At 36.7% G+C, this 280,389-nt stretch overlaps 14 protein-coding genes across 24 annotated transcripts in view; 4 read left to right on the top strand and 10 right to left on the bottom strand.

Annotated features, from left to right (window-relative positions):
- Positions 1-17,881: 17,881 nt before the first annotated feature.
- Positions 17,882-56,275, bottom strand: LOC127522083 (heterogeneous nuclear ribonucleoprotein L-like). The gene is made up of 13 exons (XM_051911668.1): positions 55,938-56,275; positions 36,794-36,912; positions 33,904-34,141; positions 33,740-33,825; positions 31,664-31,760; positions 31,499-31,571; positions 25,262-25,333; positions 24,591-24,805; positions 24,253-24,374; positions 22,137-22,338; positions 20,486-20,543; positions 19,875-19,973; positions 17,882-19,730 (listed from the first exon to the last, which is right to left on the bottom strand). Exons 1-13 carry the CDS (start codon positions 56,109-56,111, stop codon positions 19,675-19,677), a joined length of 1,611 nt encoding a protein of 536 aa, XP_051767628.1. The 5' UTR covers positions 56,112-56,275; the 3' UTR covers positions 17,882-19,674.
- Positions 56,276-71,625: 15,350 nt separating this feature from the next.
- Positions 71,626-79,460, bottom strand: LOC127522094 (serine/arginine-rich splicing factor 7-like). 2 transcript variants are annotated; one of them, XM_051911685.1, is made up of 8 exons: positions 79,320-79,460; positions 78,215-78,395; positions 76,440-76,616; positions 74,633-74,713; positions 74,472-74,549; positions 74,207-74,254; positions 74,043-74,087; positions 71,626-71,953 (listed from the first exon to the last, which is right to left on the bottom strand). In XM_051911685.1, exons 1-8 carry the CDS (start codon positions 79,345-79,347, stop codon positions 71,899-71,901), a joined length of 693 nt encoding a protein of 230 aa, XP_051767645.1. In that variant the 5' UTR covers positions 79,348-79,460; the 3' UTR covers positions 71,626-71,898. The 2 variants fall into 2 exon arrangements, with proteins under 2 accessions (XP_051767645.1, XP_051767646.1); XM_051911686.1 differs by lacking the exon at positions 71,626-71,953 and adding an exon at positions 72,037-72,091.
- Positions 79,461-79,505: 45 nt separating this feature from the next.
- Positions 79,506-81,702, top strand: gemin6 (gem (nuclear organelle) associated protein 6). Its single transcript, XM_051911690.1, has 2 exons — positions 79,506-79,754; positions 81,115-81,702. Exons 1-2 carry the CDS (start codon positions 79,627-79,629, stop codon positions 81,491-81,493), a joined length of 507 nt encoding a protein of 168 aa, XP_051767650.1. The 5' UTR covers positions 79,506-79,626; the 3' UTR covers positions 81,494-81,702.
- A 1,000-nt stretch (positions 81,703-82,702) lies between these two features.
- sos1 (son of sevenless homolog 1 (Drosophila)) lies at positions 82,703-125,400 on the bottom strand. Of its 2 annotated transcripts, XM_051911658.1 has the most exons (24): positions 124,694-125,400; positions 115,122-115,247; positions 113,948-114,079; positions 111,923-112,087; positions 109,692-109,901; positions 109,471-109,614; positions 107,915-108,025; positions 107,736-107,834; positions 106,256-106,383; positions 100,669-100,960; positions 99,410-99,776; positions 95,900-95,981; positions 94,771-94,893; positions 94,588-94,691; positions 93,293-93,515; positions 90,990-91,109; positions 90,749-90,911; positions 90,253-90,370; positions 89,995-90,167; positions 89,547-89,663; positions 87,630-87,903; positions 86,401-86,445; positions 85,958-86,076; positions 82,703-83,748 (listed from the first exon to the last, which is right to left on the bottom strand). In XM_051911658.1, exons 1-24 carry the CDS (start codon positions 124,778-124,780, stop codon positions 83,281-83,283), a joined length of 3,990 nt encoding a protein of 1,329 aa, XP_051767618.1. In that variant the 5' UTR covers positions 124,781-125,400; the 3' UTR covers positions 82,703-83,280. The 2 variants fall into 2 exon arrangements, with proteins under 2 accessions (XP_051767618.1, XP_051767619.1); XM_051911659.1 differs by lacking the exon at positions 86,401-86,445.
- Positions 125,401-126,199: 799 nt separating this feature from the next.
- On the top strand, positions 126,200-131,960 carry rfc4 (replication factor C (activator 1) 4). The gene is made up of 11 exons (XM_051911676.1): positions 126,200-126,384; positions 126,536-126,662; positions 126,838-126,916; positions 128,973-129,052; positions 129,140-129,259; positions 129,341-129,484; positions 129,559-129,679; positions 131,119-131,244; positions 131,315-131,395; positions 131,583-131,696; positions 131,771-131,960. Exons 2-11 carry the CDS (start codon positions 126,544-126,546, stop codon positions 131,864-131,866), a joined length of 1,080 nt encoding a protein of 359 aa, XP_051767636.1. The 5' UTR covers positions 126,200-126,384; positions 126,536-126,543; the 3' UTR covers positions 131,867-131,960.
- Positions 131,961-132,250: 290 nt separating this feature from the next.
- Positions 132,251-138,339, bottom strand: plaat1 (phospholipase A and acyltransferase 1). 3 transcript variants are annotated; one of them, XM_051911688.1, is made up of 6 exons: positions 138,181-138,339; positions 136,395-136,637; positions 135,866-135,921; positions 134,568-134,706; positions 132,909-133,177; positions 132,251-132,600 (listed from the first exon to the last, which is right to left on the bottom strand). In XM_051911688.1, the coding sequence occupies exons 3-6, from the start codon at positions 135,896-135,898 to the stop codon at positions 132,499-132,501; spliced, it is 543 nt and encodes a 180-aa protein (XP_051767648.1). In that variant the 5' UTR covers positions 135,899-135,921; positions 136,395-136,637; positions 138,181-138,339; the 3' UTR covers positions 132,251-132,498. The 3 variants fall into 3 exon arrangements, with proteins under 3 accessions (XP_051767648.1, XP_051767647.1, XP_051767649.1); XM_051911687.1 differs by having other exon boundaries at positions 135,866-136,016; XM_051911689.1 differs by lacking the exon at positions 135,866-135,921.
- A 145-nt stretch (positions 138,340-138,484) lies between these two features.
- On the top strand, positions 138,485-162,508 carry ankrd13c (ankyrin repeat domain 13C). The gene is made up of 13 exons (XM_051911670.1): positions 138,485-138,974; positions 141,901-141,942; positions 145,521-145,625; positions 151,540-151,625; positions 152,158-152,203; positions 153,903-153,969; positions 154,241-154,385; positions 154,459-154,590; positions 155,767-155,928; positions 158,159-158,238; positions 158,323-158,421; positions 158,499-158,599; positions 161,067-162,508. The coding sequence occupies exons 1-13, from the start codon at positions 138,689-138,691 to the stop codon at positions 161,195-161,197; spliced, it is 1,482 nt and encodes a 493-aa protein (XP_051767630.1). The 5' UTR covers positions 138,485-138,688; the 3' UTR covers positions 161,198-162,508.
- Positions 162,509-164,113: 1,605 nt separating this feature from the next.
- srsf11 (serine and arginine rich splicing factor 11) lies at positions 164,114-175,699 on the bottom strand. Of its 2 annotated transcripts, XM_051911672.1 has the most exons (13): positions 175,396-175,699; positions 172,829-172,962; positions 170,992-171,101; positions 170,825-170,914; positions 170,669-170,718; positions 168,384-168,517; positions 168,208-168,289; positions 168,015-168,128; positions 167,810-167,899; positions 166,711-166,803; positions 166,439-166,610; positions 165,839-165,928; positions 164,114-164,983 (listed from the first exon to the last, which is right to left on the bottom strand). In XM_051911672.1, the coding sequence occupies exons 1-13, from the start codon at positions 175,515-175,517 to the stop codon at positions 164,789-164,791; spliced, it is 1,476 nt and encodes a 491-aa protein (XP_051767632.1). In that variant the 5' UTR covers positions 175,518-175,699; the 3' UTR covers positions 164,114-164,788. The 2 variants fall into 2 exon arrangements, with proteins under 2 accessions (XP_051767632.1, XP_051767633.1); XM_051911673.1 differs by lacking the exon at positions 165,839-165,928 and having other exon boundaries at positions 175,396-175,697.
- A 787-nt stretch (positions 175,700-176,486) lies between these two features.
- On the top strand, positions 176,487-199,833 carry trappc10 (trafficking protein particle complex subunit 10). Its single transcript, XM_051911661.1, has 23 exons — positions 176,487-176,705; positions 178,843-178,924; positions 180,297-180,432; positions 182,225-182,421; positions 183,971-184,166; positions 184,247-184,358; positions 185,850-186,097; positions 186,174-186,320; positions 186,473-186,587; positions 188,096-188,172; positions 188,272-188,363; positions 188,491-188,631; positions 188,911-189,035; positions 190,338-190,840; positions 192,021-192,162; positions 192,246-192,404; positions 192,588-192,817; positions 194,086-194,186; positions 194,268-194,394; positions 194,944-195,108; positions 195,193-195,373; positions 196,488-196,682; positions 197,923-199,833. The coding sequence occupies exons 1-23, from the start codon at positions 176,645-176,647 to the stop codon at positions 198,162-198,164; spliced, it is 3,774 nt and encodes a 1,257-aa protein (XP_051767621.1). The 5' UTR covers positions 176,487-176,644; the 3' UTR covers positions 198,165-199,833.
- Positions 199,834-200,647: 814 nt separating this feature from the next.
- On the bottom strand, positions 200,648-209,189 carry si:ch73-100l22.3 (centriolar coiled-coil protein of 110 kDa). Its single transcript, XM_051911662.1, has 11 exons — positions 208,907-209,189; positions 208,570-208,719; positions 208,395-208,496; positions 206,472-207,918; positions 204,335-204,432; positions 203,028-203,162; positions 202,811-202,930; positions 201,779-201,868; positions 201,585-201,701; positions 201,117-201,184; positions 200,648-200,988 (listed from the first exon to the last, which is right to left on the bottom strand). Exons 2-11 carry the CDS (start codon positions 208,702-208,704, stop codon positions 200,880-200,882), a joined length of 2,421 nt encoding a protein of 806 aa, XP_051767622.1. The 5' UTR covers positions 208,705-208,719; positions 208,907-209,189; the 3' UTR covers positions 200,648-200,879.
- Positions 209,190-211,474: 2,285 nt separating this feature from the next.
- On the bottom strand, positions 211,475-243,465 carry mafgb (v-maf avian musculoaponeurotic fibrosarcoma oncogene homolog Gb). 4 transcript variants are annotated; one of them, XM_051911684.1, is made up of 5 exons: positions 241,994-242,627; positions 222,901-222,946; positions 219,709-219,776; positions 217,701-218,123; positions 211,475-216,281 (listed from the first exon to the last, which is right to left on the bottom strand). In XM_051911684.1, exons 3-5 carry the CDS (start codon positions 219,742-219,744, stop codon positions 216,198-216,200), a joined length of 543 nt encoding a protein of 180 aa, XP_051767644.1. In that variant the 5' UTR covers positions 219,745-219,776; positions 222,901-222,946; positions 241,994-242,627; the 3' UTR covers positions 211,475-216,197. The 4 variants fall into 4 exon arrangements, with proteins under 4 accessions (XP_051767644.1, XP_051767641.1, XP_051767643.1 ...); XM_051911681.1 differs by lacking the exons at positions 222,901-222,946; positions 241,994-242,627 and adding an exon at positions 243,282-243,465; XM_051911683.1 differs by lacking the exon at positions 222,901-222,946 and having other exon boundaries at positions 241,994-242,617.
- A 5,960-nt stretch (positions 243,466-249,425) lies between these two features.
- pycr1b (pyrroline-5-carboxylate reductase 1b) lies at positions 249,426-257,874 on the bottom strand. 2 transcript variants are annotated; one of them, XM_051911677.1, is made up of 8 exons: positions 257,628-257,874; positions 257,132-257,214; positions 254,839-254,909; positions 254,258-254,437; positions 252,208-252,429; positions 251,822-251,914; positions 250,608-250,771; positions 249,426-250,144 (listed from the first exon to the last, which is right to left on the bottom strand). In XM_051911677.1, the coding sequence occupies exons 2-8, from the start codon at positions 257,196-257,198 to the stop codon at positions 249,982-249,984; spliced, it is 960 nt and encodes a 319-aa protein (XP_051767637.1). In that variant the 5' UTR covers positions 257,199-257,214; positions 257,628-257,874; the 3' UTR covers positions 249,426-249,981. The 2 variants fall into 2 exon arrangements, 1 of the variants encoding a protein (XP_051767637.1); XR_007932520.1 differs by lacking the exon at positions 249,426-250,144 and adding an exon at positions 251,626-251,683 and having other exon boundaries at positions 250,623-250,771.
- An 11,354-nt stretch (positions 257,875-269,228) lies between these two features.
- On the bottom strand, positions 269,229-274,780 carry LOC127522091 (myeloid-associated differentiation marker-like protein 2). 2 transcript variants are annotated; one of them, XM_051911680.1, is made up of 3 exons: positions 274,522-274,780; positions 272,076-272,310; positions 269,229-271,999 (listed from the first exon to the last, which is right to left on the bottom strand). In XM_051911680.1, the coding sequence occupies exon 3, from the start codon at positions 270,644-270,646 to the stop codon at positions 269,729-269,731; it is 918 nt and encodes a 305-aa protein (XP_051767640.1). In that variant the 5' UTR covers positions 270,647-271,999; positions 272,076-272,310; positions 274,522-274,780; the 3' UTR covers positions 269,229-269,728. The 2 variants fall into 2 exon arrangements, with proteins under 2 accessions (XP_051767640.1, XP_051767638.1); XM_051911678.1 differs by lacking the exon at positions 274,522-274,780 and having other exon boundaries at positions 272,076-273,387.
- A 4,017-nt stretch (positions 274,781-278,797) lies between these two features.
- Positions 278,798-280,389, bottom strand: part of aspscr1 (ASPSCR1 tether for SLC2A4, UBX domain containing) — a 20,578-nt gene continuing 18,986 nt past the window's right edge. The window contains 2 exon segments of the mRNA XM_051911665.1: positions 278,798-278,922; positions 279,197-279,387. Coding sequence (XP_051767625.1) covers positions 278,912-278,922; positions 279,197-279,387 — 202 coding nt within the window. The 3' untranslated portion in view covers positions 278,798-278,911.

Below are 280,389 nucleotides of genomic sequence, written 5' to 3' on the forward strand. Positions count from 1 at the left end.
GGGACTGCTCTCTCTGGAGCGGACTCTGGAATTCTACTTCCAGGAATTTCATACTTTGTGGACACAACAGGAATCTTTACTGTGGACATGACAGGACGGACAAGAATGTTTACTGTGGACGGGACTGACCGGAATCATTACTGTGGACAGAAGACTTGTAAAGACATTCAGAAAAGGACTCTGCAGCAATGACAACAAACGGCTTGGGAATGGCCTCCTTGGCCATAAGAGCAGGCATTGACTGGCACAGGCCTCTGTGACCATAACAGGGCTGGCAGAAACGGTCTCTGAGGGCATGACATGACTAGCAGGTGGCTTTGAAAATTTCACTAGACTTGATACCTCAGGAACCACTGGACTTGGGGCTTGAGATTGGAGGAAAGTCGACTGCTCTGCATGGTTTCTCTCTTCTTCGGTTTGTGATGGGTCGATGGTGTGTGCCTGACCACCTCTGTAGTATCTGCAGCTAACTTGGCCACCTGAGGCGGAACAGCAGTGATCTCCATCGACTCAGCAGTGGATGAAGCTGACTCAGCAAACTCTGAAGTAACAAGAACAGACTTAATTGACTGAGGGACAACACTTGACAGGCTAAGGTATAACAGGAAAACTCCCGGCAGATACTGGGGAAACAGTGGTTAATTCAACAGACTCAGGAGTGGCTGACTTGGTAACCTAAGAAAAGACAGCGGTTGACTTGACTGGCTCTGGAGTCATACAAGAGGTCTCCATGGGCAGGACATGGCTGGCTAGAACACCCACTTCTGGCAAGCGGCCTTGAAAAGGATTCCACTGGACTAGATGCTTCAGGAACCGCAGTGCTTGGGGCTTTAGAAGGAAGGGTATTAGACTGCACAGCACGGGCCTTTCTTTTTCTCCGCTTTCGATGGGTCGATGTTAAGTACTTGACCACCTCTGTAGTATCTGTAGCTGACTCGGCCAACACAGATGGAAAAGCAGTTAACCCCATCGACTCAGAGGTGACAAACACACATCCAGTAGGCTCAGAAATGACAGAAAACAGACTTGGAAGTAACTGGAACTGACCTGATTGCTTGGGGGATGACAGGGACAGTATCTGCAGACTCTCATATTACTGAAACAGACGTGACTGATTCTGGAAGGGTAGGAGCGGTCTTAGCAGACTCTGAAGGAGATGTGGTGGACTCGATCACCCTCTACATTCTGGACCTTAGTTTCTTGGTAGAAGTCAGAGGAGGATCGTAAACTTGACGTGACAGGTGAGGAGAGGTGGGAGGATTGCTACAGGCAGATACCAATCGACTTGGCATACCCCACCTACTGCGATGATCACGGTACCTGGAGAAACCCCAGAAATCCAGAACCCTGAAAGAATCCAACTCCTATGCAGGTAGGGGGTTGTCTAAGCAGGCGTTAAAGATGTCTTTGAGAGCAGCGTCATTATAATCTAGCCCCCTTGACATTGTCCAGAAAAACTAGGTAAATGTTCCTATCTCCCAGCCCCGTTGGCGAAGGCCAGTCAGACCTCGATGACGGGCCACTCTCTCCCGGGTGTTAGCAGGTGGCAGGATTCTGATACTCATCCTGCTGAGTCCTGTGTTGGCCAGTTCGTTCTGTCACGGATCTATGAGGGAGGACTAAAATGCAGGATGAGTGTTGCAGGTTTATTGACAAGACAATATGTTAGACAAGATATTGAGGTGAGGAGGTAAATACAGTCCAAACAGCAGGAAGGGATGAGGTACGATGACAGGCAGGCTGAGAGAGAGTGGCCGCTGAGTCCAACCCAGGATGACAGGAGGCTGGGGAGCAGAGATGGTATGGCAGTGCAAGACCAGATAGAAACAGTGTAGCCCAGGCAAGAACGCACAGTTTGAGAAGATAGTCACTCGTGGTCTCACAGGCACTGCACAGGTCTTGCTGCTTGGTAGACCAAGAGCGTGGCCAGGGAAGCTCAGCCTGCTGGACAGGACTAGGGGAGACCAGAGACACATCAAACAGGACTAGACTCAAGACAAGGCAGATGGTTAGGAACATAGCAGATCAAGACACGACTGGAATAACAAAAGGCTATAAGTAACTTCTACAAACACACTACAGACCTTAGTAACAAGAAGACTAGTACACAGAGGCACAAGGTATAACGAACTGGCAAAAAAATGAGGGAAAGAGGGCACAATATAAAGGGAGCAAAGAACATGAGGAACAGGTGACAACACTCAGACTAACGAGGACTCAACAAGAAAGGGAGCAGAGAACATAAGGAACAGGTGAGCACACTCATACAAACGAGGACTGAATAATGACTAAACAAGAGGGTGTGGTAACTGGAAACAAGGTGGTGGGAACAGAGGAGCACATGGCAAACACAAACAAAGACATAGCCATGTGCTGACACACAACACAAACATAGAGACATGAAACAAAGACAACAGAGACAAGGCTACCAGGGCAGAACCCTGACAATTTCCAAACAATCTGAAGGCCATCATTCCACAGGGAGAAAGATTATTCACAAGTGGAAAACATCAAGTTGCCAGTCTTCCCAGGAGTGGACATCCCAGCAAATTCACTCCAAGATCAGACCGTGCAATGATAAGAGAATTTGCACAAAAAACAGGAGCTACACCTCAGACTCTAGAGGACTCAGTTAACAGCTAAAGCTTGGCCAAAATTGGGTCATGCAACAGGACAATGATCCGAGGATCACCAGCAAATCTACATCAGAATGGCTGAAAAAGAAAAGAATCAAAGTGTTGCAATGGCCCAGTCAGAGTCCAGACCTCATCCCGACTGAAATACTGTGGCGGGACCTTAGAGCGGTGCAGAAACAAATGGGTGTACGTTTTCAAATGAATTCTGGTCCTGAATGAAAACTAATAGCAGAAGAGTGTATATTGGATTAGATATATGTGGTGTGTTATTTAGTGCTGTGAGCTGTCATATTGTGAGCTTCTTATTAACAGGAAAGAAAATGAAGAAACGCTTCAGCCACAAACTACTGACATACACAGCGATACAGAAGAGGTTTATCCACCAACAGATCAAACCAAACGCACTGATGTTTGTACAGATAAAATAAAAGAGAAAAAACATATAGCAGGCTCCATTTTGACTCAAAAAAGGGAAAAAAAGTGATACACACATATAATGTTTGACTGTATTGTTACAACTAAATTCATTGGTTAATGTTAAAGGGTTAGTTCACCCAAAAATGAAAATTCTGTCATTTATCACTCACCCTCATGTTGTTCCACACCCGTAAGACCTTCTTTCATCTTCAGAACACAAATTAAGATATTTTTGATGAAATCCGAGAGGTTTATGACTCGTCCATAGACAGCAATATAATCAACACTTTCAAGGTCCAGAAAGGTACTAAAGACAGTTCGTTAAAACAGTCAACGTGACTACAGTGGTTCAAACTTAATTTTATGAAGCGACGAGAATACTATTTGTGCGCAAAAACAAAACAAAAGTAACGACTTTATTCAACAATATCTTTTTTTAATGATGTCTTTAACAATGTCTTTAGTACCTTTTGGACCTTGAAAGTGTTGATTATATTGCTGTCTATGGATGAGTCATATACCTCTCAGATTTCATCAAAAATATCTTAATTTGTGTTGATTTGTGATTTGTGAGATGTCTTAAGGATGTGGAACGACATTAGGGTGAGTAATTAATGACAGAAATTTCATTTTTGGGTGAACTGAGAAAACACAGTAACCTGTAAATGTAATTGTTAATTTAGAGGAATTTACATTTGGCTTCCAGAGTGATTTGGTATTGGGAAAATTTGATAACAATTTTTTGAGTTCATAATGAGATCTCTTGCTTTTGTCAATTTTGGTATTTTGGTGAATCTGAGGAACAATAACTTTAGTTTTGAAACTCTGAGTGAGTTCATCTTTTCATCTGGAGAAATTGAAAAGTGTAGATTTGATACCAAAGTGTAGAAGTGATCTTCGATAGCAAACTTTCTTTTGAAAGCCACATCTCTGGCATTTGTAAAACCACTTCAGAAAAAAATTCATTTATGCATTCCTGACCTGAAGGCTAGATTATTGTAATGCTTTACTGGGCGGTTGTCCCGCACACTTAATAAACAAACTCCAGCTGATAGAGTTCTTACCTTTACTGAAGACAGTGAGAGAAAATCTCTTTCTCATACTGTTGGTCTGGATTTTATAATCTCCAGCATGTTCAGTTGTGGTGTTTGTGATGGTCAGAGATCCAGTTTGATTATCCAGCTTCATTCTGTCTCTGAATCTCCCATCAAGAACATCATCATATACAGTGATTTTGTTGAACCGTTTGATTTCAGCTATTACAGTGTTGTTAGTTCCAAACATCCACTGAATCTGATCATCATCCATTATTTCAGTAAGACTAGAGTCTAGAGTGACTGAATTTCCCTTCTTCATTCTCTTCCTTACTGCATCATCAAACCCACCTGAAGAACAGAATTTTTCACAGATTAAAGCTTTGAAATTACTTGATGTTCCTTTGATGAAGTTTCACAAAAATACTTTTAAACATTTAAATGTGAAGTTAATAATATTCTGCAGCAGTACAAAGACAAAAATTGATATATGAAAAGAGAAATTGGTCATTCCATGTCAAATCAACCAAATTTTGGAATCTTCGCTGTCAAATTTTCGATTTTGTTAATTTTTTTTTGTAGAAAAACAAACATACATAGTAATGAAAGCTAAAATATTAAATGCCTCATGTTTATAAGAGTAATCCACTATTTTGTAGAAGGGGGTCAAAAAGACAATTTTCACCTGAGATTTGGAGTCAATTTACAGAGGTGTAAAAATGACTTTAAAAAGGCGGCACTCAGAGCAGCATCATCATTTTATTTTTACACAGAGATTGGTTGGTCCTCTTTAAATGAATAAGGGTTTTCTAGTGGCGAAAATTACATATTGTGTCTTTAAGTCTTGCAGCCATACCTTCTTTGTAAATTGTGTATTTTTCTGCGACACTGTGTATTTTATCTTTCATTGTGGTGCAGTTTTCCATTTTAAGTGCATTACTGTCAATACAATTTTTGAGTTCAAATCATTTTCTGTGGACACAGACGCCATCAACACAGAGCTTTATTTGTATTGAACCAGAACAATCCTTTAAATGATAACAATGTGTGCCTGTCAAAAATGTCATGAATTTGTTTGATGAACTAATTATTCAATTTCCTGTTATAATTATAAATTATTATTAATATAATTATAAATATAATTCTGCTTTATGGGAACCTAATCTATATGTTAACATACTTTATTGTTTCACTTGTTATATTTATACTTTTCTTCCCCAATTTTCTTTATCCTTTGGTGAAAATCTGTCTTTAATAATATATCATTGCATACTAAATCCATTCTCATCCATGAATTTCTACTTAATAAATCAATAAAAACTTAGAATGGGCAAACAAACAGACAAACAGACAGGAAGAAGAAATGGACCTACTGTAGAAATTGTCCATAATGGGGACTTGACAGCGATCACCGGTATAGTCATTTGGACACCTGATGAAGGGAAACAAACCAACACAGGGAGAAGGAAGGAATGAGAGGGAGGGGGTAGAGGAGAACGAGACATGAGGAGGAGGAGGAGAGAGAGAAAGAGACAAGAGCAGAGAAACATGCAGTTAGAACAACAGAGAACAACCCCTTTGAGATGTTCCACTTGATGATGTCATCGCTGTGATGTCACTGGAGGGGTTTGAACCTGAGGAAAGAGGGCTCATGTCATTTCATGCCATTTTTTGGATGGCTCCAAAAATGATATCTGGGTTCATTTCATTTCATATCATTTTAGTGAACTGATTCATTCAGCTGGTTCAGTCAGATGGCAATTCCTCCAGGGGTGCTTACCACCCTCAAAAACTCAATCCTTATATATAAATATTAGGGTGTTTTTGTCTTACTAGAGAAATATGTACAAACAAAAATATATGAATCTTTAGAAAATCATTAAATAAGTTCCTAGTTCTTAGTAAGCAGCTTTGAGCCTAGAAGAATGAACAAGTTCAAACAAGACGGACATTTAAAGGGATGTACAGTCGTATCAGTTAATACACAGGTTTTTATCATATAATGATGGGGACATAAAAATATTGATTTAAAAAGAAACCATTTTAAAATTGTACCCATTAATTATCATATAATCCATTATAGTGTAACGGAAAACAATCATTCTAGCAACAACACAAATATTTCAACAATATTACAATAGGCTTACTATTAAAAGGGGAACTATTATGCCTTTTTCTCAAAGTAAGGATTTTGTTTTTGGGGTATACTAGAAAAGGTTTTTACGGAGGCCCTAAAGGTGCATGATGAAGGAAAAAAATATGAGGAACAATCTTTTGCATTCTCTCCCAAATATGTTACGTTTCCCCTTGCAAAATGTTTGTACTTTACAAGCAAATGAGAAGTTTCTAGGGAGGATGCAAAACTTTTGTGAGAACTTTTCCTTTTGTGAAAAACCTTTCCTTCACCAAACGTTTTCATGCTTGAATTTTCAAAAAACACTATCACTGCATCCGAAATCGAATACTTCCCTACTATATAGTATGTGAAAACAGTACGCCAACAGAGCAGTGTGTCTGAATATATAGTATTTGAAAAACAGTGGGCGAAAAGTCCTTCTACTTCCGGCGAGATTCTGAAGTGCGCATTTGATGGACACTTCACTATCCCATGAGGCCACAGGAGAGGATTTATGAATGGAGGTGAAACAATGCAACTGATGCTGGTAGGTAACTTGATAATGACAACATGGATTACATTTATACTACACACACTCATACTAACATACTTTTTTAACGCTTGCAACGTATGTTCAAATTAAAATGTAGTACCTACTCAGACAATTCGGACGCACCGTATGATTTTATATATTCTCCATTGTTGCAGCTCCTCTCTTCCCAGTCTGTCAGTAACGCTCTGTTTAGTTCCTGTCTCTATGAAGCCCCTCCTTCTGAAAAGCAGAGTGTGCTCTGATTGGTCGGCTGAACCAGTGTGTTGTGACTGGTCAATAGCTTGAAGTGTGCTTGAGAAATGACACGTCATAATCATGAGTTTAAACCGGTTTCAACACACTACTACAGTACCAGGCCCCGCCCCATTTATTTAGCGTATGCCTTGGGCGGGAATTATTTAAATGAGGAATACTGTGACGTGTTAAGCATAATAGGACCCCTTTAATACTGAACTAACTTCAGTCATTGTTGGTGTAACCTGTTCTTATGTGTATAACCAGCAAACACTATTCTATCGTATCCTGTGTGCATCATCTTCCTTCATGGACCATGCGTTACACTGGGGAATTCATCTGCCTCAGGAGCTACAGTAACACACACACACACACACACACGTATGCATTAAGGTATTTTTTTTTTTAAATATGGCTGGGAGGTATGACATATATATTGTACAATGGTAGAAATGTGCCAACTGGTAGAGATTTTGCTAAACCTTTTAAACTGCAGTCAATATATTTGTGCTAAATTAGTTAATGAAAACATTTATTGTTTAAGACCTTTTTTCCCTGTGGGAAAATGTACTTTTTTGCTCCACTGATTATCCAAAGAGAGGTAAAAACAGTTTTAATTAACCTAATTATGATTATGCCCAAATTCAGTAGTCATAAATGCTACTTCACTAATAAAAACCCCAAATTTATAGTTTTAGTAAAGTAAAATCCAGGCTGTATAAGTAAATACTCTTTAAATAAAAAAAGACTTTAAATATTTGAAACCTGTATAAAGCATTTTAAATTTCTTTTTTTCCTTTTCGTTTTTATGTATAACTTATTTTATGCTGTTTAATGTTTATATTTGATATATATATATATATATACAGTGTATATAATTAAAATATTGTACTATATATATACATATACAAATATATATATTGCACCAATCACAGTCAAAATAAAAAGAGAAGAAGGATGATTCATTTGCAAATGATTTAATTCACTGAATTTCCACCAAAAATAAGCACCGTGATAATGTTACCATGATATAAAATGTCTTTCCGTGGTCATACCGCCCACATGTACTGTGAAGTAAAGCTTTAGCGCTGTTGAAGACAAACTTTCAGGCATAAGTGAATCGCTGTGTCAAGAAAGCCAAGAGTAACACACACTATTTACAAATCAGTCTGTGCTTCCCTGAGGTCCATTAACCCTTAAATCCGCTTCAGACGCTCTGTTCTGTAAATTAAAGAGATCGACTTGATGAGTCACAGTTAAAGGATGACATCTTTCCCAAAGGGGTTGAACTTTAAACAGCTTTAATGGCTTTATTTCTCTTCCTTTAAAAAATTAACGCACACACCGTAAATCTGAGCTGTTCTGTCCGAAATGGTCGATAAGAACGCAGCATTGTGTACATGGTATCACAGAGGAGCAGTAACTCAGCATACTATTGGCAGTATACATCGACAGACCTGACAGACAACACGGCAAACCTTTTCCTCTTCCTCCAGACCCTCAGACACACTGTCATTTCTTTGACTCTCTCTAGATCAGCAGTATTCAAAGTTACAAGAGTCTCTACATTTCTTTCCCAGTAAAGGTCCAAACAATCATACCTTACATTGTTTCAGGATTCTATATGTTGCAGCATTGTGTGCCATGTAGAAACTAATAAAATGCCTTTTAAATGACTGAATTTGAATTAAGGCAGCAAACAGAATGCATTTTTGTTGTGAGTTTTTAATTTGAATTTAAAGGAAGTAAAATGGAATGAAATTAAAATACATTCATATAACTGCCCTTACTGTACTTCTTAAAGGAATAGTTCACCAAAAAATTAAAATTATCCCATGATTTACTCACCCTCAAGCCATCCTAGGTGTATATGACTTTCTTCTTTCAGACGAACACAATCAGAGTTAGCCTATATTAAAATATATCCTGGCTCTTCCAAGCGTTATAATGGTAGTGAATAGTGCCCAAGTTTTTGAAGCTCCAAAATGCATGTCCATCCATCATAAAATTAATCCGTACGGCTCCAGGAGGTTAATAAATGGCTTCTGAAGTGAAACAATGTTTGTTTAATAAAATATATCCATATTTAAAACGTTATAAACTATAACCACTGGCTTCTGGCAACTGTGAGAGAGTCGAGTTCTGGCGGAAGAGTGACGTCTGACCCGACGTATGATGTATGACGTGTAGCATAAGCTTAGGTGAGACACCTCTCACGCAACTCTCTTGTGAACAGTGATTATAATTTATGAAGTTTTAAATATGGAGCTTCAAAAACTCAGGCACTATTCAATTCCATAACAAAGCTGGGAAGAGCCATGGTATTTTTTATTAAAACTCTGATTGTGTTTGGCTAAAAGAAGAAAGTCATATACACCTGGCATTGTTTGAGGGTGAGTAAAATATGGGATAATTTTCATTTTTGGGTGAACAATTCCTTTAACACATTTGATTTATCAGTACAAATGACCAATAATCATATTATCATACACACGACATAAAGGGTATTTCCAGAAGGTGGTTGTTGAATTTCTCTGATGCAGTATTGCTAGTGTTATGGAAAACTATTAAAAATCTTAGTTTTCTGTCAAATATAAATATTAGAATAAAATTTTATAAACTTAAATAAACATTAGAAATGCCTTGGCAACTAACTGATATAAGTTTAAATTGAAGTACTAAAAGTACTAAAACTGAAATAAAAAATAAGTTAGCTATATAGAAATATAAAAATTCCCTAAAAGCTAAACCTAAATTTAAACTAAAATAATAAAAGATCATTCAAAATAATATAATAGTATATAAATAATACTAAAATAACTGGTCTGATGGCAGAAAAAATCTTTATTGCAGAATTTATGGTAACACTTTATTTTGATGGTCCCTTTAACACATTCTGTTGACTATAAACAACTTTGCAAGTACATGTCAACTAACTCTCATTAGAGTATTAGTAGACTGTCTGCTTAATATCTTGTAACTCTTTATTGTGACGTTCCCCCAACAGACATAAGTAACTTTGCAAGTACATGTCAACTTACTCTAACCCTAACCCTACCAGTCTACTAATACTCTACTAACACTCTAATGAGGGTTACGTATAGTCAACAGAATGTGTTAAAGGGACCATCAAAATAAAGCAAAACCAAATTTATGTATGGGTCAGGGGGCATGATGAACTGCTATCAATGTATCATTTTTAATAGTTTTAATTAAAATGTTAATTTGACAGCCCTGTTTGGAGTCTGGTGATGTCAAACCAATGTTTCAATAAACACTCTGTGTGAAGTCAAATATAAGACCATAAACAAACAGATTGTCAAAGTGAGATCAGCTCAAATGAATGTGTGTAACTTACTTGCAGAACATCCCATTTATATCATGCATGAAATAACATTCTCCACCATTAATGCAGTAGGTCTTCTCAGTTTCACTGCACTTCCTGCTGTGACGTGAGCCTGGAGACAACGTGGTGGTACGGACACACACACACACGGAAAGTCAGATATGAGTATCATACATTAGTTGACATTGTGAAAAACATTCAGAATGAAATATAAGCAAACTGCTGTTTTACTGTACGCTGCCTACTACTTTTCAATAACTTTTCAATTAATATGCATTGAAACTTTAACTGTCCTATGCTAAAATTGTTGTCACATGACCGTACTACTATGTGTAGCATCCAGTTTACATCTCAGAAATAAATATATATAAAAAATTCTTGGGGCAGTTTGTTCAAACAGTGTGTCAAAAAGGAGATGTTAAAAATCTCAGTTGATATCGCTTTTGGTTCACAGTGCAAATACATTGCATTGTGGGTTACATCAGGCTGGCATTATGCAAATGTGTTACATTATTACATAGGTATTGTAAAAAGAAGTCAGACTGGAATTGCTGATGACTCGTTTACATTCACGAACAGCTGTTTTACACAATGTAACTACACTTTAATAACAACTATAACAATAATACTAAAATAACAGTTAATTTGTATATATTTTGGCAAATAGTGTTGCTTGCCCAGATATTCCATATCAAAAAATGTGCATAATGTACACAGTGTAGTAATTTATTTTATCCCTTAAAACTCATCCTTGATCACCAAAATTACATGTTTAAACATTTTTTCCTTAGCTTGAATGTAACTGCCTCATTTAATATACACAGATCTATGAATATGCTAATTAGCCCCGCCTCCACTCACTCACACCAGCTCAGAGATCCACTCGGTCAACTTACTGAGGTAAACGCTGCACAATTATATCGCTTTTTACAACGTCAGACACATAACTGTAATTAATATGATTAGCCTTTTGCTTGACTACGTTATCAAACAGCTAATAATGTGTTGCTAAAGTTACACAAACCATGTTCACATTCACCATGCTGCAGCTGCTTTCTAACAATCAGTATCCTTAGAAATGCTTTGAACAACTCAGAACGTCAGTGGAGAAAAGCATTTAGTTCATCATAACATTGTAATATACATCATACACCCGCTATATTGATAAATCTACCCGATTTTTCATATCAACAGAAAAATATACCGGGATAACCTTCTTTTGCGACTCCTTGCGCGGTCAGTTAATATGCTAAAGCTCGCAGGCACGTTGATGTGATTGGTTACAAAGTAGTTTGTGACATCAGAAACACCAGCGATTTCAAAGCGTGGGTTTGAGACTGTCTTTGGTTCACTGCAGTTTTAAAGAGAAAATACTCAGCAATGGTGTTGACTTATGAATTTGCACATGGTTTGACCAGATAGATATATGAACATTAAAAACTTGATTTTCACCACAGGAGGACTTTAACAAAAAAAAATTAGGCCATAATGTAGAACCCAAACTATAGTATACCACCCTTACTGTTTCCACAGGAATTAAGAGAGTAAGTAACAGTCAGGCACTGCTAATCAAATGCCTTTCATTAATCAATCATCAGCAATTGTGAGCAGCTCTATAAAAGCAGCAGTTCTGGCAGCTTACTGGTCTGGAGCCTTCAGGTGTGTTTTGACACAATGACAACATCCATAGACAATCAACCAAAGAGCAATCATCTTAGAGAAGCAATTGTTACTGCCAATAATCTGGAAAGGGTTTTATGGCCATTTCCAGACAATCTGAAGGCCATCATTCCACAGGGAGGAAGATTATTCACAAGTGGAAAACATTCAAGACATTCAACAATCAAGTTGCCAATTTTCCCAGGAGTGGACGTCCCAGCAAGTTCACTCCAAGATCAATGATCAGAGAATTTGCACAAAAAACAAGAGCTACACCTCAGACTCTAGAGGACTCAGTTAACAGCTAAAGCTTGGCCAAAATTGGGTCATGCAACAGGACAATGATCCGAGGATCACCAGCAAATCTACATCAGAATGGCTGAAAAAGAAAAGAATCAAAGTGTTGCAATGGCCCAGTCAGAGTCCAGACCTCATCCCGACTGAAATACTGTGGCGGGACCTTAGAGCGGTGCAGAAACAAATGGGTGTACGTTTTCAAATGAATTCTGGTCCTGAATGAAAACTAATAGCAGAAGAGTGTATATTGGATTAGATATATGTGGTGTGTTATTTAGTGCTGTGAGCTGTCATATTGTGAGCTTCTTATTAACAGGAAAGAAAATGAAGAAACGCTTCAGCCACAAACTACTGACATACACAGCGATACAGAAGAGGTTTATCCACCAACAGATCAAACCAAACGCACTGATGTTTGTACAGATAAAATAAAAGAGAAAAAACATATAGCAGGCTCCATTTTGACTCAAAAAAAGGAAAAAAAGTGATACACACATATAATGTTTGACTGTATTGTTACAACTAAATTCATTGGTTAATGTTAAAGGGTTAGTTCACCCAAAAATGAAATTTCTGTCATTAATTACTTCATGTCGTTCCACACCCGTAAGACCTTCGTTCATCTTCAGAAAACAAATTAAGATATTTTTGATGAAATGCGAGAGGTTTATGACTCGTCCATAGACAGCAATATAATCAACACTTTCAAGGTCCAGAAAGGTACTAAAGACAGTTCGTTAAAACAGTCATGTGACTGCAGTGGTAAAGCTTTAGCAACCTTATAAATGTCTTTACTGTCACTTTTGATCAATTTAATGCATCCTTCCTGAATAAAAGTATGAATCTCCTTTTCTTTCAAAAAACAAACAAAACAAAAACCTCTTACTTACCCCAAATTGATAATGATTGATAGTGATAATGTTACAAAAGCTTTCTATATCAGATAAATGCTGTTCTTTTGAACTTTCTATTCATCAAATAATTCTGAAAAAAATGTACACAAAATTTTGAACATTGATAACAATAATAATAATAATAATAAATGTTTCTTGAGCATCAAATCATCATATTAGAATGATTTCTGAATTATCATGTGACACTGAAGACTGGAGTAATGATGCTGAAAATTCAAGTAACTGAGATTAGACCTGAATTCAAACTTGATCTCACAGTAAAATCACAGTTCGATTATTTCTGTATGAGAATAACAGTGAATGTTAATAATCTCTGACTAATTTAACCAGTAATTTATTACATGCTACCAGAACAGAAACAACTGAAGCCATAAAAACAGATTTAAAACTCACCAACCATACACCACAAACACGAACAGAACAAAACTAATTTGAGAAACATTTTCTTCATCGGTTCACTGAAAAGCCCACGATAGTAACCCTTAAAATGTCTATAAAACATGACTGAACTGTGATATTTATCTGGTTGTGTGTGAATCCTCCTCCAACCTCAGTTTCTGCTTACACAATCACAAAATTCAACAAGATTTTGCTGATCTTAAAGTCACGTGAAAAAACAGGACACCTAAATGAATTTTAGGGTTTTACGTATCAGGGCATAATAAAAAAGTACTTGAAGGTCTTAAAATTAGGTAAATACAACCTCAGATGAACAACAAAAACACAACATATTACACCATTTCATTATTTATTTGACAAAAAATTTGGCCAAAATAGAGACACCGTGTGTGACAAACTAAGTACATCCTTACTGTTTCAACTAATCCACACGTACATGGATATTTTTATAAAGTGATTTTTTTTCTTCCTTCGTTTAAAAAAACAATCTCTGTCCACATGAAAATGCTAAAACACACTATGAAGTGCTGTCAAGAGCATGCCAAACCAGCAGGTGGCATTATAATACTAACCATAAAGCCATGTTGGCCAATCAGAAGCCTGAAAAAAAGGTTATTACCAGTTCCAGTGTCAAACAAAGGAGATAACAGCAAAAAGTAATATGTCGTTTTTAAGACCTGCTAATGAGCAGGTGAATTTTTATTATGCCCTGATATGGTAAACCATAGAATTCACAAGGGTGCACATTTTCAAATAAATTCTGGCCCTGAATGAAAACTAATAGCAGAAGAGTGTATATTGGATTAGCTTCTGACTGTGAGATTGTGAGCTTCTTATTAACAGGAGAGAAAATCACGACAAACTACTGACACACACAGCGGTTTATCCACCAACAGATCAAACCAAACACACTGATGTTTGTACAGATATAATAAATGAGAAAAAACATATAGCAGGCTCCATTTTGACTCAAAAAAAGTGAATCACACATAATGTTTGCCTTTGTTGCTACAAGTAAATTAATTAGTGAATGTTAATGAGAAAACACAGTAACCTGTAAATGTAATTGTTAATTTAGAGGAATTTGCATTTGGTATTGGGAAAATTTGACAAGAATTTTTTTAAATTCTTAATAAGATCTCTTGCTTTTGATTTTGAGGCACAATAACTTTAGTTTTAAAACTCTAGTTGAAGCACATGTGAGTTCATCTTTTCATCTGGAGAAACTGAGAAGTGTAGATTTGATACCAAAGTGTAGAAGTGATCTTTGATAGCAATCTTTCTTTTGAAACCCACATCCCTGGCATTTGTAAAACCAATTTTTGTAACCTTAAAAATATCTCTTAATGACGAAATATGCTCTCAGGGGTGAATGCAGAAAAGTTAATGCGTTTAGGACCTCAAGGCTAGATTATTGTAATGCTTTACTGGGCGGTTGCCCTGCAAGCTTAATAAACAAACTCCAGTAGTTTCTTTCTAGAACCAGGAAGAATGACCATATTAGCCCGGTTCTGTCAACACTGCATGGGCTGCCTATTAAACATCCTTTACATTTTAAAATCCTGCTGATTCCATATAAAGCCCTGAATGGTTCAGCTCCTCAATACTTGAGTGAGCTCTTATTACATTACGAACAGTCCTTCACATCCACTGCAAGCTCAAAAAAAATTCTGGCCAATTGATAACACCTAGATTATCAAAATTGACTGTGAAGATCCTTTTCCTATTCAACACCCAATCTCTTCATCTACCAAGCAGGAAGCAGACACACTCTGTCAGTTTAAATCTAGACTAAAAACACATCTCTTTAACCTGACATACACATATTAAATATATGAAAATTATATGAAATCAATTACAACCTTCTCTGTCTGATACAGTATGTTAATGAGGTGTAAAACAAGCCCCTCCCCAGCTGGAAAAAAATGTTTTAAGCACGTTTTCCTAACGTTCCCATTAAGTTATGAAAACGTTATTTCTGAACATTTTAAAATCTTTTGCATGATTGATGTATAAATAACATTTTTGTACATTATTAAAGGTGCAGTAAGTAATTTCTGAGAAACACTGTTGATATTTGAATTCACCAAAACAAACACGCCCCTACCCAAAATGATCACACCCCTATCTTGATAGCACCGCCCCCAAATTCACAAACACGCTATGCAGCACAGGCACCTCCCCCCTAATGAGTGGACACGCCCCTTACTGCTAATTGGCTACAAGTGGTGCTCGGTCCGATCCAGTTCCAACAGCGTTTCTCAGAAATTGCTTACTGCACCTTTAAAGACCAGATAACTTTGAACAAAGGTTCTGTTTCTTTGCCAGAACGTTCCCTGTTAGCCGGGTCTGCATCACGTGTGTGCACGAGCTTCATGACCCGATTACATGAGAGGAAGAATCTGTTCCAGGATGAAGTGATCTGCGTCCTGAGAGACTGAAGAGCCAATGAGGTCAGAAGTGACAGCTAAGATAAAGAGAGCAGAACCTCATTGGCTGAAGCAGATGCAAACGAACCAATCAGGACGCAGCGCTGTCTTCATATTCTCTGTGATACACTGCATTGTGCAGCTTGAGAAACACGGTAAGAGCTGCATCTGTTTCATGTGTAAAACATCCGCTTCTTCTTCTTCATGCAGTGAGAGGTGCAACATCAAACCATCTTCCTCTACAGTCAGCTCAATTCCTGTCATGATGGAGAGTCTAAAGCCCTCGGTATATTTCGTTTTTTTACGCGTACGCTAGTGCAGGGGTTTTCAAACCTGTCCTGGAGGACCCCCAGCACATTTTGTATGTCTCCTCATCTAACACACCTGATTCAACTCATCAGCTCATTAGTAGAGACAGCAAGACCTGAAGTGGGTGTGTCAAATAATAATGAGGATACTTTCTATCTTTCTTCGCAAAATCTCTTGTCTATATAGGCCTCCATTGACGCTGTAGCTTGCATGAGTTACCGTCTGTTTATGCAGGTTTTTTTCCCGACTACTTTGTGAATTGACGCCCCCAGGGCACAGCTGCCACCTTGTGGATAAACTAATTACTGCAAAAAAATTAGTATTAGTACAAGTACGCGTGGTTACAAAAATCTGGCAGTGCGCGCACTCTTCTGATGACGTAATTCGCATCATGCGCGCTGTACACTGACCCTCACGTACGCGTAAAAAGTGAAGTATACTTTGGGCTTTACTGAGCAACTGTTGACCTGACTCTGAAGAATAAAACATCTGCCGAATAATGTCACAAATATAACTGAGGGTTTCTGCTGCTACAGTAACTCAATAATCATGTTCAGCTGTTACTCCATTAAGGGTTAGTTCACCCAAAAATGAAAATTATCCCAAGATTTACTCACCCTCAAGCCATCCCAGGTGTATATGACTTCTTTCATATACAAGAAGTCATATACACCTTCTTTCAGACGAATGAAAGACGTATCTTCTTTCAGACGAACACAATCAGAGATATATTTAAAAATATCCTTAGTCCTCCAAGGTTTATAATGGCAGTGAATGGCAGCCCAAATTTTGAAGACAAAAAAATGCATCCATCCATTAAAAAAATGAATCCATACGACTCCAGGGGGTTAATAAAGGCCTTCTGAAGCGAATCAATGCGTTTGTTTAAGACAAATATCCTCATTTAAAACTTTATAAAGCAAAATAACGAGCTTCCGGCGGGACAGCCATACGCATTCGACGTACGTCCAAAAAGCGTTAACTTCCGTGACGTAATACACAATAACATGACGTACTAGCGTAGAACGTCATTGCATTGTGTAGAACGTCGCAGAAGTTCACTTTTTGGACTTACGTCGAATGCGTATGGCTGTCCCGCCGAAAGCTTGTTATTTTGCTTTACAAAGTTTATAAGTTTACATAAGTTTATAAACTTATAAGTTATATTTCGTTTATAAAGGATATTTGTCTTACACAAACGCATCTATTCACTTCAGAAGGCCTTTATTAACCCCCTGGAGTCTTATGGATTCATTTTTTTTTTCTTCAAAATTTGGGCTGCCATTCACTGCCATTATAAACCTTGGAGGACTAAGGATATTTTTAAATATATCTCTGATTGGGTTTGTCTGAAAGAAGATGGTCATATACACCTAGGACGGCTTGAGGGTGAGTAAATAATGGGATAATTTTCATTTTTGGGTGAACTATCCCTTTACACACACTCATCTAATTCATGGTTTTCTCATTCTCATGTTCTAAACCCGTTTGACTCTGTTCTGAGAGTCTTCATGTATGATGAATGACAGACAGCCGTGTGACCTGCAGATGTTTTAATGACTGCACATGCTCACAGTGAACTGCTGATGTGTTGATGTGTCAGTTACACATGAACTTATAATAATAATAATAATAATAACATGTTCCTCTCGGTGCAGCCACTGAAGAGCCAAGACACAGATCTGACCATCAGGCCGGTTACACCAGCTGTGTGCAAGTTACTGTAAAAATTAGGGTATTTAAGGTGTAAATGGCCACTAAGTTGCAACTCAGCTAACAGGAAACGTTCTCAGAACGTTCTGGTAAGGTTCTCTAACGTTACTAACAAACATTCTTTCAGTAACGTTAATAGAACGTTTGTTCAAAATTATCTGGTCTTTAATAATGTTCTCAAAACGTTAGCACAAAACGTTTTTTAAATGTTACTACTTGTTTTATAGAACATTCAAAAGTAACGTTCCCATAATGTTTGCAGAATGATAAAATGGAACGTTCAAGAAAAAATGTTTTTTAAACGTTCAGACAATATTTAGAAATAATGTTTCTTAAAGGTGCAGAAAGCAATTTCTGAGAAACGCTGTTGAAAGTGGATCTAACTGACCAACAAAACACACTTATAGCCAATCAGCAGTAAGGGGCGTGTCCACTCATTAGGGGGGAGGTGCCTGTGCTGCATAGCATTTTCATGAATTTGGGGGCGGAGCTATCAAGATGCCTGTTTGTTTTGGTGATTTCAGAACGTTTCTCAGAAATTGCTTACTGCACCTTTAACTTCTTAGGACATAATTTTGTTCGATATCAATCAGGAATAAAACATCAGACTGATGAAATGACGTCATGAGCTCATGTTTTATCTGACAGACTGATGATGATGATGATGATGATGGCAACATTCACACTTGTTTAAATTTTAAAAAAGAGAGTATTATGTGCATAACAGACTCGATTGTGGCGCTCCAGCATGAAACCCTATCAACGCATACATTTAAGAATAAAAACATAAAAATTTAATTTATATAACTGGATGTATTAGTATTTATTTATTGCCCTTTGTTAATTTTAGATACAGTTCCTTTATATTATTTACATATTTGAAAACATGAATTATTTTATGACTATTTTTGCGTCGCTCTAAATGGAAATGTAATTAATCATCGCTGACAGTTAAGCAAATCGACTGCAGTGAGATAAAACTGCAGGCTTCTTACTGGATCAGTAACGGTGGTAAACTTTATGAGCTCTGCCTTGAGAACAAACGCTGCAACTAGAGCAAGAACAGAGGAAGTTACAAACTACTTTCCTGTACAGCTGGTGTTGAAGCCGTGATGATCGTGTGTCTGGATCAGGGCTGCAGTCAATCTAACATACTGACATTGATCAAAGAGTCTCACAATCATCTACCCAAACCCAGAACTACAACAAATGCACAGACAGACTACAGGTCATGTGACTAGTTAAGCGGTTAACCCAGCAGGTGATCCTTTAGTCTCTAGTAAACCCCTGCCGCTGTACACATAAATAATAAAGACACGTGTTCCATGTTCTGTGTCATGCACACGTCAGTTCAGTGTTTCAGTTCATGTCGTGTTTATCGTATGTCGTCCGGTCAAAAAACGCCCTGAAAACAATTTAACTAGCAAATACATGGAACGAAACAGCCCGTGTCGTTCATCGGCTCTTCCTGTGTTTGCCGTGGTCCTGCCGTCAGTGACATCATCCAGAGAGTGTGTGTGTGTGTGTGTGTGTGTCAGTTTCCTGGTTTGATTTACAGACAAAAAAACAAAGACGACAAAAACCGAAGAAGAGGAGCAGGAGATTGAGTCGCTCCGGCTCAGAGATGTGAGGAGGTGGAGAAGCACAGCTTCAGCGTGTACGGGTTCGAACCATCTGAAACACACAACAACACGTCACAGATTACTGACAACAGCTACAGCATCAAGAGAAACGTTCATGCTTCATCTCAGATCCTGAATCTATGACATGATTAAACAGACAGGGGCTGATGGGTAAACAGAAAGAGCGTATGCTTACTGGGTATCCGGATCTGATAGTGATTGAGAACCGTCAGAACCTCCACAGCGTGAGTCTTACTGTCGAACTCCAGTAAACCAGAGATGGTCTTTGAACTGGCTGCAGATACAAACACAAGAGACACGTGAGCGACGGATCAGAATCACGTCAAACACAAACTCAAACACGGCGGAAAGTCACGGTACTATTGCTCCTACAGCGCTTTATACAGTACAGATTGTTTCAAAGCAGCTTCACAGTGATATAAATGTAACAGTGTTGATGTTGCAAAATTCATCAATGGAATCTTCGTATAACCAAGAAAACACATTTAAAAAACTGGACATTTTGAACGTTGTCTTCAGAACTTAATGAGAACGTTAGCAAAACATTCTTGGAACATATTCTTGTTAGATGGGTAAATCAAGTAATCAAATTTTTTTTTCTTCCTCTTTTGCTATTGGAGTTAATGGGAACACAAAAATGATATTTGCTGTCGTCTCCCGTTCGCCGCTATAGACGTTTACCCAACTGTGACGTCCATTATGAAACAACGTGCAGCTTAAACAGGAGACGACACTGTCATTGTTCAGCTCAACAGTGTTGATGTAGCAAAGTTAATGAAAACTCACGTTTGGCATCAAACACTTTGTATTTGATGAATCCTGGGACGTCGTGTTCTGTGCATAACTGCAAAACAACAGAACAAAATCAGAGTGGCTTACAGTCCAGCAGAGGGCGCTGGCGACATGTATACTCAGCTCTAGAGATGGGCTCATACTGTTTTTATGTACAGCTAGTTATGAATACTGTAATCTAATCCTAACAGAAAACTTTCTGCATTTTAACAATAAAAATAAAACATTGTTTACTTTATTTTATACCACTGTTACAAATGAGGAAGTTTTGTCAGATTGAACTCACTTCTGGGAAAAAATATCTGAAAAAAGTCAAAATTATGACATTCTAGGTTATATTTATGAGATTAAATTTTGAAATTATGAAATAGTAAGTACTAATTATGAGATGAAAAGTCAAAATTATCACTTAAGTCATAATTATGACAAAAAGTTGAAAGTTGACATACTAAATTGAAATTATGAAATCAGTTGAAATTATGACATTAAAATGTCAAAATTATTACTTAAAAAGTCAATAAAACGTTGAAAGTTGGCATACTAAATCAAAATTGACAAATCAAAATTATGACATTAAAAAGTCGAAATTATGACATAAAAAGTTGAAAGCTGACATACTAAATCATAATTGATAAATCAAAATTATGACATTAAAAAGTAATATTTAGATTAAAAGTCAGAATTATGACAAAAAGTTTAAAGTTGACATACTAAATCGAAATTATGACATAAATCGAAAGTATGATGTCATGTTTATGAGAATAAATGTTTGAAATTATGACAGCAAGTGATAATTGAGATGAAAAGTTGAAATTATGACTTAAAAAGTTGAAAGTTGGCATACTAAATCATAATTGACAAATCAAAATTATGACATTAAAAAGTAATATTTAGATTAAATGTCAAAATTATGACAGTAAGTAATAACAGATGAAAAGTCGAAATTATGACTTAAAAAGTTAAAAAGTTGATATACCACATCGAAATTATGAAATAAATTGAAATTATGACATTAAAATGTCAAAATTATTACTTAAAAAGTCATAATTATGACAGAAAACGTTGAAAGTTGGTATACTAAATCAAAATTGACAAATCAAAATTATGACATTAAAAAGTCGAAATTATGACATAAAAAGTTGAAAGTTGACATACTAAATCGAAATTATGAAATAAACTGAAATTATGACATTAAAATGTCAAAATTATTACTTAAAAAGTCATTTATGACAAAAAGTTGAAAGTTGGCATAATAAATCAAAATTGACAAATCAAAATTATGACATTAAAATGTCAAAATTATTACTTAAAAAGTAATATTTAGATTAAATGTCAAAATTATGACATAGTAAGTAATAATTGAGATGAAATGTCAATTATGACAAAGTTGAAAGTTGACACTAAATCGAAATTATGACAAGTCGGAATTATGACATTAAAATGTCGAAATTATTACTTAATGTCATAAAAAGTTGAAAGTTAGCATACTAAATCAAAATTGACATAAATTGGAATTATGACATTAAAAAGTTGAAATTATGACTTAGCATGTCATAATTTTGAATGTCATATTTTTGATGTCTTAGACGGGCGCGTGACATCTGTGTGCTGTTTTCTGTGTATGCGGTGAGTGAGCGTGACGCACCCGCTGCAGGTCGTCTTCACTGATGCAGGGCGGCACGTTGTAGAAGTGCAGCACACACGACGGAGGCTGGATGATGTTCTTGGAGGCCTGACCGGCGCTGGTGAAGCGGTTGTTGCGGGTCATGGCGAAGTCCTTGTAGCTGCTGGAGCCGTCCTCCAACTCGAACACCTGACTGGGGATGACGGCGTGCTGCTTCGACACGCTGACCACAGAGAACACAACGACACACATCCATCAGTCTCAATCTTACACACACCACTGACTTCAGAGCATCTGTGTGTGATGAATTATTCTGATGGATGATGGTCCATCTCAATCCCATGAGCCTCTGCTGCTGCTGATCATCTGATTCTTTACAGTTCACATGAAGTCCTGAACATTTCACTTAGATCGAAATATTAAATTATTGAATTCTTCCCCTATCTGATGTGTGTGTGTGTGTGTGTGTGTGTGTGTGTGTGTGTGTGTGTGTGTGCATGTATGCGTGTGTTTGTGAGTGAATGTGTGTGTGTGTGAGTGAGTGTGTATATGTATGAGTGTGTGCGTTTGTAAGTGTGTGTGTATATGTGCTTGAGTGCGTTTGTGTGTGTTTGTGAGTGTGTGAGTGCGTGCGAGTGTGCGTTTGTGTGTGTGCATGCGTTTGTGAGTGAGTGTGTGTATTAGTGAGTGAGTGTGTGTATATGTGTGTGAGTGTGTGCGTTTGTGTGCGTGTGCGTAAGTGTGTGAGTGAGTGTGTGAGCATGTGTGTATGTGTGCGTTTGTGTGTGCATGTGTATGAGAGTGTGTGTGTGTATGTGTGCGTTTGTGTGCTTGTGTGTGAGTGCGTGTATATGCGTGTATATGTGTGTGTGTGTGTATGCGCGTTTTTGAGTGCGTGAGTGTGTGTGTGTGCGTGATAGACTGGGTGTGTGTGTGTGTGTGTGTGTGTGTGAGTGAGTGTGTGAGCATGTGTATGAGTGTGTGTGTGTATGTGTGCGTTTGTGTGTGTGTGTGTGTGCGTGTATATGCTTGTATATGTGTGTGTGTGTGAGTGCGTTTGTGAGTGCGTGAGTGTGTGTGTGTTTGTGTGTATATGCATAAGTGTGCATGAGTCTGTGTGTTTGTGAGTGTGTGTGTGAGTGTGTGTGTGTGTGTGAGTGCGTGTATATGCGTGTATATGTGTGTGTGTGTGAGTGCGTGTATATGTGTGTGTGTGTGAGTGCGTTTGTGAGTGCGTGAGTGTGTGTGTATATGCATAAGTGTGCATGAGTCTGTGTGTTTGTGAGTGTGTGTGTGTGAGTGAACATGTGTGTGTGCGTGTTTGTGTGTGCATGTGTATGAGTGTGTGTGTGTGTGTATGTGTGTGTGCTTGTGTGTGAGTGTGTGTGTGTGAGTGCGTGTATATGCGTGTATATGTGTGTGTGTGTGAGTGCGTGTATATGTGTGTGTGTGTGAGTGCGTTTGTGAGTGCGTGAGTGTGTGTGTTTGTGTGTATATGCATAAGTGTGCATGAGTCTGTGTGTTTGTGACTGTGTGTGTGTGAGTGTGTGAACGTGTGTGTGCGCGTTTGTGTGTGCATGTGTATGAGTGTGTTTGTGTGTGATTGTGTGTCTGTGTTTGTGTGAGTGCGTGTATATGCATGTATGTGTGTGTGTGTGTGAGTGCGTTTGTGAGTGCTTTTGTATTTGTGTGCATGAGTCTGTGTTTGTGAGTGTGTGTGTGAGTGTCTGAGCATGTGTGCGTTTGTGTGTGCATGTGTATGAGTGTGTGTGTGTTTGTGTGCTTGAGTGCGTGTATATGTGTGTGTGTGTGTGTGTGTGCATAAATGTGCGTGAGTCTGTGTTTGTGAGTGTGTGTGTGTGAGTGTGATCATGTGTGTATGTGTGCGTTTGTGTGTGCATGTGTATAAGAGTGTGTGTGTGTGTATGTGTGCATTTGTGTACTCTTGTGTGAGTATGTGTGTGAGTGTGTGTGTATATGTGTGCTTGTGTGTGAGTGCGTGTATATACGTGTATATATATGTGTGTGTGTGTGTGTGTGTGTATATGTGTGCTTGTGTGTGAGTGTGTGTGTGTGAGTGTGTGTGTGAGTGCGTGTATATACGTGTATATATGTGTGTGTGTGTGTGTTTCCTCACCAGACGTTGAGTCGTTTGCTGAAGACCTTGATGCTGTTCAGGTGTGTAATCGCTCTGTCAACCGCATATTCATCACCCATCTCCACTAGAGCCGTGCCCGGGACGCTCTTCATGAACTTCACCTGCACACACACACACACACACACACACACACACACACACAGTTGGGGTGTATTCGGTAATATTATTGATTTAACTGCATCATAAGATGAGAACAAAATTTGATCCGAGTGCTCCTAAACTGTCTTCATTTAAATGTTTTCGACCATCAGCACATCCAGCATTATATTTCTGTTCCATCTGTTAGTCAAAGTGTTCATCATCGCCGCACGCTTTACCTTCTCAATGTTTCCGTACAGACAGAAGAGGTTGAAGATGCGGGTGCAGTTCATCTTGGCGGGATGCAGGCCGCTCACCATGGCAACAGAGCTGGAGGCGTGGCTCATGTAGGAGGAGGTCTGAGGCAGCGGATACGACACCACCTCCGGCACGTCATGAGAGCTGCGCTTGAAACGGTTATTACTGGGCAGAGGCAGCAGGGGGCAGTGTGACCCTACACACACACACACACACACACACACACACACACAGTTATGACACAGCCTTTAACCCTTGTGCTGTGCTAAAAATCCTTTACCTATTTTTTTTCTTTTTTTTTAAGTCATTTATCCGTAGGCCGGACATTTTTGACTGGAAACAGTAGAAGTGTTTAACAAGGTGGGAAAAAAATCCCCCAAAAAATCTATTTTCATGTGAAGATGTTAAACCATGTGTGATTACTGTCAACAAGTTCAATGTGATAACATTAACCAGCATTTACAGGAAGAAGAAAATGGGTTAAAATGACATTCATTACTGTTAAAAACATCATCATATTTAATCACTGGAGTGTGTTCTCATGTATTTCTTTTGCTGTTGCTTTATAGAAGAACCAGTGATTTGACCAGAGTTTAGAATTAAGAGCTAATGAAAGAGCGATATATAACAGATCACACTGATGAGGACTGACCGTATCCGTTGTCGCTGTACGAGGACGGATGTTCTCCCAGGATGGCCTGCCGCTGTCGGCCTTTACCGCGCTCTACGACAAACACATTCAACACACAGTCTGTAAAAACACTCACACTTACACTGCTGACACATTCACACACGAGCACAGAAACACACACAGAAACATCCCTCACTTCTAATGATTTACTTCTGTAACTCTCTTTACTGCCATTCTAAAAAAAACAGCATAAAGTAAATCAAACACTAACCAAAAACATACTAAAGTTAAAAAAAAACACAAAAAAACATTTTGATTTTCTGAATGGTGTGACACATTTGGAGACTTTTGCTGCACATGCTATATAAACACACACACACACACACACACACACACGCACACGCACACATACATACACAAAAACACACATACACTCAAACACACACACACACACACACACACACACACAAACACACACACAAATGCACACATACATACACAAACACACACTCAAACGCAGACACACACACATTTACACAAACACACACACACACACACGCATACATACTCAAACACACACACACAAACACAAACACACACCCACCCACACACTCAAACACATGCACAAATACACACACAGACACACAGCCACAAACACACCCTCACACAAATACCCACACACACTCACACACACAAGCACACACACACACACAAACAAACATTTACACACCCACAAACACACACACACAAGCACACACACACACACACTCACACACAAATGCACACAAACACACACACACTCATGCACAAACACACTCACACACACAAATGCACACTCACACACACGCACACACAAATGCGCACACACACACACACACAAAAACACACACACAAACGCACAAAATTGTGGACATGTTTGAAAAAGGTTAAATGGTGAAAAATAAACAAACAAACAAAAAAAAAAAATAGAGAATTTTTGGGGGCAGAATCTACAAATCAGCCATGATGCGGGAAAAAAGGCACACAGCAACAAAGCGGTTAATTCAAAAATAGTTTTTAAAAAATCGTATAGATTAATTGTATTGTAAAAAGTTTGGATCATAATTATTGCATAAATATTATTTAGTACCTTAAAACTCCCTCAAAACACAACATCAAAGTTCCCCTGTCACGCTATTTTAAAGAGCCCTAATTTTGTTCTCCTACAGCAGGTTTACATTCATCAAACGTCAAAAATCATAATAATATTGCAGCATCAGCTGATTTCTCAAAAAATAATGGTTTGTTTGAAGATTCGGTCTCTCTAAGCCCCTCCTTTCCAAGAGCTTCCTCTGCTCTGACTGGTCAGACGGCCCAGTCTGTTGTGATTGGTCAGAAACTAAACGCTCATTATCATATCTGAATCACCTAGAGGTTTTAACGTTCCATTCGCAGTATTACATTCACTTTCACGTGTGACTGAACAAAAGCAACGTTCTCTCAAAGTTATCTGGTCTTTAATAATGTTCTCAAGCGTTATTGGATGTTCATCTACTGTCTTTTTAAATGCTATACTTGTTACTTTTAAATGTTCTCTGAACATTCCGAAACATTTCAATAATGTTTGCAAAATGATACAATGGAATGTTCCGTTAACACTCGCAAGAAAAAACTGGACATTTTAAATGTTCAGAGAACATCCGGAAATAATGTTTTCATAACTTAGCAAAACATTCTTGAAACATATTCTTGTTAGCTGGCAGAGAGAAAGACAGAGAGAGAGAGACAGGCAGAAATAAAAGGCTTTTTTTGTAAATTAGGCTGCAGTCAAACATAATCCTCTTTAGATGGAGCAGAAAAAAATATGAAAAAATTACTCTGAGGTGCTTTTTATAGCTAAAGCAGCTTAAACGGATCGTTAAAGAATCGTTCTCAAAACACTCTAAACACACACACACGAGTGATGAGATCAACAGGATGAGAGAAACAAGAGCACGTTATGTGTGGACGCTGACGCAGAAACAGGCTGAAATGAGGAAGAGAAGTGCTCCTCTCGCCTCCTCCTGTGTGTATCAGCCTCTCTGCAGGCCTGCGCTGGAGTCACACACAGCCACGCTAATCGCTGCAAAACCAGCAGTTAGCGGCAGGAAGCTGTGCTCCATCTTCAGCGGGGCTGATGGGATTTCAGCTCAGTGTGACCTTCAGCCATCAGCTGAGCAGCAGATCAAGCTTCCTCAGGCCACAGAAATATAACGCATGGATGATGACATACAACGTTATGAACAAACATTAATAGAACGTTCATTCAGAGTTATCTGGTGTTTAATAATGTTCTCAAAACGTTATACTTTGTTCATGAGACGTTTTAGTTCATCTAACATTTTTTAAATGTTACTACTTGTTTCAGAGAACATTTAAAAGTAACATTCCAATAATGTTTAATGAATGATGAAATGGAATGTTCCCTTAACGTTTGTGTAAACAAGAAGAAAACATTAAAAATCTGGACATTTCAGAGAACATTCAGAAATAATGTTTTCGTAGCGTAATAAGAACGTTAGCAAAACATTCTTTTTGTGTGCTTTGCAATTTTTTTAAATAAAAATATGGAACATTTTAAAACTGATGTGATTTTTGTAAGCAATAAAAATGAACATCAAAATGTGTTTCAGTGTTGCATCATCATCAAAAAGATGATGTCACGATAAAACAATTTATGAAAATTAATGCAATAACAGGGTTGCATGCAAAACTGATAAATATTACATTTTTAGTTTGTTAAAAAAAAAATTTATTTTTTAAAAATACTTTGTTTTCACATTATATTTAATATTCGTTCCATAGATTATGTTGACACTGACGTTGTTATGGAAGCTTGTTTCCACAACTGAATAAAAAAGAAAAAAGGTAATTGCGACTTTTTATCTCACAATTCTGACTTTTTTTCTCAGAATTGCTTCATATAAAGTCAGAATTGCGTTATAAAGTCAGAATTGCGAGTTATAATGTCAGAATTGCGTTATAAAGTCAGAATTGCGAGATAGAAAGTCTGAATTATGAGCTATAAAGTCCGAATTTCGAGATATAAAGTCAGAATTGCGAGTTATAAAGTCCGAATTTCGAGATATAAAGTCAAAATTGCGTTATAAAGTCAGAATTGCGAGTTATAAAGTTAGAATTGCGAGATATAAAGTCAGAATTGCGTTATAAAGTCAGAATTGCGAGATATAAAGTCAGAATTGCGAGATATAAAGTCAGAATTTCGAGATATAAAGTCAGAATTGCGTTATAAAGTCAGAATTGCATTATAAAGTCCGAATTTCGAGATATAAAGTCAGAATTGCGAGTTATAAAGTCCAAATTTCGAGATATAAAGTCAAAATTGCGTTATAAAGTCAGAATTGCGAGTTATAAAGTTAGAATTGCGAGATATAAAGTCAGAATTGCGTTATAAAGTCAGAATTGCGAGATATAAAGTCAGAATTTCGAGATATAAAGTCAGAATTGCGTTATAAAGTCAGAATTGCATTATAAAGTCAGAATTTCGAGATATAAAGTCAGAATTGCGTTATAAAGTCAGAATTGTGAGTTATAAAGTCAGAATTGCGTTAAAAAGTCAGAATTGCGTTATAAAGTCAGAATTGTGAGTTATAAAGTCAGAATTGCGTTATAAAGTCAGAATTGCGAGTTATAAAGTCAGAATTTCGAGTTATAAAGTCAGAATTGCGTTATAAAGTCAGAATTGCGTTATAAAGTCAGAATTTCGAGATATAAAGTCAGAATTGCGAGTTATAAAGTCAGAATTGCATTATAAAGTCAGAATTGTGAGATATAAAGTCTGAATTATGAGCTATAAAGTCAGAATTTCGAGTTATAAAGTCAGAATTTCGAGATATAAAGTCAGAATTGCGAGTTATAAAGTCAGAATTGCATTATAAAGTCAGAATTGTGAGATATAAAGTCTGAATTATGAGCTATAAAGTCAGAATTTCGAGTTATAAAGTCAGAATTGCGTTATAAAGTCAGAATTGCGTTATAAAGTCAGAATTGTGAGATATAAAGTCTGAATTATGATATAAAGTCAGAATTTCGAGTTATAAAGTCAGAATTGCGAGTTATAAAGTCAGAATTTTGAGTTATAAAGTCAGAATTGCGTTATAAAGTCAGAATTGCGAGTTATAAAGTCAGAATTGCGAGTTATAAAGTCAGAATTGTGAGATATAAAGTCTGAATTATGAGCTATAAAGTCAGAATTTCGAGTTATAAAGTCAGAATTGCGTTATAAAGTCAGAATTGCGTTATAAAGTCAGAATTGTGAGATATAAAGTCTGAATTATGATATAAAGTCAGAATTTCGAGTTATAAAGTCAGAATTGCGAGTTATAAAGTCAGAATTTTGAGTTATAAAGTCAGAATTGCGTTATAAAGTCAGAATTGCGAGTTATAAAGTCAGAATTGCGTTATAAAGTCAGAATTGTGAGATATAAAGTCTGAATTATGAGCTATAAAGTCAGAATTTCGAGTTATAAAGTCAGAATTGCGTTATAAAGTCAGAATTATGAGCTATAAAGTCAGAATTTCGAGTTACAGTCAGAATTATACTTTTTTTTTTTAATAAAAAATCATTTACAATACTTCACATATTAGATGATAAAAATTGAAACATATCTGTTATGTTTTTCACAACATCCAGCACGGGTGAACTTTAATCACACTATTTGTTTTGTATTACACATTTTCTGAAATGTTATGTTTAAATATGCAAGTGAGGCATCGTCTTATTAAATATGCACTGATTTGCACACATTTCCAGCTCAGAAATCTGAACACTGGATTAAACCAGCTTCAAAATTCCGGTCTGATTTTGTCGACATATTAAAGGTTTTTCACAGAGGGGATTTTGGATTCCTGTTTCCATAAATCAGAAAATAAAACAACGACATTTCACCATGTTCTTAGGAATAAAATGTCCTATAAATCAGGAAAATGATATATGAACAAATCTTCAGAATATAGACATGAATGAAACGGTCAAGTTTGGTGTGTGTAAAGCTTTCTGACTCAAACTCGCCGCCTTTAAACATCTACAGACACAAAGAGATCAAGTGCAATAAACACTTTTGGATGTTTTCTTTCCACAGTCTGAAAGAAGAATGTTATGAAAGCAAAATATGCCACCGGTGCATGTAGTGTCTTGTACTAAAAAAGTAAAGACACGTGGAATGTGCTTTAATCATGTTAATATTTCATCAAAACCTTCAGCTGAAAGTGATCATCACATTTCTAATTCTACAAAGTGCTGACGGAGAGTTCAGAACGCTGAGAGCGTCAGAATACAGTGAGGCGGAGAATAAAGTAACAGGAGATGTTTAACACAGAGGTGTTCATTAATATTCTGTGATGAATGTCTTCACATTCCAGCAGGCGCTCTTATCTTCAGTCAATAATGAGAAACGCTGAGCTGCAAAGTCAAGCAGCCCTTCGGTCTCGTGCCGACAGATCCGATCGATGTCTGAACGCTGCTGTTCTGCACTGATAACACTGCGTTTTTAGGTTCCTGTAAGACCTAATGTGAGAAACCTCCCACAGCACCCTAGAAACCGTCCTCATGCCCCCTAGCAACTGGGTGAACAGCAAATGATGTGGGAGTATGAGATGGTAAAACACGTGACGCTCATCGTTCAGGGTGAATCTCTTTACTTTCAACGACACGAATCCTTCAAACACCCACATCTGACACAGAAAAACAACGAGACGAGATATTACAGAGAGAAATAAAGAGATTCTTCAGCATAAAACAGACAGAGGTCAGAGGTCACGCACACCAGATCTCCGTCACTTCTTATGAGACTAAATGAGAGCAAATGGAGCTTCTCAGATGTGAAGGACTTCAGTGATCTCAGTATGAACTCAAATAATTCTCATCACATGATCTGAGCTCGTCTAATTATAGAGATTTAGATCAACCAGGAGCTCGTCACGCTTACTAGATGAATTAAAGCCATTAAAACAAGACTAAACGAGCTTTAAAATAAACTAAAACATTACAAATTCAAAATGAAAATTATATACAGTATATACACACACACACACTCTTACACACACACACTAAAACACACACACTCTCTCTCACACACACACACACTCTCTCACACACACACTTATTCTCTCACACACACACACACACACTCTCTCTCACACACACACTTATTCTCTCACACACACACTCTCTCACACACACACTCTCTCTCTCACACACACACACACACACACACGTACCTCGTCGCAGCAGGAAGGGTTTGGTGTAGTCCCAGCTGTCGTTGTCGTTTCTGATGACGTTGAGGCGTGAGGGCTAGAATGAGAGAGCACAACGCCACTGCATGTGTGTTAGCTCCAGCGGTGTGTGTGTGTGTGAGTGTGTGTGTGTGAACGCTGCACATTTACCCGAGCGTATTCGATTTTCAGCGTGCAGCAGCCGGCGTAGATGTCAGCCCCGTTGAGGGCGGCTTTGGCCTTCTGGGCGTTCTGGATGGATTCAAACGTGACGGACGTCAAGGAAAAACTACAGCTGAGACTAAAACACACACACACACTTCAGACCAGACACAACATTCACAGGTGATGGCAGCACACGTGTGGCCAGTGGCCTGTTAAACTGTGAAAGCCTCTTTGACACCTCAAACGCAAGTGTGAGACGGCTGGAGGCTGATGGGAGTTCAGTTCTGTAGGGACAAACACATATTAAAGCTGTCGATTTAACGTGTCAATTTAACTAGTTATGGAACAAAAATAATTTAACGCATTTAACGCACCCACCCCAGACCTACGTAGTTCATCTTACATTTCAAACAGTTAATTGGTGACGAATATGAAGCATGGCAACAACTCACTGCATGATGAAGCCTATAGGATGCAGTTAGAATCCTGTATGACTTTCTTTCAAGATATTGTGAAGAATGTTGCTGCTTTGGTCTGTAAATATATCTAAATACCAATTCAGATGCAGCTTCTGAAAATGGTCATTGAAGCCTAAAAGTTTGTGTAAAAAAATTCTATGTTGAATCAAATAAAATATTTTTCTTTCTAAAGCTACTTTTTGTAATGTCTATTTGATGCTTTTCTCATTTAACACAATAATGACTTTATGATTAATAATGATTTATCTTTTCGGGGTAATTTCTCAGCCAAATGTAATTAGATTAACCAATCTGCACATCATGTAATTAACTGACAGCGATTAATATATTTTTTTAAGTGTTTAATATATATATATATATATATATATTAAAAACTAGATACTTATTTTTAAAAAGTCATGTAAATTAATAAAGTCTTAAAATATAATATAGTAAATATAATAAAAATAATAAAAATTTATCTAGTTATGGCTATATTTTATTGAGTAGAAACTGCCATTTGGGAGTTATTTTATTTTATATTATTTTTAAAACTTCATCTAATAATCAAAAAATAGTGAACCCTGAAGATCATTCAGTTCTTAGATCTCCTGAATTTACAAAAATAATTACTAATTAATTATTTTAATTTAAATATTTAGAATATATAAATCAAATTATATAAATCATATAAAAAAAAAAATATATATATATATATATAAGGTTTTAGTATATATATATATATATATATATATATATATATATATATATATATATAATTATTGCAAAATATGCAAATTATGCATGTAAATATTTAATATATCAATCATATATATATATATATATATTTATTAAAAACTAGATAAATATTTTAAAAAGTCATGTAAATTAATAAAATCTTAAAAATGCACACATAAAAATGCAAATGTATCTAAATGTATCTATTATTTTATTGAGTAGAAACTGCCATTTTAAAAATTAAGAGTTAAAAATGAATTTTAAAAGTTCATCTAATGATGAAAAAATGAATTTTAAAAGTTCATCTAAACTTAAGTAATTTAAACTTGTTCTTGAATTTGTTGAACATTCAGTTCTTGGATTTCCTGAATTTACAAAAATAATTACCAATTGCTTATATATTTATATATATATATAAACAATATATTTAATAATTATTGCAAAATATGCAAATTATGCATGCAAATATTTAAGCAGTTTGAGAGCGAATGGAGACTTGATTACGTCATTGGCAGTGCTTCATGGGAGTGGGCGGAGCTAAAGAGTTCTTTTGTAATGATTTGTATGTTTCAATTCTCTGATTGGTAGAGATTTCTCTGCAGAATCACAGGTAATGTAATGTTCCACTATTTTAAAAAATAACTTAAAATAATTACAGGCTAATAATTATTCCATTGAGTAACAGCCTCATAGCTCTTTATCATGAAAAATCAGTTCCTCTATGGAGAAAATGAATGGGATTTTTACTCCCGTATCCCGACTGTTGTGCTCTATTTTAAAGCAGTTATATTAGTGTATGTGAGCGAGTGCAACATCAGCACAAAATCCATAATCACACACACACACACACACACACACACACACACACACACACACTAAAGGATATTCCACCATGGCTTGGATTCCATTTCTCTTGAAGATCACAATCCGTAGCACATTTCCGATCGGATTACAGACTGTGTACAAAACATCCTAGAAGATGAAGACGAGAAGACGTTCAGAAGAAACCTTCAGAGAGGCTCATGTGATGTGTAACAGGGTCCAGTTTACCGTAGTGATGGGGTAGAGCGGGTTCTGGATGGACAGCAGCAGCACTTTGTTCCCACTGTTCGGGTCGTCGGCGTTGGTGGGCCGCGTGATGCGTTTGCTGGTGGAGTAGTTGAAGTAGGCCTGCTGACCGGCGATGTAGACGGGCTCCTGGGAGCCGCACGCCACGCAGCGGTCGGCGCTCTGGACCTCCTCGAACTCCACCAGAGCCTGACGCTTGAACGGCATCATCATCACGTAACTGCAGGAGAGGAAGACGACCGTCAGGACAGTGATATTACAGCTTTTATTTTTGATCACTTCGTTATGTGCTTTTTTAAGTTTTTATTACAGCCACAGTTCAAACGTTTATATTTTAACAATGAATTGGAGTAAAAACAGTTATATTTTGCTTTTCCGGTAAAAAAAATCCTTCACTGCATCACTAATGATCGGTACATTTGAAAAATATACAGCAGTTTATCTGCACAAAAATAGCATCAAACATTAATACGATTAACAAGAAGTCTACAAAAGGAATACTGAAGGACTGAAATGAAACGAACGAATCAAATGTGCCGTTTGTGATGTTGAGATGTTTAAAACAGATGTCACAGCGCATTCTGTGGTCATGAGATGCTCATAGTGACTATAAATACACTCATATGACCTTGTTTTGTGTCCGAGAGAGAGACTTCCTATCTTCCTGTTCTTCCACATTTGATCCGTGTCTTTCCTACACTCTAAAAAACGCTGGGTTAAAAACAACACAGATTGGCTTGAAAATGGACAAACCCAGTGGATAGGTTGTTTTAACCCAGAGGTTGGGTTGTTTTCACCCACAATTGATTTGTTTTAGCCCACGGTTGGGTTGTTTTCACCCACAGTTGGGTTGTTTTAACCCACGGTTGGGTTGTTTTAACCCAGAGGTTGGGTTGTTTTAGCCCACGGTTGGGTTGTTTTAACCCACGGTTGGGTTGTTTTAACCCACGGTTGGGTTGTTTTAACCCAGAGGTTGGGTTGTTTTAACCCACGGTTGGGTTGTTTTAGCCCACGGTTGGGTTGTTTTAACCCACGGTTGGGTTGTTTTAACCCAGAGGTTGGGTTGTTTTAGCCCACGGTTGGGTTGTTTTAGCCCACGGTTGGGTTGTTTTAACCCACGGTTGAGTTGTTTTAACCCAGAGGTTGGGTTGTTATAACCCAGAGGTTGGGTTGTTTTAACTCACGGTTTGGGTTGTTTTAGCCCATGGTTGGGTTGTTTTAACCCAGAGGTTGATTTGTTTTAGCCCACGGTTGGGTTGTTTTAACCCACGGTTGGGTTGTTTTAACCCACGGTTGGGTTGTTTTAACCCAGAGGTTGGGTTGTTTTAACCCACGGTTGGGTTGTTTTAACCCAGAGGTTGGGTTGTTTTAACCCACGGTTGGGTTGTTTTAGCCCACGGTTGGGTTGTTTTAACCCACGGTTGGGTTGTTTTAACCCAGAGGTTGGGTTGTTTTAGCCCACGGTTGGGTTGTTTTAACCCACGGTTGGGTTGTTTTAACCCACGGTTGGGTTGTTTTAACCCAGAGGTTGGGTTGTTTTAACCCACGGTTGGGTTGTTTTAGCCCACGGTTGGGTTGTTTTAACCCACGGTTGGGTTGTTTTAACCCAGAGGTTGGGTTGTTTTAGCCCACGGTTGGGTTGTTTTAGCCCACGGTTGGGTTGTTTTAACTCATGGTTGGGTTGTTTTAGCCCACGGTTGGGTTGTTTTAACCCACGGTTGAGTTGTTTTAACCCAGAGGTTGGGTTGTTATAACCCAGAGGTTGGGTTGTTTTAACTCACGGTTTGTGTTGTTTTAGTCCATGGTTGGGTTGTTTTAACAGACGGTTGAGTTGTTTTAACCCAGAGGTTGGGTTGTTATAACCCACGGTTTGGGTTGTTTTAGTCCATGGTTGGGTTGTTTTAGCCCATGGTTGGGTTGATTTAACCCAGAGGTTGGGTTGTTTTAACCCAGAGGTTGGGTTGTTTTAACCCATGGTTTGGGTTGTTTTAACCCACAGTTGGGTTGTTTTGAACCTACGGGTTAAATGGTTGGGTTAAATGCTGGGTAGTTTTATTTAACTCAACAATTGTTTAAAAATTACTGTATTGTTTGAATGAACCCAAAATATGTTAGAAATGAACATTTATTAATAAGTTTAATGAATAATATGTTCACCTTTTGATAATTATTGTTGCCTCTAGTAATTATGAGTCTGATTTTTAATTTCCAACCTATTGGGTTCATGTTAAGTCAGTCATATAGTCATTTTTAAACAATAGTTTGGTTAAATAAAACTGCCCAGTAGGTTGGGAAAACTTTTAACCCAACTGCTGGGTTAAAACAACACAATCGCTGGGTTTTCAACCCAATTTGGGTTGTTTTTAACTCAGCATTTTTTAGTGTAACTTAGATGAGCTCAAACACACGCATCTGCTTATATTCTAAGCTTTGGAGTCAGAATCTGATGTTCCCATGATCCTCTGTAAGCTTCTGTGGGTGTAAATGTCACTTTAGAAAAGAGGCTCATTGTGAATTCAGAGAGAAACGAGAAAAGCCTCAAATACAGGAACTGTTGCTACCATAAATGACTACGACTGTCAACTTCATTTATAGATTCATAATTCAGTCGTCTGAAGCACAGCTGAATCTACAGAGATGTTCATGTGATGAATAGAGGACTGTGATGAACATCGAGAGGAAACAGTCCCTCAGAATGAATGAATGATAACCAGCTGAACATCCTCACGAGAGGCTGGTTGGTTAACGTGGTTATCTGATCTGTCGTTATGAGGGAAGATCATTAATGGAATTGGCTAAAATGCTTTGAGTCATTTGTGTGATGAATCTGAACACGAATCTGTGAAATATGAAAATTAAACCATCATTTTACCAGATGTTTCCGAATTTTTCCAAGGCCTCGACCAGATCAGCCTCCACCACAGATTCACACAATCCTCGGACATGAACGACGGGAGACGGAGCGATGCGGTGAGTCTCGGAGCCGTTATCCTGCAGGACAGAGAAACACAGGATGAGGCTGGAGGAACATTATTAGAACACACACACACACACACACACACACACTTTAAAATAAAATATTAAACTGACTAAACCACAAAAACATTAAACTGTTTTCAACATTGATAATAATCATAAATGTTTCTTGAGCAACAAATCATCATATTAGAATGATTTCTGAAGGATCATGTGACACTGAAGACTGGAGTAATGATGCTGAAAATTCAGCTTTGATCACAGGAATAAATTACATTTTACTATATAATCACATAGAAAACAGCTGTTTTACATTGTAAAAATATTTCACTATTTTCACAGTATTTTTTATCAAATAATTGCCTTGGTGAGCAGAAGAGACTTAAAGATGAATCCTCTTAAATCAAATCTGAAAACTCTAAAATGATCAAAAGCTTTAAATAAAAACTCAGTGATCTCAGATAATGAGAGAATAATTCAGATGATTTTCCCTGTAAATGAACTCTGATGTTCTGAAGTGAATGAAAGCGTCTGCGTCTCCAGATGTTCAGCTGTGGAATCATGGGACAGTTACTCTGCTTTTACTATCACAAACACGTAAACAACATCATCTCACATGTGACAGGAAGAGAGCAACCACCCAGAACACCTTAGCACCTTAAAAACGGCATCAGTAAAGACGTTTGCCCATTTCAGTTCATCAGACTCTTCTGATCATCTGCGGATGTGTCAGTCAATCACATCGTACTGTGTCAGTGATCATACTCTGCCAAAAGTCAGTCATATTAATGAACAATTTTTCACGTAGATTATGTGATTTAACTTTTTAGATTAAATTTATGAGTACATATAAACAGAAGCATGTGACACTGAAACCACACATGCATCTGCATGTGCATCTTTATTTTTGCAGGCATCAAACTCTCTTTCCATTTTTGCAAAACTCCTGAATGTTTGCCGACCACAGAGATCAACAGACAAATGGCTTGAACTGTCATTCAGTCTCACGTACACCACAACAACAAGAACACGAAGAACATCCGACTGATTCACTCAGTCATCATCGAATTCAGTCGACTGAAACTAAACTAAATTCATAAAAAAAATGTTGTTGCTTGACATAAACGAAACATTAACTGAAATAAAATAAAATATATTAAAAAATTAAACTTATTTGATTTTGGGAAAACGCATTAAAAAAAAAAACAATTATCAGGGTTCAAGTGCTTTAAGTCCTTTAAGCACATGCGTAAAAAGGTATAATGTTTTAATTAGCAAGCCTGTAACCATCTCGATCATAGATGGAAAAGACCATTTACAGCCAATACATGCAGTTTATCAAAGGAAATATATGGTTTTTAAAGCTTTTTAACAGTTATTGAGGTTAAGCCAAAAACCTAGGACTAACTCACCAAAGATGTTTTTTTTAAATAATCTCCAATATTTAACAAACATTTCGATGGACAACAGAGGTCCTAGAGGCAAAGTTTCTCAGAATGAGGAGTTCTACCATGTGGTATCAATGATGTGGATGTGTGTGCGAAAAATCGCGTGATATACAGTCCTTTTTGCATGTGAAAAACGGCCGACTTCTTTTGAAAAGGTCTCTAGGGCCGTGAGTCAAACAGGCTCAGTGAGTTTCATTCTGATCAGCCTCCATTAACCTCATCTGATAGCTGCTCAAAATTCATTGGCCGCCGCTGGCCGCGTTTTTCAAAATAAGTGTATGTCCTCAAAGGCAGTCTTGGCACCTTGGACAAAGATGCCACATGCCATTTTTCAAGTCAGACTTTGAGTTGCATAGTTATAGTCATTTTCAAGTTATTTTCCTGTTATAGCGCCACCAAGTGGCCAGTCGCCACGTCCTTTTTCATGCAACCACAGAATGAGCTCTTACATATTTGTGCCAAGTTTGGTGAAATTATCTCATTCCGTTCACGAGTTACAACCATTTTAGCAAAAGTGGCTCCGCCCACTTTGAACGTTTTGGCGACCCTTACAGACCGTGAATTGAAATGTCAACTTTTTTAATTTATAATTGTTGACAATCAGACGCCAGAGAATCTTGCTGCACTGGTTTGGTTCCAATCAGTTGAAAAACCTAGGACTAGTTCGCAAAGTATGTTTCTCAAAAAATCCAAAATATCCGAAAATTTCACGCATATGTTTTAAGGGGTTCAAGCGTGAAGCTCTGAAACTCTATTGTAATTATTAAAGTTTCCAAGAATCAACATTCTCCCCTAAAAGTGATCGGGCAGACCAAACCATAAGTCATAGAGACTTGAAACTTTGAGGGCTGGCAGTACTCACACCGTCTACAGCGTCACCAAGGCTCGCCCCGATCGGCCTGATGGGGGCGCTACAGCGCTCAAAAGTACAAAATCTCTCATAACTCCTGAACCGTTATGCATAGGTTCAAGTGTCTTATATCGCTGGAATCCTCGGCTCAAGACGAACAAAATGCATGAAATCTTTTGCTCTAAATTTTTGGGTATTTGGGATTTTTTTTTTTGAAAAACCTACTTTTGCAAACTAGTCCTCGGTTTTCCACCCGATTGGAACCAAACCAGTGCAGCAAGATTCTCTGGAGTCTGATTGTCAAAATTACAACTAAAATGGCTATAACTCGTGAACGAAATGAGATATTTTCACCAAACTTGGAACACAGGTGTATGGGCTCAAAAATCACAGCGAATGGCCACTTGGTGGTGCTATAACAGGAAAAAACATGAAAATGGCTATAACTACTTAGCCGTTAGTCCGATTGACTTGAAAATTGGCATGTGGCGTCTTTGTCCAAGGTGCCAAGACATCCTTTGAGGACATTCATGTATCTCGAAAAATGTGGCCGGCGTTGGCCAATAAAATTTGAGCAGCTATCAGAAAAGGGTAACGGAGGCCGATCGGAAAGGCCTGTGAGAAATTCAAAAGAAATCGGCCACCTTCATGTGCATATATCACGCGATTTTTCGCACAAGCCCACGACATTGATACCAGATGATAGAACTCTTCACTCTGAGCAACTTTGCCTCTAGGAACGCCGCTGTCCATCGAATTTTTTGTTAAATATTGGAAATTATTTCAAAAACCAACTTTGGCGAACTAGTCCTAGGTTTTTGGCTCAACCTCGATAACTGTTAAAAAGCTTTATAAACCATTTATTTCCTTTGATAAACTGCATGTATTGGCTGTAAATGGTCTTTTCCATCTATGATCGAGATGGTTACAGGCTTGCTAATTAAAACATTATACCTTTTACGCATGTGCTTAAAGGACTTAAAGCACTTGAACCCTGATAACTGCTGCTCGCAGCTATATTTTTGCTTTGTTAGGTTAAGTCTTTAAAATAACTGTGTGAATGCTAAGTGAACCAGAACTAAATGGATCATTTTCTTTTTGGTCCACACCAAAAGAACCAAGAGAACCGAACGCACCCTAAAATAACACTGCATCTAATAAAAGACACCTTACAGTTTTTCTGAAGTATTTCTTCCTGTGTCGCTGTGAGAAAACTGTTGTCTTCCTCTCAACACAAGTTTAACACCTGTCTCACCCTCGAAGTGAGAACAGACAAAAGGTGTCATTTAAGAGATCAGTAACAGTGATATGCTGCACGACCAGATTATCTGCTCTGCATCATATTCCCTACATCTGTTACTTAACTCAATAATCACACCCAAATGTGAGCGAGTAAATAATGAGGTTTGAGGTGAACTACTTTCTTTAAACCCGTCAGTGCAATAGCAGCATCTGCGGTTGGAAAACGACCTGCGAAAAAACGCGATGCCCATGACCCTGTTCCTCTGAAGAATCACATCATTCAGACCCCAAGCACACTCAAAATAGAGTCACACAAACATCAAACCACTTCCACGGCTGACAGACGGAAGAAGAACTCACAAACCAGACACGAACAGACTTACACTGCATTCCCTGGGAATCGAACCCATGAACTCAGCGTTGCTGCCGCTGTGCTCTACGCTATGTGAACGTATATCAATACTGAGTGAAAATTTTATTCAATTAAAAGTCAGAGTATGTAATCAAAAACATAGGATGAATTCAATTTGACTGGGACACTTTTTGCCATTGAGATCACTAGGGAAAAGTGTCCTACTCAACCTGAATTCACCTCTACTTGAGTGAAAGTAAAAAAGAACAACTATTTAAAGAGGACCTATTCTGCTTTTTTACATGTATAACTTTCGTTACTGTTGCTGTTTGAGTATGAAAAAGTCCCTCCAGCAGGAGTTATTCTCTATATCAGTGTCACTGTTTCTGAACTCCCTGAAACGCCTCCATTGTAGTCTTGAGTTTTCTTCCGGGAACGAACACGTCATAATATTCCTCATTTAAATAATTCATACACAGAATAAAGGGGTGGGGCCTGGTTGAGTTAGTTAGTAGTGTGTTGAAACTGGCGGATACGGTAAGGGGCGGGACATTTCCCAAACACCAATCACAACAAACTACTCCAGCCGACCAATCAGAGCACATTGTGCCTTTCAGAAGGAGGGGCTTCATACAGACAGGAACTAAACAGAGCGTTACTGACAGACTGGGAAGAGAGGAGCTGAACAATGTCAAAAATGGGGAAAATAAGGTGTTTTGAGCACTGAAAATCTATTCTAGTAGAGCGCAAAAATAAAATCACGACTTTGTAAAAGGACAGAAAATAAATAAATAAATAAAAACACAAGAGAGAAGATTCTTGTTTAATCATTTGAATCATTTTCTCAATAGAAACTGAAAGAATTGTGTAAATGTCTTTTATCAGACAGACACAAAACGAAACAAAAAAGCGCAGAGGTCAAAAACATCCGTCTATAGTGCTTGTTCACATAAAAGAACAGTTAAAAAAACAACACAAAAGACACGACGCAGAAGCCAAAAACTGTTCCAAAACCGAAAACAAGAACATCAAACCTCAAAAACTGCTGCAAAAATACGAGCACTTCTCAAGGACTGAACAGAAGAAATGAAACAGAGATTTCCATGTCAGAGAAGGCGGAGCCTCAGAGCCACACCCACCTGTTACATCATCGCCACGGAGCAATGGTAGTTCGGAGGTGTTTACCAGCCTATAGCAAACTATTTCAATCTCCCAAAACACCAAACAAACTTCGTTTTGGCCTGATTTTGTTTGATTTGTTTGTTCTTCGATTTCGCTTGAAGTATATCGAGACCTTCAAATACAGAAATCAAGTAAAACAAACATTTATATCTAGCTGGTTTAGTCGTCTCTGTATCAGACAGTGATATTTTAGTATAATTAAGTTAGTATTATAGTTTTAATGAACATTTTCAATTAGTTTTTATTTTTAGTACACTTTCATTTTAAACGTTTTAGTAATTTTGTTGTGTGTTTTCGTCATTTATATGAGTTTTGTTTTTTTAAAATGTATATATTGTTATTTTAGTACATGAAGTTAAAATAAATGAAAATGAGAAATGTTGCAATAAAATAAGTTAATTTTTTTATATATATATTTTAGTTTATTTCAGTTAGCATTCATTTTATTTAAAACAACAAAAATGTTTATTGCATCAGTTTGACTATAATAACTCTGGTATCAGGGGGTCGGTATCGGCAGCGTCACATTCGTGTGACACAACCTCTTGTTAATTCCTCCAAGACCTTTTAAGTCTCTGCTGTCACTATGGTAACGGCCTCTTGCATTATTTATTTATTTCTCAGCTGTAAGTGACGCTTTACAGTGTTTGACATGCACTGATGGGCGTATGTGTGTGAGTGTGTGTGCGTTCATTTTCACATGCGTCTCTTCGGGACTGGCAGACCCCAGTTTCAGTTCCAATTTGTTCCTCAATTTTGACAGGATAATATCCATGGAATTTAAGATCTAATCCATTTTTATTTGTGAAGATGCACATATTCAACCAAAATAAAGCAGATTGTGTTTAAGAGCCTTTAGCTGTGATTCTCTGTTATCGTATTAATTCATTATCATACAAGTAAAAACTGAACAGCCTTTACTGCCTTCTTACCCACATGACCTCATCACATAACCACACCCACATCAGCAGCACAGCCACACCCACTACACCATATAACTCCACCCACCATCTAACTCACAGGACTGATGGACAGGATTCATAAATACTGAATAATTACGGTCTTCATTTGCATACAGACACAGAGTGTGGTTAAATCCTGCTTGACGTCTTTACCTGCTTCTCTCACAGACGTTCAGTTCTCCATTTCTCTGAATAATACAGAGATGAAAGGGGAAATTCATGTGAAAATCTGCCTGTGAATGAGAGATAAGGAAACAACAAACATCTCTTCTGCAGCCTGTGCAAATATGAGCCACAACAACTAAAATAACCACACACACTACTGAAAAAACATTATCTGTTGTTTATGTATTTATTCATAAAGATAGTGTAGTTTAAATAATAACAAATGATTTTCTTGCAGGCTGTTTGTTTGTTCTGCAAATTCATAATAAGGAGAAAAAGTGTCCAATCTGGCAACAGATGGTCAGATGTTTTATTATTCATGTTTAAGAGACTGTATATAAGCCATCTGACTTTAATTAAACAAATACATAAACAGGTTAATCAGGCAGACAAACAAGCGCCTCGTCATCAGACGCCGCTTTAAAAATAGATCTGAATCTACGGGAAATGAGCAGCGAGACGCGGCCGGGTTATTGCTGCAGCTGCATGTGAATGTCATCATACTCTGATTGGATTACACAAATTGGTCAAATGAATCGTTTCGGGTGACATTTCAAACGCAGCGCAGAAACGCAGGGACACAAATAGTGTGTTCTCCTGACCGGATGACTATACGTTTACTGATGAAAGTCTGATTCATACATGCATGGAAAGAAAGAAAGAAAGAAAGAAAGAAAGAAAGAAAGATGTAGGAAGGAAGGAAGGAAGGAAGAAACAAACAAACAAACGAAGTACAGGAAGTAAGAAAAATAAAGTAAGAAAGAAAGAACTAACAAATGAAGAAAAGGAAAGAAAGATAGAAAGAAAGATAGAAAAAAGGAAGAAAGGAAAGAACACACAAACAAACAAACTAACAAAAGTATGGAAAGAGAGAAAGAAAGAAAGTAAGAAAGAAAGAAGGAACAAATCAAGGAAGGAAAGAACACAAACGAACGAACCAACAAAAGAATTACGGAAAGAAAGAAAGAAAGAAAGAAAGAAAGAAAGAAAGAATTGAAAAAAAGAAAGAAAAAAGAAAGAAAGAACAAATGAACGAAGGAAGGAATAAATAAAGGAAAGAAAGAACAAACACACGAACAAAGAAAAGTAGGGAAAGAAAGAACAAATGAAAGAAGGAAGGAAGGAAATAAAGAAAGAAAGAACAAATGAACGAAGGAAGGAATAAAGGAAGGAAAGAAAGAACAAACAAATGAACGAAGAAAAGTAAGGAAAGAAAGAACAAATGAAAAGGAAGGAAGGAAGGAAGGAATGAACAAACAGTAAGAAAGAAAGAAAGAAAGAAAGAAAGATGTAGGAAGGAAGGAACAAACAAAGAAAGAAAGAAAGAAAGATGTAGGAAGGAAGGAAGGAGCAAACAAACAAATGAAGTAAGAAAAGAAAGAAAGAAAGAAAGAAAGAAAGAAAGATGTAGGAAGGAAGGAAGGAAGGAACAAACAAACAAATGAAGAAAGAAAGAAAGAAAGAAAGAAAGAAAGATGTAGGAAGGAAGGAAGGAACAAACAAACAAATGAAGAAAGAAAGAAAGAAAGAAAGATGTAGGAAGGAAGGAAGGAACAAACAAACGAAGTACGGAAAGTAAGAAAAAGAAAGAAAGAGAGAAAGAAGGAAAGAAAGAAAGGAATAAAGGAAGGAAAGAACAAAGAAAGAAAGAAAGAAAGAAAGATGTAGGAAGGAAGGAACAAAGAAAGAAAGAAAGAAAGAAAGAAAGAAAGAAAGATGTAGGAAGGAAGGAAGGAACAAACAAACAAATGAAGTAAGAAAAGAAAGAAAGAAAGAAAGAAAGAAAGAAAGAAAGAAGAAAGAAAGAAAGAAAGAAAGAAAGAAAGAAAGATGTAGGAAGGAAGGAACAAACAAACGAAGTACGGAAAGTAAGAAAAAGAAAGAAAGAGAGAAAGAAGGAAAGAAAGAAATAAAGGAAGGAAAAAAACAAACAAACAAACAAAGAAAGAAAGAAAGAAAGAAAGATGTAGGAAGGAAGGAAGGAGCAAACAAACAAACAAATGAAGTAAGAAAAGAAAGAAAGAAAGAAAGAAAGAACAAAGGAACAAATGAAAGAAAGAAAGGACAAATGAAGGAAGGAAAGAAAAAACAAATGAACAAACAAATTAAGAAAAAGAAGGAAAGAGAACAAAAGAAAGATTTTTTTAGACTTTTTTTTATTTTAAAATCAATAATAATAACACTTCCTGCATTACTTCCTTATTCACAGACAGCTGCTCTTCTTTCTGGTCAGTATCTGTGAAGTGCTGATTCAGACACTGAGTCTGATCTGAGCCTGATGCTGCCGTCAGAGCCGCCCGTGAGCCTCCAGAGAGAGGCACAACACACAAAACATCTCAACACATCATCACCGAAGCCCCGCCCACATCATCACCGAAGCTCCGCCCACAGAGCAGGACGGCTTTGTATAACAGATCTTTCCTGAAACAATACAGATCAATCACACCATGAAGATCTGAAGCCACTGAGAATCACTTCATGAGCAGCCGGAGATCTGACTGCAGTGACACGTCCACAGACACATTCACTGATTTACACACATCTGAGCTTTTCACAGCAGCGTTTGTCACGTCGCTCTTCAGCTTCATGGCCTTTGATATGACACGCATATCTACATTAACACAAAATGCTCAGTTGATGAGGATTTTACATGAGTAATATGATATCTTGAGAGCAGAGAGGTCAAAGGTCATTCATTATATGTGTGATAGAGGATATGATTTAATTAAATTAACTGAGATGCTGAAGTGAATAATAATAAACATTATTTTATAGATTTATTTTTATATATATTTTTTATATTTATATATATATATATATATATATATATATATTTATTAACTTTATTATTTATTCATTTATATAGTTATTTTGTATATATATATATATATATATATATATATATGTAACATTTATTATTATTTTATTATTTATATATATATATATATATATATGTATAATTTTTTATACATATATATTATTTTTTATAATTATATATATATATATATATATATATATTACAAACTTTTTGTTTCAAATAGAGATCACGATTGTCTCACGATTCTGAACAGACATTTAATTTACTAGAGGTTCTGACAAAATATTAATTGCTGCAGTCTATTTAATTTAATTAATTTGAAAGAATTATTTTTTAAAAATTGGTTTGAATGAATGATTCAATGACTCACTTATAAAGACTTCACTTGTTTCACTTGTGTTTTTGAACGAATCTCTTGAATGAATGATTCAATGACTCACTCATAAAGACTCCACTTGTTTCACTTGTGTTTTTGAACGAATCTCTTGAATGAATGATTCAATGACTCACTCATAAAGACTCCACTTGTTTCACTTGTGTTTTTGAACGAATCTCTTGAATGAACGATTCAATGACTCACTCATAAAGACTTCACTTGTTTCATTACTGGATGAATCAGCATTTTTGAACGAATCTCTTGAATGAATGATTCAATGACTCACTCATAAAGACTTCACTTGTTTCACTTGTGTTTTTGAACAAATCTCTTGAATGAATGATTCAATGACTCACTCTCATTTCAAAGGCTGTGTTCTCCGGAGGTCGCATTTGAAGGCTGCATACATCAACAAGGTCGTCTCATTTAAGAAAAGTAACCATTAGATTGCAAAATAAGAAAGAAACGACAGTATTTTACACCTCACAAGGAATAACAGTCAATTTTATTATGGTTAATTTTCTTAAATAATACATCCTTGATGACATACGCAGCCTTCAAATGCGACCTCCGAAATGAGACACAGCGATAAAGACTTCACTTGTGTCATTACTGGATGAATCAGTATTTTTGAACAAATCTTTTGAATGAATGATTCAATGACAAATACATTTGTTTAACAGTCACTTGTCGCCACCTACTGGTGTAACAATGTAATGATACAACCTTTATTTGAAGCATCAAGGTTATTTCAAAAAATTATTTACTCTATTTTGATCGCTACCGTAGACATCAGTGTTTATATCTGAACTATAAACATTTATCCCAGTACTTCTGTTATAATCTGAATATTTCTAAGACAGAAATAATGATACTGTGTGGTTGAAAAGACTGTTTATGAAGCGGTTTCATACCTAAACATGACAACTGCTCTAAAATCAGTAGGCAAGTAATACTATAAATCTTTCTTAATATACATTATTTAACTTAAGAAACGCTCACGCCCTAAAAACTCCCATGTGACTGCAGCACACTGATAGCATCATGTTTCCTCTGCAAACCAATGACAGAAACAACTACTGCTGCAGCATTAACAGGAAATGACATGCAATGTCATCCACAGAGAACTACACACCACACACGATTGTGTAAGACACTATTCTGAGACGCAGCAGCAGAAGTCAAAAATCAATGAGACGAGTTTGTTAGCATAACACAATCCATTCAACTGACCCGCTTTCAGCCTGGAACGCCTGTTTCGTTTACGGCTGCCGTCATTCTTACTAACATCTGAATCAACAGATCACTGAACGAAAAACATCAAGAAGAATGTAAATGTTCAATGCCTTCAGAAGTGTTTCAGCACCAATTCCTTTATTTACTCAATCCAAACCTGTATGACTTCCTTTATTCTGTAAAGCACAAAAGGAGACGTTGATCTCTGAGGAAACTGTGATTCCTCAGAAGAAAGAAGAGTGCGGAAGTAAAGATTCTGGTTTTATTTTCAGTGAACTAACCTTTTAAGGCCAGACACTACAGGTCGACGAATAGATCTCGTCATACTTTAATGACAATGCATTAAGACAATTGCTTTTTTATCACTTCATAAATCAGAAAATTATGGAAGCTTTTTTCTGCCATGAAATAAAAATAAAAAAGGTAATTGCGACAATTGTGAGTTATAAAGTCAGAATTGCAAGAAAAAAGTCATTGTGAGATAAAAAGTCGCAATTACCTTTTTATTTTTATTTCATGGCGGAAACATTGCAGTTGCAATTCTGACTTTATAAAACAATTCTGACTTTATATCTCACAATTCTGACTTTATATCTCGCAATTCCGACTTTATAACTTGCAATTCCGACTTTATATCTTGCAATTCCGACTTTATATCTTGCAATTCCGACTTTATATCTCACAATTCTGACTTTATAAAACAATTCTGACTTTATATCTCACAATTCTGAGTTTATAACACGCAATTCTCTCTTTATATCTCGCAATTCCGACTTTATATCTCGCAATTCTGACTTTATATCTTGCAATTCTGACTTTATATCTCACAATTCTGACTTTATATCTCACAATTCTGAGTTTATAACTCGCAATTCTGAGTTTATAACTTGCAATTCTGACTTTATAACTCGCAATTGCGGGTTTAAATCTTGCAAATCTGAGAAAAAAAAGTCAGAATTGTGAGATAAAGAGTCACAATTACCTTTTTAATTTTTTTATTTAGTGGCGGAAACAAGCTTCCATAGAAAATGCTGTCAACAAACATACAAAAAAAAAATTTAAATGTTGTATAAATCAGGCGAATGATATATGATCAAACCTTCAGAATATAGATATAAATAAAACTGGAAAGTTTGGTGCGTGTAACGCTGCTGAAGTGGAGATATCTGATCAAACTCGCCTCATTTAAAGATGTACAGACACAAAGAGATCGAGTGCAACAAAAATGGATGTTTTCTTTCCACTAGTCTAGTTTCCAGTAACCAAAACTGACCAGTGCATGAAAAAAAACAATGATTTTGCTTGTAGTGTCTTGCATTAAACTCAATGTTACAGCAAAGTATTTCACACATCAAAACCCAGACCCAGAATCCATCAGCAGGACAAAACAATCCAGAACAGATCTGCCTCATATCAACATGACACACATTCAAATCAATGGCTCATTTGCCAGTTGGGCAGGTCAGGTGACCCCATTTAGCCCTACAGACGTCCTTCATCTCCCATCAGCCCCGCTGAGATCCCAGACGGCTCGTACAGACTCCAGAGACGCTGCCGCCCACCCGAGACACAAAGACACGCCGACAGTTTGCATACACATTAAAAAGGGCAGATTATGGATGTGAACTGATTCCAGAACGATCTCCTGTGTCGTTCTCTCCCACAAGCTCACGCTGATAACACTGCTGCCGCCCACCCGAGAGCGTTTGATTTCATTGTCGTGTCCGCGTATCTCTAGCAGTAAAAGGTGACGGCGCCGTCGGCACAAACAGGCCAGAAATTCCCAGAGAGTTTAGAGATAATCAATCAGTCAATCAATCGATCAATAAACCCCACGGGAAACAATATCTGCTCCAGAACGCACACACGGGTGTTATCAGGACAGTGTGTGAGGTTCAGCTCAGGTCTGCTGAAAGTACATGTACAATTATCGCTCAGATAAGACAGTGATGAGTGACATTTAAAGCGGCCAATAAAAGCCACTTAGTATTCAAATCATCATAGGAACGTTTCCTTCGGAGCCAAGCCATTCGCTCTGGGCAAAATACTGAAGCCATTATATCTGTCTGTCTTCTCTTTCTGTGAGCGTCTGGACTGTGAAAACACACACACACAGTTGTGATCACAATAAAACCGCTGAATGAGCTGCTATATGAATAATAACTGCACACGTACAGATACTGTTGCTGAAGATCATATTAAAGTCTGCATGAAACAAGCTTCACAGCATATCTGAAATAATGCATTAATGCAACAAAATATAATTCGATTCTCTGATTAGACAATGTGACCGTGTTATTGTTCACAGAAGTTAAAGTAAAAAGTAGACCCAGCGAACAAAAATAAGTTTTACTAATGTTCCCATTAAAGTTATGAACGTTATTATAAAAAATGTAAATTCTGAAGGTTCAAAACATCCTGTTTTTTAAATATTTTTTTGTTATGTGAATATTCCATTTTATCATTCTTCAAACATTATTGGAATGTTACTTTTGAATGTTCTCTGAAACAAGCAACATTTAAAAAACATTAGACAAACATCCATTTTGAGAACATTATTAAAGACCAGATAACTCTGAATGAATGTTCTATTAATGTTACTGTAAGAACGTTTGTTCATAACTTTGGGGAAAAACATGCTTTTGATTATTTTTACTACTATGATTTTCACATACACAGTTAAATCAGGAACATGCACCACTAATAAGGTAAAAGGAGTGGATTATGTTAGATGTGGAGCAAACACTGTTATATTTTTTTTGTAAAATGACTCATTAAAGTTCTGATGAATCTCTGGTTCAACAATGTGACTGTGTTATTGTTCACAGATGTTTTATTTAAAAAAAAAAAAGTGAAAAGTAGACCGAGCTAACATAAATACGTTCTAAGAACGTTTTACTAACGTTCCCATTAGTTGAACCTTATAACATTATGAAAATGTCATTTCTGAATGTTCTCCAAACGTTCAAAACGTCCTGTTTTTAAAACATATGTAAATGTTCAGTGAACATTCCATTTTATCATTCTTCAAACATTAATGGAATGTTACTTTTGAATGTTCTCTGAACGTTCTGAAACAAGCAACATTTAAAAAGTATTAGACAAACATCCATTTTGAGAACATTATTAAAGACTTTTATTCTTTCAATGTTACTGTAAGAACGTCTGTTCATAACTTTGAGAGAACCTTGACAGAACGTTCCCTGTTAGCTGAAGAAATATTATTCTTCCTTTTATTTATTTAATAAAAAAAAATAAAAAAACATGCTTTTGATTATTTTTACTACTATGATTTTCACATACACAGTTAAATCAGGAACATGCACCACTAATAAGGTAAAAGGAGTCGATTATAAATTAGATTGTTATATTTTATGTAAAATGACTCATTAAAGTCCTGACAATACATTTTTCATATACATTTTAAAATATTTTAGTAAAAAATGCAGGTGCATATAAATGATTAAATATCATTCTTCCTTGCGTTTATTCAATAAAAAAACATGCTTTTATTATTTTCACTATATGATTTTCACACGTGTGAACATGTACTAATAAATTAAAAGTGCTCAGTTATGATTTCACACTTATTTTAGATATAGTATGTAAATTAATTCATTAAAATTCTGATGAAACTCTGATGTGAGATGTGATATTTAGCAAAAATTAGATTACTGTTTAATGGTGCATACACATGAAAATGATAATAATTAGACCAGGAACATGGTCCCATTATGATTTAATGTGCAAACACTTGTACCAGATGCTCAAAATATTAAAAACACCATCACTGCTCGCACAGAATAAACTCCAGCGCTCCGTCTGTCCTCCAGGTGAGGCTTATTTTTAATTTGGTGTTCGTTTAAATGAGACCATTTCATAAATGACTCACTCATGATTCTGCTCATTGGCTCCTTTTATGGAAACTAGTCTAGTTTTTAAAAATATCACACCAATGCTGAATAAATATCATCCATGTGAAATAACTTCACAGATCTGAATTTATAAACCATGAAACCCACAGCCATATCAAGGTGTCAAACATTTCCTCTGTGAACACACACAATTCAGACAATCTGACACTCTTTACTTTACACATTGACTATTTACAATGTGATTATTTCCAGTAATCAGAGTAAGGAAGGACTCACATGACACGCGCAAACCTCTTCACTTGCATGCAATTTTCATTATTCTGATTATTAGCTAAAAATTGTGGTTATTTTTTACATATGCACAGCAAACATACAGTAAGTGTTACTGGACACTTTTAATCTACTTGCATCAAATACAAAACACATTTATATGCTAAAAATGTCTTCATTTCGATGTGTTCGACCATCAATATACTGCAACGTTGTCAACATAAACTCCGTTTCTTAAATGATACCGCCTTCACCGCTGTGTTTATGAATCTGCGCATGATCCGTGAGTGGAAAAGATGCAATTAAAGTCTTTACACGCCTGATTAAAATCGGCATATTTTACTAGGATTATGAGCTTAATCTCGTCTATTTGATCAAAGTTTACATGAGGTAAGGTTTAATCGCAATATTGCCTAAAATGCATTACGAATGTTTGAGTCTGAATCAAATGAAGAGCTGCAGTGTGTCCGATGCACTAATGCATCATGTGATCAGCTCTAATTGAGTCAATCAGACGCTCTTCAGACGGATGATGTTTACTCACTCGTGTGTGTGTTGTATGAGCCTTTACTAACAGTACTGTGTACATTTAAATAGTAAATGTTGCTCTGAAACATCCAGGGTCTTTCCATCACGATATATGCTATACAGAAAATCACAACCGCTTGATTGTTTGTATCGTCCCAAAATGTAACTATATTATCGTCCAGTTCTAATCTGATAAATTCAACTATACGGCATGAAGATGTAATAAACATGATTTCTGTAAAGCTGCTTTGACATGTTTTGTGAAATAAAATAAAACTGACTTTGTTCAAGTGCTTCAAAAATGAGAGTTGGTTGTTTGACCACTTTTAGTTTTTCTTTGATTGCACTGGCATTGCAAAACCAAGAGGTTGTGTATTTTGCTTGGTTTAACCACAATGGCTGTGTTTGTGTCATGTTGCACAAGAAATCTTGGGTTATACGGATGTTTGCAGAAAGCTCAGCACCTCGGCTTAGGATGATCCTTAAACTCCTTGAAGAAGTTACATGAAGATACAGAAACATTTTGCACATTTTTGTTCCTTGGACATAGAATTCGAGTCTTATTGCATCGGTTTTGTCATAATGTCAGTCATAATGTTTTTAGGAGGTTTTTATGGAAGTTTAGTGCGCATACAGACTTCTATTCATATTTTTATGGGGGCGAGAAAGTGTGACAGAGTGCAATATTTTAATAAAAAATATAGGATTAATTAAAAATTGTCAAGCAACCACTATTGGACCACCTGAGATGGACCGATCCATTCAAGACACTTACACTCGAAAAAATGCGGGGATAAAAACAGCCCAAATTGGGTTGAAAATGGATAAACCCAGCAGTTGGGTTGTTTTAACCCAGCGGTTGGGTTAAATGTTTGCCCAACCTGCTGGGTAGTTTTATTTAATTCAACTATTGTTTAAAAATGACTGTATTTCTTGCTTAAAATGAACCCAAAGTATGTTGGAAATTAACATTTATTAATATGTGTAATAAGTGAACATTTATTTAAATGAATAATAATTAAACAATAAACATCTATTAAGTTGCTTATTAATAAATGTTCAGCTTTTGATTTTTATTGTTGCTTCTAGTAATTATGTGTCTGATTTTGGGTTCATTTTAAGCCAGACATATAGTCATTTTTAATTAATAGTTGAGTTAAATAAAACTACTTATCACGTTGGGCAAATCATATGCGTATTGAAACGCTGCCTAGGTAGGGAAACTCACTACTAGGCCGATTAAACAGTTAGTTTGGGTAAAATAAAAGAACAAACAAAGTACCACATTACTAACAGATGGTAAAATCATAGTACACTCTAAAAAATGCGGGGTTAAAAACAACCCAAGTTGGGTTGAAAATGGACAAACCCAGCGGTTGGGTTAAATGTTTGCCCAACCTGTTGGGTAGTTTTATTTAACTCAACTATTGTTTAAAAAATACTGTATTTCTTGCTTAAAATGAACCCAAAATATGTTGGAAATGAACATTTATTAATAAGTTTAATGAATAATAATGAAACAATAAACATTTATTAAATTGCTTATTAATAAATGTTCACCTTTTGATTATTATTGTTTCCTCTAGTAATTATGTGTCTGATTTTTAATTTCCAACCTATTTTGGGTTCATTTTAAGCCAGACATACAGTAATTTTTAATCAATAGTTAAATAAAACTGCCCAGTACGTTGATCAAACACTGGATTTGTCCAATTTAAACCCAACTTGGTTTGTTTTTAACCCAGCATTTTTTTAGAGTGTACAAAAGCGGACCGTGCACAAATCATATGCATATTCAAACGCTGCCTAGGTAGGGAACTCAGTACTAGGTCGACACATAGCCGATTAAACAGTTGGTTTGGGTAAAATAAACAAACGAAGTATCACATTACTACCAGATGGAAAATCATACTCTAAAAAATGCTGGGTTAAAAACAACCCAAGTTGGGTTGAAAATGGACAAACTCAGCGATTGGGTTAATTGTTTGACCCAACCTGCTGGGTAGTTTTATTTAACTCAACAATTGTTTAAAAAATACTGTATTGTTTGCTTAAAATGAACCCAAAATATGTTGGAAATGAACATTTATTAATAAGTTTAATGAATAATAATGAAACAATAAACATTTATTAATAAATGTTCTCCTTTTGATTATTATTGTTGCCTCTAGTAATTATGTGTCTGATTTTTAATTTCCAACCTATTTTGGGTTCATTTTAAGCCAGACATATGGCCATTTTTAATCAATAGTTGGCTTAAATAAAAATGCCCTGCACGTTGGGCAAACATTTAACCCTGGGTTTGTCCATTTTCAGCCCAACTTTGGTTGTTTTCAACCCAGCATTTTTAGAGTGTACATAAGCGGACCGTGGACAAATCATATGCATATTGAAACGCTGCCTAGGTAGGGAACTCACTACTAGGTCGACACGTAGCCGATTAAACAGTTAGTTTGGGTAAAATAAATGAACAAACAAAGTGCCACATTACTACCAGATGGTAAAATCATACACTCTAAAAAAGTGGGTTAAAAACAACCCAAGTTGGGTTGAAAATGGACAAACCCAGGGTTAAATGTTTGCCCAACGTGCTGGGCAGTTTTATTTAAGCCAACTATTGTTTAAAAATGACTGTATTTCTTGCTTAAAATGAACCCAAAGTATGTTGGAAATTAACATTTACTAATATGTTTAAGTTGAATGAATGATAATGAAACAATAAACATTTATTAAGTTGTTTATTAATAAATGTTCAGCTTTTGATCATTATTGTTGCTTCTAGTAATTATGTGTCTGATTTTGGGTTCATTTTAAGCCAGCCATATAGTAATTTTTAATCAATAGTTGGGTAAAATAAAACTACCCAGCACGTTAACTCTGGGTTTGTCCATTTTCAATCCAACTTGGGTTGTTTTTAAACTAGAGTGTACATAAGTGGGCCGTGGACAAATCATATGCATATTGAAACGCTGCTTAGGTAGGGAAACTCACTACTAGGTCGACACATAGCCGATTAAACAGTTGGTTTGGGTAAAATAAAAGAACGAACAAAGTACCACATTACTAACAGATGGTAAAATCATAGTACACTCTTAAAAGTAAAGGTTACAGAAGATGGTTACCATTCCTGGTTCCCCAAAGAACCTTTCAGTGATCAGTTCTTAAAATCAGTTCTTCTTAGAACACTGAAACAATCTAAAGAACCTTTGAAGATTAGAATGGAGCCATTGATGCCAATAACAACTTTATTTTTAAGAGTGTACTTTGATATTTACCATAGTACTGTGCATACACATAATGTACACGTGTTACTTTGGTAGCCTATTTATATTTGTTTTTAATTTAATCTGCTGTTTAATTCTCTACAACTGTATTCACATTGAATGCAATGAAAACCTTACTGAGCCTGACTTGATTTCCTGACAAATTCATATGTAATGCTCTTGACATGACACTTCAGATGAATTAGATAGGAAAACATGCATGTAACATGTGATTTGTGGTCAGTGAGGTTATGTTTTCTGATCTTCTCTTTCACACTGGACTGTTTTACTGCATATTTATATCCATGCCACTGTTCCTGTTTATGTTTTTCTCTTGTATTTTTCTCTTTTCAATGTTTTGGCACCATGCACTAAACGTCATGTCAATGCAGCACTATAAATCTGAATACATAACGAATAAAAATGAGCATGACATCGATTACGATGCAGTAATACAGTGTTTGTGGTCTGACCTTCCTGTCTGCGGAGCTCCATCGCGCTCTGCTCTGCCCTTCATCCTCCTCATCGTCACCCATGAGCCCCGCGGATGCTGAGTCTGACTCCTCGCCTTCCTCCAGCTCCTCCTCATCTTCAGCGGAGACCTTCAGGCGCTTGGGCGCGCGCTCGTACTCCTCCAGCACAGACATGATATATAAATCAATCAATCACTCACAATCGGTAATAAAAATGATGAGAATAATGTGAAAGGAGCGCACACGCACACACGCGCGCTCATGTGCTGCTTTGGTCAGGGACGGCGCGCGACACTCATCCGGCAACAGCTCTGCGCGCTCACGCCCTGAATCCTCGCTCACTGCGGCTCTGACGTCACGCTGGTTTTCATTGGATCCCGCATCTGAGTGACGGCTGCGCAGCGGCGCTTATTGGCTGCGATCGGCGCATGCGTAAAGTACACAGCACTGCTTTCATATGATCTGAATAATCTGACATTAAAATAATTATAATAATTGCTTTGAACTTCTTTGTTTGAAAATTACTTTACCATAATGTACATGTCAAGCACTATTCATACAAATTATGTCCTTTACTCAGAAATTAAGTTCAGTAAAATAAATGGTATTAAAATCATAAGTATTTCTGACCATCAACAAAAACACGTAAACACAGAGCTGTCTTAATTAAAAGCACAATTAAATCAGAACATTTTAGCAGAGCGAAGTTGAACCTGGGTAAACTGAAATATGAGATTGTGGCACATGGGTCAAATATGAGGAAGTGGAATCATGAGGAATTTTTTCTGAATGTGACTCAGAGCAGTTAAATCTGTTAGAACAGTTAAATCAGTCTGAGATCACAGAATATTAATACAACAGTAAAGTCAAGACATGACTGAATTAAAACAACATCATGTGATAGATAGACAGACACACAGACAGATGGACGGACAGACAGAACGATAGACAGACGGATGGACAGACCGAATGATAGACAGATCGACTGAACGAACGAACAACAGACAGACAGACAGACCGACCTAACGATAGACAGATGGACAGACAGACAGGCCGAACAACAGACAGACAGACTGTCAGACCGAATGACAGACAGACAAACCGAAAGATAGACAGACAAACGGACCGAATGATAGACTGAACGAACGAACAACAGACAGACAGAGAGACTGACCTAACGATAGCCAGATGGGCAGACCGACGGACAGACAGACAGACAGACAGACAGACTGTCAGACCGAACGATAGACAGACTGATAGACTGACAGACAGACCGACCTAATGATAGACAGATGGACAGACAGACAAACCTAATGATAGATAGACAGACAGACTGTCAGACCGAACGATAGACAGACAGACCGACCTAACGATAGACAGACAGACAGGCCGAACGATAGACAGACAGACAGACAGACGGACGGCCAGGCCGAACGACTGACAGGCGGACAGACAGATGGACAGACGGACGGACAGGCTGAACAACAGACAGATGGACAGACAGACAGACAGGCCGAACGACAGATAGATGGACAGACAGACAGACAGGCCGAACGACAGACAGACAGACTGTCAGACTGAATGACAGACAGACAAACCGAACGATAGACAGACAGACGGACCGAATGATAGACTGAACGAACGAACAACAGACAGACAGAGAGACTGACCTAACGAAAGCCAGATGGGCAGAACGACGGACAGACAGACAGACAGACAGACTGTCAGACCGAACGATAGACAGACAGACAGACAGATGGACGGACAGGCCGAACGATAGACAGACTGATAGACTGACAGACAGACCGACCTAACGATAGACAGATGGACAGACAGACAGGCCGAACGACAGACAGACTGTCAGACCGAATGACAGACCGAACGATAGACAGACAGACGGACCGAATGATAGACTTAATGAACGAACAACAGACAGACAGAGAGACTGACCTAACGATAGACAGACAGACTGTCAGACCAAATGATAGACAGACAGACAGACAGACGGACGGACAGGCCGAACAACAGACAGGCGGACAGACAGATGGACAGGCCGAAAGATAGACAGACGGACAGACAGATGGACGGACAGAAAGACGGACGGACGGACAGACAGACAGACGGACGGACAGGCTTGAATGACAGACAGATGGACAGACAGACAGACAGGCTGAACGACAGATAGATAGACAGACAGACAAACAGACAGACAGACAGGCCGAACGATAGAAAGACAGACGGACGGACGATAGACAGATGGACAGACACACAGACGGACAGGCCGAACGATAGACAGATAAATTGATGGTTCATGTTCTCTGTGTTTATGTTCTCATGGACACTAGAGACTGCTGAGACTGATTTCAGATGTTGTTTACATGAGTCTGTCTGCAGTCTCTCCCATGATTCCTCCAGCTGTCAGCTCAGATTTGGACGTCTGTGGGTTCATGAAGTGGAAACCAGAAGTAAAGATGCGGCTAGCATTCTGGGCCGACTCTCCCACAGTTCCCAGCGTCAGAAGCTCTTTGAGAAGTATGCACACTTCAGCAGCAATTACAGCCCATCTGAGACGCACTGCACGTCTCTCCACAGCCAGAACACATCCAATAAATCATGTGAAATAAACAGACAATGATAATAATGTCTCCTGCCATGTTGGTGGAGAGCAAAATGTGTGATTTCTAAGCAATCGTCTCTGTTCTACCTTTTGTTCACTAGGAAGGAAATTTGCATCAAATAGCGTTTTGCACCCGGTGGAGCGGCAGGTGCTTTTCTAGCATCAGAATATGTTTATGCGGGAGGCGTTTCATCTTCCCAGACTGAAGAGATAGTGCTGCTAAACCTGGAAAACCACAGAGATCTATCTAGGACAGAGGTGTGCTGCACAAACATGCCTTTGCTTTGCATGTGTGTGCAAACTGCTTGAGAAGATCACCGAAAAAGAGTCATGCGGCTGTTATGAAGGGTTTTTATAGCCACTCTTACTCAGTATTTTTGCCTTGTGTTCCAGTACAAACATCTAAACATCTTTAAATCAAGATACATTTACTTGAGAAGCAAAATGACTTAGGATAGCATGTCTTGTTTATGTTAAAAATTGATCAAAATGAAGTGAGTTTACGCTTAAAACAAGAACAAATATCTCTCATTTGGGGTTAATAAAATAATCTTGTTTTTTCTGACCCCACTGAGATGTTTTTTCTTGTTTTATGCACAAATGTTGATGATTTTTCAGAAAACAAGATGTAATATCTTAAGTACATGCATTTTTATTTAAGAATGCTTATTTATTTTTAATAGAAAACAAGACAAAAATACTAAGCAAAATGATTTTCTTCCTCAGTATTTTTGTCTTGTTTTCCAGTACAAAATCAAAAATCAAGATACATTTACTTGAGAAAAAAAATAATTTATTACGACTTGTTTTCCAACAAAACTTTATCAAATTGAAATGAGTTTATGCTTAAAACAAGAAAAATATCTGAAGGTGGGGGAAAATGATCTTGTTTTCCCTTTGAATTAAGTTTATTTTCCTGACATTTTTAAAAATCATTTTGCTTCTAAAGTAAATGCATCTTTGTTTATGAATGTTTAGATGTTTGTACTGTAAAACAAGACAAAAATATTGAGTAAGAAAAATATTTTTAGCATTGAAGTGCATATTTCTATGCACACATTTTCACAGTCGGTGTCAGAATATCTCAGGGGTGTGTGAATACTTGTGCAGACCATAAAAATAGTCACCCTAAAATAGCAGACGAGCTCTTGAACAAACATCTTGTGTGCGTGTATCGTCGTCAGTTCACTGTGTCTTTCCTGTAACGGGCATCTACAGCCCAACAGGTTTCAGGTCAGGGGTTTTGAACTTACAAACACAATGAAGTCAAACAGGTGGAACAGAAGTCATGATTCTGCTCGAGCTGATGTACAGGGGAAAATACCCACAATTCTCTCAAGGTTCTTTAGATAACTGCTATAAAATACACTGTAAAAGATTATTTTTCAAAGTTGTAAATAAAAACTAAAGATTATTGGAGTATGTTTTATAAGAAAATACTATTTAAGACTTTCTACTGAAATGTTACTTGCCATTTTTTGGTAATTATTTGTGAAATTAGAGTGAAAATTGTTTCTCCACCAATTATTTTCAGTGTACAGCTCATGTACATGAGAGTTCATATGCTTTATATTTGTTTCACTAAAAATGAAACTAATAACAAAACATGATAGATTCAAACTCATCCCATCTGAACAGATAGAATGATGGATGGATGGACGGATGGATGGACGGATGGATGGATAGACAGGTGGATGGATGGATGGATGGATGGATGGATGGATGGATGGACGGAAGGATAGACGGATGGATGGATAGATGGGTGGATGGGCAGATAGATAGATAGATAGATAGATAGATAGATAGATAGATAGATAGATAGATAGATAGATAGCTAGATAGATGAATGGGCAGAAGGATAGATAGATAGATAGATAGATAGATAGATAGATAGATAGATAGATAGATAGATGGACGGACGGATAGACAGACACATAGATAGATAGATAGATAGATAGATAGATGAAGATTACGGAAGACGGACGGACAGATGGATGGATGGACGGACAGATGGATGGATGGATGGATGGATAGACAGACGGATAGATAGATAGACAGACAGACAGACAGACAGACGGATGGATGGATGGATAGATGGATGATTAGATAGATAGATGGATAGACGGACAGACAGATAGATAGATAGATAGATAGATAGATAGATAGATAGATGGACGGATAGACAGACGCATAGATAGATAGATAGATAGATAGATAGATAGATAGATAGATAGATAGATAGATGAAGATTACGGAAGACAGACGGACAGATTGATGGATGGACGGACAGATGGATGGATGGATGGATAGACAGACGGATAGATAGATAGACAGATAGATAGATAGATAGATAGATAGATAGATAGACAGACAGACAGACAGACAGACAGATGGATGGATAGATGGATGATTAGATAGATAGATAGATAGACGGACAGACAGACGGACAGACGGATGGATGGATGATGGATGGATGGATGGATGGATGGATAGACGGACAGACAGACAGACAGACTGATAGGTGGATGGATGGATGGATGGATGGATGGATGGATGGATGGACGGATGGACAGAAGGATAGATGGATGGACGGACGGATGGATGGATGGATGGATGGGCAGAAGAATAGATAGATAGATAGATAGATAGATAGATAGACGGACAGACAGACAGACAGATAGAAGGATGGACAGAAGGATGGATGGATGGACGGATGGATGGATGGGCAGAATAGATAGATAGATAGATAGATAGATAGATAGATAGACGGACAGACAGACAGACAGATAGAAGGATGGACAGAAGGATGGATAGATGGATGGATGGATGGATGGATGGATGGATGGATGGACGGAAGGATAGATAGATAGATAGATAGATAGGTGGGTGGATGGATGGACGGATGGGTGGATTGATAGATGGATGGACGGACAGATAGATGGGTGGATGGATGGATGGACGGATAGATGGATGGATGGGCAGAAGGATAGAGAGATAGATAGATAGACGGACAGATGGATAGCTTTAAATTTGTTTCACCAAAAACAAAATAATAACATTAATAGCGTAACAGATTGCAGCTCATCCCGTCTGAACTCACACCTGCAGCTCCAACAAAGAGGGTCATCAATGATGATACTAATTATGAAGTTATATTTAGCCTCGGCCGTTTCTCAGTTAATTAGATGAGATCATATCTGAAGCCTGCGTGAGACTCTTGTGTTGACGGGTCAGTCAGAAGTCAGGATGGCTGGAATCCCGACCGGCCCGTCTGACCGGCTCATTAACTCATTACTGCAGACCATCACGCTTTTGTTCAATCTGACAAGCAGCTTATTTAGCGACAAATCATGAGATTTTTTGAGCATCATGCAAGTGTTTATTGATCATATTGTGACAGGCTGAAGGCTGGAGCTCTACAGTCGATTTATTAGAGATACTGACGGCTGACCTACTTACAGCAGGAGCACTTAGACTCGATTCCAGCTCTTCTCCAGCCTACACACTGGCCTGATTTCACATGAAGAGACACACAGACTCAGAGATGTGCATTGATCATCAGGTTCCTGCGTTACAAACTATAAACAAGATTCAGAAGAACGTCCACCATACACGATTCTATTTGAGCTCAATATTAGACAGCAAGATTAAAATTACATGATTCAAACGATTCAGAAGATTAAAATCTCCAGTATTCAACAGTTTTCATGACGGAAGCGTCAGATGTTGCACAGAGGATCATTTTATAAAGATATTTGTGTGTGATGCTTTAAGCTATATAATTAATAATGCAGCAGTCACAGCTGGAATCCTTCATTAATAAACAACAGATATTTTGTGTTTCAGTGATGTAAGGAGAGTTTTTGGTCCTTTCTAAAGAGTTTGAATCAAATGGAAGACTTTAAAAGCTTCATGTCACCTCTTAAAATGATAAAGTCGGCATGAAAGGGAAGTTGCGCTCATCTTTTCTTCTCTATTGTGCTGTATATCTGAGTGAAACTGCTTCTCAAACAAGAACAAATGTAGGGCGGGGCTTGATTTTGTCTGTGGGGAATTGATTGGATGGCTGTGGTTTGCTATTGGTGGATCTCATGTGAGTGACAGGTTGCCCCGCCCTCGTCATCAGAGAAGAGATGCTGCAAGAGGAAGTTATTCTGATTCAAGATTATGAGGAACATGAATTTAAAACAATAATGAAGTGCACTGATTAATCATTTATAATAAACACTGCAATATTCCATAAATAAATTGTTTTGCATTATTAGATAAACAAATAGAACAGGATCATACTAAACTGAACACAGAGGAAGAGAGTTCAGATCCTCCTGTGTTTAATATGTATAGAGCGCTGCGTGTCTGTCTCTATCTGTGCTGTAAATGTAACAGTCTGCAGCAGTGCATTATCTGCGCTGTTGAGAGGATTCTGGGTAAATAAGTCTGGACTGAGACAGACAGCACAGATACACGGAGGGCATTATAGGACTCTGGCTTTTAATGGCCTTATGCTCTTTACTGCACACACACAGAGACACACACACACTCACAAGCACTCACACACATGAACGTACACACTCACACCTCACACACACACACTCACACAGTCACCTGCACACACACACACACACACACACACACACACTCACACAGTCACCCGCACACACACACACACACACACACACACCCAGTCACCCGCACTCACACACACGCACTCACACACAAACACGCACTCATACACACGCACTCACTCACACACAAACACGCACTCACACACAAACACTCACACACAAACACGCACTCACACACAAACAAGCACACACACACAAACACTCACACACACGCACTCACACACATGCACAAACACGCACTCACACACAAACACGCACTCACACACGCACTCACTCACACACATGCACTCACAAACACGCACTCACACTCACTCACACACACTCACACACTCACTCACACACAAACACGCACTCACACACACGCACTCACTCACACACAAACACGCACTCACACACAAACACGCACTCACACACAAACACGCACTCACACACTCACTCACACACAAACACGCACTCACACACAAACACGCACTCACACAAACACGCACTCACACACAAACACGCACTCACACACGCACTCACTCACACACATGCACTCACAAACACGCACTCACACTCACTCACACACACTCACTCACACACAAACACGCACTCACACACACGCACTCACTCACACACAAACACGCACTAACACACAAACACGCACTCACACACAAACACGCACTCACACACTCACTCACACACAAACACGCACTCACACACAAACACGCACTCACACACAAACACTCACACACAAACACGCACTCACACACAAACACGCACTCACACACAAACACGCACTCACACACGCACTCACTCACACACATGCACTCACAAACACGCACTCACACAAACACACTCACACACTCACTCACACAAACATTCACTCACACACAGACATGCACTCACACACAGATGCACAATCACACGCTCACAAACATGCAATCACGCACAAACACGCACTCACACACACACAAACACACGCTCATACACACGCAGACACATCCGCACACACACTAACACACTCACATGCAGACACTTACACACACACTCCTGCACACACTCACTCACACACACACACACACTCACTCACTCACTCACACACACACACACACACACACACACACACACTCACATACCCTCACTCACTCACACACACACACACACACACACACACACACACACACACACACACACACACACACACACACTCACCCTTGTATATGTGGTTTATTGGGACTCTCCATAGGCGTGATGGTTTATATACTGTACAAACAGTATATTCTCTACTCTACACTGCCCCTAAACCTACCCATCACAGGAAACTGTCTGCATTTTTAGAATTTCAAAAAACACAGTTTAGTATGTTTTTTAAGCCATTTGGTTTACGAAGACACAGGAAGTGTGTCCTCATAAACCATATATACAAGAACACACACTCACACTGTCATAATCACCGTCTGTTCCTGTCAGTTCCTGGACTCCATTTCCCACAATCCTCCCTTCCAATCACATGCACACTCCACTCCAATCACCAATTGCCACACACACCTGCAGATCATTACCTGGACTATAAAGGACTCACACACACACCACCTCATTGCGAAGTCTTGTTAACCCTTGTTGCAATTCTGAGCGTTTATTTCCTGTCTGCCTGTTTGTTTCCGATCCTGTCTGTTACCCGTTATCGACCCGTTGCTGCCTACTTTTGATCCTTGCCTGGTATACTGTTCTGTGAGTGTTTTCTGCCTGCCCTGACTATTGCCTGTATCCTGACTACGATTCTGCCTGTCCCTGCTGTTCCTGTTTGCCCCTGCTTTGACCCTGCCTGTACGACCACGTTCTTTTATAATAAAGCTAGCAAATGGATCCCCGCCTGAGTCTCGCTTCGTTACACACACATACGTTATCTTTTACTGTTTTTACAAATGAGGATGTGCACAAAAGAAGCTTTTATCAGGTCACTTTTTCTTACGTCTTGGTACAAATTTGTGCCCAAAATGTGGTTATGTAGGTATAAATACACACAAACACACACGTCATGGTCCACATCATGCGCTAAACACAGAATCACCAAATGCCACCAAACACACTGACAGGAAGCTCATAATGTGAAGTCAAACATCTGCACAATCAGTAGAGGAAAAGAGTGAGGCACAACAGACATCTGTGATAGTGATCTAATAATCACTGATATAAGGGCTGAAAGTGTGTGTTAAACGACACCTCAGTCACTCATCATTAACACATTTATCATCGAACTCTGAGTTCCTCATTTCACAACATTCACAGAATTAAAAATTTGTGATAATCTTCATCCGTGCAAAGATCATAACGCATATAATTTGATCTGAACGCTAATCAACACGTCTTTGTTTCTGTCAGCGAGGCCCACAGTAAGAGCTAAAAGAGAACAAGGAAAGGAAACGGCCAGAGGAAGTCGTCTTCACCCTCTCAAACGCAACCGCCGTGTGAGAGTTTTGTAACCTGACAGCGGCTGCTGAGGTTTGAGATGAGAACAACAACACCGAGTGTGTGTGTGTTCATCTCAGATTCACATGAAGACCTCTAGTGTTTAATCTCAAGCTACTGAATTACTAACCATTACAAAACAAGCTCTTATAAAAACACGATCTGCTTTATGAATCATGCGCTGCACAGAGGTAGAACACCTCACTAGAGACGGTTTGTCCAAATCGCTCAGTAAAGCACATGAACTGATGATAGTTTATGAGAGTTTCATGACACGTGTTGTAATGTGTGTGCTGAATTACTTCTAAAGGAAAGAGGAACCACGTTTCTGAGGTCATTCGCTCATTAAACCACATGTAATGATAAAAACATGCTGCTCTTCACTGCCATTCTGATTGAACCACTGGGATTTGTGGGAAATGCGACTGGAAAAGAAACATTCAGGACACTGAAAATACCTTGATTAATGCTCTGCAGCATCATGTCAAACAACGTTTTACTGTGGTAAAATCACTCTTAACATGTTCACAAGCCAAAGACATCATTATGGCAACTAATCTCTTCTGGTAAGGCAACTTTAAGATTCATTTATGTAGAGAATCCCATTGAAACCTTAATCACATGATGATGAGCATTCAAACTTTAAAGTCCCACTTTAATCAATAATTTTATCCCTTAAAACTCATCTTTGATCACTAAAATCACATGCCTTAAAATAGCTTGAATGTACCGCTACAACCTTGCCTCATTTAATATACGCGGATCAATGAATATACAAATTAGCCCCGCCTCCACTTGCTCTAACGCCAGCTCAGAGATCCACTCGGTCAACTTACTGAGGTAAACGCTGCACAATGGTACAACATCGGACACATAACGGTAATTAAAATGATTAGCCTTTTGCTTGACTATGTTATCAAACAGCTAATAATGCGTTTCTATTGTTACACAAATCATGTTCCCGTTCGCCACAGATGCCTTCTAACAATCAGTATCCTTACAAACGCTTTGAACATCTGCAGAGGAAGGCATATAGTTCATCATAACAACGTAATTATGCATCATACACCCGCCATGTTGCTAAATCTACACGATTTTTCATATCAACAGAAAAATATAACCTGGCTTCTTTCGAGACTCCCCTGCTAGTTCGCTGTTAATGATATGCTAAAGCCCGCCGGCACGTTGACGTGATTGGTTACAAGGTAGTTTGTGACGTCACAGACACCAGCGATTTCTTTTTTTTCACTGCAGTTTTAAGGAGAATATACTCAGCAATGGTCTTGACTTATGAATTTGCACATGGTTTGTCTTAAAGTATATTAAAAACACCACATAGACATATAAACAACATTAAAAACTTGATTTTAAGCAGCAACTGCTGATACAAAATCACATTATGATTTATATCGTTTAAAATGACTTATAATGACCATTAATGTCTTTTAAATTACATGGTTCATATACTAGAATATAACTAAAATCAAGCATTTCTCTTTCTTACTGTTTTTTAGTTAGCTTATGTACTAGCATAGCATACATCTACCCCATTAGCTTGCTAGCTTAGCTTACATATTAGGTATGTTTTTTGCTTCCAATATCATATATTATATATCCAATATAATAGGTTATAATTAGTCAAGACATCATGATAACTTTTGATCAGGCATTACCGCCTGGGTCCTAAAGGGGACCCGATTCCTCATGACTTGATTTCTCATGACAATGGCGTTCTGTTGCGCATGAGCGAATTTAACTTTTAATTCTTGACGTTCTACTGTAACCGTCTACTACTGGAGAATAGCCAATTGAGCCTTCGCAAAGACCCGCCCCCCTTAGTTACTGTTGCTTTGTCCGACAAGCCATGGCGCTGTCACGGCACACAGAGTGAAAAAAACATTGCGGAGCAAAGAGGACACTGACAACACGTCGACAGACAAGACAGAGCAGGTTACTTATGATTATTAAACAAAGTCCCAGCTTTCAAACTGTAATTTTTTAAGAAATTTGAACAATAAAAACCATTTTGTGGCTCTTTAATGTGTCGTGACAGATTGCTGTAGCACCTCAGCTCAAGCGGCTCGTGAACCGAGCATCTCTTCCTACTAGTTCATTTATAGCATCAAATAAACATGAATGAACATGAGAAGAAATGTTGTTTCAAACGCAGAAAGACGTTAATACACACCATTTTTCAAGTTCAAGTCCACCGAGGTTAATCTGCTAACTCCTGACTGCTTTGTCAGACAAAATGGCGGATTCGGCGTTATGACTGGATAGATCGCTTGTCAATCAAACTCCTGACGAAGGGTCAATTTGCCGTCGTCGATAATACGTGACAGATTAGATAAGTAAATGTTATGTTTTATGGTTATTTGGTATTGTAATTGTATTTGTATGTTATTTAACGCCAAAATCAACCATTCTCTGTCCTTTTTTTAAAAATGTAATTTATTTTTTTACTATGTCAAATGATTAAATGATCCATTACGCCATCCTCTTTGTTGCTGCTTAGCGATTTTTTGCGTTCTTTAGCTAGGGCTGTTAACAGTTTACTTCCGGTCGCGTGCCCGTTCCAAAAGTCCAGCAACTGGATGGATGGATCAATGGAAACTAAAGGGTTATTATCATTACTTAAAAACTAATACTATTAAAAATGTGTGATTACTAGTATTTACCTGTGCAAAACTCACCACCATAGTGCTGTGGATGGTTGCTAGGGTGTGTTAGGTGGCTGCTATGTGTTTTCTTCCTGTCTGGTGTGAAAAGTGTCTCTGTGACCTTCTGGTCTGTGACTCGGTTCCTCCTTCAACGTGTATCTGTGGGGTTTTATGGTGAAAATGCTGCGTCTGATCACTTAGTAAAGTAGCAGCATCACAGGAGACACGTATATACAGTAATACACACTTTTAGATGTATAATCACAGTGATGTGATCACTTGGGCATGTGATTCTCATTACACACACACACACACAGTCCCTCACAGACTCAAATGAAGGGCGACTGTGTGCAGTAAGTGACATTCTGCCTTCAGCTAATGGAGCTATTAAAAGAGTGTTAGCTGGGTGACGTTCAAACGGCTAAAACGGGACAAAGAGAGTCAAATAAACCAGCAGAGCAGCAGCAGAGACGCCCACATCCATCCTCCATCTCTACATGCTACAACTGAAGAGGCCTGTTGGTTTAGCAGAGGTAAAAAAAAAACAAGGATAATCTGTCAAACCACACACAGAATATGATGGTCATGTGACATGATGTCAGAAAGTATGATGGTTTCAGATCAGCTTTCAAATAAAAAAAACATGCTAAATGTAAAACAATAGCAGAGTTCACACAACAACTATAATAGGATAAATGCACAGAGAATAAATAACATTTGTGATTAAAACAATGTCATCAGCTGTTTCAGTGCTGAAAAAACATTGAAACAACATTAAAACAATGTTTAAAGCTAAATGGTCGTAAACAAAGAAAACCGAGTTTAAAAGCTAACTAGTTGTAAAAAGGTAAATAAGATACTTACTGTTTTCAATTTCAATTACTGTTGAAATGATGTCACTTGTTTCAATGTGGGGGGGGGGGGGGGACATTGAAATCACATAAATTGAAACAACGCTGAAGTTTTAATACTCACAATATCAAAACTGATTTAAATTTGTAAACTCAACACAAACTGTAACAGTGATTCAAACCTGATCCGCCTGTCAATAAACATTAAAATGTCAACTGGGTTCTGAACAAAAACTATAGAGGGTATGCACGTGACGTCACTGTCGACGTTATGACTGCGGTTACGCCCACTGAGTGGCAAAAGTGGCAGCATTGGTTTTCAGCGTGAATGCCGCGGAAAAACACGCATCCAAAACGGGAATGTGCTTTGCGACTGACTGTACAAATAGCTTTGACACAAAATCTGAGGTATATTTTTACAGACTGCTGAAAGCTACAGAAAAAAGAAGCAAATAGGTCGCTGCAATTCACAGAAACAGCTGGACTCCAGGCAAAGAAACATGTTTTGCAGTTATCATTTTGTGTCAAAATGTTGGATTGCGGGGTAAAATCATACCCTATATATTGTATTGTTATATATTGCGTTGACAACTCATCAATTAAATATTTACCATCTATTATTCAGCATAATTGGGTGTTTTTAAATAAACACTGACAAAAACTATACAAGTTTTAGTGCTGGACGATATGATACATATAACATTGATATAAGTGATTACTCGGATTTAAACCTACCTATATTGTTGTTATATAAAACATTCACAGGAAGATTTGCTTTATGTATTTCCCCGGCGTCGAAATCAGGCACATATAAATGTCAGGAAACACGATTCCTGGCTGCATGTCAGTATCCATGGATTAGGTTTATTTGACAAGTTGTACACTTTCGAGCCCAACCTTTAGTGTAATCGTTTGTTTTACTCGCGTTTTCGCAGATTCCCCTATTAAATCCAGTCATGCAGCAGGTTCTTTTGCCACTCAGTCCGGCTGAGGGAGCGCGTTCTGGCGGGAAAGTGACGCCTATGCACACCCTCTATATAGAAAGACGGTTATGAATAGGAGAAATTTCGACACGCAATATGGCGGAATACTTCCCGCCTTATAAGTAAAAGAGCCAATCTCTGATTGATAAAGTCATTGCGTCACTGCAGCAGCCGTTAGAAGCTTCGGTTCCCATAGAAACCTGAGACTCGCGCTTATGACTGCACATGCGCATTGGCTGGTCAAACCTGAAAAATAAGCTTTTTTAACCCTATTGGAGCATAAGAAACAACATTTATGGGTCAGTTTATGTCAGATTTTGTTGCTAATTTCAAATCTGTTATTTAATAGTGAGTTCGGTAAGCAGTTTTTGAGATTTCAGGATTCAAATATATAATACATGGTCTTGGATGCCTGAAATAGCGGTCCCGAGGCGTTGCAAATATGGCCGCCGAGTGAACTTACTTTCCTTTAACGGGACTTTGGTTCTGAAGGTGCAAATAAATAATTTTCAAATATTATATAAATGATTTTAAAATATTAAAAATAAAACACTCACTGAAAAAATGATTTTTTTAACCTTACCCAACATCAGAGAACCGTGAACATGTGAATGTGTTGTTCAAGCAATATTTAAACTTAAATCTCAGACTGTAAGCAAATATTTTAGCTGAATCTTTGATTTACAACAAATACAAGTGAGCTTTAAAACATAAACCATAATTCACTGTCAAAATGGAATGTTAAAGCAATTAAAAACAATTAATTTACTTTCAATCACTTTCAACAGCATTTTTAGAGGATTGTGGGATATCACAGACTGCTAAGGACACATTCATGCTGCCTTCAAAAACAGATTAGATGAACTGCAAAAAATGATATTTTTGTCTTGTTTTCCAGTAAAAATATCTCAACATTCTTAAATCAAGATGCATCTACTTGAGAAGCAAAATCACTTAAGATAAGTTTTGTTTTATGAAAATGTTTATGCTTAAAACAAGAACAAATATCTGTCAGTGGGGTCAGAAATATCAACCTAATTCAAAGGGAAAACAAGATTATGTTTCTGACTCTATTGGCAAATATTTGGTCTTGCTTTAAGCATAAACTCGCTTAATTTTGATCAATCAGTAAACGACTTAATTTCTAAGTCATTTTGCTTCTCAAGTAAATGTATCTTGATTTAAGAATGTTTAGATATTTGTACTGGAAAACAAGACAAAAAATATTGAATAAGAAAATCATTTTTTGCAGTGTGAAGGCAGTGAGATGACACAAATTGTATGTGTCTTGATGCCATCTGGCCCGTGAAGATTTTCAGGTTTTGGATGCAGTTGACGTGATTAATAGATTGAAATAAAATTTTAAAAGTAAACAACTGTTGTCAGAAGTAAAAATGTTTTATCTGTGAAACAGAGCTGCACAAACCACCGTTAAATGAACGACGGCGCCACCTTCTGGTATAGCGTCATTAGCACATGAAGAAATCGCACAGAGAGAAAGTGTTTTAACTTCTTTTAATATGCATACAAAACTCAAACAGATGCAGGAACACATGTACCGCACAACAAAACAGGTAGAAAATCAGACAAACTCTCTCCTCATCTAGAGAAAAATAAACTCAAAATATTCTGCTCCTCAAACAAGAGCTTCCTTACAATCAAACTTGCATTTTTTAATTATTACTTCACTTGTACTGCAATAAACGCCGAAACCCCTGATAACAAACACACATCTCCTGAAACTGAGGTGCTTCGAGAAGAGAAACAGGGCACTTCAGTCGTCTCGCTCTGGACTCTCACTTCCTGCGGGGCTTCGAGAGGGCGAACGACTGCAAACAGAAAACAAGGAAAAGGTTTATTTTGAGTCAGCATGTCATTCACCCCGTCACTCCCACACTAAACAGTGTTTCTCATCCTGTGGGGGGACCTACCTCTGCTTTTGAGGTGAAGCCCTAGATTTGGAGCCGCTGAGATTTAAGCAAAAATGCCTCTTAAGATTAACAAGCACAGGAAGTGTGTCGGTGGCTTTGCTGTTTGCATGCGACAGTGAGTGTGTGACATACTGCAAACTGACAAACGCATGCAGCTGAACACACACCATCCGGACCAGAATAACATCTCATGATGTTTATGTAATCAGATCACGTGCTTCTACTGTTTGGGTCATTTAGGAGTGGAAACCACATATATAGAGGTGTTTGTTATGAGATTCTTAATGGAGAACATTACCATATACTACACTAGTGATCAGACGTATGATTATGATTTAACATTAAAAAAATCTTAATCATTCCAATCTTTAGAGGAAGTGCAAGTACTGAAGCAGAACGACAAATGAAATTGAGATTTTTGTTTTGCATTAGTGATAATCTTGACTTTGCTATAAAGCTCTTTCTGACTCTGATCGTTCATGCATGTCACATGTTCACATTACTGACATTCTTACAGTACGACAAGGAGTCTTGATGTCTGATGAGGTGCTGGAGCATGATGTGTGTGTGAGTAAGTGTGTGTATGTGTGAGTGAGTGTGTGTGTGTGTGTGTGTGTGTTTGAGAGCTTGTGTGTGAGTATCTGTGAGTGAGTGTGTGTGTGTGTGTGTGAGTGTGAGAGCTTGTGTGTGTGAGTGTATCTGTGAGTGAGTGAGTGTGTGTGAGTGTGTTGAGAGCTTGTGTGTGTGCGTGAGTATCAGTGAGTGAGTGTGTGTGTGTGTGTGTGAGTGTGAGAGCTTGTGTGTGTGAGTATCTGTGAGTGACTGTGTGTGTGAGTGTGTTTGAGAGCTTGTGTGTGAGTATCTGTGAGTGAGTGTGTGCGAGCGAGTGTGTTTGAGAGCGTGTGTTTGTGTGTGATTGTGCGTGTTTGAAAGTGTGTGTGTGAGTGTGTTTGAGAGTGTTTGTGTGAGTGTGTTTGAGAGTGTGTGAGAGAGTGTGTGTGAGTGTGTGTGTGTGTGCAAGTGTGCTTGAGAGTGTGTATGTGAGTGTGATTGACAGTGTGTTTGTATGAGCATGTATGAGAGTGTATGTGTGAGTGAGTGTGTGTGTGTGAGTTTGAGAGCTTGTGTGTGTGAGTATCTGTGAGCGAGTGTGTGTGAGTATCTGTGAGCGAGTGTGTGTGAGTATCTGTGAGCGAGTGTGTGTGAGTATCTGTGAGCGAGTGTGTGTGTGTGTATCTGTGAGTGAGTGTGTGTGAGTGTGTTGAGAGCTTGTGTGTGTGCGTGAGTATCAGTGAGTGAGAGTGTGTGTGAGTGTGTTTGAGAGCTTGTGTGTGTGAGTATCTGTGTGTGTGAGTGTGTGTGTGTTTGAGAGCTTGTGTGTGAGTATCTGTGAGTGAGTGTGTGCGAGCGAGTGTGTTTGAGAGCGTGTGTTTGTGTGTGATTGTGCGTGTTTGAAAGTGTGTGTGTGTGAGTGTGTTTGAGAGTGTGTATGTGAGTGTGTTTGTGTGAGTGTGTTTGTATGTGAGAGTGTGTATGTGAATGTGTTTGAGAGTGTGTGTGTGAGTGTGTTTGAGAGTGTGTGAGAGAGTGTGTGTGAGTGTGTGTGTGTGCGCGTGCAAGTGTGCTTGAGAGTGTGTATGTGAGTGTGATTGACAGTGTGTTTGTATGAGCATGTATGAGAGTGTGTGTGTGAGAGCATGTGTGGGAGTGTTTGAGAGTGTGTGTGAGTGTGTTTGAGAGCAGGTGTGTGTGAGTGTGTTTGAGAGCAGGTGTGTGTGAGTATGTGTGAGTGAGTGTGTGTGTGTGTGTGTGTGTGTGTGTGTGTGTGTGTGTTTGAGAGTGTCAGTGTGAGAGTGCAAATGTGTGTGTGTGTGAGAGTGTTTGAGAGCAAGTGTGTGTGTGTGTGTGTGTGTGTGTGTGTGTGAGTGTGTGTGTGTGTATGTGTGAGTATGTGTGTGAGAGTGTGAGTGTGAGTGTGTGTTCTCACCTTCTAGCCCGAGAGCCGGATTTGGATCTCCCGACTGAACCAGACCTACAGAAACAGAAGTTCCCCATCAACACAAACCCACGTGACTGAACACACACACAGTTCATACGGCAACACGAAGCCAGACGTGGCATGACACCTGACCAGCTGCGATACTGTGTTACCTGCTCCTGGGACCGGAGCCGGATCGGGAGCGAGAACGGGATATGGACCTGGATGGGTCAAAGAAAGAATCAATCAACTCAAATGACAGAACCAAACACCTCAGAGACACAATATTGTAATTAAACTTGAACTCATGTAAATACAATACTTTGATCAAACTAATATGAATGATCTCACAGTAAACTATGTGGGGCATACCAATTTTAATTTAAAATTAAAAATTAAAATTATTACCACCCTGGCTAAAGTGCGCACGTCACTCACCTGGATCGTTTGGGCGTCACAGATCTGGAGCGTCTGGGAGAACCCGAGCGAGAATGGCGAGGAGAGAAAGATCTGGACCTGAGACATGGATGAGACATGCATTTACATGTGAAAGATCACAGAACACACACACACACACACACACACACACACACACATACCTTCTCCCCCTGCTGCGGCTGCGAGAGCGACCGTATCTCCTCCCTCTGGACCGAGAGCGAGAGTGGGAACGGGAACGAGACCTGTCCGAGTCCAGAGGAGACGGACGGACGGATGTGAGGACACAAGGAGGGAACAAAGGAGAGAGACGTGTGTCAGCGTGATATAAAGAACCAGACAAACAGATTCACTGACTCATGTGACCCTCAGGCACTGACCTCAACTAAACTAAACAATCACATTACAGATTAACATTACAGGTACAGTACAGAACAGGGCTGGACCATATAACAGCGCTTTTAAAAAAGCTCCATAAATCACTTCAAATTATTTGTGAATTGATTCAAAAGTCAAACGAATGGTAAAAAAAACAACAAAAAAAACCATTAAAAAAATTAATTACTTGAAATAATAAAATAAATGTTAACTGAAATTAAATAAAACACTGATTTTATTTTTAGCAAAATTTCTCATTTTCATTTAGCATAACTTGATAAAAATGAATGAAAACTATATAGACATATGTAAAAAAAACAAAAAAAAAAAACAATTAATCTCATTTTATATTATTCTCAAACTATAGACATTTTAAAAAACAGTAATTAATAAAAATGCCAAAAACAAATTAACTCAAATTAAAATAAAACTAAATAAATACTCATTCAAAAAATTTAAACTATGATACTACACACTGATTTCCATTAAAAATATTGCAAAATAAGTTTTAGAATATAAAAATAACTTTGTTTATTACTATGCATAGTAAAAAAATAGGAAAAAATATTTATTTATATATATTTTAAATTAATTTCCTTCAAGATTATTAACTAAATAAATATTTTACCTTTACCAATACATTTTTTCAATCCAACTTAGCTACAATGACTGGCTAAAATAATGATTCCTCTGATTTAAAATGTCTAATTTCAGAGAGAGAGAGAGAAAAAAAAAAGATTACTGCGATATTTCTAGATGCTCATGGAGTGTTATATCGTCCAGCCCTAGAACCCTAACAGTTCTTAAAAAATGTTTACAGCATTAAACATTACGACTGATTTGAGTTCAGGCAATGGCAATGATATACAGAGAGACACATTAATTGGTACTTGAAATAAACCTTGCAACTTTGCAGGTCGACCCTCTTTGGAACCGAGGTCTAGCAGATCTAGACGATCTAGAAGTATCTATCATCAGCCGACCTCTGCATCTAGTCGTTCTCTTGGATTTCTAACGATGACCGCATTGACAGCCAAATCGCTTGATTGAGACTTGATAGAAGTGTGCAAGGCGCTTTTTCTAGACGGGATCGTGGTCTGTTGAGGTCTCGATGCTCTCTTTATCAAAAGCGTAGGCACAAATCACTAGCCGAATTTACTCGGATTGGCGCTCTCATCAGGTTTGGGTTGGGGGGGAGGGGCTATGAATAGTTAAGTAGCAGTGGGAGGAGCCTCAGCGAAGGGGTGTGGCTGCTCGTGCCCCGGTCATAGCAGGCGATCAAAAGTGTGGGATTTGCTAGATGCCTCATGAATTCGTAAAGGATCGTGACTCTCTGAATCAAACGATGAAACCTGAAAGGTTTTGACCAGGTCAGTCATTAAATGAAATCCCAAAGAGAAAACATCAGTTCAGAAAACAACAAAACATCCCCCCCAACCCACAAAATCTAAGTCAACACAAACAAATAAACAGGAAATCAAGCAGACAGAGAGAGAAGAGAGAGCAGGAACAATATAACAAGGAAACAGCAGATGACAGTTTATTCATCAATAACGTTCAGCGGTGTCCGGGTGAGATCACAGCTGGCCTTACCTGCTCCGGCGCCGCCGACTGTAGCGATGACAGTCGTACGCGTAGTGGCCCTTCTCGCCGCACTCGTAGCAGCGGTCGTTCGGGTCGAAGGGCCGGCGAGTCGGCGGACGGTCGTATCGGGAACGCCGTGGCATTCCGGTGGATAACTCCACACGCGTTCGAGAGCCACAGATCACCCTGAAACAATTAGTGATGAAACAAGTCTTTATGAGTCATTGAATCATTCATTTAAGAGATTTGTTCAAAAATGCTGATTAGTGATGAAACAAGTCTTAATGAGTGAGTCATTGAATCATTCATTCAAGAGATTTGTTAAAAAATGCTAATTAGTCATGAAACAAGTCTTTATGAGTGAGTCATTGAATCATTCATTCAAGAGATTTGTTCAAAAACGCTGATTAGTGATGAAACAAGTCTTTATGAGCGAGTCATTGAATCATTCATTCAAGAGATTTGTTCAAAAATGCTGATTATTAATGAAACAAGTCTTTATGAGTGAGTCATTGAATCATTCATTCAAGAGATTTGTTCAAAAACGCTGATTAGTAATGAAACAAGTCTTTATGAGTGAGTCATTGAATCATTCATTCAAGAGATTTGTTCAAAAACGCTGATTAGTAATGAAACAAGTCTTTATGAGGGAGTCATTGAATCATTCATTCAAGAGATTTGTTAAAAAATGCTAATTAGTGATGAAACAAGTCTTTATGAGCGAGTCATTGAATCATTCATTCAAGAGATTTGTTAAAAAATGCTAATTAGTCATGAAACAAGTCTTTATGAGTGAGTCATTGAATCATTCATTCAAGAGATTTGTTCAAAAACGCTGATTAGTGATGAAACAAGTCTTTATGAGCGAGTCATTGAATCATTCATTCAAGAGATTTGTTCAAAAACGCTGATTAGTAATGAAACAAGTCTTTATGAGGGAGTCATTGAATCATTCATTCAAGAGATTTGTTCAAAAACGCTGATTAGTAATGAAACAAGTCTTTATGAGGGAGTCATTGAATCATTCATTCAAGAGATTTGTTTAAAAATGCTGATTAGTAATGAAACCATTCTTTATGAGCGAATCATTGAATCATTCATTCAAGAGATTTGTTCAAAAACGCTGATTAGTAATGAAACAAGTCTTAATGAGTGAGTCATTGAATCATTCATTCAAGAGATTTGTTAAAAAAATGCTGATTAGTAATGAAACAAGTCTTAATGAGTGAGTCATTGAATCATTCATTCAAGAGATTTGTTAAAAAAATGCTGATTAGTAATGAAACAAGTCTTTATGAGCGAGTCATTGAATCATTCATTCAAGAGGTTAAAAAAATGCTGATTAGTAATGAAACAAGTCTTAATGAGTGAGTCATTGAATCATTCATTCAAGAGATTTGTTAAAAAAATGCTGATTAGTAATGAAACAAGTCTTTATGAGGGAGTCATTGAATCATTCATTCAAGAGATTTGTTCAAAAACGCTGATTAGTAATGAAACAAGTCTTTATGAGGGAGTCATTGAATCATTCATTCAAGAGATTTGTTCAAAAATGCTGATTAGTAATGAAACAAGTCTTTATGAGCGAGTCATTGAATCATTCATTCAAGAGATTTGTTAAAAAAAATGCTGATTATTAATGAAACAAGTCTTTATGAGTGAGTCATTGAATCATTCATTCAAGAGATTTGTTCAAAAACGCTGATTCGTCCAGTAATGAAACAAGTGAAGTCTTTCCGAGTGAGTCATTGAATCGTGACCTGACCGTGATTCCGCCCACTCACTTGCCATCAAGGCCACGCACAGCATCCTCAGCATCTCTGGGATCTTCAAACTCCACAAAGGCGAATCCCGGAGGGTTGCGAGCGATCCACACGGTTCTCAGCGGCCCGTAATAACCGAACGCCCGCTCCAGCTCACCCTTACCTGCCCCGGTGCCCAGGTTACCCACGTACACCTTCGTTTCTGAGAGAGAAGCAGAACTTTAACATCTGTCATCTGTCACTCTCCAACCGTTAGGCCACGTCTACCCCTATGACATTTTGTTTCAAACTATTATAGTATTATAGTAATATTTTGATTTAGCTTTTATTTGTATAATTTCAGTCAAGTTTTAGTAATTTTGTTATGTGCTTTTGACATTTTATTCGTTTTTTTAGTGCTGGCTAATCGCATCTAACATAAAAGTTTGTAAATATATGTGTATCTCAATACACACACACTTTTTATAAACTTTTGTTAGATGTGATTAATCACGATTAAATCGATTTGACCACTATTTTTTTAAATACTTCTATTTAGCTTTAATTTATTTTTATTTTACTTAAGTTTTAAAAAAGTTTTTTTTTTCTTACATTTTATTTCATTTCAGTTTTTTTTTCAATTGAAAGAAAATTAATTTTAATAGCTTTAGTTAACAAAAACAACAATATTTATTTTAACTTTACATCCTGTGAAACTTTGCACTTTAATAAAAAGATAACCTTCACACTTACAGTTTCAATTAAACGGTTAAACGATCTACATGTTTAATTCTGACTAAAACTCAAAAGATCATTTTAAATCTAAAATACAGAGCAAACTGAAACAAAAACATAAAACGTAAATAAGACACATGAACATCCTCATATTAACCTTTAAACCAACAAACTGATAATTAATCAAAGTATAAATCGAAATAATGTTATGATTATTAGTATTACTAGTTATATTATTAATTATTATTATTATTAACCAGTGTTTACTGCGCGAGGGCGCCATTACAGTTAGCAGTTCGTGCTAAAACACATCACATCTCTTCAATAACCAGCCATATTTAATATATGAGATGAAGCATTCTGCCTCCGGACGTGTTTTATTCGTTAATTATTCATGAATTATAGCACTTACCGCCTCCGTGTCGCCCGTATCGCGACATAATGTGAAATAATGAAATCCTGACAGAAACAAACAGCCGCCTGTCAAACGACCACTCGCTTGCGCATGCGCAAACCCACAACACCCAAAACTACATTTCCTATGATTCTCATTAAAAAAAAAATTCTAACCCAGCCAACCAATCACACGATCGTTTACGACAGTGACGTCATACGCGCCTAGCGTTCACACATGCTAAGCGATCTCCTGCAGAACTTCAGAGTGAAGATGAAGTCTTTGAGTTCATTAACGCTGATTAAGTGATTAGTTGTTCGCAGAGATGTTGCAGTGGAGTGACAGGAGTCCTCAGCAGTGGCAGGAGTTTGTCAATCAGGAGGTTTGTGTAACAGCTCGTGATCAGCAGCGCTTTGAGGGACGCGTGTTCACGGTGGACCCCGTTTCTGCCAGGTAAATATCATAAAATAATAATAACATAAAATATGATTTCTTTGATTTTCTGGTAACACTTTACAATAAGGTCGCATTAGTTAATGCATTAACTAACAATGATCAATACATTTGTCATTGTTTTTATGAATCTTTGTAAACGTTAGGTAATAAAAACACAACTTTTTTAATTGTTAGTTCAAGTTAGCTCAGATCCATTAAATAATAATAACAGATAAAATGTTTGATTTTAATAATAATGCGTTAATAAATGCTGAAATTAACTAAGATTAATAAATGCTGTATAAGTATTGTTCATTAACTAATGGAACATTGTTAACGATTTTTTTTTCTTTTTTTATGGGCGAGTTAATTTTTATGTTCTGTAAGTTTAAATTTCAACGGTTTATAAATGATATATTATACACATTTGTATCTTAATTTAAAATATAGTCATACATAGCAATATTTAATTTACAAATATTTAAATAAAACAGGTGACTGGGGCTTCTAGAAACATTTTTGCAGCCATCCAAAATCGCGTACTGAGTACGTATTAATTTGAATTCGAAATTACTTCGCAACCGTTAAAAAAGTACGACGGTTATGAATGGGAGAAACTGCAAAACGCAATATGGCGGAATACCTCCCGCCTTTTAAGTAAAAGAGCCAATCGCTGATTGATAAAGTCATTGCGTCTCTGCAGCAGCCGTTAGAAGCTCCGGTTCCCATAGAAACTTGAGACTCGCGCTTATGACTGCACATGCGCATTGGCTGGTCTAGCCTGAAAAATAAGCTTTTTTAATGCTATTTGAGCATAACAAACAACATTTATGGGGCAGTTCATGTTAGACTTTGTTGCTGATTTGAAATATGTTAATTGAGAGTTCGCCAAGCAGTTTTTGAGATTTCAGGATTCCTCCATTTAAATAAATAAGACTTAAATGCCCGAAATAGCTGCCTGGAGGCGTTGCAAATATGGCTGCCGAGTGAACAGACTTTCCTTGTAAGGGACTTTAGTAGTATGAATGAAATTCGGACTTACTACCTCCGCCATGTTGTTACCGTCACGTGACCTACCGACATCAGTTGCGTCGCTTTACTGAAATTCATAAATCCTCTCCCGTGGCCTCATGGGACAGTAAAATGTCCATGGTATGCACACTTCAGAATCTCACAGGAAGTAGTAGGTCATCCGGAGACTTTCCACCTAATGTTTTTCGAATACTATATGTTCTTTTAGCGTACTGTTTTTCACATACTATATAGTAGGGACGTATTCAATTTCAGAAACAGTGTTTGACTCAATGAATCACTGAATCATTTGCTTTTTGAATCAAAGTGTGAATCATCTCATATTGTGTTTGTTTGTTTATTGCAGTGTGGTGCTGGTGAGCTTCCTAGAGCATGTGCGTCCATCAGTAAAGGTGATTCTGGGTCACGCGGTGACAGACGTTCAGATCCTCGGGAGTGGAACGGAGGAGACGGAGAGACAAATGAAGAGCTTGTTCCTGCCGGACAGAACGCAGGTCCTCAGCACGGAGGAACTGAAGTCACGGAGGGAGAATCTGCGTCTGTGGCTGGAGAAGAACAGAGTCCCGGTGACTGAAGACGGGGATGTTCTTCGTGTGGCGAGCGTGCTGACCATCAGCGCCCCCTACGGCACTGGAGACTGCAGCTGCGCCAATGAGATCATCCTGGCAAGAGTGCAGAGTCTAGTTGAGAGCGTCCCTGGAGCAGAACACACTTCACTGTCCTAAACAAACTTTACTCTGACAGGCATGACATCACCGTTACAACCTGTTCACACGTTCTGAGAGTGTTCGTTAAGATGAGATGTTAACGCATGATGTTCAGGGTGGAAAGTTACATTATGTAAATATTTACGTTTTTGATTCTTTATGTAACATTCAAAGTTATTGTATGTTTGTTTCCTGATGAATGCATGAATAAACTCTTATGCACCATTGCAGATTAGTAGCGTTGGAGACCTTAAACTAAGACGAGGCTCAGAATGAAAAACTAATACATACTATAAACGAGAAGTGTGTTAGTACTTGTATTCTAGAACTAGATTTGAGGCTCAGACTAAACATCACTTCATCAAAAGCACTTCAAAAACACAAGATCAATACGAAAGAATCTTTATCTTCCCTCCCTGGTAGTTTTTTTGAGCTGATGCAGAAAACACATTCCCAGAAAGACTTAAATTTGTCTCATTTGAAGTTGCCTTGAAGGCCTGATAGAGCAGGAATATAATTTTCTTGATCTTTTGAGGTTGTATTATGAAATGTGTCATGCTTTTCCCCCCATCTTCATCTTTCTTTAGTCTGTTATGTTGCTCCATTGTAGTCTTGAATTTTCTTCCAGGAATGAACACGTCACAATATTCCTCATTTAAATAATTCATTTGCAGAATAAAGGGGCGGGGCCTGGTTGAGTTAGTTAGTAGTGTGTTGAAACTGGCAGTTATGGTAAGGGGCGGGACATTTCCCAAACACTCTTCATAAGAAATAAAAAAAACCCAAATGTTTGTTTCAAATAAATTTTTTTTATGGTTTTAGTGAACTGTAACCCTGAAGAATGCGAATGCAAATAATATAAAAAAAAAAAAAAACCTTCCCGCATTGTTTTTTTTTTTTTGTGTCCAATCAAAATCTTTACTTATCTGTCACTTGGTAGATGATGTTAGTCAGATGGCAACATCCTCAAAAAACCATCAAAAACACATAAGGTCAAAGTTTCATGAGGTGAATTCATGGCTGCTGAAATCATCAAAATTCAACAGACATTCAATCAGTTTTCTATTCAGCCTGTGTCATGTTCATTATTGTGCACTTTACTGCAGCTCATGACATTCACATCTGTTTGATTTTAAGTGCATTTCTGTATGAGCTGTGTTGGTGTACATCATGAGCTCAACATCTGGAGACAGTGAAGAGAGACGTTTTCATGGCTAGCGTTTGGCATACAGTGGTAGAAACACTTTTATTCCCTTGTTTTAAGAAGGCGATCTTTTTTTTTCTTTACATACTTATTGGCAAAACAGAAATGATTGAGAAAATAAAAGTTCTAACACATACAGGACAATCACGTGTGTTTCTTGAAGGTTTCTCGAGTACCTCTTTGGTGTGCGAGGGTACCTTAAACTCCCGGTACTCGTCAGTCTACTGGCTCTCAAACGAGTCTAGAACATCAGCGGCGTCCGCAGTCCCTTTTTTCAGAGCTGAAAGCGAAGCCTTTACACTCTCCGTCCACACACAGGCACCGGAAAATAATCGCGTGAACGGGTCTTTATTGGGTCCGTTTAGTCGTCTGTCATCCAGCAGGTTTGTTTGTTTGGCCGCAGACGATTGCTGCTGAAAACAAACCAAGCAATGAAATGAAACGAACATGAAACGATGACAAAACAGCTACACGAAAAGACAAAAAAACAATACAGAGAGTTCCCGAGCAATGATCTCGGCGTGATTTCCACAATCGTCGTCTCAGAAGAGCACGTTAAGGGCACATGTTGCTTTCATCTAGTCCTCCGATCATCTCCGCTCTATGAGGGGTTTGCGTTCTCCAGGAGCGGCGGCCCGTCACGGTGGACGGACGGGTGAGCCGACTCTCTTTTGTAGGTCTTGGGCGGGAGTTTGGGGATGGGCGACTGGGACGTGCTCTGGCGCGGAGGGACGGGCGGCCCGGCGGCTCCCTGTGGCGGCTCCAGGTCCAGCGGCGAGGAGGGCAGGTGTTTGCGCGGCCCCAGCGGCGAGGGCGTCTGCGGAGGGTGCGGGCTGAAGGGAGACGGTGGGAAGAAGGTCTGGCTCAGTTCGGAGCGCCGGCCCTGCGGAGGCGGCTGCAGGTGCAGCGGGGAGCTGGAGAAGACGTCCGGCGTTCGCACGGGCTCCCGCGGCGGCAGGGTGGGCGGGCTGTCGGGCGGCTCCGTGAGCGAGTAGCGGGGCGAGTACACCTTGGTGGTGGGCTGACGCGGCGGGATCGCCGGAGGACTGTCCAGGTGCTTCGACATCATCTGGAACACACAAACACACATGCTGCGTTTGAAAAAGGCACCGGTCTACGTCACATGATCGAAGCGCTTTTCAAGATTCTCCCACAATTCTGAATAAAAATCTAAACAAAATAACATGTAATTTACTAGAGATTTTGACAAAATATTAATTGCTGGTCTCTAAATTATCTGAATTATTTTAAAAATGGTTTTGAATGCATTCAATGACTCGTTAATAAGTACTTGTTTCATTACTGGATGAATCAGTGTTTTTGAACAAATCTTTTGAATGAATGATTCAATCAGTGTTGCCAAGTCCACAGTTTTCCTGCGGAATTGGGCTACTTTAACACTGTTGCCGCGGGTTGTTTTTCATGTTGAAAGCGACTCCAAATAACTTGATATTTTACGGAGAACCATACATAACATGCAGGAAAAAAAAATAGGCTAAAATCGTGCGCAAGATTAAGTAAATCGATGGAACGAAATAGTAAATCGTGCGCAAGATTTAGTAAATTGAGGGAACACAATAGTAAATCGTGCGAAGATTTAGTAAATCGAGGGAACGCAATAGTAAATCGTGCGCAAGATTTAGTAAATCGAGGGAACACAATAGTAAATCGTGCGAAGATTTAGTAAATCGAGGGAACGCAATAGTAAATCGTGCGCAAGATTTAGTAAATCGAGGGAACACAATAGTAAATCGTGCGAAGATTTAGTAAATCGAGGGAACGCAATAGTAAATCGTGCGCAAGATTTAGTAAATTGAGGGAATGAAATAGTAAATCGAGCGCACAAATTAGCAAATCGAGGGAACAAAATAGTAAATCGTACACAATATTTAGTAAATCGAGGGAACGAAATAGTAAATTGTGCGCAAGATTAAGTAAATCGATGGAACGAAATAGTAAATCGTGCGCAAGATTTAGTAAATTGAGGGAACACAATAGTAAATCGTGCGAAGATTTAGTAAATCGAGGGAACGCAATAGTAAATCGTGCGCAAGATTTAGTAAATCGAGGGAACACAATAGTAAATCGTGCGAAGATTTAGTAAATCGAGGGAACGCAATAGTAAATCGTGCGCAAGATTTAGTAAATTGAGGGAATGAAATAGTAAATCGAGCGCACAAATTAGCAAATCGAGGGAACAAAATAGTAAATCGTACACAATATTTAGTAAATCGAGGGAACGAAATAGTAAATTGTGCGCAAGATTTAGTAAATTGAGGGAACGAAATAGTAAATTGTGCGAAGATTTAGTAAATCGAGGGAACGAAATAGTAAATTGTGCGCAAGATTTAGTAAATCGAGGGAACAAAATAGTAAATCGAGCGCACAAATTAGCAAATCGAGGGAACGAAATAGTAAAGCGTGCGAAAGATTTAGTAAATCGAGGGAACGAAATAGTAAATCGTGCACAAGATTTAGTAAATTGAGGGAACGAAATAGTAAAGCATGCGCACGATTCTTTCCTGCATGTGCTCCGTAACATTTAGCCCCTGGAATGCGAAATTTACCAGGGGAAAACCACCAAAAAACGCAGATTTTACGCCACGAAACGCGATTTTTATCCCGGGAACCCTCTGAAACGCAATTGGGCTAGTTTTAAGTAGCAATTGGGCGGGTTTTGTTGTGAAAATCTGGCAACCCTGGATTCAATGGCAATACATTTTGTAACAGTCGCTTGTTGCCACATAGTGGCGTAATGATGTAATTGATACAACCGTCATTTGAAGCGCCAAGTTAGTTTCAAAAGTTGGTTTTGCTCTATTTTGATCACCATCGTAGACATCAGTGTTTATATCCTAACTGTAAACTTTTATCTTAGTACTTCTGTGATAATTGGAATATTTGTAACAGAAATATTTATAACAGTGTGTGGTTCAAAACTGATCTCTGGTTCAGCGGCAGCACGAACACAGATTTGAATGTTCCGGTATGATTTTGTCAATAGACACGAGAGAATCGTTGTCTTTAATAAATAAGATCGCATAGATGTTTGAATCGAGATTGCGATCTTTTTACGATTAATAGTGCAGCTGTAATATATTGTATGGCTTCTGGAACAAGAACAAATGTAGGGCGGGGCTTGATTTTGTCCATGGGGAATTGATTGGATGGTTCTGGTTTGCTATTGGTGGATCTCATGTTAGTAACAGGTTGCCCCTGCCCTCGTCATCAGAGAAGAGATGTCACTGCAAGAGGGAGGGGAAGTTATTCCGATTCACCTTTGAGGGCGATGATTCGGCGGGAGCAGATTCTGGGCGGCGGCGGGGAGGGATGGGCGGAGGAACAGGAGGGTCGTCGTTCCGGAGGAAACCCATCATAGACGACACTGAAGAAGATCCTGAGAGACACACAAACATTCCAGTTACACACACACATAAAGCCCTGAAGTGAGAATCATGACAGAGAGGATGCTGGGAAACACGTCACATGATAAACACCGACCTGAACATGCAAGTGGATTATTCTGACGCTACTAAAGCCACACAAGGCCGTTCATTACAGTGATTTCACCACAACTACAGCAACATGAGCCGCTAAAACCCTCTTAAAAATCACTGCAACAGGATGTGACGTCACAGAACACACACTACACAGTCTGCACAGACTGATGGGTGAAAATCAGCAGACATGAGAGAACATGAGAGTTGGTTGATATACTAACGTGGGCCGTGCGGCAGAGTGACCGGAGCAAAAATACTGTCGCTGTCTGTCGGGAAGCAGAAAGAAAGACAAGAGAAGGTGACGGATGCGTCACAGCTGACGGGAGGAAGTGATGCCGGATCAGCATTAATACATTCTGATGCTTACATGATGCTCAATGACATGGTGAGATGAGGTTAGGAGTAATTCATGTAGATGAACACTTGCAGTGTGTCATTTCTGCATCACAAGGAGCAGCAAACAGAATCTGGGATATATTAACACTGACTCAACCAATGGAGTGAGTTTAAGGCGGGACTATCTGTTTATCTGACCAATGGAAGACAGGGGGAGGGACTGAAACAGGCATTATCATAATTCTGATCATTTTGTTGCCACATTTGGTGATGAGGATTTAATAATAATAATAATAATAATACATATATATATATATAAAAATAAAATAGCATTAAAATAATAATAATGGACTATATGATAATAATATAATAATTATGGACTATATAAAATAATAATGTGTTTGTATTGTATGTGTGTCAGATATTCAACATTATTCATCACATCTGGTGATGAGGATTTAATAATAATAATAATACATATATTTTATATACTCCATAAGACTATAATATTTAATAAAATATATTACAATATAATTTATAAATAAAAATAGTATATATATATATATATATATATAAAATATAAATATAAATAATATTATTGTTACTACTACTACTACTACTAATAAAAGTAAATACTATAATATTTAAAAATATATAATAAAATATTTAATTATTTTAATAATAATATTAATGATATAATTATCATTAACAATGCAAAATATTACAATACAATTTGCAAAATAATTAAAATAATTCTAAATAAATTCCAGACATTTGGATAACTGAATTATCTTCAGGATTTACACTTTTTTATTACCAATTGTTTTACATATTTTACAATTTTTTTTTTTAGATGTTTGTATTTACTCTGATTGTTTTTATTGTTTTTTTTTTTTTAACTTACAAAATATTTTAAATAACATATTTTAGCGCATTTACATTCATTATGAGAATTTTCATGGACTTTTCCATGGTATATAAATAATGGACTATATAAAAATAATAAGAGTTGCTCATATTCAGTGGCTGAAATTTCTGTGCAGTTTATCATCATCATGACGTAGTTTCTCAGACTCCATCGTGTGTGTGTGTGTGTGTGTGATGCTGGCCGTACTGGAGTGGAAGGGGCTGGACGGCGCCTGCGGCGAGTCGAACACGCTGCAGACCTCGGTGGAGCTGGACGCGGCGGAGGCGGGCGGAGGCGTCAGGGGCGTGCGGGGCGAGTTGGGTGCTGAAGCGGCGCTGCTCTCCGTCTCGCTGTCCGGGATGCGGCTGTAGCTGATCTTACGGGGCTCGTTCTGCAGCGGCGTCGGGTGGCGCATGGTTCCCGGGCGGACGGTGGACGGCCGAACGCCGGGAGACTTCAGAGTACAGCTGTACTTCTTCGCCTGTGAGAGGAAAACAAAATAAGTTATCAGTCATTAAACCTCACTTGGTTTGAACATCCTGTTGGTGACGACTCACGATGACAAATTAACATCTTAATTAAGGATGATTTAAGATAAGACAAATTATGTAAAATCACAAACTCCCTCAACTGTGATTTTTATCTTGGAAAACCAGGATATACTGTATGAATTTTTTCATAGAAAATTTGATTTCTAGACCAAATCATGGAAATTCTCATAATGAATATAAATGCACTAAAATATGTTATTTAAAATATTTTGTAAGTAAGAAAATAAAATACAAACATCTAGAAAAATTCTGTAATAAAAAGTGTAAATCCTGAAAAACATTCAGTTATCGAAATGTCTGGAATTATAGAGTTTAATTATTTGTAATTATTTTGCAAAATATATTGTAATATTTTGAATATTGCTCATTTTAATCATTAAAATAATTAAATATTATAATTCATTATATCATTTTTTAAATATTATAGTATTTACTTATTATTATTATTAGTAGTAGTAGTATTATTAGTAGTATTAGTAGTAGTAGTAACATTAATATTATTTATTTATTAGTATAAATATATATAATATATAATCATTATTTTAATTTATAAATATTTTAATTATTTTACAAATTATATTGTAATATTGTGTTAATTATAATTATTAAAATAATTAAATATTATATTTTATAATTAAAAAAAATATTAATAGTATTTACTTTTATAATTTTATTATTATTATTATTAGTAGTAGTAGTAGTAGTAGTAGTAGTAGTAGTAACAATATTATTTATTTATTAGTAATATATATACAAATACAATTAATTTTTATTTATAAATATTTTAATTATTTTACAAATAATATTGTAATATTTATTACATATTTATTATTGTAATAATTGTTAATTATAATTATTAAAATAATTAACTATTATATTTTATTATATATATATATATATATATATTAAAATATTATAGTATTTACTTTTATTATTATTATTATTATTAATAGTAGAAGTAATATAAATTATATAGTATTATATATATATATATATATATATAATGTATTTAATATACATACATATTAATATATATATATATATATATATATATATATAAAAATTATTTAAAATATAATTTATAAATATAATATATATATATATATATATATATTATTTTAATAATTATAATTTACATAATATTACAATATATTTATTTCAATATAATTAAAATATATTGTATATCATTTTTTTTATACATATATCCACTTCTAGTTTCTATGAAGTTTATAAGTGAGCAGTAGCTTTGTCATTACAGCAGAAGCAGCATAAATATCTTGAAGGTCTTTGAATATAGTCTTTGGCCTCTGAGTCCACCTGATTTCCCATGAACACTGTCCTCAGAACAGAACGTTTGAAGGGTTCCACCTGCGTGATGTTTTGGGGTTTTTCACTGTTACACAAGTGAACTCAGGCTTAGTTTGTAAATCTGCACTATTTTGGTTCACATCCTTAAGCACTTTACGGTTTAATACGGAGCGTGGACGATCAGATCAGGAGGTGAACATGCGGTCACAGGTTCTTGTGGGTGTTGTGTAACCGTGCGTGTGCGTCCGACATGACTCAGACTTACGAATCGAGGCAGGGTGCGAGAGTTACGCGGCTCAATCTCCAGAGATTTGTTGAACAGATAGTCGGCGAACTCTTTCTCCGTCATGTCCTCCATCGGGTTCAGGTTCTCAAAGAACTTCTGCAACATCAACAGAATAAAAATGACACGTTTACTTCAGTTCTGCAGTATTCATTTAAAAGTTTGGAATAATTATGCCTTAAGGCTGCATTTATTTGATCAAAAATACAGTAAAAAAGTGAAATATTTTTACAATTTATGTTTTCTATGTGAATATATAGTAAAGTGTAATTTATTCCTATGATGAAAGCTGAATTTTCAGCATCATTACTCCAGTCTTCAGTGTCACATGACCCTTCAGAAATCATTCTAATATGATGATTTGCTCCTTAAGAAGCATTATTAATATGACCCGTTATTTAAAGCGATATGCAAATGTTGTTTTTCTGACCCGTATGTCACTCTCCACACGTAAGCAGTACGGCTGGTTCTGGTACTGCTGGATTTCTCCGGTGATTTCCGCCACTTTCCGGCGTTTGCTGAAGTTGATCAGCTCTTTGCCGTGTCTCTTCAGGAAGTCCGGATTTCCTTCCTCAGTTTTTAGAATATTCGTTAAATAAATCCCTAAAACGAGCAGATCACATGTGCATCAAACACACAGTCTCATCAGAAACAGTGTCACGTGTGTGAAGAAGGAAGCGGAACGTACCAAAGAAGGGCACACAGGGAGGGTTGATGGACCTGAGTTTAGCCAGATATTTCTTATAATGATCTTCACTGAGTTCATGAGCTTCCTCCAGAATCTTCCTCTGTCTGCTTGGGATTTGCTGAAATGACATCACACGCAGGATGAGTTATAACATATTATGTGTTTTTAAGGCCAATTCACAGACGTCTGTTGCTTGAATGTTCATAAAACACATTATTTTCCTCATATTTTCCATTGTTCAGCTCCTCTCTTCCCAGTCTGTCAGTAACGCTCTGTTTATGAAGCCCCTCCTTTCTATAGAGCACAATGTGCTCTGATTGGTCGGCTGGAGCAGTGTGTTGTGATTGGTGTTTGGAAAATGTCCCGCCCCTTACCATAACTGCCAGTTTCAACACACTACTAACTAACTCAACCAGGCCCCGCCCCTGCATATGAATTATTTAAATGAGGAATATTGTGACGTGTTCATTCCCGGAAGAAATGTAAACGCTCTCACCTCAAAGGTGTGGTCGAGTCTGTAGACGGGCGATGAGTTCATGGCGCTCACCACCTCCAGAACGCCATTGAAGTTATTGAGCTCCTGAAACACCTGCAGGATCTCGATGATTCGCGATATGACGGCCACACGCTCCTCCACGTTCTCCGCTTCCACGATGCACCTGAGAGACGTGAGAAACCTTTAGAAACACACACACACACACACGGCTCTGAATTAAACACAAGGAAGCGTGTCGTACTTCTCGAACCACAGCGTGAGGTTGGTGGTGTGGCGGATCATTCGCAGCAGGTTCGGCGAGTTGATTTCCTTGTCTTCTTTAGTCCAAACGCTTCCCACCAGCTCTGACGGCTGAACCGCCCTACAGGATAAAGTATGTTAAAGGATTAGTTCACTTCTGAATGAAAATGTCCTGATAATTCACTCACCCCCATGTCATCCAAGATGTTCATGTCTTTCTATCTTCAGTCGAAAAGAAATTAAGGTTTTTTTAGGAAAACATTCCAGGATTTTTCACTGGGGTTCAACGGGTTGAAGGTCCAAATGTCAGTTTCAGTGCAGCTTCAAAGAGCTCTACATGATCCCAGACGAGGAATAAGGGTCTCATCTAGAGAAACCTTCGGCCATTTTCTAAAAAAATTAAAAATTATATACTTTTTAACCACAAATGCTCGTCTTGCACTGCTCTGTGATGCGCCACGCATTACGTAATCACGTTGGAAAGGTCACGCGTGATGTAGGTGGAAGTACTGATCCAGTGTTTCTCATTTTCTCCTCCAACTTCAAAATCGTAACACGAGAACGAACCTCATTGGTTCTCGCGGAAGCTCAAACGTGATGCGTAACACTAGAATGAACCTCCATCGTTGTTTTACCTTTTTTTGTAAAGGCCGTTTGACTTTGTCTTTGTCATGTTCGCTTTGTAAACACTGGATAGATACTTCCGCTTACATCACGCATGACCTTTCCAACATGATTACGTAATGCGTGGCAGTGAAAAGAGCATTTGTGGTTAAAAAGTAGATACATTTTTAAATATTTTGAGAAAATGGCCAATGGTTTCTCTAGATAAGACTCTTATTCCTCGTCTGGGATCATGTAGAGCTCTTTGAAGCTGCACTGAAACTGACATTTGGACCTTCAACCTGAAGTCCACTATAGAGAAAAATCCTGGAATGTTTTCCTCAAAAACCTTCATTTCTTTTCGACTGAAGAAAGAAAGACATGAACATCTTGGATGACATGGGGGTGAGTAAATTATCAGGAAAATTTCATTCTGAAGTGAACTAATCAACTAACAAAAAACACCTAGAACAGCAGTTCCACCTCAAAATCATGATCTAGACACTTTACAACTCAAAAAATATATCAATTAATTAATCGCAGACAAATGTTTTGTATTTTAAATATGCAAATGATGCACCATCTATTTAAATATGCACTAATTTGCATCTGAACATTGGATAAAGCCCGGTTCGAAATTCTTGTTTGATTTTGTTGACATTTCACATTTCTGTTTTTATCACTCCAGAAATCAGAAAATACTGTCAACAAATACATTTCACCATGTTTTAAGGATTAAAATGTCAAATAAATCAGGCGAATGATATATAAACAAACCTTCAGAATATAGAAATGAATAAAACTGTAAAGTTTGGTGTGTGTAAAGCTGCTGAAATGGAGATTTCTGACTCAAACTCACTGCTTTTAAAGATCTACAGACGCAAAGTGCAATAAAATAAACTTTCCACTAGTCTGAAAGAAGAATGTCTCAAATTGACCAGTGCATGAAAAAAAACAAAACAATAGATTTGGCTTTAGTGTCTCGCCTTAATAATTAATGTAAGAGCTTGAACACAATTTCAAGCTTCGCTCGTGCTGGCAGACATTTATTTTAACTTTATTTACTGTAACGTTTCCTGTTCGTTCAGAAACACAGAGAGACGATCGCCTGACACAGAGATGATGTCAAAATCACCCAGAATGCTCTTTCAATCAGGAGCCGAGCTGTTTTGCGTGTGCGGTTTGGTTCAGTGTTTTGGGAGACGGGTGCACAGAGCGGCCTCATGGGAAACGGAGCTGAGGTGGTGACCTTGGGTACGACGCTCATTGCCTGTTCCCACAGAGGTGAAGGGAAGTGTGTATGTGTGTGTGTCACAGCTGGACTCTCTATTGTGTTAAACTGCCCCATTTTCTGTGCAGACAGTGTTGCCAACGGGGCAGAAAATAAAAATACAAACAGGAAATCCAGCCTTTTCCCTTATAAAGGAAAAAAAGCAACATTAAAATACTGAACGAGCGCAAAACTAACACAAAAGACGATAACTAGTTTTAAAAATCGTTGTACATATAAAAGAATAGCAGAATATACGTTCAGTGTGATGTTTCTCCAGCTGATGAATGATAAAAACATTGACAGCCAATCAGAATCCATTCTGCTTTAAAGAGCTCGAGCATTTAAAGCGACAGCGCTCTTATAATTAAAAAACGATGATGGCGAGTAAATGCCGACAGAGGTCATAGGTCAAGGCTGAAGGGTCACACCTGTAGAAGTCGGACTCCAGCAGCGTGAGCTGTCGGGCGATCTCGATGGGGTGAAGGGTCATGAGGTCAAACTGATCCGTCTGTCCCGCTTTACAGAGGTGCCACTCGATGGGCGGCGGCGAGCTCTCGAATGTGATGTTGTGACTGGGGCCGTTCGCTTGCGCCTGCTTCTTCCTCTGGATGATCTTCGTGATGGACTCCACCCACTTCCTCATGGCTTTACCTGTGGACAGGTGACAGGACTGATGTGAGAGAGGCAGAACGGAACTGAGATCAATCAGCCACGATCGCGACAAGTGAAAGGATGTTTTACTCGACATTTTTTTTTGTTTCGTTGTATAGTCCCGCCCACGGTGAAATCTTATTGGCTCAAAATCCAATGTGGACAAAAAAAATTACATATGAAATTCATTTAAATTTCAATTCTTCACCAAATTCCATGTTTTCTGTTTTAATTTTTCTGGATTCCGTTTCAATTAAATTTTAATAATAAACAAGGATTGATCAATTGAAGTAATAAAACTTGTATAAAAAAACACTGATAATTTATTAACATTTTAACAATAATAGATCCATAAGAAATGTTTTGTTTTTTTCAGACATTCTGAGTTTTCTGTTTGAATTTTTCTGGATTCCGTTTTAATTAAATTTTAATAATCAAAAAGGATGTCAAATCAATTAAATTGATAAAACTTTAAATTTAATTTGTTAATTTATTTCTAACAGTAATAGTTCCTTGTTTTAATGTTTCTGTGATTTAATACAAATATATATATATATATTTGTATTAAATCACATATATAAACTAAAGAAATTTATGGTTTAAATTACATATGAAACATTATTTATAAAATTATATGGTGTGAGTCCTTAATAATAATATTAAATATACAGTACTTCTGAAAGTAATAATAATAAAAACATTTTTTTTTTAAGAACTGTATATGTTATATGATTATTAATTTTATTTCTGTCATAATTTCTTCAAGTTAAACCAAACTTTTATTTTGGCGGGTTGTAGTGAACAGCTTTGAGTTTCTGTGTGTCTTGTCGTGCTTTAATATTCACACACACTAGTCCATTTCGCGATCTGATTACGTTTACAGCCCTACTTTTGGTCTAAATTTTGCCAAATTTATACTGTATTATACTGTATAATTCCATATTTATGACTGGATTCCGTGATTCCATCCACGCTTGACACATTTTGAAGACTTTTCCAGAGTTTATCATCTCAGGTATGATGATGATGATGCTGATGCTGATAGAGTCGATCAGGAGGTTTGTGTTCGTACCTCTGACCTTGTTGATAAACTCCTCCAGTCGCCGTAGCAACTGAGCGTCCCTCTCAAAATCATAGAAGTGGTGCTCGACCCAGTGCCTGCACACATTCAGCACCCTGCAGACAGACAGAGATGGAGTGAGACGCTCTATGATATGTTAGTACTGTGTGTGTGTAAGTGTGTGTGTGTTTGTACCTGAGCTGTACGGGTTGAACAAACTCTTTGCGGAACCGTTTGAGTTCTGCACTCAGTGGCTGGTCTCCGTTCTCCATGGCCATCTGATCCGCTTCCGTGGGTTTGGGTTCTGGAATTTCAAACCTGGAACACAAACACACAGATGTTTCAACAGACGTGACAATAACTTCATAACATGAGTACAATAACGATTGCTACACAACTACAACTTTAACGCTTCAAAAAGTTCATCAAGAGATCGTAAAACTAATCCATATGAATTGAGCGGTTTAGTCCAAATTTTCTGAAGAGACTCGATCACTATATATGATGAACAGATTGAATTTAGGCTTTTATTTGCATATAAACAATGAGGTTCATTCTCGTGTTACACATCACGTTTGAGCTTCAGCAAGAACCAATGAGGTTCATTCTCGTGTTACGCATCACGTTTGCGCTTTAGCAAGAACCAATGAGGTTCATTCTCATGTTACGCAGCACGTTTGAGCTTCCTCAAGAACCAATGAGGTTCATTCTCGAGTTACGCAGCACGTTTGAGCTTCAGCGAGAACCAATGAGGTTCATTTTCATGTTACGCAGCACGTCTGAGCTTCACAAGAACCAATGAGGTTCATTCTCGTGTTACGCAGCACGTTTGAGCTTCCGCGAGAACCAATGAGATTCATTCTCATGTTACGCAGCACGTTTGAGCTTCAGCGAGAACCAATGAGGTTCATTCTCGTGTTACGCAGCACGTTTGCGCTTCCGAAAGAGATTTGTTTTTGTGCATCAAGCAGTTTCGGCTGAGATTCTGTTTATGTACGCTGAATTCAGTTCAGTCTAAATTCAATCTGTTCATCATATAAAGCAATCATGTCTCTTCAGAAAATTTGGACCAAACCACTCAATTCATATAGATAGTTTTACAATCTCTTAATGAACTTTTTAAAGCATCAAAGTGTCAGTTGCGCAGCTGTCTATGGAGGAACAAAGAGCTCTCAGATTTCATCAGAAATATTTTCGTTTGTGTTCCGAAGATGAATAATAGTCTTATGGGTTTGGAACAACATGAGGGTGAGTAATAATGACAGAATTTTCATTTTTAGATGAACTATCCCTTTAAGGTGCGTGTCAGTGCTGATTGTCTGACCTCTCCATGAGCAGATCCAGCAGCTCCTGAGGTTTGCAGAAGGATCGGTATGTGGTGAGAAACGTCCTGACGAAATTGGGATCTGAAAAACAAGGAAAAATGTTTTGTTTAACAAAAACCATTTGATTATGTTTGTCAAACTATTTCCTTCCATCCACCGTTGACATGAAACAGTCCTGTGAAACTATTTTTACTTAAAAATGCCTAAATTTGAAACCCGTTTCATGTTGACTGTAATAAAATAAAAATCACTGCATCATGGTGATGATAATGACATTTTTTTCCATTACAGTAAAGAGAATTTGGGTGCTTAAATGTCATAAAAAAAGCACATAATCAATCGCTCTATTATTCAGAACCGACTTCAAGCCCGTATGTGGCGTCCATACGGAGTTTGCAGCATGATGGATCTGTTCTGTTCTGGCCGAAGTGAACAATAGAAGCTCAGTGAGCAATTCCAAACAATCGGCCTGGAATTATTCTAGCCAGGAAACAGACACACGGCTCTGACGCACAAGACACACATATACACAACACACACACACACTTAAAATAGATTCAGGGCGTGCAGATTGTGATTCTAGTGTCTGGGGCCGAGAGAAAGTTCACACACACATTAAATTGAGTGTGTGTTTAAGAGTCACTCACTAATGATCATTAACCCTCATCCACACCCTAAATGAGCACTGTGCTACACAGGACACACCTTTTTCCCCTTTACACACACAGTGTTTCTCCAAACGTCTGTTTCCTTTGCCTTATTAGAAACCAGTATTTGTGGGCCGCTGGAGGTTCCAGTGGAAAACTGGGTGCTATATTTACCGCAGAGCCTCTGAAGGAGGAAGTCTACTGGGGTGTGCGGAGCGAAAACGCCCATCAGAGGAATTCAGAGTGACCCGCTCACAGACACCCAGAACATCTGCGTCAATCTCACCCAAACACCAGCACGTCACGTTTTACCCCGTAATTAACCAATAATCAGATGTTATATTTTGTGTAAAGGCAGTGAATATTGATATTAGGATCATTTTTGCACTGCGACATGTTAAACACCGTTATTACCATAATGCATTAAAAAACAAATGCTTTGTTCAAAACCGACTATATAGTATGCGAAAAACAGTACGCCAAAAGAGTAGTACGTCCGAATTCATAGTATTCGAAAAACAGTAGGCGAAAAGTCCCCGGATGACCTACTACTCAAGTGTGGATTTGATGGACACTTTACTATCCCATGAGGCCACGGGAGAGGATTTGTGAATGGCAGTGAAGCGATGCAATGGACACCGTAGGTCACATGACAATGACAACATGGCGGATGTAGTACGTCCGAATTTTATTCATACTACACACTCTCATACTATATAGAACATACTTTTTTTTTTGGGTTTAAACATTTACTGTAATACAATAATTTAAATTAAAATCAAATACTACCATGATGCACAAAGACTTTAGAATTTAAATATATGACTCACATTACACTAACGACAATTTGGGGGGTAAATGTGATCATCATAAAAAAATAAAAACAATAAAAACACACACACACACATATACACATACACACACACACATATATATTAGTGCTGTCAAACGATTAATCGCATCCAAAATAAAAGTCTATGTTTACATAATAAATGTTTGCGTACTGTGTATATTTATTAAGCATATATAAATAAATACACACACACACGTATTTATTTAACAAAAATCTAATATTATAAATAAATATTTTAAATAATGTATATTATATATAAATATAAATATTTAAATATATTATAATTATAAACAAATATTATAAATAATGTATATTATATATAAATATATTTATTTATAATATTAATAATATATTTATATTACTATATAATATACATTATATATAAACATATTATAAATAAATATTTATATTTACATATAATATACATTATATATAAATATACATGTAAATATTTCTTAAATATATACATGTATGTGTGTGTATTTATATATACATAATAAAAATACACAGTACACACACATTTATTATGTAAACATTTATTTTGGATGCGATTAATCACGATTAATCGTTTGGCAGAACTAAATATGTGTGTGTGTATAGATATTTTTATATATATATATATATAAATAAAATATGTAATATTTTAAATTGTATATAAATTATAATAATATATATAAATCAAGAAAGTTATAATTTTATTATACATCTCATTTTTATACATTTCATTATATTTATTTATAATATATTCATGATATAATATAATTATAAATAAATTATAATATTATTTATAAATCAATCAATTTATAATTTTATATACACACATAATTTTGGCCCAGGCTGTCATTTGAACACATGCACAAATAAGACAGAGCCAAAAATATATTAATAACTGATTATGTTGTAGTCAATGTATGCTTTTTCCTGAGCTTTTTGTTTTTCTATACATTAAAAATAAAACCTGTAGCTGTAGTTTGCCTTTTTTGCCAAATAATTTTAAAAATATCTTAAGCAAGTGTAGTGTTTTGTTCTTCCCTCATATTTAAAATATTGGAAAAAATATAAAATATTTTCCTCATATTTTGATAGTTAAATAGATTAAATAGACATCACTTTTGTCCTCTTCTATATGTTGTTGACAGCTTCAGTAAGAAGTGAGAATCACTGATCTACTCAAGCCACAGAGACTAACCCAAACCTAGTTGATCATGTGCAGATAAACCGCAGCTGTAGTTTGAAGCGTTCTGTGCTTGTGTACGACACAAACCGCTGCTCTATTAATAGACTCATTAACATTTTGTTACTGTTCTCAGATTATTACTTCTGCCTTCATGAGCTTGAGTGATTTGGGTCGAGTTGATCAGCTGTTTAAAGACTTCATCCCACCCTAACCACACACACACACACACACACACACACACACAGGAAGGACACTGCACAGATAACAGAGCTGAACTTGTGCTTTGTTCAAGAATAGCCGTTGTTTTTCTCTCTTATCAGTGCTAGTCGTGTTATCAGCACTAACAAAGCAGGTCGCCACACTGAGGTCTGTGACGTAAACGAGCCCAAATATTTACAGATGCTGAGGAACGAGCACAAAGGAGGCGATGGGTTCAGCTGGACGAGGCCTTCGGTGTCTCTGTGCTCATTCTGCTGGTGTTGTTGTTGTTGTCGTCGAGACTCGAGGTTGTGAAATAAATCAGTAATGCGCATTAGCGGTGGCTGGTAAACACCCTGTACGGTGGAGTAACTACTGAGTGCACAAAATCCAGCAGTGAAAGAACACGCCACATTATGCAAAACCACACAAATATCAGTGATAGTTTGGGTCAAACTGCTGGAGGAACATGTCAAATTGAGTCTAGATTAACCTTTCAGACTGCAAGGCCCATAATAATATTCAAAACACCACAACTTTCTCAGTTGTTCGTGATTTACTGGAGAAGGATTAAGGATTTAAGGATTGTTACTTCAAAAACATTGTACTGAACAGTTATATGAACGTCACTCACCAGCGTACATGTGGAAGGTCAACCTCTCTATGAGCTTCAGCACCGTTCCGGCTTTGATGATGGGAATGCCGGATTTGGATTGGACGTTCTCTTCGAACACGACGTTCTCCTCGGAGTCTGGTTCGGCGAAGCGGTACACCTCGGCTCCAGGAAGTCTCATCTGCTCCTCCTTCTCCTCCTGCAGCATGGCCGTGTCCAGCATGCGCTCCAGCGTGGAGCGGTACTGCAGCGAGATCAGAGCAGCCATCCAGCCGTTCTTCTCCTCCGCCGATTTGGCGGAAAACACCACGCTGTTCCCGTCCTTCAGGATGATCTCGAAAGCGTGCCGGTACTCACCCTCCTTATCGTCCTTGTCGTTGATCTGGACCTGTTGAAGAACACGTGGACGTTTAGCTCCAGTCCTCTATCAGTCCTCTACCTCTGTCGGAAGCAGACTTTTATTTTGACAGTGTCAGGACTTTTATTTTGACAGTGTCTGAGCACCTGAGAGTTTTTGTTTGGCCGATAAGTTTCGGAAGCAGACTTTTATTTTGACAGTGACAGGAATTTTGTTTTGACAGTGTCTGAGCGCCTGAGAGTTGTCGGAAGCAGACTTTTCATTTTACACTGTCAAAATAAAAGTCCTGGTAATGTCAAAATGAAAGTCTGTTTCTGACACTTATCGGCCAAACAGAAAAACTCTCAGGCGCTAGACACTGTCAAAATAAAAGTCCTGTCACTGTCAAAATGAAAGACTGTTTCTGACACTTATCAGCCAAACAGAAAAACTCTCAGGCGCTCAGACACTGTCAAAATAAAAGTCCTGTCACTGCCAAAATGAAAGACTGTTTCTGACACTTGTCGGCCAAACAGAAAAACTCTCAGGCACTCGGACACTGTCAAAATAAAAGTCCTGGCACTGTCAAAATAAATGCTTTTATATAAACAGTTTTCAACACTGATGATAATCAGAAATGTTTCATGAGCAGCAAATCAGCATATTAGAATGATTTCTGAAGGATCATGTGACAATGAAGACTTGAGTAATGATGCAGAAAATTTAGATTTGATCACAGGAATAAATTACATTTGACATATATTCACAAAGAAATTTTTTTTAATAATATTTCACAATTCTTACTGTATTTTTGATTAAATACAATCAGCCTTGGTGAGCAGAAGACACATCTTTCTAAAACATTAAAAATTCTTACTGACCTCAAACTTTTAAACGGTAGTTTACATTTGCTTTACATCGGCATTGGCCGATCACTACCCACCTTCCTCATGAAGAACTTCTCCTTCAGACGGTACTCGGCCGCACTGGCTCCCGGCAGACGCGGCTGGCCATGGTTGGACTTGCAGCAGATCATAAGGCCATCGAACAGGAAGATGTGGCGCTCATGTTTGGCGCCCACCCGTGTGAGCGTTCCCTCCATGATGAACTCATTGCAGCACTGGCCGATGTCTTTGCCCTCCCAGCCGTCGATGTTCCTCTGGATCTCATTCATCTTCTTGATGGCTAGATGTTTGCCCTTCATCTGCTGACTGTAGAAGCGGCACGCCGACTCGCTGGATGGGCAGAAAAATGAGGGGACAATGTCAAAAAACTAGGGCTTGACTGACTATATTGATTAATCAATTTTAATTGATCTTCATTTTGATGATCTCGATCTCCAATAATCACAATAAGTGCTTTTTATGATATGAAACAGTCTCAGCTTTCAAATTCAGTTAGTTTTATAACAAAATTAAAAAAATAAATGTGGTTTTAATGCTCTTTAATGTGTCGTGACAGATCGCTAAAGCGCCTCAGTTCAAGCGGCTCGTGAACCGATCATCTCTTCTTCTTTACTACTAGTTATAGCACCAAATAAATAAGAATGAACATCAAAATTAATGTTGAAAGATACAATACAGCTTACTGAAATTAATCATGTCTCGTGTAATCGCTCAATCAGTGTTTCAAGCACGGAAAGACGTCAATAAAACAGTATAACGTTACATTTACCACAGAAAAGCCATTCAATGGCCATAAAATCGAAGCATTTTTTACCACGGCTAGCGTGTTTTCAACTTTGGGTAAAACACAGCACTCCTCACTGTCACTTTTTACCCAGCTAGAAAAATTACTCCAGAGAGGAGCATTTTGATAAATATATGCACTATATTACATATTCGTAATATTTTACTTAACCTGTTCTTCATTATTTAATGTGTTTAAATCAATCTGTCATGAAAACAAGTTATTACAGTCATGATTAGAAACATAATTATTAAAAAGATTATATAAATGTGCCTAATGAGTGCCTTTTTGAGTGTTATTATATATTATATCTAAAAATAAATAGCAATTGAATCGAATAGTCTGGACTTTTGTTAATTTTAACCTGTGATATTATAGTAATGTACCGACTGACATGGTTCAGTTCACATCTTTAGTTCAGAGAGATTTTTTTCCTTCACATCAATCAATCAGAATCAAGAGTTTGTGAATCAAATCAAATCGATTTGTGAAATCAGTGTCAATACCTACTGAGGGGGAACATTACGAAAGACATCAAAATATCACACTAAAGCTGTAGAAGAGGCTGAGGAAGGGAAATAAATCTGCTCTTCACACGTCACCAGTGAGGACTAAACCAAGTCCTGGAGTTCCTCATAAACACCAACATCTAAATAACAAGATTTCAATGTCCAATCAGCTTTAAAGAGGACCTATTCTGTTCCTATTCGCTTCATAGAGACAGGAACTAAACAGAGCGTTACTGACAGACTGGGAAGAGAGGAGCTGCAACAATGGAGAATATGAGGAAAATAATCAACATTCAAGCATGAAAACCTGTTCTAGAACAAATCAAAACTTTGTAAAAGTGCATTATAGGTCCTCTTTAATATGAACAGCCCACCAGGACCTGAAGGAGACTCGCTTCTACACCATCAAATTCTTAGTAGGAGTCTGATTTTCTGTTATGTTTGGGTGTTACGAATCACAGGGTGGAGGGTATGAATGAGTTAAAGACGGCAGGACTAGTTAAAGACTCTCTGTAGAGTGAAAAGCATCTTACTTCTGAATGTTTTTGTGAACACGCGAGCACATGCGCGTCACGTCAGAGCAGATGGAGGAGTGATGAGATGGCAGACTTTCTCTCCTCATGGCGCCACACACTGCGGACGAGCGACACTGCACTATTAAAGCCCGTTCACACCAAGAACAATACCGATAACTATATCAGCGTCCACACCAGTGTTTATTATAAGAGCGCTGTCACTTTAAATGCTCGAGCTCTTTAAAGTAGGATAGATTCAGATTGGCTGTCCATGTTTTTATTGTTCGTCAGCTGTATCATGAGATCCCAATGAAAGCGTTCCTCTGTGCCGTTATCGTTATAGTATATTTTAATGATTTTTAGAACCATATCTTTATCGTTATTGTCCTTGGTGTAAACGAGCCTTTACCTTCCACACACATCAGCAATTAAACACATTCAGTCACGATTTTAACAGTGATCGTTTCCTTCACAACAGAAACATTAACTAAAGGTATTGTTGGAAAAATCATTCGGTGTCTTAAGGTTTAATTTGTTAACATTGAATGAACTAACAATGAAAAATAGTTCTAAAGCACTTTTTAGTGTTAATGTACTAATACGTTATTAAAATCAAAAGTTCTATCTGTTAATATTATTTAATGGATCTGAGCTAACATGAGCTAACAGTTATATTTTTATTAACTAACAAAGACTAAATATAGCTGCGAGCAGCAATTATCGGGGTTCAATCTCTTTAAGGCCTTTAAGCACATGCATAAAAATGTTTAATGTTTTAATTAGCAAGCCTGTAACCATCTCGATCATAGATGGAATACAGCCAATACAGGCAATTTACCATAGGAAATATAAGGTTTATAAAGTTTTTTAAACAGTTATCGAGATTGAGCCAAAAACCTAGGACTAGTTCGCCAAAGTTAGTTTTTAAAATAAAATTCAATATGAATGATTCGATGGACAGTGGCGGTCCTAGAGGCAAAGTTGCTCAGAATGAGGAGTTCTACCATGTGGTACGAATGTCGGGGGCGTGCGCGAAAAATCATGCGATACACGATCCTTTACGCACATAAAAAACGCGAGTCAAACAGGCCCAGTGAGTTTCATTCCGATCGGCCTCCGATAACCTTGTCTGATAGCTGCTCAAACTTCATTGGCCGATGGCGGACATGTTTTATGAGATGCGCCAATTTCCTCGAAGACACTGCATGCCAATTTTCAAGTCGATCGGATTAACGGTGAAGTAGTTATAGCCATTTTTCATGTTTTTTTTCCTGTTATAGCGCCACCAAGTGGCCAGTTGCAGCGTCCCTTTTCACATGACCACAGAATGAGCTCTTACATAGATGTGCCAAATTTGGTGAAAATATCTCATTCTGTTCACAAGTTACAGCCATTTTAGTAAAAGTGGCTCCGCCCACTTTGAACGTTTTGGCGGCCCCTAGAGACCGTGAATCGAAATTTCAACTTTTTTTTGATAATTATTGACAATCAGACTGCAGAGAATCTTGCAGCACTGATTTGGTTCAGATCTGGTCAAGAACCTAGGACTAGCTCGCAAAAGTAAAAAAAAATCCATAACGGTTTAGGAGTTATGAGCCATTTCGTACTTTTGAGCGCTGTAGCGCCCCCATCAGGCCGATCGGGGCGAGCCTTGGTGACGTTGTAGATGGTGTGAGTACTACCAGCCCTCAAAGCTTCAAGTCTCTACGGCTTATAGTTTGGTCTGCCTGATCACTTTTAGAGGAGAATGTTGATCCTTGGAAATTTTAACAATTACAATAGAGTTTCAGAGCTTCAAGCTAATAAATACTGTAACAAATGCATTGCTCGTTGTTAAATAATGGATTAACTAACATTACCTAACAGGACCTTATTTGTAAAGTGTTACCGATTCTTCAAACAATTCAGCTTGACTAAATGAACTTAACAATAAGGTCCCATTAGTAAACATTGGTTAGTACACTAACTAACAATGAGCAACACATTTGTTAAAGTACATTTGATTTTAATAATGCATTAGTAAATTAACATTAACTAAGATTAACCAATGCTTTATTTTTCATTGTTAGTTCATGTTACTAATGTTAACAAAAGGAACCTTACTGTAAAGTGTTACCCAACGTTTCAACAACATGACTGAGTAAAAACATGAAACAATCTCAGATGATGAAGAATCTCGTTCCTGCAGCTCACGATCACGACGCTGTCGATCGATTCTTTGTTCTAGTTCAAACGCACAGAAGCGAACAGCTAGAGCGTTAATTTCTCCAAACACACACGTACCGTAAGATCAGCCATCCTTTCCACATACACGAACGCATAAAACCGCTAAAACACGATCAACAGCACATGAAAACGTCAGATCCTCATGATTCTTGAGTCCTTCAGCAGATGAAGGGCCGCTTTCCTCCTCATTCTCTCTCTCTGAGAACAACAATAGCAGTGCCGCCCAAACCCTGACGCAACAGACCCGTGTCCGTCCCGCTCGCTGGCTATTTTAGGGTCAGAGGGAAACACATGAGGGGCTGATGGGTGGAGAGCAGTGTGTGTGTGTGTGTGTGTCTCTGTGTGTGTGTGTGTAGTCCAGGTAAAGCCTATGTTCTGAGGATAAAATGTCCCCACAAAGATAACAATAACTGAAATCCTTGTGAGGACATTTTTAGTATCCATGAGGAAAACAGATTATCAATCATACTTAGATGTTTTTTGAAAAAAGCAGAATGTTCTCTGTGACGAGTAGAGGAGAGATTATATAGTCTGTACACCATAAAAGTCTTTATGTCATGGAAACCCAACGTGTGTGTGAGTGTGTGTATATCTGTGTGTATATGTGAGTGTGTGTGTGTTTGTGTGAGTGAGAGAGTGTGTGTGTGTGAGAGTGTGTGAGTGTGTTTAAGCGTGTGCACGTGTGTATTTATGTGAGAGTGTGTGTGTGTGACAGAGAGAGAGTGCGTGTGTGTGTGTGAGAGTGTGTGAGAGTGTGTGTGTGTGTGTGTGTGAGTGAGTGTGTGAGAGTGTGTGAGAGTGTATGAGAGTGTGTGAGAGTGTGTGAGTATGTGTGTTTGTGTGAGTGAGAGAGTGTGAGTGTGTGAGAGTATATGAGAGTGTGTGAGAGAGAGAGTGTGTGTGTGTGTGTTTGTGTGAGTGAGAGAGTGTGAGTGTATGAGAATGTGTAGGCGTGCACATGTGTATGTGTGTGAGAGATTGTGAGTGTGTGAGAGTGTGTAAGCGTGCACATATGTGTATGTGTGTGTGAGGATGTGCATGAGAGTGTGTGTTTGTGTAAGTGTGCGGGCATGTGTGTGTCTGTGTGAGTGTGTGTGAAAGTATGTGTGAGAGTGTGTAAGTGTGCGCACGTGTGTGAGAGTGTGTGTGAGTGTGTGAGAGAGTATAAGTGTAAGAGAGTGTGTGTGTTTGTGAGTGAAAGTGTATGAGAGTGCACATATGTGTGCGAGAGTGTGAGAGAGAGTGTGTGTGTGTGCGTGAGAGAGAGAGAGTGTGTGTGTGTGTGTGTGTGCACGCGTTTTAAGAGGACACAAATGTGTATAATGACATGGGTATTACACTAGTATTATAACGTAAACATGAAACATGAGGACATTTCATGAGTCCTCATATTTAAAATAGCTTTAAAATTATACTAAACAATGTTTTATTAAAAATATAAAAATGCTTCTGTGATGGTAGGTTTAGGGGTAGTGTAGGGGAGAGAATGTACAGTTTGTACAGTATAAAAACCGTCACACCTATGGAGAGTCCTCACTAAGATAACAAAACAAACCTGTGTGTGTGTGTGTGTGTGTGTGTGTGTGTGTACCTGAGGCGTCTCTTGGCGAGACTCTTGGAACAGATGCGCTCCATGCTGCTCTGCAGGTTCAGCAGGGCTGTGATGGCCTGTTTCAAACACTCTTTATCCTCCTCATCCTCACTCTTCTCCTCCAGTTGCTGTAGACGAGCGGACAGAGAGCGGACGGTGAAACGCTTCAGGGGTTCAGGGGTCACATGTACATGATTTTGACTATTTTAACTAATTTAATGATGCTTTAAGCCAGCGTTTCTCAAAAATTGTGGTTCGTGAGTTGATGGAACGCTAATAATTAATTAAATCATAAAAATTTAAAATTTAAATATTATATATTATTTTTAAAATCATAAATACATAATTTTAAAATAATAGCAAATTGAAATAAAACACTTACTAAAATGAATTAATTCATAAAAATGTAAATATAAAATAAAAGCAAATAAAACACTAGAGATGAGTTAAATAAAAAGTCAAATAAAAAAAATTAATAATTAAAAAAAAATTATGTCAACTTAAAATAAATAATTTTAGAGTAAAATATTTTACAAATATAAAAAAATATATATATTTGTAAAATAAAAGCAAATCAAAATAAAACAAAAAATAATTTAATTAATGTAAAATTAAAATATAAATAAAAAGTGAATCAAAATAAAACATATACTAAAAATTGACTAATATTAAAATAAACAATTTTAAAATACGAACAAGCAAATAAAATAAATACATAATTAAAAACAAATAAATAAAACAATTATTAAATCCTAAATATGCAAAATGAAAATAAATAAATCATGTTAAAATGAACATGCGAATTGAATTAACTAATTATGAAATATTAACTTAAATATAAGCATGAAATTATGTCTGTAACGCTGTAAGCCGCTGTATGTTTGTGATGACGGACCCTCATCAGGTCATGTGTGCAAACAGACATTTCTCATTTCAGCTGCTTCAGTATGAAAGAGAGGTTTGTGCGTCGCGTTACAGCCTGAGATTTGCTCATTTCTGCTCCATAAATCCCCCCGAAAGAATCCAGGAAAGCTGCTTAGGGCTGCTGGGAATGCTGGAGCTCTGGAAGCAGCAGTAAAGCTCTCTGAGGTCACATGTTCAGATCCTTGTGACTCCGAACAGAATTACTGATCCTTCTGATGCAAATATAGGCCAGCCATGTGCTCAACAATTCATCAATATAATAATAAAACACAAGCATCCATTCCAGAAAATATTCACTTTGAATATGAAGTTAATATTTCAATAACTTTTATGGTTCGCTGAATGTCAGTTACTGATCAACAAGGATCGTTTTTGATTGTTTTTACTTTTTTAGTATTTAATTATTAGATTTTCATCAACTCACAAGGAAACGCTGCATTACAGGGCAAAAGTTATTAATTATGGGAGTTAGTAATTATTTTTGAGCTTCCATTTGGTTTCAGAAGTGATGCAGAAATCAGTAAAAGGTGCATTGTGGGAAACTGATGACACTCGCCTTTAAAATCTCAAAGTAATGAAGACAGTGGTAGACGGGCGTCAGGAGTAACCGCGGTAAAACATACTGCACCGCCTCTTTGAACCCTTCACAGATAGACTGAAAACACAGAAACACAAACATTCATATTTACAGCTGAAACTGTTTCCTGTCTCCAGTGTGTGAAGCGTGTTTCTGACCTGGAGGTAAATGGCCGCTCCAGGTTTGGACAGCTGACTCAGGAAGTGGTCTTGGAAGCCGGTGCGCAGGATGTCCTGCGCGTACGTTTCGTAGGGGTCAAAGGCCAGCTCCTGAAAATGGCCAACACCCGAGAGTTAATAAATGACCCGCAGCACACCCGCCGTGACCTGTATTGTTACGGCACGAGGAAAAACAAGCGTCTGTGTGTTTGAAACGCCACAGGGTCAGGTGGTGTGAAGCGTGAAGGACGCCCGTGTGTTCTGGGAGCATCGGGTCGGTGCCGTTCTCACAAAATACAACAATGAAAACATGAGCTACACTTCGATTATTAAATGATACATAAAAGACACTTCAAAAAACAGTATTTGAAATGTTACAGCTACAAAAATATTCTAAAAAAATATATTTATTTAATTATCATTCAAAATAAAATAATTAATTAAAAATTATAATAATAATAAAAATAAACAAATTAAATTATTACTATTATTATTATTAAATACAAAATAAATAAATTTCTTATAAATTATAATATTATTAAAGTTAATTTATTAAATTACTACTATTACTATTGTTAATTAAAATTATTTATTATAAATTATATTTATAAAATAAATTAATAATAAATTAATTAATAATATAAATTTAACCCTAACCCTAAATAAAATAAAAATAAATTAAATAAATGAATAATAATAATACATAATAAACTATAAATTACATTACTGTTATTATTAAATAAACTCAATTATTATTATTATTATTATTATTATTATTAATTTAATTAAAATATTTTTTTAAATTATATTATTAGTAGTAGTATTAAATTAATAAATAAATTAAATTAAATAATTCAATTTAATAATTATTTTAATTTCGTATATATTATTATACAAATCAATTAATTCATTAAATTGTTATTATTTTACATTAAATAATTAAATTAAATAATTTTAATTTCCTATAAATTATTATACAAATAAATTTAAATTATTAAGATTACATTAAATAATTCAATTGAATAAATAATTTAATTTCTTATACATTATACAAATTAATTATTTAAATTATTATTATTATTTTACATTAAATAATTACATTTAAAAATTATTTTAATTTCTTATAAATTATTATACAAATAAATTATTTAAATTATTATTATTAAGATTACATTAAATAATTACATTTAAAAATTATTTTAATTTCTTATAAATTATTATACAAATAAATTAATTCAATAAATTATTATTAAGTACATCTTCAAAATAAAATAAATAATATTTCTAAATATAAATTAATTAATTAAATTATAATATTATTAAATAATAATAATAAATCATACTAACAGTTTGTTGAAAAAAATCATTAATTCATTGATTTTCATTAGATGTAGCTATTGCACTTTGCCAAAAATAATTAAAAACAATCACATAAATAACATACACACACGCACAGACATACACACACATATATATATATATATATACACACATATATATATGTACATGTGTGTGTGTTTATAATATGTTTATAATATTTATAATCACATATTCACCTCAGCAAGGTCTTCAAAACAGCTGCCGACCAGCGGATGAGGGCTAGTCTCATCCGTCATCTCCACCGTATCTTCAATTAACCCCAGCAGCTTCACCGTCACCTCGTGGATGTCCACGATACGACTGAAGATGTTCTCCACGTCCTACAGGAAGAGACACACGAGTGAATCCCAGCTGCCGGAGGAAGAGGAGCGTGAGGATGAAGGATCTGCCGACTCACGTGAGGGGAGAACAGCATGGTGTTGGAGGCGAACGGCTCGCGGAACACCTTGATGATGAGGTTGAGATCTCGCAGATACTGTCGTACCTCCGCCATGAACGCTTTCACCAGGTCATAGTACATCTGCTCCTCTGACGCCGACGGCTCTTCGTCCATCAGGGGAAACACACTAATGTCCTCCTCAACCTGATGGAACATGTCCATCAGCACCTGCAACCATAGCAACAGGGGCGGAGCTTGAGCAAGAGCTGGGCGGAGACTGAATCTGTCATTTGCTTGAATGTTGATGTGTTTAGTTAGAGCTGTATGATTAATAACAATACAAAAATAGAATAAAACTGAGATTTATGCGGTTTAATTAAATATATGTGCTGCGCTTTAGGGGGTCTGTTAAAAGTCAATGTGCTCAGGGGAGGCAAGAGAGACGCGGCGTCCCGCTGTAACTTTATACACTTTTTAATGTCATATTTTGTAATATTTGCATTGTTTTATTTTTGTATTTTGTATTATTTTTTATTTTTTTGAGGAGGCACTGCCTCCCTTGCCTCCTTAAAAATTAAAAATTAAATATTTCTTATAAATTATCAAATTTATAAAATAAATTATTAATATTAATAATATAAATTTAACCATAACCCTAAATAAAATAAAAAATAAATTAATAATAATAATAATAAATTATAAATTATAAATTACATTACTGTTATTATTAAATAAACTCAAATAATTATTATTATTATTACATATTAAAAATTAATAATAATTAATTTCTTATAAATTATACAAATAAATTAAATTATTATTATTATTATTATTATTATTAATTTAAATAAAATTATTTATTTTAAATCATATTATTAGTAGTAGTATTGTTAAATTAATAAGTAAATAAAATAAAATAATTAAATTAAATAATTATTTTAATTTCCTATAAATTATTATACAAATACAATTATTTAAATTATTATTAAGATTAAATTAAATAATTATTTTAATTTCTTATAAATTATCATATTTATAAAATAAATTATTAATATTAATAAAATAAATTTAACTATAACCCTAAATAAAATAAAAATAAATTAAATAAATTAATGATAATAATAAATAATAAACTATAAATTACATTACTGTTATTATTAAATAAATATTATTATTATTATTATTATTATTATTACTACATCTTAAAAATTAATATAATAATTTTAATTTCTTATAAATTATACAAATGAATTTAATTATTATTATTATTATTATTAATTTAAATAAAATAAAATAAATTTCCTATAAATTATTATACAAATAAAATTTAAATTATTATTATTAAGATTAAATTAAATAATTATTTTAATTTCTTATAAATTATTACACAAATAAATTAATTATTTAAATTATTATTATTTTACATTAAATCATTCAATTAAATAATTATTTTAATTTCTTATAAATTATTATTCGGAGGAAACTCCCCTGGTGTGTGTGTGTGTGTATATATATATATATATATATATATATATATATATATATATATATATATATATATATATATATATATATATATATTATTATCTAATTAACTATTATTAATCTACTTAATTACAAGATGTGGTGATTAATTAATCTAATTAATCGCAAATTAATCGCACATCAAATTTGGCTGAGAAATTACTCCCAAAAGATAAAGTCATTATTGCGTTAAACGAGAAAAGCATCAAATAGACATTACAAAAAGTAGCTTTAGAAAGAGATTTTTGGGTGAACTACACCTTTAATGGGTTTTTTTTATTAATATGGAAGTATGAAATAATTTTTAATGAAATTAAACTCTATATAAGAAACTAAAACACCAGATTGATTCACCTGATTGATTCGCTCAAAGTACAGGTTCATTTAGAAACGAATCACCGATGTGTGTTACTCACAACAGTTCTGTTCTAGCTTTATAGGTAATATTTTCATTGGCAAAAACAGACAATATTGTGTCTAAAATATAAAAATATTGACTTCTTATTTATTGAACTGTTGTATAAATTCAATATCACATTTGCACTCGAGCTATTCGGGACAAAAACAGCACTCGTGTGATATTGCTCAACTATATCATGATATAAATATGTGACAAAAACTAATAAAGTGGCATTTTTGCCCTGATATCTTGGTCATTCTAACTGCATTATGGACTCTATCACGCAGTGAGATGTTGCTCTGCTTCATGTTCAGTGATGTCATACCTTATCAGCACACATGGCCACTGTGATGTCCTGCTGCGAGATCTCATAATGGCGAATGTTTCGTACGTAATTTCCCGCCAGCTTCAGTATATCCGCAGAGATGTACTCCAGCACCGCCACGATGTACACAGACACCTGATGGTCAATTTTGTACCCCAGTACCTCCTGCAGGAGAGATCAGTGTGATGATCACATGATCAGTTCATTAATGAACACAAGAGTGCCAGTAAAACACACTACAGACTGAAGTGATTTTGGGTTCATGTTCACAGGAAGTGTGTTGAGTCACAGCAGCTGCAGCGCCCTCGTCAGGACGTCAACGGTGCTGCTGGGAGAGCTACTGAACTACACATGATAAAATTATTTCAGACCTCACAACAAATATGAGCAGCAGGATATGATGTCATAATCCAGGGCTTCTGTCCTGAATAATTAATTATAAATCTACAATAGTCATAAATGCCTTTTAGCTGAAGTTTATACTTCTCAGAGGTTCATTAACTCTTTAAGGCGACTGTATCATATCTAATTAACACATTTCTAAGGCATCTAAATGATCTGATTGATAGTTTTAGCAAATAAAAGTCTTTTAGTATAATTGTACAAACGTCCTCCTTCAGCACGTGTCTTTCTGCTGTGAAATCTGCACTGATTTTTATCAAGTAAAGGCAAGAATAACTTTGATATTGTTAGTAATATTTCAACTTGATTATCCAGACATCATTTATTATCAAATATGATCATTGATGAAGGTTTATTATATCAATCATCATTGTATTGCATTGCATTATGTTTTAAAACTACAGTTTTGATCATAAAACTAAGCATTTAAACACATTATTGGAGGATATTGATATTTATATGAATTTTATGTAAGTATCTGCTTTAGTGTTATAAAGATCTTATTGATTTACATTACAAGCATCTGAATTTCATCATACTTTTTGTCCATATAAATATCAAATTGCATATTTTTGCTCAATTGAGCTGTTTTTTCCCTCATATTCTCACTATATCAGACTATCTTAGCCATAAAAGCCAAATATGAAAACATACGCAAACATTTTTTTTGCTTCTGTCTAAAAAGGTTCAATAAACTGTTCCAAGTATCTGCAGCAAATTACATATTTTTGCTCAGTTTGGGTCTCTAAATATAATATTGAGCTGTTTTTTCCTTCATATTCTCACTATATCAGACTATATTAGCCATAAAAGAATGATGTATCAAATATGATACAAAAAACACATTAAAAAAAAGGTTCAATAAACTGTTCCAAGTCAAAAAAAATTGATTTTTCTGCCCATTATTTCATGTCAGGCTTTACACGTTTAAATGTCTTTTTGATATAATAATTTGCTTCAATGTCTGCTCTCCTGCTTTCTTGTGTGACTGTTGAATTTCAATTCAATTATGTCATTAAAAATTCAACATCCTGTATTTCATGGCCATCTTAATTCATAATTCACACTCATGAACTGAAAGTGTCTCAAACTCACGTCCAAAAAGACTGACTGAGACAGAAGCGTCTATACATGTCTTCATAGATTGGGATACAGTGTAAATTTATCACAAACAGTTATGAAATAAATCACATCTTTTCAATGTTAATTCTATGAGTTTCTGTCCAAACCAGCCGCAACAAGCAGAGATAAGGCTGTATTGAATTGTTCTGCAATAACCGTGACTTTAAAGAGGAACTATTATTCCTCTTTACATCTTGGTGTTATTTTTGGGCTCTACTAGAACAGGTTTTTCTGCTTGAATATTCATTATTTTCCTCATATTCTCCATTGTTGCAGCTCCTCTCTTCCCAGTCTGTCAGTAACGCTCTGTTTAGTTCCTGTCTCTAGGAAGCCCCTCCTTCTGAAAAGCACAATGTGCTCTGATTGGTCGGCTGGAGCAGTGTGTTGTGATTGGTGTTTGGGAAATGTCCCGTCCCTTACCAACTAACTAACTCAACCAGGCCCCGCCCCTTTATTTAGTATACGCCTTGGGCGGGAATTTTTTAAAGACACATGCATTACCTTCAGAAGAGGATGGATCTTATCCACCGGCAGGGCTAAAGGGTTCCTCCTCTTCCTCTTCTCTATAGCAGCCTGAGCGTCTGCGATGGCCCATTTCTCGATCGGGTGCGGGAAACTCCTCTGCACACGCTCCTGAGGAGCAACAATCACGTATGAGACGGGCGAAACCAGCAGAAATAGAAAGCAAACAGAGTTCACATGTGGGGCATCACAGGATAAAGGACTGAGGGATGAAGGACGATTCTTTCACACAGTACAATGCGAGAGAGATGAAGAGTGATGATGATGGCTGTGAAGCTGAGGATGATGATGAAATCTAAAACCAGAGAACAAGCGGAGGGACCCGACCATGAGAAACCAGCTGAGCGGTTTAACATGCTCTGTGGTTGAGGTCTTAACCACAAACTAAAGCACCTGTCCATCTCACAGCCGCCGTCTGTGAGCAACGACCAAACACACAAAAACAAACATGTGAACATGAGTTAGTGAAGATCATAAAGCCGTCTGAAACACTCGTGGAGGAAGAAATAAGAAACACATTAAAGCCAGTCACACAGTTTAAGATATACATTATAATTCACTAAGATGAGTCCCATGATGCTCAGTGTCATGAAGCAACACGCACCTCTTACATCATAACTCGATATGTTTTGCATATTTTGTGGATTCAGATCTCAATGTGGGTGAATTTCACAAAGAGTCCGGCTCATATTTCACCTTATGAAAGCGTATTTTAAGGAATTATTTGCACTTGTTTTCATTCTGGAGTAATGATGCTGAAAATTCAGCTTTGATCACAGGAATAAATTACAGTTTACTATATATATATATATATATATATATATATATATATATATATATATTCACAGCTATTTTAAATTGTAATAATTCACAAATTTTACTGTATTTTTGATCAAATAAATGACTTGCCGATCCCCAACATTTTGTACATTATAAGCTACTTTGTGATATTTTTTTTCATTCTGTTTTTGACAGATCAATATGCTACTAATAGAACTGAATATCTTTCATGTGCTGCAGTAGCGTATGACAGTGAGGTCGTGAAACACGGAGCCGGTGAACATGATCAACCTGACCGTGTGCATTTAGCTCTAAACTAGTGCTGGAATGCGGTTAATGTGTTGGCAGCGGTTTTCATGGTGATGCCGTTCACCTCCACGTCCTGTACGGTGCGCGGCTGTGCCTGACAGAGCGTGTTGAGCAGCACCAGGATCAGGCCCTCGATGTACTGCAGCGCCTCCTGCTGGGACGACAGCTTCGGGTGCACCTGATTCAGCACCTGAAACACACAAACAACATAATTACATCAACATGTGATCAACATCTGAGCAACATCTAATCAACATTTAAGCAACATCTGAGCAACATTTGAGCAACATCTGATCAACATCTGATCAACATTTAAGCAACATCTGATCAACATCTGATCAACATCTAAACAACATCTGAGCAACATCTGATCAACATTTAAGCAACATCTAAACAACATCTAAACAACATCTAAACAACATCTGATCAACATCTGATCAACATTTAAGTAACATCTGATCAACATTTAAGCAACATCTAAACAACATCTGACCAACATCTGAGCAACATTTAAGCAACATCTAAACAACATCTGATCAACATCTGATCAACATTTAAGTAACATCTGATCAACATTTAAGCAACATCTAAACAACATCTGATCAACATCTGAGCAACATTTAAGCAACATCTAAACAACATCTGATCAACATTTAAGTAACATCTGATCAACATTTAAGCAACATCTAAACAACATCTGACCAACATCTGAGCAACATTTAAGCAACATCTAAACAACATTTGAGCAACATCTGATCAACATTTAAGCAACATCTGATCAACATCTGATCAACATTTAAGTAACATCTGATCAACATTTAAGCAACATCTAAACAACATCTGACCAACATCTGAGCAACATTTAAGCAACATCTAAACAACATTTGAGCAACATCTGATCAACATTTAAGCAACATCTGATCAACAATTGAGCAACATCTGAGCAACATCTAAACAACATCTGATCAACATCAAACAACATTTGAGCAACATCTGATCAACATCTGAGCAACATGATCAACATTTGAGCAACATCTGATCAACATCTGAGCAACATGATCAACATTTGAGCAACATCTGATCAACATCTGAGCAACATCTGAGCAACATCTGAGCAACATTTGAGCAACATCTGATCAACATTTGAGCAACATCTGATCAACATCTGAGCAACATAAGCAACATCTGAACAACATCTGATCAACATCCGATCAACATTTGAGCAACATCTGATCAACATCTAAACATTTGAGCAACATCTGATCAACATCAAACAACATTTGAGCAACATCTGATCAACATTTGAGCAACATCTGATCAACATCTGGTCAATATCTAAACAACATCTGATCAACATCTGATCAATATCTAAACAACATCTGATCAACATCTGATCAACATCTAAACAACATTTGATCAACATTTAAGCAACATCTGATCAACATCTGATCAACATCTAAAACATTTGATCAACATCTGAGCAACATTTGAGCAACATCTAAGCAACATCTGTTCAACATCTGATCAACATGATCAACATCTGATCAACATGATCAACATCTGATCAATATCTAAACAACATCTGATCAACATCTAAACAACATCTGATCAACATCTAAACAACATCTGATCAACATTTGAGCAACATCTGATCAATATCTAAACATCTGATCAACATCTAAACATCTGATCAACATCTAAACAACATCTGAGCAACATTTGAGCAACATCTGATCAACATTTGAACATCTGATTGACATGATCAACATCTGATCAACATTTGAGCAACATCTAAACTGGAATACCGGAATAAAAGTTTATAGTTCAGATATAAACACTGATGTCTACAGTAGTGATCTCAGTCTTTATTCTTCCTCACACCTAAATCTGTGAGAGAGATCCTTCAGCTCCCACAATGAGATATTTTTAAAAGCGCAGCCTAATACAGCCAGAGACGTACAGCATCTGAGGGATTGTGGGTATTATAGTGAAGTCTGCCTGAGGACGTCTTCCTGTTGAGACATCGTTCAAACACGACACACACAAACTCAGTTCCTCATGTGAAGTCTCAGTGTGTCAGTGGGTTTCTGTGTGAGAGCTCAGGGAAATCCTCAACACAAACTACCGACGCTAACTAAACCCCAGCAGTGATGGGCAGCTGTCAATCAATCTAAAACCACAACAAGCATCAGTCAGAGGAGCAGAGAAATGCAGAATCAGCAGCGCTCCTCACGACATCGCAGTGGAGCGACTGCATGTTCAGTAGCGATACAGAACGCTCTTCTTCTCCACAGTTATGAGAGGAATTTTACTCAGAAACCGCAGCTAGTACAGGCCTGCGTTCACACACGCTAACACACTTTACCCTGCTGTACCGCAGTACAGAATCCAGCCGCTGCAGTGACGACGTCAGACGCTCGTGTACAAACACGGTCGGGTTACTGGGGCAAGAAACATCCGCCACAGCTAAACCAATAAAACTAATGATGACTGAACACAATCCAACTCTGATTCGTCCTGATCAAACTGAGCTTCATGAGCTGATGAAAATATAACAATTAACTACATAAAAATGTACAATTAAAATAAATAACTTTAAAATGAAACACTTATTAAAAGTTACTTAAGTCAAATATTTAAAATAATTTTAAAATAAAAGCAAAATAAACCATAAAAATAAATTTTAAAATGAGAACAAAATAAAACTTACTAAAAAAATAAATCATAAAAATGTCAAATTAAAATAAGTAGATCATTTTACAATAAAACAAATCAAATAAAACTTACTAATAATTAAATCAAACACACACACATTTATATTTTTATATATATATATATATATATATATATATATAAAAATAAATATATATATATATAAAATTTTGAAACAACAAACAAAATAAAACTTACTAAAAAAATGAAATCATAAGTGTCAAATTAAAATAAGTAAATATTTTTTAAATAAAACAAATCAAAATAAACCTTACTAATAATTAAATCAAATGTAAATGTAAAATTTAAATATACATATATTTAAGAACTATCAAAATAAAACTTAATAGGCTAATAAAAGTAAAACTAAAACGTATTTTAAAACTAAAACAATCAAAATAAAACATAAAAAATTAAGATTTAATTAATTATATTATTATTTTAAAATAAGAACCATTAAAATTAAAATAAAACTGACTAAAATTAATTAAATCATAAAAATTTTACATTATTAATAAATTAAAATAAAAACAAAGCAAAATAAATCTTAAAAATAAATCATACAAATGTATATAAATACATCATTTTAGAATAAGAACAAACTAAATAAAACTTAATAAAAAATAAATCATAAATGTCGAATTAAAATAAGTAAATTTTATAAAATAAAACTAATGAAATCACACAAATGTAAAATTTAAATTTAAATTTATTTAAGAACTATCAAAATAAAACTTACTAATTAAATCATAAAAAAGTAAAAATTAAAACGCATTTTAAAAATAAAACATTAAAATGTAATTAAATAAAAAATTTAATTAATTACATTATTTTTAAATAAAATTAATTAATTTTATTAAATCAATTAAATAATAAAAATGGTAAATTATTAATAAATAAATTAAAATAAAAGCTATCAAAAATACCTACTAAAGTCAATAAGTAAAATTAAAACGAGTACATTATTTTAAAATAAAAATCATCAAAATAAAGCACCTACTAAAAAAGATGAAATATTTTATTTGTTGACCTGCGTGTCATGTGAGCACTAACCAACATCAGAGAACTGTGAACAATCACTGTCGCTAAATCACTGAAATATTAACTTTAGGATTCAAGTCAATATTTTAGCTCACAGGGGTTTGGCTGATAACTGACTGACACTGGTTATTTTGAAAAATTAAATCAAATCCTCTGAAGACATCAGAACATTATAAAGGGCACATGGCTCTGGTTCTGTCTTCTGATTGGTCGATGGTCAATCCAGTGATGATCTAGACCTGTAGAGACTAACTATTAACCTCAGTTTACATGCCACAACTAGTGAAGATACACAACCAACCAATCTGATTAAGAAAAGTGCCGAGCTGCTGATAACATGTCTGAAACCACAGACATGTTGACAGACAGAGAGTTCAGGGTGGACGTTTTCCTTTTGCTTTCTGTTCCCATGCGTTTCAGACGCGTCTGCTGCTCTGCACTTGGATCACATGCCTGACGCTTCATTCCCAGCATTCCTGTGGCGGCACTATGGCGTGCTGGTATTTAGTGGGAATGTACAGTACAGTATGCTGACAGTGTGTGTGTGAGAGAACAGTCTGTGAAAAACAGCAACACACACTCGGCCTGTTCTCATTTACAATTCATGCAGCCACTTAAAGGGGTCATAATATGCTAGTTTCCAATGGTCATCTTTCTTTAGTGTTTAATGTTGCTTTTTAAGCATGAAAAAGCTCTATATCAGTGTCAGTGTTTCTGAACTCCCTGAGTTTTCTTCCGGGAATGAACACGTCACAATATTCCTCATTTAAATAATTCATATGCAAAATAAAGGGGCGGGGCCTGGTTGAGTTAGTCAGTAGTGTGTTGAAGCGCTCATGGTGAAGAAATCAAACCTCTGACACAGAGTACTGTAAGTCCTGCAGCGTTTACGAAAGACAAACACTACAAACCTTCAGAAAAAGGAAGCTACAGAAGGGCCTTTCTGGCTTTGATCAGAGCTGTTATTGCACAAATGAGTCTCTGCTGGCCTGTGATGTGTTTCCTTAGAATCGCACCATGAGCCGTGGCGTCTCCACTGAACTCTGCTGAGAGAGAGCCGCGCTCCTCCCTCGTGAGGAGAACCATCAGACTGTCAAACAACAACAAACTCCAGCTCAGACCGACAGGACACGACGCTGGAGAAACAGAACGATGGATGGATGGATGGATGGATGGACAGAATGATAGAAGGATGGATGGAACGATGGACAGATATTCCATCCATCCATCCATCCATCGGTCTGACAGAACAATAGGTAGAACAACAGAACGATAGAGAGAATGATGGATGGATAGAACGATATTAAGACAGAATGATAGAACAATGATAGAATGATGGATGGATGGATGGATAGAACGATAGAACAATGGATGGATGGATGGATGGAACAATAGAATGATGGATGATAGAACAATAGAAAGACAGAATGATAGAACAATGGATAGGATGATGGATGGATGGATGGATGGATGGATGGATGACAGAACGATAGATAGATAGATAGAATGATAGAGTGATAGAAAGATAGAACGATGGATGGATGGATGGATAGAACGACAGATGGATGGATGGAATGACAGAACAATAGGTAGAACAATAGAACGATAGATAGAATGATGGATGATAGAACAATAGAAAGAATGATAGAACAATGATAGAACGATGGATGGACAGAACAATAGATAGAATGATAGAGTGATAGAAAGATAGAACGATGGATGGATGGATAGAACGATAGAAAGAATGATAGAACAATGGATAGAATGATGGATGGATGGATGGATGGATAGAACGATAGATAGATAGAACGATGGATGGATGGATAGAATGACAGAACGATAGGTAGAACAATAGAATGATAGATAGAATGATGGATGGATAGAACAATAGAAAGACAGAATGATAGAACAATGGATAGAACGATGGATGATGGATGAACGATAGATAGAATGATAGATAGAACGATGGATGGGTGGATGGATGATGGATGGATGGACGGACGGATAGATAGAACGATAGATAGATAGAATGATAGAACGATACATAGAATGATAGAACAACAGATTGAACAATGGATAGATAGAATGATGGAACGATAGACAGAACGATAGCTGGATGGATAGATGGAACAATATTAGGAATGATAGAACGACAGATAGAACGATGGATAGAATGATGGATGGATGGATGGATGGATGGATGGACGGATGGATGATGGATAGACGGATAGATAGAAAGATAGATAGAATGATAGAACAATAGAACAATGGATAGAATGATGGATGGATGGATGGATGGAACAATATATAGAATGATAGAATGACAGAATGAATGAACGATAGATAGATAGATAGATAGATAGACAGACGATGGATGGATGGATAGACAGACAAATAGATAGAATGATAGAACGATAGATGGAACGATGGATAGATGGATGGATGGATGGATGATAGATAGGTAACGTATTCAATGATCCCAAAAACTATTTGGACACTTCAGCCAAAAATAAAAATAGAATAGAAATATCTCAGAGACTCGTCCACAATAACACATTCTGGTTTGAAAACTCATCTTTTTCTCTCCGTTCTGTCCTTCCGTCCACATGGAGAGTGTTTCTGTCCTGCGAAAAGAGCTTTTTGAAAATGTTGTTCAAAGTGGATGAGCTTGAAAACACTGTGTTCACGCTGTAGTGTGAAACTGAGGCTTAAAACGATGTTTAGTCATGTGACTCATATTGTACTGATACATATATCTATATTTACACCTGTGTTTCTCTGCACATCACAGTCCTGCAATGACAAAATTTCCTCGTGATGGTGTCCTGCGGCAGTCGTGTTTCAGACCAAACATATAATGGTGACTGAGCGCGACCTGAACGCATCAGTGAACACCAGATATTTTGATAAACAATATGATCCTGCCAGAAGAATAGCGTGTATCATATCAGTAAGCTTTTACGAGGTTTCAGTGTGGTTGAGAAAACCAAAGGAGCGTCTGACATGAGCGAACAGACGGACGAGTGAGTTCTTGAGTTTTGCTGTTGCTATGGATTCAATGTCACAGAAAGCAGCAAGAAACGGCAAGAAAGCTGCCAAGCACAATTGTGTGAGTGTGAGTGTGTCGTCCTCCACAGACGCTGAAACTGCATCCAGCACGCTGCCATTTTGGATCGGCACACAGCAGAGACGGCGGATTCTGATCGAGATTATTCTAATGAAGACAGAGATCTCAGTTCTGCAGCTGTGAATCTGAACACCTGCAGCTCAATCAAACTCTCACCGTCCATCAACATGAACACACCAGACCTCGTGGAGATCTGTTCATTAGAGACGGACCGATGTTCAGCCAATCTGAGATCATCGTGCCATTTACAAATCTATTGAAATGATTTATTATCCATTGATGAGACATTTCTTTAGGTCATTTTCAGTAAATATTGTGTATTCAGTCATGCACATCACCACATAATAATTAGACTTGTTCGAACAAAACCTTGCAGGTTTCATAATTCTTAATATCTCGATCCACATATCGAATTAATAACTCCAACAACCTACAACTATAAGTACACGCAAACATACAGATCACTCATGATATACACGATGTAGCAAATCTCAACTGTTTGATTGTTTATATCGTCTCAAATTGCATTTATATTATCACACAGTGATATCGAGATATATATATATATAAAGTTGATATGCAAGTATATCCAACTTTCTTCACATACAGTACACTCAAGTGAAGATATATTATATAAGCTATATAGCAAATTTTGATTGTTTATATCATCATTTGTGTGCATCTTATTTGCTCTCATTACTATGGAAGCCCATTTCTGCCACATAATAAAATCATGCTTTTGAAAATCATAATTATTACATTAAAAAAAAAAAAAAAATCAATGAGTCAGAATTATGAGATGAAAAGTAGAAATTATTATATACTAAGTCATAATTATGACATAAAACATTGAAAGTCATGAGATGAAAAGTGCAAATTATGACTTTAAAAGTAGAAATTAGAAATAAAAAGTAGAAAAGTAGAAATAAAACAACATAGGTCAGAATTATATGAAAAATCGAAATTATGACATACTAAATAAAAATTTAAGACTTACAAAAATCAAATTATGACATACTAAGTCATATTCACAAGATAAAAGTCGAAATTATGACTTAAAACGTAAAAATTAGAAATAAAAAGTAGAAAAGAACAACAGCATATTAAGTCAGAATTATATGAAATATCGAAATTATGACATAAATGAAAACTTAGACTTATAAAAATTGAATTATGACATACTAAGTCATATTTATGCGGTGAAAAGTCAAAATTATGACTTAAAACAGAAATTAGAGATAAAAAGTAGAAATAAAACAACATATTGAGTCAGAATTATATGAAAAATGGAAATCATGACATACTAAATAAAAGTAAGACTTACAAAAATCGAATTATGACATACTAAGTCATATTTATGAGATGAAAAGTCGACATTATGACATACCAAATCATATTTACGAGGTGAAGTCGAAATTATGACTTAAAACGTGAAAATTAGAAATAAAAAGTAGAAAAAAAACAACATATTAAGTCAAAATTATATAAAAAATAGAAATTATGACATACTAAATGAAAATTTCAACTTACAAAAATCAAATTATGACATAGTAAGCCATATTTATGAAATGAAAAGTCGAAATTATGACACACCAAATCATATTTACGAGGTAAAGTCGAAAATATGACTTAAAACGTAGATATTAGAGATAAAAAGTAGAAAAGTAGAAATAAAACAACATATTGAGTCAGAATTATGTGAAAAATGGAAATCATGACATACTAAATGAAAACTTAAACTTACAAAAAATCTAATTATGACATACGTCATAATTATGAAATGAAAAGTCGAAATTATGACATTACGTCAAAACGATGACTTAAAAAGTTGACTTTTCACCTCATAAATATGATTTGGTATGTCACAATTTTGACTATCGCATAGGGATGCACCGATATGAACATTTTGGCGGATACTAATAACCGATAATTCTTCATATTTGAAAGCCGATAACCGATATATTGGCCGATAAATCTAAATCCAAATTTTTCTATAATTTCTGAGAGCCTGATTACAAAAACAAAAGTTTCACCATTAAAAGCCATGTCCCAAACACACGATTATAATGTTCTCATTATAATATTATGTAGTCTATATGACAAACGTTACTGTACGTTACACTGTATTCTCCTTTCTGAAGTGATTTCAATCATATTTCAAGCAATTCAAAACCATCATGGTGAACAGTGTGCATCTTAAATGTCTCAGCTGAAGGAAATAATACATGATTTATCGGCTTTAATATATCGGTCAAAAGTTCTTATCGGGCCGATACCGACATTAAAAATGAACATATATCGGCCGATACCGATATGGTGACCAATATATCATGCATCCCTACTATCGCATCATAATCATGTCTTTATGTAGTTATTTTGACTCTTTAGGTCATAATATTGACATTTAATCTTATAAATATGACTTAGTACGTCCTAATTTTAAGGTTTTATGTCATAATAAAGATTTACCAACGCATGTTTATTTTCTTATGAGGCGGAAATGGGCTTCCATGCATTATATCGGTCACTTGCTCTTCAGATATAAGTTTGGTATCAGTATCGGCCGATGATAAACTCATATCGCCATTTCTGCAGCTCAAAAGGTAAATCGTGGCACTGGCAACGACAGGGTCATGGGTTCGATTCCCAGGAATGCATTACCAGATACAATGTAGATCTTTATTTCAATGAAGTGACTTTGGATAAAAGCATCTGACATATGCATAAATGTACATGTAGTGTGACAGCTGTCTCACCTTGTTGAGTGACGGCACCAGCAGTCCTCTCCATTTGGGCGCGTTCTCCTCACTGTAGAAATCATACTGGAAGGGCGCAGCCTGCATGACTGTGTGTGTGTATGTGTGTGTGTGTGTGTGTGTGTGTGTGTGTGTGTCTCACATCCACCTGATCTCACACACCGGCTCAAAGCATCCAGCCAGAGGAGGAGGAGGAGGAAGAAGAGCACACCTGCCTAATGTGAACATTGCATCCTCCAGACAGTCCGTCAGGCGCGCTGCAGCATGTGTTATCGATCAGATATCGATCAGATGTGTGTATCAGTGCGCGCGCATCTCCTCCGGGCTCCTCTGTTATCGATCAGATATTGATGAAGTATCGATCAGTCTGATCAGTTACTCCAGTCACAGAAAGCATCTGTTTTCAGGTCCCTCGCTGTTTTGATGCTGATGCGCGTGTTTTGAACAGATCTCAGTGTTTTATTGATCCGCGTTCATTCGGGCGGTTCATGAACATGCGCAATAAAACGCCTCCAAAAACTCTCTGCTCTCGGCGCGTTCCGCGTCCCTCGCTCCACAAGCACAACGTCAAACACACGAGCATCCGATGAAGCGCTAAAGTCCAAACCGAGAGGAAAAACTGAAGGTAGAAAAGAAAGAGTCTCTCCGCGGTTTGAAAGAGACGAAGCAAAAACACTGAGCGTGTGATGACGCAATGACGTACGACAGCGCAGACAAGACTAACGGAGCGCCGTTACGCAGATCGCAGATCACTCCCGTCAGAGGGAATGTGGAATATAATAAGTATAAAATAATAAATAATAACAATATATCATATTTAATAAGTATAATAATATAAAATACGAAATATACATAAAAAACAAAAAGTACACGCTCACTTTATTTACATCTCTACAATTTTGAGAAATAGAAATCGTTTGGATATACAGCTTGATGTTGTTTTCAAAAATAATACTGATTTTTAGTTAGTAAACGTGCTTCATCTCTGGGTTTTTAGAGTGTGATGACGCCATGACGCACGGCGGCGCAGACAGAACTAACGGAGCGCAGTGACGCAGATCGTAGATCACTCCCGTCACCAGGAAAACAGAAGCACAGTAACACAATAACATTTTTTTTTCTTACAAATATAATACGTATAATATTTTATTACATTAGAAAACAAAAAGTGCGTGCTCAGTTTGACAGCTTTACGATTTTGAGAAATTGTTTGGATAAAAGCTTGATTTTGTTTTCAAAAACAATCTTTTATTAATAAATGTGTTTAATCTCTGGCTTTTTTCATCATTTTTTATTGATGATAAACATTTTACGTCTTTTAAAAAATAAATTAAGGAGGGTTTACTGTTGCTGCACTTCCATAATAATGATTATGTTTACCATCTTTCCTGAGAAACCATCGAATTATTTGAAATACATATTCTTGGCTGTGTGACAATATTACTAACGACATTAATATTATTATTTACAAAAAAAAAAAAAAAAAAGCAAAACCTTAAGCGTGAATATGATCACGTGATGATGAGCAGCAGCGGCGCGCGCCAGTGACGTACACGCGCGGACGACATCTGCGCGTCTGGCGGGAATCTGACGGAGTATCAACAAACCTGCGAAGCGTTTCATTCACATTTATTCTACAATAAAGAGATATATTCTGCCTTATTCTCTTCCATCGGTCGTGTCAGCTTTAGGTGAGAGCGTTTATCACGCTAGTTTTGCTTTTGCAGGTGGAAACAGCGACAATAAATGGAGATAAATTATGAAATCTGATGAAGTCTAGATGATCATAATCAAAAGAACAGCTCAGTTTTCTCTGTTCATGTTCTGTTCTGTTGTTTATAGGAGGAGATATGCAGGCGTTTTTGAAAGGAACTTCTTCACAGAGTGTTAAAGCTCAGAAACCATCATCATCATCATCATCATCAGGTGGAGAGAAGAAGCAGAGAGCAGTGCCCTGGGTGGAGAAATAGTGAGACTTCATCATATATGCACCATATTCATGTCATCTGAGAGTTATTTATTTATCATATCAGTGAAAGTTCGTTTGTTTATGTTAAAAAACAAAGTGAATCATGCATTTTTGCTCCAAAGTGTGTTCATAATTTACCTCAGATTTCATCTGTGCGTGTTTTTGATCTCTTCAGCAGACCAAAGTGTGTGGATGAAGTGGCCTTTCAGGAGGAGGTGGTTGCAGTACTGAAGAAATCTCTAGAGGGCGCTGATGTGCGTGATTCTCCTTCACTACACTGATCTGTTTGTGAAATCTGAATCATCAGAACTCACAAGAACATTTGTGATTAAATTAGTGAACACGTCATGTCATTTATTGAGGTCAGAAAAGTTTCACACTGAGTCAGTAGCTTAATCCCAAAAGAGTCACACTCTTTCCTCTCTGTTCCAGTGCTATTACCGTAAATTAAAAATACATATTAAAAAAAAAGTACTTTAATTGAAGCTAGATGAGTGTGAACAAACTTTGATGTTGGCTTGACAAAGCCTTGTTTGAAATAACTTAAAGGCCCACCGAAGAGTGTTGGAAGGCGCAGTATTATTCAATGTGTTGAAGTAATTTCAACTGAAACAGGAAGACAGGCTGATATATTGAACAGCCCCGCCCCTTTTTTTAAATAGCCAATAGCATTTCGTTTGTTACAGCTTACCAGAGCCGTTAGACTCTGTAAAACCTCTGTTTCCTTCTAAAACCGTTTTTCCTCATAATGTCCTTTATATCGCTTATATACAGCATTCTGTGTAGAATTCAAATAGGTCCGATACCTTTTATGGTCTGTGCCGTCTTACGGATATGATCCTCTCTGTGCTCTCGTGTCTCTGAACCGGAGCAGACTGTGCTCGCGTTGCTGCGGTTCATGTGACACTAACACGAAAACGGACTTCATTCGCGTCAAAGGAAAGCATATTTACACTGTCTGAATCGTTCCCTATTCTCTATATAGTGCACTATGTGCCACTCACCATGTAGAAACTAGTAAATATGTGAACAAATGACTGATTTCAGCCGAGGCTTCAGTGTCCCTGTATAGTGTAGGAGGGGGCGGGACTTCAGATTCTAGACAGCATTTGATTGAACCGAAGATTTGACGAGAAACTGAAGTGCGATGTGATGTCATGAAAATCCGTGATCCATTTTAGTGAGAGACTAAGTTTTGAATGCTTATATCTCCTAAATGCGAATTTTGTCATTGTTTTGGGACACACCAGCTTATTCATGAATTCTTGAATGAAGCACGTTTAGCTTTAGATAAAACTATAAGGATATAGCGCTGAAATATCATTACCCCAAACAATCCTCAGAGTCCTTGTGGTGTGATCCGCATCGCTGTTTTGAAGCGCTGCTCACTTCAACTAGAAACAGTAAAATGGTGCTACCATTCTGTCTCGCGGTCCAGATGCAGACCGCGGTCCGCTATTTGAGTAACAGTGGTTTAGTTTGAGTCACAATGCAGGCTCAACGTGATTTAGCAGGTTGCTAGCTTGTTTTAACATGATTAAGCACGTTGGTAGCATGAATTAGCATGTTGTTAGCATGGTTTAACACATTGTTAGTATGATGTAACGTGTTCCTTACATGATTTAACATGTTGCTAGCATGGTTTAGTATGTTGCTAGCATGGCTTAATATGTTGTTAACATGGTTTAGTATGTTGTTAGCATGTTTTGACATGTTAGCTTTAACAATGTTAGCTTGATTAGCATGTTCCTAGCATGAATTAGCATGTTGCTAACACAATTTAATACATTGATAGTGTTTTAGCAAGTTACTAACATGTTGTTATCAATAATTAACATGTTGTTAGCATGTTTTAACATGCTGTTAGCATTATTTAGGATGTTGTTAGCATGAATTAACATGTTAGCATGATTTAGCACATTGCTAGTATGAATTAGCATGTTATCACAATTTAGCATGTTAGTAACATTAATTAACATGTTTTAACATGTTGATAACATGATTTAACACATTGTTAACATGATTAGCATGTTTTAACGTTGTTACTATTTATTAAATGCGTTGTTAGCATGATTAGCATGTTGCTAACATGAATTAGCATGTTTGCTAGCGTTATTAGATGCCAAGGCAAAATTTCAAAGGACTAAAATTACTAAAACTGAAATAAAAATGAATAAAAACAAAGACATTAAAGAAAAATTCAACAAAATTACCAAAACTTTAAAACGAAATAAAAACGAAAAACATAAGAAGTAATTAAAAATAGAATGAATCCTATGACAGTATAATAATGATGTGCTGTTCTTACAGCTGCCCAACCTGCTGTTCTATGGACCTCCTGGAACAGGAAAGACGTCCACCATCCTTGCGGCCGCCAGAGAGCTTTATGGGTAAGAACTGTACCTGTGTTCATGCAGACGTGATGATGCAGATTCAGACACACGTCTGCTCATATGCTGCTGTTGTTGTGTGTGCAGACCTGAGCTGTACCGACAGAGAGTTCTGGAGCTCAACGCATCTGATGAACGAGGAATTCAGGTGGTCCGTGAGAAGGTGAAGAACTTTGCCCAGCTGACGGTGGCCGGCTCGCGAACAGAGTGAGTTACGCCGCAACTACACGCGATGATTTCCCACTGATCGTGTTTTTCTGAATGCAAGCTTTCCTCTCTGAATCCCAGTGGGAAGCCTTGTCCGCCATTTAAGATCATCATCCTGGACGAGGCGGATTCCATGACCAACGCCGCTCAGGCGGCGCTCAGACGCACGATGGAGAAAGAGTCTCGAACCACTCGATTCTGTCTCATCTGCAACTACGTCAGCCGGTCAGTGTGAACGCACAAACACACCATGAGCCACTTCTACAGCACCGACTCTTAACTCATGCTTGTTTCTTCAGGATTATTGAGCCTTTGACCTCCAGATGCTCCAAGTTCCGCTTCAAACCGCTGGCCAATGACATTCAGCAGGAGCGTCTGCTGGAGATCTGTGGAAAGGAGAACCTCAAGTATAGCAAAGATGTAAATGGAGCAGTCTTGTTTTTATTATCCATGAAATAGGGTTGGTTATCACTGTCAGTCATCGCAGTTTCTGATTCAATCACACATTTAAATACAGTTGTCAATCCATAAACTGCAGTGTACGATTACACAATTAATCGTTAAAAGATCACGATCTTATTCCTAAATGACAACGATTCGGCTGTAAATAAATAAACACAGTACTACAAAAATGTACTGTAGTACTGGTATGTTTGACAAACCAACCATGAAATGTTAATTATTCACCAGTAGGGTTGGGTATCGTTTGCATTTTAATGATTCCGATTCTGCTTATTGATTCCAATAAAGTAAAAACAGGAATCGTGATATGACTTAATGTGATTATTAAACCTCAAAAGACTATGATTTAGTTAAATGTGAGTGCTGCATGTTTGAAAATAAATACGCAGCACTGTGGCAGGTTCTCCAGGCTCATGCTTTCAGAGCAGTTCGCAATCACCGAAAAGCCCACATTTATGTCAAGCGATCTACTGTTGATGAACAATGTTTACCTTATGATGTTTATATCGTACTTACAAGACATTTCTAAAGAGTGCATCTGGTCCATCTTGCCTGAATCCACTGTCCATTAAACATATTTTACTGGACTGTAACACTTCTACCCTTTTAAGAAAATTATTTTATTCTGTTGATTCTTTTGAAGAGGTTTTTAACCAAGTAAATCCAAATTTAGTTTTAAGGTTTTTAGGAAAAGTTAATCTTAAACATCTTATTTAGGTTTTTTTTTTTTTTTTTTTTTTTTTTTAAACTAAACCTCTCTCTCGCCATGAATATAGCCATAGAAGCTGGCATGGCTTTAAAAAAAGAAAGAAAGAAAAAGTGTATCTCTGCTGTATGCAGGGGGTAACCACTATATTTCTGCTACTGTCAGAGGGTGAAATTGCATTTTCATTCAGCTGGTGGATCAAAAAAGAAGCTTAATGTGCATTATAAAAATCTAAACATTTAAGATAAGAGATATAAAATGATATTTTAAATCAATATAAATATAAGCATTTGATGTATCCCTTTTCTTTAAAAAGGTTTAAAAGCTGAAATGTGAGGTTTAGCATTTGCTAAAACTTTTTTGTCAAAATCTGTTTTGTTTGATCTGTAAAGTTGTTTAAATTGTCATTCAATGGTTGCGTGTTACCCTAGATGTTGCTTAACCCAACCTATGTATTAATTTTATTTGTGCAAGTCTTAAAATGCCTTAAATTTTAAAAACCCTATAGATCCCCAATCAATTCCCCACGGACGAAATCAAGCCCCGTCTTACATTTGTTCTTCCAGAAGCCATTCACTCAGATATACGTCACAATAGAGAAGAAATTTCATGCCGACTTTAAAGCACACTCTCTTTTATCGAGTAAATATTTTAGCGAATGCATGTGTGAAATGTTTTGTGTGTGTTGAAGGGAATCGAGGCTCTGGTGAAGGTGTCGGAAGGAGATCTCAGGAAAGCCATCACGTATCTCCAGAGCGCTGCGAGACTCAACGCTGAGCGGGAAATTACTGAACAAATCATCATCGAGATCGCCGGGGTGAGTGAACGTACCTGATTGAGACTCAGATTTTGAATAAACCATCTCAAAACTATACTTTCTTTTCAAGGTGGTTCCACCCAAAGTGATTGAATCGCTCCTCCAGACATGTTACAGAGGTGCTTTTGAAAAGCTGGAGCTTGCTGTGAAGGTGAGACATTTTGCTTCCTAAGTAAATGAATCTTGATTTAAGAATGTTAAGATATTTGTACTGGGAAAAGAAGACACAAATACTGAGGAAAAACATCATTTTTTTTTTGCCACGTGTGAATGTTTTCAGCATCAGTTTTCTGCGTCTCAGCTGCTCTAAACCATTAAGCTCGTCTTGATTTGTGCAGGATCTGATCGATCAGGGATACGCTGCAAACAATGTTCTCAACCAGTTACATGACGTCATCATTGAAGAGAAGCTGAGCGATAAACAGAAGTCTGTCATTGCAGAGAAGATGGCCGTAAGTGAACCTTCACTGTTCATAAAAATGTGTTGGTTTTGTTGAGATCAAATGTTCTGATCTGTGTCTTTCAGGAGGTGGATAAGTGTCTGTCAGATGGCGCAGACGAGTATCTGCAGTTATTGAGTCTCTGTTCTGTCATCATGCAGCAGGCCGCACAGAACACCTGAGCCGACCAATCAGCAGCTCCGTTACCATGTGGCTGCCCAGATTTTCAACTTTTTGTACATTTGATATATGTAATTAAAACATTTCTTTCCAATATATGTTGTGGGTTGTTTGTTTTTTTTTTTACATTTAATATTTTTGTGTCGAAACTGGCAGTTATAGTAAGGGGCAGGAAGTTTCCCAAACACACTCAAAGCACTTGACCAATCACAACACACTGGTCCAGCCTACCAATCAGAAGGAGGAGCTTCATAGAGACAGGAACTAAACAGATCGTTACTGACAGACTGGGAAAAGAGAGGAGCTGCAACAATGGAGAATATGAGGAAAATTAGGTGTTTTTGAACATTCAAGAATGCAATAAACTCTTTTATCCGGACAAAATCCTAGTTTATTACAATTTTTATTTCATTTCTATGAATACCATATCAAGTTGTCACAGCAAAGGTTCATTGCATTGTCACACAACTTGTTTTCAACCTAAAAAGCTGAGTATATCAAGGACATTTAACTTTTGACAGCTGTTTTGTCAGATGGCCTACAGTCTTTCCATTCAAATGAAAAGGTCAGCAGATATAATAATTCAGATCACTCCATGTATATAATGTCTCATGTGGTCTGAGCTTCAGCAGATCTAGAACGGTCTGTTTCTGGAGCGTGTGTTGATGAGTCCCAGCACTGAGAAAGCACTTGCTGCAGCAGTCACCAAACTGATGGCACCTATCGCCCGTGACGCCTGCGAACGCAGACAGAATGTCAATACATCAGTATGGATGATCTTACAGAAAAAAAGTACAGTGATGTGCTTCTGACTAATTACCATATTCATCTATCAAGGTATTTACATGGTACTTGTCTAACTAGACAGCATTTTTGGTCAGAGCGCCCATGATGCCTCAAAATGCATCTTCACTAGATTTGAAACATACCAAAATACCATATCAGATGCTACTATTTGCATAGTGCTGATTGAATACCAAATTCCTGAAACATGGTAATAATGTGGTATTTTTGGTTAGTGCACAGAGGTAAAGAATGAGAAACCTGTTCAGACACTCCCTCCCCATAGCGAAGAAGAGTGACAAAGTGTTCACAGTTGCTGCCCAGCAGGTCATATGACACCTCCTGTCCAATGAGGAGCTGAGCCCGCTGAATGATCTCAGAGACGGGCAGGGGCGTGTGATTATCATCATATTTATTGTTGATCCTGAATGAATCTGCCCCCACAACCTCCTTTAAGAGCTGCATGCGCACCACGGCCTTCCGGCTGAACACAGACTTCACGCTGGACATGGCGGCTGCTTGACCCTCATCTGACGGGAGGAAAACACATTTAAAGATGTCTGAACTCAAATGATTATATATTTGAATTGCATAAAAAATTTCATGCATTTAGACACAGTTTTAACATAAATAAACTTAACATGATGCATATTTGTAAGTCATACATAAATGAAACAGCTCAGATTTCTGTAATAGCAGTAATAAACTGAATGTGTTTTAAATACACAGTAAGCAGAATATCGCTTGTTCCACAGCTAGCCATGTTTGCATATTTTGTAACTGGGTTAAAAACAACCCGAGTTAGTTTGTTTTAACCCAGTGGTCGGGTTAAATGTTTGCCCAACCTGCTGGGCAGTTTTATTTAACCCAACTATTGTTTAAAAATGTCTTTTTGGCTGGATTAAAATTAACCCAAAATAGGCTGGAAATTAAAAATCAGATACATAATTACTAGAAGCAACAATAATAATTAAACAATAAACATTTATTAATAAGCAATTTAATAAATGTTTATTGTTTAATTATTATTCATTAAACTTATTAATAAATGTTCAATTTTTAAACATATTAATAAATGTTCATTTCCAACAGACTATGGGTTCATTTTAAGCAAGAAATACAGTAATTTTTAAACAATTTCTGGGGTTAAAACCAAATCTCTGGGTTAAAACAACTCACTCACTGGGTTAAAACAATTCATTCGCAGGGTTAAAACAACCCAATCGCTGGGTTAAACAACTAATTAGCTGGGTTAAAACAACTCATTTGCAGGGTTAAAACAACCCAATCGCTGGGATTGTCCATTTTCAACCCAACGTGGGTTGTTTTTAACCCAGCATTTTTAGAGTGAACTGATTAACAAATTTATGCTGATTTAAAGCAATTTCAGTAAATGCATTTTGAAAATTTGATTATTTACATAAAATCAAATAGATGCAAATAGTTAATAATAAACTATGCCATTATAATGACCTATTTCATTTATGCATGACTGACAAATATGCATCATATTAAGTTTATTAGTTAATTTATGTGCATCTGCGCTGTATACAGGGGGTAACCGCTGTATTTCTGCTGTTCCGTAAGTGCCACCTACTGTCAGAGAGTGAAATTGCATTTTCATTCAGCTGGTGGATCAAAAAGTAGCTTAATGTGCATTATATAAAAATCTAAACAATTAAGATAATATATATAAAGTTATATTTTAAATGAATATAAATATAAGCTGTTGGTAACACTTTCCAGTAAGGTCCATTTGCCATTGGCTAATGCATTATGAACAAATGTAATGTTGTTTTAAACTGTTTAATCCAAATGAACTGAGATTTTATATGCAATTCAGATACATAAATCTTAAATTTAGGCCTAAATATTTTTTGAGAGTGTAGCTTTGAGCTATTTTTGAGACATGACACTGACCGACAGGAGTGAGGTTGATGATGTATCCATCTCCCAGGTAAAGAGCCCAGTGCTGATAGGCTGGTCTGAAGATCTCGATGAGGTCACCAGGCTGGGGTTCCTCATTAGATTGATAAGTATGAGGTTCGCTGGAGGCCATCTGAAGCAATCAGAGAAACTGACAGTCAAAGGACAGTATAAAATGACATAGAAGTTCACTTTCAGCAATGAAGAATTCTACTATTTGTATTTTATGCGTGCTGTTTCTTTAACAGTAACAGACCTACATTTGATTAATGATGTTTTCCATTTGCAGGTTTTAAATTTTTCCAAGAAGCTTCCACATAAAATCCACATCATTTTGTGATCCTTCTCCCTAGGCTCGTTCACACCAAGAACGATAACTATATTAGCGTCCACACCAGCGGAAGATATCGTTCCGTTTATTATTATAAGTGCGCTGCAGTTTTGTCGTCTGTCACTTTAAATGCTCGCGCTCTTTAAAGCAGGATGGACTCTGATTGGCTGTCAATGTTTTTATCGTTCATTAGCTGAAAAAAACATCCGAAAGTGATTCCAACAATATTGTTTCTCTGTGCATTTATAGTTTTAGTTGTGGTGTGAACTCTGCTATTCTTTTGTATGTATAACGATTTTTAGAACTATTTATCGTTTTCATTATAGTTATCGTCCTTTGTGTGAACGGGCAAATATTCGTCTATAGGAAAACCGTTGTTAATCTAAATCGCGCGTTCACGAAATAACGGCTGCTCAACACGCATACGTTGTGATGCTCGCGTGAAGATGCGTTGGAAATTAATACTTTGTAAATAAAGTGATAAATTATGCTTTTTACACAAACGAAGCACCCATGTCGCTTCATAAAACTGAGGTTAAACTACTGGAATGGATTACTTTAATGGGTTACTTTAATGATGTCTAAAATACATTGAAAGTGGAAGTTGCGAAGGCTATGGAAGGACAGAAATCTTAATTTGTGTTCCGAAGATGAACGAAAGTCTTACGGGTTTGGAACGACATGAGGGTGAGTAATAAATGACAGAATTTTCGTTTTAATTGTGTCATGTTAGTTAAATAGTTCGAACATTAGTGCACAAAACAGTGCACCATGGGTAATTCTGTTGTATTTTAGCTTGTCTGTCGATTATTTATTATTTTATACGCTTTCTTGGTTTATGAAAATCGTGTATAGTAAACACATTATTTTCCACAATGCTGTTTAGCTCATTCACACACATTTCTAAGTATTTTTTATTTTATTTATTTATTTATTTTTTTAAACGTGCTCGTTTACTCACATTAACAGTTCTTCTATGTTGATTATCCATCATCCCAAAGCATAATTCTGCACATTCTGAGGGAAAAATAATCCGCTATTTTAAATCTTTGTCCATTTGCGTGAATCATCCTTCAAACATAGACTTTAATACTGCTGAAGTGACAGCTGCTCTAGAGGGATCATCAGACAACACTGAAATCAATAAAAATATTACATTTCTGTAAATGTTTCTAAGCATGTAAAGTGAGTTGTGGTGTGAAAACAGCCAGAGAATGCTGGAGTAACACAAGACAATGAAAAGGGTCACAGTTACACAAACACAAATAAACACAGGCTCTTACAACACTCACAATGGCATGCAAATAATAGAGAAACAAGTGGAAAAGTGGCATGAAATGTTTTATACAGTGTTTATCAAAGATAATCTTGGACAGAAATACAATTTACACTTATATAAACTGCATCCTAATCATGTTATTGGACCACTGTCATTCTGTACAACAAATGCATATCATAATAGATTTAATTTTCATCTCAAATATACTTACTTATTAGCAGATTTCATCATCAGATGAATGATTTCAACCCTCCATCGGATATCCGTTTGATTCCAGAGAAAAAAGCCTCAGTATTTCTGTATGTAATGAGAGTCTAATGGACGAGGAGAGATTTCAGAGTTGTTGCTGCTGCTGCTGAATGATCTGAACTCACTGAGCTGCTGCGGTCACTCACGGGTCACACTGTCATTGTGTCAAAGCACCTCTCTTCCCTCAGGAAAGGTACACGGAATGCTGAAATAGAAGGCAAACATGAAGTTGACTGTGATTTGTGCATTCTAATTGATGAATTCAGTGTTTTAATTCAATTAATCTGTTCTGTGGTCTTTCAACATTGACCACAAAAACAAACAACACAAAACATGTTTCTGTTTATGATGTAAATGTGCAGTTTATTTAGTAAGGGGTAAAGGTCACCTCATACATTCGCATGAATTTATTTTTTAACCTCAGTGACTTTTTTATTACCCTATCACATATTTTTGTAATCTCATAAATGCTATCAAAAACATTATATTTACTAGAGATGCACCGATATATCGGCCAATAATCGGTATCGGCCGATAGCCAATAGTGTGAAAATTTGCTTTTATAGGCCGATACCGATTATTGGCTGATATATCGGTGCATCTCTAGCAAATATAATGTTTTTGATAGTTTAAAAACAGCCAGTAGTCAGGGCCGATATATATCCTGTCAATCAAAAGAGGGCAGGAAAATGCACTGAATTTGTGCTTTGTGTAAAGAAAATGCTAAGAAACCAGTTTGATGTTCAATATTAATAGTAATTATATGAATTAATAACATTCGGAAAGTTAAGAAATATTCATTTAATCTTCAGAATTTAGTTAATGTGTGTTATATTAATTTGAGTAATGTGTTTATGTTTATAACTGATACCAGTTATTCTGAAACAAGTTGATGAAATGGAGAGAATAAAGTTTTTATTCGCATTTCTTTCAAAATATAATGAATAATTATTAATTGTAATGAAATTATCATTAATTTAAAAGAAGGTATAAAAGGCAGAACCCCCAAACTATCGCAGATATCACTCTGAATATTGGTATAAAAGCTATTGGTATCAGTTGAGAAATTTAGTGCATCTCTAATATTTACAATAACACAAAATATTCAAAATATTTAACTGGAAAAGTTTCTCTTCCAGGAGAGGTTTTCATTTGGCTTTGAATCATTTTGTGAGTTAGATTTGCAATTATAAAGTTGTTTAATTTGCATGACCAATATGTGTAAACTCTTATTTAGATTAATGTGCTATTATAATAATTCTAATAATAAATTTGATGGTAACAAGAAATTCCCCAATGCTGAACTGTTTTAAGAAGTCTTCAAAGACTCGTCTTTTAAAATCTGCTTATTGTTATTGAGTGTTGTTTTGCTGTGTTATTGTATTTTTTGTTAATTGCATGTTAATTGCAGTTTATTTTGTGTTGTAGCGCTTTTGTCATGAGAAAGGTGTGTTATAAATGAAATTCTACAAACAATTCTATATTTTAAAGCAATATGGAGGAGAAATGGTTAGAGATTATGAGGAAAATTGGGTTTTACAAGCTCTGTCCGAGCTGTGATCTAGGCGAAACGCCATTGGCTATTTTGAAAAAAAGGGGAGGTGCTTCTAGATATATCGCGCCCTGTCATCCTGTTTCATTGAAAATTACGTCAAGTGAATAAAGCTGCGCGTTCCAAGGCACTTCAGTGGGCCTTTAAATCAAAGTCAGATTTTACCAGAAGCGCCTTTGAAATGAAGTTAACTCACTCTCCAGCAGGTGTCAGCAGTGTCAGTGCGCATGTCTGGGCCTCTTCTACTCTAAACGTTTCATTGCGTGGCGCCATTTATAAAATGACAACAAAAATCTTCGCTTCTCTTTAGCTTGTTAGATCCAAAATATCTCAATCAGTTTGTGTATCTCAAACGAATGAATGTACCAGGCAGAAATACTCGATCTCGCGACACTAGCCAATCTCTGTTCAACTTGCATGCCATTCTCGCGAGAGTAGAGGATTGTTTCGATGCATGAGGGTGAGTCCCCTCATTCTCGCGAGACTCTCCCGTGTGTTCAATGTCCCCTGTTTGTGATTCTCGCGAGAGTGTGAGCGGAAGATGGCAGATGGCTCTTCCTCGTAGGGTGTGTGAGTGTGTGTCGTTTGTTTACCGTTAGATGCGTCGCTCCGGTGCGTGTTTCATTCCCGTCCGTCTCCGTTGAGTCACCGGACAGTGTTCATGTTGTGCGGGCTGCTGTTTTCCACCGCTCATCTGTGTAAATATGACGGGAGAGAAGATCCGCTCGGTGCGCAAAGAGCGCAAGGCGGGTTTGGATCTGCTGGAGCCGGACGAGGAACCGGCGGCCACCGGGCCGATCAAAGCCAACCGAGGCAGCAAGATCTTCAGCGGCAGCAACCACAAGATCATCCGCTCCAGCTCGCAGCAGAACCAGAACCATGGCGACACTGACAGCGCGTATCCCGTGCATGAGTGTGTGTTCAGGGGAGACGTGCGGAGGCTGTCATCGCTCATCCGAACACAGAATATCGCGCAGAAAGACGTGCACGGTGAGACGTGACCTACAGCCACAATAATCCACAGTCATCTAGAACTGCTATTATTCAGTTATAATAATCCAGAATCATGCTGATTTAGAACTATAACACATCAAAAACACGGTGAACGAGAACCATAATAATTCAGAACCATGATGATTTAGAACTGTTATTATTTAGAGTCATAATTATCATGCTGATCTAGAACCTCAATGACTCGGAAACATGGTGATTGAGAACCATAATAATCCATAACCATGATGATCTAGAACTGTTATTATTCAGAGACATAATGATCATCCAGATCTGGTACTATAATGCATCAAAACATGGCGATTGAGAATCATAATAATTCAGAACCATGATGATCTAGAACTGTTATTATTCAGTCATAATGATTATGCTGATCTAGAGCTATAATGCATCAAAAACATGGTGATTAAGAATCATAATAATCCACAGTGATCTAGAACTGCTATTATTCAGTCATAATGATCATGCTGATCTAGAACCTCAATGACTCTAGTGTTTGAGAATCATAATAATTAAAAACCATGATGATCTAGAACTGCCTGTTATTCATTCATAAGGATCATGCCGATCTGAAACAGTAATGCCACAAAAACATGTTGATCGAGAATCATAATAATTCATTACCATGATGATCTAGAACTGTTATTAGTCAGTCATAACGATCATGCTGATCTAGAACAATAATGCATCAAAAACATGGTGATCAAGAATCATAATAATCCATAACCATGATGATCTATGATGATCATTATTCAGTCATAATGATCATCAAAAACAGTAATAATCTACAGTGATCTAGAACCTCAATGACTCAGAAACATGATGATTGAGAACCGTAATAATCCAGAACTGTGATGATCTAGAGCTGTTGTTATTCAGAGTCATAATGATCATGCTGATCTAGAACTTTACTGACTCAAAAACATGTAGATCGAGAACCATAATAATTCATAACCATAATGATCTAGAACTGTTATTATTCAGTCATGATGATCATGCTGATCTAGAACAGTAATGCCGCACAGTTCTAGATCATCACGGTTTTGGATTATTACGGTTCTCGATCACCATGTTTCTGAGTCATTGAGGTTCTAGATCAGCAACATGTTGATCGAGAACCATAATAACCCAGAAACATGATGATCTAGAACTGTTGTTATTCAGAGTCATAATGATTATGATGATCTAGAACAGTAATGCCACAAAAACATGTTGATCGAAAACCATAATAATCCAGAACCACGATGATCTAGAACTGTTGTTATTCAGATTCATAATGATCATGCTGATCTAGAACTATAAAGCATCAAAAATATGGTGACCGAGAACCGTAATAATCCACAGTGATCTAGAACTGCTCTTTTTCAGTCAAAATAATCCAGAATCATGCTGATCTAGAACCTCAATGCCACAAAAAGATGTTGATCGAGAACCATAATAATCCACAAACGCAGTAATCTAAAACTGTTATTATTTAGAGTCATAATGATTATGCTGATCTAGAACAGTAATGCCACAAAAACATGTTGATCGAAAACCATAATAATCCAGAACCACGATGACTAGAACTGTTGTTATTCAGAGTCATATTGATCATGCTGATCTAGAACAGTAATGCCACAAAAACATGTTGATCGAAAACCATAATAATCCAGAACCACGATGATCTAGAACTGTTGTTATTCAGAGTCATATTGATCATGCTGATCTAGAACTTTACTGACTCAAAAACATGTAGATCGAGAACCATGATAATTCATAACCATAATGATCTAGAACTGTTATTATTCAGTCATAATGATCATGCTGATCTAGAACAGTAATGCCACACAGTTCTAGATCATCACGGTTTTGGATTATTACGGTTCTCGATCACCATGTTTCTGAGTCATTGAGGTTCTAGATAAGCAACATGTTGATTGAGAACCATAATAATCCAGAACCATGATGATCTAGAACTGTTGTTATTCAGAGACATAATGATCATGCTGATCTAGAACAGTAATGCCACAAAAACATGTTGATCGAAAACCATAATAATCCAGAACCATGATGATCTAGAACTGTTGTTATTCAGAGTCATAATGATCATGCTGATCTAGAACTATAATGCATCAAAAACATGGTGACCGAGAGCTGTAATAATTCACAGTGATCTAGAACTGCTCTTTTTCAGTCAAAATAATCCAGAATCATGCTGATCTAGAACCTCAATGCCACAAAAACATGTTGATCGAAAACAATAATAATCCAGAACCATGATGAACTAGAACTGTTATTATTCAGAGTCATAATGATCATGCTGATCTAGAACTATTAAGCATCAAAAATATGGTGACCGAGAACTGTAATAATCCACAGTGATCTAGAACTGCTCTTTTTTAGTCAAAATAATCCAGAATCATGCTGATCTAGAACCTCAATGCCATAAAAACATGTTGATCGAGAACCATGATGATCTAGAACTGTTAATTTTCAGAGTCATAATGATGCTGATCTAGAACTTTACTGACTCAAAAACCTGGTGGTCGAGAACTGTAATTGTTCACTATCGTGATTCCACATAGAATGAATCAATTATATTAGCCTGCTTGAAACCTGTAATTCTGCAAAACGAGTTTCATGCTTTCATGTCTGGTTTTTATCTGCATGATAAATTATGAATCAGTCCTAATAATATGATTAATCATGATTGATTGCATTGTCTTGAGCGTGTTCACTGCTGAGAGCTGTTTCTGTTACCCGTTTTCACTCCTCAAATTATATCAAACTACATATCTGTACATCAGCGCTGTATATACTATTATCACTGAAATAATGCTGATATACAGAAACACACAGCTTTATCTGATGTCATTTCCTGCTGAATGGTTGATCAGTTAGTGAATGCTATTGTCTCTTACAGGAAACACGCCTCTTCACCTGGCTGTTATGATGGGTCATAAAGGTGAGTCATGCATCTAGTATATCTCAATGTTTGATTGGGTGTTTCTCAGCATGCAGTGCAGCATTTTGATATTAAATATGATGCCTCTGTCACAACAGACCATGATCGTCCACCCCAGTGGGGTAAAAACGATTATGTATGAAATCACACACGTCTCAATGGGTGTCTCTCATATGTTGTTGTTGTTTTTAACTACTAGAAATTGTATTTGTCATTAGATTAGAACTATGCTATTCTTCAGACCCGTCACGTGTTTAGCGCAGGTTTTGATCTCTGGTGAACATGAGAATTACGATGTTGTTATACGCTTATGGCCACATGCTGAATTTGACTTGTACTTCGTGAAGTTTTGATGTAGCTCTGTTCTCTTTAAAGAATGCCGAATCCATCAGAGTGTGTTTTTTGTCTGAGCGTGTGGCTTGTGAACGCAGGCCGTTTTGAAATATTAATGCACGGCTCCCCTGTGAGTGGACGACTGTACACTCTAATTTCATTAATATACTACAAGCTTATTAATAATTTAAGCAGGTTTTTCTCAACGATGTAACTGAAAAAGAAGGCTTTGCTCGTTGATTTAGTGAAGACAGTTGCTGTAAATGTACTATCTGTCGCTCCTCAGTGAATGCGGTCAGTGTCGGCTAGCCGTCACATGTCACACACACAGAGCCAGAGACAGGGTTTGTTCTGTCCTGCTCCAGTGGTTCTGATAGTGTCCACTCGCATGCTGAAAATAAGATGACAGAACGTCTGTCTCGTTTGTCTGGACTATAGTAGCATTGCAAGTGTCCGATCTTATCTTGTTTAGTTAAAATGGCATTAGAAAACAGAATATTTTGATAGTAGAAATAGATCTAAATTTACACTTATTTATTTACTTATTTGTTTAGATCAAATTGTATGTATTTTACTCAGTGTATTAATTTTAATCAAATGTATTAATGTATTATTTAAATAAATTTGTATATTTAAATTTTAAATCACATTTATTTATTTAAATAAAATTGTTTATATTTAAAAAATTTTTTAAAATGAGTTAAAATGCTGAATATTTTCTACAAAAATAGAGGCAAAACAAATTAATTTTTTATAATCGATTTTTAAAAAAAATCATATTTTTATTTATTTATTTAGTATCCATTACGTTATGCCATTGTATTCTTTTCTACTCGTTAAAGTACTGTACTGTTAGATGTATTTTTTTATTTATTTCAATCAAATGTATACTATTTAAATAATGTTTTAGGGTCAATTATGTGACGGGCCATTAAAGGCCTTAATTATAATAAAAAACAAAGATATGACATCCAAAGTATGTAAGGTAGTACAACTAGATCTCTTTTATTTATTTATATATTTATTACAGATAAAGGTATTTTAAAGATTTTGAAGTGTCAAAAGGTCATTCGGTTTAACCGTCCAACACAGCCATTTCATTTGTGATTAAAATATCTTAAAATGTAATAAATGTATATATTTTTTTACTCTGGCATGATTTTATAACATCATATATTAACATAGTGCAAAATGGTATTAAAATTATGTGTAGAAGTCGTTGCTTTGTTATGAGAAAGAATGTCTGGAAAATGAATTTCATTGATGTCATTCGGAGTAACCAATATAAAGGGACCATTTTGGATCAAGTCATGCGGTCACTATCATGTGACAGGACGTGACATCATTCAGACACCTGCAAAGGACCACATGGTCGTGAAGCAAAGTAACTAACTCTCGTTTAACTATTTGAAAATTTAATGTTTTCACTTGTTCATACGCATGTCCCGAAACATCAGGTCATTCGGTACAACCGCTATAAAAATGGAAAATGTTGTAATATTTTAAAACTTGTACTAAATATAAAATGTTTGATTGTCTTTTTGCTAGCTAGCTAGATATCAGCCTGTTAGCATTGTTTGAAAATATCGTCATTCGGTGTAACCAAAAGTGTCATTCGGTAAAACCGAAATTTTGGTTAAACCGAATGACTTTTTTGATGACAAATTTCGTAAAAAATGACAAAAGCAGTGTTAATTGATTATAAAAACCACATAATCTCATTGTTAACACTTAATAAAACTTCAAAATTAATTATATCTCCATTATGTTTTTTTACACTTTTAAAAACCTTGTTTCTCAATGACCCTTTATTTATTTTAACCAAATGTTTTTTTAAGTTTTTTTTTTTATTTACATCAAATTTATTAATGTATTTATTTAAATTATTTATTTATTTTTCAATAAATTTTGATATTTTAATCAAATCTTTTTTTGTTTGTTAGTTCATTAGCTGTGATTGTAATTATTTAGTATATAAAGCAGTAGACCAAACCCCTTCTGATCAGATATTCACGTCACAATTCTCTTCATTGACCCAAAGACTTTATGCTTGAATTTCAAAACCTTGTTCTGCTGTGCATGAGCAGAAATGTGTTGAACTGAATGTGCTAAGCATTTCTAGCAGAGAGAGAAGGACATTGTTCAGCACTAACAGAGCAGCGTGTGTGGCTCTTCATGTGCGGTCAGTTGTAGAAGGTCACAAAACACTTTGGCACTGACTCAAACCTGCTGCCCATCAGTGTGTTTCTCAGTCCAGTGTTTACAGTGAGCCAGAGCGGGCTGAGAATGAAGAGGTTCATGCATCACAAACAACTGACGCTGCTCACAGTGACATACTGATGTTGTGTATGTGTGTGTAAATATGCATGGTATGTGAGTTTCCTGTACGCATGAAAACCCAAGGGACGATGACATGTGCAGACTTGACCTTCCATTTCCAGTCGAACCAGAATTTTTTCTTTTTCCTTTATGCGTTACGGCTATTTTCTAAAGCAGCTCGCAGTGAATTGAAGGTATACAAGATATTAATTTCTGGACTTGCTGCATTTAACCTGGCTGCATGATCATGTGACGACTATATAGAATACTACTGTTTGAGATGTTGTTTTAGTCAGCAGTGCATAGTGTGCTGATATTTCATCCGTACTGGCTCTAGACGTCGTCCACCCTCACGTTTGACTCTCAGATGAGCTTCTCTAGAGAGGTGGAGATCTGAACACTAAAATTAAAGCCGTTCCTTTGTGGCCGCAGCAGAAGAGGGATGTTAAATTAAGCTGCTGCACCTCCTTTTATGTTTAAATCGGGATCTCGGCGTCATTTCTGTGGCATGGTTCCCTTTTTGTAACTCGTGCACTGACTGCTTTGATTTCAGTGTTGGGCAAAAGTTTTCTGGTGTGTTTTTCGCATGCCTTAAAAACCATTTGGACTGTAATACATAATAAAACACCATGTTATTTATTATAAAGAAAGATGCATAAACACAACATTTGACAGACAGAATCTCTTGAACATTGAATATACAATTAAAGGCAGTTATAACATCAGTTACATCAAATCAAATACTAGTAATAAAAAGGAAAAGAAAGAAAAAAGTTAATTTGCATCTCTGTAATCAGTTAATCATTCAAAGGATAGATTTAATGCTTTACAATAATTTAAAGTGAAATCAGATGTTCAGTATTTGAGCAGAACTGTAAAGAAGCGTATTTCTTTTCTAAACAGTGTTGTTTCTTTCTCTTCTTCAGAATGTGCCCATCTCCTGCTGGCCCATAATGCACCAGTGAAGGTGAAAAACGCTCAGGGATGGAGTCCACTCGCCGAGGCCATCAGCTATGGAGACCGACAGATGAGTATGTCGCTTTTGAGTTTGAAATCTGTCGTTTTAGCATTGAGATACTATTATAGTTTTTGTTATTATAGTTGTAAATTGTAGTAGTAGTACTATAATTAGTAATACTAATTATAGTAGTAAAAGTTTTAGTGTTTTTGTCAATGTCTATGTAGCTTTTATCAAGTTTTAGTTCATTTAGTTTTAGTTATTTTATTATTTAAACTAAACAAAAATGAGAAATTATGCTTTGGCAACAAGCTGAAACAAAATAAGATTTTTTTAATATATATATTTGATTTGATTTAAGTTAATGTTTTTTTAAAGCTTTTTAAGCTTTTTTAACCTCCATCAAACCTTGTAATTGTAATTGTATTTGTGTTTAAATGAGTTTGATTACATATTTGATGAAATAATAGAAGGTAGAGGTGCACAATTCTGGATAAATTGAAAATCACGATTTTTTTGTTTCAAATAGACATCACTATTCTCCCACAATTCCGAATAGACGACTAAACAAAATATGTAATTTATTAGAGGTTCTGACAAAATGTTAATTGTTGCAGTCTATTTAAAACATTTTTTAATTCATTTGAATTAATTTTTTTTAATCGGATTGAGTGAATGATTCAATGACTCACTCATACTTCAGTTGTTTCATTACTGGATGAATCAGCGTTTCTGAATGAATCTTTTGAATGAATCTTTTGAATGAATGAATGAATCTCTTGAATGAACGATTGAATGTCGTCACTTGTCGCCTCCTACTGGTGTAACAATGTAATTGCTACAATCTTTATTTGAAGCATCAAGTTACTTTCAAATGGTGATTTACTCTATTTTGATCACTACCGTAGACATCAGTGTTTATATCCGAACTATAAACTTGTATCCCAGTACTTCTGTGATAATATGAATTAATGTAAGGCAGAAATAATGATACTGTGTGGTTAAAAAAAAAAATCTGTTTTTTCATACCTAAACATGACAACTGCTCTCTCTGGATCAGAATGCAGATCTGAATGTTCGCTGTGATCATACTTCAAAGGTTTAATAGACAGAGGTGAATTGTTGTCATTTCAATAAGATTGCATGGTTGTTTGAATCAAATCGTGATCTATTACCGATTAATCATGCAGCTTTAGTAGAAGCTTTGCAGTTTTTTGCCTAAATCTCAAAGTGCGACATCAGTTTAAGGTTAGTCTCAAGCCCTAATCTGACTTTATTGTGACTGATGTCATTTCTGTGCACAAGTTTATATCAGTTTATATCAGTTCATCAGGAAACACTTTTGCTGACTCCTGCGATGAGCACAACTGTTTCCTCCAAGGCCTTTGTCTTATTTCTGATATACCTGCATCTAAATGCTCTGTGTTTTTGGCCGTTTTGAATGTCAGTCAGATGGTCTCTTCCTTTCTGAGTGGGTGGTTCTTGGCCAGAATAAGCTGCAGACTTTATAATAGTCTGGTCTGTAATGACTGGTCTCAGATCAGCTGCAGTTTCTGTGTTCAGATGGAGAGGGAAATTCCTCATGGAGCAACTTGGCTTTGTGTGCCGATGAAAAGAGCTTCATTAGGACAAGCTCCTGTGTGTGTGTGTGTGTGTGTGTGTGTGTGTGTGTAATCAGGCCATGTGTCGTCTGCTCTGAGCTGTTCCATTAAGGATAGCAAGAGTCCAAATCAAATGAATGTCTTTTGTTGTGGTGAATTAAAGCGGGTCGGTGTCTGTCAGATTAAATCTCACTCTGGATTACGTTACACCGTCAGCTCTAATTCACTTAAAAAGCCTTTTCAGCCTAGAGTGAGTATTAATGTGTGTGTTTATCAGCGGCCGTAGCGATGCTCTCAGTCATGACGGATGAGTTAATGAAGAGCTCGATCAGCTAACAAGTTTTCACGTGAGATTAACTGCTCACACTTTACATATGACACATTTGCATTGGACTATGTGTCTGTTAGAAATGCAAAACATCTGGTTCACATGGGTGAATACTTCACACACTGATCTCACATAAATATTAGGGTGCAATCAGTTTTAATTTTTCCCAAATTCCATCCAAATTCTGTGTTTTCCATTTTAATTTTATTCTGGATTCTGTTTTAAAGGGATCTTTGATTATGATTTCACTTTTTTAACTTTAGTCAGTGTGTAATGTTGCTGTTTGAGCATAAACAACATCTGCAAAGTTACGACGCTCAAAGTTCAATGCAAAGAGAGATAATTTCTTTTACAGAATTCTCTGTTTAAGGACTACAACAAACGGCTGGTAGGGACTACAATGAGCTTCTTCCCGGGTTGGTGACATCACAAACCCGAAAATTTACATAAACCCCGCCCCCGAGAACACACAACAAAGGGGGTGAGGCCATGTTGGGCTGCTTTAGAGAAGAGGAAGAGTTGTAGTAGAGTGTTGTTGACATGCCGTCATTTTACGCCGGACTGCTTCACAAACGAGGGTCAATTCAACACAAAAGATTAACATGACGGCACATGCTAGTCGATGAGTTGAATCAACTCCACAGAAACGACATAAATTTATCCACTAACAATTCAGAAACGTTGTAACTTCTTTCTGAGTCTCTCCATCAGTGTCGACTCCGGTTTGAACAATGTAAGGCTGAACACCGTTACTGACAATCCTCATTTTGGCTGCGTGAGATTCTCCAGCTTTGTTGTTGTTGAGCGACCGAAGCGTGAGCTGTTAAAGCTCCGCCCTCTTCTGGAAAGGGGGCGGGAGCAGCGGCTCATTTGCATTTAAAGGGACACACACAAAAACGGCATGTTTTTGCTCACACCCAAATAGGGGCAAATTTGACAAGCTATAATAAATGATCTGTGGGGTATTTTGAGCTGAAACTTCACAGACACATTCTGGAGACACCAGAGACTTATATTACATCTTGTGAAAGGGGCATTATAGGTCCTCTTTAATGGTTTAACTTAATCAAAAAAGATGTCTAATCAGTTGAATTCTTAAACTTCAACATTTTAATAATTTATTAAAAAAATTTTAACAATAATAGTGTATATGAATTTTTGGTAACACTTTATTTTAGGGTCTTTTAACTAGTTGCTTATTAGCATGCATATTACTAGAATATTGGCTATTCATTAGTACTTATTAAGCACAAAGTAATGCCTTAATCTGCATGATCTTATTCTACATTCTTAATCCTACCCAATACCTAAACTTAACAACTACCTTACTAACTATTAATAAACAGTAAATTAGGAGTTTATTGAGGGAAAAGTCGTAGTTAATAGTTTATATGTGTTCCCTATACTTTTTTTCTTCAAAAATACAGTGTTTTCTTATTTTTAATTTTTCTGGATTATATTTTAATGGTTTAACTAAATATTAATAATCAAAAAGGATGCCTAATTGATTGAATTAAACTTTAACAATTTAACAATAATAGTGCACTATATTAAATATTTTATTTTTTCAATTTTTCTGGATCCTGTTTTTTATGATTTAATAGAAATGTATTAAAAACAATGCTAATCAAATGAATACTTAAAACTTAAACAATTTAATGAATCTTTTAAAATGTAATAGAAGGAAATTTGAATGATTCCTTTCATTTTTTCCGGCAAAGAAAATGCAGCACGACAGAGTTTTACTGTTTGAATTAAAACATGGACAACATTTTTTAATATTTTTAAATAATGTTTTAAAAAAGCTGTTATTATGAATTTTAGAAGTACATTATACTAAACAATATAGCCTATTTCTGTCACAATTTCTTCAAGTTAAACCAAACTTTTATTTTGGCGGGTTGCAGTGAAGAGCTGTGAGTTTCCTCAGATGAAATGACTCTCAGAGCAGCTCTAGAGATGAAGTTCATGTGTTCATATAGTTTCTGTAACACGCCGTGCAGTAAATTCCATTTATATGACTGGATTCTGTGATTCAGTCCGTTTGAATTCTGATTTGGTTCTTCAGATTGCTTTATTAGCGTGACACACTTCTGTATATCTCACATTATCACTCCCTGATCTTCATCTCTCTCCTTGTATTGTGTTGCAGAAGCGGCCAACTGGTGATTAACTGTGCTATTGACTCACCAAAGCCAGTCTTTTCTCTCATTACATGTGACGCTGCCTCAGATGCTGTGCGTTTTCTCAGAAGGCCACATAATTTTGTGTAATTTTGGAGTTAATAATTTCTCTGTGAAGATGATGATGATGAATCAGTGGTGGTGGGTGGAGATGATGATGATGCACATGAATCACATGTTTGATTTGAACTCTCAGTATATACATTTTTGACTTGTGAATGTGTTTTAGTTACCTATATGTGATTATTACTATAAACTAGACATGTTAAAATATTAAATCTAATCAGTCCTACAGGAATCAGTATGTTTGTTGCTGCAGTTTTTTCCTCTGTTTCCTCCAAGTGTTTGACATCATCACAGGGTCAGCCAATCACAGTGCTTTATCTTGGGCTTTGGATGTGGTGATTCATTTGGCACAAGGCGACGCTCGTTAGGAAACCCCTCGTTAGAGAGCTGCTCATTAACACACAGCGCTCATTATGGCGTGATTCCTGCTGTGGTGACGTTGATGCTGGTTTATTTCAGTCGTGTTGTTGTTTGTTTCTGTCTCAGTGTGTGTGTTGATGATCGATCTCGCACACACACACACACGCATGCACACGCACGCACACAGTGTTTCCATTTTAGACTCTGGTAACCAATGGAAACGTCAGCCTGATTTCCTGTGAAGCCGACATGTGGTTTTGGAGGTCAGGTGATGTTAGGTCTCTCTCAAAGATCCTATCATCATCATCTTCAGGAGTTTTTCCCCTTTGGCTCACTGATTTGAAACTGTTTTTGTGAAAAGCTCTATATGGAAATAATTGAAATTGCCTACTGAAGGATATTTAGCTTTGATTTACATAGTCAACCGCTATTAAATAAACGTTTTCATATCTCTGACAATCTAGTCATATTTCATGTCTCATGCGTATTACGTATATAAATAGCTGGATCTGTCTCAAATCACAAGATCCAATCTTATTGGCTGGCTTTACAGTCTCTTCCTGTCTGAGTGGGCAGTTCATGGCCAGAATTAATGAATTATTCATTATTATATAATTTTTATTTTTATTTATTTAATTATTTCCAGGTGTCTTGATGCATTTTAGCAATGATGAGCAGGAGTATATTTTTTTGTTTATTTTTATTTATTTAATTATTTTCATTATTATTTATTTTTTGTTCATTACTGTTATTTTTATTTAATTCGTTTAAGGCGTCTTGATGAATTATTATTTAATGTTTTGTTTATTATTGTTATTTTTATTTAATTATTTTCAGGTGTCTTGTTTCCTTATTTTTATTGTTTTTGTTTATTGTTATTTTTATTTATTATTTTATTATTTTCATTATTTTTTGTTTATTATTATATTTATTATTTAATTATTTTCTTTATTATTTTTTTTTGTTTATTACTGTTTTTGTTTTTTTTAATTCATTTCAGGTGTCTTGATTTATTGTTTTTAAAATTATTGTTTTTATTGTTGTTTTTATTTACCTATTTTTAGGTGTCTTGATGTATTGTTAAAATTATTTTTTGTTTATCATTTTTATTTATTATTATTTTCAGGCATCGATTCACTTTTTTTTTAATTAATATTTTTTGTTATTTTTATTTAGAATTTAATTATTTTCAGGTGTCTTGATTCACTATTTTTTAAATTATTATTATTATTTTTTATTGTTATTTTTATTTAGTATTTAATTAGTTTCAGGTGTCTTGATTTATTATTTTTAAATTATTATTTTTAATTATTTTTATTTAGTATTTAATTATTTCCAGGTGTCTTGACTCATTTTTACAATTATTATTTGTTTATTATTGTTATTTTTGTTTATGTAATTATCGTCAGGTGTTGATCGTCAGTGCTGTGTGTGTTTGTTGTGTTGCAGTCACGGCTCTGCTGCGGAAGCTGAAGCAACAGTCACGAGAGAGCGTGGAGGACAAGAGACCCCGTCTCCTGAAAGCACTGAAAGAGGTAAAGAAGCACACGTTTCACTGCAGGCCTTCCGAACACACACTATATCCCTGCGTGATGATTGGGGCCTGTGGAAGTTTGAGGGAGACGGATCCCTCTGGGAATGTTCTGCAGACAGGAAATGACCTACAGGATAGAAGACTCTCAGTGTCAGTTTTGTGTTGCTCAGGACGCTCTATAATGTCTCAACTCTTCTATGATCTCTTTGTCTCTAGACGTATTCTACTCCAACAATCTTTGATTTATTTACAGCCTTTTACAGTGCGAAACACTCAGAATGAACAGAAATCTGAATGAAGACCTCATTTTAATCTACAAACACACATGATGTGCTGACAAAAAAATCCCAAAGCTCATCCTAATTAGACAGCTGACGCTCATTTACATCAGGGATTCATAATCTGGACATCCTCATGTTTGTCTGACTCCAGATACCGCTCTTGTATTTGTGTACATGCATATTATTCCTCAAGCTCTCACTATTACTCTAACTGAGTGACGTCTGCTGTTTTATTTTCATGTTGTTCTGTAGCTTGGAGATTTTTATCTGGAGCTTCACTGGGATTTCCAGAGCTGGGGTGAGTTGATTTATGATTTATTTGTGTTTTCAGTCGTTAGTCGCTCACGTCCTGCAGAAACAAACCGTGTCTTTATTGTGAGGCCGTTAGTTGATTCTGTCAGGACGAGCCACAGGACGGAGCTCAGCATGTGTGTGACGGCAGACGGGAGGGATTGTGTATGGTGCTGATGTCATCTATATGGGTGTGGCCTTCATGTCAAACACTGACACTCCCCCTACTGGACAGACACTGTCACTGCGGTCCTGATGAAGCTCATTCTCAGCACTGGACGCTCTGCAGAACTTGGAGGACATTGAAGATTTAATATATTTTCATGATAATCAAGAAATGTTTTTTATCCTCAGATTATTGTTATTGTAGTACATTTTATATATATATACATTTTATTTGTATTTTTTATATCTATTAATTATTAATATAATAATATTATATAATCTAATAAAAATAAAAAAAATATATAAATAAATTAAAATATTTAAAATGTATACATCAGGCATTTAAATTTAAATTTAGTACAGCAAATACAAAAATGTACAGTTACAATATGTACAAATATTTCAGTGTTATTTTAGTATCATTAATATAGTATTACAATTTTTGTTAATATTTTGAATTATATTTTATTTTTATATTTTCTGTTTTTTTTTTGTTTTTTTTTAAATGTTTAGTTTTTATTAATTTATTTATGAGTTTTAGGTCATTTAATAGAACATTTATTTATATATATATATTATGCACATTTTATTTGTATTTTTTACATCCATTAACTATTAACATAATAATATTATATAATATAATAAAAAAAATATATATGAATAAATTAAATATTTAAAATGTGTGTGTATATACACATTTTAAATATGTATATATATATATATATATATATATATATATACACACACATATACATATACATATATATATATATATATATATATAATGTATATGTGTGTGTGTATATATATATATATATATATATATATATATATTTAAAATGTGTATATATATATATATATTTAAAATGTATATATCAGGCATTAAATTTAAATTTAGTACAGTAAATACAAAAATGTTACTTTACAAATATTTTGCAGTGTTATTTTAGTATCATTAATATACTATTACAGTTTTTGTTAATATTTTGAATTATATTTTATTTTTATATTTTCTGGTTTTAGTTTTTTAAAATATGTTTAGTTTTTATTTATTTATGAGTTTTATTTAATAGTAAAATTTTTATATATATATATATATATACATTAATTAGTATTTAATATAATAATATTATAAAAATATATATGAATATATTAAATATTTAAAATTTATATATCAGGCATTACATTTAAATTTAGTACAGCAAATACAAAAATGTACAGTTACTGTAAATGAAAGGTGTTATAATTTATTTTATTTTAGTTAATGTTTTTTATTTCAAATATTGAAAATATATTTTTATGGTTTAAGTTTTAGTTAACAATAATAATCCTGATACTTCATAATTTCAATAATTTTGGCTTGGAATTGTGTCACGAAAATAATCTGGGCTTAGAAATATGACCCGTCATGTTTAGGATTCATGAGGCTTCCTCTGAAACGTTACTGAATATGACTCATGACTCAATGCTCAGTTGAATAACATGTTGAATATGCATTTTGCTGCAGATGTGTGTTAAATTGTTCGTTTTCTTCTCCTCAGTGCCTTTACTTTCACGGATTTTGCCCTCCGACGCCTGCAAGATCTACAAACAGGGTATCAACATCCGGTACGTTTCCTCTCGGTCTGTCAGGCTCCAGATGAGTCAGTGTGAGATTCAGCGAGTCGAATGAAACCTGCTATTAATATGCAGCTCTTCCCACCCACAGCTAATTAATAAGAGTGCTTAACTGTCACAGCTGATCGTTAGTCTGACAGGAAACAGTCACTAGTTTCTGTAATGTTCACTCCAGTAAAGACCAGGGAATTATAGTAAAACTAAAACTCAAAAAAAAAAAGAGTTTGATGACATGTTTCTGTTCTGTGTGTTTGTGCTCTAGTTTGGACACTACACTGATTGATTTCACGGATATGAAGTGCCAGCGAGGAGACCTGAGCTTCATCTTCTGCGGTGACGCCGCTCCCTCCGAGTCCTTCGTGGTTCTAGACAACGAGCAGAAGGTTTACCAGCGGATTCATCACGAGGCACGTTCTTCATTACAACTGTGCTCGGTACGGATATCACGCGTGTTCCTGTGTAACGTGTGTGATGTTTCAGGAGTCCGAGATGGAGACGGAGGAGGAGGTGGACATCCTCATGAGCAGCGACATTTACTCCGCCACCCTCTCCACCAAATCCATCACCTTCTCACGGGCGCAGACGGGCTGGCTCTTCAGAGAGGACAAAACGGTCAGTGTCACTGCTGCAAAATCAGGAACTGAAACTATAATGACCCATAACAAACATTTTTGTTGCTTGAAATAAAGTCGGCATGAAAGGGAAGTTGCACTCGTCTTTTCTTCCTTATTGTGACGTATATCTGAGTGAAACAGCTTCTGGAACAAGAACAAATGTAGGGCGAGGCTTGATTTTGTCCGTGGGGAATTGGTTGGATGGTTGTGGTTTGCTATTGGTGGATCTCATGTGAGTGACAGGTTGCCCCGCCCTCGTCATCAGAGAAGAGAAGAGATGTCACTGCAAGAGGAAGTTATTTTGATTCAAGATTATGAGGAACATGAATTTAAAACAATGATGCGCACCGATAAATAATTTCTAATAAACACTAAAATATTCCATAAAAAAAATGTGACACGAGCAAGTGTGCTGTTTTACCCGAATATCAGCACGATTGCAAATATGATATTTATTTTATACACCAGCTACATAAACAAGAAGTTAATATTGTGAGTTAAATTTTAGACACAATATTACCTGTTTTTGCTCCAAATAAAACCACAACAGAACCGCTGTGCATCTCCGAACGAATCAATAATTCAATGATCCATTCATAAAGACAGAAACTTGCTCTGTTTCTGAATGATTCGGCTGTTTGAACGAATAATCGGATGAATCAGTGACTTATTAAAGGGATAGTTCACCCAAAAATGAACATTATCCCATGATTTACTCACCCTCGAGCCATCCTAGGTGTATATGACCATCTTCTTTCAGACGAACACAATTGGAGATATATTTAAAAATATCCTGGTTCTTCCAAGCTTTATAATGTAATATAAAAATATTCATATTTAAACTAACTTCCGGCAGAAGACCGTACGCATCGTTTTGCGGTGGAAGAGTAACCCTTGACCCGACGCATGATGTAATGATGAACATGGAAGCGCAGAGGATAGAGCAAAACAAAACACCGCTCACGAGTTAGAAGTCAAAAACGAGAATTTAAAAAAACAACAACATTATTTCAATATTCTAAATATTATTTTTAAGCATTAATTTCATATCATAATTTATGCAGTTGTAATCGCAGTGAAATGCATCTAAAAGCTGTTCTTTGCAGTGCATCTAAAAAAATCCTTGTTCTCTCTGGGGCTTTTGATACCATCTGAAAGCAACTTGTTCCCGCAGGAGCGTGTTGGGAATTTCCTGGCAGATTTCTACATGGTCAATGGTCTGGTTCTGGAGTCCAGGAAGAGACGTGAGCACTTGAGCGAGGAGGACATCTTGAGGAACAAGGCCATCATGGAGAGCTTCAGCAAAGGAGGAAATCTCATCGAGCAGAACTTCGAGGTGACTGCTGTGTTCCTCTCTCTCTCTCTCTCTCTCTATATATATATATATATATATATATATATATATAGTAGTTGTCAAAAGTACCGACTTCGGTACTGAAATTTTAAAAATTTGACGCTTTGAGCGCTGTTGAGTGGATTGACTTCTGATTGGCCATTGTGTTCACGGCTCATCTGATATGTCTGTGATTGGCTACAATAGCCGTGTTTCCACTGTCGGGCCTAAAGCGGGCGTACTAGTGCGTGCCAGGGCCAGTTGTTGCATTTCTACTGTCACTTCCGAGGCTTCCTCGGGGCCAACGGCCAGGGTTTTTCGGCCCGCCGAATACCTTGGTCCAAAGCGGGTCAGCTTGGGCTTGAGGGAGTGGTTACGAACAAAGGCGGAGTTTATCTGTGTGTGGAGACGGAGGCGCCATGGATGACTACATGTAGGTGACCAGCTAACATCAGCATTAAAGACTCTTAAAATCATTTTAGCTCAAAACTCACTTTCAGACAGCAGCAAGTGTTTGAAATAATTTCTGTTTGTGATCCGATGTGGATTCTGATCACCAAGACAATGCGCGCTATTACCATAGTAAACGTGGTAAATACGACGGCTTGAAGAAATCAGACAAATCATATACGTAGGCTATCACAATCATGTTTTTATTTTATCTGTCAGCACGTCTCATCTCTTAACGGACTGTCTGATATCCATATTTAGCTCCGCATATTTCATAAAATAAAGCAACTCCAGTTTTTCGGGATTCCTCTGTTTCTCAGACTGAAAATATAACTTTCGGGACGGTCACTGGAGAGAGTGCTAAAGCTCCTCAGGTCGTATTTTCGGTGGAAAATTTGTAGAAATTATCATTCTTTGTAAATGTGATGTAAACATACTGTCCCATGACTACAAATAAACAGAAACAGACAGTGTGTGTGTTCTCTTTCTTTTGTGAAATAACAGTAAATACCACTTTATTTCTGTGACTAATGTTTAATCTTGACACACATTAATTCATTATGATCAATTTGTTTGGTAAAACATCGATGCTTGGGTTTTTAAATAGTAAACAACAAAATGCCAACAAACGCCTGCTTTTATCATGTTCACTTTACGATCTCGCTAGTTTCCAGTGATTTCTTTCTGATTATTTTTCTGATAAAACTTCCATTTGTTTGTGAAATGACGGGTTTGTGTGACGTTGTTCCAGAGAGGTGTGTTACGGGCGGGTTTTAGTGAAGCGCTGCAGAGCTTCTAGCCAGACGGTGGAAATGCAGCGTGATTTTGGGCTTGGTGCTACAACTCTGGGGCTATTAGCCTAACCTGGCCGGCTGAAAGCCCTGGCTCGCACTGGCCCGACAGTGGAAAAGCGGCTAATGATCAACGCACAGCAGCGTTTGAAAGCAGGCATCTATCAGCGGACTGGTCCGCTCCCGTGTGTATCTGTGTAAGCCCTCAGTGAAGAGCGTCATTGATGACTATTTACAATGTTTTTGAAGCATTGATCATTGAAGCCAATCACAGACATATCCGATGAGCACGTGAACACAGTGGCCAATCAGAGGTGTTTACGAATCCGCTCAATTTGTTATCTGTGACCATGTGCATTTCAAAACGTCAGTCCTTCAGAATGATGAGCGTGAGTCACTAGCGTCCTCTGCTGGTGATGAACCTCTAGTTTAGCATTAAAGTCTTTGGCCTGAGAACAAGAGACGTTGTTCAAGTGAAGAGTAGATCACTCATGAGTTCTTGATATTTAAAGTGCCCATATTATGATAATTTACAACGTCTGCTAGAATACATTTATGTGATTTAAAGTTCAAGAAATGCATAATTTCTGCAGCACCTCTTTTCACCCTTTGCTGGATTGGTCGGCTGGAGCAGTGTGTTGTGATTGGTCAAGCGCTTCGAGCGTGTTTGGTTAATGTCCTGCCCCTTACCATAACCACCAGTTTCAACACACAACTAACTAACTCAACCAGGCCCCGCCCCTTTATTTTGCATATGAATTATTTAAATGAGGAATATTGTGACATGTTTGTTCCCGGAAGAAAACTCAAGACTACAATGGAGGCGTTTCAGGGAGTTCAGAAACAGTGACACTGATATAGAAAATAACTCCCGCTGGAGGGACTTTGCAGAGCTTTTTCATGCTCAAACAGCAACAGTAAAGAAAGTTTAAAGTGTAAAAAAGCACTTTAAATTTTGTTAAATGATGGCTTCTCTCTCTGTCCTCTGATAGCCAATGAGGCGTCAGTCGCTGACCGCTCCATCTCCGAACACTATCTCCTGGGAGGAGTACATCACCGCTGAGACGGGAAAGTACGTCAGACCTCCATCACGAGCGTGAGTGAAACACATTGTAAGATGAATTGATGGAAGCACATGTTCTCTGGTCTCTTCTAGGGCTCCTCATCTGGGCCGAGAGCTTGTGTGCAAAGAGAGCAAGAAGAACTTCAAAGCAACGGTAGCCATGAGTCAAGACTTTCCTCTGGGCATCGAGTCGTAAGTGTCCCGCGTTCATTCACAAGACTCCAGTCGATGTTCACCTGATGTTTACTGATCAGATCTCTGTTTTACAGGCTGTTAAATGTTTTGGAGGTCATCGCACCCTTCAAGCACTTTAATAAACTCAGAGAATTCGTTCAGATGAAACTCCCACCTGGATTTCCTGTCAAATTAGGTAAACAGACACATTTACCACACATTATCAGTGTTCAGCAACTGAAGCTTGTTCACTGTTAACTAAGAAAGCTTAATGAAATCCCCAACATGCAGCAGCTTCAGTTATTTGGTTTGAATCATTTTATTAGTCGATGTTGTATGCAGTGATGTATTTTGACAAAAACACAAACATGGATTAATCTGAAGGATGGATGAATTGGAATCTTTGAGTTGTTATGCCATTATTACCAGTGGTGGACAGTTTTACTTTGTTACTGTTCGTAAGTACATATTTCAAGCATCTGTATGGAGTATTTTTATTTTGGGAAACTTTTACTTCTTACATCCCAAAGCATAATATCGTACTTTTTACTCCATTTAATAAAAATACATTCCACGTTATTTTGTGAATGAGATTTGTGAACGAATTGAACCTGTTGAATTGGTTCACAAATCTCACTGAACGATTCATTCACAAATCGGACTGATCCAATTGCAGCTGTTCTTGAGTCAACAACTCACTGATTCAAAGATCCGGTCAAAAAGTAAATTACTAATTCCTCTTTTAGTATTGGTTGTAAATGAAAATCATATTTAAGTCATGACTGTCAGTTATTTGTGAACTAAATCGGCTGTGATAGTGTATAATATTTATAAGAATATGTATAATGTTCAAGTAGTTTTGGTTATAAAATAAAAAATTTGCTTATTTGCAGATCAGTACATATTAAATGTCTACATTAATCTTTCTTATTAGTGCTGAATAATGACTATTAATGGCTAGAATAAATCAATCAGTGCTTTTCACTTTTAATACTCAAGTACATTAAAAATCAATGAATTTTGTTCTTTACTCAAGTAATATTGAAAATTAGTACTTGTACTTCTACTGCAGTAATATTTTATTAGAGTATCTGTACTTTAGTGCTGGCTACACACTTGAAGATTTTAAGCCCGATTTTGGGCCCGATTTGATATACCGAATTGAGCTCTCTTTCACGTCTTGCGCTTGAACAGACATTCAAACAAAATTGTCAAAATGCCCATCTTGGCAAGTATCCTTGTAAACATAACACAGTTATGTCTTAACTGAATGTAAACACTTAAGAAATAAAACACACGTGTAATGGCGCGTTCACACCAGACGCGAATGAAGCGTTACGCGCGAGTGATTTACATGTTAAGTCAATGCAAAGACGTGAATAGACATCCTGTGGCGTGATTCGCGCAAATGAGGCAGCGCGAATGACGCGATTCACGCAAATGACGCGGCGCAAATTGAGCGTTTCAGGCATTTGACGCACGTAACGCGTGATTCGCACGAGTTGAAAAATCTGCTCTAGTAGTGACGTGATTACGACGTAGCGAGCGGAGGCAGAAATCCGAAACAACAACGGAGGACAAAAACATTGTCGCTGTATGTGGATACCCCGAGCTGTACGATACATCTTCGTACTTTTATAGAAACAGGAATAAAAAGGATCTTGCTTGGAAAAAAAGTGAGTGAGGAGGTCGGACAATCTGGTAAGTTGTAAAAAACGCTCTTTACTCAATTTGAGCTGTATATATACATATTGAGACTACAAGCTAGCTAAAGCCTGCAAATTGAGCTTATTCGCCGTATTTTACAACTACTTTCCCGCTGACGAGTTGATGTGTTTATTCAGAGGAAGTGTGCAGAAACGAGACTGGAGCCGCCTGGCAGAAGCCCCTCTCATGACGCGAATTCACGTCTGTTGTGAAGTGAATTTCACGTGCGAATGAAGCGAGTAAACTCAAAATGTTCAAGCGTCCAACTACGCGCGAATAGCACGATTTATTCGCGCAAGTCGCGTCTGGTGTGAACGCCCCATAACAGTATATTGGATCCGTGCATTAGCTCTTAAAGTGACAGCAGCCTAATATTCCTGCTGCTTTGTGTTTTTATTGTTAATCAAACAACAAGAACAATCACTCATTGCTCTTGACTGAATAACTTTAATAAGGATTAATCAATGTTTCATCATGGTACAGACATCACAATTCAGTGCATACAGTCAGACGACGAATACGTGATTTACACTTCAATCCAGAAGGGGGCGCACGTGGTAATTCAACAGGAAAAAAGTCCAGAAGAAGGACAGACGATCTATGCATAGATATGTTTACATGTAATCGCTCAATCAGTGTTTCAACCGCGGAAAGACATCAATGAAACTGCTTGAGAATAATATCTCACGTAGCATCACATTTACCTCAGGAAAGTCATTTAGTGTCCACAGCATGTTACTTCACTAGAGGAATGAACTCTAGAGGGAGCATTTCACTAAATATATGCACTACATTAGTTTATATATATATATACAATATACACACACTTTTATGTTAGATGCAATTAATCGCAATGACTCAATTGAACAGCATTAATTCCAACACATTGTGAACGCAGCATCATCTGCTGTACATTAACTTTATGATGATGATGATGATGTGATTCCCATTCACAGACATCCCCGTTTTCCCCACCATCACTGCCACCGTGACCTTTCAGGAGTTCCGTTACGATGAGTTCGACGAGTCCATTTTTACGATTCCCAGCGACTACAAAGAGGATCCCAGCCGCTTCCCAGACCTCTGAGCTGCTCTGTATCCCACTTTACCCCGTTGTTCCCGTCTCCATCTCCTCCCATCCAGACCGACATCTCCCTCCGGTTACTTCCGAGACGTTTGCAGATGGAGACGAACAAGTTTCATGTAGAAAACACTTGTAATATGGACATAAAGGGATCGTGCTGAAGGGAAGTGATCAACACTGCTGACTCCTGGTACGCAGCTGCACTACATGATAAAACACGAGTTCTACACAACCAGACGAGGAATCGCAAATGTGTGGAGCTCAGGACAGTACGATACGCTAGAAACACAGCGTCAGAGTCACTTCACATCACCTCTGTAACTGGCAGGAAATATGGCATTATAAATTATTACATAAGCAGCGTTTTCATATATATCTTTGTACAACTGTTACAAACTTGTATACTTCACTTAAAGGAAACGTGTATATTTAGGAAAGAAGCGGGAGGCGTGTGTATATGATTTGAATTGTATGAAATCTGTCACAGAATACAATGTATATGTCATTTCTACAGATAAGAGAGGACTTTCTTTGTGCAACTTGTAAATACCAGTTCTTTTGCTTGTCCTTTGTGTTTCTGTTGCATTATGGGAAATGGGCTTACGGTAGCGGTGCGTCACTTTCTTCTTCACTGTGTTCAGGTGATTTTGTTGCTTTCTCACATCCTAATAACTAGTGTTTTTGAACTGGGACGATCGTACAGGGCCGGATGTATATGTAGCAGAAACGTTTCGATAGACGGGAACTTTCAGCTGCTGCAGCCCGTCGGTTTTGGTTCACTTTTTCACCTTGATAGATGGATGTAAATAATTCAAATTTAAAAATGTTTTCCAATGTAGTATAATTGACATGTATAACTGACGAATATGTTTATTATTGAGATATTAGTGTGAAATGTTTCCAGAGACGTTAGGTGATATGGCAACGACATCTTACTCGAGTGTTTTATATGTTTTTGCTGTGTGCTGAGGGAAAAGGAGCTCCCGTCAAATTTGCACCAGCAATATCCAGTTGGAAAAAAATTATTTTTATGTTTCTTGTGTTTTCGTTTTTCCTCCTCAGAATGGAAACAAGCTGCAACACTTCCATGACCCACTACTGGCTAGTGTGGAAAACTTTGTGTTTTGCTATATTCCTTTTTATTTTTAATACCAGCTTCTTTTCCTGTGTTTGTTTTCATTGTTTTTAGATTTGCTTTATGCCTTCAATTTTCTCCCAAATGCATTGAACTCCTTGATGTACAGCAGGAACCTTGTATGAGCCTGCTGCACTTTTACATGACAAATTGTAATTAATAAAATGTCCACGTATCAATCTCTTGTGAGGATTTGTTTTGGTCAAACTGTTTTTTAGCAAGATATTGTTGCCTTACATGAAAAAATAATATAATAATTTATAGTAAATACTATATTGTTTTTAAACCATACTATAGTAAAACTATATATACAGTATTATAGTATTTACAACACTTTAATGAATGCTACAGCATACTGTAGTATTAACTATAGTGAACTGATAAACTGTAGCATACTTTAGTTTTTACTACAGTAAACTGTAGTGTATTGTATAATATACCCTATAGTTGTAGAAAACTTAGTAATTTGTTTATATTACCACAGCAACTATAGAATTACCGCAACAAATTAATTCAAGTACTTTACTATAGTATGGTTCAAAAACGCTAGTATTTACTATAAATTACTATAGTATTTATTTCGGGTCAAACTAATGGGTGGTGTTTTCTGTGAAATAAGCTTAAAAGTTAAGTATGTTTAACAGGTAAAAAAAAAATAAATACAGAGAAGTGTACTCATCTAAAGTATGGGTACTGTATCAATGTTACTCAATTAAAATTTACTGGAATGAATTTAAAATATCCACATTTAAATGTTCGTAAAGTACCTTTTACTTTTAGAAATTAGCTGATGAAATATTAACTGATTAGCAACCTGTTAATCACAAAATTCTCGTTGTCCTGACTTTAGTTTTAGAAACTATTATCAGCGGCTTGCTGGAATGCATGATTCTGATTGGTCAATTGTGGCGTTCAGCGGGAAATTATGCGTAAATCGGACCGTTCGACTCGTATGCAGCTGGCGCCTCGGAAGACTTAAGTATTAATATTACTTTAATATTTTGCAGTGCTGATTGTTAAATATATTGTAATGGACTATTTTTTCTTAGCTAAAGCTTTAAGGTAATGTACAGGTCGAAGTATATAGCTTTGAGGATTGTTAAATTCGCTTAAATATTGATAACGTCAAGTTTTTGCATTTGACTAAACCAGTTTTGTGTTATTACTCTAATATAATCAATGTGTGAAAAGTCTCCTCAGAATTTCGCGCCATTTGTCGCGCGCAGGCGAGCGCGTAAAAACTGACGTGAATATTTGAATGAAAAAAAATGTCATTAAATGATAAAGACTTGTTGCTCTTGACTTGACAAATTGAAAACAGACACACAAGACCTACAAAAACATTTTGGATACAACGGGAATCAGAATCAAAGGTATTTATATTACCGTATGCTGTATAATTTCTTTAAGGGTTAGTTAACCCCAAAATGAAATTTCTGTCATTAATTACTCGCCCTCGTGTTGTTTCAAACCCGTAAGACTTTAGTTCATCTTCGGAACACAAATGAAGATCTTTTTGATGACAGAATGCAGAATTTGGACTAAACCGCTCGATTCACATGGAATAGTTTTCCGATCTATATTAACTTTTTGAAGCATCAAAGTTTCAGTTGCAAAGGCAGTCTATGGAAGGAAATCTGTCAGCAAAAAGATATTAATTTGTGTTCCGAAGATGAACTAAAGTCTTAGAACCACACGAGAGTAAGTAATTAATGGCAAGATTTTCATTTTGGGGTGAACTAATCCTTTAACAGACCTAGCAATTGACAAATAGGAGCCAAGAATTTTATATGAAGTTTTATTTTCAATTTTTGTAACATTGCAAACCGTACAGATAAATCATGTTCTTAGCAAACTACAGTCTATGATGACGGTGTGTTCACTACAGATAAACACATTGCAGCAGATATAGCTGGACTGGTGAATGACCTGCTAGAGAAAGTAATCCAGTTTACGTTAAGTTTCACAAACGTTCTGCAACTTTAAAAAGACAAACAACTTCCACCTAACTCAGGCTAACTATAAAAAAACCCCAAATGCATTATTAAAAGGAAAAACAAAACAAAACAAAAAAAACACTGCTTGACAATGTTATCCAAGCACTTTTAATTAGAGGGTATTTGCTTTAAATAGAAACTGCAAACAGACATAGCGAATGGTTGTATTTTTCAGGGAGAAATTGACTTTCTACACTAAATATACAGTATAACACCGTTCCACATCAGCCATGAGGAAAGAAACAGCTCTAAAATCGGAGAACATTTTTAAGACGAGCATGTACCAGTAAATACAGCAGATTCTGAGGATGCAGAGTTTCTTTTTGTAAAAAAAAAAAACAACAAAAAGGAATGACCGAGTTCAGAGAGGAAAGTTTTCAGACTGATCTAGGACGAGCTTTCCTCCATCTAAACTCTATTTAACAATACATCTCAAACACTGATCAGTGGGAAAGGGCTGTTTCAGTCGCTCATGTCCATGTCTTCGTCTCGCTGGTCTTCACTGTTTCCATCCGACTCGCCACGACCAGCGTCATCTGCACTGTCCGCTTGAGGCTCTTTGGCCTGCGGCGATGAGGCGGCGTCAGAGTTCCTCTCTCGCTCTTCCTCATGCTCGCTGTCGTAGCCCTGCTCTTCCTCATCGTAGTCCCTGGTCACCTGCAGGATACAGAATTCAGAAGCAGTTTTAAAGGTGCAGTATGTAATATTGACAGCTAGTGGTTGAAATGGGTACTGCAGCCCCAATTCAAAACATTGGAGACTTGTTTTTCCCGCCCCCCACGAGTTTCCAGATTGAGGATACAAAACAGGCGCGAGCGCAATGAGTCTTGCACTGTAAAACGCATTTCCAATATTTATCTGCATTTTAATATGCCTCGTCATAGAGCTTTTAAGATGGATGGCGAGGCTTTTTGTGTCGAGTAGAATCTGCAAACTGACCCAGTTTGTTTGCTGGCTTCAATACACTGTTTTACACCAACTGGCAACCTGGGGTGTTGAAATACTATTGGGTAAATTGGCGGTGGGCGGGATCACACAGACATTTCCGACACGAAACATGCATTTCAGTAGAATAACTGGCTGTAGGATTGTTTTTCGGAGAAAAAAAAAAAAATTAGCATGTTTGCAAAGTGGTGGAACTATGATGTCAGTTAGCATCACGCTGGTTTCCTCGACAAAAACCCAGTAGGATTTTCCCATAGGCTTTTGGATTATCGCAAAAAAAATCTCTGATCAACAAAAGTTTATGATTCTTACACGTTTTGTCCATCAAGCTAATTTTCACAGATGAACAACTTATGAATTTTGAAGCCTAAATGCAGTCGCCAGAAGCAAAAAGCTAAAGGTAGGCTATAAGCGAACGCTCGCACAATTTTAACGTCACCACCACTAAGCTTCCGACAAGTCTTTCAGTCTTTATCTAAAAACATTTTCCCTGAAAGTTTGAATTAGAATAGTTTGTAAGAGCGAAGTTATAAGCATAACTAGGCTGTAAAAGCGGACTGAGCTTACCTGTTCGGCGTGATGTTTAGTGTCGCCGACTGCCTCTGTAGTCTGATTTAGCCACTTGTTAGCAACCGTCATTTTCAAGACATGTAACAGCTTAAAGAAATCACGGGTAGGTTAATACTGATGTATTTTATGTCGTAGAATAAAACGTGAAAGTATCTTGAGCTTGTGTTAACCACGGACCTTATTTTAGCCATTTAACCAAAAACATTGACTTTGGGGCGATGGAACCGGAAGTGCTAAAATGCTAACTCGCTTTCAGGTTTTGGCCTACAAAAATGCGTCATAGTTCCACCACTCTATTAAAATACAAACAGCACCTTTAACGAATTATTTATTGTCACTTTCAATATGGCTATAAAGAGATCACAAAATGATATTCAAAATTCTTTTAACATGAAATCTAACACAAATGAGGTTATAACTGTCATACTATGTTGTTGCTCAAGCTGTGGCATTGCAGAAATAGAAACAATTTCTAAAATAGAATCCAATCACGGTTGATTAACATAGTAAAGATACGTTTCATCGAGTCGCGTCTGGTTAGGACACAGTGTAAAGTGCGAGTTGACTGGTTAGTTCGTAAACGCAAGACAGTCGTACCTTCACATCTCCCTTCTCGCTGTCGGACTTTCGGTCTCGGTCCTTGTCCTTGTCTTTGCTCTTCTTGCTGGTGGAACGTTCCCTTTTTTCCCGATTTCGTTCCCGATCGTCTTTTCTGTCTCGGTCACGGTCTCTCTCGCGGTCTTTATCCTTCTTTTTCTCTTTCTTGTGTCTGAAAGAAACATGCAGTTTTTTGGTTAAAGCAGGTCTGAGGAAGGAGATGCGACTGTGTAGGAGATGCGACTGTGTAGGAGCTTGCGAGTGTGCATTACCTGCGAGGAGACGGGGAGCGGGACAGTTTTCTCTTGGGAGATCGAGACTTCTTTGGGGATCGAGACATGCTGCGACTTCTCCTGTGCCGTTTGCTGGAGAAAGAAACATTTGCTGGATTCAAGAGGAGCTTTGATCTGATATAAACCACAATAATTTAGGCGCCGTTTTATTGACGTCGATTTAAAAAATAAAAATTCACAAATTGTTCGTTGGTTCGTCGTGTTTTAAAGTGCAACATGAATTTGTGATAGAGGTGACGTCATGCGTATTACGTGTTCAATCTATAGGCGTGTAGTGTTTCTTTACAAAGTGACAGCGCCTACTACTGGCCTGGCAGCAGAATACAGCGTTTTTAATCATTTCCGTGGATCCGTGAATGTCATTTTACTTTAAAAGATGTACTTGTGAAAAAAAAAGGCTGAACTGAAACACTCAAAGGGCCCTTTTTCCAATCATAAAAATGGAATTTGATGATTTTTGGCAATTTTGGATGAATAAAATCAAAACTAGGGCTGTACAATAATCGCAATACAGACAAGTGTCTGAATATTAAAGTGCAAAAAAAACTCAAAGGTCATCACTACAACCGGTCAAAAAAAAATCTGAGACAGAAATATATTATTGTACAGTAGAATATACTTCTCAAAGTAATAAAATGATTAAAAACGTTATTTTTTTAAGTAATATCACATTTTTCCATGCTTTCATTTTAACTGTAAATCTTTAACTGTTGTGCAGCACTTGGCCAAAAAATTAATTTCCATTTGATTAACAATTTAACTAATCTTTTAAAAATGTAAAGTTTTATTCCTTCATTTGATTACCACCGTTTTTTATCTTAATTAAAACAGACAACATTTTCTGAAAAACATTTCATAAGGCGCTATTAGTGTAGAAATAGATAAATAGTTAAAGATTTAATTAATCAGACGTGCTTTGTCTGATTATTAATTTAAACCATTAAAAACTCAAAAATAAAACTTCATATGACCATAAATTAATTTTTTGTTAAACTGTATGATAATTGTATAAGTTTTAATTAGTTAGGCATGCTTGTTGATTACTTAACCATTAAAACGGAATTTGAAAAACACTCACCGGCTGGTACTGCGGGACCTTCTGGCGCTGCTGTAGCTTTTCGGTGGAGTTTTTGAACGTTTTCTATTCTTTTCTTCCTTCCTCCGATCTCTACATTCGAAAAAACAAAACATCTTTTAAAGGAAACAGACTACTGCTATTGCACGACTAACCCTGAGAAACCAGGAACACATCTGACATGGTTTCGCCTGATGACAAAACTCACCTGGACCTGGAGCGTCTGCTGCGATCCCTGGAATGAGACCTCCTCCTCCTGGGGCTCTTCGACCTCCTCCTGCTCCTGGAGCGAGACCTCCGTCTGGAATGACTCTTAGAGCGCCTGCGGTCACAACGTATTCAAATCAGTCCAGGATATGAACTTCAGCTCAAATTTTGATGATTAAGGCATCTCCACAAACCTGTGTCTGGAGCGGGACCTGGACCTCCTGCGTCTGGATCTTGACCTGGATCTTGATCGTTTCCGTTTATCATCCTTTTTACCTGAAGAAGCAAACGCTTTATCATAGTGCCCTCTCATTCAAAACTAAAATAACACTGATTTGATCTGGAGTGTCTGTCTGGGTGAATCACTCACTTCCAGGCTCGATTGCAGCGGAGATCAGTGATTGTGCCTCTCTCACTCTCTTCATGGCTTCTTCAATCTCTTTATTAGAGGCGTCCGCCTTCAGTCCAGGGGTCAGATTCAGCCCGGCGGCGAGAGGGTTCAGCCTGCAATGACAGCAAATTACTGATGAGAACACACTGAACCTCAGTTAGACGAGTGGGGCCTTATGATCTCTGCATATCAAATGGCGATATGGACTAGTGTGTGTGAATATTAAAGAGTTTGTGCTCTACTACACAAACTCATGTGTGATTCTCGTCTGCGTCTCACTATATGAAGACTAGGGCTTTGACAATGCATCGATTCCCAATTTGCGATACAATGAAACTGGATCGATCCTGATATTTTCTCTCTCAAATCGATTCTGAGCTTAGTATGTAACAGCAGATGGCGCGCTAGGCTAGTTTATAACCACACACTCAAATGCTCATGAAGAAGAGTGCTGGAGAGCGCTCGTGTGTTCGACTGAGTCATGTAAGTGGTTAAATATACTCACACCTCGGCTCAGGATGCTTTTATGACGCGAGATTAATGTGTACACAGCCTACCCTTGTATTTCACTTCAACCTTTTTGAACTTTATGAATGATTTTTTTTTTTTTAAATAAAATTTTTAGGCCGAAGTGGTGTGTGTAAAGGAACTGGAAGCAAGCAGAGTACGGGTGTTTCTAAAGCACGTAGTGCCATCTGCTGTTAAAAACTAAGCTCAGAATGGATTCGAGAGAGAATTGCGATACATTCAGAAAATATCAGAATCGATCCAGATTTATTGTATCGCGAATCGATAATCAATGTATTGTCCCAGCCCTAATGAACACATGAACTTCATCTCCAGAGCTGCTCTGAGAGTCACTTCATCAGCATTTCACCATTTAATCTGAGAAAACTATCATACACAAACTCACAGCTCTTCACTACAAAAAAAAAAAAAAAAAGGTACTACAAAATAAAAGTTTGGTTTAACGAAGAAATTGTGACAGAAGCATTTTTAGAATTTACTTCTCAATAAGTAGTAGCATTAATAATAACAAATATTAAAACTTTGTTTTAATTTAAACAGTTAACCTTTGTAGCGCAGCATTTTGTTTGACAAAAAAAATAAAAGGAATGGTTACATTTTCATTTGATTTCATTTTAAAAGATTAATTAAATTGTTAAAACTTTTAATTAAAAATTGTTGTTTTATGTACGTAATTACAACTTCTTTTAATAAATGTGTTAAATCATAATCCCCCCCAAAACATTTAAACGACAACACTGAATTTGACAAAATACATTTCATATGGCCCTATTACTGTAAACATTTTAATACATTTTTTTTTTCATGATTTTAATTAATTAGACATGATTTTTGATTCCTAAATGTTAACTAAACCATTCAAATTTAATCCAGAAAAAAAAAAAAAAAAAAAAGTTTGGTAAAAATAAATAAATAAAATAAATCATTTCATAGGGCCCTAATACCCAGTTCAGACTACACAATATCAGCCCAATTTTGGCAATCGGCGTCGAGTGACAACTGGTCTCGGGACGCAAGAATCAATCGTTTTCTCTCGTATAGAGTCATAGTGGACAACAACCAGAGCCGCGTCTGTGATGCTTCACGGCGTCCTGACGGAAAGACTAGCATGTTTAATTTTTTTCAGTCCTCCATAATGGGTTCCGGCACATCTGTGGCATTGGCAAACAGAAGCCCTTCCGTACACAGCTTTCAAACATGGCGAAACGAAAGGTATTGGAGTTATGCAACAGAGGAAAGGTTTGTGGAGCTACGGCAACAATACTCCTGCCTTTACGATATTTCCTCAAGGGACGGACACCACAAAGTGAAAAAAGATGGCGAACGATAGCAGAGGAGCATCAGCAACACGGCAAGTACTGGAATTAGCATTAAGCTGGCAAATAATTCATTATATTCTCCTTTACCGCTTCACTAGCCATTGTTTTGTTTTTTTCTTATGCTCTTGTTTTCAGAAATCAGACGCTACTGCTCAATGACATCTCTCATTTCAATGACATCACACACACTGTTAAAGACGGAAAGCGATGACTGGTCGGGAAGCAAAGTTTCTTCTCCATGACAAGAATTTAGGAGTCCAAAAAACAAAACAAAACGCATATTCTGACATGGTCACTATTGTAACAGACAAAAATATTGTTTAGTCTGATCCTGGTGTAAAATTGTAATTGTTAAACTGTTAAATTCCACAATTTTCACACCCCCAAATGAGCAGACTATGATATTGATGGACTTACTTGGGGTCTATGGATGCCATGAGCTTCATGAGCTGCTCAGCTGACAAAGTCTAAGAAGAAAAACATGTTAAAGATTAGTGAAACAGTGAAGTAGACCTGGCGTACAAATCCTTCTGCTCAAGGTCTGGAACAGGGCTATTGTTGAAAAAGTCAAACCTGAGGGTTTATATTGGGCGCTGCCATTGCCAGAGCTGCCATGGGGTCCAAGTTTGGCCCTCCTAGACCGCCAAGAGGAACACCACCAATCTGACAACAGACAAAACATCAACATCATTATAGTCCAAAGAGGGCGAGCGTCTCTTGTTACAGTGATTGACACTCACAGATGGGACGGGGTTGGGCGTCGGGAGGAGCCCGCCTCCTGGCAGCAATCCTGCGACGGCATTGGCTGGAGCGAGCAGCGATAGAGCCTTGGACTCGTCAGGAATCACTCCTGCAGGACAGAAACGCCACAGTTAAACCACGCCATGGTTCTCGCACCACACACAAACAGACCCCACAAAGTGAAACTTTCTTTTTTTTTTTGCAAGTCTATATTTGCACTTACATCAGTACTCGCTTTGTCAGAGGAAGCTAACACATGAGGTCCCTTAACAAAAGCATGAAGTGCACAATACTACAAGAAAAGGAAATGACACTAGACACACTGCCAAGATGTTATCACCTGAACTTGATTTTTTAAGTCATGAACCAAATGTAAGCAAGCACAGCCGGATCTCCACTGGGATGTGCTCTCAAGTTTCATAAGTTGTATAATGAACAAGCGATTCAGGTCGGCTGCTTCGCTATAAAGCACACAGAGACATCAAGATAGACAAAACAGAGTTTATGATTTGGGTGTCAGCATCAAATGACAGTTTAATAATCCACTGATGGTGTGACTTACCATAACTAATGCAAATAACACTTGTTTAGGGGGCTTTTGCTGGGATTTGAGAGCTAAAACTGCCTTTACCTTTGGAAGCACATCTAAACTGCGTGTGTGTGTGCTGGATTGAGACACAAACTTGATAAAAAGAGAGAAGAAAGGACACCTTCCAGCAAAAGCCCAGTTTAAACTCAACTAGAGACTGTGTGTCAAATGCTGAAGGAAAAAATAACTAGAATTAAATGACAAATGAATGTCTGGTGAGTGCATGGAGTCCATTGGGTGAGCGCCTCTGAAATTAATATTTCACTCCAAACAACACAATCATCACTGACACACACACACCAGAGAGAGAGAGAGAGAGAGAGAGAGAGAGAGAGAGAGAGAGAGAGAGAGAGAGATAATATGAGAGAGAGAGAGAGAGAGAAACAGGACAAGCTGCAGAAGACAAAACTGTTGGGTGGCATTTTCTGCTGGGCCTGGTTTACAGGACTTGCAGAACCAGGGAAAAGAACTGGAAAACACAACAACAAAAAACAGAAACGACCGTTAAAAAGCGTCTCAGGCCTTTTTCAGTCATGTGGAGAGGAACAAAAGAACATTCTCAGACTGTTTCTTACTCAAAAAGGGAGGTTGGACAAATATCACATACGCCCTGAGTTTAGCTATCATTATATCTGATAGTTAGTGTGCATATATGTGTGCAAAACACTCATGCAGAAATGCGCTACATCTCGTCTTACCGTAGATTATCTCGTGTCTGATTAGCATGCAGTTCAATCAGAAATGTGGAAACCAACAAGGATTTGAGCCTAAACATTTGTGCTTTGCATGAATAGACGGATCGATCTTTGTCTGTGAACTCGAGTGAATTCAGTTGGAGACACAAGAGAGGATTATAGTTTACAGCAGGGAAACACGTGGGCTGGCCGCTTTTATTTTTCTACAGGGCAGCAGAGGGTCACACTCAGACATCTGCCGGCTCTGCAATTGCCTTGTTCACTATAAAAATCACACACACAAATGACAAAGAGAAAAGTTTAACAAAAAAAAAAAAAAAAATGAAACTAAACTGCAAAGGCAATGAGTTAAACATGAGCTCCTGCCATTCAGGGATTCATTCCCAAGCATCTCATTGATATTTCTGAAATATACAATCATACTGATGTAACTGTACGTCTACAATCAGAGTTGAGCGACGGCCGCTGGGGATTCACTGCGCTAATGCCGCCGTCATCTACACTGTGAAGGGATCGATCACGTGTCTGAATAGAAATATGAAAGGCACAAACCTTCTGCGAAGGGGACGACGATCAGCGCTCTGTCCACGAAGACCGTGTTGGTCAGGTGCTGGGAAACTCCGACTGATTCCGGCTCGTGGAACTTTACAAAACATACACGTGAAGTCACAGGCAAGGGAGAATCACTGAAAGAAAATATAGATGCTTTTGCAAGATGTACAGTACACACACTGATCACACACACCTCCTGCAGTTTCAAACACTGCAGTCAAATATTCATCATGTTTGGCTTGATTCGAGCAAATCAACAGATGCGGCTCATCTACGGCATGTCATAAAGATCCAAGATCCGGCTCAGTTTTAGATCTGCCAGCTTCAGAGCAGATCCACCAGCGTCCTACCTTCGCTGCAGATATGACGCCGCCAGATGTTTTTCGTTGGGTGAAAAACAACAAAAGCACAGAACAGAAGTTAGCTACTGGAGGGAGAACCCTACATACTGCCTGCCTGAGCAGTGAAATCAACATTAACTGCATTTACTGAGTCGCGTGTGCTGGCTAGTCAGGCCTGGAAATGTACTTCTATGCCTAAAAACAAGCTGCGGTCAAAACCAGCGCTGCGTCCGAAATCGAATACTTCTCTATTTTATAGTAAGCTGAAAGAGTAGTATGTCCAAATAAATAGTATGCAAAAAACAGTCCGGCAAAAGAACGGTGTTTCCGAATAAATAGTATGTAAAAAAACAATACGGAAAAATACTATGTCCGGGAAAAAGAAAAATAGTATGCGAAAAACTGTACGTCAAAAGAGTAGTATGTGAAAAACAGTACACCGAAAGAGTAGTATATCCGAATAATAGTACGCAAAAAACAATACGGCAAAATAGTATGTCCGAAACAGTACGTTGAAATAGTATATCCAAATTAATATTATGTGAAAAACAGTATGCCGACAGAGTAATATATCTGAATAATAGTATGTAAAAAAACAATTTGGCAAGAGTAATGTGTCCGAATAAATAGTATGCGATAAACAGTACGCCAAAAGAATAGTATGTCCGAATAAATAATATGCGAAAAACATTATGCCGAAAGAGTAGTAAATCCGAATAATAGTATGCGAAAAACAGTACAGAAAAAGTAGTACGTCTGAACTAGTAGTATGCAAAAAACAGTACGCCGAAAGAGTAGTATATCCGAATAATAGTATGCGGAAAACAATTTGGCAAAAAGAGTAATATGTCCGAATTAAGAGTATTCGAAAAAAAGTACGCCGAAAGAGTAGTATGTCCGAATAAATAGTATGTGAAAAACAATACGGCAAAAGATTAGTATGTCCGTATAAATAATATGTGAAAAACAGTACACCAAAAGAGTAGTATGTCCGAATAAATAGTATGCGAAAAACAGTACGGCAAAAGAGTAGCATGTCCGAATAAATAGTATGCGAAAAACAGTACGACAAAAGAGTAGTATGTCTAAGTAGTATGCAAAAAAACAGTACGCCGAAAGAGCAGTATGTCCAAATGAACAGTATGTGAAAAACAATTCGGCAAAATAGTAGTATGTCCGAATAAATAGTATGCAAAAAACAGTACGCCAAAAAAGTAGCATGTCCGAATAAATAATATTTGAAAAACAGTAGGCGAAAAGTACCCGGATGACCTACTACTTTCGACAAGATTCTGAAGTGCGCATTCAATGGACACTATACTATCCCATGAGGCCACAGGAGAGGATTCATGAATGCCAGTGAAGTGACGCAACTGATGCCGGTAGGTCACATGACAGTGACAACATGGCGGATGTTGTACGTCCAAATATCATTCATATTACCTATAGTCATTCTATACAGAACATACATTACAAGTAAAAACAAAACCTACTCAGACAGTATGCGATTTTGAACGCAGCGCATGTCATTTAGTACTAGTGTACGGAAGCCCATTACCACCGCATAAAAATATATAATTTTGTAAATCATAATTTCATAGTCATTATGAGTCATAATTCAAAAAATTTCAGCTTTTTGTCATCATTTCGACTTCTTAATATCATAATGACTAATTAGAGTGTCACAATCTAGACTTTTTATCTCATAACTATAACTTTATGTAATCAAGATTTACCAAAACATGATTGTGGCGGAAATGGGCTTCCATAAAACTCAGTAATGACGCACAGACGCAAGTTTACGTACGTGCGTGACGTCACGCCTCATTTATGCAATAAAGAGCAACTACTGTAAACTGCACCCAAACTGTAAAATATGGGTCTACTGTTGATGTTTTAATAATCTGAATTCGTTATGAGGCGGTCTGACGCTCACATGTTGATAAGCTGGAGATAAATGAACGATATTATTTAAACAAATAAAGAAACAAAACAAGTGTTGACCTGTTTAACTGGTCAAACTAAACGGATGAATTTGTGCACTTTATCTACAATAGCGAGAATAGATCGAGCTAAACTGTGGTTGTATTGTGCCTATACATATATTAGCATATAATTGGGATGAAGGCAAAATTATGGTATTGTTATACAGCCGAACTGCCGTATGTGTGTTCTCTACATTGAACGTGCTTATATGGGAGTGTTTTGGAACATTTTTATACTCACTCTGGTGGAAAGAGTTTAAGCTCATCGATTGTTCCGATGAAGCCAAACAGTGTTCTCATCTGCTCCGCGGTGCTGCTCGGCGACACGTTCGTCACCTGGATCACATTGGTGCTGGACGTCATTATGGCTCCGATCTGATGATGGTGAACGTCAATCGAAAGACATTTAAATCCGTGCGGTAGAAACGCGATTTTACTCGATTTTGTCTCAATAGATTCTATCAATCGTCTCGCGGCCTGCTATCTCACACGCGCATGACTGCGGGATCTGTAATGGCGCTCGTGCTGCGGTGTGAAGCGCGCCCTCATAAGAATATGGCGGCATAGGTGGCAGATTTCAAAATAAATGTTGTACACTGAAGTTTTTTTAATACGTCTTCATTTGGTTTTCAAACTGGATGGGGTCAGGTTCAGAGAAAAATGTAAAAAAAAAATTAAATATGTAAATAAATTAATAAAACCAAATTATTTTATTTCTTTATAAATATAATAGATATAATTACATTTACATACTTTAACATTACAGTTAATTCTGTTTTCTAAAAATTGGCCTGTAATCACGAGATTAATAGGTTGCTTTGTTATATTTTCTCTCACAAAAAATTGTATAAATTCATACATCTTATTCTTTGTATGATTTTATCACCTGGCAATGAACATGGACATTATGTAACAAAAGAAACCGCTAGCATATATTAGTATCACTGAAACACTACTACTGTAGTTTTTATTTATATTTTAAATTAATTTTTATTTTTATATTTTACCTTTTCATTTTAGGTTTCGTAAAAGTTTTAGTACTCTTGTGCGTTTTGTCATTTTTTTTTAAAATGCATATATAGTTTTTATTTCAGTTATTTTAGTAGTTATACTAAATGAAAATGAAAAATGTTGCCTTGGCACCTAGCTGAAGTAAAATACGTTATATTTTATTTTAATTAACGAAAATGTTTTCTTTTTCTCACGGTTTTAGTTTTAATTTTAGTTAACCCTGATGTATATTTAATGATACATGACAATTAAAAAGATTAATAGAATAAGTTGTTTATACAAAAAGAAGCCAATGTTGTAACTATCGTTAATATTTTATAGAGTAAAAGTCTTTTTTGTGGACTTCCTCTATGGCTGTGACGCGGGGCGGAAGTCGTCGCTCACTGTCAGCAGATAGGAAATGGAGAGTGAAGGGGCCTCATCGATACATTAGCGGTGTTGAATGTGATCGATTACTCTGATGTTGATGAACGGAACCCATGGAGACCCATGAGGAGAAGCCCATCATCTACACGATGGAGAACAAACCCATAGTGACCTGTGAGTGGATGTTATAACCCTCATAATACTGTCATCACGACTGCAGCGGTGTTTTGGTGTGTTGTGGTGGTTCACACTGACATCTGATTCATGATATTCCTCATGTCATAATGGAAATATCAGGGATTTTTATTAAATGAACGAGTCTGTATTTTGCGGCTTTGCTTTTAGCGGGATATTGCTTGAGTGGAGTAAAACCCGCAAACCGAACGAGTCGTTCTTCTGATTCAGTTCTCATCCATGAATCTGTTTGAATGATTCTCTACCGAATCAGTCTAAATTCGTAAACATGTAATCACAAGCAAGTTCATTAAAAAAACAAAACAGAACATACTGTGGTATTACCATCTTTATGTTAAACATTTAACAAGTGCTGTTAGATTTACATTGGTGAATCATATTTGAGTACCTGATGCCATCAAATACAGTCACTGTAACACAGTATTTTGGTAATTCATTTGTTAGTTTCCTCAGCCAAAACTGACATTTTATTGGCTGTCTTCTAGCGAGTTTCCTAAACATGAATATAATTACACCAAATGCTGCTGCTGCACACAGAATCCTGTCTAGATTGGCAAATATCTGCCATGTAAATATCAGCTACATCAATTTTAATTTTTATTTCAGGTAATGTTTATTTTTATGTCAAGTAACTGAAATGTTTTTTACGGTTATAGTTTTAGTAACCATAATAACCCTGATGTATATTAAAGGTGCAGTATGCAATTTCTGAGAAACGCTGTTGATATTTGACACCAAAACTCTTGTAGCCAATCAGCAGTAAGAGGCGTGTCCACTCATGAGGGGGGAGGAGCCTGTGTTGCATAGCGTGTTTGTGAATTTTATGAGCGGAGCTATCAAGATAGGGGTGTTGGTGCGTTCAAGTCCTCCTGGGAAGTTCGTATTTTACGAGTTGGGAAGTCGCGTTTACAACATCAGTCACTTTTGTCGGAGCAAGATGGTGGCGTACCTTCTCTTAATTAACTACACAAAAACAAAGCAAGGTTTTTAAACTCTACTTCTAAAATGAAGAACAAAGAATGTGCATCAGATGTGTTTTGCTTTTTTATGTTTTTAACTAATTTATAAACTTTATTGTTACATATTATATTGTTTGTTATATTATATTTTGCGCAGGGAATTAGGGCTGCACGATATTTATCACAAATTTTATCGCGCTTGATTTGGCAAAGGCAGCGATTATTTTATGCGCAGCTTCTGAAAGCCAGAGGGTGCTCTTGCGCAGAAACTCCAAATATGCTCTGCCGCAGAAGTAGATAACATGCGTCATTCCAGGACATCCCTATGGGCATCATACTATCGCTGAAGCTGAATAAACAGAAGATTGAAACGCTTTGATTAAACATGACTGATAAACACACAACTGCCTTATTCTGTGTAAGAAGCCACATAATCTCACAGAAGGACGTTCAACTGTCGTTATGAAGTGAGTTTAGAGTAAAAACAAGTTATTAAATGTTGTCTTTTGTTGGACAAGATGTTAATAAATGCTTCTCATGTCTGGAAAGATGTTTGACGCGTGTTGCTTTTTCAAATGTACATTATAAGCGACTCGTGCTTTAAGGTGGATTAGCATTTGGAGCCATACTTAATTGACAAGCTGCGCATAAAATTTTCATAATCGCGTTTAAGCGATTTCAATGTTATTTTTCGTATCGTGCGATTTAATCATGCAGCCCTACAGGGAATTAGCTTATTTTGTTGTAAATAAAAAAAAAAGCCTGAAATGTCACTGCTAAATACCTATAAATATTGTGGTATTCCGCCACGTTTCTCACTGACACGCCCCCAAATTGTAAACATCGGGGCTTACAGTGTTTATGACTTTGTGCTTTCATGTGCGTTCAACTTGTAAATACAATTTGTCCGACATGCCTTGAACGCACCATCAGATCCTTTCGGATAGGGGCGTGTTTGTTTTGGTGATTTCAAATATCAACAGCGTTTCTCAGAAATTGCTTACTGTACCTTTAAATGATGCATGACCATTAACAAACATGTATAAAAGAATAAATAAAGAATGGAGCACTGTAGATGTGTTTTAGTGGTTTAACTGTGAAATTAAAGTGACAAACTTCAGGCTGGTAATGTGTGTGTGTGTGTGTGTGTTGAGCAGGTGCGGGCGATCAGAACCTGTTCACGGCCCTGTACAGCTCACTGACCCAACAGCTGCCCAGAGAACCCATGGAGTGGAGAAGGTGAGAGCTGCTTTACTATGGCATATTCTCTCACTGCACAGCTGATATTTTATTATATAGGGTTATGACTATCTATATATCTATATATGGTCCCTATGAAACAGTATTAGCATCAGATCTTCAGTATTGTGATGTACATTTGAGTTTAACAGATTATCGAAAAAGAATCAATGTAGGGCGGGGCTTGATTCTGTGCATCGGTTGTTGATTGGGTGTTGAGATGTGGGCATGGCACTCAAACTTGTATGCAGATGAGTGCGAGCTTGCAGGGGCGGGGCTTAAAGTGCATGATGATTGGAGGATCCTGCATACGTCGTCAAGTACACAAGCACATTGTTTCAAAGCAGCTTTACAGAAAATCATGATTGTTAATGTTTATAATATTTTAATATCTTCATCACTGACTTCAGAAAGTTTCATAAACATCAGATTGGAGTTTGAGGTTTGGAGAAAAGCTCTTGCCATTTATGTGTGTGTTTGTGTGTTTTTCCATGACTCTGTGTGAACCGAGAGACGAGAGGATATTAGATATTCTCCTCAAGACATTTGTTTACCATTTGACTGTCACAAAAGAGTATTTTCTTTCTTCTCTTTAGACTTTATCCTCCTTCAGGGCGTTTATGTCGTATTTAAAGCTGATCCACTGGAGCTGTGCAGTGAAATTCAGCTGTGATCGCCCATTATTCTTGTCTTTAGTCGTTCAATTCAAGTCTTTTCCACGGCATATTCTGCTGTGGTGTGATGAGACACCGTTCTGTTGTGTGCCACTGAAATAAGGAAGCAGTCTCTGTCACATGATCTTTCAGGCCTGACAGGGAAATCCAGTCATCAAGGTCTTCCTGTTTAGATCGTCATTCTGAAAGGACCAGATCTGGAACAGTCTCAACAATTTTAATGTGTTGTGTTCAGAAGAAATGCATTTGTTTTGATAAGAATCCACCGGGATTCATACTGACAGTCAAAGAAGTGTTGAAGATAGTTTAAAGTTAAAGCAGAACCAGGATGTCCAGCAAGGATTGATTAAAGAGGACTTGAAGTCTTGATTTTGTTTTTGGCTCTACCTTGAATGTTGATTATTTTCCTCATATTCTCCATTGTTGCAGCTCCTCTCTTCCCAGTCTGTCAGTAACGCTCTGTTTACTTCCTGTCTCTATGAAGCCCCTCCTTCTGAAAAGCGCAATGTGCTCTGATTGGTCGGCTGGATCAGTGTGTTGTGATTGGTCAAGCGCTTCGAGTTTGTTTGGGAAATGTCCCGCCCCTTACCATAACCGGCAGTTTCAACACACTACTAACTCACTCAGCCAGGCCCCGCCCCTTTATTCTGCGTATGGATTATTTAAATGAGGAATATTGTGTTTATTTCTCGTCTCAGGTCTTACGGACGAGCACCAAAGATGATCTATCTGGAGGCTAATTTTGTCCAGTTTAAGGAGGAATTGCTTCCTAAAGAGGGAAATAAAGCGCTGCTCACGTTCCCCTTCCTGCACATCTACTGGACCGACTGTTGCGTGAGTCTCAGATCAAACCATAGTTGTGTCCCTCGTCCATCTAGTGTACGAGTTTCAAAAAGTTATTTTGTAATCCAAAGTTGGACAGCCTTATTCCTTCCGCTAAATAATTAAAGCTGCAACCGTTGAGTGCATGTTTCCAACATTCCACACTTAAGTTTTTAATGTTAAATAAGTGCATCATCCTGGTTTTTAAAGTGCACTATTTTTTGTTGAAATTACCACAGAAGTACTGGGATGAAAGTTTATATTTAGGATGTAAACACTGATGTCTACGATAGTGATCAAAATAGAGCAAATTAACTTTTGAAAGTAACTTCAAATAAAGATTGGCGCAATTACATCGTTACACCAGTAGGTAGCGACAAGTGTTAAACAAATGTATTTGTCATTGAATCATTCATTCAAGAGATTTGTTCAAAAACGCTGATTCATCCAGTAATGAAACAAGTGAAGTCTTTATAATTGAGTCATTGAATCATTCATTCAAGAGAATTGTTCAAAAACACTAATTCATCCAGTAATGAAACAAGCGAAGTCTTTTTGAGTGAGTCATTGAATCATTCATTCAAGAAATTCATTCAAAAACACTGATTCATCCCGTAATGAAACAAGTGAGGTCTTTTCGAATGAGTCATTGAATCATTCATTCAAGAGATTTGTTCAAAAACACAGATTCATCCAGTAATGAAACAATTGAAGTCTTTTCGAAAGAGTCATTGAATCATTCATTCAAGAGATTCATTCAAAAGACACTGTTCGTCCCCTAATGAAATAAGTGAAGTCTTTATGAGTGAGTCATTGAATCATTCATTCAAGAGATTCGTTCAAAAACACTGTTCGTCCCCTAATGAAACAAGTGAAGTCTTTATGTGTGAGTCATTGAATCATTCACTCAAACCGATTTAAAAAAAATAAAAAATTAAACATTTTAAATAGGCTGCAGCAATTAACATTGTCATAACCTCTAGTAAATGATGTTATTTTGTTTAGTTGTCTATTTAGAGTTGTGTGAGAATCATGATCTCTATTTGAAACGATTTGAAATCATGTTGTCTTTTAAAAGAATTGTGCATCTCTAAGAATAGTGCAAAAGTACCATTTTTTTTTTTTTTTTTGGAAAATAAGTCGAAATTCCATTGTTGAGAGAAAAAAAACACTGGTTTGCAAGTTGCAACGACGTATAAATCACATTTTATTATTACATTCAGAAATAATATAAAATACTGGTAAATAAAACTAAACGTTTACAAACATGTATTTTAATTCCCCTCACTTCACAACAAATCCTTTAGATTTAACAGTGTTCAAAACAGAACAGGAATTAAAAACAAATTATATAACAAATTATAGTGTCATTCATTATAAACAACATTTATTATAAATGCAAAGCCTGTTTAAAGGGAAACTGAAACTACCGGCATGTGGGAAATGTGCTAAAGAAATAAACTTGATCTCACACTTCTCTCTCGTTCAGCACGACCACAAATGTTTTGCATGCTTGACATTAATTGCATAATGTAACTTTCAGGTGATAAAAAACGTGACTTATATTCTGGAAAATATGGTATGCAAATAGCATTAAAAGAATTATGTTTTAGTGGAATAAAAAGTTGTTTATATCCAAATATTTTTAATCCAGTTTTGCATTAAAATTAAAATGCATAAAAATGAACTTGTTTGATCAAGAATGAGATGGAATGTGCATTATACATTTTAAAAACAGTATTTAGTATACGCCATTTTGAGATGCAGGTGTTGTTTAATATGTGTGTGTGTGTGTGTGTGTCAGGACACCGAGGTGTACAAGGCATCGGTTAAAGAGGACATGCAGCGCTGGCAGGGCGTCTTGCGTCTCCACGGGTCGGTGGACTGGCTCATCGTGGTGGTGGAGAGTGACAACAAGAAGAAGAACAAAACCAACATCCTGCCGCGCACCTCCATCGTGGACAAGATCCGGAACGACTTCTGCAACAAACAGAGCGACAGGTGAGACGCGCGGAACCTGACTCCGGCAGCGCCGAAATAGCTCCTAATCCCAGCGCGCGTCAGCAGCTGCTGTGACTGAGATCTGCGCCGCATTTAGATGATAGCTTTACGTGCGCTGCTACATGTCTGATGAGCGTGTGAGCTGAGCGCGCCGTACGGCTGAATGAACAAACTCAACACACGCAGCGGTCAATCAGATCTCACTATTTTCAGGTTATTATAGACAGATGTTTTGAACAGAAACTGAATGTCTAATTAAGCAGTCAAACCAATGAATCATTCGTTCGCAGTGTTTTAAAATGATCATCCTGATTAACTTGTTATTTTTATACTTTATTATATTTTATCTTATATTTGTTGTTTAAAAAAATCAGTAAAAATTAATATAAAATAAAAGTATAATTATATTATATTTTTATACAATATTTATTTTATTTATATGTATTAAAATATTTTTTAAATATAAACAAAATAAAAAAATATATTAAAAAATAAATAAAAACGTAACATATTTTTAAAAATATGATTAAATTTAAAAAAATAAACAATTATAAAAATAATTTTAAAAAATCACATTGAGACATTGAGCTATTTATTATACTTTACTATATTTTTATCATAATAAAATATAGTAATTTTATGAATATTTTTAAAGAATTGTATATAAATCAAATTATTATAAAAATAAAAGTATATAAATATAAACAAAATTATACAAATATAGTAATAAAAATAAAAAAGTAACAGATACTTTTAAAAATATAAATAAAATTTAAAAAATAAACAATTATAAAAATATTAATACATCTTTTTAAACTACTAAAATGTAAAAAAAAATCATATCGAGACAGACTATTTTTATACTTTATTATATTTTATCATATATTTTTAGTTTTAAAATATTTTTATTTTATTATATTTTTATACAATATTTTATTTATATTTATTGAAATATTTGTTAAATATAAACAAAATTATACAAATATAATATTAAAAATAAAAATGTAACAAATACTTTGAATAAAAATATGAATAAATTTTTAAAAATAAACAACTATAAAAAATTATTAATTTTTTTAAATACTAAAATGTAAAAAAAAAATTATTTAATAAAATATTTATTAAAAATGTTTAAATATAAATAGAATTATAAAATATAGTAAAATATTTAAATAAATATGTTATGTTATTTAAATAAAAATGACAAATATGTTTAATAAATATAAATAACATTTAAAACATTCTTTAAAAAATATATAACATCAACACATTGAGCACAATAATCAAACTCAACACATGCAGCGGTCAATCAGATCTGAATCTTATTCAGGTTATTATAGATGGATGTTTTGCATGTTTTTCACATAATCACCAATTAATCCGTCGTTATCAGTGTTTTGAGATTATCGTGAGGGCTGATAACTGAGCTTGTTACCACGGTGTTTAATCATCCAATGCACTAAATGGTGTGAAAATAAGCGTTGATTGATTTTCCGCCAGTGTTTTGTGTACGTCTCATCTGCTGTGGTTCAATCTGTCTGTCTGTCAGGTGTGTGGCTCTGTCTGACCCTCTGAAGGAGTCGTCTCGCTCTCAGGAGTCGTGGAGTTCGTTCCTCACTAAACTGCGCACGCTGCTGCTCATGTCCTTCACCAGGAATCTGGGCCGCTTCGAGGACGAGATGCGGACGCTCCGAGAGAAACGCACTGAGCCCGGCTGGAGCTTCTGTGACTACTTCATGGTCCAGGTGTGTTATTGGCTGAGGAAGCTGTCAGTCACACACAGTGCCTGTTTCCAGCTGTGTAAATCTGTCTGTGTGTTGATCAGGAGGAGCTGGCGTTTGTGTTTGAGATGCTGCAGCAGTTTGAAGACGCTCTGGTCCAGTATGATGAACTAGACGCTCTTTTCACACAGTATGTGCTCAACTTCGGCGCTGGAGGTAAACCGGCATCTGTGCATTAATATCTTGTGTTTCCCGGCATAATTTAATATTTGAAACAGCCGTTCATGTTTTAAAGGCAATATGAAAAAACGTACATACAGGTAACCACACTGTATGTGAGAATATGAAGTGGGAAATAATGTAGGGAGGGAATTTTAGGGATTTTGGCCATCAGGATTTATTTGATTGTGAAATGTTAAGCTATAATTTTATTGGTCATTATTTTTTTTTACCACTGACCCAAACAGCTTCGATTTCATCAGCAGAAAAGAAAAAGGGCTGAGAAAGTTTTATGATAGATTATTGAATGTATATTTTCATTTATTATATTTTTTTATACTTTATTATATTTTTATAAAATATTTATTTATAAAAAATATTTTAAAATTAAAATAAAATTATCGAAATAGAATAAAATAATTTAAAATATAATACTTTTTGAAATATGAAATAAAATAATACAAATAAAATGTTTAAAAATTTAATTAATACATTTTTATTATATATATATATATATATATATATATATATATAATATATGCAATTATAGAAATATAAAATATTTTAAAATATAATAAATACCTTTTGAAATAATTATAAAAATAATTTTAAAAAATTTTAAATTATTTAAAAATATATATTTTAATTATAAATAATATAACTAAAATTCTAGAAAATATTATAATAAATAAAAACAAAAATATAATTATAGAAATAGAATAAAATATTCAAAAATAAGAAAATATTAAAAATAATAAATACTTTTTCAAATAAATATAAAATAAAAATAATATAATAAACAAAAATAAAATTATAGGAGTAGAATTAAATATATAAAAACATAATAAATACGTTTTATAGAAATAGAATAAAATATTTAAATGTATAATAAATACTTTTTTAAATGAATATAAAAAAAAATTATAAAAATAAAATAATTTTTTTTTAATTCATTAAAATTTATTTATATATATATATATATATATATATATATATAAAATACATTTTTAAACATTTTAAATTAATAAAAAAATATGTATTTTTTTATTTTATATATGGAATATATATATATATATATATATATATATATATATATATATATAATAAAAAATAATAAACATAAAAATAAAATTATACAAGTAGAATAAAATATTTAAAAATATATTAAATATGTTTTGAAATAAATATGAAATAAAATGATAAAAACAAAATATCAATTTTAAATTTATTTTAAATTAAATAAAAATATTTATTTTTAATTATATGTATATATAAATAAAATTATGAAAAATAAAAAGCTTATATAAAATATCATTATAGAAATAGATTAAATATGTAAAAATATAATAAATACTTTTTTAAATAAATTTGAAATAAAATTATAAAATTAAAATATTTAAATCACTCATTTTAATTTTGTCATGGGTGGATTCAGGATCCAGTATTCCCAGGTTTCACTCTAGTCCTCTGTGTTTTCTTTGTGTTCAGATGGTGCCAACTGGCTGGGTTCGTTCTGTCAGCCGGTGCGGAGCTGGAACGGGCTGCTGTTGCGCAGACCCATCGACATGGAGAAGCGTGATCTGATCCAGAGAGGAGAGGCCAGTCTGCTGGATCTGCGCAGTTACCTGTTCTCCCGCCAGTGTACGCTGCTCATCTTCCTGCAGAGACCCTGGGAGGTGACGGCCCGAGCGCTCGAACTCCTGCACAACTGTGTGCAAGAGCTGCGACTGCTGGAGGTACTCGTGAGTGTTTGCTCAGAGCTTTATTCAGGTGTGATTCAGATGGGGGGGCTGATGGGTGTCGCTGCTGCAGGTGTCTGTGGTGAGCGGCGCGCTGGACTGCTGGGTGTTTCTCAGCTGTCTGGAGGTGCTGCACAGGATCGAGGGCTGTTGCGACCGCAGCCAACTGGAGGCCAACTTCTCTCACACCGTGGGCCTGTGGACATACGCTACTGAGAAGGTACTGAGACTTTTACTCCATTTTAAAACAAAATTAGAGCATTTGTTACTTAATATTACTCAGTACTTATTTGTATAATTATACTGTAACAAGGACAACTTAATATAAAGCGTAAGTGTACACCCAACAACCATGTGTTCATCTGTTGGCAGCTGAAATCTCTGGGTGATCTGTGTGGTCTGGTGTCAGAGAACGGCCCAAACTCTGAGGACCTGAACAAAACCGTTGACCTGCTGGCTGGTCTGGGAGCAGAAAGACCAGAAACGGGTAATTAGCCTAAAATAACACATCGCTTTCCATTATCCATGTTGTATGAGGTATTTCATTTTACTAAAATTTAAAGGCACAATATGTAAGATTTTTAGATAGATGTGCATTAACACACTCAAATGTATCTATTATGATAAAACAGTGCTGCGTTACCCCACATACGCTTGACCGGAACAAGCGGAAGCGGTGACTGTGGCATAATAAAAGTCCCGCTGCTCTCGAGCTGCTTCATACTACAGTTACGTTAATAACCTCATCCATGAACATGAGTCCTGTCCTGATTCTTTTCCACCATCTGTAGACGTGAAGACAACACATCCCATGATTTCGCGCTCAATCTCGTCGTCATTAAACTACACTTTTGTTTTGAATAGGCGACCTTTTCCTATTTCTCTTTAGAGAAAACCAATCAAGGAAAGCATGTGCCTAGAGCACCTCCTATTGGTCATTATATAAAACACAAAGGAAAACCCTACATGAGATATTGCTTTATAACTTAACAGCTTTAACTAAAAATATACACAAGCTTAACTAACAGAAATGATATAATTATATATTATATATAATTATATATCCAGCAATGATGTAAGGAAACAGTGGCAAAAAAAGTTAGAAGGGAGTAAATCCTGTGTTTAAAGGCTGTTAAGGAAATGTAATTGAGCCAAATAAGAACTTTAATTTTAAATAAATGTTAATTTATAAGCAGGTATCGTTCAGGAATCGGTATCGAAGAAGGTATCGGTATCGATATCGTAAATTTTTGAACGATACCCAGCCCTATTTGGATAAATGGGGATTGTTTTGACAATGGTGTCGTCTATACGTTGAAAACTCGAAGTAAAAACGTCTCCGTTTTAAGCATATCGTTGTCGTGTAAACATACCCTTAGAAAGAAATATTTTATTTGATTCAACATAGAATTTATTACACAAACTTTTAGGCTTCAACGGCCATGATATATTTTTTTAAGAAGCTGCATCTGAAATTGTATTTAGATATATTTACAGACTGTTTATTGAGGTGGCATGAATGCACTACAATTAAACATAAAAGAAGATAATTTGAGAAATGTCTCAGTATTTTTTTTTCATACAATGGAAGTCAATGGTAACCAAAGTAGTTTGGTTACCAACATTCTTCAAAGTATCTTCTTTTATGTTCCGCAAAAGAAAGTCATACAGGTTTGAAACAACATGAAGGATGAGTAAATAATGACAGAATGTTCATTTTTGGGTGAACTGCCCCTTTAATGGGTTTTTTATTAATATGGAAATATGAAATGATTTTTTTAATGACATGATACTCTAAATAAGAAACTAAAACTGCCAGTAGGTGGCGGTAAATGTCTAAATGAGTAAGTCATTGAATCGTTCATTCATTCGATTCGTTCAGGAAGTAAATGGCTCTCTTTATGAATGGGCCATTGAATCATTGGTTCACCGGATTTATATATATATACTTATTTAAATTATCTCTGTAATGTGTTTGTAATCTCTCTCTCTCAGCGAACAGCCTTCAGAGTCCATATAAAAAGCTCAAGGAGGCGTTATCATCCGTAGAGGCCTTTGAGAAACACTATCTGGTGAGAGTTTAGTCCTGTAATCTGCGTGTGTTTATTTTAGCGCTGTGATTACTAGGTTTATTTTTGACATCATTTGTGAGAGTCTGTCTCTCTGATCAGGAGCTGTCTCACGCCGCTATGGAGATGTACAGGGCGATCGGGCGGCTGCGTTCGGCTCGGCTTGTTGGGAAGAGTCTGGCTGAGTTCTACATGTGAGCATGACTGAAAATCCCTGAAGGAACAGAAGCACGTATAACGGCCTCCTGTGGGAGATGGGTTGTACATGTGCACGATTAATCATACGTACGTGTGTGTGTGTGTGTGTGTGTGTGTGTGCAGGAGGAAGGGAGACCCTCAAAGTGCTGAGAACTTCCTTCTGGATTCCCTGAAGTCGTACGTGTCCGAGAGCTGGAGTTTACCGCTCACACACACACGCAAACAGATTGCAGAGTGTCAGAAACAGCTGCAGAAGATGGACGAGTATCCTTCACACATCTCTGATCACATGTATATGATGAAACACGTGACCATATCATGCCACTGAATCTCGTGTGATTCTCACACGTTTCTAACGCGTGTCAAACTGTGCACAACCAAAGACTGACTCGTCTTAAAACATGTTCCGGGTTTTACTGTGAACTAATAAAGGAGAAATGACAGATTTTGGAAGTAAAATGATGTTGTTTCCTGCTGTCAGAAGTGAGGTCAGGTTCCTGTTTTTTTGTCTGGTGTGTGTGTTTTCTTTGACCGTGTGTGTAGATACCTGCAGACGAGCGCTCTGCTCGCCAGCGATGCCAACCTGAGCGATGAAGAGAGGAAGCACTTCTGCCAGGAGATCCTGACCTTTGCCAGCCAGACCGCAGAGAGCAAAGCTCAACAGAAAGGTCAGATTTGTGTTCGGAGTGTGTTTACCACAGCTGTCAGGCTGCAACCATGACAAAAACACTATAGAAGTGTCATAACGGCACACTTTATTCCAGGTCACATGACAGATTTGAGTCAGGAATGCTGTTCTTACGTTGTTGAAAGATAATTGTTCCTTTAAATAATTAATAATTAACTAAAAAGTCACTTTTTTTTTATTTAAAAAAAATATTTTTTTTTCTTTTTTGTCTTTCTCTTTGCTGAGAAAGTTTCATGAAAGATTATAAAATAAAAAAATAATATTTTAAATAAATAAAATTATGAAAATATAATAGAATAACTAAAAATAAATAATTATAAAAATATAATAAAAATATTAAATCTAATAAATTAGATTAGAATAAATTGGAATAAATAAATAAATTATTATATTTATATATTTCGGGTCTCACGCTCATTTAAATAAAAGTTTCTTTAAAAAAAGTATGAAAATTAAATAAATAAACAATTGTTTAAAATAAAAATCAGTAAAATTTGTAAAATATAAAAATAAATGATAAAAATATAAATAAATTACACAAAATATAAATAATTAGTAAAATAAAATATTTATATTATATATAAATATAAATTTATATTATATATATAAAATATAAATAATTATATAGTGAAATATTATAGAAATATAATAAAATAACTAAAAATATTGTTATATACATAACATAAAAAAATATAATTAAATAGTGAAATATTATTAAAAAATAACAAAATAACTATAAAATATTGTTATATACATAACATTATAAAAATGTAATAAAATACTTAAAAATTATAAAAAGTATTTTAGGTCTCACGTTGTTCATTTAAATAAATGTTTCATTAAAAAAAGATTATAAAAATTAAATTAATTAATTGTTTAAAATAAATATCAGTAAAATTTGTAAAATATAAAAAAATAATAAAAAAAATAATATATAAGTAATATAAAATATTTATATATAAATATTAATTTATATTATATATAAAAATATATAAATAATTAAATATTATACATATTTTAACATTATAATACTAAATATTAATATTATTTAAATATTATAAAAATATAATAAAATAACTAAAAAATATTGTTATATACATAACATTATAATTTTGTGTTATGATGAACTGACCACAGCTACCAGGCTTCATGACAGACTCAATAAAATCATGCTGTCAGCACTAATCGTGTGCTGTTTCAGGTCACGTGATAGATATGTGTCAGAAAAGCTGTTGTCACATGGTTGTGTCTGCAACATTTTTGTCTTTCTCTTTTCCCACAGACCCGCGTGTTGCTCTGAGCATGAGTTCGTTCACTCAGCTTCACGAGTTGCGTTTCCGTCCCGCCTCGGCGCTGGTGCACGTCGGTGCCGTCCTGCAGCTGGAGCTGCATCTGTGCAGTCTGATGCCCGTGCCCGTACGGGTGGAGCAGCTCGCCGCCAGCGTCCACTTCACCATGGAGCTGCCCGGCACGACGGCTCAGAAACGAGCCGCTCAGAACCCGGATGGCACCGTCACGTTCCCGGCGGCCAGTCCGGTGTCAGCGTCTCCGGCGCTGGAGCTCTGCGAGATCCAGGAACACAGTCCGTCTGATAACGCGCTGAACACCGCCGGCGTGGTCTGTAAGAACATGCACCTGCTGATGCGACGCCAAGACAGCACCACGTCCCTCGACACGCCCATCACTGCGCCATCTGCCCTCGCTATGGATGATGGAGCTCAGATGCTTAAGGCTCATGATGTCACTCTGTTGCCTGGCAACAACAGCATCGTCTTCACCGCACCAGTGAGAAAAAACCTTTAATTTGATCTGATTATAGCAGGGTTTCCCAAACTGATGAAAAGATCATCATTAATTAATCATAAAAATGTAACATTAAAAAATATTTTTCTAAAAAATAATTAAATCTTAAAAATGTCAAATTAAAATAAATAATTGTAAAATAGAAACACTCATAGTAAAACACATTCTAAAAAAATTATAACATTAAAATAAAAACGCTAAAAATAAAACACTTTCTGAAAATTAATTAAATCTTAAAAATGTCAAATTAAAATAAATTGTAAAATATAAACAAAGTAAAACATTTTCTGAAAATGAATTAATTAAAGTGTAACATTAAAATAAATTTTTAATAAAAACCCTACAAATTTTAAAATAATAGTTTTATTCATTGTTTTTATTTTACAATTGTTTATTTTAATTTGACATTTAAGATTCAATTAATTTTTAGAAAGTGATTTTTAATGTTACATTTTTATGATTTAATACAATTTTAGAAAGTTTTTTTATTGTTTTTAAAACATAAAAATGTAACATTAAATATCACTTTCTAAAAATTTATTAAATCTTAAATGTCAAATTAAAATAAATAATTGTAAAATAAAAACCCTAAAAAAACACTATCTAAAAATTTATTAAATCAGAAAATTTTGAATTAAAATAAATTATTTAAAAATAAAACACTAAAAATGAAATCATGGAAATGTAAAATTAAAATAATTTTAAAATAAAAACAATGAAAAAAACTTTGTAAAATTGTATTAAATCATAAAAATGTAACATTAAAAAAATCACTTTCTAAAAATTAATTAAATCTTAAAAATGTCAAATTAAAATAAATAAATGTAAAATATAAACATTCATAATTTATCAAAATTTTATTAAATTATAACATTAAAATAAATCATCAAAAATAAAAAACACTAAAAATAAACTAAAATCAGAAAATATGAAATAATTTAAAAAATAAAGAATAAATTCTAATAAAAAATAAGTATATATATATATATATATATATATATATAATTTGTTTGTTTAAAATATTTTAGGTAAAAGGGTTTCGACATTTTTATTTGGGAATCTCTGGATTATTGGATATATTTCACATAATCATGTGATAATCATCACCTTTTCATGTGATTTCATTAATCTAAAGAAGAAAATGAATCCCTGATTTTCTCAGAGTCAGAAGCCCGGCACATACACTCTCCGGCAGCTGTGCGCCACGGTGGGCCGCATTCAGTTCGTTCTGCCTCATATTTACCCTGTGGTTCAGTATGAGGTTTACTCCCAGGAGCCTCAGCTCACCATCCAGCCTCTCACAGGTCAGTCACTGAGACGAAAGCGCTTGTGTCCCGATCGCTCATTTAGGAATCTGTTTCAGACCTGACGTTTCTTGTTTTCTCAGAGAACCTGTTGGCTGGGTTACCGCAGCAGGTGAAGTTCACCATCCTGACGGGTCACTACACAGTGAAGAAGGGCGATGCTCTTCAGCTGAGTAACACAGACTCCATGCCGGTGCTGCACTCGTCCACATGCACCGCCCGCATCCTCAGCAGCACCGGAGGTGAGCGAGAGTCAGTCAGATTTATTGACAAGTATGCTTACACACACACACACACACACACACACACACTCACACACAAGGAATTTGTCTTGGTGACAGTAGCCGACAGAGAGATAATAGAAATAACCATGAAAAAAAGTGACACCTAGAACTGAAGTGATTTGATGTGTGTGATTGTCTCAGAGCTGGTGGGTGAGAGCGCTCTGTCCATCCAGTCGTCTGAGAAGGTGACGAGCATCTCTCTTCCTCTGACGCCGCCCTACCACACGCTGGAGTTCCTGCTGGATGTTCTGTGTCATATCCCATCATCCCCCACGCGGGTGGAGAGCGAGCATCTGACTAACGGTCAGATCAGTCATCGCGCCCGCAGCAGAGCGCGCTTCAACAGCGGGATGGCCATCATAGACCAGAAGGTTTGATACGCGTGCAGAAATCATGCAGAAGTTGCACTGATGATTGTTTTTGTGTTTATTGCTGATTTCAGCCATAATCTGTTAGTTGTTATAATTCGGTCATGTTTTGCTCATGTCTTTTAATGCCGACATGAAATCAAGATGGTTTTACTTTGATTCATTTCAATAGACATTAATACAAAGAGAAAAATCATTCATAGCTCTGAATTTTAATGTCATGGAATTTTGAAGTTGTGGTTTCCAGGCCTGGAAAAGTCTAAATAATGAAAATAAATATTTTTAATAATAATAAATACAGAAATGCCAAAAATAAATCTTCCAATAAATATAAATAGATTTCATATTTTATATAAATATAATATTTTCATATTTAAATATACGTAAATGCATATATATATATATATATATATATTTATATAAATATCAAAAATTTATTTTAATATATATTTATATATTTTCATATTTAAATATATATAAATGCGTGTATATATATATATATATATATATATATATATATATATATATATATACAATTTATTTTAATGACTAAATATCTAAATATTAAAAATTAAATATTATTAATAATAATAATATTTAATAAAGAAATGCCAAAAATAAATCTTCCAATAAATATATTTCATATTGTAATATATATATATATATATAATATATATATATATATATATATATATATATATAATATATATATATATATATATTATATATATATAAATTTTTATTTAAATTTAAAAAATATATTTCCATATTTAAACATATGCATTTATGTTTATATATATATATTTATTTATTTATTTATTTAAATATCAAAAATATATTTTTTAATATAAATTTATATATATATATATATATATATATATATATATAATATATTTTCAGATTTAAATATATATAAATGCATGTATATATATGTGTGTGTGTGTATATATATAATTTATTTTAATGACTAAATATCTAAATATTAAAAATTAAATATTATTAATATTAATAATAAAAAAAAATGCAAAAAAAAAATCTTCCAATAAATATATTTCATACATATTTCATATATATGTATATACACGCATTTATATATAATTTATATAATTATATATAATTTATTTTAATTACTAGAAATGATCTCTTTGAAATACATTTTACACAATATAATTTGCTTTTATTTTCATTCTTTGATAAAGATTAGAGAATGTCACTGAAGGCCCTTCAGCAGTCACAGGTGTGATATAACGGTCTGTATCTGTTTGTTGCAGGTGTCTGTCGATTGTCCCTGGTCCATTTACTCGACGCTGGTCTCTCTCACCTTCCATGTGCCCTTTAAAGTCAAACACTCATTGCTGTCTGCAGGACGGAGGTACTGACCCCTCTTGACCCCTCATTGTTACTGTAGTAACCAGTGGTTTGATGCGTTTCCTGTGTGGTTTCATCTCAACAGGAAGTTCATCCAGGTTTGTCTTCAGAATGTATCGGACACTAACTTTCAGCTGACCGATCAGACGCTGTCTGAGAATCAACACACGCCGTCACTGGAGCTGCTCTCTCTCAACACTAAAACACACAGCGTGAGTCTGACTTACTCTGATTGGTTCTGGATAAGTAGGACTAATCAGCTCTTTTGAACGAATGTCTTGAATGAATGATTCAATGACTCACTCACAAAGACTTCACTTGTTTCATTACAAATCAGCATTTTTTGAACAAATCTCTTGAATGAATGATTCAATGACTCACTCAAATACTTCACTTGTTCCATTACAAATCAGCGTTTTTGAACAAATCTCTTGAACGAATGATTCAATGACTCACTAATAAAGACTTGTTTCATTTCTAATCAGTGCTTTTGAACGAATCTCTTGAATGAATGATTCAATAACTCACTCACAAATACTTCTTGTTTCATTACATACAGCGTTTTTGAACGAATCTCTTGAATGAATGAATGATTCAGTTCTGAATGTTCGCTGTGATCGTACTTGTCAAATGTTGAATAGACAGAATGAATCGTTGTCATTTAGGAATAAGATCTCATGTGTGTTTGAATCGAAATCTTTTAGCGATTAATCGTGCAGCTCTACTGTGACTGTCAGTGATCTGTGTGTGTGTGTGTTCAGGTGGTGTTCAGTCAGCAGTGTGTGTTCAGCGTGTGGGAGCTGCGGTGGAGCGGCGCGCCACCCGTCTCTCTGCAGTGTGTGTTCTCGGCCAGTTTCGCTCCTGCAGACGCGCCGGACGCGGCGCTCAAACCCTACAGCTACGAGTTCGCAGTGGAGAGAGTTTCAGTGAGTCTCGTTCTCTCGCAGACAGACGATCGACTGCGTCTCAGCTTCAGTTTAATGTTTGACATGTTTGTCTGTGTGTGTCAGACTCTGTACAGCGTGCGAGCGGAGATCTGTCCGGCCGCAGGCGAGCAGCACTGCCGCACCGGCGCCCTCTGCAGGCTGGAGGTGTCGCTCACGCGCCTCACTGAACCCAACGACACGGACCGGTCCGACGAGGAGTTCAGCGAGACGGAAGGTCTTCGCACTTCACGACTGATGTATGAAGGTACGACGGCTTCGGCACTTCCTCAAGGACTGAAGAAACATGAACTTGATCAACATCAAGATTTTAGGTTCAAATGTTTTCCAAACTGGGGTTTGAGAGTTAATGAAAACCTAATAATTAAATAATTAATAGAAATGTCAAATTAATTAATAAATAAAAAAAAATTAATTGCTTACTAAAAACATATTTTTATGTTTTTCAAACTGGTATTTTGTGAGTTAATAAAAAGCTAATAATTAATTACATCATAAAATTGTCAAATTAATGAATAAATCATTTTAAAAATTTTCCCTAAAAAATAAATTGCTTACTAAAAACATGACATTTTTTATGTTTTTAATGAAAAGCTGATAATAATTAAATCATAAAATGTCAAATTAATAAGTAAATCATTTTAAAATATTACAAAAAAAATAAATGAATAAATCACTTACCAAAAACAACAAGAATTATTGTATGTTTTTCAAGCTGGTTTTTGTGAGTTAATGAAAAGCTAATAATAATTAAATCATAAAAATGTCAAAATAATGAATAAATCATTTTAAAATTTTACCCCAAAAAATAAATCGCTTACTAAAAACATGACATTTTTTTATGTTTTTCAAGCTGGTTTTTGTGAGTTAATGAAAAACTAATAATAATTAAATAAAAAAATGTCATATTAAGGAATAAATCATTTTAAAATGTTGCAAATGAAAATAAAACACTTACTAAAAAAACATGAAATATTTTATTTTTTGACCTGCATGTCATGTGACCATTAACCTGCATCAGAGAACCGTGAACATGCGATCATGTTGTTAAATTATCTAAATGTTAATTTAAATCAATTAAATATTTTAGCTCAAAAGTAACCATTCATTCCTTTGGTGTCACGGATGAATTTTGCATAGTTTCTGTATTTTAAATTTAAATTATTTACATATAAAAACTGCAGTAATTATTTGCATTATAATTAGAAAATGGAATAAAATAGTTTTAATTGAATGTCCCACCAAAGGACGTCAACTTTCCAAATGAAGAAATACACTAAAGGTTTTGTTTAATCACGTAAAGAAGTTTTCTGATTTATTAATTATTTGGATGATCTGTGTGTGTGTGTGTGTGTCTGCAGTGATTGACAACCACAGTAACTGGGCGGTGTGTGGCAAGAGTTCAGGGGTCGTGTCTATGCCGGTCGCTGCCATGGCGACACACAAGGTTCAGATGGAGATCATGCCTCTGTTCGCGGGTCAGCTGCCCTTCCCCAACATCCGTGTGTTCAAGTACCTGCCGCATCACGCCAGCGTCGTCATCCAGCCCGACACAGGTCAGGTCACGGCATTCATCAGCAAACATAAAACTTTAACAATCATTTATTAAAAGTTTGATGATTTTTTACTTTTTCCCGAATTCTGATTAAATATTTATGTATGTTGTGTTTTATGATTTTTTACAAATTCATCAAAAGAAATAATCAACTTGAACAGTTTTTTTAGGTACGCAATCAAATGAAAATACAGTTCCTTTACTATTATTATTTGTATTTAGTGCTGCAGGTTTACTGTATTAAGACATGAATGAAAAAATCTTGATTGTGTGATATTCCTTAAATTATATTTTAAATAATGTTTATTATTATTATGAATTTTAGAAGTACATTTGACTCTTTGTCATCATTTCTTATAGTTTGTATTGAAGATCTTTTGAGTTTTTTTCCACATCATTGAATTCATGGGGCTCTTATAGAACTGACACACGATTCTGATTCATTTGAGTCGAATTCTGATTCGAATCGGTTCATTCGGACAGTCAGCTCTGCTTGATTTCGTGTTTTATGATTCAATACAGATTTATCACCAAATAGCAATGAATTCATAAAACTTTAACAGTACAATCAATCTTTTAAAATGTAATCAAATGAAAATAAAACCGTTCCTTTGCAAAGAAACATTGCATTTTTAAATGTAATTTTTTTAAATAATTTTATTATATTAGGTTTACTCTATTTATTTTTATATTACAAGGTTTACTCTATAAATTAAAACATGAATGAGTGTGATATTCCTTAAAGATAATTTTCTAATAAATTGTATTTAAGAAGTACATTTTACTTTTCCTGTCATCATTTAATTAATTTTTATTTTGGCGGGTTGTAATGAAGCACTTTTGTCTGCCTCTCTCACACATGATTCTGATTCATTTGAGTGAATCGGTTCATTCGGACAGTCAGTTCTGCTTGATTTCGTGTTTTGTGATTCAGTACAGATTTATCACTAAAAAGCAATGAATTCACAACAGTTCCTTTGCACAGAAACATTGCATTTTAATTTATCAATTTATTATATATTTATTTATGATTCAGTACTTTACGCTATGAATTAAAACATGAACATGAGTGTGATATTCCTTAAAATAATATCCTAATAAATTGTATTTTACTTTTCCTGTACTTTTATTTTGGCAGGTTGTAGTGAAGCACTTTTGTCTGATTCATTTGAGTGAATCGGTTCATTCGGACAGTCCGTTCAGCTTGATATGACTCATGATTGATGTTTGTGTTCGCGCAGACTCGTGTCTGGAGAACGACAGCCTGTCGGTGCTGGATAAGGCTCTGGAGGATCAGGCGGACACGGCGAGTCTGCGGAGCCGCGGGAGCGTTCAGTCTCTGGGCGAGCAGCAGCCGCGGGGCGTCCCGATGCCCAAACGCCAGGCCTTCGGACCCGGACAGGTGTTCAACGGCACGCAGGGACGCCAGGTGCTGGTGCTGCCCGGCACCGACCATCACGTGCTGGAGGTCAACGTCACATGACCCCGATGGACGGCCCCGGACGCCCATCTCTGCCGGACACTCTCATTGGGTCGCGGGAAACACAAACAGACGTGTATGACTGGAGCCTGACACTGGCTTTAATTTGACTTCATTCTTACTCCGTCACGAGACACTAGACGGCATCCCTCAGACATCCCATAATGCCTTGCAGCCCCTCCTCTCCGTGCTCAGGTGTGTGTGTGTGTGTGTGTGTGTGTGTCGCCGCTGAGCTTCATTCGCTGTATTCAGTGTGAGTGTTAGTGATGAGAGCGCCACCTGCTGTACATACTGTTGAATACATAGATGATATTTGAAGAGAAGCATCGGTCACCAGTCACTGAATCAATGATTGTCTCACTGGGATTTTGGGGATTTAGATATTTAACTTTTTTATTTTTTGAAGGTTTCCGGGGAAAACGAACATTTGCGCTTTATTGACTGTATTGACACAGTGTTGTTCGAACACGCCCATTCCTGCTGACATCACATGATTGATGTGTCGTCGAATGATCGTATTTACACAAACACGGCATCAGAAAATCAGAACGACAATAAATGTTGTTTTTGTTTCATGCTTTGTTGTGAAAAACAGTCGTATTTCAGTCCACAACCAGGAGTTTTGCCTTTTTTTTTTTTTTTTGTCATTCTGGCTATTTTCATGACATTTAATCCCTTTTGAATCTAAAATATAATTATGTATAAAACATATTTATATATAATTATATATAAAATATTTATATATATATATATATATATATGTATATAATTATATTTAATATATATATATATATTATATCTAATTTATATTTTATATAATTGTGTGTGTATATATATATATATATATATATATATATATATATATACACACTACACAATTATATATAATATATAATTATGTCACAAATATAAATTAAATATAATTATATATGAGTTTTTTTTTTTTCCGCAGCTATTATATAAATGAGAATGATTTTTTTTTTTTTTGCATAGTAAATTTTGGGGGAAATGTGTCATAATGATCATCATTATCTGTCATAATGCACAAAATCTTAATGGTTCTAAAAAAAAATGTTAAAATAATCTAAAAAAAATGTCTTGATTTTGGGGTGAAATATGAGCCGTTTGTGTGTAAATGTCACAGATGGACGTTTGTGTTTTTACAGTCCGTCAGGAAGGAAACGGTTTCAGGCTCGTTTGTTTGAACCTGTAAACACTAACGAGTGTGTGCGATTTGATCAGGAGCGTCTGAGACACACGAATCTCTCCTGATCTCCAGCATTAGTGACATTCAGGAGGAAGTGATGTTTCTCTCAAGAGGAGAACCTCTGCTGTGAATGGTTGCTTCAGTCCGTCTGTCTCGTGTGTGTCGTACGTGTTTCAGTCCTGAGAAAACAGATGAAGCTGTGTGTCGTCGTATGAAAGGCCAAAACTGATCACATGTCCAGTTCGTCCACTGCATCACTATTTATTTTGCTTTCCTCTGGATCGGATCAGGACCTCGTGATTCTCACTCATTTTGGGTGTCAAACGGGATGTTGGGACGTCATGAACAGTTTCACAAGCTGTTTGTAAATTGTCAATCAAACATCACAGATTGTATTTAGATTATTTAAATGAAAAGAATATGTACGCATTATACACTTGAAAATATACATATGTTTTAAAAGGGTGTTTGTTGTCTTGTTTTTCCATTAAAACATTTTTAATTTTTTGTTTAACAGATCCACAACATACGGGCTTCTAGATTTTTAAATAAAATAAAAAATACTAGAACCAGTGTATTATATTTCTATAAAAGACTTAATTTTTCTAACAGTAAGTTTTCTAATCCATAAAGATGTCAGTCCAAATGTTGTTCTTGCATTTATACAATATATAGTTATGAATTTTTTCACCCATTTTAGGGATTCCCTTTCCTTTTTTGGGAATATCCCCACAAAAAGTCTCTCTCATATATATATATATGAGATATATAAATGCAAATTAATTTAGTTGCTTTAATAAGTGAGGGTGAAATATTTTTACGGTTTATTTAAGGATCTTTTTTAAAAAAATCAATTGTTTTAGATGTTTTTGTTTGTTTGAAATAATTGCGAAATAGCTGAATAAAAATAAATCTAATGACCCCCCAAAAATCCAATCACCTAAAGAAAATGTAAAAATTAAATAAAATATCTAATCGACCCCCTTCCCAAAAAAATAAAAATCATCAAAATAAATCAACAAATAGAAAAAATTTAATATCTAACCCCCTATAAAAAAATAAAAATAATGTAATTATATAAAACTTCTAATCACCCCACCCCAAAAATAAAAAGTATAAAGACTATCTAATAACTGAAAAAATAAAATATCCAATTAACAAAAATAAAAAATAAACAAAAAATCAACCAAATAATAAAAATACTATCAGAACCTCCTCGTTCTGATGAAGGCCCATTCTATTTCCTTGTAAGCATGATTTGAAATAAGTCATTAAAAAATAAATTGTTTAGATCTTTTTATTTGAGGAAATGACAAAATACAATAATTATTATTAATAATTTATTGAAGTGTGCAAAGATAGAAAACCAGCAAGGAATGACAGCAGAGCTGAAGCCGAGAGACGAGAGACTCTCAGAGGAAACATAAATAAACCTACACTAAATGTTTGAACACAATAATATAAAAACACGAGTATAAAAGAGTTTGTCTTCTGCTGGTGTCACGCTGCGATCATCTCGCAGTGATTTTCTTTGAAACCCGACAAATTTTTGGCACAAGGTTCCATTTCTCCACATCAGACGGTGAAAACTTCTTCCTGTCAGCTGACTTCCTCTGTAGCCTGATCACAGGAAACACAAAACACAAATGTTAGGGTTTTAAGATCAGCCTGATGTCAGCTCAACTTTATTCACGCTACGCTTTACGGCAGATGTAATCAACACGTGTGTTTTCTGCAGGTTCACTCACATGACCAGCTTCTTGCGCTCTAAAGCTTTCCTGGTGGCGGCTGAGAGGAATCCCTTCGCTTTATTATCCTGAAACACACAGAAGAGACTCATGAATGATGCTTTAAACCCCAGGCAATTCACACTCCAATCCTGAAGGGGGCGTGCGGTAATGCACCGCCACAACAAGAAAAAGCGCAGAAGACAACGATGATCTATGCATAGATATGTTTACACGTAATCTCTCAACCAGTGTTTCAACAGCAATAAAACAGCTTGAGAATAATCTCTCACGCAGCATTACATTTACCTCAGGCAAGTCATTCAGTGTCCACAGCATGCTACTTCACTAAGCATTTCACTAAATATATGCGCTATATTAGCTTATATATTCATTATATTTACTTTACCTGTTAGTAATGTGTTCATTATTTATGTGTCTGCTTATATCAGCCTTCAGTAAAGGATGATTAGTTCAGTTGTTGCTCACGTGTGGTTTGAGTCGCCGGTCTCGGCTCAGCGCTCGGTCGCAGCGGATCATCTGCATGCGGTCGCAGGAGCTCGTGCTGAAGAAGATCTCGTGCAGCTCGTACCGCGCCGCTCGCAGCTGATGATGCAAATCGAGAGAGAGAGTCATGTGACCGTCATGAACCCGTGCAGCGTGTGTTCAGAGAGACGTCTGACCTGCAGCGCGACGCGCTCCTGCAGCATGAGGTCGTGTCGGCCGCCGACGGCCGTCTGCCGCTGGAACGTCAGCAGGAACGTCTGTGTGTCCTGAGACAAAACACACACACAAAAATATCTGATTACCTGACCCAAAAAATATCACCCCCCCCCAAAAAAAAATTCACAAAGAAATAATAATAATAATAATATATCACACCAATAATATAATCACCCACCCACCCCAAAAAAAAAAAAAAAATCAAAAAATATTACCCCCCCCAAAAAAATCTATTTGTTTGTTTGTTTATTACGTTTTTTACAAAATATCTATTTAATATATAAATAATTAAATAAAAAATCGTATTACTTGACCTAAAAAAAATAAAACAATATCTGATCATAACCCCCCCCCCCCCCAATTTAAAAAAAAAAAAAAAAAAAAAATCACCCCAGAAGATAAATAATACTTAATTAATATACAAATAAATATATCTGATTACCTGACCCAAAAAATAAGAATATCACCCTCCCAAAAAAGTCAATAAATAATAAAAATAATATATTACACCAATAATCTAATTACCCCCCCCCCCCAAAAAAATCATAAAAAATATATATTACCCCCAAAAAAAAAAAAAATCTATTTAATATATAAATAATTAAATAACAAATATTATTACCTGACCTAAAAAATAAAAGAATATCTGATCACACACCCCTCCGCCCCAAACAAAAAAAAAAATCTAATCATCCCCAGAATAGAAAAAATATCTAATCAATAAATAAATAAAAATATCTAATTACCTGATCTGATCTGAGATTCCCCCCCCCCAAAAAAAAGAATATCACCTGCCCTCCACAAAAACAATTGTTACAAAAAAAAAAAAAAAAAAAAAAAAAAAAAAATATATATATATATATATATATATATATATATATATATATAACCCCAAAAAATAAAAAATATCTAGTCACCCAAAAAAGCTAATAAAAACATCTAATGTTTGAAAATGTGCTGGCAGTATGGCGTCAGCAGGAGGTGGAGCTCACCTTGATGGTCCTGATGAGCCGTGTCACACGTTCTGTGCGCAGGAGTCGACGGGTCAGGAAACCCCTCGCCAGCGCCGCCAGCAGAGGGCGACAGGACGCCGTGAGAGACAGACAGCACAGCTGTGAGAGAGACAGACAGATGATGAGCACTCATCAGACTCAATGCCTTCATATCTATATATATATGTGTGTGTGTGTGTGTGTGTGTGTGTCGAACCCGTGAGGTGTGGAGCGCGTCTGTAAGCCCAGCGTGTGTGCAGACAGATGAGCCGAGGAACGAGGTCGACGTGTCCTCCAGACGTGAGCACGGGAAGGACACGCTCCGCAGGAACTGGTACCGCACCGCCAACGACTGATAGAGAGACCGAACCAGAGACAGACAGACAGGATGATCAATCACAAACAATACAAGCATTTCACTTCCAGATGAGCTTGTATTTTTGGGTGGAAAGACTGAATGTTTAATGTTTTAGAATGAAGTCTCTTCTGCTCACCAAGGCCGCATTTATTTGATCAAAAATACAGTAAAAATTGTGAAATATTTTTACAGTTTAAAATAACTGTTTTCTATGTGAATATATTGTAAAATGTAATTTATTCCTGAGATCAAAGCTGAATTTTCAGCATCATTACTCCAGTCTTCAGTGTCACATGATCCTTCAGAAATCACTTGCTGCTCAAGAAACATTTTTCACAAAAATATGAAGCAGCACAACTGTTTTCATAATCAGAAATGTTTGTCGAGCAGCAAATCATCATATTAGAATGATTTCTGAAGGATCATGTGACACTGAAGACTGGAGTAATGATGCTGAAAATTCAGCTTTGATCTCAGGAATAAATTATATTTTACAATATATTCACATAGAAAACAGTTACTTATTAAATATTTCACAATTTTTACAGTATTTTTGATCAAATTAATACAGCTCTGATGAGCAGAACTAGTTGAGTTCAGCTTCTGTTTTTATTGTTTTGGAAACAAACAATCCTGTCATGCCAATAAAACACTTTAGAATGACAGAACGAGAGAATACGAATGAAAACAGGACAGACAGGATGACATAAGAGGGCACATGGAGGTGAAGAGAGAGACGGTTAGGTGTGTTCAGGCACTTAAGATCAGCGGCTCATGAATTAAACACAATTATCCTCATTTTCTGTGTCAGTTCCCACAGTGAACACACAGACGGGTCGTTAATATAAAAACATTAAAGCCTGTTCGATGCATAAATTAGAGGCGGTAATTAATGGCGTGAGCAGCTACAGGACCTGAAGGAGAAAAACGTGACGCTTCGGCTAGAAATTAAACGAAACGTTCCCACAATCCTCTGGGCAGGTTTCAGGTCTGATTATAGAGTCTGACACGCGTGTGCTGGTGAATGAATCAGTTAGAGATGTGATATATATCAGTGATCAGCTGACAGAGACAGACGAAGAGCACTTTCTCTTTAAAATCCACATGACATCATGAACATCAGGACTCTTAAAGGCACAGCATGCGTTCATGTGACTGATGCTCACCTGCAGTAGTTCCTTCTGTCGTCTGCGCTCGTCCTCCATCAGAACCGTCACCTGATCCTCCTGCGTCTGCGCAGACGACTGCAGCACTGATGACATCACTGAACACATAAAGAACAGCTGAGAGTTCAGTCACAGCGCTTATGATGTTTTGGGAACGCAATGTGCAGAAGGAAGCATGTGACGTCTTTATGAATGGATCATTGAATCACTGATTCATTAAAAAAACAAAACATTGATTCATTCAGGAATAAAACACTTGTGTTGCAGATATGTTTGGAGCTATTTTCGTTGGCGAAACAGAGCAAAAATGTACAATATAGTATCTAAAATATTGTATAGCATCATATATAATATATCATCTAGAAATAAATCATTTCAATATATTTTCTTCCACAATATATAGAATTTCAGGCTCATTCTAACTGCATTTTACTAGCCTATATATTAATTATAGACATTCAACATTACAGTATAACTGAAAGCTATAAATTTCAACATTTAAAAAAAACTTTTAATTTAAGTGAACTTAAAACAATCTTTACAAAAACCTATTATAATAATTGTCATATTTACCTGTCTAACAGGTAGGAAATATACAGAAATTGAATAAAGTTATCAAACACTTTATGCAGACTTCACTGCATAAATTATAAATGAAATATAGATTAATCCTTATTAAAGCTACAATTTTTAAAGGGTTAGTTCACCCAAAAATTAAAATAATGTCATTTATTACTCTCCCTCATGTCGTTCCACACCTGTAAGACCTTCGTTCATCTTCAGAACACAAATTAAGATATTTTTGTTGAAATCCGATGGCTCAGTGAGGCCTGCATAGCCAGCAATGACATTTCCTCTCTCAAGATCCATTAATGTACTAAAAACATATTTAAATCAGTTCATGTGAGTACAGTGGTTCAATATTAATATTATAAAGCGACGAGAATATTTTTGGTGCGCCAAAAAAAACAAAATAACTTATTTAGTGATGGCCGATTTCAAAACACTGCTTCATGAAGCTTCGGAGCGTTATGAATCAGCGTGTCGAATCATGATTCGGATTGCGTGTCAAACCACCAAACTGCTGAAATCACGTGACTTTGGCGCTCCGAACCACTGATTCATAACGCTCCGAAGCTTCATGAAGCAGTGTTTTGAAATCGGCCATCACTAAATAAGTCGTTATTTTGTTCTCGTCACTTTGTAATATTAATATTGAACCACTGAACTCACATGAACTGATTTAAATATGTTTTTAGTACATTAATGGATCTTGAGAGAGGAAATGTCATTGCTGGCTATGCAGGCCTCACTGAGCCATCAGATTTCATCAAAAATATCTTAATTTGTGTTTCGAAGATTAACGAAGGTCTTACAGGTGTGGAACGACATGAGGGTGAGTAATAAATGACGTTATTTTCATTTTTGGGTGAACTAACCCTTTAATGACAGTCATCACATCATTTGGTTTATTAGGCTACTGTCCCTTTAAAAGCTGCCGCTGCCAAACATGAAGCGTATCTGACGCGCATCTCATTTTCTCACAAGTTAAGATATTATTTAACTCATCTAAGACCGCTCTTATGAGGATCCTCAACAAAACGGGCATTTTGACATAATTCTGTGTTATTGTTTGTTCAAAAGCGCGAAAGAGAACTCGATGCTGGCACGCGTCTTTCTGTGTGTCACATGACACAACATTCACACAGACAGCGTTGTCTTGCGGCGCTTGAATGGTTTAAAGCATTTGCGTGAAAAACAGCGTGATCATATAATGTAACACTAGCCAAATTATGACGGAAAAAAAAAGGTTGCTTTGTTAATTGCGTTTTAACATGTTAAACTGGAAAAATTAATCGCATGCGTTAACGCTAATTTTGACAGCATTGATTATATTGCAAAAATTGTGGAAATAAATGGATCATATTTATTATTTACCATAAAATTCCCTCAAAATGCAAAATATTAAATAAAAAATATTAAACAAAAATATATAACATTGGTTTGACAGAAAAGGAAAAAAATTCCCTTTTTTTTACTGGGAGGAGTATGAGTGTGACCCCTAAATAAAGAGCACTAGAGGGTTAAAATAGCAATTATAATATTTTCATAAATTATATCTATCACACAACCGTACCTCTAGGCGTGCTGGACCGCTCTCGCCCGGGAGTCAACGCTTCGCCCTCGTTCATCAGGAGCCTCCGTTTGACACGAGACACACCCTCATGACCTCCCGTCTCAGGGGTCAGCTGCGTCCACAGGCTGGAGGGGGCGTCGACATCGTAAGACGAGCCAATCAGAGAGCTTTCTGCTTCATCTGCGTTTGTTCGCTCAGAATGATTAGCGGTTTCGGTGAGGACGCCTACGATTGAGCGACTGGTTTTGGTTTGGATTGGAACGACTGATATGGTTTGGATCGAGTTTGAGTTCTCTTGACTAATCCCACAATCCTCTTGCTGGACCATTTGATTGAAAGTGACCGTGGAGGGTTGTTTAGTGCTGTTATCGTTTGGACTTCCTGTTTGGTCTGTCTGTGAAAGCGTGAGCGTCGACTCCAGGTCTGAGATCAGCGCTTTAAGGCTGGACAGATTTAGCTCTAGCTGAGCGATCTGCTCTGTTTGCGCTGACATCATCCCTCCGTTATTCGACGAGCTGAGGATGTTGGCATCAGCCGGAACACTCGGCTCAGACTCGCTCAGAGCTTTCCGAACCGGACCGGGAATTCTGCTGGCCTTCTTGGTGCAGCGCACGGGACTTAAGCAGAACTTGGGCGTGGGGATGTTGGTGAATCTCTTACCCGCTGCAGAGGAAGATCTGGAGACGCTGACCGGCTTCTGTTTGGAGACGTACAGAGATCTGGCCGTAACAGGAAGTGCTGTGGACGTGGCTTGAGGAAGAGTGTCAATGTGAGCGTTATCTTCATCATGAAGGCTTTGATTGTCCTTCCTCTTCTCTCTGGCTTTCCTCAGCTCTGTCTTACAAGTCTGTTTGGGAAGGAGTTCCTCGTTCTCCTTATCGGACAGGCTGTGCTCGGCTGCGGCTTTGGCTTGACTGCGCAGCTGACGCTGACGCCGCCGGTACTCTTGGGATTTCTTTAGCAGGTTTTGAAGGCTCATTCGATACGGACCCTCATCCGGGTCAGACGGAGGGTTTACCAGTTCTGAAACATTTTCTGAAGGCAACACGATATCCTCCTCCTCCTCTAAGAATGCTCCATCTACTGGAGCGTGACTGATTATGTCACTTCCTGTAGTGGTCGGTTGTGTCGTATCTAAGGGGACGGCCTTAGCCAGTCCTCCGTCTCCTTCAATCCAGCTGGAGTGACAGGTGATCTCTGTGTTGTCATTGGTCACGTACCCCGATGACATCATCATCATCCGGCTGTGAGAATGATCGTCAGGTGCGTCATTCGGTCTGTGAGTTTTGTATCCAATGCCCTCAAACAGAACCGTGATCTGCGATTCGTCCTCTGGAGAAGCTCTCAGCTGATTGGCTGATTGGCCATCGAGAGCAGTTGACGTGAGCGGAGCGGATGAGATGACGTCATCACTCTTGTATGTGTGTCGTTCAGCATCATCGGTAAACTGACATACAGAAACAATGTGAGGAAGACACAATCCATTTTTATTAGGAACATGAATTAAAGGTGCAGTAAGCAATTTCTGAGAAATGCTGATGAAAGTGGATCAGACCGAGCACCAAAACACACTTGTAGCCAATCAGCATTAAGGGGCGTGTCCACTCATTAGGGAGTAGGGCCCGATGTTGCATAGCATGTTTGTGAATTTGGGGGCGGAGCTATAAAGATCCCCTACCCAAAATGATCACACCCCTATATTTTTAGTCCCACTTTTGGTGATTTGAAATATCAACAGCGTTTCTCAAAAATCACTTACTGCACCTTTAAGAAAGTAAATTTTGATGTCAGCTGTTTTGATGTATGATTTCTAGATTGAAGCTTTAATAAAAAGCAGCATGCATAAACCATTACATATTTATTAACTATTAAATAAACATAATAATCAGTATCAGGTCAAATGAAGTGTCTCAGAAAACTCACGCTGAAGTGAGACTCTTCCTCTCTTCTCCTCCTCTTCATCATCATCAGACTCATGGCTGTTTCTCGCAGTCGTCTCATCTCGTCTCTCTGCTGCTCATTCAGCTAACAAACAAACACACATTAGCATATGTGCATGTATAATGAGAAGATCTGAATATGATGAAGATACTCATACCAGAGGAGGAAGGACACGAGCTCCATGAAACACGATAAGTGATGATGGTCTCTGCGAGTGGTCATCATCATCATCATCATCATCATTATAATGACTGTTATAAAGTCTCTGAATAAAATCTTCATAACTCTCCATGACACTGAAACACAGCTGATGCAAAACACACGACACTGACTAACTAAAGCTGTCATGACACGATAAACAGACTCATCTCTGCTAATATTTGATGTTAAAATCTTCTAAAACACATTATATAAATGACCAAACTGCTTTATTAAAGTTTATAACCGTGTAAAGCATAAGCAGTAAAGATAAATCATATTTCTAAGCGTTTTACCTGGTGTGTGAAGTTAAATCTTTATCAGCATGTCTGTTTACACTCGACTGCTTCCGCTCACAATAACGACCGTTAAAAACGGACTGGAGTTTCTCATCGTTTGGATCCGGACTGACAAATGCAGCGTCTGTTTAAATCTAAACAACATTTCAACGTATAATTTACAGGTAACATTTATTACTAAGCTATTATTCTATTACAGATTTCGGAGCAGTTTGTTAGTAAAACAAATTCATTTTAACCCCACTCTGCAGAATGTTATCCAGCCCACGTTTTACCAGACGTCCCGACCGGTCCCAACGCACGCGCGAAGCGCGCTATTCAAGCGCTGATATTAGCGGGAAAGAGGCTCTACTGCCCCCCAGAGACAGGGATGAACGGATTTCGCCATTATTACAGGATCTTTCAGCAGAACAAAAGATCACAATGACGGTGTTTTATAATCAAGGGTCATTAAAGGATATAAGAGTCTGTTTAAATCAGCGTGTCTCAAATATAAAAGAGCAAAACAGTAAATTGATTCTTAGAAAATCGAAAATCTCACATTTCAGCATATTTTTCACATTTTTTTTTAAAATTTCATATCTCAAAAACATGATGCAAAATCCTTCACAGAATAAATAAATCACAACTGACTCATCACCAGTCAAGATTCATATGCTATAATGCTTTATCTAAAAGCAGTCAAAAATCTGAAAAAAAAAAGTGAAAAAAAAAAAAAAAAATGAAAAAGTGTTGTAAATAAAAACATTCATCCTACACCTTTATAAGAATTTTAAAAAATATATTACTGCACATAAAATAATTCACAGAAAAGATAAGTATATGTTGACTATAGACACTTCTATGTTTCAATGACTTTTTAAGATATTCCCAGCTATATATAAAAAAAAAGTTCTAAGAACGTTTTGTTAACTTTCCCATTAAGTTATTTTTTAATTAAGTTATTTTTTAATTATTTTTTTTAATTAAAAAAAAATTAATTAATTTTTTTTAATTAATTAATTTTTTCTCTGAACGTTTAAAACATCCAGTTATTAAACACTTTATGCAAATGTTAAGGGAACATTCCATTTTAACATTTTGCAAACATTATGGGAATGTTACTTCTGAATGTTCTCTGAACATTCTGAAACGAGTAGCAACATTTAAAAAACGGCAAACATCCAACTGAGCGTTGCAGGTAAAAACATTCCATGAACGATGTATTAATAATGTTTTTGTGCAAACATTAATAAAAGCCAGATAACTTTGAACGTTGTATTAATGTAACTGATACAACGTTTGCTCATAACTTTCAGAAACCTTGCCATAACTTTCCCTGTTTGTTGGGTTATTAATTATCATGGCCTGGAAATCAAAAATATAAAATTGCCTTATATATATTTAAAAAAAAAAAAAATGCACACATAGGGCTCTATGAAATTCATTTTATTTTTCCGCAAATTCAGTTTTATTTTTTTTCCCCCAAATTCTGTTTTTTTCCATTTAAATTTTTCATTTTAATGGTTAAATTACATTTTAGTAATCAAAAACATGTCTAATTAATTGAAATCTTGAAACTTATACAATTTAACAACAATTTATTAAAAGTTTAACAGAAAATACATTTTTAGCGCCCTATGAAATAGCCTATGTTTTATTTTTTCTCAAATTTCGTTTTATATTTACCAAATTCTGTTTTCTTTTTCAAGTTGTCTGTATTCCATTTTATTGTTTGCTTTACTCTTAAAACTAAAACATGGAAGAAAAATTGTGATTATTCCTTAAAAAAATAAAGTATTAATGATATATTTTTTAGTATTATTATTAGTGTTAGTATTATTATTACATTGAAATGTAGCTAAATTCTACTGTACAACAGCAATATATTTCTGTCACTATTTCCTAAAGTTAAACCGAACTTTTATTTTGGCGGGTTGTCGTGAAAACCTTTTATGCCGATAAAAAAAATCCGTTTTTATTACTGGATTCCGTGATTCCATCCACGTTTTCTGCAGCACGGAAATCATAGTACTACTTACTACATATCAAATGAGACGTTACATCATAACAGCGATGTTTTTTTTTTGTGGAAAGAGTCATGTCCATAAATCTTCAGTTTATTTCCATTTACTGTGATTCAACGCTAGCGGTCATTTATTAGCAGAGTAAAAGACAGTGATGAAGATGAGACTCAAGTGAGGGACTCCAGAGAGGAAATGACATCAGTGATGGTCAGAAACACTGGTAACGCGTTGGTCTGCGAGGCAGCAGTAAACACAGATCTGTCTGCATGTCGCAGCACCTAGACGTCCCTCATGACTCTGTCATGTTTTACTAATGTCAGGCCAAAAATACGCCCGCCGAGAGCTGCTTCAAACTAGGTCATCTGCTACCTTTCTTTCTCTCCCTCGCTCTCAGCCTCTCTTTTCAGGGTCCATGGAAAAAAAAAAATAAAATAAAATGTGGCAATGCTATTCATGGCACACCTAAAAAAAGGTTTTAATTCAGGAATATTTCTTATGCATGTTAAATTAGGTCAGACACACTTATCAGGAAAAAAAAAAAAAATCCTCACAAACCAGGTCTGTTTTTCAAAATGTATTTATTAGTCATATACAAAATAAAGTAAGCTGTATATCAACAAACATACAGTATATACATCAATAAATTAAAGGACGCCCCAGACTGACTGATACAGTTAATTTCATCATTATATACCAATACATTATATTACTTATCTACAAATTGCAAAAGTACAATAACTTAGTTGATAAATACTTACAATTAAATGGACTTTCACGGTATCTATATTTCCCATACAAAGAACTATGATATCTTAATTTAATACACCCCATACAGAAAAACAATTTTTTTAGACAAAAAAAAAATCCATCGTATTAAACTCACAGCAATTTATAGCTTGACATTTCTGACCGTTTACACGTCGGACCAGAGACAAACTGTCTGAACAGCTTGTCGAGTCGCTGAGGGGGGAAAAAAAAGTTGGAAAAAGGGGGGAAATCCAATATTATGAAGCGTCTAAAATAATGTTATTTCACCTTTAGAGAACGTATGTTTCAGGCTGCGACCAACGCCAACAATAGTGCTAAGAGATACAGGGCTCTTTCCTCGTTTTTATCGATCTGACAGTCACAAATCTAGAGGAAAAGTCACAAAAAAAAAAAAAAGAAAAAAGATCCGTTTAGCAGCACGATAAAGAGTTAATGATTGACACCTTTTCAAACAGCGAAAGCGCGCCAAACCTGACGTCAAGCCTCCGTTAAACCCTAACAGCAAACGGGAGAAATGAACTCTTTGAAGACTCGTTTTTCTTCAACCTGAAATGAAACATCTTAATGCGTGTCCCACGAGGCACAGGAAAGAGAGAAAAAAACGTCTGTTGGGAAGAGCAGAAACACATCGGGGCATGACAAGAACGAATAAAAGTCAAGATAATGTGGAAGTCTAAGAGTTTGCGGGAGAAGTAGGACAAAGCCTGCAATTCAAAGGTAGTTCAGGCTTTGCCCAGCAACAGACCGGACGCTTGGGAGCGTCTCTGACCTCCGATTGCATTGGTTAAAGGCCCGTTCACACCCAGAACGATAACTATAAAGATAATTATACTTGCGTCCACGCCAACGAATGATAACGGTCTGTTTATTGTAAGCTCACGCGCTGCGGTTTCAAAGTGTGTACAACATGTTTTTGCTGTTCTTGTTGCATTTACACGACTTTAACCAGCAGAAGTCCTCAGCATGCTATGTTTCGAGTGTGAAATCGATCTAATCTAATAGTGAATTTAGCTGACGAAGCCAATAAAGGAATAGAAACAACGCCTAGTCTTTTTCACCTCAACTTCAACAGACGTTAGACAATGCTAGCGAAACTAGCGCTGGATACTTGAGGTAATTTTATTTTACACTGTTTGCTAGCCTGGCATAATGATCTCATCGTTAATTCCCAGAGTATGACCGATTGTTTTCCATATATACATGTTCTTTAAAATATCCTTGAAAAGGGGGGTTGACTTGTCAAACAGTGGTGGGTTTTTCTAGACCTCGGCGTCGGCCATTTTAAATGCGCGAGCCCTAAATTAGAATGGATTCGGATTGGCTGTTAGTGTTTTATCATTATGAAAATGATCCCAACAATATCGTTTCTCTATATCGTTATCGTTATAGCTGTGGACAAGTGCTATTCTTTTATATTTATAACGATTTTTAGAACTAAATCTTTATAGATATCGTTCTTGGTGTGAACGGGCCTTTAGAACTACAAGCAGATCGGAATGATTTTAGAGAGGTTCCACCGTGCGAGTGTTTTGGCTGCAACCAGGATTGTCTTACTTCGCTGTTAAGAAGCGAACGGCCTCCTGGGACACGGCACTGTTTCTAACAGGGAAAAAAAAAAAAGACCCATTCAAATGAAATTATAGACGTAAAATGCTCAGTTGCAAAGCCCTTGTTGGGTAAATCTAGACGGCAATCGCTTTCTTTTTTTTGCAGAAATGCTGCACTTTTACGACAACTTCAAGGACAGAAAACTATATTCCTACCGAGAGGTCGTGACCCCTCCCTACCGCCAGCTGATTTGCATATAGGATCACAAGTCACCACGACGACCATAACGACAACAAGCCACTCCTCCTGGAAGAGAGATCGGAGAACATCATCAGGAGCGTCATTATTGGGCAGTAGTGCTACCTGACACACGAACACTTCAACGAAAATCACATCGCCATCATCATTGTTTGCGAGTAAACTAGAAGTATTATTATTTTTTTGTCTTCAAAACCGCCTATACAATGCCGGACACGCCACAAAACCGCTACCATTGGTTACGAAAGCAATGCCGAGATGGAGCAAAGACTTTGTTACGAAACGATTTCACAGATTAGCCAGTCAGAGGAAGTTATTTCTGTTGATTTACATCAATAAAAAAAGAAAAAAAAACCCTGTCGTACAATTATACCCACAATGAATTGGTTCTTAAAATGCCAGATCAGTGCGGCGGGACCGGAGTGGGTGAAATCACTATTACATCATCAATGAGAAGTTCAGATCTTTTGAAGCAGATGTGGCCTGTTGAGACTGTCACAATATTAGACTCTTGTGCTGTAGAGTGTTAATGCTGCATTCACATCATATCGCAATTACTGCCGATTCCGAGAAGTACAAACACTGTTACAAAAGTTGGAGCTGCACAATTCTGGATAAATTGAGAATCACAATTTTGATTCTGAAAACGATTCTGAACTAAGCAAAATAACATGTAATATACTAGAGGTTCTGACAAAATGTTAATTGCTGCAGCCTATTTAAAAAATAATGAATTTTAATTTATAGTTTTTTTTTTTTAATCTGTTTGAATGAATGATTCAATGACTCACTCAAAGACTTCACTTGTTTCATTGCTGGATGAATCAGCATTTGAATGATTCAATGACTCATAAAGACTTCACTTGTTTCATTACTGGATGAATCAGCGTTTTTGAACAAATCTCTTGAATGAATGATTCAATGACTCACTCATAAAGACTTCACTTGTTTCATTACTGGATAAATTAGCGCTTTTCAAGGAATCTCTTGAATAAAAGACACATACTGGTTTAACGATGTAAATGATACAATCTTTACTTGAAGCATCAAGTTACTTTTAAAGGTGATTTACTCTATTTTGATCGCTACCGTAGACATCAGTGTTTATATTTGAACTGTAAACTTTTATCCCAGTACTTCTGTGATAATATGAATTATTGTAAGACCGAAATAATGATACTGTGTGGTTGAAACGACTGTTTGTGAAGCTGTTTCATACCTAAACATGACAACTGCTCTCTCTGGAACAGAACACAGATCTGAATGTTCGCTGTGATCATACTCGAAGGTTTAATAGACATCGCCGAATTGTTGTCATTTTGGAATAAGATCATGTAGGTGTTTGAATCGAAATCACAATCTTTTAATGACCATTGGTCGATTGTTTAAAAACAGCCAATAATCAGGGCCGATTAAATTCTGTCAATCAAAAGTTGGCGGAAAAACATGTCCAACTGCAACTCATACTGTGTATGAAGAAAATCTTGTGTTGAATTTAGGGCTGTCAAAGTTAACATGACAATAACGCATTAACACTTAAAAAATAGCAGTGTTAAAGCAGGCTCTTTTTGACCCAATGAATCACCCATAATTCAATTCAAGTTTTCCCCTACACCAAACATTATTTGTAGCGCCTCCCATCCAATAATCGCAAATATCTTTGTGCTTGTTACTTCTGATAAGAAACAAAGACTCAGCTTTTAAATTCTGTCCATTTTACCACGAAATCCAAACCAAAAAGGCATTTTGGCGCACTTAAATGTGACGTGACAGATCGCTGTAGCACAGAGCGCGAGTCTTTTTTTTCCACTTTTCAAAAAACATGAATGAACATCAGAATGTATGTTTAAAGATACATTACAACTTACTGAAATTAATCATATCTCATGTAATTGACCAATCAGTGTTTAAATCGCAGAAAGACATCAATAAATCAGCAATGTCACTTAACTTTGCATTTACCTCAGGAAAGTTATCCGATGTTCAAAGTTCGTTAGCTATAAAAACACTAGAGAGGAGCTTATTTACTGTTTATTATATATGTATGTTTGAATAAATATGCCATGAAGACAAGTGTTTATGAAAACTACCTTGTTGTATACAAACATTTCAGTTTTTATTTGAGTGTAATTATTATATCTGAAAATAAATAGCAGTTGAATACAATAGTTTGGGCTCAGTTGTACCAAATAAGAGGGTTCCCTGTATATTTACAGCTTTAGTTGGGAGAGACTATCAAACTATATCGGTATCGGCAGATATCATTCTAAATAACCGGTATCGGCTGAGAAATTTAGTATCGGTGCATATCTAATAATTACGATTGAGACATGAATGCAGCATTACAACAGTTCTGAGTTTTACATATTTTCCTAATGAAGAAACTTTTTGGCCAAAAAAAGAGAAATAATAGGGATAGGGACAGCTCTTTCTTTGTTTTATGTAGAAAAAAGGAATATTTTGAGCAGCTTTGCAGCATGAAGAGCAGCTGTATGTCATATCGCTCGTTTTAATCAGTGCATTTAAAGGAGTCACTTCCCTGGCATTTAAAGAAAACAACAGGAAAAAAAAGAAGAAGAAGAAAACAACAACAAATATACCATAGAAACGTATTACACCAAAAATATATAAAAATCACACATCACATAAAAAGGACTCAAACGCAGGCGATACGGCCGCTTCCCCTCCTTCGTTTGTGTCCTGTCCACTTAAACATGGAACACACAAACTTTCAGTCGCACACAAACAATCGCAGGGATTCTGGGTAACCGGCGCTCATCGCCTGCGTTGGGCTGAAATCAGAAGATAAGAGCATCACATCCACATCGTAAACAACACCGCCACCTCACCAGTACAAATCACACCACACGCGCTAGTCCACAGTTTTACGCGCCTAGTCACTAGAAAAAGCTATTGACTTCAATAGTTAAGCCACTTTTGGTACAATTGCAAAAAAGAGAGCTATCAAACAACTTTATAATTCTTTTTTTAAATGTTTTATAAATAATGCAAGATACTCTGTTCTTTTTTTTTTTATAAAATTCAAGACTCCACCATATAGACAAAGATTTTTAGAATACGTTACGCAATGTCACAGCAACAAAGTTATGGTAAAGCTTGTGAGATTTCACCAGTTTATGTCTTTCAGTCAGTCTTTCAAAAACAGAAACTTGTTTTTTTGTTCGCCATATTTCATTTTCGTTTTTAGTGGAAAAAAACAAACAAACAAAAAAAACACTTCTCTGGATCTACAGACAACGAAAGACATTATAACCTTCACTCCGAAGGTTACACAACATGAAATATAAGCAATCCACCATAACCAAATGACAAGAGAAGGTTACACAAAGCAAACAAAACTTCAAAATTTAACATTGCACAACATAAACATGTTATTGCCTTGCCGATAAAGATGATCTCCTGTCTTGAAACAGACGACTGGAGCACATAAACTGGTGGCAGATTATTCTGATAGCTACCATATGAACAACATCAGCTGATTTGACTCCGCCTCCACTCCTCCTGCCCGTCAGTGATTGGTCAGTGCATAAATTAGGCTCAGGTAAAGGGAGTTTCTCATTGGCTGATTCTCTCTCCTTCAGTTCCACGGCAAAACATACAGACGGTGGAAGAGTTTGGAAGTCTGAACGGTTTAAAGTGTTTTGTGCCTGCAGTCCGTAAACAAAAGGACGGAAAAATGGCGAAACAGCATATCCAAAGAGAACAAAAAACACAACGCTGTATAAAAAGTACAACATTTCCAATAACACAAACACTGAATGATCACATATCAATAAAACACTTGGACCCCATGTGAAAAACACAATACGAAGTCGCCAATATTTGTACAAAATTACAAATCTCACAGCAATATTAAACACATCCACCAGGAAAATTTGGCTGCATGTTTTTAGATTTTAGTTACGTAATTTGGAGATCGTTTTGGAAGCCCAAGTGAATAAACCGCCCTAGATGTGCTTTCCTTCTTTTGTAACCCAGAAAAAGCCACATTAGAGAGCATTGCAGCAAAAACTGAAGGGTTTTGTCATCAGTCTGTTTTCTTCCCCAAAAGCGCTGTGAAATCGAGAAGAGAGCGACGAGCGTCCCGCACCTAAACCCTCATGCACTGACCAACCCTTCTTCTGCGTGCGGTACTAAGACCTCGCGTCGGTTTTCGATTTAACTATCGTGATAACACTGGTGGCTCCCACCTTGCCGGGAACGAGGGGCCCGATGACGGAGGCCAAGTGCCCGCGGTGGGACACGGGTGCGGCCGCGTTAGAAACGGGAGCCACGGGCCCTCGGGCCACAGTTCTGGCGAAGCTCTGCAGAGCCTCATATTTGGAGCGCAGCGCGTCCAGCTCCACTTTCATACTGGCGTTCTCCGAAGCCAGCTTCTCCACTTCCTGCTGCAGCTCCGCCTTCTGCCTCTCCAGCTCCTCCTTCTGAGTGACGCGCTTGACGCGGCAGCTGGCGGCGTAGCCACGGTTCTTCAGCGTCCGCCGGCGCTGCTTCAGCTGCAGGATCTCTTCTTTGGACAGGCCGCGCAGGTGCTGGTTGAGCTCACGGACCGACATGGACACCAGCTCATCGTCCGTCAGACTCGTCCCGTTTTCGCCGGGCTCCCTCTTCACCTGAAAGATGGAAGAATGGGAAACGTTGAAGGGAACCAGTCACAAAAATAGAATTTACGGATAAATAAATCTAAAGTAGGGCTGTGCAATTACTCAAATCGGTTTAATGAAGAAATAAAATGGTATGGTTTAACTTGAAGAAATTATGACAGAAATATATTACTTTTGCATGGTAGAATGTACTTATCAAAGTCATAATAATAATAATAATAATAATAAGATTTATTATAACAGTATTTTTAATTATTCATCTTTTTTTTTTTTTTTTTATTTAAACTGTTTGTGCAGCACTTTGTTTGCCGAAAAATAAAAGAAATTCAATTTTCATAATAAAATAATTAAATTGTTCAAGTTTTATGCATTCACACCAGCATTTTTGATAATAATTTTGTGTTAAATAGTCAATTCTGAATTTCGGAAAAAAAAAAGAGAAAAAATTCACAGTAATAATATATTATTACATTGCTAACATTTAATTATCAAAATGTAATTAAACCATTAAAATGGAATCCAGAAAAATTAAAACAGACAATACAGAATTTCTGGAAAAAATAAAACTATTATTGTTAAAATTTTAATAAATTATTAATTATTTAAAAATTATATATTTACAAATTTAACCCGATTATATAATTAAATATATACTCTACCAAATATTTTATATAATCTAATAAATATATTTAAAAAAATTAATTAGACATGCTTTTTGATTATCAAAATTTAATTAAACCATTAAAATGTAATGCAGAAAAATTAAAACAGTTAAAAATAAAACTATTATTGTTAAACTTGTAATAAATTATTGAATTGCTAAAAAAAATTATTAAAAAATTATATATTTACAAATTTATTCCAATTATATATTTAAATATATACTCTAACAAATACTTTATATCATCTAATAAATCTAAAATTATATATTTAAAATGTTTAATTGATTATCAAAATTTAATTAGACCATTAGAATGTAATGCAGAAAAATTAAAACAGACAATACAGAATTGTTTGTAAATTTTAAAAAAATTATTAAATTGATTAAAAAAAAAACAATTGTTTAAAAATTACATATTTAATATTTTGATTTGTATATTCAATAAAAATATTATATATTCATATATTTAAAAAAAAATGTAATTAGTTTGATTATTTGATTATTGTTTGATTATTAAAATTTAATTAAATCATAAAAACAGAATCCAGAAAAATTATTGTTAAAATTTTAATAAATGATTAAATTGCTAAAGTTTTATTAACTCAACTGATTAGACGTGCTTTTTGATTATTAAAATTAAATTAAACCATTAAAACGGACTCCATGAAAAAGAAAATTTGGGAAAAATAAGACCCTACTAATTAATGGAAACTCATATAAATGCTGTCATCATTTACTCCACCTCATGACTAATTTAAAAGAATGTTCAATACAGTTATGATGATTTTATGGTGTTTTTCAGTCAAATTCATCATCCACTTTTATTATATTGACAAGAGCAGCGTGAACACTCAGGATGAGGGAGTAAACGATGATCGACTGATCATTAACAACAGGAACATGAGAAATCAGAGGTAAAGACAGACCGCTCACCTTCAAGGCCTTGTTTCCTTTGTTAGTGGTCGTCATGCCACGAGGAACCGCTGCCAAGCCACGCAGATCTACAAAACAAACATTAGAACTGGGAATCAATCTAGAACATGAAGTTTAATTAAGGAATAGAGCTGCGCATGACTTCAAGGATGATGCTTATGATGAGAAACAGCAAGTGAAAGCAAAAGAGTTTTGATATCTCCTGCCACGTGTGAAAGGAACCAGGCACCTTACTCTGAAAAAAACAAACTGGACTAGTGAAAGTGATAACTTTGAACCCACGGCTTCCTGTTTCAGACTTCCTCTGTGGTTCTGGCGGTTGGGAGCTTAATGTTCTACAACACCTTCTCTGCATTCGAGTCTCGCTGCAGCCAATAAGAGGAAGGAGAAGCAATGATAAGGAAGTGTGTTTTGGGCCGCGGTCCAGGGGATTACCAGCCGCCGGTGAAGGGCGAGCAGACAGACAGAGGAAAACGGGATCCCTTCCAAAAAACCCAAACCCCGATGAACGACAACCGTCTGAATCAAACGATGAACAAACCAATCGAACACTGCAGTCAACGCGCACAAACGCTGTCTAATTAAAAACAGAAATGTGTTTTTGGGAGAAAAAAAAAAAAAAAAAAATCATAATTTTACAATCCATTACCAATCCTATGATATTCATATTCAACATACTTCTCAATATTTAGGTAATTATTAAATGCTGGGTTAAAAACAACCCAAGATGGGTTCAAAAATGGACAAACCCAGCTATTGTTTAAAAATTACTATATGTCTGGCTTAAAATGAACCCAAAATATGTTGGAAATTAAAAATCAGACACATAATTACTAGAGGCAACAATAATAATCAAAAGATGAACATTATTAATAAGCAATTAATTAAATGTTATTTGTTGATAAAACACCCCAAAATTGGTGGGTTAAAACACCCCAATCAGTGGGTTAAAACACCCCAAATCAGTGGGTTAAAACACCCCAATCGGTGGATTAAAACACCCCAAATCAGTGGGTTAAAACACCCCAATCCATGGGTTAAAACACCCCAATCGGTGGATTAAAACACCCCAAATCAGTGGGTTAAAACACCCCAAATCGGTGGGTTAAAACACCCCAATCGGTGGATTAAAACACCCCAAATCAGTGGGTTAAAACACCCCAAATCGGTGGGTTAAAACACCCCAATCGGTGGATTAAAACACCCCAAATCAGTGGGTTAAAACACCCCAATCAGTGGGTTAAAACACCCCAATCAGTGGGTTAAAACACCCCAATCGGTGGATTAAAACACCCCAAATCGGTGGGTTAAAACACCCCAAATCGGTGGGTTAAAACACCCCAATCGGTGGATTAAAACACCCCAAATCAGTGGGTTAAAACACCCCAATCAGTGGGTTAAAACACCCCAATCGGTGGATTAAAACACCCCAAATCAGTGGGTTAAAACACCCCAATCCATGGGTTAAAACACCCCAATCGGTGGATTAAAACACCCCAATCGGTGGGTTAAAACACCCCAAATCGGTGGGTTAAAACACCCCAATCGGTGGATTAAAACACCCCAAATTAGTGGGTTAAAACACCCCAATCGGTGGATTAAAACACCCCAAATCGGTGGGTTAAAACACCCCAAATCGGTGGGTTAAAACACCCCAATCGGTGGATTAAAACACCCCAAATCAGTGGGTTAAAACACCCCAATCGGTGGATTAAAACACCCCAAATCAGTGGGTTAAAACACCCCAAATCGGTGGGTTAAAACACCCCAATCCATGGGTTAAAACACCCCAAATCGGTGGGTTAAAACACCCCAATCGGTGGATTAAAACACCCCAAATTAGTGGGTTAAAACACCCCAATCGGTGGATTAAAACACCCCAAATCGGTGGGTTAAAACACCCCAAATCGGTGGGTTAAAACACCCCAATCGGTGGATTAAAACACCCCAAATCAGTGGGTTAAAACACCCCAATCGGTGGATTAAAACACCCCAAATCAGTGGGTTAAAACACCCCAAATCGGTGGGTTAAAACACCCCAATCCATGGGTTAAAACACCCCAATCGGTGGATTAAAACACCCCAAATCGGTGGGTTAAAACACCCCAATCCATGGGTTAAAACACCCCAATCGGTAGATTAAAACAACCCAAATCGGTGGATTAAAACCCAACTTGGTGTATGTTTTGAACCGATTCACTGAGAGAGTAATAACACTTCACAATAAGGTTAAACAAGTTAACATTAAATATTTAATATTAAATTTTTTTTTTTTTTTTTTTTCAATATTTATTAATCTTTGTTAATGTTAGTTAATAAAAATCCAATTCTTCATTGTTTGTTCTCCATGTTCACAGTGTATTAACTAGTGTTAACAGATTGGTAGTACATTCGTAAATATGGTAAAACTAATATTAACAAATGCTGTAGAAGTATTGTTCGCTGTTCGTTCTTGTTTACTAGTGTAGTTAACAAATGTTAACTAAAGGAACGTTATTGTAAAGTGTTAGCAAAATATCTGTGTCGTAACGCTGTCATGCCTCTAAATCACAAGATGATGTTAGTTTATCATGAAAACTGAATTAACTGTAATGATCTTTTCCATCACAAAAGCAAAACCAGTCCTCACACCATCATCTGTGTTTTTACGTCATTCATCCGGCAGAATAATCAGAAAAAACTCACACACACTCTCTCACACACACACACACACACACACATCTACAATGACTCCCATTGAGGCGTTTGAGGGCGCACAGTGTGATGAAGAGTTGTCATTGTTCCCGCCACCCAGCGGCATCATGGGATACGGCGAGCATGATTCTACACATTCCTACACAGCAGTTCACCTGATCCTGAATCAGACATGAATGTCACAGCACAGGAAATTAAAAAAGCATCAGAAAAACTTGCTCAATCAACATTTGACCCAAAGAATTGTATTTTTCTTAAAGTGTCACGAAACCCCCCATTTCAGCACTGGTCGTTCACACCTCAGATTTGAAAAAGACTCAAGAAATGGGCGTGTACAGCTGTGGAAGGTGGGAGGAGGGGAGAAAACAACCAATAAAACACAGACCTGCAACACACATTATACAGAGACATGAATATTAAAATATGAGCGGAGAAAAAACAGTTGGGAGCACATATATATATATATATATATTATATAATATATAAAGGCATAGTTACTTGTTTGTCCATTCTTCTTTGAATTTTCGGTCTACATCATTGTCTTCTGTGTATCAGAATAATAATTCATCATGTAAACGCGTTCATGATCAGACGTATATATATTTCATTTGGAAAAGATGTGAGGAAATATGCACACATACACGATACTGCTTCATGTTTGGAGCACCAGAGTATATGAAATATGTCCATAAAAACTTGAAACACACTTTCTCCACTAACACTTTTGTGTTGCTGTACTGAGGAAACAAACACTAACTACATGTGTCTGAAGAGCGCAAACAAAACACTGAAACGGGCTTTTGTGACATTTGAATTCTGTAATGCGATCTCATGCGTAATACAGCGCAGTGATTGGATTAAAAGTGTTTGTTCTCATGAATAATGCAGAGAAAAGCTCATAAACTGATGACGTAGACGCGTACTCTCCAATCACCAGTCTGAATTAACGCATATACCTCACTTTTCATGACGTTGGTTCAACTTTGCTTTTAAAAATGGACGAACGAAATGGCTCCGAAAAAATAACACATTTTCCCTTAATAATGAGTGCTATAGTTGTTTACATTGATGTGCAACCTGTACATATCTGTTAACATCTCAAAAATGTGTTTTAGGGTTTCATGACCCTTTAAATATGCTTGCTTAATCAATCAAATTCCATTTTTTCCAATTTAAAATTCCTTTTTAATTAAATTTTAGTCATCAAAATCATATCAAATCAGCTGAATTAAATACAACCAACATTTTTGTGCCTTATGAAATAGTTTTAATTTTATCAAATTCCATTCCATTTTTGTGTCATCAAAATCACATCAAATCAATTGTATTCACAAAACTTCAAAACTTAATCAATCTTTGTGCCTTGTGAATTCAGCTTGAATTTCCCAAATTCCATTTTTTTCCCCAACTAAATTTTTCTGGATTCAATTTTAATTAAAATCTAGTTATCAAAATCATATCAAATCAATTGAATTAAATAAAACTTCAAAAAATGTTGTGCCTTATGAAATGGTTTTAATTTTTCCAAATTCCATTTTTCCCCCCAATTTTTTCTGGACTGCATTTTAATTCAATTCTACACATCAAAATCGTATCAAATCAGTTGATTTCCTAAAACTTCAAAATTTAATCAATCTTTGTGTCTTATGAAGTCGGTTTTAATTTTCCCAATTAAATTTTTCTGAAATTCCATTTTAATTCAATTCTAGTCATCAAAATCACATCAAATCAATTGTATTCACAAAACTTCAAAACTTAATCAATCTTTGTGCCTTGTGAATTCAGCTTGAATTTCCCAAATTCCATTTTTTTCCCCAACTAAATTTTTCTGGATTCAATTTTAATTAAAATCTAGTTATCAAAATCATATCAAATCAATTGAATTAAATAAAACTTCAAAAAATGTTGTGCCTTATGAAATGGTTTTAATTTTTCCAAATTCCATTTTTTCCCCCAATTTTTTCTGGACTGCATTTTAATTCAATTCTAGACATCAAAATCGTATCAAATCAGTTGATTTCCTAAAACTTCAAAATTTAATCAATCTTTGTGTCTTATGAAGTCGGTTTTAATTTTCCCAATTAAATTTTTCTGAAATTCCATTTTAATTCAATTCTAGTCATCAAAATCACATCAAATCAATTGAATTCATAAAGAAATAATTTATTCAACCTTATAAAAAGTAATAAAAAAAAAAAAAAATTTATACCAAAATCATTGTTTTTAATTTCATTTGAATCATTGTTTTTGAAATAGTTTTAATTTTCTCAAATTCCATTTTTTTCCCCAATTAATTTTTTTGTCATCAATTCTAGTCATCAAAATCACATCAAATCAATTGAATTCATAAAGAAATAATTTATTCAACCTTCTAAAAAAGTAATCAAAAAATAATAATTTATACCAAAATCATTGTTTTTATTTCATTTGAATCATTGTTTTCATCAATTCTAGTCATCAAAATCACATCAAATCAATTGAATTCACAAAACTTCAAAATGTAATCAATTTTTGTGTCTTATGAAGTCGGTTTTAATTTTCCCAATTCAATTTTTCTGGATTCCGTTTGAATTCAAATATAGTCATCAAAATCATATCAAATCAACTGAATTCATAAAGCAATAATTTATTCAACCTTCTAAAAATTAATCAAAAGAAAAAAAATAATTTACACCAAATCATTTTTTAATTTTCTGTGCTGCACAACAGAAACTAATGCATTAAGTGTAAAAGCAAAACACACCGTTAAAATCACCTAGTCAGTGGATTTTCTGAACAACAAATCGATCGTTCTTAAGGAGGCCCTGCATAATTAGGCTTCATTATTTAAGTAATTAGGCTAAAAATAAATAAACCCCATGATGACCTGGCTAAGTGACTAGTTAACCATCCTGACCTATCCCTAATGTGTGTGTGTGTTTTCCTGGAAGTTGATTCGGAGAGAACCCTCCTGTCAGTGGTGAGACAGACAGACAGACGGCTCTCATGGTGTGTATGTAAGTTCTGTGAAGACAGACAGACAGAGAGAGAGAGAGAGAGACAGATAGTGGCTCCTCTGACCCTGTCATGAATCCTGAAGTTATGAATAGAATCACATCAAAGGAAGTCACAACATCAGCAGGGGAAGCTACATGACTCTCTCTCACACACACACACACACACACACAGACTCAAATAAGACTGAAGGACGCCTGCCATGCCTTACAGTACAAACACACACAGTAACTCTAATCAGAGAGAATATGAGTGGGCGGAGCTTGTGTTTCCCCTCCCACCAAACACACAAGAAAGCATCGGAATATTTAAAGAGCTTCAGATTTTCTTTAGAAATTGACATACAGGCAGAGTCCAAAATAACTTAAAAGTCACTCTGAGAAACACTGAACCATCGCAATAAACTGTATTTTACATTATTTAATTGAAAAATGAATAGAACAGAAAAATAGTAGTAACAGATGAACGAGTTGCAGCAATTAATATAGTAGGCCACTATAAAATCAGTTTTATTTTTTGTCCCAAATTCTATTTTTTCTGTTTCAATTAAGTTTTAGTCATATATATATATATATATATATTATATATATATATATATATATATCTCAATTGAACTCATAAAGCTTTTAAATTGATTTCATAGGGTACAAAGATTGATTAAATTGTTATTCCATTTTTCCTATTTCATTTTTTCTGGATTGCATTTTAATTAAATTGTAGTCATTAGAATCATATCAAATCAGTGTAATTCATAAAACTTCAACAATTTAGGCCTATTCAATCTTTTAAAATGTAATCAAAGGAAAATAATTAATTTACCAATTACTGACATTAAATTTTGTCAAATAAAGTGCTGCTGTGAATTTTACAACATGGATGAAAAATCTCTTGATTGCATGATATTGCTTAAAATAAATATTTGTTGTAGTTGTTCTTATAATTTAAATGGTATTATTACTACTATTTTTTGGTAAGTACATTTTATTATACAATTACAGTAGCAACATATTTTTGTAGTTAAACCAAACGTTTAATTTGGTGATTTGAAGAGCTTTCGTTTACTGAGAGGATCAGACTATTAAAAATGATCATGTTTAATGTCGCACTTCATATATAAAGTTAGCGACCAGCTTTACAATCATTCACGTCTGTGTGGTTGTGATGTGCTGATGTCTCAGACAGATGAAGGGCGTCTGATCGCAATCACAGAAGTTCCTCAGAGGACACACAGGTTAATATAATGACACACACAGTCTGTTTAATATTCATCTGAGAGGAGAAGGACACCCGCTGCTGGACGCACAAAACACATTAACTCTGATAAAGGACTTACGCTGTCCTCTGACTGTGTGTGTGTGTGTGTGTGTGTGTGAGGATGAGGAGGGCTGCTGTTGCCGTGGTAATGAGGGATTCTTCCTCACTGACCCAAAGATATCACAAACGAGACAGAGAGAAGGTTTCAGGATCAGATCAGCTTCAGCTCGATCACACATGCGTCGCTGTAAGTCATCATCTACACTACATCAGTTTGAGCAAACAAGCAACCTTACAAACAAACTTTAACTTGTATTCAGCACAAAACATTCCTGTTACATGGATTTTGCTTCATATAAACTTTTCTGTCCTCTGTAAAAAAAAAAAAAAACAGATCTCCTCACAAAAATATACATACTGTAAAATATATATGTTTTATATATGTATGTTTGTGTGTGTGTGTGTGTGTGTGTGTGTTATGGAAGCTTGTTTCCACCACAGAATAAAAATAAATAAAAGAAATTGCAACTTTTTAATCACACAAATTCTGACTTTATAACTCAATTTTGACTTTATAACTCACAATTATGAGTTTATATCACTCAATTCTGACTTTATAACTCAATTTTGACTTTATAACTCACAATTGAGTTTATCACTCAAATCTGACCTTATAAACACGCAGTTGCGAGTTTACCGAGATTACATCACACACTTTTGACTATATAACTCGCAATTGCGACTTTATATCATGCAATTCTGAGAAAAAGATGTAAACTCGCAAATTGCGAGAAAAGTCGGAATTGTGAGATAAAAAGGTCGCAATTATCTTTATTTTTTATTCAGTGGCAGAAACAAGCTTCCATAGTATGTAAATTAAAAAGTGATTAAGTTAAAAAAGTGATTCAGACAAAAAAAGCAGTGAGAGATTCTCTCTTTTGTTGTTTAACATTAATGATTAACATTGATTAACATTAATGACAGACGACAGCAGGTTTATTAGGCTGCTGTCACTTTAAGACCAACTGCGTTTTCTTTCTCAACTGTTTACGTTCACTTAAGACATAAATGACTGCGTTTACTTGCAAAGATGGTCATTATGATATAAGTATGTGTATTTAACCATTCAAGACCAAAAAGAACTGTTCAGCACTCAAGCGCTCAATGAGCAGCGGCTTCGTGTGCACACATCAGAAACAGTCTCTCAGACAGCGTGTGCATATACCAAAATTAGTTGTCTTTCGCTGCTTACTGCGCTTCAATCACTTGTTTTTAAACCGCAATGCTTTATAACGCATGCAAATGACAAGCTTTCGTGACCACACAGCACAGCAACGTCACGTGAGCATAACTGCGATAGAGACGATAGTCCAAAATCTCTACCTGTTGACAAATTTAATCCTGTCTATCGGTGTGTCGCCCACCCCTAATGCCAGTACAGGATATTTAATCATCTGCAGTTCGACAAACTTCAGTCAAAAACAACCACAGAAGCAAAACTCGTAGAACTGTGTAAGTGAGAGAATGAAGAACGGATGAAGAAAGCAGTGAGGAAAGAGAGCGAGCGCTGGGGGTTGTTGGGAAGCTCTAGGTCAAAACTGCCTCCTCAACACATTTTGTGAAGCTTAGCGGAGGGCGGCGGGATTGGGGTCGAGCGAAGGGGAGGAAAAGAACTGAACTCAGCAGCAGCCGACGCAAGAAAACCTGCAATTAGAAAAAGTTTTGCTGCAAGACCTTCAGCAGCTCGCAGACATCAAACCTGCGCAGACTCCAGTCGAGACAGAGAATACGGCCTGTATATCTGAATATCATCATTATTTTATGTTTTAGACATTAAGATTCCTAAAATCTGTCATTAAATATCACTATTCTTTGCATTTATTTAGCAAAATAAACAAGAAATATATATTTTAAAGGGGACATATCATGAAAATCTGACTTATTTCATGTTTAAGTGCTATAATCGGGTCCCCGGTGCATCTACCAACCCAGAAAACGTGAAAAAGGAAAACTCAGCAAGCCTTTCTCTGCAAGCATGTAAAAAAAACGAGCCACTCAAAATTCCCTCAACTTGTGACGTAGGAAGGGGATCTTATTATAATATTACTGCCCCTTAATCTGCACATTTCCACCCACGGCACCATCATTTTGTTTTCGCAAGCAACAACGGTATACCAGTTCTAACGCCATGGCAAAAGTTACTGACAATCCTCATTTTGGCTGCGTGAGATTCTCCAGTTTTGTTGTTGTTGAGCAACCGAAGCGTGAGCTGTTAAAGCTCCGCCCTCTTCTGGAAAGGGGGCCGGGAGCAGCAGCTCATTTGCATTTAAAGGGACACACACAAAAACGCTGTGTTTTTGCTCACACCCAAATAGGGGCAAATTTGTCAAGCTATAATAAATGATCTGTGGGGTATTTTGAGCTGAAACTTCAGACACATTCTGGAGACACCAAAGACTTGTATTACATCTTGTGAAAAGGGGCATTATAGGTCCCCTTTAATTAGACTGATTATATATTAGTTTATTATTCTTGATTTATTTGATTTCATTAAACATTTTGAATCTATTTCGTTGCTTGAAATGATGCTCCCTTTGAGAAAATAACAATAAGCATATTTGTTAAAGAAAGCATAATTTCAAATGACGAAATAGATTAAAAATGTTAAACAAGAATAAATTATCAATAAGTCAACTTAAAATATTTTTATATATTATCATATTTTCTTATATAAAATATAATAAACATATAAATCCATTAACAAATAAAAATCTGTAACGCTTACAATAAGCAATGTATATGTTAAAGTATTTATCAGCTCATGTCCATTAAATAATATTAACAGATTCAAATTTTGATTTTAAAAATGCACTAGTAAATGTTAAAATGAACATTAACTAAGATTATGAAATGCTTTAGAGCTATTTATCATTATTTCATGTTAACTGATGTCGTTAACAAATAAGACCTTATTGTAAAGTGTTACCTAAAAATCAAATACCATCAAAAGTCTGAAAAATATGGAGAATGTATGTGAAAAATATGCATTTATGTGTGTGTCAGTATTTCATAAAGATTAGCCAGTGGCTCGCAGCAGCACATGATGGTTGATCAGAAAGTGGGTCTCCGTCTCTCTGACCTACTTCTGTATGAAGGTTGATGTTAATGTTCGGGTCTGGACAGCCATGGATCGTCGTCTGCAGGAATGTGAGAGTGTGGTCACATGACTGACACACCAGTCTGAGATTCAAGGAAACAGATTCACAGGTGAGTAAAGGTTTGTGTGGGCCTTTCCTAGAAGTTCATCCAGTTTTAGTATTGTTAATCCTGTATAAACGCTCTTGTGCAACACAGAAGGCGTCTTGGTGAGTTCCTAGTACTAGTACAAACACTTCACACACATACTTTTAAAAGGGATTGATCTGAAAAAAACCCTACCAATTACAAAATAAAAAAAAATGCCTTTTTAACTAGTGAGGACCAGTGAAATGTCTTCACTTTCCAATACACCTCTAAAGACATTTCATCTACTTGAGGCAGAAATATCAGAGCCGTGAGTCTTGAACGAGACACACAAGAAACTACGAGAGGCTGAAAGGAAAGTAAAAGCATCAGCGTGAGAGCGACAGGAAAACTCAAAGGTGCAATTAGACGAGTGAAAGACGAGAGAATGATGGTGAGGCGCTGGAGGAGAGAAACGCTTCCCCGTCTCAGGTAGTGTGTGAGAGAAATCTCCTCACCGCAGCAGAAAAACTGCTCCGTCAGGAAGGCCTGTTTTTTATAGTAAGGGCTTTTTCCAGCAGAGAGACTCGTGGGTTAATTTGGTTCTCCGAGGCACACGCAGATAAGTTAACTAAATCTTATTTCCCCCTCCTGCTCTGTCGCAGGTCAGCACAAACACAGACACGCCAACACATAAATATCACACGCAGAGGAAGAAAGAGCGAGATGCAGCAGGTCTCCTTGAATAGGACCAACGCTCGAACAAGACACGAGAAAACGGGCATGTGACCGCTGCATCTTTTTCCAACAACTTTCACATAAGCAGCAAAAAGTCACGACAGATATCTGTGGTTAAACACCTCTCGAAAACAGACTGACACTCACATACGCACTGGGAATTATTTGTTTGTTTATAATTCAACACTATGCCAAATACTACGGCTATTTTCATGAGATAAACAGATTAAAATGTAGTAAAATACACTCTAAAAAGTAATTCAGGGGACTTGTTACCACAACTTAAATAAATGCATGGTTGCAAGTTAAAAATTCTAATTTATTGTTTTTTTTAAACATTATTTTTTCTGTTGACATAATAATGTTGATCATTACATCAACTTAATATCGTCTGTAATTTAAACTCAAATTTCTGCGTTAATTGGCTTTTTTTTTTTTTTAAATTAGGTTATAGTAACTTAATGAAATTGTGTTGATAACTTCAGAAATTAGACAGTGCTTTGCATACAGGACTGGAAAAGGAGAATAAATGTTGAAATTAAGTGTTAATTTATTTGTTTTTAGTGAAGGGAAAGAGCTGTTAGAGTTTAATGCTGTTATGTTTGGCATTTAAAAAGGTTTTTGTGGATACCATTGTGCTGAAGAGTAGATACACTATAAGCAATGACTGCGCTAATGCCAGTGACAAGTAATATCTTATTTGTTGATTAAATGTACATGTTAAATAAGTTATGTTCGCATGTTGAATTGAAACTGAAATAAGATTAATTAGTTCCAGGGCTACAACTCTCAAAAATTTGCGTTTATGCTATAAAATCTGTCATTAAATATCACTATTCTTTGCATTTATTTAGCAAAATAAACAAGAAATATATATTTTATTTAGACTGATTATGTATTAGTTTATTATTCTTGATTAATTTGATTTCATTTTGAATCTATTTTGTTTATTGAAATGATGCTCCCTTTAAGAAAATAATAATATTATAAGTATATTTGTTAAATTAAGCATAATTTCTAGAGATGCACCGATACTAAATTTCTCCATCGATACCGATAGCCGATTATTCAGAGTGATATCTGCCGATACCGAAATCGATAGTTTGGGGGTTCTGCCTTTTATACCTTCTTTAAAATTAATGATAATTTCTTTATAATTAATAATTATTCATTATATTTTTAAAGAAATGCAAATAAAAACTCTCCATTTCATCAACTTGTTTCAGAATAACTGGTATCAGTTATAAACATAACACATTACTCAAATTAATATTAACACACATTAACTAAATCTGGAGATTAAAATAATATTTCTTAACTTTCTGAATGTTATTAATTCATATAATTACTAGTAATATTGAACATCAAACTGGGTTTCTTAGCATTTTCTTTACACAAAGCACAAATTCAGTGCATTTTCCTGCCCTCTTTATATACACACCGATATATCGGTTGTCTTTATAACCGATACCGATTATTGACCGATATATCGGTGCATCTCTAATAATATACACAAATATTTTGAAATTATCATATTTTCTTATATAAAATATAATAAACATAAATAAAAATAAATAAAAATCAGTAAAGCTTACAAATAAGGTCCACTTACAATAAGTAACGCTACAATAAGCAATGTATTTGTAATTTAATATCTTAATTGTTCATTAAATACACATGCTAAATAAGTTATGTTAGCATGTGCTATGATAGCTGTTGATTTGAACTAAGATTAATTGGTTTCAGGCCTACAACTTTAGTAGTTGGAGTGACTTAAAAAAAAAAAAAAAAAAAAATTAAGTAATCAACTTAAAAATTTGTGTTTATGCTACAAATTAAGTTCCTCTAACTCAGCGTAGCTTGTTGGTTAAACGTAAATTCACTCAAAGTTGTCATAACTCAAAAAAATGAATACCAATTTTTTTTTTGTCGAGCCAACACGTTATTTTTTATAGTGTATGAAGCGAAAAACAAAAACAAAACTGGACCCTGGGGTTGCAAAAAACTGATTTCATTGATGGGGATTTTTTTATCACTATGTACTGCCAGTTGGTGGCGCTAGAGGGATTGCGCTAGAGGCTCCAAAATTGCTGTGGTTTATGTTCAGACTGTCCTTTATCTCTGTGCCAAATTTCACAACATTTTACCATACGGTTCTATGGTTCGCAGCCATAAACTCCTGTCTCCTCTCCACCAATAAGCTGGTGTATGGTGGGCGTTCTGGCGCAATATGGCTGCCGTCGCATCATCCAGGTGGATGCTGCAAATTGGTGGTGGTTGTGGAGATTCCCCCTTCCATATGTAAAGTGCTTTGAGTACCCAGAAAAGCGCTATATAAATGTAACAAATCATTATTATAAACTCAAGAGCGGAAGTTTTGTAAAATTCAAAATGTGCCTCAAACCAGCTGAGAGACAGAAAACACAGAACCAAGAAGACAATCACTGACTACTGCATTGTTTAATAACTCAACGCTAAGAAACAAAATCATGATATTTTTCAAACAGGACACTTGGCTCAGCTTCTTCTGGACATCACGTCCTCCTTCCTCTGTAGTGTTTGTGTAAAGAGTTGATGACGGTCCTCAAAGACACCAGCATACAAGAGACTTCAGAGAAAATACAGAAACTTTAAACAGCTAAACAAAGACACGTCACACCTGCCCGAAAAGGTAAATCTCACAAGAAGCGAGCTTTCTCCTTTTCTGTCTCGATTTCACTCGTTCGGAGGTTCATTTTGGGCGGGTGGAGATTGCAAGAGCGAGCAACACTTCAACACTGCGGGTAAAAACTGCAGCAAAGCGCAGCCGGGATGATGCAACTGGAAGACATCGACTCCAGGCAGAGCGAGAACGCCATCAAGTCCAGGAGACATTATGAATATCCATACTTCACTGCGGCAGATACGTTTCCAAGAAAAGTTTCCAGTTGAATGTGAAGCTTTGATAATTATCTTTCAAAACTTTATTTGTAAAATCCATAATTGCATGGAAAACATCCTCACAGCATCTGAGAGATTAAAAGTTGCACCATTTTCACCTACTAGACCATAAAACAGTTGAAAAAAAAAAATCCCATGGTGTCAAATCTGCAGGCTTTTGACCAGTAAACAACCAGTTTGCAACCGAATAACAACGTCCAGGCAACCATATGCATCATGGCAGCAGGTTTAGCAGCACAAACACCTCTCATATTTTAATCTAAATGCATAATCTTTTCATACCAGTCAACCTGATAAAAAAATAAAAAAAACAGCCAATATAAACACATATTGGCATAATGGGCATCCTCAAGCTGAGAGATACATGTGACAAAATCCCACAGATGCACACTGAAGGAGGAATTTGAGTTTTCGACTAGTAAACAATCAGTTTGCAACCGAAAAACAATCATAACACCTGCAGGTTTAGCAGCACAAACACCTCTCAAATTTTCATCTAAATGAACAAATGGAGTTTGTTTTGTGCTTGTCGTGTTCCCGTTCTCTAATGTTCGGACTGCAGTGGTTTGCGTGTAATTCCCGTGGTATCTGTCTTTAAAACTATGCCACTGTTCTGAGGCGCTGCGTTACTATACTTGAGCTGTATCTTACAGCGTATTTCATCATTGCTCAAAGAGGCCATGAAAAAAATAGACTCCATTGATCTACACACACACATACACTCCCTCCTCCAAAACACACACTTTTTCCTCTTTATTTACATTAACTCAGTAAAAACATTTTTTTCTGTGTGGTGGAGGGCGTAGACTCACACACATTGACCTCAAATAACCTTCATCTCTGTCTGTGCATGACCCGCTATTACACACAGCCATAAAGATGAATACACACACACAGCAGTGGGTTAATGATCATTGAGTGTGTGTGTGTGTTTGCGTGTGAGTGTGTGTTTACTCTTTACAGCACCTGCTAATGCAGCACAGACACACACACACACACACACACACGCAGCTCAACATCTTTCCTGGAGTTTCATCAACCCTCCACACACACACACGTCAAGGCTAATGTGTGTGAATTCATAGAGCAAACACAAACATCAAACAACTGTTGCTGCTGTGTGTGTGTGTATGTGTGTGTGTGTGTGTCTCACCGATTCCCCCACAGAAGGTAATAAATCTCAGGCTCATCTCCTGCACTGAATACAGAACAATGTTCATTTGTCCTCATAAGCCTGAGCGAGAGATATTTATTAAACAGAAGAACAGAGAGAGAGAAAGAGAGAGAGACTTTCTGAAGGACACCTGTCCTCCAGCTCAGACACAAACACTCATCACTCACACTGACAACTTCCTGTTAAAAATATCCTTCTCTAATGAATTAAGGATGTTTGGACAAAATAGGACAAATTCAGACCAGCTGCAATTGACTTCCTGTTGAGATGCAAACAAGCGGTGAATCTCACAAAACCTCAGAACAACATGTCCAGATCTAAATTTAGCAAAGGTATATATAAAAAAAAGCAAAAAATAATATAATATATATATATATATATATATATATATATATATATATATATATAAAAATTACAGTAATCAAAACAGATTGTCAAGTAAAAACATAAATAGGTGGAAAAAAAATAGTTAAAAAATCATTTTTTTTAATTATTATTACTACATAATATATACATTTTCCCTTTTTATTTTACTATATTGTATATGTATGCCATACATTTACAGTAAAAAATGTGTCGAGTTAAAAAATAAATAAAAATGTACAACAATATCAGAAGGGACTTTTTTTTTTTAATTAAATGTATACATTTTTCCGTCTGATTTTTTTTTAACAATTTTTTTTTTTTTTACTTGACAAAAATCTGTTTTGATTACTGTAATTTGTACGGCATATATCAGTGTGAACAGGCAAATAGCTGGAAATATGTCAAGCTTGTTTAGTTAGTACACTGTGTTTTAAGTAGTGTTGCACGATATACCGGTACTAGAAAAGTATCGCGATACCCTGCTATTAAAAACTGTATGATATGATATTTTATTTGTAGATGACAGGATTCTAATAAGAGCTGTATTTCTTAAAGGGTTAGTTCACTCAAAAATGAAAATTCTGTCATGAATATATTCATATTTGTTTGTTCAACCTTAATGTTATGAAGCAATGAGAATACTTTTTGTGTGCCAAAAACAAAATGAAAATAACTTTATTCAACAATCTCTTCTCTTCCCTGTCATTATCCTTACCGCAGTAAGCAGAGTGAAGGCTTCCGTGTTTATGTCCGAATGCCGGCTCAGTATTGGCCCAAGCTGATCACGTGATCAGCACGATGCATGTGTATGATACTGACGCAGGAGCTGGCCAATAATGAGTCGAATGAGACATAAGAATGACACAGAAGAGGAGATATTGTTGAATAAAGTCGTTATTTTTGTTTTGTTTTTGCGCACAAAAAGTATTCTCGTCTCTTTATAACATTAAAGTTGAACCACTGCAGTCACATGACTTTAGTACCTTTCTGGACCTTGAAAGTGTTGATTATATTGCTGTCTATGGACGAGTCATAAACCTCTCGGATTTCATCAAAAATATCTTAATTTGTGTTCTGAAGATGAACGAAGGTCTTACGGGTTTGGAACGACATGAGGGTGAGTAATAAATGACAGAAATTTCATTTTTGGGTGAACTAACCCTTTAATTTGCGTCAGTGGATGACAGCAGGACATCTGTGCAGAGCTCTGCTTCCACTACCTGCAGTGAGTAAAATATATCCGCGCAGCACATGACAAAGAAAGCAACAAAGAAACATCCATGCATGAGAAAATAAAGCGTGGGACACTCGTGCTGCCGGACTCGGACCTGAAGCGCATGCAGCCGCGCACCAAAAGCCACATATAGACAGCATGCGATCGCAGCTTCAGGTCTCTTTTGCGGATTATTGCCCTTGAATGGGCAAAAATATGTTAAAATGCACATCCTGGCGAGTATTCACGTAAACACAGTTGACTAAGTCGGGAGCAGGGTTGCCAGGTTTTTTTTTAACAACAGAACCTGCCTAATTGATACTCAAAACTAGCCCAATTACATTTCAGGGGGGTAAAAATCACATTCTGGGGGATAAAATCCGTATTTTTGGCAGGGTTCCCCTGGTTAAATTCACATTCCAAAGTCTAGATATCAATTTATTTGCGGACGCTTCAACCCGCGGACATGAAAAACAACCCGCGGCAACAGTGCTAAAGAAAACCGCGGACTTGGCAACACTGCTTGGGAGTCTTTACTAGTGAACACAACAGTTGAAAAGGAAATCGGATGTGTTCCAGTGCTTTGGGTCCGTGCAGGTCTTAAAGTGACAGTAGCCTAATAAACCAGCTGCTGTCTGTGTGAGTAATGTTTATAACTTTAACATATTTTTTTAAGAATCAGTGTATAGTTAACTTATAGAGTGAAGACAATGCAGGTTTTGTTTACATTAGATTATTTAAAGCTGCAGTCTGTAACTTTTGTTGGTTAAAAATGATCCAAAATCGATTTTTTGAGCAAGTACATAACCAGCCAGTGTTCAAAACTATCTCATTACCTTAGCCCGATTCACAACAGTAAGCTTGTAATAATGTTTTATAATAAAATCAGTACTGGTGTGTTTCCGCGGGAAATTCGAGCATGCCGGCGTTCGTCTTTGCGTCATTAGGGGCCGTTCACATATTGCATCTTTTTCGCGCGCAAGTCAGTTATTCCAAAAGTAGCCGTGCGGCAGGCACGCCCATAATGGAAGCGACGCGATTTTCCAGGCGCATCGAGATGAAAAAAATTGTCAGCTTTTCAGAATGCCGCAAGCACACCGCAGGTCATGTGACAAGAACCAACCGATCAACTTCGGCCTTTCCGTAACAAAACATCGAAATCTCAGCCGAACAGCTGATCATAGCTGTACAGGGTGGTTTTTACATCTCATCTCCATAAATATATCCAGTAGTAAAGCTAATGCAAGGGCTAGAAATCATTTTATCCTTTGCTGAAACTTCCTACTCCCCGTGGAGAGGAACTTCCTACTTTCCACAAGTTTTTAGACGCGATATGTGAACGGCCCCTTACGTCACGTCTGTTTACATGAAGAAGGAGTCCCGGCTAGTAGGCTATATCATGTGAGGATGCTACAGGTGACGGATCATTTATAGCCTTTTCTCACAACAGCTGGAATAATTAAACTTATTTTGATGGCGGACTGTAAACCAGAAAGGTCCAAATGACAATCATCAGTGACAAATGGAGATTCACCTGTAGTCAAAAAGCAAAAGACTTCGCACTGTGGAGTGGCTACAGAAATTGAAACCTACAGGTAACGCTAATACACACTAAATACACATAGTCACGCAATGCTGATGTTGTTAACATTAACAATTGGAGAACAAAGTATAACAATACTAATTATTTGCACGGTTTGATGTGATATGAGCTAAGCGATCGTTAGATTTAATCACCATTGGCAGCGCGATTTATTGTAATGCTTTGTTTTCTCAGTTGGTCAGAACAAAAGTGGCAGACATGTTACTTGTTCAGATGAAATTCTTATTTTGGTCATACTTCCGAAACGTAGAATCTGTGTTTCCAAAGTACAGTATCCACACCGATGTGGTGACTGACAGCAAACATTAGATTCATCCTCGCTGAGGCACAGCCCACGTAAAGATGATAATTCCGCAAATAACTGCAATTGCAGGTTTCAAACAGAGATGGCGACAAAGAGGCAAAACTTACTGACTGCAGCTTTAATATCTTACTCAATTGCTACTATTAAATAGACCTACTGTAGCCTACCTGAAAAATGTAAAACACTTTTCATTTATATCTTTCTTATATAGAATGTGTAATATTGTTTGATTGCATCTTTGCTTTAGTAACAGCGATAAAATAAATTTAAATAACTATGTTGTGATTATAAAATATATGAAATGACTCATAATGAAACAAGATTTTGGTCATGTCACCCATCCCTATCACAACCTGTTCGAAATATTAGATAATGTGATTATTGCAACCATCTCTGTAAGAACGTTCACACTGACATGTAATTATAATTTTTTTAAATAAAGGGCAGGGAAGGGTCAAAAAGCAGCGCAGGAACACCCTGGAAAAGTGATTGTTTTTTTTATTAATAAAACAATGAATTTTAAGTTCTGTCATATTCAATTACATTTACCATTTTAGTTTTTTTGCCATGGTATTTAGTATCGGTATCGAGGTATTTTAGTCAGGTATCATATAATTTTGGTATTGTGACAACAGTGTTAAGTACATTTCCCCACCTCATTTTCATTTCTGTACCGCAAACACTAAAGATATAAGAGAGTCTAACAGGACAGATTATGTGTTCAAAGAAACTGATGCAATCAAACAGGCACAAATGGGGTTGATATGAACATTGTCCTCTAACACACACACACACACACAGCTCTGACTTTAGTCTTCTCTAAAACACACACACTTACTGCTAATGCAGCCGCATCGCTCTGAATAAGAGGAAGAGTATTCTGCTGGGGGAAGAAAGAAAAAAAAGGAGAAAAACTACCTGTTAGTAAAAAAAAAAAAAAAAAGAGGAAGAACAGAAACTGCAATCTGTTGCAAAACACTTACTGTAAATGCAAACGATCACATTTCTTTTGGTGATGCAAGTCTCGCATTTTAAAAAGTTGCAAGTGCAGCAATCCACCCTCCTCTCGTTCATCACACCGTTTTACACCTTTATTTAAGATTAACCCGAGGCGGGCGCATCTCAAGTTGTTTCCGACATCATCATCCATGTCACATTACGACGTCTTTCGCTCGCTCTCAGAGCACAAAGATCACCAGTAACCAGCGCAAACACCATCTGTCAAGCGAGAGACTGTTTTTTGGTTGTCTCAGCGCTTTCAGAGAATGCCTTAAAGACAAAAAAAAACTCTCCTGTTCACCACAACTTCAATCATGCACTCGTTTGCTCTCAACCATCAGCAGATTTCACTCATAAGCTTCAGTCAGCGCTCAATTAAGAGTGAATCTTCAGCCTAAAGTACAGTCCTGATCAGATTACACCTCTCTGCCACAGAGTTTCAGACTCTAATTGCCCGAATATCACAATTAGCTGGAATTGTTATTGGGAGATTTCCGGTTAATGATGTAAACTGGCTCTTAAAAGGGTCTAAATGGATTTACATGGTTACACAGATCTCACTAACCAAAAGAAAATGGTACCACCAGTATGGTGCTCCTACTTTTTTAGACATGTAGCAACTTTTGGATTGACTTGCAAATACTTAATTACATACATGATAGCAGTTTTGGACACCACTGATGTGTTTACATTCATGCATTTGGCAGATGCTTTCATCCAAAGTGACTTGCATTGCATTCAAGGTGTATCAGTTCATGCACTTCATTGGGACTCGAACCCATGACCTTGGCGTTGCTAGTGCTGTTTGAGATACAGGAATCTTCACGTCAAAATTTATTTGTTTGATTGTAGTTTAACGCCTGCTAATATTTTCACGGTGAGAAATGGCACTCTAAAAATGCTGGGTTAAAAAACACAAGTTGGGTTGAAAATGGACAAACCCAGCGATTGGGTTGTTTTAACCCAGCGGTTGGGTTAAATGTTGCCCAACCTGCTGGGTAGTTTTATTTAACTCAACTATTGTTTAAAAATTACTATATGACTGGCATAAAATTAACCTAAAATATGCTGGAAATTAATATTAATATGTTTAATATATGAACATTTATTAATAAGTTTAATGAATAATAATGAAACAATAAACATTTATTAAATTGCTTATTAATAAATGTTCACCTTTTGATTATTATTGTTGCCTCTAGTAATTATGTGTCTGATTTTTAATTTCCAACCTATTTTGGGTTCATTTTAGGTCAGCCATATAGTCATTTTTAAACAATAGTTGAGTTAAATAAAACGACCCAGCAGGTTGGGCAACATTTAACCCAACCGCTGGGTTAAAACAACCCAATCGCTGGGTTTGTCCATTTTCAACCCAACTTACGGTTGTTTTTAACACAGCATTTTTTTAGAGTGAGATTTGGCAGCAAAATATAAAAGGTAATGCTGTACAAAAATGTACCGTCCATAAGCAATTTTATTAAAAATCTCAATGAGGTCAGTATCTGTGATGATGCTGAGCAGGACTGATGCCCAGAAATGCTGTCTAGGCTCAGCAACAATCACTTTACCATGGTACGAAACCACAAAAGCTGATTTAAAAAACAAAATGTATAAGAACAAACGGTCTGTAAAGCAAATACACAAGTACAAGCAGCAGATATGCGTGTATTCTAATCATATCTTTCCTGAATCAATGTAAAAATGTAATGTAAACATTATAAAAAAAGACACATACTAAGTGCATGCTATATATAATTATATTTTGTTGTCATTTGTGTCTACACACGTGTAAAAGCAACTGATAAAGACATCAATCTGAACACAGTGAAACGCGCAGCGCTGCTGTTATTGATGCACGCGCTCTCTCCGTGCCTCGAAAGCTACCCGGTTCCGCGCGCTCCGATGTGCCGTGTTGCCATGACGCCCCGGTGCCCGGGTTCACGTCAAACAAATACCAGCGATTGATGAATCAGCATCTTCCTCATCCGCTCAAATGCCCATTAATACCGCTGATATGATGATTTTCAGCAGCGCTGATTTGAAATCACGCTGATATCATGATTCCGAGCGCGCGCGCGGTAACGGAATTCAACAAATGCTCCACAAAACTAGTTTCTCGTTCACAACATGAATAGAACAGGGCGTTAAATCATATGTCAAGATAAACAAAGATAGTGTTCTTTGAAGTACCATTCAAATACAATGATATATCATCCAGTACCATGGTATATTTTTTTAAGTACCATGGTACTTTTTGTACTTTCTTTTAGCGTCTTCTACAAAAAACAAAATGTGTTTTATTTTGTCTCAGCAAACAGGGAACGTTCTCAGAACTTTCAAAAGTAACGTCCCAATGTTTGGAAAATGATATAAGGGAATGTTCCCGCGCTTTAAAAAAAAAAACCTTTTTTAAAAAAACGACGGTTTGAACGACCAGAGAACATTAAAAAAATGTCGTTTTCTGATCTAAATGTCAACGCTAGCAAAACGTTCTTAGAACATACATTTTTGTTCGCTGTGGTCTCAAACCCTAATGTGTTCCCTACCTAGGGCTCGTAAGCACCTTGGAACGATTCGAAACGACACAGATGCCCATGAAATGATGTCAATGTAGGCAAATAAAATACCATGACACACGAATCAGAAGCATATAACAAAAAGTACTACACCTGATACCATAGTACCGCCACAGTACTTTTACTAAGGGTGTAAACCTGTAGAAATAATTCCCTCGCCTCGCGTAAAACAGACAAAAACGTCTAAAGAGAAAGAATAACGCACCTCGAACCCGGACGATCTGTGTCCAGCGCAGACGGTTCTGATGAACCAGCAGGTTCCGATTATTCAGATCCAGAGATTCGCGTGTGCGCGCGCGCGTGCGTTTGTGTTGCTGTGTAACCTCTGCCTGACACACACACACACTCTCTCTCTCTCTTTCTCTAAATATAACACAAGCCGAATCCCGCTGATTTCTGCAAATGTTTCAAATCGAAAGCGACGATCAGAGCCGATCTGAGCAGCTGATTGATCACAGATTAGGGTGTGTGAGTGTGTATCGATGAGCCCTTTGTCTGTTCGCTGTCATCATGGCTCAGTGTGTGTGTGTGTGTGTGTGTGTGAGAGAGAGAGAGAGAGAGAGAAAGAGAGAGAGCGTGTGTGGCGGGTTTTAAGCGGAATGACCCGATCGTGATGATTCAGCACGGCGAGCCCTTTAAAACGCGCGTCCCGCTCAACGCGCGCGGCGGAGTCATGTGACGCGCACACATATGTATATGAGCCTATGAACACTGATAATTATAATATAGTAAACAATACACATATTAATAAATTATTGTAATATTAACACCATTTTATTATTAGCCATTTGCTAGTATCGCTAAATACATAGATAGGGTAACTATATGTAGTTAAATATAACGGGAAATTATATATTCATGATTATAAATAGTTCTAAAGATCACCAGTAGTTGTGTGGAAAAAAATAACGGGGGAAAAAAAAGTTATTTTGAGTGATATAGCTTTTTTTAAAATCATATTTTTACAATCCATTTATGAACAACTTGCCGAATAATAGTTATTAATTACATATTTAAATTATTTATGAATATTCATAACTATAAATAGGCAAATTTAATAAACCAGAATTAATTCATAATACTGTGATGCTGCAAAAAAGACGGTGTAGAATATTTGAAACTTCTTAAAATACAAAATACATAACTTTTATTCTAGTCCCTTGACATTTTTTTATTTATTTAAATACTTAGAATTAATAATAATAACAACGATAATAATAATAATATAGAATATTATTAATAATAATATAACTAGAATTAATAATAACACTACTTCTTTTTTGGTGCTATTATTCTGAATGTTCTTTATTTAATTCCTCATTTTGTTTGTATATATTTGTAAATGGTTCTGCACTAAAAAAAGAAACTGACATATACGCTCACACGCACGCGCAAACACATACACACACAGTGTCGTGCACACTCAGCAAAACAGGTCTGAGTCGAGCGACTCTCGTCCGCGTTATAAACACATTCAGCATCGACGCACTCACCGAACGCGTTAGGAAACGTCTGGCGCTGCAGATGACGGTGTCTGGTGGAAGCGAAGAGAATCCAGCGGGAGTTTGACGCTGTTGTCGGCGAATTTGAGACCGTGTTGATCCTCTTTCTCTCGCGCTGAAGCCAGACGTCATATGATTTGGGTTGGTCACGTGGTTTCATTCATGAAGGACCTACGCAACGGCAGCGCGACTCTTAAAGGAACAGGCGCATGATGAGCGCTCATGAACAGTAGAATTAAAAGAGCATAAATGCAGTCTATTACATTCTAATAAAACATAATAAATAAGTAAAACAAAATAAAGCTCATTAAACACAACATCTTTACAAACAGTACTGAGAATGTTACGTATTTACATAAAATGCAAATGAGGACTGAAATCGCATACTGATTAGGTACTGCATTTGAATTTGAACTTGTTTTGCGACTTTTAAAATGAATGTTCTATATAGTATGAGTGAAATCCGGGCTGCGTTCCACTCCATTTTTAGACATGCACTCACGAACTTCCCGAAGCACTTACACTCGGGGGAATTCCTGACGCCATTTTGAAGTGCGTTACACTTCGTGAAGTGGACGAGGGAAGTTTATATGGACAGACCCTCGTCCCCTCGATTTTGACAGAGGGAGCGAGTCTACTCCGATGTACACTTCAAGCAGCTCTATATCCCACAATTCAACTTGATTGTGACGTCAGAGCAGATCGCGCTTAACTGAAGTGTATGATATATTGATTATTTTAAGAATTAATCGCATAATAGTGTATAATATATTAATTATGTTGAGATTTAATCACATAATATTTGTAGCTACCATATATTCACACTCAAAATTTATACTATTGATATTCTGTTTCATTTTTGTAATTTTATTTTTCTCCAACAGCTCATATACCTATAGAATTTTATATATTTTCTCCAAAAACTTATAAGCATATAGAATGTTGCATAAAATAAATTCATAAGTAGAAAAGGGGTTTAAATAAAAAATCAGCTCCATAGTGAATTCCAAGTGATCAAGGGCTTAGTGCGTTTCATTTAAAACTTATGCACGAGTTCCGCCAGTAGTGGGCACTCACGCAACGTAAGCAATGACGCACATCCGAGTCCACGAGATGGAGGGAAGTTAGCGAGTGAAGGAGTGATTTGGAGTGGAATGCAGCCATGGATGTATTACATTCACCATGTTGTCATATATCATGTGACCATACAGGAGGGTTGCCAGGTTTTCACAACCACAGAAAATATGGCGGAGGGGAAAATCTGCGTTTTTGGCGGGGTTCCCCTGGTAAAATTCTCATTCCAGCGGCTAAATATCGCTTCAACCCGCGGACATGAAAAATAACCCACGGCAACGGCGTAAAAGTAGCCCAATTACGCGGGAAAACCACAGACTTGGCAACACTGCTTACCAGCGTCAGTTGCATCGTTTCACTAGCATTCATAAATTCTCTCCCGTCGCTTTATGGGATGGTAAAGTGTCCATCGAATGCGCACTTCAGAATCTCGCCAGAAGTAGTATAGGTCATCCTGAGACTTTTCGTCTACTGTTTTTCGAATACTATGCATTCGAACTTACTACTCTTTTGGTGTACTGTTTTTCGCACACTATATAGTAAGGAAGAAATAGATTTCAGACGCAGCGCTGGTATTTGAGAATAATATTCTCAAAATGTTAGCACAAAAATGTTTAACTCAGGTGAAGCTGCATTGACTTCCATCAGGGTTGCATCAGTGATGCTCACACTTGAGGAAGCTGACATGATGATTCACTGTGGTTTTGATGAACCGTCAGAACCAGAGCCCGTCTTCCTCTTTCCCCTTTGCAGCCGCCAGCTGTAGAGCAATGATAAAATATATCTGTTCAAACACACACTTCTCTGTTCACACTCCTTCACAGTAGCTCTTTTCAGAGAATATCAGTGCTGCGGAAGCTCCAACAGAAATAAAGAGTTGAAATGCATCTGCAACACGTAAGGTGGTTTTGCAAACGTCTAGATGGATTTGTGGTATCTAATGGACACTTTCAGGCAGCTCTTAGCAAAAACGGCTTTAGTGTTGATTCTGTGCCAGCCAGGGTTGCCAGGTGTGCGTAACCAAACTAGCCCAATAGCCATATCCCAAATACCAAAACTCAAACCTATACCTAAAATACATATTTTATGTAGTTATGCAAAATGAAAGCACTATATCTTAGTGATCACAAAACTTGCAATATGTCAAACCTTTAACCCCTGGGGGGAAAATCAGCAGTTTAAAAGTAGCCTAATTCTGCGGGAAAACTGCAGACTTGGCAACCCTGGTGCCAGTTGTCTATTAGATCACTATATGAAATCAGTGTTTTACCCAAGAAATGTTGCAGATGGGGCTGTCAAGCTGAAAAATGGTATAAAAGCAGTTCATATTCTTCATAATCATTTTGCATGAAGAACACACCATGATGTAAGTCATTATTCTACTTTAATGATACTTTTATGATGGTGATTTGTTTGTCCTTTTTGGAGTTTGACTCCATCTAACAAAAAATATGTTTTAAGAACGTTAATAGTCATGCTGTCAAATCGGTTAATTGCGATGAATTGCATCTAACATAAAAGTTTGTAAATGTGTGTGTGTGTATACAAACTTCTATGTCAGATGCGATTATGCGATTAATCACGATTAATCGATTTGACAGCACTAATATTAAGTTATGAAAACATTACTTCTGAATGTTCTCATCTAACAAGTTTGTAAATATATGTGTATATATTGTAAACAAACTTTTATGTTAGATGCGATTAATCACGATTAATCGATTTGACAGCGCTAATATTAAGTTATGAAAACATTTCTGAATGTTCTCATTTAACAAACGTTTGTAAATATGTGTGTGTGTGTGTGTGTATACACAAACTTTTATGTTAGATGCGATTATGAGATTAATCGTGATTAATCGATTTGACAGCACTAAGTTATGAAAACATTTCTGAATGTTCTCATCTAATATAAAAGTTTGTAAATATATGTGTATATATTGTAAACAAACTTTTATGTTAGATGCGATATGCGATTAATCACGATTAATCGATTTGACAGCACCAATAAGTTATGAAAACATTTCTGAATGTTCTCATCTAATATAAGTTTGTAAATATGTGTGTGTGTGTGTGTGTGTGTGTGTATATATATATATATATATATATATATATATATATATATTATAAACAAACTTATGTTAGATGCGATTGATCGCGATTAATCGATTTGACAGCACTAATATTAAGTTATGAAAACATTATTTCTGAATGTTCTCATATAAGTTTGTAAATGTCTGTGTACATTATATACACAAACCTTTGTTAGATGTGATAATGCGATCAATTGATTTGACAGCACTAATATTAAGTTATGAAAACATTATTTATGAATGTTTTCTAACAAAATTTGTAAATATGTGTGTATATATATATATATATATATATATATATATATACACACACACACACACACACAAACTTTTATGTTAGATGCGATTAATCGGTTTGACAGCACTATTATTAAGTTATGAAAACATCATTTATGAATGTTCTCAGAACATTAAAAATGTTCAATGTTTTAAAAACATTACATTTTATCATTTTGCAAACATTATGGGAACATTACTTTTAAATGAACTTTGAGAGAACCTTGTTAGAACGTTCCCTGTTAGCTGGGACAGCCGACATGAGAGTAAATGAGAATTTTTACTTTTGGATGATTTATCCTTTTTATGCGTGCAAAAACTTAGAAGAAAAATAATCCCAAGTAGTTAAAAATGGTTCACAAATAGGCAAAAGCTCTTTTGAAGAAACTTGTTTGGCGAGGCGAGCAACTCAAGAATGGAGAAAATGACTGATTGTGTTTGTGGAACATCATCAGAAAATGATGAACAGCGTCTGAAACAGTCCCGCGTGTTTCCAGAGGAATAACAGGAGCGTAAGATTCGTTTGACTTATCAGCGTTTGAGAGCGCTGGGCCAGCCGAGGAAGAACCCCTGGAATAAAAGGAGGATTATCAAACTCTTTAGCGCCTCCTCGACTTCCAATCAGAGACACAAATAAACAGCGGCCCTCAGAACACACAACACAAGAGCAGCGTCCTTAATCACACGCTGAACGCTGGAACTAATCCTGCTGTCCTGCCCGTGAACGTAAAGACATCGACACATAATAGTAATCACTTCGAAAGGTTCTGAGAAACAGAAATTAACTCTTGCTCTGAAACTTTGCAAAAATGAAAATGCTTGTGTTGTAATTCAAGGAAGTCTATCAGGAATCTGCCCTGGTCAGACTCGGGCACTTCAACTTTATTAGACTTTTTACACAATGATAAGAGAATGAACAGGATGTTCATAAAGAGCTGAAGAGACTGACAGCCAGCTTTCATGAGGATTTCATCTTTCTAAATGTTGATGTTGTGATTTGTGCAATTTGATCAAACAGATTGCAATACAGAATAACATACCATCAGGATCACATGGAGGTCAGCCATCACAAATGCCATTATCCCAGCTCACAAAGAACGTTCCGGCAAGGTTCTCTCAAAGTTATAAGCAAACATCCTTTCAGTATGATTAATAAAACATTCATTCCAAACATTTTTCATTTAAAAAATGTTTGGAACGTTCAGAGAACATTCAGGAGTAATGTTTCCATAACAATAGCAAAAAACAAATGTTCTTATACAGTATTGGTCAGCCACTTTGTTCTGCTCATTTCCTTCTCTGAGCTGGTGTCTCCCCTACATGAACTTTGACCTGTAGGTCAGAGAGGCTTCAGAAGTGACCCTGACGGTTCTAAAACAGGCGTCTGTCTTCATGCACTCATCTACATGCCAGCTGAGCAGAAAAACATCTACAAAATTCAGCTCTAGAAATAGCTGAGCCTCCAGCTGAGTTTGGAAACGTTCCCTCACATCAGCTCAACGCAGCAGAACTCTCTCTCACACACACACTCACTCACTAGAGTGAGTGTGAGTGTGTGAATAAGTGTGGGTGTGTGTGAGTGAATAAGTGAATGTGTGAGTGAGTGAGTGTGTGTGAGAGAGTGAATAAGTGAATGTGTGAGTGACTGAATTAGTGAGTAAGTGTGAGTGAGTGAGAGTGTGTGTGAATAAGTGAATGTGTGAGTGAGTGAGTGAATAAGTGAATGAGAGTGAGTGAGTGAGAGTGAATAAGTGAATGTGTGAGTGAGAATGAATGAGTGAAAGTGTGTGAATAAGTGAATGAGTGTGTGAGTGAATAAGTGAATGTGTGAGTGAGAATGAGTGAATGTGTGTGTGTGTGTGTGAGTGAATAAGTGAATGAGTGAATGTGAGAGTGAGTGAATAAGTGAATGAATGAGTGTGTGTGTATGTGTTTGAATAAGTGAATGAGTGAGTGTCAATGAATGAGTGAAAGTGTGTGAGTGAGTGAATAAGTGAATGAATGAGTGAATGAGTGAGAGTGAGTGTGTGTGTGAGTGAATAAGTGAATGTGTGAGAATGAGTGAAAGTGTGTGAGTGAATAAGTGAATGAGTGATTGAATGTGTGTGAGAATGAGTGAGTGAATGAGAGTGTGTGTGTGTGAGAATGAATAAGTGTGTGTGAGTGAATAAGTGAATGTGTGTGTGTGTGTGTGTGTGTGTGTGTGTGTGTGTGTGTGTGTGTGAGAGTGACTGAGTGAGTGTGTGCGCAGCTTCACAGTGAGAAACGGGGAAATTATGATCAACGACGCAAACAGAATTCAATTCTGTTGTAAAGCAGCTCTAAAAAAAGGCAAGCGTCATCAAGTACTACTAGACTCGCTAATAACTGCAATGTTCAATGACTGAAAAAAAACTTGCACAATCACATGGAGAAACAGTTTACGGTAACACACGAGGAAGAAGCGTCTGAGAACAACTTGTGCAATGATTTTGGGGGTTTTTGTGTTCAGCACCTGAAGGCTGTCATGACGCAGCGAGTTTGTTCTCCTGTTGAGAAACACCTTCAGTTAATTTGCTTAAAGAAACATTAATTATTCATAGTTCCCTCCTGCTCTAATTACAGGTCTGCAACAAACTCAACAATGTTCTCGCTCATCAAGAACGCAGTTCATCAATGAAGCAGACGGAAATAAAACTGCAAGCGTAAGCACTTCTTTTTTAACATTAAGCACCATTTATGTGGTTTTCTGCAATAGAAATACACATAACGGACAGACAGATGTTTCACACATGACAACTGGCTTACAAAACACTTTGGCTGTTTGACATCCATTATTTTCACCAACGTTTTAAAAATAACAAACAAACAAACAAACAAAAAAAAAATTATATACGGGCATCCAGATCTATAATAAATCCCCATGAAGTGTTTGAAAAAGAGGTAACATATTCAAAGAGATCAAGAGAATGAAAAAGAAATTACTTTTAAAGAGCCATTCTGTGACATCACTTCCTGTAACAGTCACTCAAAGAAAAATCAACAGGTCTGAAGGTTCGTGTGCAAATGACAGTAAAGTGACTATTGACATTTTATATATAGTTTCCTTTAAATTTTCAGAGATATGACAAGAAATTACACTCCATAATGACATGTTTCCTGTACTAGTGTAACATCATAATGCACTTCAGTCTGATTGTGTGTGTTTGTATGGACGGACGCCACTGCCATTATCTTGTATTGTCCCGTGAGAGATCAGACCGTCATGTTCAGTTCTTCTTGGCGCCGCTCCGGTTGTTGAACAGGTTCACTCTGCTCTTGGTTCCCACGGACGTGGACGAGACGCCCGGCTGCTGCAGCACTTTATCCAGCGTCGTCTTCTTGATGGCAGCGGGCGAGATCTTCTCCTGATCGGCCAGAGACTGCAGCTCTCTGCCAAGAGGAACACGTTATTAAAGAGGACCTGTTGTCCTTGATTTTGTTTTTTGGCTCTACTAGAACAGGTTTTCCTGCTTGAATGTTGATTATTTTCCTCATTGTTCAGCTCCTCTCTTCTCAGTCTGTCAGTAACGCTCTGTTCAGATTCTGTCTCTATGAAGCCCCTCCTTCTGAAAAGCACAATGTGCTCTGATTGGTCGGCTGGAGCAGTGTATTGTGATTGGTCAATCGCTTCGAGCGTGTTTGGCAAATGTCCCGCCCCTTACCATAACCGCTAGTTTCAACACACTACCACTAAAACAGAATGACCAGTATGAAGTTAACTGAACACTTATTTCACCCAATATTTACTTATCGATCCATCATTGGACACTGCAGACGAACTGGCCTCTTACTAATACAAAGCAGTAATTAAGAGCCGACAGAACGGCAGTACTTAGCAGATGAAAGCTCTTACCGGGTTCGGATGCAGGACGCCTCCACGGCATTGATGAGGAGACTCCGGAAGCCTCCGCTCTCCAGGAAGTGCAGCGCGTGGATTGTAGCGCCACCTGGTGAGCAGACATTGTCCTTCAGTTGCCCCGGGTGCTGCTCCGAGTCCAGAAGCATTTTAGCTGCGCCCTGTAAATAACAACGGCAGAAAAAATTCAGCAGAATACCTGGAATTTGGGGAAAATAAAATGGATTTCATAGGACTCTAAAAATGTAGTTTTTATTCAAATGTAATAATAAATAATTATGATTTCAATTCATTAGACATGCTTTTTATTGCTAGAATATAATTCAACATTTAAACCAGAATCCAGAAAAAAAAAAAAAAAAAAAAGGAAAAATTTTTGGGGGGAATTTGGGAAAAAAATATAACAGATTTCATAGGGCCCTAAAAATGTATTTTTGTTTAAAATTTAATAAAGTGTTGTTAAATTGTAATGCTTTTTGATTAATAATAATTGAACCATTGAAACAGAATTTTGGGGGAAAAAAAACTTTTATTAAAGAAAAAAATTAATAGGGCCCTAAAACTAATGTTTGTTAATTTGGGAAAATGGGAAAAACTGGGAGAGAAATAGGTTTATTTTTGTTAAAATTTAATGAATTATTGTTAAATGGTACTAAAAAAATGTTTAAAAAAAAATTAATGTAACCATTAAGACAGATTTTTTTTGTTTTAATTTAATTAAACAGAATCCAGTACAAAATTGCAAAAAAAAATATTTTATTTTTGTTACAATTTAATAAAGTGTTCTTAAATTGTAATGCTTTTGGATTAATAAAAAAAATAATTTGACCATTAAAACAGAATTTGAAAAAAAAAAGGGAAGGGAAGAAGAAAAAAAATTCTCAGGGCCCTAAAATTAATTTCTGTTAATTTAATAAAATAGAATCCAGAAAAAAAAAAAGAAATATTAAATAAGACACTACCAAATAAAGCATAAATTTACATAATATTTGTGATGCCATCAAGCCAAACTCACTTTTTTTATGTTCGTACATACAAAAACTGTTGTAGCTTCAGCCTCACATTTATCACCACTTGTTTAAAAAAAAAAAAAAAAAAAAAAAAAAAAAAGGTCAAAAGGTCATGTCATCTTGTGTATGCATCTTTAACCACTATTATAGTCACTGTAAATCCAGACTTCATGAGAGCTCGAGTCATGTGACGTGACGTACCAGTAAAGCTTGAGCTCCCAGTCTCACCGCCAGTCTCCGTGGCAACCCCATCTTCACCCCGCCATCAGCCAGAGCGTCCAGAGCCGTAAACGCCTGACAACAAACAAATATACAAGACATCGGTTTTAAAAAACAATGATTTTAACAGAGTTATTCTCATGCTGAGAACAAAGTAAATAATGCAAGATTCATTAACATAAGTCAAAAATACAGTAAAAATTGTGAAATATAGAAAACATCTATTTTACATGTGAATATATTGTAAAATGTAATTTATTCCTGTGATCAAAGCTGAATTTTCAGCATCATTACTCCAGTCTTCAGTGTCACATGATCCTTCAGAAATCAAATGTTTCCCAGTGTTAGTGTGTGAAGGTGAGGCTCACGTAAGCAGGTCCGCTGCCGCTGAGGCCCGTCACGGCGTCGATCAGATCCTCCTCCACCTCCGTACAGAAGCCGACACTCGCCATGAGCTGCTCCAGGAGCTTCCCGTCCTCCACGTCAGCGTGAGTTCCTGTGGCGTAAACCGTCGCCCCCTCGCGTACCACCACCGGCGTGTTGGTCATGCAGCGCATCACTTTAGGAGACGTGCGGTACTGAAGCAGCTTCTGCACACAGAGGAGGATTCATCTGCATCTTATTTACCTGTACATGGAATTATTGCTATTATTGAAAGTGTTTTCATGTTATACACCGATCAGGCATATATGACCACCTTCCTAATATTGTGTTGGTCCCACTTTTGCTGCCGAAACAGCCCTGACCCGTCGAGGCATGAACTCCACTAGACCCCTGAAGGTGTGCTGTCGTATCTGACACCAAGATGTTAGCAGCAGATCCTTTAAGTCCTGTAAGTTGCGAGGTGGAGCCTCCATGGATCGGACTTGTTTGTTCAGCACATCCCACAGATGCTCCATTGGATTGAGATCTGGTGAATTTGGAGGCCAAGTCAACACCTCAAACTCGTTGTTGTGCTCCTCAAACCATTCCTGAACCATTTTTGCTTTGTGGCAGGAGCATTATCCTGCTGAAAGAGGCCACACCGTTTCCATGAAAGGGTGTACATGGTCTGCAACAATGCTTAGGTAGGTGGTTTGTGTCGAAGTAACATCCACATGGATGGCAGGACCCAAGGTTTCCCGGCAGAACATTGCCCAAAGCATCACACTGCCTCCGCCGGCATAGTGCATTCTGGTGCCATGTGTTCCCTAGGTAAGCAACACACCCGGCCATCCACGTGATGTAAAAGAAAACGTGATTCATCAGACCAGGCCACCTTCTTCCATTGCTCCGTGGTCCAGTTCCGATGCTCACGTGTCCACTGTTGGCTCTTTCGGCGGTGGACAGCGGTCAGCATGGGCACCTTGACTGGTCTGCAGCTATGCAGCTCCATACGCAACAAACTGTGATGCACTGTGTATTCTGACACCTTTCTATCAGAACCAGCATTAACTTCTTGAGCAATTTGAGCTACAGTAGCTCGTCTGTTGGATTGGACCACACGGGTCAGCCTTCGCTGAGTCTTGGCCGCCCATGACCCTGTCGCCGGTTCATCACTGTTCCTTCCTTGGAGCACTTTTGATAGATACTGACCACTGCAGACCGGGAACACCCTAAAAGAGCTGCAGTTTTGGAGATGCTCTGACCCAGTCGTCTAGCCATCACAATTCGGCCCTTTTCAAACTCGCTCAAATCCTTACGCTTGCCCATTTCTCCTGCTTCTAACACATCAACTTTGAGGACAAAATGTTCACTTGCTGCCTAATATATCCACCCACTAACAGGTGCCGTGATGAAGAGATGATCAGTGTTATTCACTTCACCTGTCAGTGCTCATAATGTTATGCCTGATCGGTGTGTGTATATAGTATATATATATATATATATATATAGTGTACTTGTTGTTGTGTGAATGAACTACTCCAGAAATCACATGCAAACTGAAGACTTGTGTTCCTACAGAACCGCAGACCATCACTTTACAACCTTGGAGCTCCTTATTGTTCAAACCTTTCTCTATGGAATAATGAACGTGATTTATACTTCCAGAAGCTGCTGTTTTGCTCTACACTCCATGTAAAACAATCACAGAGAAGAAAAGAAGATGAATGTGTAGCGGTCAATATGAAACAACGGATCAAATCATACCATATAATTGATTCCTTTGGGAGCCTCGGCTGAGGAAAAATGTTTGATAAAAGAGAAAAATGCATAACCTGAGGGAGAGACGAGCTTCAGCATAATTAATAGCAAGGAATGTGTTTTCACGAGCCATGACAGGTTAGTACAAAAAGAACAATAATACAGCGTTTCATCTGCCACTTTCTGCTGAATAATTCAGTCAATCATGTTTGTATTAAACCCACAGTGTGTAGAGAAGTTTACTAATACACTGTATTTCATTAATGCTTTTAATAAAGTATTTGTGTGTCTCACCTTCTCGATGGAGCTGATCGTGACTCCAGCGGCACAGGAGACGATGAGGTGACGGTCCTCGATATCCGGACCGATTTCATCCAGAACGAACGGGATGATGTGCGGCTTGACCGCCAAAAACAGAACGTCACTCTTGTTTGTGGCTTCTTTGTTGCTTGTAGTCATACTGACGCCCATTTTCTGTGAAAAGAACATGTTTAAGTCACCATGAAATCAAAATTAAATTAATATTTTTATGGAATATTGCAGTGTTTATTCTAAATGATTTATCGGTGCACTTCATCATTATTGTTTTAAATTCATGTTCCTCGTAATCTTGAATCAGAATAACTTCCTCTTGCAGCATCTCTTCTCTGATGACGAGGGCGGGGCAACCTGTCACTCACACGAGATCCACCAATAGTAAACCACAACCATCCAATCAATTCCCCACAGACAAAATCAAGCCCCGCCCTACATTTGTTCTTGTTTGAGAAGCCGTTTCTCTCGGATATACAGGCACAATAGGAAGAAAACACGAGCGCAACTTCCCTTTCATAACGACTTTAAACTATAAAACATCAGAGTTCAGGTTCACACACCCGTAGACCGGAGACTGTTGGCAGATCTGTGTCAGGTGAACTCGCTGTGATTCTGTTTGCAGCAATTACACCTGAAAAACAGACGGGGATGAAACAGGCATGAGGAGCGAAAACACAAACACAACATGACTTCAGGAGAACATACACTACACTACTGTATATAAATATTAGATGAAAACCTAACCCTAATAAAAATTAGAAATGTTGCTTTTGCAACTAACTGAAATAGTAGTTTAAAGGTGCAGTATGTAGGATTTCTGTCCACTAGAGGCCTATTCAAAACAAAGGCGTAGCTTGATGACGCCAAGTTTGAGCGCGGAATCTTGGGACATGTGGTCTTCACCTCAACGGACGGTGGATTAGAATAGGGATAGGACTCGGGAAGAAATCATGTTCATGGATGCGATTATTAACGTTACTGTAGTATGAAGCAGAGCAGGACCGAGTGTTGCAGGGAGCTGAACGAGGCCGCTGGAGCGATTGCGCAATACACGTCTCACGAGCAGCGGAACTTTTATTATGCCACAGTCGCCGGCGCCGCTTCCGCTTTTCCAGTCATGAGTATGAGGTAACACAGCTCTGTTTATCATATTAGATACATTTGAGTGTGTTGAAAATGATGTTATAACGTTACTCTGTGCGTACGCTCGGCGGCTGCTGTGAGACACTGTTACACACTGCAGTAAGATAGATCGATTTTAGAATATCATATTAAATGCTGGATGGCTTGTGTTGATAAATGGCATGCAATTCATTTTAAAACATATTGTATGATGGACAAAATTCTGTATTACTGTTACTAAAAATAAAGCTTCATCTGATTATGCTACGTTAGCTACTTCACAAAATAGTGTTTTTCTCTGAGGCATGGTAAAGCATGCTACTCGCAAAAAATCAAGAAAATTAGATTTAAACAATGAGACTAAATGTGTTGAGGTATATAACAATAATTAAGTTTTCTGTCTATAAATACATCAAAACAGTTGTTGCCTTGTCTATTAAAACTTGTAATATATTAAAGCGCCTTTGGTGTTTCCATGGTTTCTACAAAATAAGACCGGAAACCGAGGGTAACGCGGGTATGACGCAATTGACAGGCGACTCCTCACATGTCCCGGAGCCTTGGTTAAAATTGCAATTTTCTTACGATTTACAAATAGTTGGAAACATTTGGGATATTGTAAGTACTCAAGTGAACAAAATATATAACACTGGCCTAGTGGTTTTTGGATATTTTACTGCTAAAATATTACATATTACACCTTTAAATTGAAACTCTAAAATTACTAACTAAAACTGAAATAAAATAAATTAAACGTAAATATTAATATAAAAAAACAAACACTAATAAAAATGACTAAATTTCTAAAATTAAAATGAAAACATAAAAATAAAAGTTTATAATTTAAAAAAAAAAAATGGACCACAGAGGGAAAAAAATTAATTTGTATTTGAGGTAAAAAATAAATAAATAAATAACAATTTGAAGACTTCTACAGTAGAACTTACTGGAATCAAGGTTATTATTGTAATCTAAAATGATTAAAAAAATACATTTGTTAAATGAAATAAAATAATATAAATAAAAGATATACTAAATAAAAATGAGAAACATTGCCTTTAAGTTTATGCACTAAAATTACAAACTGGAAATAAATAAAATAAATAAAACTGAAATAATAAAAATAAATTAAACCTAAATATTAATATTAAAAAAAAACATTTCTACAATTAAAATACAAACATAAAAATTATAATAATTATTATTATTAAAGTGTATTATTTAAAAAAAAAAAAAAGAACCACAGGGGAAAAAATTTAATTTGTATTTGAGGTAAAAAAAATAAAAATAAAAGAAGAAGATGATTTCATTATTTGAACAAACTGTTCAAATAATTTCTGTCGTAATTTGAAGACTTCTACATTAGATCTTACTGGAACCAAGGTTATAATTGTTATCTAAAATTATTAAAAAATATATTTGTTAAATTAAATAATATAAATAATAGATGCACTAAACAAAAATGAGAAACACTGCCATTAATTTGATGCACTAAACTTATAAACTGGAAATAAATAGATAAATAACTAAAACTGAAATAATAAAAATAAACTTTAAAAAATAATTTAAAATTAAAATATAAAGACAAAAGCTTGTTATTTTTGGATCTTGACAGATGTGGTCACTATGACCTGGTTGTTGCATGAACTCAGTAAAGTGAACAAATAAAATGATAGAACAATCAGTCGAGAGACTAAAGTTCACTAGTCTGTGTTTGCTAAGGTTTCTTACCCGCCGCTGTGAAGCCCTTGACCAGGGCATGTGCCAGCTGACCCGCTCCAATGAAGCCCACACTCATCCTGATGATTCCTCACCTGCAGAAACACAATCACACACATCAACTCGATTACTCATCTGCCAGACACTTTCATCCAAACAAACATGCATTGCATTCAGAACATATGCTGTTCATGCATTCACTGGAAATCAAAGCTTGAGCTACAACACATTCAGAACCTGAAGAAGCTGGAAGACAATAATAAATTACAAGAAAACACTGTAAAACAACAATTATACAGTCATATTATGCATACATTGCAACATAAACATTTTGCTTAATTGTGCATCAACTACTAGAGTAATATTGTTGTGATACACAATAGAATAAAGTATAAACATGATGTTATTGTGAGTATGATCAGTGCATATGAATAATCATTCCTTATCCTGCAGCCTGATACAATCTCGAAAACATTTCATCATCTCAGAAAAAGGAATATTTTCTCACCTTCGCCGAGATTCACTGAAATGTAGATTCGGTTCGGTGTTCTAAAAAATCGGTACAAAATTTTAATTGGTGTCAACGTGGCTTCATTCCCTCCATGTGCAGAGAGAGACCACGCTCTGACCGACACATGGAGGCACCAATGAGAGACGAGATGCTGTCGCGTCAGACCAATCAGCGCTCTTGGATGAAGTGAGGGCGGGGTTTGTAACAGAGAGGTCTTATTGCATCAGTTCCTGTAGAATAAGCGCTGGATGTGGGTCAGTGGTGTGTGTTTGTTTATATAGACAAGACACGTCACATAACACTGACACATACTGTATGAAAATACACTGTACAAAATATGTTGCATTTTACGTTCGTTTTCTGTGAAACTGTTTTGTCAAAAGCGCTATACAAGTATACGTCAAATGAAGTGAATTCTTAGAACTCACATTATTTATTTCGGCTATAGGCTATCCTAAATTATATATTTTAGAAATAAGGACGTACCTGGGTTACACATTGTAAAAACTTGTTTCAGTGTCATCTGATCAGAGAGTTTTACTAATAGCCTATGTTAAATCCTCTCAGGGTTTCCGCCCTTTTCACAGACTGATGACGCGTTTTAACGGTCAAGTCAAGTCAAGTCACCTTTATTTATATAGCGCTTTTTACAATGTAGATTGTGTCAAAGCAGCTTTACATTGATAACTGGTACATTGTTTGACTGCACAGCAGCTCTTAAAGAATAGTGTCAATGCAGGCAGATCAAAAGCACTGTTGAATATCAAAATGTCAAGTCAAGTGTCCCCAACTAAGCAAGCCAGAGGGTCATCAATATCGTAAATCCTGCAATTTTTTTATATTTTCATTTAAAAAAAATTTATGTACATTTATAACACTATAATTAGTATTATATTACCGTTGCATTAAATTACAAAAAAAAAAAAAAAAAACTGCTGTGAGGGTGTTTCTAATACAGTGGCTATGGGAGTGGCGGTAAAAATGACATCTTTCTCTCCTGACTGCCGTTATTAATCGCTCTATATTTTTTCCCTCTTTTTTTAATTTTTTTTTAATAAAGTTATGAAAACACTATTGTGGAGTTTTTCTTTTGCTATTTGTGGAAATGGAAACAAAAATATATTTAATGATGTCTCTCATGTAGCCCCGCCCCTTTTCAGCGCTGCGCTCGTTGTCTTTTGTCTTCCGGTTTGTATTTCCACAGCGATCGTATTTATGAATGAACTGCTCGTTTTAAAATCTTCCCGGTCTACTGACATTTTTTATGACATCTGCTTCAAACACTACAATGCTCACGATAACTTTCATTAACTCTACAACAAGTAAATCCACTTAACCAGCTAATTATTCTTTGACAGAGATACCGCAAAAACGAAAGTTCAAAGACAATATTTTAAAGATGGCGGCGCGCTTGTTTCTCTGACGCACAAGGTCTATAGAGTACCTCAGGGATGACGTGTTTTTGTAGGCAAAACCCGGAAGCGAGTTAGCATTTTAGGACTTCCGGTTCCATCGCCCCAAAGTCAATGGGTTTTTTGAATGGGTTTTTGCTAAATCGCCTGAAATAAGGTCTGTGATTAACAAAGCCTCTAAATATTTTCATGTTTTGACATAAAACACACCAGTTATAACCCGCTTGTGATTTTTTTAAACCTTTATTGTGTCTTAAAATGGCAGTTGCTAACAAATTGCTAAAAGGGACTACTTCCTTTGGTAGGGACTTAAGACGTCATCATAACAAACAGGACATTTGGACAGCATTTCTCATGAAAAAGTGGATAATTATTCATACACAGCGCAGATCATAATCAGCGAGCATGTTTTTAAATAAAGTTTGAGGAAGCTTGGTGGTGGTGAGGTTGATCCGCGACCATGGTGTGCTGTAGTCTGTTTATAGCCTACTGTTAACTTTTTATATCTGACGACATTTAGGCTTCAAAATGTATAAATGTTGTGTTAACTTGTAAAGATTATCTTGATAGACAAAACTTGTAAGTGTCATAACGCTTTGTTAAACACAGAGCTTATTTTTTGCGATTTTCCAAAAGTCTATGGGAAAAATGCATAGGCTTTCGATCGAGGGAACCCGTGCGCCGCTAACTTCCGGGTTGGCCTACAAAAACACGTTATCCCTGAGGTACTCTATAAAAGTTTACCCAACTATGACGACTTCTGCTTCTGAGAAACCCCAAACTAAACTAAAATTAGAAATGTTGCCTTGGTTTAAGTTGAAGCACTAAAATTAGGCTACTAACTGGAAATAATAATTAAAATATAAAAACTAAAACTAAACCTGAAATAATAAAAATAAATTAAAAACCTAAATAGAATATTTAAAAAAAAAACACTAATAAAAACAACACAATTTCTAAAAATTAAACTTAAATTAAAATAAAACAAAAATAAAAGATAAAATATAAATGGAAACTAAAATAGTATGTGAATAATACTAAAATAACTAGCGCTGTCAAATCAATTAATCGCATCTAGCATTAAAGTTTGTAAATGTATATGTGTTTTATATAGGCCTATATACATACGTGTACACACACACAAAATTTTATCACAATTAATTGATTTGACAACACTAAAAATAAAACTAAGACTGGACCTGAAGTTTATATTTACAGTGTCTAATTTGAGCAACAAAACAGGATTCTTGTTTTAATCCCATTAGGATTAGGACTAAATTATGACTGAAATTCCATGAACATTCCTTTAGGATTTTTTGACACTCCGGTTACACTTGAAAATCAAAGTCCATTCAGTGTCTGTCTGTCATACAGATCCCTCATATATCAGAATCCAGCATCGGCTTAAGATGGATTATCAAGGAACCCCAAGTATGTTTATCTTCAGTCAGGAAAGCATACTTGAAATCCTGTCTTTCTCATGAATTATATATCAAAAGAATTCAGTTTTTTTCCCCCCACCACCATTTACATACAAAGGTTTCAGTAATGGTTGAAGCACGCGACTAAAGCCTGACAAATAAAATAATAGTCAGAATTGAACAATTTAAATTGAACAGTTTATGGCAAAATATGACAAAAGTTTGCATATGTGTTTTACATTAATGGCTAATATAGTCAGATATAGTGAGAATATGATGGAAAACAGCTCAGTTTTATTCAGAGACCCAAACTGAACAAAAATATGCAATTAGGTGCAAATGCTGACAAAAATGAAGTTTAAATTCAGATGCTTGTAATGTAAATCAATGACATCTTTATAACAGTAAAGCAGATACTTACATAAAATGCAAATAAATATCAATATCTGCCAATAATGTCTTAGTAAGATATTTATGCAATACAATACAATGATGATTGTGAGATGAACAAATAAACCTGTCTCAAAAGCCTAATGATCATATTTGATACTCATGATTTTTCTGTAAAACAATGTATTTCAAGCATTTCTTACTTTTACTTGATAAAAATCAGTAAAGATTTCACAGCAAAAACACAAGTAAAGCACAAGCTGAAGGAGAATGTTTGTACAAGTTTGTACAATTACAAATTAAAGTCTAAACTATCAAACAGAGGACAGAAGGATTGTAATAGATTGTGTGCGACAGATCATGTTGATCGTTTAGAGACCTTAGAAATTCACATCAAATATGGCTTTATAGAGTTAAATGTGTGGCAGAAAGAGTGAGAATCTCAGCTAAAGGAATAGTTGACCAAAAAAGGAGATTTATTGGTGTCATGTAAACCAAATAGATGTAGAAAGACAGTTATGAATGGGAGAAACTCCAACACGCAATATGGCGGAATACTTCCCGCCTTCTAAGTAAAAGAGCCAATCACTGATTGATAAAGTCATTGCGTCACTGCAGCAGCCGTTAGAAGCTTCGGTTCCCATAGAAACCTGAGACACGCGCTTAGGACAGCACATGCGCATTGGCTCCTCTATCCTGAAAAATACGTTTTTTTTAACGCTATTTGAGCATAAGAAACAACATTTATGGGACATTTCATGTCAGATTTTTTGCTTTGAAATATGTTATTTAAATCAGAAGACAGATATTGATCATATGATTTGGCCTTGATGTTATAATCATCAAGTGCTTGTGTTTAGTGAGCAGCTGAGAGAGGAATCTGTCTGAATAGTGTTCATGCCAGTGTGCTAAATATACTGATCCACACCGCAGCTGCTGTCTCACTCATCTGAGAGCACGAAGACGATGTCCGGCTTTCATTCCCCTGTCAAGAGAGCCACTTTAACCGTCTGTCTACCAGAGACATCACGAGTGCCTCACCTCCGGGTGAAGAGCCAGAAACATTCGTGTTTCCTGACAGAAAGTTCGAGTGAGCCAAACTTCGCCCGTCTGCCTCTTTAAATAAGTTAATTAAAGTCCCGCGGCGTGGGCACAATATGCCTCTCTGTGCCCGCCGGAGCGTACCGACACTCATTGGTTTTCTCCCTCAAATCCCCTCAGATTTATTAAAAATACCCAAATACATGAATCAGTTCTGTCTGAAAAGGAATCCAGGCGAAGCGTGGACGACGATTTCTGTCACTGTGATTAGACGGAGACGGATGCCAAATCCACAGATTGACGGTTTTTCTTTAGGGGCTCATTTGGCTCGGAGAAAACCAAAGAGAGAGAGAGACAGATAGACAGAGAGAGAGAGAGAGAGAGATGGCGCCCACACAAGGTGTTCCACTGACTTTCTGTATTCAGCTCGTATCGCGCGTTCTGAAATTACCGCGGCGGTCGCCGGATTAAATGCTTCCACACAAAAGACGCGTCAGGAGCGATAGAGCCGTGAAGCTCTTGACATTCAGATCCGCTCGTAGGTGATGTGAGGGTCTTGTGTGAGGAGGTGAGGGTCTCTTTGATGTCGGTTAGGGCTACACACGAATACAAATGAACCAAAACTACCGCGCGGGCCGGTTATTAAAAATCATCCCGCATTCATGCGCGTTTGGATCAACAACGCCTCTAATTCATTAAAAGATGAGCGCTTAATGACTTTTTAATTAGTATTGATTCATTCAGCTTGACTGGCATGTCAAAAATATGCATGAGGGAAGCATCACAACAAAGCTCAAGAGGCGCATTTACGAAAATGAGTTTGACGCTGCTCCGAAATCGTGTAGTAGTAAGCACTACTGTTAAAAAAGTATGTAGTATGAATATGGGTAGTATGTTACTGTCACATGACCTACCGACAGGGTTGCTAGGTTTTCACAACAAAACCTGCCCAACTGCTACTCAAAACTAGCCGCATTGGTCCCCAGTAAAAATCGCATCCCGTGGGGTAAAATTTTAGCGGGGTTCCCCTAGCAAAATTAGCATTCCAGGGGCTAAATATAACATTATTGGGGTCGCTTCAACCCGCGGACATGAAAAACAACCCACAGCAACACAATTCCGTGGGAAAACTGTAGATTTGGCAACACTGCCTACCAGCATCAGTTGCATCGCTTCACTTCCATTCATAAATCCTCTCCTGTGGCCTCATGGGATAGTAAAGTGTCCATAGAATGCGCACTTCAGAATCTCGTCGGAAGCAGTCATACGGTTACTTTTCGCCTACTACTCTGTTGGCATATCATTTTTCGCATACTATATAGTAGAGAAGTATTCGATTTCCGACGCAGTGTGAGTTTAAAGTTGCGACGAAACGGAAGTAGCAACAAATATTTTCTTCTGTATTGTAACGTAAACCCAGTTCTGAGTGGAATGTTCAGAGAAAATTTAAAAGTAACATCCCATAATGTTTGCAAAATGAAATGTTTCCTTAACGTTCGCATAACCATTAAAAAAAACATTTAAAAACACTGAACATTCATAATTAATGTTTCCAAATGTAATATAAACATTAGCAAATTAATTTGTTAGCTGGTAACAAACGTTCTAGAAACGCTGTAGGAACAGTGATTTGCAGTGTTGGCGGTAACACATTACAAGTAACGTGAGTTACATAATCAGATTACTTTTTCAAGTAATTAGTAATGCATTACTTTTACATTTACAACAAAATATCTGAGTTACTTTTTCAAATAAGCAACACAAGTTACTTTGTTTTCCCATTGATTGACTGACACCTCTCCTGTCCCCATGTTAAGAGAAATTGGAAGTGCAGAGCCTGCAATTATGTTAAATTACACTAATATACTTTATGTAGTCTATTATTATAACTTCTTCCTGAGTCTCTCTATCAGTATCGACTCCGGTTTGAACAATGTAAGGCTGAACACCGTTACTGACAATCCTCATTTTGGCTGCGTGAGATTCTCCAGCTTTGTTGTTGTTGAGCAACCGAAGCGCGAGCTGTTAAAGCTCCGCCCTCTTCTGGAAAGGGGGCGGGGAGCAGCAGCTCATTTGCATTTAAAGGGACACACACAAAAACGGTGTGTTTTTGCTCACACCCAAATAGGGGCAAATAACACAGAAGTCCCTGCTCTACATTTTATTTTTCCATAATACAGATGTACATTACAATAAGGAAGAGCCGTCTCTACATCATGACTTTAACCATTAGTACTATGGTTTTACTGCAAATACTATAGTAAAATCATGGTGAAAGAAGTATCTGTTCATAATATCAGCTGTCACTGACAGGGTTGGTTGGCTTCATCTCTTCACATCATCTACTGATCTCGCATGACAGGAAGGTTCTTTGTGCAGTAAAGCGCAGCCGCCCGCAGCCTCGTCTGCTGATTGACAGCTGTCACTGCTGATCTCACTCAGACGGTGACGTTTCCCCACTGTGAAGACGCAGGCACCGACCATAACGTGATCTACATGCTGGTCAGAGGATACGGAAAGGAAACCCCAGCGGCGTTTGGCTCCACTGATTCTGAAGACGAATGAGAGGCCCTGAGCGCGCACACACACACACACACACACACACACACACACACACTGCCAGACTGTCGATGACTGAGACAAACGAATGACGCTGAGATGTCAACGGGCCGTGAGCCACCTCCGGGGATGATGGGAAACCAGGAAGATGCTGTGGCACATGCCGGCACAGAGATGACGGTGTGGATCAGGTTTTAACATCTTTTTAACCAAATGTTCCCAGAAGGAAAGCAAAACCTGAAATCAACACAAACCCCTGTTTTTGTACATAAAATACAGAAGTCAATGTAAAGAGCTCATGATGAGAGAGAAACACAGATAACATCATCTGAGTCGCACACACGGCCACACCATCTGTCTCTGACGGCCTCACTGAGAACAAACTGAGAAGAGATTTGAGAGAGCGAGAGAGAGAGAGAGAGAGAGAGAGAGAGAGAGAGAGAGAGCAGAGCCAAGCAGAAAAATCAACGACAGCCTTAAAAAAATGAGTGCGATTATCTACATCACGGAGTCAGCAGTCTCTGCGTGTGTTATCAGTAAGCACCTTTTGAAGGGGATGTTCTTCAGGACGACCACACACACACACTCTTTCTCTCTCTCTGTCTCGCTCTCTCACACACACACACACACACACACTCAACACAAACACTCACACACACACTCTCTCTCTCTCACACACACACACACACACAAACACTTTCACACACACACAAACACTTTCTCACACACACAAACATTCTCACTCTCTCACACACACTCTCTTTTGCTCACACAAACACACAAACGCTCTCATTCTCTCTCTCTCTCACACACACACTCAACACAAACACTCTCACATACACACACGCTCTCTCTCTCTCACACACAAACACTCTTGCTCACACAAACACACACTTTCTCACACACACTCACACAAACATTCTCTCACACACACAACAAACATTCTCCCTCTCCCACACACACACTCTCTTGCTCACACACAAACGCTCTCTCTCTCTCACACACACACTCTCACTCTCACACACACACAACAATCTCTCACACACTCTCTCTCTGTCTGACACACTCGCTCACACAAACATTCTCTCTCTTATACACACTCTCTCTTGCTCACACAAACACACACTTTCTCACACACACTCAAACGCTCTCATTCTCTCTCTCACACACACACACACTCAACACAAACACTTTCTCACACACACACGCTCTCTCTCTCTCTCTCTCTCACACACACACACTCTTGCTCACACAAACACACACTTTCTCACACACACATAAATGCTCTCTCTCTCACACACACACACAAACAACTATTATTCTCCCTCTCTCTCACACACACTCTCTTGCTCACACACAAACGCTATCTCTCTCTCTCTCTCTCTCTCTCTCTCACACACACACTCTCGCTCACACACAATCTCGCTCTCACACACACACAACAATCTCTCACACACTCTCTCTCTCTGTCTGACACACTCGCTCACACATTCTCACTCTTTCACACACACAACAAACACTCTCTCTCTTACACACACACACACTCTCGCTCTCACACAAACATTCTCATTCTCTCCCACACAACAAACACACACTCTCTCACACAAACATTCTCATTCTCTCCCACACAACAAACACACACTCTCTCACACAAACATTCTCACTCTCACACACACAAACACACACAATCTCTCTCACACACACACTGATACCACTATGGTGTTTCTCCTGATAAACGCATCTCATGAAAACATGTCCAGCTCATATTTCACCCCAAAATCAAAAGAAAGAAATAAGAAACTCTAATTTGCATGGAGAAAACATTTTAGGGTCTTTTTTTCCATTGTGACATTATTTTAATGACAATTACCTACGTATTTTTTTTTTCTATGAAACATACATTAGGGATTCTTGTAAAAATCTACACAAGATAAAAAAAAAAGAAAGAAAAAGAAAAAGAAAACTTGAGGGATACATTTAATAATGGTCACGAATGTCACAATGCAGCGGTTCTAAAACAGGCATTTACTTTCTTCACGCAAAATAAATTCTTTCTTTTGATTTTGTGGTGAAAAATGAGTCCTGCACGTTCTTGACAGCTTTACTGAGATTCAGTGCTGTATCAGATACACATCAGCAGACGTTTCCACAAAAAAGGCTGAATGACAGACATGTGAGAATATGCGTTATAGTTCTTTCTTTCAGCAGCACTGATGTTCCTGTAGTTTTTCACGATCGTCGAATGTTTATGAATCTTCCACAGTTTAACACAACAGTGATGTGTAACTCAGACAAATGAGCGTATAGTAAACAGAGCAGGTGAAGATCTGTCCCGCTGACACACGACAAGAGAGGAGCAGGACAGATAAATAATAGCTGTGTCTGCATGACAAACGGATGAGAAGAAACGGATGAGAAGAGAAGCAGGAGAGAATGAGAAATCTGCAGATGCGAGCGCTGATGTGCTGAGTCTGCCGCTTTCAGCCTCACGTCCTGCAGGAGATCTGAATCTGCTGACGGGCAAAAGCTCCATCCAGCTGCTGCAGGATTAGTCTGGACACACCGGAGCTGAACCCTACCGGAATCACAGGACCTCTTTTACAGGACGCTAAATCATGCCGGATTCAAAGTGTTATCATAAGAATATTATGGTATGATTTCACCAAGTTGGACTCATTGATGCAAAAACAGAAACACACCCATCAGCCAATCAGAGAATCCGTCTCATTTTCTGCTCTGATTTTAAAGAAAAATCTGCTGAACTGATTAAATATGGCAGTGTGTGTCAGCAGAGATGGATGAACACACTCACGGTTCTATATACAGTGGAAGCTTTCAGGGGTTCCCATCACGGGATCATTTTAGGGGGCGATATGTAAGAATTTTCAATTTTTTTTATTTTTATTGCCAATGTGTGAACAGCTTGTAACGAAACAAGATCTTCCTCAACTTCCTATGTTGTCTATGAACTATTTCGTCAGGAAAATCAAAAGTATTCTGACACATGACACATGAAACGAACAAATGCTTATACAATGTTCAGGATAATGATGAACGAGCCGTTCTGTTCTGTAACGTCAGTGTGATTCATTCAAACTACAGTCTCACATAGTCAGATCTATATCATCTATAGTCAAATATATAATATAAATCAATATATGCGCACTCACACACACACGCAAACACGCTAACACACAAATGCACTCTTACACTCATGCAAGCACACGCTCCCTCGCACACGCACACACACACACTCACACAAACTCACTCTCGCACACACACACACACACAAGCAAACTGTCGCACACACACACACTCACGCAAGCACACTCTCGCATACACACACACACTCACGCAAGCACACTCACACATACACAAACTCACTCTCGCACACACGCACTCACGCAAACGCACAAACACACACAAACTCACTCTCGCACACACACACTCACGCAAGCACACTCTCACACACACACACTCACGCAAGCACACTCTTGCACACACACACAAGCACACAAACACACTCACAAACTCACTCTCGCACACACACTCACGCAAACGCACTCACTCACGCAGCACACAAACTCACTCTCGCACACACACACTCACGCAAGCACACTCTCGCACACACACACACACACACGCAAGCACACTCTCGCACACACACACGCAAGCACACTCTCGCACACACACTCACACAAGCACTCTCGCACACGCACTCACGCAAGCACATGTATACGCACTCACTCACACACAAACACACACACTCACACAAACTCACTCTCGCACACACACACTCGCAATCACACACAAACGCACTCATACGCACTCACGCAAGCACAAACACACTCACACAAACTCACTCTCGCACACACACACTCACACAAACTCACTCTCGCACACACACTCACACAAACTCACTCTCGCACACACACACAAACTCACTCTCGCACACACACTCACACAAACTCACTCTCGCACACACAAACTCACTCTCGCACACACAAACTCACTCTCGCACACACAAACTCACTCTCGCACACACAAACTCACACAAACTCACTCGCACACACACACTCACACAAACTCACTCTCGCACACACACTCACACAAACTCACTCTCGCACACACACACTCACACAAACTCACTCTCGCACACACACTCACACAAACTCACTCTCGCACACACACTCACACACTCACTCTCGCACACACACTCACACACTCACTCTCGCACACACAAACTCACTCTCGCACACACACACTCACACAAACTCACTCTCGCACACAAACTCACTCTCGCACACACACACTCACACAAACTCACTCTTGCACACACACTCACACACTCACTCTCGCACACACAAACTCACTCTCGCACACACACTCACACAAACTCACTCTCGCACACACACTCACACAAACTCACTCTCGCACACACACTCACACAAACTCACTCTCGCACACACACACTCACACAAACTCACTCTCGCACACACACACTCACACAAACTCACTCTCGCACACACACACTCACACAAACTCACTCTCGCACACACACTCACACAAACTCACTCTCGCACACACAAACTCACTCTCGCACACACACTCACACAAACTCACTCTCGCACACACACACTCACACAAACTCACTCTCGCACACACACACAAACACACAAACTCACTCTTGCACACACAAACTCACTCTCGCACACACCCATGATGGTATTCGCTGATGCTGACTGCATTAGCATGTAATTATGACGTAACCAAACTCAAGTCAAGTCAGCTTTATTTCTACAGCGCTTAACACAAATGTGCTTCACAGTAATGAACAGAAAAATAACAGAATTAATGATGCAAACTTCAAATATGAGTGTCATTATTCAGCTCAATTATAAAGTTCATCAATTATGAAACGAGTTCAATTCAGCTATAAGCAGCTCTACAGAAACGACAGTGTCATTATTCACTGACTCAGTTCAGTGTTGATTCAGTTCAGTTCAATAACAATAACTACGTTTACATAATGCGAATATGGCAATATTGCGATTAAACCTTACCACATGTAAACACAATACTTTGATCAAATTGATGCGATAAGCTCATGATTGTAGCATCCATAATCATAGTAATATGTGGCGTATGCATATTTTAATCACAATAAACAGGCATGTAAAGGAACACACAGTGGTAAATCTGATAGTGTCAGTGACGTCAATCAAACAGTATCATGGTATATTTCTGAAGTCTCACTGTTTCATTAATGTTCTCGCTACACTCGAGGACGCTGCGACACTGACCGGCTCCTCTGGGAATAGACGAGGTCGGCGATGTAAAGTGAGACGTTGATGAAGCACAGCACAGTGACGGCGAGCTTCACGTCCCATGAGCACTTCCCCCTCGGGCAGCCCTGCGGCCGCAGCGGAGTGCCGTACTTCCTGTCGAAGCAGAAGACGGGCCAAACTACGGCAGCGCTCAAGTACAGCAGCACCGCCACGAATGTGTAGACGACTACAAACCGCTCGAACGGCAGCCGCAGAGCCGTGGTCCGGCCCGAGACCGTCAGCGCCACCAGCAGCACAGAGGCGGCGAAGCAGACGCCGAACACCGCCACGCAGTACACAGTCGCAACGTGGCTTGTGAAATCACTCCCGTTGGCGAGCATCACAAAAATCACGCATCCCACGAAGATTTGCACCACCTTCAGGATGCCAGATGGCGTTGCCATGTAGCCAACGGCGCGACCCGGTTTGGCACGCGACAGAAAAACCTCCGTCCCGTACGCGACACACGCCGCCCATGAGCACACGGTCACCGCGATCCGGAAATTTCTTACTTCGCAATTATTATAAGGACAGTCGTCTGCGCGCACAAAGTACACGGGATAGACGACAGACGCGGTGAGCATGAGCAGGACGGCCAGAGACGCAAACGTCACGGTCAGATTCTCCCACGACACGGGAAGACACGTGTGCAAGCGCGTCACGTCCAGCACAAAAACGGCGGCTGTGATGGCAAAGCAGGACGTCCAAACAGCCATACAGAATGTCCCGTAGGTGGCGCTGTAACCGGCGACGTGGATCACCAGAGAGATGACGGCGCAGCACAGAGTCAGCTGACACAAACGGGCGCCACCTACAGGAGAAAACACGGCCGCCCGGTTTAAATAATGTCCAGAGGAGCCGCTCATGTCGTGCAAAAGTTTGGGGTCAAAATCTCTTCTGCTCACTAAGACAGCATTTATTTAATCAGAAATATAAACAGTAATACTTTTAAATATTATTACTATTTAAAATGACTGATTTCTATTGTATTATATTTTAAGTTGTAATTTATTTCTGTGATGGCACAGTTCTATTAAATTTCTTCCTATCATCAATGTTAAAAACAGTTGTGCTGCTTCATATTTTTGTGGAAACAAAAACAAAAATTCAAAATAAAACACTTACTAAAAATTAATTAAATGATATAAATGTGAAATTAAAATAATTACTTTTTATAAATGTAATTAAATCCTAAAAAATAATAATTAACAAATATATAAAATTAAAAAAAATAAACACTTTTTAAATTGAAAACAAATCCAATAAAAACTGGTAAATTAAATCATAAATATATAATATTAAAATAATTTTAAAATTAAAATCAAACACTAAAAATGTATCATAATGTGAAATTTAAAAAATTAAACTAAAAAACTCTTAAAAATATATTAAATCAAACATGCAAAATGAAAAACATTCATTTAAAAATTAAATTATTAAATTATTTTTTAAATTTTAAAATAAAATTAAACACTTTGTAAAAATGTATTAAACCATAAACATGTAAAATGAAAACAAATCCAATAAAAATTGGTAGATTAAATCATAAAGATGTAAAATTAAAAAAAAATAAAACAAAAAAACTCCACAATGTATTAAATCATAAACATGTAAAATGAAAACAAATCAAATCTAGTTAAATTAAATAATAAAAATGTAAAATGAACACTAAAAACAAAAAACATACTAAATTAATTAGAAGATGTAAAATTAAAATAAATAAATAAATAAATAATGTTAAAAATCTATGGAATTCAAGATAGGCCTACTTTTTCAGGATTCTTTGAATAGAAAGTTCAAAAGAACAGCATTTATTTGAAATAATCTTTTGTAACAATGTAAATTCTTTAATGTTACTTTTGATCAATTTAATGCGTCCTCGATGAATAAAAGAATTCAAAATTCTTACTGACCCCAAACTTTTGAATAGTAGTGTGTTTTATAGCTTGTTATGATGGAATGTTTCTAGATCACTAGATCCACCAGCAGGAAAGTTGACGTTCCCTATTTGAAGCACTGATTCCAGGTTATCTGTTGATATCGGAGCTCATCAGAGCTTGCGTCTGTCGTCTGTCTGTAGTGATTCGGCCGCCCACCGTCTGTCTGACGCTTCCTGTTTGGTTTCCAAGGCAGCAGAGTCGTGGCTGTTTTCTCAGACGTTCTTCTCCTCAGGGGTGCATGAAGTATTTCTGACTATTTTGGAGAGCGTGACTCACGACCTGTCGAAAAACAAAAACGTCAAAATCGCCAGTCTCACAGAAATGGAGACGCGATCATTAACATCAGATCAATTACCTTCTAGTCCAATTCCAGTCATCAAAATCTCCTCCAGCATTCTGAGAGAAGAAACTCCACACAGAAACCAGAAAGAGTCCACAGAGAAGATCAGATCTGTCGTCTCGAGTCTCTCACATCCATGTGTCCGTACGGATGACAGCCAGTTACTTTCTCCAGCCGTGGAGCTCCAGACGAGGTTATTTCTACACTATGAGGGGTGCGGCAGGAGGCTGGAATGTGTGTCCAGAAGCACCTGTGAAGGAATCGGACAGTTATTCTATATATAAACCCTTTTAGACACAGACACAAGAGTCACCCGGGGTTTCTAAGCATGCAGTTGAAGAATGAAGCTTAAATATTCAAGATTACTAAAGACTATCGAGTTACACTGTGTGTCTGTCATAGTTCTGAAACGCATCTTCTAGGTTCAATGCAAGTTAAAGGCCCAAGATGATCAATTTGTCATCATCACCCTTCGTGTGGTTCGTCTGTGAAACACAAAAGGAGATATTCTTAACATCTCTGCATTTTTGTCCATGCAATGAACTTCAAATGTCATTTTGAACCTCATTTATTAATTCTGTGCATTAATGCATTAAATGTACGATGTTTTTATGTATTAGGGTCACTGAAGTGACTGATCATTTTTTTGTCCAAAGGCCCTAATAATAATAAAAAACAAAGATATGACATCCAAAGTATGTAAAGTAGTACAACTAGAATCCAAAAGGTTTTAATTATATTTTGCTGCATATAAAGGTATTTTAAAGATTTTGAAGTGTCAAAAGGTCATTCGGTTTAACCGTCCAAAGGCCAACACAGCCATTTCATTTGTGATTAAAATATCTTAAAATGTTATAAATGTATATCTTTTTTATTCTGGCATGATTTTATAACATCATAAATCAACATAGTGCAAAATTGTATTAAAATTATGTGTAGAAGTCGTTGCTTTGTTAAGAGAAAGAATGTCAGAAAAAAATGAATTTCACTTATGTCATTCGGAGTAACCAATATAAAGGGACCATTTTGAATCAAGTTATGCGGTCAATATCATGTGACAGAATGTGACACCTGCAAAGGACCACATGGTCGTGAAGCAAAGTAACTAACTCTCTCTTAACTGTTTGAAAACTTAATGTTTTCACTTGCTCATACGCATGTCCCGAAACATCAGGTCATTCGGTACAACCGCTATAAAACATGGAAAATGTTGTAATATTTAAAAAACTTGTACTAAATATAAAATGTTTGATTGTCGTTTTGCTAGCTAGCTAGATATCAGCCTGTTAGCATTGTTTGAAAATATCATCATTCAGTATAACCAAAAGTGTAATTCGGCAAAATCGAAATTTTGGTTAAACCGAATGACTTTTTTGATGACAAATTTTGTCTATCTTGTAATAAATGACAAAAGAAGTGTTAATTGATTATATATATAAAAAAAACTCTACATAATCTCATTGTTAACACTTAATAAAACTTCAAAATTAATTATATCTCCGCTAAATTTTTTTTTTACACTTTTAAAAACCTTGTTCGTCAATGACCCGTCAACAGCTTGTAAAAAAACGACACATTCCCCGACTTCCTCGGTTGTCTATAAAAGCATGTAGACTGATTTTTAAGTGAAGGACTCGGGACGTTTTTGCCGGTAAAAACCAAAAGAATGTGACGGTTACGCGCGCTCCCGAGAGCCTCTCTTCTATTTTTTGACACATGAAACGAATAATGTCGTCTATAAAGTCAAATATACTTTATAATCAAACTATCATAACAGTTTAATTTTAGTTACCTCATCTGTCGACATGATACCGGTGAATCGCAGAGCTGGTGCAAACATATCCACATAACTACGATCAGATGCTTCTTAACTGCTTTTTTTTCTCATTTTTTGTTGTTGTTTATTTTGTTATTGAGAGGAAAACGCGCAACACATATTTACATATTCATCTAAACGTCGCTCTCAGCAGTGTGGACGGCGTCAGTTTGTTCATTAACAGTATCGCTGCAAATGTATTAACAACTTTATAAGCAAGGAACGAAAAAGAACGTCGACGTGAATGTATTGAGGCCGTGAACCTCGTTCAGCCTCTGGTACGTTACGTGTGAACGAGAACGAGCACGAGCAGTGAGTTGCTGGCTGCAGTTCACTTACCGGCCACCGGTGTCGCTAATAACAAGGGTTACTGAATTCTGCATATAGCCCCATTAATGCGTTTTAGTTAAATTAGGACATTTAAGTAGCTTTTTTAAACGTGCCTCAGGAAAAAAAAAAACATTACTGATGTGCATCCTGAGACAAAACAATGACACTGACATATTTTAAGATAAATCAGTGCAAGTTGCTTTTAGTTAAAACAGCTCAAACATGCATTTTAGTCTGGGACTAGACTTGAACCTTGTCTGTGAAACCAGCAACAATTTTTGAAAAGCACCACAAGACTTTCTTTTCTTTACTTACCTTTAAATCCATTCATGAGCAGCTTTTGCATGAAGAACTCCAATAAGAGGGTTGATTTATGATGGAATATTTAATGATTTTCACATTGAAAAGTCATTAAAATCATTATTGTTGTACAAAATCATACACACACACTGTAAAAGTTGACTTGCTTTTATATTTTTATTTGTATTAAAATATATTTTATTATCTTAAAATTGAAATATTAAATAAAAATGATTCATTAATGTGTGGTAATTGGCAGTGACACAGATATAGATCAAGTCATGAAGTTCTACGTTCCAGCATCTGATCGTGTTGCAACTGTGACTCATTTCCTGAATTAACCACAAAATGTAACACCTGTAATATTTCTGACAACAAAAAAACACTGATCATCACACCAGAAACAAATATGCTGGAATCATATTAAAATTCACTTTCAGTTCACATTGCCATGTTCGGTCAAGCAGCTAATGTTCCTTCTTTTCAACAGCTGCGACTCTGAGATCGATACTAAGATGAGACTTTTTTGTGTGTTTTGAATTTTTATTTTTATATATTTTAGGTTAGTGATTTTGTTGTTTTAATTAGTTGTCATTAAGTCTATAAAGTTTTGTTTTTATTTCAGTTCTAATTTTGGTTGTTTTAGTACAAATTAAACTAAATAAAAATAATTTCTTGGCAACTAGCTGAAATAAAATACGTTTATTATATTATTATTTCAGTTAATGTTTACTTTATTTCAAGTAACATTTTTTTAGTCGCAGTTAACTATACTAACCCTGATCCTAAAAACGGATATTTTTAACAACAGCGCCACCTGCTGAAATATCCGAGCATTCGCATGCTGAAGTGCAGGCTGCTTTTCTCTCAGTGATTTGTGGGTCTGTACTGCCATCTGGCGTCCGTTCTTCGTACCTCTCAGATGATTTGACAAATGTAATATATAATTGATCTCTGGCTAATTTGGTTTTTCAAACGAATTTGCGGGTTTGATTAAAATGTCTGGATTAAGTTACTAACATTACTAAGTGTTCCTGTGTTCATTTGAAATGGGTATCTGCAACTTCAGGATGAACCTAACAATCCTGAATCATGTCAAATCATCAACAGTAGTAGGCCTAATCCATGTACGAAGAGTGAAAACACGTGACCAAAACACGCGCAGTGTAAAAGAGCTTAAAAAGTCCACTAGAGGGAGCCGAACAGCCACTTCATCCGTGAAAATATCAGCAAACAGCACGAAACGATTATGTCCTCAGATGAGCTAACAAACAAAACATGGTACATTCATTTCCCCACGTATGGCCAATGATTGTTTTAAATTGACAAAAAGTGGTGTGAATAAGTAATAGCCTAATCATATAGGCTAAGCTTATATAAACTCTCACCACTTAGAATATAATAATGAGAAGATCTGTAAAGTAAAACATGAAACAGTAGTTGCATCCATTTGTATCCATAATATGATGTATATGAAACTGGTCCATGTGGTTTTGATTAAAGGCATTTTTTAAAGAGTACTTTGTACTAATCGTGTAATTGATATGCGATTAGTTTTTTAAAAATTTAATTAGATTTTTTCCCCCCGTTGTTTTCATTTTAAATTTTAAAGTTTTTGTTGTGTTTTATTAGTTTTTAAAAATATGTCTATAGTCTAGTTATTAATTTTAGTTTGTTATTTTAGTACTTAAACAAAAATGTCAACTATAGCGAAGATAAAATTATTTTTTTTATATTTCTGTTAATATTTAATGAAAATGTTTTTTTATGCTCTCATTTTCAGTTTACGATAATAATCCTGGTACCTTTGCGCTAATGAACTGTTCACAATAAGACATAATAAATATGACTTCATGTTGACTTGAAGGTCTTTAAAGGCACAATATATAATTTTTCACTGCCAGAGATCGCTTATTCAAAACAAAAGGCGTAGCTTGATGACGCCAAGATTGAGCGCAGAATCTTGGGAGATGTCGTCTTCACCTCACAGCCGGTGGAAAAGAATCAGGATGGGACTCGGGCAGAAATCATGTTCATGGATGAGATTATTAATGTTACTGTAGTATGAAGCAGGGTGTTGGAGCTGAACGAGGCCGCTGGAGCGATTGCTAATGAGAGACGAGCGCGACACACTCCTCGAGAGCAGCGGAACTTTTATTATGCTTCCGCTTATTCCGTTCAAGCATATGTGAGGTAAAGCAGCGCTGTTTATCATATTAGATGCATTTGACTATGTTGAAAATGATGTTATAAAGTTACTCTGTGCGTTCGCTTGGCACCTGTTATGAGACACTTGTTGCACACTGCAGTAAACTAGATCGATATTAGAATATCATATTAATATAAATCAAGAAAACGAGCCTCAAACAATAATGTTGAGCTATATGACAATGTTTAGTTTTCTGTCTATAAATGTATCCAAACAGTTGTTCCCTTGTCTAATAAAACATATTAAAGCGTCTTTGGTGTTTCCATGGTTCCTACAAAATAAAACCAGAAATTGAGGGTAACGCGGGTATGATGTCACTGATAGGCGACGCACAGACACGATCCGTGTCCTGGTTAAAATTGCTTATTTCTCTGGATTTAAACATTCTTGGAGACATTTGGGATATTGTAAGTACACAAGTCAAAATATATAACAATGTTATAGTGGTTTTTGGATATTTTAATCCAAAAATCTTACATATTGCGCCTTTAATCAAGGTGTTTAAGTTAATTCAAACATGATGCACATCATAAACTCTTAAGGGCCCTTTTTAAAGTCTACTCCGACTGTAGTGCAGGTCACTTTTACCTTTGAACGGGATGAGGAAGAAAAACGCTGTGTTTTGCGGGTTAAACTGAGGACACGCGAGCTTTAGTTCACCTGCGCGGCTCCTCTAAACCCTCAGCAGGTGCTCCGCGCGCGGCCTTCATCAAACCGCCGCTCCGCCTTCAAAGAGCCGCCGCAGCTGGAGGTCATTAACCGAGTCAACGGGGCCGGCAGCTAGTTAAGAGATGACAAGTGCCAGGCGCGCCAGAGTCTCTCCTCCGGACACTTTGAAGTTCCTTCAGACGGGCAGCGAGGCGGCAGGACCGTTTACATCAAAGCATCGCTTACTACCAGCGTCGGCAAAAACACCTAAAATGTTCGTTTGAAACTAAGGGACCGTTTACACGACGCCATTTTCAACTGAAAACGGAAAACTTAAGATTCGTTTTGGCCGTTCATTTACACGACAACGGCGTTTTGGGGTACTGAAAACGGGATTCAAAATGTAGGTTTTTTAACGCGATATCGAATTTGTGAAAAATGTGACGTTATGCGCATGCGTGTTACGTGTTCAGTCTATAGGCGCGTAGTTTTTCTTTACAAAGTGACATTTAAAATTAAAATATATGGCACTACTTTAGATAATATTAAAAGCAAAAAAAAAAACTTGCGAAGCGTTTCGCAGATTTAACTTAATTTTTTACCTCAGGCATAAATTGTTTTCCTTTATACATTCCTCATATATGTATATTTGTTTACATATTTGTTGTGAGTTGTATATGTTTGTACAAATTTTGTAAATTTTTTTCTGTAATAAAAAAAAATCTTTACAAAGTGACATCGCAACTACTGGCCTGGCAGCACAATACAGCGATTTTAATAGTTTTCGTAGATCCGTGTCGTCAGCACGCGATAAACGCAAAGACTTTTACGCTTTTAGTACATTGTTGTCGTGTAAAGTACCCTAAATGAAACCCAGAGTTGTCCTCAAAAACAGTTGTTGTAAAAAGAATATAAAATATAAATATTAGATAAAAACTTGAATGAAAATTACAAATGTTGCCTTGGAAATAAATAAATTTAAGTAGGCTACTAAAACAACAAACTAAAACTGAAATGGAAATAAATTACAGCTATATATACACAAGTAAAGAGAGTCACAAGCTGCGTCCGATATCACGTACTGAGTAGGTACAACATCCGCCATGTTGTTACTGTCATGTGACCTACCGGCGTCAGTTGCGTCGCTTCACTGGCTTTCATAAATCCTCTCCCGTGGCCTCATGGGATAGTAAATCATCCAATGAATGCACACTTCAGAATCTCGCCATCCGGGGACTTTTTGCCTACTGTTTTACTGTTTACATACTACTCTTTTTCGCATACTATATAGTAGGGAAGTATTCAATTTCGACGCAGGCATGAACGCTGACTGAAAACGATTCAGTGAATCACTTATTTATTCTGTGAATCACTAAATGCGATCAAGAATTATCATCAGAAACAGTTGTGTCAGAAAAAAAGAGAGAAACTCAATTGGCAATTAACACTGTGTTTAATTGATGGAGGTTTGCATGAAATATTGATAAACTATTAAACTACTGCAGCCGGAGAATCCAAACGCTTCCGTCCTCCTGCGCTGATCAAACGTCACTTCTTACCTGAAAACAGTCAAAAAAAGTGTGAAAATGCAATATATATTTTAATATATATTTTATATATTAAATAATTATATATTCTGTTGTGCCTTTAATCAAGGTGCTTAAGTTAATTCAAATGTAATGCACATCATAAACTCTTAAGGGCCCTTTTTAAAGTCTACTGTAGTGCAGATCACTTTTACCTTTAAATGGAATGAGGATGAAAAAAACTGTTTTGCAAATTCAAAATATGAATAAAACTCAAAAAATGCTGCTACAAACGTGACGAACACACCTGGCAGTTTGAGCCACTTCGGCACTTTCCCGGAGTCGTTCCTCACGGGTCTGGGCGCTGTCGCCTGAGAGTCACAGCCGTCCTCTGTCGCCGCCTGCTGGCCGGAGGAATCACACGACTCAGGAGCCGACGGCGGGACGTGTTCAGCGGGAGCGGATGAGGAGAGTGGAGGAGGAGAGCGCGGCATACAGCTGAAGATGGGATCACAGGAAGGACAAGTGTGATGGATCGAGAGGATAAGAGAGCTCAGCGCGTCTCTCTGACCCCTTTCATGTGACTTACTGAGGTCAGAGGTCACGACCTCCGGACAGGCTGCAGTTATTAGAGGCTTCCTGCAGTTTATTGTTTGAGATGAGTAAAGGATTCTTGAAAGTAATAGCTTATCAGCGTAGAAAAAGATGCTTTGAAAGACTAGATGAGTAAAGTTCATAGACAAACTTTAAGTTGGCTTGAAAAAGCCCAGACAGAAAGTTTGAAGTAGTTTTAAAAGCTTGAATTTTCATGGTTTTCAGTTTGAAATAGTTCAATTATTAGTTTAGTAAAGCCAGGGGTGTTGCTATGTGGTTGCTAGGGTAATCTGAGTGGTTCACAGGGTTTTGTTATGTTGCTAAGGTACTTGGGGTAGTTGTTAGGGTGTTGCTATGTGGTTGCTATACGGTTGCTGGGTACTTGGCATGGTTGCTAGGGTGTTGCTATGCAGTTACTAGGGTGTTGTTATGCAGTTGCTAAGGTACTTGGGGTGGTTGCTAAGGTGTTGCTATGCGGTTGCTAGGGTATTTAGGGTGGTTGCTATTGTGTTGGTACTCGTGGTGGTTGCTAGGGTGTTGCTATGCGGTTACTAGGGTAATATGGGTGGTTGCTACTAGGGTGTTGCTATGCGCCTAGGGTAATCTGGGTGGTTGCTATGCGGTTGCTTAGGTACAAAGGGTGGTTGGGTGTTGTTAAGCGGTTGCTAGGGTATTCTGGGTGGTTGCTAGGGTACTCAGGCTGGTTGCTAGGGTGTTGCTATGCAGTTGCTAAGGTACTCAGGGTGGTTGCTAGGGTACTTTGAGTGTGTGAGTGAGTATGTAAGCAAACTATACTGAAGCTAACGGGAAAATATCAAATGATATAATTTATTTATCCGACACAAAAACAGAATCTTAATTAGTGTGAATGTCTTTTTTTTTTACTAAAACTATTTAAAATAATTT

The sequence above is a fragment of the Ctenopharyngodon idella genome, chromosome 11 (assembly GCF_019924925.1).
Source record: "Ctenopharyngodon idella isolate HZGC_01 chromosome 11, HZGC01, whole genome shotgun sequence".
In the NCBI taxonomy this organism is placed as follows: Eukaryota; Metazoa; Chordata; class Actinopteri; order Cypriniformes; family Xenocyprididae; genus Ctenopharyngodon; species Ctenopharyngodon idella.

Coding starts and splice junctions, on each gene's coding strand:
- srsf11 (XM_051911672.1), bottom strand. CDS start 175,517: ATGACGTCCAGCACCAATGTGATCCAGGTGACGAACGTGTCGCCGAGC. Junction 167,900..168,014: donor AGCAGACGCTCCAGGTCCAG/GTGAGTTTTGTC, acceptor TTTCGAATGTAG/AGATCGGAGGAAGGAAGAAA. Junction 166,611..166,710: donor CGCTCCCCGTCTCCTCGCAG/GTAATGCACACT, acceptor TGTTTCTTTCAG/ACACAAGAAAGAGAAAAAGA.
- rfc4 (XM_051911676.1), top strand. CDS start 126,544: ATGCAGGCGTTTTTGAAAGGAACTTCTTCACAGAGTGTTAAAGCTCAG. Junction 129,053..129,139: donor GCCGCCAGAGAGCTTTATGG/GTAAGAACTGTA, acceptor TTGTGTGTGCAG/ACCTGAGCTGTACCGACAGA. Junction 129,485..129,558: donor ATCTGCAACTACGTCAGCCG/GTCAGTGTGAAC, acceptor TTGTTTCTTCAG/GATTATTGAGCCTTTGACCT.
- si:ch73-100l22.3 (XM_051911662.1), bottom strand. CDS start 208,704: ATGGAGAGTTATGAAGATTTTATTCAGAGACTTTATAACAGTCATTAT. Junction 207,919..208,394: donor AGGAAGAGTCTCACTTCAGC/GTGAGTTTTCTG, acceptor TCTGTATGTCAG/TTTACCGATGATGCTGAACG. Junction 200,989..201,116: donor GAGCGCAAGAAGCTGGTCAT/GTGAGTGAACCT, acceptor TCCTGTGATCAG/GCTACAGAGGAAGTCAGCTG.
- plaat1 (XM_051911688.1), bottom strand. CDS start 135,898: ATGATGGATAATCAACATAGAAGAACTGTTAAT. Junction 134,707..135,865: donor AACATAGAAGAACTGTTAAT/GTGAGTAAACGA, acceptor TGATTGCTTCAG/ATGGCCTCCAGCGAACCTCA. Junction 132,601..132,908: donor GGGAGGGAGTGTCTGAACAG/GTTTCTCATTCT, acceptor CTGCGTTCGCAG/GCGTCACGGGCGATAGGTGC.
- pycr1b (XM_051911677.1), bottom strand. CDS start 257,198: ATGAGTGTGGGCTTCATTGGAGCGGGTCAGCTGGCACATGCCCTGGTC. Junction 252,430..254,257: donor CGATCAGCTCCATCGAGAAG/GTGAGACACACA, acceptor CTCTGTGTGCAG/AAGCTGCTTCAGTACCGCAC. Junction 250,772..251,821: donor TGGGAGCTCAAGCTTTACTG/GTACGTCACGTC, acceptor TGTTATTTACAG/GGCGCAGCTAAAATGCTTCT.
- mafgb (XM_051911681.1), bottom strand. CDS start 243,450: ATGAAACCACGTGACCAACCCAAATCATATGACGTCTGGCTTCAGCGC. Junction 219,777..243,281: donor GACGTTTCCTAACGCGTTCG/GTGAGTGCGTCG, acceptor TTTGTTTTGTAG/ATCTGCGTGGCTTGGCAGCG. Junction 218,124..219,708: donor AAGGAAACAAGGCCTTGAAG/GTGAGCGGTCTG, acceptor TCCATCTTTCAG/GTGAAGAGGGAGCCCGGCGA.
- LOC127522091 (XM_051911680.1), bottom strand. CDS start 270,646: ATGAGCGGCTCCTCTGGACATTATTTAAACCGGGCGGCCGTGTTTTCT.
- LOC127522083 (XM_051911668.1), bottom strand. CDS start 56,111: ATGTCTGTGCTGGAGGAGTACGAGCGCGCGCCCAAGCGCCTGAAGGTC. Junction 31,761..33,739: donor GGAATCCAAGCCATGGTGGA/ATATCCTTTAGT, acceptor GACGTCCGTCAC/GTTTGAATCCATCCAGAACG. Junction 22,339..24,252: donor AGCAAACGACTCAACGTCTG/GTGAGGAAACAC, acceptor CTCTGTGGTCAG/CGTGTCGAAGCAGCACGCCG.
- sos1 (XM_051911658.1), bottom strand. CDS start 124,780: ATGCAGGCTGCGCCCTTCCAGTATGATTTCTACAGTGAGGAGAACGCG. Junction 100,961..106,255: donor CTCGCCAAGAGACGCCTCAG/GTACACACACAC, acceptor CTGCCCATCCAG/CGAGTCGGCGTGCCGCTTCT. Junction 90,168..90,252: donor TCCCTGTGTGCCCTTCTTTG/GTACGTTCCGCT, acceptor TGCTCGTTTTAG/GGATTTATTTAACGAATATT.
- trappc10 (XM_051911661.1), top strand. CDS start 176,645: ATGGAGACCCATGAGGAGAAGCCCATCATCTACACGATGGAGAACAAA. Junction 189,036..190,337: donor GAGCAAAGCTCAACAGAAAG/GTCAGATTTGTG, acceptor CTTTTCCCACAG/ACCCGCGTGTTGCTCTGAGC. Junction 195,109..195,192: donor TCGCAGTGGAGAGAGTTTCA/GTGAGTCTCGTT, acceptor TGTGTGTGTCAG/ACTCTGTACAGCGTGCGAGC.
- ankrd13c (XM_051911670.1), top strand. CDS start 138,689: ATGACGGGAGAGAAGATCCGCTCGGTGCGCAAAGAGCGCAAGGCGGGT. Junction 153,970..154,240: donor AAACAGGGTATCAACATCCG/GTACGTTTCCTC, acceptor TTTGTGCTCTAG/TTTGGACACTACACTGATTG. Junction 158,600..161,066: donor TGGATTTCCTGTCAAATTAG/GTAAACAGACAC, acceptor TCCCATTCACAG/ACATCCCCGTTTTCCCCACC.
- LOC127522094 (XM_051911685.1), bottom strand. CDS start 79,347: ATGTCGCGATACGGGCGACACGGAGGCG. Junction 76,617..78,214: donor GTGCGTGGCCTTGATGGCAA/GTGAGTGGGCGG, acceptor TAATTGTTTCAG/GGTGATCTGTGGCTCTCGAA. Junction 74,255..74,471: donor GTGACGCCCAAACGATCCAG/GTGAGTGACGTG, acceptor TGACCCATCCAG/GTCCATATCCCGTTCTCGCT.
- gemin6 (XM_051911690.1), top strand. CDS start 79,627: ATGTTGCAGTGGAGTGACAGGAGTCCTCAGCAGTGGCAGGAGTTTGTC. Junction 79,755..81,114: donor GTGGACCCCGTTTCTGCCAG/GTAAATATCATA, acceptor TGTTTATTGCAG/TGTGGTGCTGGTGAGCTTCC.